Genomic DNA, 288,358 nt, shown 5'->3' on the forward strand with positions numbered 1-288,358 from the left:
ACGTGTATGGTGTTGTACTATCTGACGATATCTCAGTTTCGATTTCCCCATTAACTTCCGTATGTTGCACATAATCTTAGCTAAGACAAGTGCTTATGGCCCAGATATGTGGTATGCTATCACAATGTAGCTCCTTAAAAACAAAACAAATATGTGACGCTCATTTGGGCTTTTAAGCACCTCAATGGAACGAGATCACATGTAATATACTGACCGACCAACCAGCATAGCGGAACAAACCCTGAAATCACGAACTAGGAATTGAACCCATGACCAGAGGGTCCTTGCACAGCTTAGAGACTTAACTGAATCGAAGCACCTTCGAACACTGAGCTACCCGAACGCTTCAGAAACTACTCCTAATCTATTGAGGTCTTAGATCAGTTTTACCTCTTAGAGTAATAAGCCACGGATCTGCAAATTCCAAACTCATATTTCCGTTCAGTCAGTAATACTTAGTGTATGGCAGAAACATGTTCCATAGTACTGTAAGTATCGATTTATATCCAGAGTTAAACAGAGCGTATGGATCAGCACAGCACTTGAACTTGAACATCTATCAGCCTCACTAACGAGCTACCATTTCCTAAACGATATATGCCATACATAACATTCCACCTTTGTCTTGCTTATCGTTATCTTGCTCTGTTTCAAGACTTCAGTTACATTCCGGGAGAAAGAGACGTCCAAAGTCGTATTGAAGTGGGTTTTTTTCTGAATATAGATGACACAATCATACAAATGTCAAATGGAATACAAATATGATCCCTAGTAATGCCTTCTCGACAGACAGTCGATACAACGTCTTAAGTTAATTGTCAGTGGTATGGAATCAATTCACTCGTTGCTAATTACAGAGCGATACCTTACAATCACATGAGGCATCGCCTCGTAACACTTGTGGCATAAACGCAATACTGAACTACATGCACAACCCGTTACAATTGGGCCCTTTAAGTAACAGCAGGCTATGATACTGAAACGGTTTGCGTATAATGTTAACATATCGGCTTTTATAGCAGTTTCCTGCTTCATTGACGCTGTTCAATGTTCCACTTACGCCGACTCTAGATTTCCTACCATTTACCACTGTGAGGTGGTTGTAACAAGGTGCTGTCTGTCCCTGACTGCTACAAGTACCGAACCGTCCTGTGTAGTGAACATAATTGATTGTGGACACAATGTGCGCTTACTTTACACGTTCTTGGTGCCATGTGGCATTCACTGCGTGATACATGGAATAGGCCCCACAGGTGACACAACAACCGCCAACGACTGTTATTTACACACAGGGACAACGAGCGACTCGCGCATACCTTACTTCAGACCAGTAGCGCATCAGCAGAGCGATACTCGTTTCTGTTGGACATCGGCAAAGCAAGCAGTTGCTCCGAGTGATGTTCTGAAATCCGTCTATAGACTACCGGCTGTCATTCAATAAAGCGGCTCGGTGTCCCAACGTTATCTGGTTGGAAGCTTCTTATCAAGTTGTTCTATTCAATAAAAGAACATTGCCTCGCAGGGCGGTGCTGGCGTAGTATCGGCGATGCTGCCGTTTATGCCACTCGTTGTGTGAGTGTTGTCTTGGTGGGAAAAAAACTATACCGGAGCAACCAGTGGACGGTTTCGAAAGTTGCGCCGGTTGGACTTTGGAGTACTTTAAATCTTCTCTTCTTGACATTCTCTAATACCTGATTGACATTATGTGTATTTCTCGTAGGCTTAGGTGGGAGTTTGCACAGCGACGAAGCCCGAAAGCAACTGTTTCAGCATTTTGAGGACATGCGTGATACTTCCATTGGATATATATTAACGATACCAGGCGGACTGCAATTGTGAAACAGTTTGAAGATTATATTCCCCTTTATTGAAACACAAGCGTTTAAAGCTGACTGATAGAATTCATTACTTTCTCACTCTAACTTCACCTACTACCTATGATACACACCTTGCGAACACAGACACTTGCGAAAGGAAGACCTTTTATATGCCCCATCTCAGACATATTGGACAAGGCAAGTTTGAAGGTAAGTGAAATGCCTTTTTGTGAAATGTCTTGGTATATGTCGATGATCTATATTATTTCCTCTCAGAATAATCATCATTGCATATGTGATTGCCTTTGTGTTTGACAGAAAGCTCCTGTTCCGATGTATGGATATCATGTGCAAACTTGAACCCACCGTCAGCCCACCCACTCTTAGTAGTGCAGAGGCTTGTTTGGTGTTCAACGAATAATACAAAGTAGCATGTCTGACTTTGTGCTCGTTGACTGGTTTTACTGTTCTATAAGATATGTTGCTAAAGATTTCAGCCTGTACACGAACACGATAGTTTCACGCAGCTTTCAGTATTAATGCATTTATTCCGTTACCAGAATGGTAATTCTATCACGACCAGACACAGGCTTACATCATTGTTGAACTGTTTTAGTCCTCTCTGTGTTCAAATGGGCCTCAGCGGTTTCCCTTTTAAGAACTAGTTACGAAAACAAATGCAATTGTTTTGTATATAATTATGCAATTAGTATGAGAGTCACCCTGGCAGCAAGAACCTGGCAGGCAAAAGAAATTGAACTTGCCAAGAAAGTTGGATTTGGACAACATGTAAGGACCCTAAGCCTTGTGTGACATTACGACCAATGCTTACCCGTAGGATTTAGCACCCGCAATGGGTCATGCCTATGTAAATTTCACAATCAGGTAACATGTTCGACTGAATGGTGTAAGGCTGCATACTATCATCTGCAGATGGAAATTAACAGTATTGACTGAAAACGAAATCAATTCAAGAATGCTCTTAAGTTGTGTAATAAGGTGATTACGAACTCCACGAGGAGCAGATAGAAACGTTCCGTTGCAGTGTTGAGATTAGCAGGATTATATCATATCTTTCCGCAATTTCTTGACATTCCACGTTCTTGTTAGAAGAATGCCTTGGTAGGCTTAAAATAACTTGCCTCACAAGATAAACTTGAGAAATGAACTGAATGAAATATTCATGCAGACTGCTTTATTATAGCATAAAGTATGAAATGTTGACTGAGGTTCTTCAACACAACTTATCAAATTTTCATCATACCTCATTAATATTTGGCATTGCTTCCCGTTAGTTAAAGGTTCGCGGAAGTGTTATTGCTGTCTTTGTAATCGACGTCAATGTTTATTGTTGTGTTGAATGGAATTGTTCGCCCTGGATCGAAGTATTAAAATAGGTAAATCACACTGACACAAATTACAGAAGGAATGATTGTACATGGGTCGCGGACAAAGGATTCTGGGAGCATAATATACATAAATTTTTAATATATTTCCATGCAGTTGTACAATGAAGGCAAAGATGTCATCACATAACATGTACGCATAACTTGTATTAAGTATGACGTAAAAGCCCGTTAGATTAAATCATTTTCGGAAATAGTTGCAAAATTGACACAAAGTTTATGGATAACAACTTTAATAGACTTATGCCAATCGAACAATTCAGAAATAGTCCCAGCAAAGCGCGAATAGCTTTTACATACATGTAGGATCCTTTATATATTGTGTTAACCAAACCTTATGTTGACATGATGTATCATGATAATTAATTTCTTATTTGTAACAAACATTGGAGTAAAATGTCATCATAAGTACACACATTATACACTGAAATTATACAGACTTTGCAATTCATAAGTATAAAAGTTCTCCTGGAAACAACAGTGGCTCGTTCTTCAAATATTATCTTGTGGTAATTTCTAAAAGATTACAGCTTCTTTAAATATTTATCGAACTGTACAAAATGGAACTGTATTTGCAGTCAAAACTAATATCACTCAACGTGATGTTTCCTTGAATTGCTTCCTTCCTTTTAAAAGGATTATTTTGAGAACTGGCTCTGAAAATGAGTTCAAACTGGTTTATATCTTCAAACTTATTGATTACAAAATTAATATATTTATCGAAAATAAACCTCAAGCGTTCTGTCTATTAACTTGCTCATCGACGAAAACCTCCGCCAATTTCTTCAGTTCCTGCTAGTAAGACACATTGATTTTGAATAGCGTCATATATATGGTTCCCTTGGAAATTGGATTAATTTCAAAATCTAAGGACTAAAACAACATGAAGTATTTATGAGCTGAAGAGACGTTTTCTCCACGACATGCAGTTGACCTTTTCCAGAATAGTATCACCAACAGTTTATCAGATTATTTCTCTTGTTATAGGGTTTCCAAAGATTCACCATGTGATAGTGCTAAAGATAGACAAAGATGCGGGAAAATATTTATTATCGTTCAAAATGTGACCTATAAAGTATCATTTGTCGACATTACACGTTCTTCGTGGATATATTCGATGATTTCCCTAGTTATACATACTAACACAGCTCGGTCCTTACGTATGTAGTACTGCTACTCCAAACATTTTGGAAAAGTTCGATATGGTCTGGAGGCTTTGTTTAAGCTTACCAAGATTGTCTGCCGATTACAATATTATCCTCGAGGCGGTCACATTATGCTCACACTCTGCGGCCCTTGTAACGATTCTAAATCTTTGAAATCTTTTCCTTTCGTCCTTTTTTAGTGTATATCCCTGCGTTACTTACAGTAAATAATAATGCGCATATTAATACTACGTCAAATCCAAGCCATACAGCTTGCTTAATGCGCTACGTTATTTACCGGGTCGTGGATCAGTGTGCACCCGATTTGCGTTCTCAGCTCCTTGAGGAGTATACAACCCAAGCTGACCATGAGGCGCAATAAGGTTAACAGTCACATTACCATCTCCTCCTACCGGGTACCTCTGCAAGGTGAACAGAGGCATATTTCGAACAAATTCATTTGCCAAAGGAGACATCACATGTGCTACATGTCCTTCCTTCAAGAGGTAAGGTGAAATGGGGTTTAACGTCGCTTCCAAGATTATTGCACTTATATAGCAATGTGCATGCACGTGTGTGTGTGTGGCTGCTTGTACCTGCTTGTACTAGTCCTGACTGATACCGATTTATAGTGCTAGCTCACTGAGATACCATGCCGCAGTTTAACATGAATACCCCACTCAGACACAGTATACTGACTCCGAGCCGACCAGTCCTTGTTTTAGACCCTTAATGCCGAGCGCCAGACAGGGTAACAACAAGTACCATCTTTTAACGTCTTTTGGTATGACGCGGCTGGGGATCGAACCCCGGACCTTCCGCTCTCCGGGCGGACGCTCTACCACTTGACCACGGAGGCGGTCTTCTTCCTTCAAGAACAAGAACTGGTTGTAAGTCTTCATAGTACGACGGCTTCATAGAAAGGGACAAAGGACGCTTTGGATCGTCACAACTAATAACAAACTACGAATCTCAACATTCGCACACTATTCATGAATATAACGTGCCCTCATTGTCACTGTTTTTGAAGGGAAGGAATTGTGTCAAGCAACTGCTTGGATTAAGCTTCAGGAATGCATGTGCCACGATGATACCTCGGTCCATTGTCTTTCATGTTGGCCCATACATAAAAAAATGGTTTACGGTAATGCAGTCAAAAAACTTTGTCGAACTTTGATGGGTCGAACTTACGGATGTCTCGAAATGAAAGCCTGGTCCCTGCGTATTCCTTCTTTAATTCATCATTATTTAACCTCTGTTTTGAATCGGATGTGTTGAACTTACGGTTGTCTCGAAGTTATTTTTCCAGTCCTAAACATTTACTTCCAGCACAAAAATACATAAATATATATATATTTTGCATACTAACTGACTCATTAACTACGCCATTACTGCTAATAATGATGAATAATTAAGTAATGATTGTCATTTATTTCATTTTCTCGTTTGTTTCTCGCATATGTTTCGATTTATTCATTCTTCACGTGAATCTGTATGCCAAGTTATTTTTCGGTTGTGGCGAACCACGGATAAGTATTATGTTGGTCCCTACAACTTCGACACAAAGGTTGTATGTATATTTTGAAGCATACACTTATAAATGGTAAACTCCCATATGTAGTTAAAGCATCGCTTGCAGATGCTGGTTGAGAACTCAGTTACTGCATTGTAATATATGTATTATTCCCGTGCAATGCGTTATGTTTCAACGTGTGGCGAATGCGCGGTTTAGGAGAAGGTAATGAATACATGCTATTGATCTGTTTACAGACAAACGTGCTCTTCACGCACGGGTACGTCTTTCCAACATATCTATGATTCACGAAGGCACATAAGAAATATCTGCTGGAAGCAGAGACCTTTGTTCGACTCCGACCATGTAATAAGTATGTGTTCCTGAATCCTTATCACATAGTGAGGAAAATAGGTGTTCGCGAAAAGGTAAGGGTATCCTGCCCCACCGGTCTTGCTTGGGTTATAGACAAAAGTGTGCATGTTTATCGCTATATCTTTTGAAGATGTATATTTACGTCAATGCTGTTCCACTCCGTAGGTTAGTCATATTAAAAAAAATAATAAATGAATAGGTACAAACTTTAGGAAACTACTTCACACAATACCCGTGAAGATTCCGGAGTAGAATAGGCCTTCAGCAACCCATGCTTGCCGTAAAAGGCGACTATGCTTGTCGCAAAAGGCGACTAACGGGATCGGGTGGTCAGGCTCGCTGACTAGGTTGATGCATGTTGAGTGCGGCGTTAAACAACAAACATATACTTCACACAGTGCCACTAGGTATTGATGAGTAAGTAATGCCTATCAATCAATTTAGGTATTGACGAAATGGGTGCCCCGTCCATCCGACAGGAGAGAGGGGCGACGTCACAACAGCTCAGGAGCAGCTCTTATATATCACTCTTACCCATTCTATCACCGTCTAAGTCAAGATTAAAAAGAGTGAGTGAGTAGGTTTTGCACAGCTTTAAGAATTATTCTAACAATATCACGGCATGGGACACCAGAAATGGGCTTCACACATTGTACACATTGCACAAGAATGAAGAGATTATAGAATGGAGAAGGTGTTCAATGCTTATCGCGTTCTTGTGGTTGGGATTTCTTGTGATGTGACGGCTTTAAAACAATCATTTATGCAATTGATGTTATCAAGCAATAAGGTGGTTCAGTGGGAAATGAATTGCGGGTTGACAATATGAATAAAATAATCTATTCGAGAACAATTATTGACAGGAGCTCATCAAGGCGAAGATGATGCTTAATCATTGTCATGTTCGTAAAGCATTAATTCAAAATCAAAGTTTATTCATATTTCCATGTCGTCAGTATGAAACATTGTTGGGTTTGTTTGAATTAAGCTTTGGAAAAATTCACGCGATCGTTGCTTCGAAAGACTGAATCAATCGGTCTTTGATGTAAACAATATAACCTGCGATCTCCGTTGTCCCATGAGGGATGTAATTGGGTTCTGTAATGTGGAACATGACCTTTAAGTTATCTGTTATTGTGATCTTTATTACGGGTTAAAATGACACTGCATTCTATAACCTTCCACATCAATTCTCACCTCTCCTGCAAATATCGCCATCAAATTATGGATTATTGAATTTCTCCTGGTGTGGATACTGTCGCTCGCATGGCAAAGCTCATTAAACCTTTACGTTGCCCAGTGATTGTAAATGGACTACAAATGGACTAACACGCACAGGTGCAGCCATACAGATTGACTTCTAAACTAGCAAGTGACTGACTGACTGAGTTTGGTTTAAGCCCCTTTGAATTGTGTATCAGTGAGTTTCGTCGGAAGCTGCTTTGAACAGTATTTCAGTTATATCATGGCGCGTCGTTTTTCTGTGCGAGGAAACCCGAATTGTTCGACGTTAGACTTTGTCTTATGCGTTTACCACCATGGTGGTCATTGAATCCTCTCCAGAACTGTATGGGACCCGTGAAGATTACGGGGAAGAATAGGTCTTCAGCAACCCATGCTTGCCGTAAAAGGTGACTATGCTTGTCGTAAGAGGCGACTAACGGGATCGGGTGGCCAGGCTCGCTGACTCGGTTGATGCATGTCATCGATCACAATTGCGTGGATCGATGCTCATGATATTAATCACTGGATTTTCTGGTCCAGACTCGATTATTTACAGACCGCCGTCATATGGCTGGAATATTGCAGAGTGTGACAACCAACCAACCAGAACTGTATGGAACGTGTTCAGGTATTCATTAATTGTACAATTAGAATTATATAACGCAATGGGGACGGTGAAATTGCCAAGTGCTTTAAACATATACAACGTGTGAAGCCCATGTGTGGAATATTGCTTGGAGTGGCGAAAGCCAATACTCAACAGATACATTTACATAACGTGCATCACGATGTCACCTTTTTATGATTATCACTGTGCCATAAGTGTACACAAGATGGTAGGATATTTCCTAGTTTCATTACAGTGTTGCTACAGCTTTATAAAAGGAGGAACTCCGAGATCCTATCATCCTGTGCTTATCATGTTGAAATCTACAGAATTGTATGATTCTTTTTTCTTTTCTTTTTTTTTGTGGGGGGGGGTGGGGGGGGGGGGGGGGGGGGGGGTGTTTATGGAATTGCGTTTCCCTTTCAAATAATTCACGTAACGATTGAATTCAGTTTGAAAGATAACATGCAAAACGGCATATAAAGCGCAAAAGTAAATGTTCTGAATGTTGACAGCAGAATGCATTTCAGCCTTCACCATGCTGACAAAACATGACAAACACGCATTTCTGGTCCTTCATTCGGAGTGTGTCTCGGATGAAAAGGTCAACCATCGATTTTGGTGGTAGCCGCGTCAATTATGAAATAAGAAGTCACCACAACTGTCTATTTTTGTGTCATTTGGATCAAAAATAATATGAGTGTGACAAAAAGATAACATGACGAAGATAAACTAGGAGTTATTGTATAAACGGCCTTGTAATGTGATTAACTGTTGGCACATATCGGTTGCGACCGTAACGCCGGCACACACAAAGCGCTATAAACGTATATTGACATATATGTGATATATGTGATAGACATTAAGAGACAATGCTCACCTCTTATACAGGCTGCGCGAGGGATGAAATTAAAATGTTTGGGGATGTTTCGTTTTTTATAAGTGAAGTTGTTTATAAAACCTTTGTGAATCCAACCGACAACTTATTTACAGTGGATCCAGACAATTGAGGGACGCAACCCTGCACACTGAGTTCTGATGAGTTACACACGTTAGCAGTGCTCGAAAAACTTATGCTACAAGTAATTGTGATGTGGCACTCGGTCCTGCGTACAGCGCACACAATAATAATAATAATATAAACAACAACAATATCAATGAAAGGGCGTCACGGAAAATGATAAATACAAAAGTCTTTGGAATAGGCCCGAATACAGCCTCAGACGTATCCCGATCTTGTCCTTTTAGATAAATTCAATGGAATCATTTATATTATTGATTTTCTGTCCCTTTTGACACTAATGTGATTGACAAGATTCAAGAAAAACATGGCAAATATGCAGACCTCGCTTTCGAAATGTCACGCTTCCATCCCAAGTACCAAGTTGTTCGACTACCAATTGCCCTCGGTGCCTTAGGTTTGGTACCTCCCAATCTGTTGACTAATATTGGGAGAGTACACAGGTTTGCTACCAGGGACACATCCCTTCTGACAATCTGGGTAATGCAGAAGGCTGCAGTGTTGGGGAGTCTTCACATTCTCCGAAGAGTTCTGGGTGGGTTTGACAAGGCAGCGCTTCCGTGGAGAAGTCCCATTCGCTGTCTGGGCTGCGTGTAGAGGGCGCAAGGGCCTTGAGCTGATGATGAGCCTTACCAGCCTGGCTGTGCCAGGATCACCCAAAGACTCTTTGCTGTATTTTTTATTGTATTTTAATAATAATCAAAAACAAAAAACACTAGATAATGGCACTTAGTCATGTGCAGTACTGGAGATGCCGTTCGCACGCACTTACAACGAGACGTACATTATACATGATCCCAGACAACGGCATGGTATTTCCAGAACAGGAATGTTTTTGCCTTGCCTGAAAACTGCTTAGCGTATAAAATTACTTGATTGTGAGAGGTAGATCGTTCGAAAGAGAATCATATGTGAAGGAAACACGTCTATGGCCAGACGTTTTCAATCTACGCGGTGGTATGATCGGCATTGAGCTGCTAGCTGCTCTGAGGGATCTTGGTGGTACTTATTCTCTCACCAAACCTGATAGGTATGATGAGCTGATCCTTAACATCGGAAGGTGATACTCAGGCTCTTATATTCGACCTTCGCTGAGAACGGTAGCCAGTGGAGGTTATCGAGGGCGAAAGGTGGGAGTGTTTGTTGCTCGGTTGATTATTTGGCTGATGCATTCTGTTCTCTCTGTAGTCTGATCAGCAAATCCTGTCCCATATTTCCCAGCAGACCATTACAGGAGTCAAGTCGGGACAACTCCATAATCTTCCTCAGAGTTGTGTTGCCTCAGATATGAACAGATGGCGCACAGAAGCGATATTCCTCACATGGTAATTGCATGTTCTACGTACGTTTGTTTACATGGGTTTCAATTCAAGGGCTCAACGCTCGTGTACATTCCCAGAGGTTTCACTATAGCACTGTATGTATAGGTGATCCCCAAAGATTTGGCCGTCCAGACCAATCCGATTTTGTTGGCAGACACGAAGCTGCTCGTGGTCTACGGTATCGAAAGCCGCGGGGAAGTCAAGGAGAACAGTTGATGAGAAGAAACTTTGGTCGAGAAGATGGGGTTGAATAGGTGATTCTGTTCGTCAGTCAAGTGAATTGGTTCGAAAAATGCCTCTGTTCAGCAAGCAGTGAATGAGTACCCGGTACGATGAGACAGTAAATTAATGTGACTAGTAAGCTTCTAGCGCCTAACGGGTACCTTTGGCTGTATATTCGCCACCGAGCAGAGAATGAAAATCGAGAGCACCCTGATGTGTTGAACGGGGTAATAATAATGTATCGCTTTCAGCATTCATTTGGTGGGGCCTTATCAATGGATTTGATATATCAATGGCGTTTATTATTCGTGGGTATTCATGTCACAAACAAAGATGACTTTAATGCACTTGTATTGCGGTCGATGAAAATACAGCATATTATTTGCGACATGATCACACTGACACAAACATATCTTTGGAATAACTGTTGTGTTCCGTATGTCCCAGGCGTCTAAGGCGTTGGCAGAAATTCGCTCAGCAGAGTGACGTCCCTAATGATCGGTTCGCCCTTTTCATGTTTCAGCACTATACCCGCTTCCATGGGACAGATGACATTCTCACAATGTCAGCTTGCTGACGGTGGTATCCTCTTTGGTCATGTGGGCAAGGCGTCCGACCACGGATCAGAAAGTCCGTAGATCGAATCCCGTCACGGGATTGGGATTTTCTACGTAGATTGTCACGTGAAGGGGAAAGTGGTTTAGTGAATACCACAACTGATCGATTGACGGAGTTGGGTCGACCCTGTCAGACCAATGCACGACTCATGCAACGATAGAGAGTCCATTGGCCAACGGTCTTGTATCAAAAATTCAAACTTCTGTGTAAACAGTTAAACGATTCGCATACTTAGCTGTTTATTGTTATCTATTTTCCAATACTGTTGATTTATTACGCGAACAAAGGGTACGAAAATTGGACAAACAATTGGACTGCCAACAGTGTGCTAACTAATATAAAAATGTAAACGCAAGAGAATAAACATTCCCGATTGTCAGCCGCAACATATTCGATTAGGCGTTAAAGGCAAATAGCAGTGAACATTATATGAATAGAAAACTCAAAAGCAGGGAAAATATGTCCTGCTTTACCGGTAGCACCCGCCGTAACTCACACAATTTACAGATGGATCGGGTGGCCCAGTCGTCTGAGGCGCCGAAACTGACGACCCTTATAATCGCGGGTTCGAATCCCGGTTCGCCTTTATTATGTTTCTATGTTTATCAACACCATACCCGTTCCCGTGGGATTCATCAAAAGGGTCAACGTCAAAGACCTGCATCACTTTCCTCCAACATCAAGCTGACACGCTATGATAAAACTGAAATACTGTAAAAAATAAAGCTGTCAGCAATAATTACTGAAGAAATCAAAACATTTTGTTTAATATTTATCCTTTGATTATCACCTTTACTAAAGTATCGTCATTGGCGCAAAAATCCATCATGCCTTTTCTTCTTGTGTACATTTATTTATTTTTTTCAAATTCTGCGCAGACAGTCGCATACCACAGAAATAAGTTTTTTTCCTATGCAGTGAGTCATGACACATACATTTCCATGATAGGGCTATACATAAGGATTAGAAGCATAGGAGCACGTCACCAGAAGTGGCGAGATCTTAAAATATCGCGCCAGCGTGTTTACGTCTGTCTTCAACGATTACAGCCATGATAACCGCACGACCTTTTTTCTGTTTTGTGAAAATTGCGCTGTGCAAAGGTTTAATTGATACGAAAAATGAATAACAGATATGCACAGGTTGATAGTAACCTATTCCAAGCCCTTTCTTGTGAATGAACGAGTGATTATATTTTAAAGCTGCTGCTTGTAGGTTGGTTGGTTGGTTGGTTTGTTGTTTAACGCCGCACTCAGCAATATTCCAGCTATATGACGGCGGTCTGTCAATAATCGAGTCTGGACCAGATAATCCAGTGATTAATATCATGAGCATCGATCCACGCAATTGGGATCGATGACATGTATCAAACAAGTCAGCGAGCCTGACCACCCGATCCCGTTAGTCGCCTCTTACGACAAGTATAGTCCCCTTTTACAGCAAGTATGGGTTGCTGAAGACACTCAATCCAAACGGGTTCTAAAGTGTATTTTGAAAATAAAAGAAAGAACACATTGCTGAACATTTGAAATACAATGCATTACTCGACAGCTACTGTTATGACTGACAAACAGCGCTGACACAACGGACTAAGTCATAATGCTTGTAGATTTACATCTGCGGTTACAACAAATTCAAAAAAAGGTTTTATGGCTGAAGGAGAATTGGCTAATTTTCTTGTTTGGGCATGGGTGGCCCAGTTTTCTATGTCGCTGTAATTTCCTGGCGGATGAACGTGGCTTTGAATAGGAGATTGAGTATGATGAGTCTTAGTACGTCAGTGGCATAAGCTACCTCCCAAATTAAGCAGTTAAGTCCATTTAGAGAAAATACTGTTAAAATAATTTATTCGAAATAGTCACGTTTCGGTTCAGAACGTTTATCGTTTTTTGCTTGCTTAAATGTGAAGTTATATTTTAAGCAATTATAATGTACCCAAAATGTCCAGTCAGCACAAATAATGCAAGTTGATATTATACAAAATATTTCCAAGCAGATAACCGCTCAAATTCAAACTTCAATACCTTTTTATGTTGAAAACTGTCCAACGTTGGGATGCTAATGTTTCATCTGCCTGCGGCATACTTACCTCTTTTATAAAGAAGACAAAGAATTAACGACAAAAGTATTCTCCATGTTTACACGTGATCAATAGAGCACACGTGCACCACGCCATGCTTTCGCGTTTCTGACGGTAACACCTGTTCCAAGCATATGACGATTTTCTGTATTGTCGTGCACGTAAAATATTTCGCAGTTTTGTTACATATTCTATAAAGTCGATGTCTGTATTTGCAGATTCCATATACAAGGTGTACTACACTACCCACAGAATGAAAATGTAAACATGTAGGCTTGTAGAACATTAACGGTATTTTTAACTCAAACGAACGAACAGCGATGCGATGTATTTACACGATGTGACAATTTCTCACAATAACCTAACACTGATATAACAATAATGGCCTTTCGCAACCACAGGGGATGAGTTTTCAAATTCACAAAGTCAGTATTGAGTGTATCCATGGATGTTCCTTCTGTTTGTCCATTTGTCCATCGTGTCTTGCAAGAAATGACCTAATATTGGTATTCTTCAGAAGGAGACTAACTATACCAGGCAACTCTTGTTATTCATGAATGAGGCTGCTCTTGTTCTGTGGTTCCTTCGTGAGTTGGGTTTAAGGCCGCTTCGAACAATTACATCACGGCGTTTCAGCCAAATATGGGAGGAAAGCCCAAATTGATTCAGGTCTGAGATGTTGACCACTTTGGTGAAACCCACGAGGGTGTAGGTATGGGTACAGAGTTGACAAACCAAGAAACATAATCAGGGCGAACCGGAATTCGAATCCACGATCATATGTTACTGGCGTGCTCAAGGGACACTGCTCTGCACAGCGAACTGCAAAGGCTTAGACGATTTGGCCACCAATTCGCCCTTTTGTCCTTGAAAGACTATTGAATGTCTTACATTATGATAGAGGAGGCCCAATATAAATCAGTTCTTAGACGTTTACACTGTTACAAACCTACCACAGAGACACCAAAGATGACACTCAAGGAGAATCTGGGATTCGAACCCACAGTCAGGGAATCATGGCACGGCCTAGCAATGTAGCCACAGCGAGTTGAGGCTCTTAAGACTCATTATGATTGGCCACGCGTGGGTCATAAGAAATCGGAAAACAGGAAGATGTCATACTCAGTGAGGCAACTTATTTTAGTTCTCCCTCAGACTTATTCAACGTCGCCAATCAAAATCGCACTCAAAGTCCTGTGATCTTCCCCAGAGATGATTGAACCTTATTTCGATGGACAGATCTGACTGACGAGACGTTCCATCGGTGTGTTCAGCTCATGACATTCGAAAATATTGACATAGTAATGACACTTTCCCCTTTCCACTGGAGAATACATCTGAAGTTGATGCCAGTCCTGTGCAGCGTGGAGACAGCCAATATGAAGTTTAGCATCAAGTTTCCAGACATTATATATCAAAAGTCACAATAACCAAATTCAAATACATAATTACAGTAAGATCATTTCTGGCACCATCTTATTATCCGTGTGAAATGAAAGGTGCCTTTACATCTTTTCAATGTGAGCACTTCTCGGGTTTAGAAACCTGCGCTTACACTTGTCCAAGAGCTGATAATGTGTCTAATGATGTATGTTCCCGTGTCGATAGCTAAACTCAAACATTTAAGTATGTTTTGTAATTGGAACTTTGGTGGTGTTCAGCGCAAGGCTTGATATGAACAATGACATTTCCCTGTAGTGAAGATTTGTAAAAATATCTTGTTTGTATTCCATATAGACTCGACGGTAGGATCCCTTTATTGAAAACGATTGGACGCAAATAAAACGCTGAAAGACATTAGTGGAAACCTCATGAGAAAGCATAGCACAAGGGCTCGGTTCAGATGGTACCAGCAGACGGGGTCTGTGACCAGTGTCTGCAAAGTGTTTTTAAATGCCATGAAGGCCCTCTCCTGAAGATGTTAACATTGCTGGTTAGATCAGTAGAATCTCTTAGTTCAAAGAAAGCGTTGTCTGTTTTGGCTGTAACAGATCCTTGTTCCAGTAAACGCATTAGGAATGATTGTAATATGCTCTCAACAAATGTACTGTTTCAGACAAGACGATGAATCGTGCGGAACAATATTACCGTGCACAATTTAGAAGGATCTGACAGCGTTCTATTCTTTAAAAAAAAGTTTTTACAAAAGGTTTCTTTTTCGCAAATTGAAGATTACTCTTTTTTAAGGTTTATCAATTCTATTATCCGAAGTGAATGAAGTGTAATTATAGGTCTAATGGTTTGGAAAAGATTTGTACTTACAAGAACTATGATATTAAAGGTTTGTATGTCAAGGAAACATGTGGGATCAGGACCTTTTTACTCAGTTCATTTGAGGGTCGCGGTGCAGTCAGTATGTGGGTGAAGAATATTAAAATAGTCAAATAATGGTGACAAAACCCTTTCCATAATCACGAGAATTCTGCGCTATTAACAATTCATAATACGATTCTGACTACGACTATATCATTATTATGGGCTTATGAATCACTACTAGTATTGAATAGCTGCTGGAATGTTGATTGACATAAAACGAAAGTTGACTGTTGGATTTGGTTGTTTGGTTTGTTGTTTTACGCCGCACTCAGCAATATTCCAGCTATATGATGGCGGTCTTTAAATAATCGAGTCTGGACCAGACTCTAGTTCGATCCCATCTCACAGAGATAAAAACGATACCTAACTCTATCAAACACTTGTTATCGAGATCTCAACGTTGCCCGTTCAGAGTGAGTGAGGGTGTTGATATTAACGCCGCTGGTATTTCTGTTCTATACTTCACGCCAGGTTATTGTCGGAGGAAAGACCAAGGTTTGACATTTATTGTGAATATGTACATTTAAGCGACAATCGTATGAAATGTCAAATCATCATTATCATCATCTATTGACTCTGCTGAAAACCACCTCTTCCGTAAAGCACGTGACAATTGACTGACCTTTTGAATTTTTGTCTGCATGTACAGTCCCTTGAACACATCATGGTGAGGATTATTATTATCATTATAATTATTTACAGATTAAAATAAAAAATGCAGCAAAGAGGGTTTTGGTGATCCTGACACAGTCAGGCTGGTTAGGCACATCATCAGCTCAGGGCCCTTGCCCCCTCTACACGCAGCCCAATGTCAGTCGACAGATTGGGAGGTACCAAACCTAAGGCACCGAGAACAATGGGGAGTCGGACAACTTAGTACTTGGGATGCAAGCGTAACATTTCGAAAGCGAGGTCCGCATATTTGCCATGTTTTACCTCAATTTTGTCAATCACATTAGTGTCGAAGGGGACCGAAAATTCGCTTAAGATACTGTGTCTGTGCCAAAGCTGGGCATCCACTGACAATGTGTTGGACAGTCTCATTAAATTCATGACATAATCTACATGTCATATTTACATTTTGATACAAAATCACACATTGACGGTTTCGAGTGGGAAGTGTTTCACTTTTCAGGGCAGAAGACTTCATCCAAGTGAAGGACTCTGCATTATTATCATTATTATTATTATTATTATTATTATTATTATTATTATTATTATTATTACACTCGCAACTGAGTACATTTAATTGCGGTGCCTCAGACCACTGAACAACCTCTGCCCCGGTGTATGTGTTATACAGAGTAGGTTCGAGATAGGTTGTACAATTAAGTCAGAAGCTCAGTGAAGGCTGCTTTCTCATCATCAAACACTACAAGAACTGAGCTTTTGACGAAGACTAAATCACATCGTGAACGACACGAACGTTGCCACCTTAACGCTCTTGTATCAGTGTAACCGTCACACAAGAGACACTCCTGATGTCAGGCATGAAGCGCTGTAGCGTCTCCGACTATTGGTACATGAAATAGGCCTCAATCTTGTTAACCATGTCTGTCAGATTGGATTTATCCTAATTACTGAGATTTACCATGGCAGTGCAACTCCGTGTCAGGGACACAGGCATTATTTCGGCTCTGTTCTGTGTATGGATGAAGGCTGTATTCGGTAACTACATTCCATGGTATTTCATCTATTTAGAAACAACTGTCAGCATCCCCAGCCATCCAACCATGATGAATCCCCTTTCGCAGCACCTTAACTCAATATTCGACTTCTTCGGACAATGACCGGGTTCCTGGCGTACTACATATTATTGTTTTCTTGGCATCGATTATTGACGCCTTTGGTCATCATATTGTTCTTTGCACGTATTTACCAAGTACGTACGATATGGCTTGTTACAGGTTAATGTGTCCACATCAGTCGCAAGGCTTGTTTGTTTGTGTGGTTGTTTGTTTGTTTTTGTTTAAATACAAATCCTTCCATGTTCATAAGAAATCTCGATTGTACGATTCCGACTATGTCATGATTAAAAAATTATGATATCAGGTGTTCGCGAAAAAGAGCATATCCTGCCCCACCGTTGGCACCCGTCACAAGCACATGCAAAGGCAAGTCAATTGTTCACCTGAACAAAACACGGCAACGTATAGTACAAGTCAAAATAGGGAATTGCATCGGACATCATCTTTGTCATTTATGCATCAAATTTGGAAATGTCCTCTACATGCCCACCATAAAATGTTTTGAAAGCTATACTGAGGCCTTGAATGCCGAACCTTGATCAAACAACTACGAGCAAGAGTTGTATGACGCTCTTTGAAATCATGAAGCAAGAGCATGTTTGATTGTACCTAAAACGTTGTGAATATGAAGACACCAAGGGCAGGAGCTTATATTGCTCGGCATATACAGTAACATAAAGGGAAAGTTTACAATTGAAGAGTCATCCCTCCTGTCATACAGTCTTGTGGAGAGTGTTTTGTTTTTGAATCTTTTTGAATTGATCTATGAAACAGAAGAAGCGGCCTCCTTTGTTTCCAGTTCTGGTAGGTAAATCAGGGGAATGGGAATTACCTATTTGATGGTTCTTGAACGATATTAGATCATCTATATACCTGAAGCTTAAGTTAAACTTCTTGACTGAATTACCTTGTTTTGACTTTGCCAATCCGAGCGGAAATTATGAACACAGCAATGTACCTGCTATATACCTGCAGAAATTATGAATTAAATATACCACAATATACCAGCAGAAATTAATACCGCAATATACATGTACCTAGTAAGTGACGGCGGACTGTAATGAAATTGGACCAGACAAAATCCAGTTATTGATATTGTGATCCACGCTCTCGGGGTGCGATGACATACAGTCAACCTGGAGTGAGTGAGTGAGTATGGTTTACGCCCCTTTTAGCAATATTCCAGCAATATCACGACGGGGGACACCAGAAATGAGCTTCGCACATTGTACCCATGTCGGGAATCGAACCCGGGTCTTCGGCGTGACGAGCGAACCCTTTAACCACTAGGCTACCCGACCGCCCCCAGTCAACCTGGACATCGAGCCTGACCACCGATTTGGTCGCCTCAAACGTCCAGCATAGCATGGGCGGATACAGGTGTGTGTGTGGGGGGGGGGGGGGGTGCACAATTTAGATCTATTTATTGTCTTTGGTGGTAATTTATACAGAAATAAAGATTTTTTTCGAAATAAAAAGGGGGGTGCGTACCCTTGCACACGCACACCCCACCCACCACACACACACACACCCATCCCCACGGGGGCCCAGTCGCAACAAAGATTGTCAGAATAATGTCGGCTGCATAGTAGTCAACAAGAGCCGATACCCATCACCATTGACCCTGCTTTTAGAAGACATGTGTTACGAATATGGAAAGTGTTTTTTTGCTTATGTTTACTGGTGTAATGCACTGCAACTTGCTGTTCAGAGTTTCATGGATTACTGGTAAGTTGAAACGCCGTGCTTTACAGGTTAAATGCTCTCTTTTCGTTAGAATAATTACACAGAGTCTTTAATGAGCCCTTGTCATGAGAACCCAGATTAGAGACTTCTGTCGCAATCAACCAAAGGTAGAAACACCTTTGTTGTCGAGCGAGCAGAGCGCCTGCCCGGAGAGCGGAAGATCGGTGTTTCAATTCCCAGGCCGCGTCATAACTAAAGACGCTCGGCATTAAGGGGATAAAACAAGGACTGGTCAGATCGGAGTCCGTATAATGCATCTGAGAAGGGTATCCTTGTTTAACTGCGGTTGGCCTTTCAGTGGGCTAGCACTATAACACCTGCATAAAGTATGGACTAGGACAAGTTGGTTGGTTGGTTGGTTTTACGCCAACGCCGCACTCAGCAATATTCCAGCGGTCTGTAAATAATCGAGTCTGGACCAGACAATTCAGTGATTAATATCATGAGCATCGATCAACGCAATTGGGATCGATGACATGCATCAACCAAGTCAGCGCGTCTGACCACCCGATCCCGTTAGTCGCCTTTTACGACAAGCATAGTCGCCTTTTTACGGCAAGCATGGGTTGCTGAAGACCTATTCTACCCCGGATCGTCACGGGTCGACTGGGACAAGTAGCCACACACACAAACACGTGCATGCACGCCGCTATTTAAAGGCAATTATCTTGAACGTGACGTGAACCCCATTTCACTACACCTCCGAAGGTAAGAATGGTGGGCGTTCGATGTCGGTGGTAAAATTAGATTATGAAATTGCTTTTATGTGTCACTCGAAGTTCAACGAATTCAATTGCTCGTTTTTACACCTATTACATGCAAGGGTGGCCTTCAGATCATATTAAGCTCAGATATGTCTCATCTCTAGCATTTATGAATATTTATCTTATTAAATGTCCATTAGTATTTCATGGTACTGACAGTCATTGAATTAGAAATGAATTGCTTAGGCTTTCTTGATTTGCGACAGTGAGTTGTTTCAATATTGTACCACTCGTGTACACGTGTATGGACATGGCAAGATGTCAATGAAGAACATGTTTGTCCGATGATTGTCACTTGCTTGTCCTTTAAAATGGTAGAAAAGATATCTGAGATAGTACATCGTGATGATCAACAAATCAATCATTCTCAAGAGTTGTGGGGGTGGTCGGGTAGCCTAGTGGTTAAAGCGTTCGCTCGTCACGCCGAAGACCCGGGTTGGATTCCCGACATGGGTACAATGTATGAAGCTCATTTCTGGTGACCCCCGCCGTGATATTGCTGGAATATTGCTAAAAGCGGCGTCAAACCATACTCACTCACTCACTCACTCACTCACTCACTCACTCAAGAGTTGTGTAACGCCGCAATCAGCAATTTTCCAGCTCTAGGATGGCGGCTTGTAAACAATCGTGTTTCGACCAGACTATCCAGTGACTGACATCATCAACCAACGCAGGGAGCCTGATCACCTACCTACCCCCGTCATTATTATGCCCCTTACACATAGGTTGATGAAGGCAATTTCGAACCCGGGTCTGCACGGGTCAACTTCACAATGTACGTGTACACTTTGAAACGGTTACAGCACGACCTTACCCATCACGGATGTTCCTTTAGGACCGGGCTGATTGTTATCGGTGAGGTAGCTTTTTGTTGGTCTTTCTCAAACTTGCATTCACAAGGTTCGATTTTAATTTGGCTCAAGTGTAAATTTGCTTCAGTGATATAGGTGCGCTTTGTTTCTGATGATGGCTATCAAAAATCATTCACTGGGAAAATTTGCAGTAAAACTGCGATATCTGAATGTAACCTTTCTAAAACTATTTGCAACAATGTATTTTCTGTCGCAGACAATTATTTTCAACATTCTGACGCATAATTATTTTTTTCAAGCATTGTCTTGAACAATACATTTTCACATCACATTCATACACACATATATTCTCTCTCTCTCTCTCTCTCTCTCTCTCTCTCTCTCTCTCTCTCTCTCTCTCTCTCTCTCTCACACACACACACATCCATTTTTACACTTATGTTCATTATCACATTCACTCATATTCATAATCATGTTATCACAACGTTTACTGATACAGTAAACTACGGTTATAACGAACACGCTTATAACGAACTGACGGATATAACGAACTTACTTTTTTGGTCCCGACTATATGCTGTAGTTATGCTATATAAATGCTTATAACGAACTACGGTTATAACGAACTAAAATAAGTAGTCCCTTTGAGTTCGTTATAACCGTACTTTACTGTACATCCATTCTCACACTCAGATTCGTTTTTACACTTACACACACATTCATTATCGCAATCACACCACGCTCACTCTCTACAGTCGCATTCATTATCTTTATCACTCTCACACTCATATTCACACTCACATTCATTATCGCACACACACACACACACGCGCGTCCCTTGGGCACGCCAGAAACCTATGATTGTTGGTTCGAATCCCGGTTCGCCCCGATTATGTTTCTAGGTTTGTCAGCACCATACCCGTGCTCGTGGGTTTCACCGAAGTGGTAAACGTCTGAGACCTGCATCACTTCGGGATTTCCTCCCACATTAAGCTGACACGCCGTGATATAACTGGAATACTGTTAAAAGTGGCGTAAAACCCAACTCACTCACTTTTTCACTCATATTCAAATACACATTCATTATCGCACACACACACACACACACACACACACACACACACACACGCTCACTCTCTACAGTCGCATTCATTGTCTTTATCATACTCATATTCACACTCACAAAACGCTCACTCTTTACATTCGCATACATTATCATTAGCACACTCACACTCACACTCACACTCATATTCACACTCATATTCACACTCATATTCATTATCGCACTCACACCACGCTCACTCTCTACAGTCGCATTCATTATCTTTATCACACTCATATTCACTCATTCACACACACATTTATTATCGCACACACACACACACACACACACACACACACGCTCACTCAATCACGCACGCATGCTGCTTAAAGAAGGTAATAGGCAAAATGATGCCTGTTTTCAGCGTTGACCCAGAAGTCTTTAAGTACAAACTCCAACACCAAGACAATGTGTACATGTGAGGATGGTAATCTAGGTCGTAAAACGTTACCGAATGAGTTGTATCTAAATGACTAGGCTATCTTTTATACCACCAAAGTCGATTTACAGCTAGGTTACAATTTACAGAAAAACATAAACACTGTCTTTGTAAGCAGTTTGTCGGGTCCACGCGTAACCAGTCTACCAATTCTGAGAGCTCGTTTCTCATTTTTATACGTTTCATCTGTCACAACAATTTCAGTCTCCGATGCTTCTTTGTTATAGCACCATGACACGTAGCCATTTCTACAAGATGTCAATAATTGTGGCTGCGCTTACCCTTGTAGTGATTCCATGGCAAGACCACATCAGCTTCCTGTTCCGACAAGCTAAGCATTAGAATCCCCGGCAACCAATATATCTCATCTGTGGACTCACCAGCTGATTAGCTGGGTGTATAAATCACCTCATCAATGTCTTTCTCTTGATTTAGGAAGGGAATGAAAACACCCTATTACACACACACACTGCGTCCCGACGTAAGTGTCGATTCAGGAACTTATGATGCCGAAGATTATTACTGAGCATACGTAGCTGATATGCTCCCATTCACCTTGTCTAGTCCACGGGATATGAACGATCTCTTTTAGAAAAACATAATATTTCCAAGCTTTGTTCCCCGAGGGGTCCTCGTAAGTCCTATGCAACACACGCTTGATCATGACGTACTCGTAAGTCCATTGCAACACACGCTTGACGTAAGAGAAGATCTGTTTTAAGACCGTTCAACATGGCTAGAGACGCTGACTACATGACACTGCACCCAAATAAAATCGCCGCTGGTGCTTCTGGTAAATATTTTAAGCATCTGTTGGTAACAGTGAGTGAATTGCTTGTTGCCTTGACCGGGTAATTTAGATTATTAGATTATCCAATTATTATCCTAGCATGTCAGTACATGACAATTGTCATTCAGCCGAATTCAGTCTGGTGAGAACACCATTGTCTTGCAACCGACCGACGTCACGACGTATTGTTTCATTGCGAAATGACGTCATTTTAGTGACATCATATTGACTTCATCGGCCAAATATTGGGATCTCGGAAACGTACCCCTTAAAGAATGACAATAAGAAAAAAATCAGTTTCTGATGTCCAAGACCTATGTCAGTTTTGGCTTTCTTGGCACTTGGAGTTGGGGAGTTGGGTTTAACGCCGCTTTTAACATTATTCCAGTTTTATCATGGCGTGTCAGCGTAATGTGGGAGGAAAGCCCGAAGTGATGCAGGTCTCAGACGTTAAACTCTTCGGTGAAACCCACGAGCACGGGTATGGGGCTGACAAACCTAGAAACATAATCGGGGCGAACCGGGATTCGAACCCGCAATCATAGGTTTCTGGCGTGCCCAAGGGACGCAACTCTGCGCAGCGAATCGCGGCGCCTTAGACGACTGGGCCACCCGTCCCCCCCCATGGCACTTGGAAGGCTTAATGGGAACTCTCAAAAACTCAACAGTAGGTACGGAGATAAAACAGTGAATGTCTTAATAATAGGGGTGGTGAGAACACTAAACATTATCACAGTGGCTTTTTGGATGCTTAAATATTTGTCTTGTGAGTCTGTGTTAATTTAGACCGAAACATCCTGTACAGTCTCCCTAATACATTGTTTTGAAATAAGCTTTTGATCAAATAAAGTCACACTTTGAGGAAACGGAGACAGCTTGTTCCGGATAAATAGTTTTCTTGCGTGACTGTGAAATAGCACTCGATCAATTACGCGACCTGTTTTTTAGAGGGTTCTGATGAGTTTTACATAATAGCGTAAACTACTCGAAAAAGGTCATAAATGTAAGATCTAAATCTTACCATAACGTCAAACAACGATAAATTTCTGTTTTGTGAAATAATAGGAATTTACTGCCCAGCGTTTATTTGTTCTAAAGCTTTGACACGGTCATTGGTTAAAGGCGTTTTGTAAACACAAATACATTAAAAGGGTGGACATTGGGGAGTTCATCCATTTACTGACTTAATACAATGTCATACCTATACGTGTTGATGTAACGGTGTGAGTAGAACTTTTCTGCCTTCTGACTTAAAGGCACTATAGCTAGTTGTCAATCTTACTGCTGGCCACTGACGGTTCATATACATGTCTCGTCACAGTGGCACCTGCATGATCTGAGACAATCACTGACTGGTCCAACCTTTTTGAAGAAACAAAATTCATTTAAAAAACTCGGAAAGAGAGATAAACGTGCTTGTGTTTTACTGTAGAGGTTTGTTTGTTTGTTTGTTGTTTAACGCCGCACCCGTCAATATTCCAGCTATGTGACGTTGGTCTATAAATAATCGTGTCTGGACCAGACAATCCAATGATTGACAACATGAGCATCGATCCACGCATTTTGGGATCAATGACATGCATCAACTAAGCCAGCGAGCCTGACCACCCGATCCCGTTAGTCTCCGAGGTAGTACATGCAGATTTAACACCGCTAAATTGAATTTGAGACCGAACGTCCAGTGTAAGGTTGCAAGTGTTAAGTGTAGCGGGTTCAGTCAACAGACAACCTAGCTCTTCAGAGTCAATTTGTCTTCGTTCTACCATGCCAATTTAAAACGCCATCGAACTTGGTGGTGTCAGATATTGAATGTAACGTCATTGGTCAAATGTTGTCGATCCAAGTGAAGAAAACAATAGCCTTAAACAAGGCATGACGTTGTTTTTGTTCAGACATATCGCAGGGTTAGAACTGGGCTTAAGCAAACCATGCTTGTCGTATGAGGCAACTCACGGGATCGGATGGTCAGGCTCGGTGACTCGGTTGACGATTATAATGTCATACAACTCACCGTGACGAAAACAAATATGACGTCGAATTCGGATGTTAAAGGCGCTATATCTCCAGCTCTCTCTTGTCCCTAAACCAGGAAATACGCCCCCAGTCGAATTCTATCGTACTTTTAGCCCCTTGTGTAGGGGTACGCACTTTGAGTATTGTAGTAACGGCATCTCTATATTTTGTGGCATATGATTGCACATACCATTATTTTGAAATGCCTTTTGGAAAATGATTAAGAAAATATTTGCGTTTACATATCACCGTCTTTTGTGATGCAGGTGACAAATCAGTTGTTTCAATCAGAGGTGGTTATTGTCATTTGATTGACCATGGCATTCAGAATGGAGCTGTTTTCAAATTCATGATGGAAAAAGAAATGCACATGTCAGCGTTCAAACATTTACGGACAAAACAAGATTTCAAACCGATTTGCGTTGATTTGACGGACTGACTGTTTTCAGACTAAGGACCTAATTTTAAATTCTCCTGCATACTCGGGGCCTTCAACTTGGCCTTTTTATCTTAAAGCGACAAAACAATTTTCACAATCATGAGATCATCTCTAATCATCTCTTCTAAAAGCAGAGCCCAATGTACGATTCCGACTTATTCATAAGCATGTGTTTATGAGTCACTATGAAATAGGTGTTCGCGGAAAGGCAAGTGTATCCTGCCTCAAACATGGCACCCGTCAAGTTTAACTACAAGTCGCCCGACAGTTTCTATGAAAACAAATATACACACAAGTATTCGGACATTACAACCACAAAATAATTGATTTTGGTTGTGCCTTTAGTTCAAAATGCTTAACTGACGGACACAGTTACCGTTTTTAAGTCCAGCCACTTGTTTTGCAAAGTTATATCTTTGTAGTAGTGTCAAGACCAGTGAGTGTGGGTTCCTACACAGATTCTTCCTGATAATCATCCTTAGTGTATTATCACCATACCCATATTTGTGGATTTCAGAAAGAAGCACGTTGAGATGTAACTGTTCATATCTCAAAACTGAGAAATACTGTTCAAATCTCAATCACTAACTTTTTATACAAACGCTTACAGCTTTATAATTGACCTTCCGGCGTCAGCTCTTTTAAAATTGACATAACACTTGCATCCTTTGATCATGGCTCCCGTTTTTGTTTTGCTGAAGCAATCTTCCTATGGTCATTTTCTACAACAAAACCGATCACCAAGCTGACATACTCCTGCTCGTCAACCGAATTCCCAATTTAATGTTCCAGGTTTTTACAGTATCCTAGTGATAATATCATGTCGAAATAACAACATTGTATTGACAAAAGAAAATCTGCATGGATAGTGGAAATCATCGACAAATTAACGTTTTAATATTCTATCAGTTCTCCTTTGAAATCCTACCGACAGCAATTTAAAAAGAACCATTCTATTGGACATCCGTGAAACAGTGGATATTAGTCTCCGGTGTGTATATTTCAGCATATGTACATTAACATTATTCGTCGTTATTTGAAATCAGTTTTAAGACTATTGCTTTCAAGTCTCAGCATGTAGATGCATGCTGCTTCTCCGTTTCCTCCTTTACAGTGAAACCTTGTGACCCCGACGGTTTGCTGTTACGTGTTATTAAAAACGAACATGATATCAAACTTTCAATTAATCATTTTGAGTGAAGAGAACATTGGAAAACTGCAATGCCTTTTATTTCGCGAACATGTAAGGAACATGGGAGCATCTTTGTTACCCTTTCATTTTTGCCAAGGCAGAGGTCTTGAGCAGCCAATGAATAACTTCCAACATGAGCATTCCCTGTTGATTTTAGTGGATATCTCTATTACAGATTGTTGTGAAGGAATGTCTGATATGATATGTTTGTATGATATATTTGTTTGAAACAACGTCATTGTTCGCGTGTTTGGATAGATCAGAAAGTTTTGAATTAAAACAATTTCGTCAACTGATACCAACAGTGAAACCATTGTCGTGCCTGATTACATTATTTTCATGATCAGTTCATGAATGGACAGGAATGACTTTACACATGTTTAATAATGTAATGCCTTTATCATAACCTTTGAAATGTTAAACATATTTAGATGATCATTTGAGTCTCATCATCAGTCAACACAAACATACTCACACTCACACTCACTATCTCGCGCACACACATACACACACATACACACTCTCTCTCTCTCTCTCTCTCACTCTCTCTCTCTCATGCTCACGCCCCGTCCAGACACACTAACATAAGCTCACATGCAATCACACATACACACACACTCTCTCTCTCTCTCTCTCTCTCTCTCTCTCTCTCTCTCTCTCTCTCTCTCTCTCTCTCTCTCTCTCATGCTCACGCCCCGTCCAGACACACTAACATAAGCTCATATACACTCACACAAACACACACTCACACACTCACTCACTGTCACTCGATCACTCACACGCACACACTCACACTCATGCACGTGCGCAGAATGACGTTTGCCTAAAATAGATATTGAATACGCAGTATTTGAAATTGTTAGAATTGGTAAATAAAAGAATGTAGGATTAAAAAGTGCTCACTCGCCCTGGTAGTTCCAAATGATTAACCGTGTGGGGATTCAAGGTTGAAACAGGCCCCGAGTATCGAATGACAGTCATAACAGCTGGCTGTAATGGGTATCGAGTGGACAGATTTGATGACTAGGTTAATTAATCGTTACTCTCTTCTTTGAATGCTCCACATCCGATTGGTCACAGGATGTCGTGACTTGGGCGTTGAACATAATCGATGACTTAATGATGTATGTTATTACCTGGACACGTGTTGCTTATGCCAATACTGTTTGTAATTAAGCAAGGTGGCCTCGAAATACAACAGCAATGAAGAGCATTGCAATCATACAAACGCGTTTCACTGCTGTTGATGGTCCGCAAACGATGAAATAGTAGTACTTTATATTTGTTATATTGTGCTTCAAAATGATAGATAGAAGAAGAATGCTTTCCGATATATACTAGTGATTGAAATTATCATGTACATAACATTAAAGCCCATTTTACCTCACCTCAGTGTTGTGGCAACAGCTTGAACCTCAGCCACATGTATATGGTATGGTATGGTCTTTTCACTATTGCCGAAGCAAGCGTCAGACCTTTCGCTTTGTTCACCGCTTCCGGGATTTATGTGTGGTGCGACTGTGTAAGCATCATCAGTGAGTATTTTTGTTTTGAAATTCATAAATGTATTTCCGTGATTTCATGGTTTATATCAGTTGCTCTGTGGGAAAGCCTTTGGGAAATGTAGGGACACCCACAGTTAGACAAGTTGTAGATATTGAAACCTGCGGGCACAGTAATGGTTCAGAGACCAAAAGAATGGTAATCGGACACATTTGAATTCTGATACATGTACGAGTCCTGGCTGAGAAAGGGCTCAACAATGCACTCTACCGGACAGTCAAGAAGCATCAAGTTGCTTTGGACAATCAGACAGTGATTCCATCACAAACTGCAGCCTGCGAATCAGTCCTAGCTGGGTTTGTGAGATGGTTAATTCACCGTGCCGGTTTCCGTTAGGCTGAAGAGATTCTCCGCATCGGCTCCAGCTAGGCTCCACCGTACCGGTCCCAATTAGGTTTGTGAGATAGCTAATTCACCGTACCGGTCACATATAGGTTTGTGAGCTAGCCAATCACCGTACCGATCACATCTTGGTTTGTGAGAAAGCTAATTCACCGTACCGGTCACATATAGGGTTGTGAGATAGCCAGTCACCGTACCGATCACATCTTGGTTTGTGAGAAAGTTAATTCACCGTACCGATCACATATTGGTTTGTGAGATAGCTAATTCACAGTACCGGTCACATCTTGGTTTGTGAGAAAGCTTATTCACCGTACCGGTCACATATAGGGTTGTGAGATCGCCAATCACCGTACCGATCACATCTTGGTTTGTGAGAAAGCTAATTCACCGTACCGATCGCATCTTGGTTTGTGAGAAAGCTAATTCACCGTACCGATCACATCTTGGTTTGTGAGATAGCTCATTCACCGTACCGATCACATCTTGGTTTGTGAGAAAGCTAATTCACCGTACCGATCACATATAGGGTTGTGAGATAGCCAATCACCGTACCGATCACATCTTGGTTTATGAGAAAGCTAATTCACCGTACTGATCACATCTTGGTTTGTGAGAAAGCTAATTCACCGTACCGATCACATATAGACTTGTGAGATAGCTAATTCACCGTACCGATCACATCTTGGTTTGTGAGATAGCTCATTCACCGTACCGATCACATCTTGGTTTGTGAGAAAGCTAATTCACCGTACCGATCACATATAGGGTTGTGAGATAGCCAATCACCGTACCGATCACATCTTGGTGTGTGAGAAAGCTGATCCACCGTACCGATCACATCTTGGTTTGTGTGATAGCTAATTCACCGTACCGATCACATCTTGGTTTGTGAGAAAGCTAATTCACCGTACCGATCACATATTGGTTTGTGAGATAGCCAATCACCGTACCGATCACATCTTGGTTTGTGAGATAGCTAATTCACCGTACCGGTCACATATAGGCTTATGAGATAGCTAATTCACCGTACCGATCCCATCGAGGTTTGTGAAATATTTTAGTCACCGTTCCGGTGCAAGCTAGGCTTGAGAGATTGTTTTATTTTCCGTACCAGTCCCAGCTTGGCTTGAGATATTGTACAATTCACCACATTGGTACCAGTTCGGTTTGAGAGATGGTACAGTTCTCTATACCGGTCTCAGGGAGTCTTAAGAGATTTCTAGCTCTCTGTACTGGCCCCAGGTTGGCTTGAGAGAGTGTACACTTTTCAATACCGGTCTCAGCTAAGCTTGAGAGATTTTACAATGTTGCTACAGTCAGGTTTTATTTGGGAGACTGTAAACTTCAGCGTTTTATGAGAAGATTGCATGAACATCAGAGCTCTTTCAGTAACCATGGACACTGTTTCATACAAGCAAACCTTTCACACGTTGGCCTGTGGCATACTTAAGGAGTAAACCAATATCATATTTTTATTACAGGACAGTTAAAATGTCACAAAACAGCCGCACTTGCATGACTGACATTTAGACATTGAAACACGTTCGTTGTCCAAACATCTAAGCGCAAATTCTCCCAACACATCTATGTCATAGTTTTGATAAATATCGTATAAATGTATCGTACCAAATTGGGAATGATAATTTGGCAGTACATATACTTATAGCCATCCGGCAACAGCCTTCATTTCAGTCTATAGATATTTGAAAAGAAACGTGTATTGTTCATCATCCTTTCATCAGATGCAACGAATTGTAACAACACTATATTACACTCAATCAGAAATGTCAATGACTCATTACAACTTCACAGAGCACAAAGTTTATCTGATTGTTTTTGTACTGAATGTAATTTCGCTGATGTCAATTAATGAATGTGTTGAATTGTTATGGTTAATACAAAATGTACTTCACCAACGTGTAATTATCCATTAGCAACATATGTTTGTCTACATTTGGTGAAATGACAGGCTTGGTGCATCTGGGTGAAGTATGAGTGAGTGAGTGAGTGAATTTGATTTTTCGCCGCTTTTAGCAATATTCCAGCAATATCACGGCGGGGGGACACCAGAAATGGGCATTATTTGTGTTCACAATGTGTTGTCAAGGATTCGGTTCGAACACCTGGTATCATAATTATTTGACAGTGATTCATGAACACATGCCCGTGATATTGTCGGAATCGTACAATCGACTCTGCTTTATGCAGAGATTTCTATTGGATATGGAAAGGGATTTGTCGCTTTATTTACACCAGTGTACTGGGTTCTTGCTTTTTCGTATCCTCGTAAGTTTGACTACTTGACTTGACTACTTGACTACAGATTCAATGTATAATTAATTAAAGAAAATTCGACTTCGATTCCCAAAGAGGTAAATTGAAAGAAAATGTTCTTATGATTTAAGCTTTGATATTGTTTGAAAATCTTTCTAAAGGTGACTTGCATGTGTTTGTGACGAGTGACGTGTGCCGCTGGTGGACCAGGATACGCTAACTTTTCGCGAACACCTGGTTTCATCACTATTCGAAAGCGATTGATAAACATGCTCAGTGTGTAGTCCGAATCGTACAATGTCTCAACTAATTGTTATTCAACCTATCTCTCAGAATCACTTGACCCTATCGTGTGACGTAGGAATGTCCTTCTGTTCACGGAGGAGTATATATCAGAGCAGACAGTCAGCCCAGGTCACAGATGACGCATCCTTACCTCCTCAGCTTGTGGACGGGCTTAACCTCTTAACCTCTTAACCTCAGGCGTCCGACCTTGCACCATGTCCATGTTCCAATTATCAACTGGGTTACCCTTTACTGAAAAACTTTGTCCGGGTCCTAAAGGGCATCTTTCTCATCAATCTATCATTCACGTTTCTCATCTTAATACGTTTCATCTGTCAGAACAATTTGAGTCTCCGATAGTGCTTTGTTATAATATCGTGATACGTAGCCATTTCTACAAAAATTCAATAACTGTGCCTGTGTTTACCTTGGTAGTGATTCCATGGCAACCCGTGCTTGCTGTAAAAGGCGACTATGCTTGCCGCAAGAAGCGACTAACGGGATCGGGTGATCAGGCTCGGTGATTTGATTGATGTCATCGTATCCAAATTGTGTGGATCGATGTTCATGATATCAATCACTTGACTGTCTGGTCGAGACTCGAGTATTTTCAGACCGCCGTTATATAGCTGGAATCTTGCTGATTGCGGCTTAAAACAACAAAGAAACAAACAAAAAACACTGGGCGGCCGTGTTCATTCTAGGTCAGACAAGGATCATTATTAACGCTTATCTTGTAAAGACTCGATTATTCACAGCTCGTGTGATATAGGTTGAATATTGTCGCCTGAGATGTTAAATAACATTGTCCCAAGACATCTTAGAATCTTCGGGGGCACGGGTGGCCCAGTCGTCAAAGGCGCTGCGATTCGCTCTGTGGAGTTACGTCCCTTGGACATGCCAGAAACCTATGATTGTGGGTTCGAATCCCGGTTTGCCCCAATTATGTTTCTAGGTTTGTCAGCACCATACCCGTGCTCGTGGGTTTCACCGAAGTGGTAAACGTCTTAGACATGCATCCCTTCGGGCTTTCCTCCCACATTAAGCTGACACGCCGTGATATAACTGGAATACTGCTAAAAGCGGCGTTAAACCCAACTCACTCACTCACTCACGCTAGATATGTTTTCCGACACTCAATGGCCGAGGAAGACATTATGATTAATATATAAGCGGCACTGACCCGAAGGAACTTGACGTGGTGTTGGAACGCTTGAACATTCAAAACTGTGGGCCAAGATAAAATAGTAAATGTTTTTTTATTGACGGCTTTTTTAAAAGAACACTAAACAAACCATTAGCTTTTTTCAATGCCTTTTATCTTCTCATTGATATTTGAAACACGAAAAAATTCTTCACGTTTCTCAAATAAATTGGGTTCTAATAAACTTTTTTATCGAAAAAAAATTACTTTGAGCAAACAGAGACAGCGTGTTCCGGATAAATACTTTTCTAGCGTGTCTGTTAAGTGACATGTTCTCAATCAATTACGTGGTCTGTTATCTTAGAGGGTCCTCAAAAACACCATCGTGAATGTAAGATCGAATTTAAAACTTAATGACAAAGTAATGCTGTTTTGCATGAAATACGAATTTCGTGCTTATCATTAAAATCGAAAACAACAAGCAACTGAAAACAGTTTATGCAATGCGTGTAGGTTTTCAAAACTTTGAGACGGTTATTGTTAGATTAAAAAGTACAATAAAGATCTGAATAAACATTGCTATGTTTCAACATTTACTGACTAAAATGATTAATTTTCAAAGACATTCTTGTTGATGTTACTTAGTTAAACACTACCTCCTTATCTTTTTAAAGGCCCAGTATCTGTATCAGTGACATCGTCGGCCACTTGCATGATGGAGATTCCGTGATTTATACCTGTTCGTAATCTGAAGGTGTTTTAACTGAAAACAGTGTCACATCTCAGGGTAACTTGCATGATAGAGATTCCGTGATTTATACCTGTTCGTAATCTGAAGGTGTTTTAACTGAACACAATGTCACATCTCAGGGCCACTTGCATGATGGAGATTCCGTGATTTATACCTGTTCGTAATCTGAAGGTGTTTTCACTGAACACAATGTCACATCTCAGGGCCACTTGCATGATGGAGATTCCGTGATTTATACCCGTTCGTAATCTGAAGGTGTTTTCACTGAACACAATATGTCACATCTCAGGGCCACTTGCATGATGGAGATTCCGTGATTTATACCTGTTCGTAATCTGAAGGTGTTTTAACTGAACGCAATGTCACATCTCAGTGCCACTTGCATGATGGAGATTCCGTGATTTATACCCGTTCGTAATCTGAAGGTGTTTTAACTGAACACAATGTCACATCTCAGGGCCACTTGCATGATGGAGATTCCGTGATTTATACCCGTTCGTAATCTGGAGGTGTTTTAACTGAACACAATGTCACATCTCAGGGCCACTTGCATGATGGAGATTCCGTGATTTATACCTGTTCGTAATCAAAAGGTGTTTTCACTGAAAACAATGTCACATCTCAGGGCCACTTGCATGATAGAGATTCCGGGATTTGACCCCGTTCGTAATCTGAAGGTGTTTTCACTGAACACAATGTCACATCTAAGGGGCCACTTGCATGATGGAGATTCCGTGATTTATACCCGTTCGTAATCTGAAGGTGTTTTAACTGAACACAATATGTCACAACTCAGGGCCACTTGCATGATAGAGATTCCGTGATTTATACCTGTTCGTAATCAGAAGGTGTTTTAACTGAACACAATGTCAGATCTCAGAGCCACTTGCATGATGGAGATTCCGTGATTTATACCTGTTCGTAATCTGAAGGTGTTTTAACTGAACACAATGTCACATCTCAGAGCCACTTGCATGATGGAGATTCCGTGATTTATACCTGTTCGTAATCTGAAGGTGTTTTAAGTGAACACAATGTCAGATCTCAGGGTCACTTGCATGATGGAGATTCCGTGATTTATACCTGTTCGTAATCTGAAGGTGTTTTAACTGAACACAATGTCAGATCTCAGGGTCACTTGCATGATGGAGATTCCGTGATTTATACCTGTTCGTAATCTGAAGGTGTGTTAACTGAACACAATGTCAGATCTCAGAGCCACTTGCACAAAAGAGATTCCGGTAATTGTCCCCGTTCGTAATCTGAAGGTGTATTAACTGGACACAATGTCAGATCTCAGAGCCACTTGCACAAAAGAGAATCCGGGATTTCACCCTGTTCGTTATCTGAAGGTGTGTTCACTGAACGCACGGTCAGATCTCAGGGCCACTTGCACGATAGCGATTCCGCGATTTGATTCCGTTCACTTGCATGCACATAATGGAGATTTCGAAATGAATTAAAAACGTTCGGAATTTGAAGGTGTATTAACTGAACATCACGTCACATTATGAACTGAACATTTATAACTGTCAGTGATCATTTTAGAGCAGAATATGGCAGCACAACTATAGTATTCATAGTTTTAACAAATTTGTTGAAAATATACCAAACCAAATAGGGAATGGACAAATTTTGTTTGTTGTTTACGAAACAATGTCACAGTTGCTTTTTGAATGCTTAAATATTTGTCTTGTGAGTCTATGGTATTTTAGACCGGGACTTATTCAAAAGTCTCCCTAATACATTGTTTTGAAAAAATCTATTTATCAAATAAATTCATACTTTGAGCAAACGGAGACAGCTTGTTCCGGATAAATAGTTTTCTTGCGTGACTGTGAAATAGCACTCGATCAATTACGCGACCTGTTTTTTAGAGGGTTCAGATGAGTTTTACATAAGAGCGTAAACTACTCTAATACGGTGGCATAAATGTAAGATCTAAATATTACCATAGCGTCAAACAACGCCGAATTTCTGTTTTGTGAAATAATAGGAATTTACAGCCTAGCGTTTATATGTTCTAAAGCTTTGACATGGTCATTGGTTAAAGGCGTTTTGTAAACACAAATACATTAAGAGGATGGACATTGGGGAGTTCATCCATTTACTGACTTAATACAATGTCATACCTATACGTGTTGATGTAACGGAGTGAGTAGAACTTTTCTGCCTTCTGACTTAAAGGCACTATAGCTAGTTGTCAATCTTACTGCTGGCCACTGACGGTTCATATACATGTCTCGTCACAGTGGCACCTGCATGATCTGAGACAATCACTGACTGGTTTAACCTTTTTGGTGAAACAAAATTCATTCAAAGTACTTGTCTGTGTTTTGTTTTTTTTGTTTGTTGTTTAACGAGGCACTCAGCAATATTCCAGCTATTTGACGGCGGTCTGTAAATAATCGTGTCTGGATCAGACAATACAGTGATTGACATCATGAGCATGGATCCACGTAATTGGAATCGATTACATGCATCAACTAAGCCAGCGAGCCTGACCACCCGATCTCGTTAGTCGCCGAGGTAGTACATGCAGATTTAACACCGCTAAATTGAATTTGAGACCGAACGTCCAGTGTAAGGTTGCAAGTGTTAAATGTAGCGGGTTCAGTCAACAGACAACCTAGCTCTTCAGAGTCAATTTGTCTTTCGACAAGCATAGTCGCCTTTTACGGCAAGCAAGGGTTGCTGAGGACCTATTCTACCCCGGATCTTCCCAACAATGGACAAATTAATGCCGACTTTATAGTGCTAGCGGTCTGAGACACCATACCGCAGGTTAACATGGACGCCCCACTCAGACAGACTAGAGTCGGAGCCGATCAGTCCTTCTTGTATGCCTTTAATACCGAGCGTCAGGCAGGGTAACAACACGCACCATCTGTTAACGTCTTTTGATATGACACAATCCGAATCAGGAGGAATCCAAATAATCGAACCAAATCTCCGCTGATCTTCGCAGAACAAAGCTGTAAACTACAGCGTCATTGACAAATAAACCAGGAAGCATGATGGGCCGGGATATTTAACAGTACAAACATCAATTCTAATCTCAACTTGGACATAATTCCCCACTGAAGCAATTCAAGCAATATGCCATCGCCTTGCAATATTATTTATTCATCGTTACACCTGTAACAATGGAGAGGCGGTCGGGTAGCCTGGTGGTTAAAGCGTTCGCTCGTCACGCCGAAGACCCGGGTTCGATTCCCGACATAGGTACAATGTGTGAAGCCCATTAGTGGTGTCCCCCGCCGTGATATTGCAAGAATATTGCTAAAAGCGGCGTAAAACCATACTCACTCACTGCAACAATGGAAGCAAGTGAGTTATAAGTTATCTTGTAGAATGTCATCCACGGGAGGGATAAATATGGAAAATATATCACCGCCTATTGGATTGGATGCCCTTTCGTTGAGGTATTTCTTAGATCACGTGTTACCTCTGGTTCAATAATTACCAATAAATCGCTATTAAACTTCAGTAAGTAGCTTCTCATAAACCTTCTTAGTGTTAGCTGTCAATCATATTAGTGTGTGAATGGATAAACCTGTTTCGCTGCTTTTGATGTCTTGGTAAAAGCTAATGGATTTGCGTTTTTATTAGCGCACCCTGTCCAACCTTTACAAATACTGGTTCTGAAACAGTTAAGTCTGGTTTCAGGTTTCAGTTTTAAGGATAAAGAGGCGTCGCTTAAAAGTGGTCGTAGGAATTAGCATCGTGATGGAAGATATAAGTGAGTGAGTAGGTAAGATATGTTTTTCATATGTATTTCTGTTATATCACGGCGTGTCAGCTTGATTTTGGTGGGAAGAGACCCGCCTACGCCCCCGCCTACGCCCCCGCCCCCGCCCCCGCCCCCGCGTCGTGACCTTGGTCGATGTCCTGCTGATGGAATCAAATCGCCGAGTTTCATCATAAGCGCATTTGCATTTATCATTTAAGTTTAAAAGAAATGTTTGGGCCGAGACACGAAAACTGCCACCGACTGTGTTGTGAAATGAACATATTTCTTCAACGTCTATCTTTAATTATAAGTAGCAGAATACCTGCTCTTGTACACAGCAGACGTAATTCAAAATTTTCATATCTTTTTAGTTTCAACAAAAACTGTAAATGCGAATTCGTTTCTCTGGGTTTTCTGGTCCTTCACTTGATTATCCAGTTACAGGTTACAAGCCTCCGTCGCGTGGAGGGGTACTGCTGTACGGCGTCAGAGAACAGACTCACTTTTTATGCAAATGTGTGAGTGGCAAGTGCTACCGGTTGGGCGGCTTACCTTTTTCGCAAACACCTGGTGTCATCACTGACTTTCAGTGATTAATTCAATCACCGCTAATTTGCCTTTTACTCCCAATGGAATCTGTTTCGGTAGATAATTGAGACTGGTCATTCTCTGGCATGGACGTGATATATTTTTATAGTGAGTGAGTTGGGTTTAACGCCGCTTTTAACAGCGTTCCGGTTATATGGCGGCGTTATATTTCTGTAAGATGAGATAATGCTGGAATCCTAAAACACGAGAAAGCGATGGGATTTCACAAGAGGAAATAAAACTTGGAGTCTGTTGGAGGCGTTTATGGTTGGGTTCCTCAAAAGGACATAACCCTGAGATTTTACTACAGGACAACAAAATTATTGAATTGTACAAGAGGGAATAATGATGGGATTCTACAACACGAAGTAGGATGGGATTCTACAAGGGTGTTAATGATGAGATTCTACATCAGGAGGATACTTTGTTGGGATGCAACATAGGGAGATAATGGTGAGATTCTACAAGAGGTGACGATACTGGGATTCTACAACAGGAAAAAGTACTGGGATTCTACAAGAGGGGAAATGCTGGGATTCTACAACATGAGATATTGCTGAGATTCTACAAGAAGGGACAGTGCTGGGATTCTACAACAGGAGATATGCTGAGATACCACAAGAGGAGATAATACTGATATTCTACAACAGGAGATATGCTGTGATTCCTTAAGAGAGGATATCCTGGGATTCTACAACAGGAGATAAGCTGGGATTCTACAACAGGGGATAATACTACAAGAGGAGATGATGCTGGAATTCTGCAAAAATTGACAGTTTTGGGATTCTACTACAGAGATTATACAAGAGAAGATAATTATAGGAGTCTACAAGAAGAGACACTGATGGGATTCTATAACAAGAGATAATGTTGGGATCTTAAAAGAGGATATTATGTCATATGTAAGATTAGATAATGCTGGAAATCTACAAGGGAAAACAATCGTGGGATGCTACATGCTGAGATAACCTGAGATAACCCTGGGATTTTTACAGGTCACTTTGATACAGCTGTACGACATATATATTGTAATTGTAACGGCGTTAAGACATCATTGACACGTCGCTGATGCCGACTGTCACAGTGTACGCAAGGACGTGTAAATACATATTTACGAATACCATTTCTGACATCTGTTTGTCAATGCCCTTACAGTTCGCAAAGATTTGTCATTCTCAATTTCTGTATATCAAATTGATCGGAACTGCGTTTCATGTAGCATAATGCCAAGACGGTTCAACCTTTAGGTACCTGATTGCCTTACACGGTACATTCTGCGCGGAAATTACATTACTTGATATATCATCGGATATGGCTTATAAATCGTCCACAGGTGCCATGGCGTATGGCTACAAGTTATGGTACAATACAGTGTGTGGGGGTGGGGGGTGGGGGTGGGGGGTTGCATGGGGCATGGGTTGCTGACCTATTCTACCCCGGATCTTCACGGGTCCACTACATAGGCGGAACGCTGAGATGAACATTAACAATGTGGCTACAAAAGGGTGTATGAGACTGTGTGTATTGTACATCGATCTGTTCATATTCGAAATCAATTTTCAGCAGGAGTAGGGTCTGTGTGTGTGTGTGTGCGTGCGTGCGTGCGTGCGTGCGTGCGTGCGTGCGCGCGTGTGTGTGTGTCTGTCATTGTTGACAGTAATGGTGAAAGGACTATAGTTCCATGGACAGTATACAATAGTTGCGAGTCATCCGTTGGTGACAGATGTCTCATTCATACAGAATACATACAAATGCATATACAGTATACTTGTAACATGTAGAACACGACTGTCATTGTCACAGCTGTGGCATACAATGTCAACAAGGATGCCGTCCCTCCACGTTGTGAATATTTATCTTTTCGGCTGTTATCATGAATTATAGATGATTGGGGATTCTATTTGAAATCAAAGGCGTTATTGACACACTGTAAATACAAACGTCATTAGTTGCTTCGGTTGCATTCACTGCTGTGAAACAATTGCTTTGTATGCATTGCATGACGTTTGTGTTGTATAATTATTTTACATCAAGTGATCAATGTAGCCTTGGGAATGTTTTATGAATGTAAATTAGAATCTGAGACTTGACCTTGACTTGTCTTGTCTTACTTTTATACATGATTTATATTACGCTAGTTCTTCTTATAATAAGGGGGCACGGATGGCCCAGTTGTCTAAGGCGCCGCGATTCGCTGTGCAGAGTTGCGTCCCGTGGGCACGCCAGAAACCTATGATTGTGGGTTCGAATCCCGGTTCGCCCCAATTATGTTTCTAGGTTTGTCAGCACCAAACTGACTGCTCGTAGGTTTCACCGAAGTGGTAAACGTCTTAGACATGCATCACTTCGGGCTTTCCTCCCACATTTGGATGACACGCCGTGGAATACTGTTAAAAGCGGCGTTAAACCCAACTCATTCACTCACTCTTCTTATAATATAATGTCCTCGTTATAATCGCGCTTTTATTGCTTGTTCTTCAACAAATGACAACATGGTACAACATAATGCTGATAACATTACTGCCGCTTGTTCTGGTGTCAACGCTTTCTGATAGTTTTCTTCTGGTCTAACCCTCACCAAAAAAATTGATAATTCGATCGTCTAATTCAATAGTTCCGGAAATTCGAAACGGCAACGCCAGACAAAAATTAGTCTCGAATATCTGGCGAAACAAACTCCTAAGAGCTAAAAAAAAGAGGCAAAATAGTGATGATGTGAGTGCGATACCAGTATCTTTGAATTGATCACTGAATATTAGTGATGACACTGTTACACGTGACAATATTATGTGTGGTAGCAGGGTGAAACGAGAAGGTTGATGGAATTAAAAAGCGTACTGAATTAACTGATGCTATCCGACCATGCACAGCTGAGCGGAAAGGTTAATGTTTATTATTTCCACATTATCTGACCTAATTACAAACGACGGGAAACTGATACTAATAATGCGTTGTTTAGTTCGGTTCCGTGACGGAGTTCTACCAGTCGTTGCTTCGAAATACATTCACCAATTTATAGGTCAAGGTTCAAGTCTATTGCTCCTATTTTCACCGAGAGAATCTAATACCTCGTATCTGAGGGATTGGATATGTCAATAATAATTTAGTGGCCCTGTGGGACACATTAACAATGTCTACGTATTCATTAAGTACACATGACACACTGTACATTCAGATATATCTTGCAGCAGAATTGACATGTTCCCTAAAACTATTAAAAATACACGCTTTTGCAGAGATCTTACAGATGACGAATTGCAATAACCATAAATCCTTTAATCGGGATTATGAATTCTGGTTATGAGGATTAATCACGAGAGTGACATCTGGTAGGATGTTTCAGCAGGAAACATGATAAACGAGGAGTTGGTTTTATCATTGATTCCATAAGTCCATCACAACGCGACAATTGTCAACATGATTTCCTTGTAATTTCGCAACAAGACATCTGGTAGGATGTTTCAGCAGGATGGGTATTGATGAGTGAGTGAGGGAGTATGTTTTTTACGCCGCTTTTAGCAATATCCCAGCAGTATCACGGCGGGGGACACCAGAAATGGGCTTCACACATTTTACCCATGTCGGGAATCGAAACCGGGACTTCGGCGTGACGAGCGAACGCATTAACCACTAGGCTACCCGACCGCCCCCGTGATAAACGAGGAGTTGGTATTATCATTGATTCTATAGTCCATCATAAAGCGACAATTGTCAAAATGATATCCTCATAACGATATTTTTTATCAGAATGGTGTTGTGGTGAGTGATTTATCAGGTAGATGTATATAATCCTCATTTGTCAGTTAGCATACACAGTCAACTCATTCGTATGTAGGTGTGGTAAAACAGTTTGTTCACTCGAATGAAAATACGAGGCGACTAACTGGATCGGGTGGTCAGGCTTGCTGACTTGGTTGATGCATGTCATCGTATCCCAACTTCGTAGATCGATGCTTATGATGTCAGTCACTGGAGTTTCTCTTTCAGACTCGATTACTTACAGACCGCCGTCATATGGCTGACATATTACTGACTCTGGCGTTAAAAATCAAATAAACAAACCAAAATTTGAATGACAAACGACAGATCGAACATCGGATGAAACGAACTCTTTCTTTGCACACTGTTTTCCTTAAATCAGAACTTTGATGTATACATGAATTATCAACGATTTCAAATTGAAATATCATGTTCATGTATCGGTTTTCATTGTAATATCGTTTTCCAACATGGTTGGATATTGTTCCAACAATTGTGAATATATAACGAACTTAGTTTAATGCTATTCAATTTGATCCACCGTCGACAATAATTCAGGATCATATAACAATGGATGCGACGGTTTTCACTACAGTATCTGCGGACAATCACTGACGGGAAAGCAGTATCGTTTTTAATACCGTTAAATGAATAATAAACATGCATTCGTTTCGGGGAGTCTAAATGAACGTGTATATCAAGTAAAGTCTATTGGAAAAGCCTGTGTTTTGACACTCGTTGCAATACCGCGTAAACTACGATTATATCTACACTAAGTCATAAAACAAATGTTCCCATGAGTTAATAAAAACTTCAAACTCCGACGTATATAAACTTATCATTCCCAAATCAATTTGGACATTAATCCGTGTCCCCACCATCTCAGATGGTCCGTACATTATTCATTGTCGAACGGAGGGATTTCACCAGGGATTTGAAGGATTTCGCAGCTCAGATAGGAAAATTGCTCTTCGGCTCGAAAACAAAACAGACTAAGTAAAGGATTTGTGACTCATAGCAGTGGAATTATAGGATATTGTTCCACTTATGGAATACATGTTCTAAATAATACCAGAAGGCACCATGAAGAAATTGGGAAAGGATGTTTCAGCGTGACTGTGTCTGTGACTGTGTTGATATTACCTTGAACATTTCACAAAGTTGTCTCCAGAAGGTCGACACGACCTACGATCGCGAACGACATGTGTTGAAATATGTATGTGATCAGAGTCTGTAGGTATTATTCCGAAACAGACAGTAGGCAAGCTCTGTTGGAAGTTTACTGACGCCTTGGGACTTCTGACTTCTTCCAATTGTTTAACGCCAACGTATAGATCGTTTTTCAACACTCGGAGGGTTTACCATATCGGCCCGTCGAGGATATGCCAGTAATTGCAGAAAGAAATGTGTGTCTTTTTTAGGTAACTCTGATGTAACTGGGAAAGAAACATATTGGAAAAAGTTGAGAGGGATAATAACATAAGTCTATTATTTAGTCTCAAAGTACTAGCCATAGTCTAACTTAATGTGTTGAAAGGCAGCTGCCCCCCTACTCGGTGAGAGCACTTTTCATCGAATGACGAAGCCACTGCTCGGTAAAGAAAGCTGTTTCTTATATTGCCTGTCAATTTGTTGTGGCTCGGCAACAGAGCCAGATGTGTAAATATTGACACCTGTGGTCTATGGTAGGGGTATATTCGCATCCGTGGTAGCCTGTCAAATACTGGCGTCGATGAAATAAGTGATATAGTCATATGCGCTTGACTGATAACAGGCAGATATGGATGAACCTTCTTAATTCCCGTTTCTTTTTGCCAGCAGACGACACCGTTGTCGGACTGGAAGGGCAGCAGCAGACGAGAAGATGTCAACTCTCCTGAAGCAAATGATCCGTTGATTCGAGCAGCTTCGCTTCTTCGGTGAGTAATGGTTGAAAATTTCTTTTGAGAAGTATCTCGCAAACTAACCCAATAAAAAGTAGAGAAATTGAAATCGTTTGTTTGAAGTGATAAACAGAAAATCTATTTATTTTCGGTTTTGTCGCTGACGGTTTGGCCGATTAAGACGTAAAGAAGCGTAATTCTCCTGAGATAATATTAACTTATCGGGGAAAGTCTTGATGCTCTTTTACTTTCAAATGATAAAGGCACCAAATGAAACATAACTTTAAGAAGTGAATTTATAACATTGCTGGGAGGAACATAAAGAACAAGGTGAAATACGGTTTGGTTCACTTCATTTGAAAACAGTCAGTCCTAGAATACAATGGATGCCATGTCAAAGAGATGCAACTTTTTGTATCTGTTCTCTTATTTCTTACGATCAGTATACGTATGCATCATAAATTCAAAATTTAGTTTCTTGTTATATGCATAAATGCATCTATGACGACAATACCTGCAATTACACGTGAATAGTCTAATCAATGTGCTTAAACCAGGTCGTCCTCTCTGTTCTGTGGAATTTCCATTTCCTTTAAGCATCTCAACAATGGGTCATAAGGCCTTCTCAGTTGCAGCCCTAACCTCGGGAACAATGTTTCTCCGTCAGTCAGGACAGTCTCATATTAATCACCGTTCAAGACACTATTGAAAACCCACCTCTTCCGTAAAGCACGCGACAAATGACTGATCTTTTTAGAACCCCCGACCTTCCCCTCTCCGGGCAGGCGCTCTACCATTAGACCACGGAAGCGGTCCGCCACAATAGAAGTTAATGAAACCATAACATAGGCTTGATGTTAAAACGTGTCCCAAATACGTCACAATGGAAGTCTATGATACAAAATATATTGATAAAACGTATCTCCTAATACAAAAACATAATTGTGTGTTGGTTCTTTTACTCAAACTCTACACTCAAGCCGTTTGTGAAGAGCCCGCTCGAGCCCCATGGCAAAAGTGACCTTCCTTCATCCTTCATCCTTCATCCTTCATCCTTATTGTTCCATACCGTAAAGCTGGCCTACATTAAACATTTTAAAACCTGTCCGCAATATCATTGTATCATACTTAACATTCGGAATTGTAAGCTCACTGCCGCCTTTGTTGATTCTGTTTAATTTAACCGACTTCCCCTAAAGACGATCTATTTTGTGCCCAAATGTGAAGCTAAATGCTTACTCTACCATTAAAGCTAATACAAGTGGTATTTATATTTATAATCTATATACCACCATCCTTGAAAATCCCTGTTGTTACCAGCCTCCGCTTCGATCAATATACTCTTTGCGTAAAAGAATACTTTTTATGAGTGTAATTGAAGTACTTGTAAACAGAGCTGTAAACAGGCGGTGGCAGTACATTTTGCTTCCGACCTTCTGTCCCATTTCCAAAGTAACATTATCAGCAAAATGTGACCTGATTTATTGCATCTGTGGGCTGAAAATGTAATCTGGTTTTCTTAATTGTACAACCAATTCTCTCACATGATGCACCCACCTTACATAGGAATCGATGCCAACTAGCTTAAGGACTTCTGTGTAATCAAGAAAGTAGATGCTTGTGGTTGTACACTGACTGAAGTCAGAATGGGCGAAACTACAGGGCGCATCGTGATCACGGGATAACAGGCTTCCTGGAGGAGAAAGATATGGTCATAATATGTAAATTCAAAACGTATTATGCATTGAACGTAAATTCAATACGTCAACGCTACAGAATAATCTGTCTCGAATATCTCCTGAAACAGATTCCATAGGGCGTAAAAAACAATACATTGATGAAAATGTTACGAATGGATCGCTTGTTACGACGGAAGAAGAAATCTAGTTCATTGTCCAAATCACATACATGCATGAGCACTATTGTTCCTTAATCCACACTTTGATGATTGTCGACATGGTAAGAAAGAACTCGGCATGGATAAAAAGAAAGGTTATCACACAGGGTAAGAGGAAATATAAAATACAAAAGCCTGAGAATAAACTGCCTCGATTATCCTCCGAAACAGATTTCACTGGGCGAAAAACACAAACTAGCGGTGGAAACCAAATAAATGGCTCACCAAAAGCAGTCATGACACAAGGTAGTCGCGAAAGGGGTAAGCATGTCGACAAAATGTAGCCGTGCCATATATCGTAAACAGTAAATATTCGCTCGTCACGCCGAATACGTTGGTTTGATACCCAACGTGAAAACAATGCGTGTCCCTCGCCGTGATATTGCGAACCATCCACCTTCCGCTCTCCGGGCAGACGCCCTCTCCACCACAAACATGGAGGTAATTGTGATCCATGAGCATTCTTTAACTAACTTATCTTGAACCTTTAATAAGGTATTTATTAAAAGTACATTTTCCCTTCAAGGCATATCTCACTGTCACTCTTTCTGACTATGTTCTATATAACTTATAAACTCAGGGAGTTAAACACAGACTCTCAAGCAAATCCAGCCATTGGTGACTACATTTCAAACCTTTTGAGATACGATCATGCTCGTCCTACGACGACCTCGAAGGGCGTCATAGGATTCTTGCTAAAAAGGTTATTTGATCAGGATTACGATCTTCAAGGCCTTAGATAAACCTAAAAGAGGACACATGGCGGACATTTCCAAAATTGACGCATCAGTGTCCAAAAAATATGTCTGATGCAATTCCTTATTTTGACTTATACCATTGTGCAGTTTCTGAACACAGGAACTAGACTCTTCCAGAAGAATAGTCTTCATTATCGTAACAAGGACAACAAGTCAGCACTGAAACATAATAGAACTGAACATCAAAAGGTGCACGATATATAATGTATCAATTGAAACTTTCTGTTCTACTATTGCTATGGCATCCAAGAAGACCCGTCCCCAGGCGAAAAACACTTTTAAATCCCAAACAAGAAAGGGATCAAGCACGAAAATCAATTTGAGTACAGCATTCATCAAGTGAAAGTGGGGTGTAGGTAAGTGCTACATGTGTGTTTAAGTAGTGTTAAGATACTAATAACATTGGACGGGAGTTGAGTACGTGTACTTACAACGCTATTTGTGAATTATTTGACAAATATCTGAGGGGAGGTGGGACGAGACAATTTATTGTATACTGATAAAAGCGTGAAACCTTTCGATCAGTGTGCAAACGTGTGTTTTTTTCCTCCTAGATCCCTGTGGTGTCTTCAACCCAAACTGATTGTGAGACGCTGTAAGGTTAACATTCTCACCCTACCATTACCCAATACATCGCATCCTACCGGGTACCCATTCACTACTTAATAAACAGAGGCATATTTAGAACAAAGTCACCTGCCAAAAGAGACACCACATGTGCTTCAGTGTGGGGCAGGGCCGAATCCCTACAAAACTCTCAGAAGTCGAGCTGTCGAACATGGGCACAAAAGGTGGTTGTCAAAGAAGCAATCCTACAATTATGATTGAAAATATCTTACGTACAAGTATCCATTAGAAGGGAAATTATGTAACTGTTCGTCATTTTGCATTGTCTACTTTCATCAGAAACATTGTAACAAGTAGCCTCAGTATCTAGATACGCATGTGTCCTTTCAACTTGAATTTCCAAAAGAAGAAATATTCCTGTCATGTCAAGGATAACACTGAACGGTCAGTGCGTTATCCTCTAAAAATATGTGCTTACAATAGCGTTTATATGTACAACAGATACATCGTCGTTGAAATCTGTCTTTCGAATCATCAACTTGGTAATACTATCTTTTATTGATATACTAACCGTGAAAGAAGAGAACAGCAAAATCTTTTATTCCCAAAAGTTTCAAGTCTTCTGACGAAAAGCGACAAAACCTGTTCAATAATCAAAAAAGAATATATGATGGAAGCAGGGCCCATGGTAGGAATCCGTCTAATCATAAGCATGTGTTTATGAATCACTATCAACTAGTGATGGAACCAGGTGTTCGCGAAAATGCGCACGTATCCTGCAGCTATAGTTTAACACCACGTGTTAGCAATATTCCAGCTGTGTGACAGCTGCCTGTAATACCTCCTTGATACCGACCACTCGATCAAGCCAGTCACCTCTCGACAAACAATAGTGAGGTACAATTCATAGTCCCATTGGAGAAAAAGAAATCTGACGATAATAGGGAAAATTACAGTCATAAAAACTTTGAAATGGCAAAATTAGTTCGTATATTTTCGACACTACCTAACCCTCCTGAGGACCTTGTCTTGTCACTTGACAAAATATTTTACAATTTTATCTGGAATAATAAAAAAATCAAAAGGAGCACTTTGACAAGAAATATGAGGAAGGTGGATTACGCATGATTAACATTAGAGCCTTTATTGACGCACTAAAACTCTCTTCACTCTCTTAGCATATATATAGTAACCCTTGTAATATCCCAATTAAAGATATACTTTCTTTGGGTGCTAATGTTGACAAGCAATCTTTTGTTAAAAACCCATACTGGAAAGATATATTGAAAGCTTGGAACAACTTTTGTAAAAAGAATATTATTAACGTTGATAATATAGAAGATATTTTGTCCCAACCATTATGGCTTAACCACAACTTCAAACAAGCAACATACTACATAAAGCAATGGGCTAATAGTGGAATTTACTCAATTAAAGATATATGCAATGAAAACGGACTGATGTCATTTGAAGAACTGAAACTAAAATATCCGATAAAAGGTACAATATTAGACTATAGATATGTAATCTTCAATATACCAGAATCATGGAAAATAACAATCAAGAAAACTAGAAAAATTATTTTACAGAATTTGTATATAAACAGTTGCTTAAGTGATCCGACGAAGCCTGTAAAAGGCGATATATTTTTAAAATTGTTGAAAAACATATATTCAATCGAGAAATGTATTGCTATAAAAAAGGATGACAAAAGTAACAACAACAAAAAATGGTTACCTTTATTCTCAGCATTTGTTTCATAGCTCTCTGTTGATACATGATATGTTTGAATCTGACTGTGTGTTGCAACCGTTTTGGTTTGAAATAGGACGATGTTTGTTTCCAACCCTTTTATTTTCTAAAAATAGAGTGTATGCAAACCGAAATATGTCTTTGACGGAATACTGTATTAATCTACAACTCTGGGAACAATAAAAACGTTTAAAATAAAAAATAAAAAAGTAGACACAATTTATCGATAACAACTTCTTTAATACCCCTTAATACTGTAATTTAGAGAATTAAGAAGTTGTTATCCATAAATTGTGTCTGCTTTGTCATCCCTCAACTTCTAAGATATGCTATCAAACAAAAACAAACAAACAAACAAACAATCAAAAACAAAAATTCATAGTCCCATCAGCAGTATTTCAACCAAGTGGTGACAGGCAAGCAATATGGTGTCCAGAACATGTTTTAGCATTTGTCCCACAAGTATACAAGACGTCCCCCAGTCACGTTTAAGTCCATGGATTAAGTGCAAACATTTCGAAAGACCATAAAAATGTTTGGCAGCGTTTGCAGTTTTGATATGCTCAATGCATTATAAATGGAATGAAACTTGAAACTAAATGTCTTTCTATGATACAGCTGCTATTTTCCCACCAAATCTTTAATATTCAGAAGAGGAGTTCACTGACGACAGGTGAAAAACTGTCTGATTAGTAGATTTGTCTTTTGTAAATTTCCTGGAATGATGGCTCCGAAATGGAACACATTAGCAAACATATTTTAAGAAAACACTATTTTTCTAGAAATGGAAAGTGCAAAGGTAATATCCAATTCAATTTCTTTGTTTCCGTTTGGTTGTGATTTGGTTGTTGCAGAAAGTATATTTCAAAGCACAGTGGTGGACGTTGCAGAAAGGAATAATTTGTGAAAAGCATTTTTTACAAATTGAACAGATTCACGAGGGATGATGTGGTATAAATCAACCAGAATGCGAATAATGTCCAATAAAGTGAAGACAGTGTCGCAAATGAGTACAATACATGCGTTAATGTCCTCGTCGATCAGCAGTATGACATATATTTTGTAGACATGTCAAAATTACGAGACTTTAGCAATAACAAAAAGTCAGTTTGAAGATCTCATCCTACAATTTATTAATTGTTTTGCTGTTTTAGTGGAAACTACATTATTACAAATATGAGATTGCAAATCACAATCACCACTTCTGCTTGAAAGAGTTGATTCGGTGGCCACATCACCGCGGAAGTTTATACTTAGAAAATAACTTCTTTCTGAATCATTGTCGTGTGGATATTTTGGAAAAAGGACATCGTTTCGGTAACTACATGTACACCATTTGTGTGGCGACAGATGTTGGGAAGAAAACACAATGGAAATCGACATTGACAGTGTATTTCAAGTTTTGAGGATATCAGTGTGTTTGAAACTTATCCGACTGTGAAAAAAAGTCAATACAGGAACCAGGACCCTCGAGTATATATTTGGTATGTTGGAGGGATTTTATCCCAGTTTTTCAGAAGTCCTTCTCTTGGCTGTCCAAAGATTCTCCACAGCTTTCTTGACGTCATTGTTCGAGTCGAAATGGCAACTGACTTGAGCTTGCATCATTTTTGAGAATAGATAGTGCCAGAACTCACTCCTCTCGGAAACATCCCTCTAAAAGCGGTGTAAAACAATACTCACTCCTTCATGAGTATGTAAGATCTAGAGTTACTGCTGAGGTGAGAAGTTTCCGTATTTTATTTTATTTAAACTAACAACTTGAGGAAGTAAATATAACTTATTATCTATGGACAAAAATACATTTTATGTTCATTATTTTATGTTGTAAATAGTATGACCATGGACCCATTATATGTGCATTACACATTAGTCTTTACAAAAAGAGCACTGACGTCATCTGGATATTTTTGACGTATGAGAAACCCACGTAGCAATGTGTTTCTTTAATTTCGTTCGATGAAGCACGTTTGGACAATTATTGGGATCTAAGCCCTCGTGGTGAATAAACTGAATGATCAGTCAGGTTAAGATCATTTCACTGATCAAATAAAATCTTATCCCAAAGGGTTTACATGAAGTGTGGCTGATGATGTCAATATTTTCATCCTTGATCCTGCTGACACTGAAAATGGCAGGCATAGGCACTTACTACAAGATTAGATACAGCGTTTATCAACGACTCCACCATTCGAGTCAGTGTGTGGATGAGTGAGTTTGGCTGACGCCGTTTTGTACATCGGCCATATCAATGACATGTATAACACGGCGTGTTAGATTAATGTTGGGCGTAATAAAATCGACAAAACTCTTTCCATACTAATCATACGAAATCTACGTTGGGGACTTGCTATGGTCATCATTTTGGTCATTGATACGTCAAGTTTGGAAATGTTCTCCACATGTCTACTACAAATCCTTTTGAAAGCTTTGCTGACGTCTTGACTGGTGTTACCGTGATTAAAGAACTTTTGAGCAAGAGTCGTATGCCGCTCTCTGAAATTTCCGTGGAAAGTACCTCACAAGTTGTGAAATGTTATCCCCAAAGGACCTGCTGGAATATTGCTCGGGGAGTTGGACCGATGAAAGTTGAAGTAATTCCTGTTGTCCTACAGTTTTGAAGACAGCCCAAATAAATATATATCCAAGACGTTTGGCGCTTACAAAGAAAAAACAAAGGTCGGTCGCAGCATTCGAACTTACGATCATAGGATTCTGTCATGTCTAAGTGACACAACTATGCACAGCGAATCCCGGCGACTAAGCCAGGATTACTCAGCTGCAAATTAAATTTGGTACACAAGTATGTTAGCCAAGACGTATATGGTTGAAAAGAATCAATATACTACATTCAAGCTGTTGTTGTAGTATAAAACGTTCGTTATTACAGACAATTTAATCCGAGCCCGTGCGATGGGATTTACAAGACGTCACCTACAGACATGTATGAACCGTGCATGTGTTCTGTCGTTTACAAGGCATGAACTTAAACACGTTATACATAGTCAATAATACCTGAACCTCGAAGCTTTATCGCATTCACGGAACGCCACGCTAGGAAAGAAAGAAATGTAATGAAACATGACCTGATTGTTATGGAGAACATTACCATACATTACTGAAAGTCATTCAAAGACACTGTTACAGTGGCGAGACCACATGCCAACATGACAATGTCATGCTGGAACATGACAAAAATAGGCAAGCCTACAAAGATGTACTTCAGAAAGTATAGCCGCAGTGTAATCGAGATTTAACGGGTGATTATGATGAGACACGAGTCTCCATTAATAGCAGTATTGACCGGGGAGTTTTCATCGTGCTATGACAATAGACTTCCGGGTGTCGAATCCGATATTGCTATCGCGATCATAAAGCGTGGCATAGAAATTCTCGTTTAAGCAAATTCGTTTCAGAATGTGGTAAAGGTAATGTTCTAGCTTAATGGTAACCGATGGAAGACCCTTTGTAATCTCGAAGACGTTAGAAACAGGAACGGTATTAATAAGGTAATGTGGTCGCGTTTGGAAACCATGTTTATCATTATAATAACGGTTTAACATAAGACTGAGGTCAGCCGCCAAACAAAACAATTAGGGCAATAATTCACGAAAAGGTACAATGTATGGACGCACTATGAAACTTTATCACAATTACCACTGTAAGAAAAATCACTCTTTCCAAACTTTGATAGAAAATGGAATGAAAGCTTGCTTGTCTGGTATCGGAAAGCAAGCTGTTCGTGTTAAAGTCCATCCTTAATAAGTTAACTTCTTTGATAGGCATTTAAAAGCTGGAGTACTTAGTAAGGATGATAATTTATGGATGAACAACTTCTTTATAACAACTAAGAGAGACCGTTATCAAGCAAGTTAAATACAGGGTATGGTTGACAAGAATATATACAGATATCAGGCAATGTTTATACAATAGAGTAGATATCCGATGTTGATGTGCATACCCCCAGCGTACCATCAACTCATCAAAGACCCGAATTAGCCATAATCCCGTTGTTGTTTATATTACTGGCTTTATTCTTTGTTTATGTCACTGACTTCACCGATGATTGACGTTACTACTCTTGTGTGTACACAACAGGCCTCTCAACTCCAGTATAACTACATCTGATATCTACTCTACTGTATAAACATTTTCTCCTACCTGTATATATTCTTGTCAACCATACTCTGTATATAACTTGTTTGATGGGGCGGCCGGGTAGCCTAGTAGTTAAAGCGTTCGCTCGTCACGCGGAGACCCGGGTTCGATTCCCGACATGGGTACAATGTGTGAAGCCCATTTCTGGTGTACCCCGCCGTGATATTGCTGGAATATTGCTAAAAGCGGCGTAAAACCATACTCACTCCCTTGTTTGTTAACGGTGTTAAAACCTTCGTCGCTTTTAATTGCAATAAAGAAGTTGTTCATCCATAAATTCTTCCCCTTACTTAATAAGTAAAGAATCTGTTTTATGAAATACTAAAATTCGAGTGGTCGGAAAGATTTGGATTGAATTTGTCCAGTGTAACACTAGACACTTAGTGACGTTCAACGTGATCATTGATTTGATGGGTCAATTGGTCAATGGGTCAACTGGGTCCCGGTCAATGAATATTCACCCTTCAGTGGCTGCAAACAAACGGCTGTTAAATGAAACTTCATGAAGCCTCTTATTGATCTTGACGTGTAATTACCAATATGTCTGTGTTAGGGAACAGCTGTTTGTGCATTGATGGGATGACATTGTTTGAAAAGTATCTCTTTTCAAATAAGTGTAGCTAGCCGATTAATCTTCAGCCAACACCGTGGTTGCATGGTCAATACAATATACAGCTTGTGCTGACTACTTGTTATTGTTTTAGTGCCCCTTCAAGCTACAGTTGTGAGAATGCCCCAACACACAGCGTTAAAATAGTATGGTGACGTCATGTACAAAATCTTTGATTATTACTAAAAAGCGACAAATTAAAACCCTTTCTATGGTCATAAGAAATATATCATATAAGTGAGCGGGTGAGTATGGTGTTACACCGCTTTTAGCAATATTCCAGCAATATCATGGCGGGGGACACCAGAAATGGGCATTACACATGATCTACTCTACTGTATAAACATTTTCTCCTACCTGTATATATTCTTGTCAACCATACTCTGTATATAACTTGTTTGATGGGGCGGCCGGGTAGCCTAGTAGTTAAAGCGTTCGCTCGTCACGCGGAGACCCGGGTTCGATTCCCGACATGGGTACAATGTGTGAAGCCCATTTCTGGTGTACCCCGCCGTGATATTGCTGGAATATTGCTAAAAGCGGCGTAAAACCATACTCACTCCCTTGTTTGTTAACGGTGTTAAAACCTTCGTCGCTTTTAATTGCAATAAAGAAGTTGTTCATCCATAAATTCTTCCCCTTACTTAATAAGTAAAGAATCTGTTTTATGAAATACTAAAATTCGAGTGGTCGGAAAGATTTGGATTGAATTTGTCCAGTGTAACACTAGACACTTAGTGACGTTCAACGTGATCATTGATTTGATGGGTCAATTGGTCAATGGGTCAACTGGGTCCCGGTCAATGAATATTCACCCTTCAGTGGCTGCAAACAAACGGCTGTTAAATGAAACTTCATGAAGCCTCTTATTGATCTTGACGTGTAATTACCAATATGTCTGTGTTAGGGAACAGCTGTTTGTGCATTGATGGGATGACATTGTTTGAAAAGTATCTCTTTTCAAATAAGTGTAGCTAGCCGATTAATCTTCAGCCAACACCGTGGTTGCATGGTCAATACAATATACAGCTTGTGCTGACTACTTGTTATTGTTTTAGTGCCCCTTCAAGCTACAGTTGTGAGAATGCCCCAACACACAGCGTTAAAATAGTATGGTGACGTCATGTACAAAATCTTTGATTATTACTAAAAAGCGACAAATTAAAACCCTTTCTATGGTCATAAGAAATATATCATATAAGTGAGCGGGTGAGTATGGTGTTACACCGCTTTTAGCAATATTCCAGCAATATCATGGCGGGGGACACCAGAAATGGGCATTACACATTGTAATATCATATAAGAGGGCGGGGGGGGGGGGGGGGGGTTGGGCGTGTGCATTGGACGATTCCGGCTTTTTACAACAGCATGTGTATGTGTTTTTGAATCATGACACCAGAAGTACGCGAAACGTTTAGCGTATCCGGCCACACCGGTGGTGTCCGTCACAAATACATGCGAAGGCAACACAGTTGTCATTAACACCTTCATGGAAACTCCCGGCTATAACTTAAGAATTCGCCCGATATAATTCATGAACTGATTTATGAACGAAATGTAATTCAATACCACAACTCCACACTGAATTTCATTAACTCGTCGCCCATCATAGCTAAATCACCAGGCTTAAAGAGGTATAAATCTGTTTCCATATCTTTAAGTGACAGTATCTTCATAGAACATATTTATTTTATTGTGCAATATGTCTTGTGGAAACCGTTAAAGTAGCCATATATAAAATGTTATGTTAATTTCTACAAACGTGGAAGTCATTTGTCGACAATATTGCACCATAATTCATGGACGATTAATGGACCTGCAAATGTATTACTCATTAATTTTGCAAATCTTGCAATCTTATTCTCAAATCTTAAAGTAATTATTTCTGCATAACCAATTAAACGACATAAAGAAGCTAGTCATCTTAGTTTTATTTAAGGGTTTGAAGTAAATCACGAAATAAAATGAATACTTGCTGCGGCCATTGAGGGGCGGTCGGGTAGCCTAGTGGTTAAAGCGTTTGCTCGTCACGCTGAAGACCTGGGTTCGATTCCCCACATGGGTACAATTTGTGAAGCCCATTTCTGGTGTCCCTCGCCGTGATATTGCTGGAATATTGCTAAAAGAGGAGTAAAACCATACTCACTCACTACAGCCATTGGTTTATCAGATGAACCAAATTCTTAAACAGCAAATGTTTGTGATAGAGATGTGAGTGAAAATAATTGGGGCGAACCCACAATCATAGGTTTCTGGTGTGTCCAGTGGACGATTAATGGACCTGCAAATGTATTACTCATTAATTTTGCAAATCTTGCAATCTTATTCTCAAATCTTAAAAGTAATTATTTCTGCATAACCAATTAAACGACATAAAGAAGCTAGTCATCTTAGTTTTATTTAAGGGTTTGAAGTAAATCACGAAATAAAATGAATACTTGCTGCGGCCATTGAGGGGCGGTCGGGTAGCCTAGTGGTTAAAGCGTTTGCTCGTCACGCTGAAGACCTGGGTTCGATTCCCCACATGGGTACAATTTGTGAAGCCCATTTCTGGTGTCCCTCGCCGTGATAAAGCGGAGTAAAACCATACTCACTCACTACAGCCATTGATTTATCAGATGAACCAAATTCTTAAACAGCAAATGTTTGTGATAGAGATGTGAGTGAAAATAATTGGGGCGAACCCACAATCATAGGTTTCTGGTGTGTCCAAGGAACGCAACTCTGCACAGCGAATCGCGGCGCTTTAGACGACTGGGCCACCCGTGCCCCAAGATTAACTACTTACCATGAGAAGATGTACAAAAGTTGTGAAAGGTGCTAGAATTTTACTTGTAGTGTAAATTTCTTTTCAAAGACATTATGGCCACGAAAGATCGAATTGTTCAATGGTATTTGCTTCTTCCACCATTAAGAGGTTCACGGTTAGAGTTTCAGCGGGTTAGCTAAATTCGCTCGTCTGCCCGGGTTCGATTCCCCCGTTGGTCCCATGTGTGATGCACGATGATGTGACTGGTATAATGCTGGTATCATAGAGGCGTACAATTCTCTCTCTCTCACACACACACTCCTGGTCGGAACAGATCTCAAGTATTTCCTCAGAGTTCCTCAAGCTGCACTAGCTCGGGTCTGTTTGCAATCGTCGCAAGTTTGATTGAAGTCGCTAGAATACCACCTTACACGTCTAGATCTGTGACCACAAATGATGTTAATCAACGAAACAACTAATGGTTATATAGTTACACAGGGATCAAGTCTCACTTTCACACAAATCACATCTTACGTCGTCTAGACCTGGATTTACTTCGGCCTGCAAGGCGACACTCAATCAGGTGACGGTGGTGCGGGTTATGGTGCCACTTGGATGAGAGTCACCCAAAACACGAAATCTCACCAGTGACTTGAATAATTGCCATCGTACCACAATCGCTCATGCGGGCATGTGAATGTAAACCTTCTCACGCTACCATACAACTGAACTCCTGAGAGAGTTGGGAATAATTTTGAAATGCACACTGGTCTATTCAGGTCTTGGTCCAAAATGTGTTCATTTAAATCATGACCTATTGTGTCACCATCGAGGGCACAGAGTTGCGGTTCTTGGCAGTGTCAGGATTCGTCCACCACGGGTTCGAATACCAGATTCGCCACGAAATATTCAAGCAATATCACGACAGGAAACACCAGAAACGGGCTTCACCCATTGTACCCATGTGGGGAATCGAACCCGGGTCTTTGGTGTGATGAACGAAAACTTTAACCACTAGACTACCCCCACCGCCCCCAATAATGTAAGGAAGAGACCCATGGCGCATTTCATTTTACGACAATGATTGTTTATTTGTTTTTGTATGTTGTTTAACGCCGCACTCAGCAGTGATCCAACTATATGAAAGTGGTCTGTAAATAATCCAATTTGGACCAGACAATCCGGTGACGGATATTGTGGGCATCGATCTAGGCCTTTAGGGTACGATGGCAGGCAATCAGTCAAGTCACCGAGCCCGACCACTCGATCCATTTGATCGCATCTTACGATCAGAATAGGATGCTGGGGACCCATAAGTGTAACCCGGAATCTCCATGGGGGTGAAGAATATTTACAATAAAAGGGATCACGCGACTTACGGATTATAAGTTTCCGGTATTTCAGATTATGAACGCTAATTTGAATATAATACGGCGTCAAGTTGTTTATGGAGGAGGTTATTCTATGTTTTGAGAAAAATTATGTAAAATATCGAACATGAAACTAAATTCACAAAAGTATTGTTCTGGCTGTCATGTTTATACCCTTTTCGCGAACACCTGGTGTCATTTCTGATTTTGCAGTGGTCCAATCATATAATGTTCACAGCTATTTTGACCTTTGGGGGCTAAGGGATCTGTTCAGATGGATAATCAAGACTGATTATTCTCTTGCATTCAAAAAATATTTTTAAAAATATTGACATTATACATTATACCACGAGCAAAGTACAATGATACACATGAATCAGTTGACATGTGTAGTGAGTGAGCGAGTGAGTTGGGTTTAACGCCGCTTTTAACAGTATTCCAGTTATATCACGGTGTGTCAGCTTAATGCGGGAGGAAAGCCCGAATCGATGCAGGTCTCAGACGTTTACCACTTCGGTGAAACCCACGAGCACGGGTATGGTGCTGACAAACCTAGAAACATAATCGGGGCGAACCGAGATTCGAACCCACAATCATAGGTTTCAAGCGTACCCAAGGGACGCAACTCTGCACAGCGAATCGCGGCGTCTTATATGACTGGGCCACCCGTGCCCCAGTTGGCATGTGTAAGCACACATACCACTACTTGTGTGCTACTGATTCAACATATTTGCTGAGTGGAATTCCCAAACAAGGATAAATATTCCTCAAGCAGCACGTGCATTGTTGAACATCAATGTAAGTTAGTCTACTGAGATACAAGGGGCGTTCAAGTCATCACTAAATTAGACAGGTTGGTAATAAAAGCGTAGATCCTTGCAACAATTCACCAGGATCATCTTTAATGTATGGAAAGGACGGCATCTGATTGTCGTGCGGGTAATGCAATTCATGTTACCAAGATTCAAGGATAGTATATTCAGTTTGGAGTATTCGAAAGTTGGTCACGGTTGTCGGTTGTTTCCACATCAAATAGATCTTCTGTCACTTCAAATTATGTGGACTTACAGTCGAGTGACATTCTGAAGTTCTCTGGAGTATTGATCGAAGAGGATGAATATTAAACGCAATATTCACTTCTCGCTACAGAAATGAGATCAAGAGCGAGAAGGTTAATGGGTTCAACGTTGGCAGCCATATTATAACTATTTGATGTTTTTCATGACCTTTTGCGCGTGTTTTTTTTAGCCTGGATTGGCATAATCAGCACAGGACTAGGTTACTCCGACCGGAAACCTTACTTTCCGGACGAGTGTCATTTGAAACATCTACAAATATACAAATATAGAACAATCGAAGCCACGAACTATTTCACTGGGAACAGTGCCGTCCGTATTAACGAGGTTTCGCAGCAGTAGATATCATGCCATTAAACGCCTTAACCAATGCTTATTTGGATGTTATCCATTAAACAAATTTGTTTTCGTTCAATTGGTAAAGGTTCATTGGTTGAGTACAGAGGAAGCTCTTAATTCTGGACCTCATCAATCTGGAAACCCTGCTTATCGAGCCATTACAACATCGTCTATGTGATGGAGAAATCTCTCCCACCTAATTCCGGAAGTACATGTACATTAACGAGCGTAAGGTTGACAACAGTGAATACTCCTTATTCCGGACCTCACCAGTCTGAAAGCCCTGCTTATCGGACCATCACTACATCGTCAACGTAATGCAGCAATAACTCGAATCAGTTGATTTCAGAAGAAGATCACCGAGAAGTAGATCTGAATCAACGAGCCTCCAATGGTCCGTTTATTACACTTCCAGAAGCAACATATTCGAGTGATTTCCCTGACGTAACACATGTTATGGTTGATATATATTTTCTCTTAACTGAATCAACATCGCGTGACGTCATTATAATGTATTAAATTGTATATAAAGTCAATATATAGCTATTAAAACATAACAACGTACATTAATCCGGAAATATGTTAAATGGGACGATTTAAGTGGAAATTTTCTATCAGTATTTTAACCATGTTTATACTGAATGAAATATGGGCGTGTGTGTACAAAACCAAGTCTTATTTCAACGAATATTGTGTATTTACTTTCATTTACTTTCTGTAGCCGAACCTTGGTTCTCTTGTGGATCAGAATCCCTAAGTAGCCTGATTGAGCCGTGGTTTTGCTGCATTATATCAATGCCCGTGGGTTTCCAAGTGGGAGGGTCCATGATCCGCCTCAATTGGCTTTCCTCCACATAAATCTGAAAAGCCGCAATGCAACTGAAATCCGCTCAAAGCTACTTTAAAACCAACCAACTCACTCACTCAAAAAATACCTTTAAAAATAGCATTGTGTGCTTTGGCCAGTCGTGTGTGTCAGTGATCCGAGTACTTTCCAAATGAATCAGACCGCCTCCGTGGTCTAGTGGTAGAACGTCCGCCCGGAGAGCGGAAGGTCCGGGGTTCAATCCCCGGCCGCGTCATAAAAAAGACGTTAAAAGATGGTACTTGTTGTTACCCTGTCTGGCACTCGGCATTAAGGGGCTAAAACAAGGACTGGTCGGCTCGGAGTCAGTATACTGTGTCTGAGTGGGGTATTCATGTTTAACTGCGGCATGGTATCTCAGTGCGCTAGCACTATAAATCGGCATCAGTCCGGACTAGTACAAGCAGCCACACACACACACACACACACACACACACACACACACACACACACACACACACACGTACATGCACGTCGCTATATAAGTGCAATAATCTTGGACGCGACGTTAAACCCCATTTCACCTCGCCTCACCTCCAAATGCATCAGCCATAGTGATCATCCAATCATCTATAGCAGCCTTTACCAACAACTCATAATCTCTACATCCCCAACTTATCATAAACAGAGGGCCATATAATACACACATTTGGCAAGGAGGTTGTCTCAGGGTAGCCAAGTAGTCGCTTGATGGGATTTCAATGTAACCAGAGAGTCCCAAGATATAGATTAAACTGTTATTGAGTCATTGGATAAAACTGAAAGCTGATAAAAAGCTTATAACTCTTTCACCTATCAGGATGATCTTTCCAATCTACATGGTTTTCACTTGGGGTGTAATCGAAACCCAGTTCTTGCGTCAGACGTTTTTTCCGTCTCGGAGATCGTTTTACCCTCAGAAGACTCAATCTGAGTGATAAAATTGCATTTTATTACCTCCGTTCGTTCGGTATTTTCAGCAACAAATGTCGCAAATGAGCTTTCATGCATTCTTGGGTAGTTCGCCGTCAGTGCTTGATTGCTGATGATGCTTCGCCGCAGGAGAGTAAAATTTTTACAGTCTATCATTGAAGTGTTTAGCGCCTAATGAGGTCAAGAAAGCGTTCACCTGATGTGATCGAATCATAATTCGAATCTCATCAAGATTCCTTCCTTGCTGTTTTGTGCCTGTTTTTTATTAAGTAGTTCTTAATTCAAATTCTCTCGCACCTTCGTCTTCGCTAAAATGACATCCTAGGTCTTGTGGATGAAATTCGGAAGTGGCGAATTTTGTTTCAGTGACATTGGTGATTCATCTTCCCGGTTGATTCAAGACTGCCTGTCAGGCATTTACCGAGTATGTCGTGCCGATTGGTATCAGGAAGGCACGATTTCAGGTCGCTCGTGTTATAGGCTCAGGGCAAAATATTTGTTGTTTCTTCAGCATGAGTGTTGACAGATCCTCTCACGGGCTAAGGGGCAAATGCTTTAGTTTTCCCTCAGGGGGTGGAGTAAATATAACACGAGAGCCCGCGGGGTCAGCCGTGAGTTCCAGCCATTGACGATGCCGTTATTCTGAGTCCGCACTGGACCCATTAAGAACATTCAATGCAGCCACATTGACCTATTGCAGATCGTATTTCAGAAAAAAAGCTTGCGTGACATTTTTCTGTGTTCCAGGGAATGAATATATTACCTTTTGCAGATATGTGGGGAATCTATTTATATGGGCTGTGGGTGGGTAGTTCCCTACATTTCAAGTGGAGATTGTGATTATACTGGCAAGTCAGATGGTGAAGTACTTTGGGGGTTGATAACAGCTGCCTCGGAGATGTTTTCATGCAAACATTTTCATCAACTTCCCGAATAACAAAAATAGCAACCTTATTTATACCGCCTCGAACATTACACGACATCTGTTCGTCAGCTGGCGTACCAGGTAAGTGCCAGTTCATTCACATCTCTTGATAAAATATTCCTTTTCATATTGATAGACTGGGGCTAAATGGTGATAATACGTAAATGTCTACTTACTGTTTGAGATAAATTGAAAGTAGGTATAACGATTACCTTATATAACTGCATATTCATGCAATAGGATCTACAGATTGAACGGGTTAACAAGAAAACACTTGTCAGCAGGCTATTTGGCAGGTGGTTCAATACACGTACAGGATTGTCATTCGTCTGTGTGTCGTGAACCTATGCTGTCATATGCAACCTCCCTTACGTAGTGATATTATATCAGTGAGTGTGTGATTTGAGTTTAACGCCGCTTTTAACAACATTACAGTTGTATCACGGCGTGTCAGCTTAATGTGGAAAGAAAGTCCGAAGTGATTCAGGTCTCAGACGCTTACCACTTCGGTGAAACCCACGAGCACGGGTATGGTGCTGACAAACCTAGAAACATAATCGGGGCAAACCGAGATTCGAACCCACAATCATAGGTTTCTGGCATAATAAAGGGACACAACTCTGCACAGCGAATCGCAGCAACTTAGACGACTGGGCCACCCGTGGCCCTATAATATCAAGTATTAACGTCAGGAATAATGCTAAATCAAATAAATCTCACATGTTTATATTCATGCTTTTAACTTCAAACTGGACAAGATAACTTCATTCAAAAAATTTCGACCTTTTCAAAAAAGAAATTAATGTACGTTATATCCGAAAATATCTTGTCAAATTTCAACACATATATGTAAATTGACCAAGTCTGCACGATCCCAAATAATCACAAATAGTTTACAATAAGCAACCGACCCTTGGAAATATGCTTGGGAATGAAACCATTTGACCCTGAGGCTACAACTTCAACATCTGGATGCGCGGTCAACTGAAACAAGACGGTAATGATTCTCTGTTCCTTCCCTTCTGGGAAACAAACCATCCTTCTTTCTTCATCATATCATGATGTCTTCAGTTAGATGCAATATTGGTCTGTGTTTGTGTAGCTGCCTGTTTGTTCAGCTCTATACAAACGAACAATAGCTTTGTCATTGAGCCTAATGAGATCTATAGGGGACCATGTGCTGGATCGATTTAAGTCGATAATGGTCTGTCATCTGTACGTTGCTTCACGTATGTTAATGATCCGCGATAGTGGAAGTCGCTGGATTGCTTATAACGGGGACGTCGCTATGTATCTCAACGTCTTTATCTGTATGCTAATCAAGATGAAAACTTTTGGATGTGAATGTGAATAGCTTCTGACGCCATAGTCATCAATAGTACTTCTTTTTCCCGGCGGATTGGGAGATAAGACAAAAATAAACAACGACCCAACATCATTGTGGAATATTGACACAAACAGTCAGCCCTATTAAACACTGTAACCACCCGATCCAAAGTAAGTCGACTCCTGTACCAATGATGAACATTTTTGTAAATAGAAACTCAGAATTCAGACTTTCAGGCCTCAACGTTAATTCCAAACACTCAGCATGTTGAGTCATCGCTTTGCAAAACTTCCACGATTCCTTTCCTGGAATCCTTCCAAATTTGAATGTTTTAGCTTCCACTGAATTGCTTTGTGTGGGTGTTGTTGTTGTCGATCATTGTCTGCATTTTATATTAATAATTATATATGACATAGCTAAAATCGCAAAGAACAGAAGAAAACGAAGCGTGGTTTATTTCGCGATAAAACATTGTCCTGTCATGACATCATTTCTGGAGATTCGAATATGCGCTCGCAACTTGATGACATCATATATTGGATGACGTGATATTTATGAGGGAAGTGTCAAGTGAGGTGTTCCCCATAGATGTAGCTAATACAATCGGAATTAGGAGAAAAGGTACAGATAACCGATGTGAGGATTGTGAGTGAGTGAGTATGGTTTTACGCCGCTTTTAGCAATATTCCAGCAATATCACGGCGGGGGACACCAGAAATGGGCTTCACACATTGTACCCATGTCGGGATTCGAACCCGGGTCTTCGGCGTGACGAGCGAACGCTTTAACCACTAGGCTACCCGACCGCCCCTGTGAGGATTGTGAGAGCATGCGGGAAGTACCAAACTTGTCTGGCTTGCCGAGGTCGGATTCTATTCAGTTTCTCAATATAACAACACTACAGGGAGAATAAACCACTCGGAGTTGCGCCTCTCATGGTTTATTCCCCCTGCAGTGTTTCATTGTCCGATAAACCCCCACTCGTTGTTTATTTCTTAACCTTCATGGTGCCTGGCCGTCAGCTGGCTTTGTACACCGCTCAGTGCCGCACGGTGGTGCCGTTGCGGTTTCATAAAGGTATACATTGTATAAAAAGTGTTACAACGTTCTTATTTCTTCACACAGTGTAACCAAATTGTATAACATGCTACTCGAGTTGATTGTCTTTTCAACAGCATTTAATGCCAACAAATCCAAAAGATCTCTGCACTGCCAAGAAATCGGTAAACATGCTGGTATTGTAAGTTTCCTACTTTTCTACATTAATCGTAAGCGCTCTTGTTTGAAATCGAAATGTCTAATAATTTCTATCATTGGGAAGTACATATCCTAACAGTGATAGACATATGACATTTATGTCGAAGTACACATTCATTGAGAGTTTCCCTGACTTATATTTACCGATACAATTTCCCGATGAAATTGTCAGTGTTTTTTACGTCAAAAGAAGATTGACGGAAGTGGTCGTGATTAGTTAATTTGCAGACTACAGTAAACTACGGTTCTAACGAACACGCTTATAACGAACTGACGGATATAACGAACTTACTTTTTGGTCCCGACTATTTGCTGTAGTTATGCTGTATATATGCTTATAACGAACTTCGGTTATAACGAACTACAATTAGTAGTCCCTTTGAGTTCGTTATAACCGTACTTTACTGTTTTTCAAAGATTATGTTACAATACGTAGACAGTTTGGAATGTATATCTTGAAGAAATCCCGGTGACGTCGATGTAGGTTTCAGTGTCAGTGCTCTTTAATGTGTGATAAAAACAACTTCGGGGTAACTGACATCGGACATTTTCAAAGGACAAAATGTGAAACATCGCCCAAACAGTACCCAAATTGACATCGCTCAATATCGGACATCATTATTATTTCTCAATAATTAACAAGGTTATAGTAACGTACTAGCAACCAATAGTAATTACACGTAGATTCAATCAAAATCGTTGAAATGTTTTCATGAGCAGCAACTCTATTCAACAAACCTATTTTCGATCACTCGTAACTCGGGCGCCGTGTGTCATAGATTCATTGCTTCGTTGTGTAACCACACAGACCGTTAATTTATACTTCGGATGTTATGATGTGTTGTTAATAGTTTAAATCTAACTTATAAAAAGCTTGAAACGAGTTGTAATTGGACAAATTTAATACTTCCATTTGAAAACTCAGAAGCGTAGGGTAGGCTATGTTTAAAAGGAAAAGATAACTTGCACAAGTGAAAGAAGGCAATACTATATACTATGAGTATTGCTTTTACGGTACAATTATGAGTAATGCCTTGATAAAGTGAAAGTGCAAACTGAACAAATTTGTTTCACTATGACCACAAGAAAACAAACATGTGCTCAAAATATAATTGTGGCCAGTCCATGAAATACAACTTTTTCTTTCATATTGTTATATAAATACTACTTTAGTGTGAGTGAGTTAGGTTTAACGCCGCTTTAAACAGTAGTCCTGTTTTATCACGGGGTGTCAGCTTAATGTGGGAGGTAAGCCCGAAGTGATGCAGGTCTCAGACGTTTACCACTTCGGTGAAACCTACGAGCACGAGTATGGTGCTGACAAACCTAGAAACATAATCGGGACGAACATGGTTTCGAACCCACAATCATAGGTTTCTAGCGTGCCACACAACCCTTCACAGCGAATCGCGGCAACTTAGACGACTGGGCCTCAGGTGCCCCTATAATATCAAGTATTAACTTCAGGAATAATATTAAATTAAATAAATCTCACATATTTATGTTCATGCTTTTAACTTCGCTTAAATATAACTGATCAAAAGCTCCTTCACACTTTCGACCTTCACAAAAAAAAACTAATGTACGTTATATTCGGAAATATCTTGTCAAATTTCAACACATATATGTAAATTGACCAAGTCTGCACGATCCCAAATAATCACAAATAGTTCACAATAAGCAACCGACCTCTGGAAATATGCTTGGGAATGAAACCATTTGACCCTGAACTTCAACATTTGGATGCGCGGTCAACTGAAACAAGACGGTAATGATTCTCTGTTCCTTCCCTTCTGGGAAACAAACCATCCTTCTTTCTTCATCATATAATGATGTCTTCAGTCAGATGAAACTCTGCGCAGCGAATCGCGGCGCCTTAGACGGCTGGGCCACCCGTGCCCCCTACGACTTTAGAAGTGTATTTACACCTAGGTATGTACATGTTCAAGGACATACGTGATAATTTATCTTCAGAACAGTTTTCCATTTAATCCCATTCAACAAAAGAAAAAGGTTGAAATGGATAATGATCGTAGGTCAATGAAATGAAAAAATAAATAAAACAAATATATGAACTTGAACTCCGGTTTTCTTTTGGTCTAGCTACAGCTGGGAGGGAACATATACAATCTACATTTGTGAAAAAAAGAACCACAAGAATGTATTCAATTTGCATGAAGACAGGATTTCTTTTAACAAATTCTATTTCTTACTAAGGATGCAAAACAAAGTGATTATTACTGGATACGTATGCCACTGATCGAAGTATTTGATAATATAGATTATACACTTTTTAAAAAAACTATAATGTAAACTGCAGTATCTAAAACATTTTGTCATTCAGAAATTTATTGTCTATATATTATGTGCAGATCTAATTACTTTTACCGTTTGTGTTATAAATTGAACCATGCGAGATTCTAATAAATGAGGCTCAAATTTGAAAAAGGTTGTGTACTATTGGACTCATTTGATAGCTTTCGCACTGTTAAACATTTCATTCCCTTACTAAGCTGTAGACAGTGTTTGTCAAGTGGTTAACGGTCTCATTAACGCCGTGGAAATCTTCCAAATCGTGTTTTATTAGATCTTCTTGCTCGTTCAGTCAAAGCGATTAATATTATTTCGAAACTGAAACCACGTGTATCCATTATGCTACCACAACAAGAGACCAGCTGTTTGACGTGACGTCATCCACGTCACAACACGCGAGGTCAAGACGACAAATTCACAGCGGTCTGAAATCAACCTGACCGTCTATTAGCCTACAAAAATAATGTTGCAGACTGCAACGTCATTCAACGAAAAAATAAAGCGGTTACTCACTGCTGTCTTTTCAGATAACATATAAAAGTTGAAGACTTGCATACGTTAATCGAGAGATCAGTGAAGATCCTAGGTAGAATAGGTCTACAGCTGGAATATTGCTGAGTGCGGCGTTTAACAACAAAAATGTTATACCAAAAAAGTTAAATCGAGAGTACAGTCTGCATCAATAATTTGTAAATCTAATATTAATTATATCTAATATCCATGGCAGAATGTTTGAAATACGAGCTGTCGTGTTATGATAATATATTCCATTTTCCATATTCAGGTTTATAATGTGTATTCTATATTCAGATTTATGATGTGTATTTGATGATATATATACATACTCAATTGGCTATCACTTAACGTGTACTTAACGTGCACAGCATATACCATGTACATTTGACTCAAAATAACAAATTTGCCGTCACTTGCATGAGGTTCAACATGGCTGAAAAAGGTTGAGAAGAGCGGTAACCACTTAACTGAACCAAGAAAAAATATGAGTTACAAGATGTTGAGGATTAGGGTGATGATGGTTATAACTGTGATTTTGCGATTTTGGATATCTTAATTCACAGTTGAAAAGGAACATTTACACGGGACCTCTGATTGGGACCTCTTAAGATGGTACTTGTTGTTAACCTGTCTGGCGCTCGGCATTAAAGGGCTAAAACAGTATACTGTGTCTGAGTGGGGTATTCATGTTAAACTGCGGCATGGTATCTCAGTGAGCTAGCACTATAAATCAGCATCAGTCCGGACTAGTACAAGCAGACACACACACGGGCATGCACGTCGCTATATAAGTGCAATAATCTTGGACGCAATGTTAAACCCCATTTCACCTCACAGACCCCACCACTCTTTGTAATGTTAATTCGATCTGTCTGCCCGTTTGCTTTTATCGGTGACGCAGCAGCTCTGAACGATCCATGCATTTCTGGAACTGGGACAATGTTGACAATTTCTTCGGCGTTCAATATCGAATATGGATTGTATGACAATTAGTTTCCCAGTAGTTGCAGTGTGTCAGTTGGATCATAGTCGCCGGCGACACCTTGCAATGATCTCACTATTCTCATATCTCACTAAGGTGCCATTACTTGTACAGAGATGTCTGTACACGTCCAGGATCTGGTGATCATCGGTCCAATCCCCCATTATGATTGTTGATCTGTCAGCACCGTGTTCCCGTTAACTGATTACACCAAAGCAATGGACGTCTGTGAGTCCAGTCCATGGCTCTCGCCAACATTAACTTGACACTCATCTTTACTTTGTTAGACGAGGCTTAAAACTCATGCACTCTGGAGTCGAGTGAACAACAGACTAAAAAGGGTGATATGTTTTCGAGGGAATAAATCAGGCTGTATTTAAAACATGACGACGCAAGCTAATAGGACAAGAATGAGAAAGACGTATGTTTTGTATCAATCAGAAATGCATTGGAGAAAATAAAACACCGCCCACACGCGTCTCGCTGACTTTTCGAATGTTCAAGGACATGTCTTATGCGCACCAGAGGAGGTATCTGTCGCTAATGTGTATTCCAGGTGTCTAAAATTGAATTATTCATCTCTTGTAACCTTGTAAAGTTTTAAATTAATATCAACTATCGGGAGAGTTCACACGTCATATAAGAACGTTGACATGAACATGCATGTTTAACTGGGATAGAAACCACGCTTTAAATGGTCTTTATCACACCTCCTTGTCAGTGGCATTTTCTTTGTATTATTATTTTTCCATGACGACTAGTTGGGCATGTACTGAAAGTGAGGGGAGTGATTATTTCTTGTTGAAACTTGCTATTTATTGATCAGTCTAGTGGTGAACTGGTGCCTTTTGGTGATTTGGCATGTTTAGTTTATATATTTTGTTATGTTTTCATGACAACAAATTGGACTTTACTGAAAATGAGGGGATTGCTTATTTCAGGAGCAGAATTCGAAAATTGTTGAATATTTTTTTTATGAACCTTGCTATACAGATCAGTCTAGTGGTTAACTGGTGCCTTTTGATGATTTGGCATGTTTAGTTTGGCATTTTGTTATGTTTTCATGACAACAAATTTTACTTTACTGAAAATGTGGGGATTGCTCATTTCAGGAGCAGAACTCGAAAATTGTTGAATACTTTTTGATGAAACTTGCTATACAGATCAGCCTAGTGGTGAACTGGTGCCTTTTGATGATTTGGCATGTTTAGTTTGGCATTTTGTTATGTTTTCATGACAACAAATTTTACTTTACTGAAAATGAGGGGATTGCTCATTTCAGGAGCAGAAATCGAAAATTGTTGAATACTTTTTGATGAAACTTGCTATATAGATTAGTCTAGTGGTGAACTGGTGCCTTTTGATGTTCAAGATTTTTGAAAATACTGAATAGCATTTTTTATTTCTTCACTGAACTGAAGGTATCCAGTAGCAATGAAACAAAAGTACATTGTATTAGGTGGACCAAATACCATTTCCGAATTGCACCAGACCGGGGACTTGCGTGTCCTGGATGATGACTTTTATTCCAGTTGGACTAAACCATCTCCTCTGAATCTGGTTTTGGAATTGCAAATTTACATATATGAACGTCAAATATACAGTCATGTAAATAAAAGCGACAAAAACATTTCAAATATGATCAGAGTCCATGGTACGATTCCGACTATATAATGAGCATGTGTTTATGAATCATTATCAAATCGAGATGTTCGCGAAATGCGTGTGAGCATATGCTTTCTTGGGACATATTTTGTAACTGATGCGTCAAATTTGAAAATGACCTCCACATGTATTCTATTTAAAAAAAATTGCAGGCTTTTAGTGTTTCCAGGAGACGGAAAGTCCATTTCTATCTTATAGTATTAAAACCTTTGATAAGGTCATCAAACAATTCATGCATGAAAATGTAGGTAACGAATGAATAGCTTCAATGCATGACGGGGGCTCAGTTTCGCGATTCGCTGTGCAGAGTTGCGTTCCTTGGGCATGCCAGAAACCTGTGATTGCGGGTTCGAATCCCGGTTCGTCCCGATTATGTTTCTAGGTTTGTCAGCACCATACCCGTGCTCGTGGGTTTCACCGAAGTGGTAAACGTCTGAGACCTGCATCACTTCGGGCTTTCCCCCCACATTAAGCTGACACGCCGCGATATAACTGGAATACTGTTAAAAGCGGCGTTAAACCCAACTCACTCACAAGGCATGACCTTGAACTATCATAGCTAGGTCGACAAAAAGGAACATGAACTTTTCTCAATCTGTTAACATCTCACAGAAAAGAGCATGGAGGGGATGTATATCTTACCGACGGAAGTTCTCTTCGACAGGCTGTTGATATATTCCATGGCATAGTATCAGCCCTACTAACAAGCGTTCAATCAGACATAAGACCGTTGCCAATTAAGGTCCCGCACCTGGGGCTGTTTCGCGTACAATGTCGGTGTCGGCTCAAACAACGGAGAAAGGAGAAACTTGGCATCGTACAAGGGCTAAATACCAATTAAGACTTGGCGGAATTGGACCTTGGACGTAAAATTAAGTTTATCTCAACACAACATCGTGTATTCTCCGCAATACAAAATCGACATGGTGACATATGTTTCGGGGGATGTGGAGTGTCGAGATAACGTCGAGACAGACGCACCGATCATGATATGCACCGGGCTTTAACTGTTTCGGAACAGCAGAGAATGTCTGCGGAGGTAATACATGGTGTTGAGAAGAATGATTAATTCAAATAATAAATATTAAATATTAAAATATATATTGAAAACTACAGTCTTTGTTGTAGAAATAGCAGACAGTCGGAGGATTTACTAAATATGACAAGTCGCTTGTCAACATGACGAGCGATGCTATCCCATTTTAAATCTTCATATGGAGTTTTCAAACCCACGAAATACTCACAGGCACTTAATTGTATAATGAGTGAGTGAGTGAGTGAGTATGGTTTTACGCCGCTTTTAGCAATATTCCAGCAATATCACGGCGGGGGACACCAGAAATGGGCTTCACACATTGTACCCATGTCGGGAATAATTTAATAATGAAAATTGGGCGAAAAGAGTGCTACCTGGTGTCACCACTGATTTTTCAGCATTATTTAATCAGCGTGTATTGAATCTGTTTCGCCAACTTTTTCTCTGGTGCTTGCGTTTTAAATTAATTTCATTTAATTCTTTGTACACGGTATCATTTTTTTTCCATGTGACAGAGGCATGGTTTGCAAGTTGGCTTGAAATGCTAATTTACCACATGGCATTGATTGAAACGTTTGGCTAAATCTGTACAGTTACATGGCAACTTCATTTCTGGGGTCGATTCACATCTTGACGATGTCGGGAATTTTGTATTCATCTGACAAATTCCAATGAATGAATAGAAATAAATCAATACAAAGGGGACCAACAAACATGTTCAATATATTGACATATTCGAGATAACGGATATAAAAAGTGAGGTTTGGTTGTGTGTATGCGTGTGTGTGTGTGTGTGGGGGGGGGGGGGGGGATATTCCAGCTATATGACGACGATCTGTACATAATTGAGTCTCGAGAAGACAATCCGGTGATTGGCAACATGCGCATCGATCTGCGCAAATGAGACGGCATGATTTGCATCAACAAACTCAAGGAGCCTGACCAGCCGATCTCGTCATTAGCCTCTTCGGAAGGCCAATGCTAACCCGGATCTTCACGGGGCTCAACTATCAGTGGCCGTCAACGTTATTGTCCGCGTGAGCAATTAACTTCAGATATAAAGAAATCATTTTGATATGAGTGACTCTTGAGCATCATAAAAACATGGCATGTACATTAATGATATGTCTGTTGTAAAATAAACCCTCAGAATACAACCCCTACTGAAGTCCTATTTGATAGGGATGTGCGATGTACAAAAACATTGTGTACCAAGCTGTACAACAAGCGTGATTATTTTGATCTCCACATGTGACTTTCCACTTCATGCTTACAAAATACCATCGGCTTCAGCTAGTGTCGTCTACATTTTTCGGTTGTTTAGGTATTTGAAAGCATGTACATTTTATTCAAATGTCACGAAAAGACACGTTTTGCTTTCACCAATGCTTTTCAGCCCAGGTTAAGACATCAAAGGTTACACAATTCCAGACATTTATGGCAGACATTCAAAGGATTTTACTAGATATGACTATTCTATTTTCAATATGATGAGCGATGCTATCCTCTACTATGATCTTTCCTTCTTTAGGGGCGGTCGGGTAGCCTAGTGGTTGAAGCGTTCGCTCGCATGCCGAAGACCCGGGTTCGATTCCCGACATGGGCACAATGTGTGAAGTCCATTTCTGGTGTCCCCCGCCGTCATATTGCTGGAATATTGCTAAAAGCGGCGTAAAACCATACTCACTCACTTTCCTTCTTTATGAACATTGTGTGAGTGACAGATGCCACCGATCGTGTTGTATATGCTTTCCCCTTTCGCGAAAACACGGCGTCATTACTGAATTTCAGTGATCCATTCGTGTAATTGTCATCACTATTTGCCGTCGACGCCCAAAGGAATCGGTTTCGGTAGATATTCGAGACGTTTCAATTTCCATATTCTTGCCACAGCTACCGTAATACGCATAATTGCACTTATTACAGACCAACGGTGGCAGGCCATTAACTACATTGTACATGCAGGTTAAACATATGAATACTTCATAATGATATAATAACCATGAAAACAAAGACGTGGAAAAATATCGATTATTGGAAAATGAACTTAATACGTCCAATACGATATCCGTATACTGGTCACACGCCGAAGACACCCTTCGCAACACAGCTTTTTGTGACCAAGGTCAGGCATCCCACTGGTCAACATTGCCTGGTATGAATAGGCATTGATCTTATTGCTGTGCTATCAGTCGACTGTATTGTTCATACGAGTAATTGTTATTTGTCCAATGACAATAAAGAACCGGCTTGTTAGTCTAAGATATATATTGATTTATCTGATACGGCAATTACTACAAGCATGATTTATTAATTAGATACGATATCTACCTGCTAATCAAAAGCTGACGGCTGTAATTGGCTTATCTTATTAACAGTGTCTTCGTTGTTACAAAACTATATCATAAATATTTAATGATATGACATTTATGTTTCAGTTGAGATATTCCATACATGCATATTTAACAGAAGTGTTTAAACTCAAAGAGAAAAAAAACGTAATTTTTCCCCTCAAGGAATTTAATACAGATCTTCTGATTAAATAACTATGGAATTTGGGATATTCAAGGAGCGATTTAATATTATTACGTATATAGAAAACAGTGAGATCCGGGGTTGAACAGGTCGTCAGCAACCCATGCTTGCCGTTAAAGGCGACTGCTTGTGGTAAGAGGCGACTAACGGGATCGGGTGGTCAGGCACGCTTAATTGGTTGATGCTTGTCATCGTAGTGGATCGATGTTCATGATGGCAATCACTGGATTGTCTGGTACAGGCTCGATTATTTACAGACCGCCGTCATAGAGCTGGAATATTGCTGAGTGCACAAAAGAACAGATGTATATAGATGTCATTTTGAATTTTCATTTTAATGATATAAATGGGGTTTGAGTGAGTGACTTAGTGAGTTGGGTTTAACGCCGCTTTTAACAGTATTCCAGTTATATCACGGCGTGTCAGCTTAATGTGGGAGGAAAGCCCGAAGTGATGCAGGTCTCAGACGTTTACCACTTCGGTGAAACCCACGAGCACGGGTATGGTGCTGACAAACCTAGAAACATAATTGGGGCGAACCGGGACTCGAACCCACAATCATAGGTTTCTGGCATGCCCAAGGGACGCAACTCTGCACAGCGAATGGGGTTTGAAGTCGCGTCCAAGATTATTCCATGATCCGTGATCTAGCGGTTGAGCGTCTGCCCGGATTGCAGGGGGGGGGTTCCTCATACCGAAAGATATTTACAGAAGGTACTTGTTGTTACCCTGTCTGGCGCTCGGCATTCAGGGGCTAAAACAAGGAGTGGTGCATGCTCGTCGCTATTTATCTTGGACGCGACGTTAAGCCAAATTACACTTCACCTTACCGTTACGCACATCAGTGTTCTCTCTGGAGCATTGTCAGTCTCACAACTTATAATCTGACATGCAGGATCAGATTTGATTAACTGCTTTTGCTAGCTAATTCCCAGTTCTCGTTTAAATGTTTATTCTGAAAATCATCAATAACAATATCTTACGCAATATCAAATTTGATGTTTAGTGAAAATTCATCTTTACTGTAAAAAATTGTGACGATAAAATCTGGTACAATCAACGCTGTAACAGGATTGGTTATCAAGTATAAGATTCGATAAACACGGACGTGATAAATTGGCACTTCTGAATCTGATAAGAGCACAACCAACACTTAGGGAATCTATTATACAATGTAAGCTTCGAGATATTCGGATAAGCTGGTTAATGGACATTATTAACTGGAACTTCAGACTTTCCTTCAGACGAAACACAACAAACGGTTCAACGTCAAAAGATACTGGCGAACCAACAACAAACCGCACATATAGATCGCGTGCCTTGTCTTGAATGCTACGTATTATCGTGAACAATAAACGGGACGTGAGTGAGTTGGGTTTCAACGACGTTTTGAACAGTATTTTAGTTATATTACAGCGTGTCATCGTAATGCAGGTGTCATACGTTTACTCACGAGCAAAGATATGGCGCCGACAAGCCTATCAGAGAAAACATAATCGTAGCGAACCGAAACGACATATATGAACCATCCTAAGTTTATGCACATCAGTCTTTTGGTGCTTCATTATATTGCTGTAGTGCCATGTTTATACAAATTTACATTTTCAATCATTTTACAGACAACGAACGATACAGTACTTGAAACGTTCATCTAAATACAATATAGACCAACTAGGTGTCCATACGGTATACTCTGTGTGTGTCCATATGATCACGTATCCCCCCAAAATGTAGCTTAAACCTTTAGTTTACTTAGTGAAAACCACACACTGTAATAAATAGGCTTACTGATAGTTGCAGGTCCGCAGGTTTTAGACTAAATTAATTATAAGTCTGTAGGCCAAGGTATACCAAACAGATGGAGGAATTCAAGCACACACTGTAATAAATAGGTTTACTGATAGTTGCAGGTCCGCAGGTTTTAGACTAAATTAATTATAAGTCTGTAGGCCAAGGTATACCAAACAGATGGAGGAATTCAAGCACACACTGTAATAAATAGGTTTACTGATAGTTGCAGGTCCGCAGGTTTTAGACTAAATTAATTATAAGTCTGTAGGCCAAGGTATACCAAACAGATGGAGGAATTCAAGCACACATTGTAATAAATAGGTTTACTGATAGTTGCAGGTCCGCAGGTCTTAGACTAAATTAATTATAAGTCTGTAGGCCAAGGTAAACCAAACAGGTGGAAGAATTCAAGCACACACTGTAATAAATAGGCTTACTGATAGTTGCAGGTCCGCAGGTTTTAGACTAAATTAATTATAAGTCTGTAGGCCAAGGTAAACCAAACAGGTGGAAGAATTCAAGCACCGAGCTTCCAATGTGCTTGTTATCTTGTTCGCTGGATCGCCAAACTACAAACAAACCGTTTTAAAAAAGCATCAAAGGGCCTTAAATGCTAATAAAATATTTCATTACTGATGCATGGTTCTGAATAAAGCATGGCTGCTCAGGTCTTTAATATGAAAAATGACTGCATTGCTCTGAGAGACATCAACAATGAGAGGCAATATCCAATCACAATCATGATAACGTCAAGCCAGGGTTAAAGTTTCCCAACAAAAGAATATTTGAAATCTTTTCATGATCTCCTTTCCCTTATGTGTAATAATTAACCTGCTGTTTTATCGCTTTAAGCGGTAGCAAAATTGCCTGTCGTTTAATCACCCTCATCTTTGAACTCTAAACCGCATTCTTCAACGCCAACACCATCCAACGTAACTGACGTCGAATCTGTTTTCACGTCGAGCGTGCTTCTCAATACTGTTTATTGGAGTTGTTTATGAGAATCTGTCAGCTAAGGTGCAAGTCATTGCGCCTTTAGTGAAGATTAGTTCCGCCGTGACTCGAAGGGCTTGTGTCTCGGAGGGCGGATGTATTATACAATAGGAAAAGGCCATACATTATACGTTAACTCTTCGTTGGAACAATGACAATAATATTGCCGTCAAATTGATGATAAATTATTTTTCCATGTCAGAAAGTTCATATTTGAAACTAATGATTCAGGATTTAAAATAGAAAACCCTGCATTATTAAGAACTATTGTTATTGCTTAAAAGTGTTGATGTGACGTGTTGCTGGGTTTGTTATTTCTCGCATACGTATCCTGGCCATGGCTTTGTCTCCTCTCAACTGCTATGGCGTATGTGTTCAGACAAGGTTCTCCGGGAAAGCGATACTCATTATTGATTGTGTACGTAACGGCTGTCACCATAGAGATTATTTAAGGCTTAAGTTTTTCAATAACACACTGTGGGTGAGCTTGAGGCTATATAAATGTTAACAGACGCCGATGGCCTTGACCGCAAGATCAGATAAAGAATTTGATCATATATTAAGGCAATTTAGCCGCCGAGGAAGGATTACACAGATTCTCTTGGGGTCAAGACCAGGTTAACATGTGATGAATGTTGGTCTGTCTCTCATTAGAAATATATTTACTGAAATAGTATCAAAGTAGATAAATAAACTGCTTCGTACTGGTTTACACTGCGGTTTCTTAACGTCTTTATCGGATTTATTTATAAGAGTTTTTGTTCATCGTGTGTTAATAGGGATTATATGCTAAATGGCGAGTATTTTACCTATATAATACACATAGGCATTTTAAACACGTTCTCCAGGGGAAGCCTGTCGCATTAGGCGGCGATGTCCTTGAGATAGCACCATTAACGTGGGCATGAGTTGATAATGCCATAATCAATAGAGTGTCTTCCTGAAGCAAACTCTTAGTAGACACATGTTAGTGAGTGTCAGAAATACCCCAGCCGTATCACGGTGATCCTTGACCAGACACATCATGTGTTGAAAGCCTGAGCACGATAACACATTATCATTCAAGTCGAATTCGATTCTAATAATATTGATATTAATTTTTATGATAATACTGTGTACAAAATTGTGGTGTATTGAATTTCCATGGATGGAAATGACCGACCATGAAACCTCCATCAGGTAAATTAACCTCAATGAGCGTCTAAACATTGATAAGCATTAAACAATTCACTGATGAGGATGGTCGTAGTATGCGAGCCAAATGCATCAAAAAGACATATGTTAATATAGAACGTCAACGCCAGAGAACAAGTCTCGAACATCCGACAAAACAGATTCCATTGGGCGCAAAAGTCAAACATTTAAAGTGATATACATAAGAGAGTATGAAGGAGTAAGCATACAATCCGAAACGTTATGTTCCTCAACATTAACAACTTGACATCCACAAATTCTCTCTCATCCTTGTATCTATTGCATTTTTTTATAAATTTCTAAAACACCACCAAGACCTCTTCCTACAGATGTAAAAATGGCTGGGTCAATTAACTTTAAGTAAATACACAGAGGATGCAATTGAAAGGGTTAAAAAAAACATGCCTTGGCATTATCAGTATTTTATATGTATTTCCATGAGCGTATTTCACTTTAGAAACAAAAACACCTGATACCATTTTCCAAAAATGGCTCACACTCACTCATTCACTCACATTTCTGGTGCCACAATTCTAGTTTACGGTTGCATGGTTGAATCAAAAGTTTAAAGGCATGTTTAACATTTTATCAACTCTACATGCGAGGATAGCGTCTCATCCACCCGGAAGAAGAGAAAGGAAGATCACGTGACATCTCCCCTAGGTCACGTGTAAGACGGTAAGAAATGATTGGACCTTTTTACATGTGACTTAGGGAGGCTGTAACGGTACTTCAACACGGAGAATACAACGAAGGATACATTCGAAGAAGCAAGCTTACGCAAGACCTTGGAGTGTCAGTACGATAAAAATTATTGTTTGTGGTGTTGGACAACATGTGAGTGAGTGATGCTTTTCACCGCATCCAGCAATATTAAAGCTGTAACACAGTGAAGTTTTAAAGAATCGAGTCTCGGTGATTGACGGCACGAGCAATAATCGACGTCGTATTGTGGACACATTGTGGCCTCTCATTAGTCAGCTCACATGAAGAGCATGTAGTGGCTGGGAAATATTCAGTACCAACCCCTCACTTGTGATGAGAATGTACCGGGTAATTGGACCGTGCTGCATCTTTAATATGATCAATGGGAACAGAACACGTTACTATTGTCCCATGCTTTATGATTGTAGTGAGGCTGCATGTGGATTAAGTGGACATTATGTTTAATATGTTTATTGTGTGCTACTGTGTTACAGCGTTGTGTGAGTGAGTAAGTATGGTTTTAGCCACTTTTAGCAAAATCACAGCGTGGAACGTTGTTCTACTCTCAATTACTGCTTTGTCCTGTCCAATAACATCAGTACTGCCATATGGTGGCATAAAACAACATTTTCTCGTTTACTAAAGGATGGATCAAGTTAGAGTTCTTTTCTGTGTCGGAAATGTCATCCATAGAATATTTTGCTCGGACGTTTCGGATATATACATTTACTTCAATACTGCAATAACCGATATGTTGCCTCAATATAACACATGGTACGAGACAGTTACAATATCAAGACATAAAATATAAATTAATATCAGATCGCTGAATTGTGTCACTTTTATGTTTGTACAGTCAACATCGTATGTAATAAAACCAATTATTAATTTTTAATCAATGTGAAATTAAATGGAGATACAGTTAGGATGTCTGTTGTGAAGAAATGTCACTATTGTTTTGGTTGTTCTGGTTTTCCCTTGTCTTGATACATTTATAATCATTATGTAATTTTGCAAAACTTCACGGGACCTCAGGTGAGCTACAGTGCTTTACGGCTCTGGCTTAACAATTATATCATATCATATATATAGTATATTATTATGTACCGATGGAGTAAATAATCAAATGTATAATAATTTATCAAGAATAAATACAATTTTAATTGATTAATCAATTATTCAAAAGTTTCAAATTTAAGTTCATGAGGGTTTTATCTAAACCGAATTAAATATACGCAAACCTTTTTACATCTGACAACTTATTATCTGCGTTTAAAAAAGGTTTAAATTGTAGATAACAGTTACATTTACCTGATAGATAAAAAGGTCGTTTATGATACAGTTTTTTATCATAAGATACAAATTATTTCAGACATAATGATGACCATAACTATGCAAATCAACAAAATCTTTGATTATTACATGAAGCGACAAAACCCTTTACCATGATCATTAGAAATATCTGCTAAAGATCCATAGCATGATTCCAACGAAATCATTACCATGTATTTATGAATCACTACCAAAAGGTGATCATACTAGGTGATAAGGAATAGCGTATCCTGCCACACCGGTAGCATTATTCACGCTCGTTGGCATCTGTTTTGACAGATATCCGAGACTGGTTATTGTTTGGCGTTGATGTCTTAAGTTATACACATTAATTGCCCACACATGAGATCCGTACAGGAGAGCCTTATTTGAAAACGAATTTGTAAGAAACATTGCAGTTTCTTTTCAAATTCGATATTATATCAAAGAGAGATTTCTTGGCTTGTGAAGGAGATCCATTAAAATTTAGCTTCCAATTCAATTTACATGTGACTCCAAAAATATTTATGTGTTGTAACTACTTGAAAATCTCAATTGAATATCAAGCCTTCAAAGACTTTGTTTTATTTTAGAAGATGTCACTTTAGTTTTTTTCTTTGATCCAAAATGTACAATAATATTCAATTTTATTTTCAAATTTTGTGGCTACGTATCGTGTTTTCTTTATCATAAGAATATCTTCATCCTCTTCAAACAGAAGCAGACATACCTTCAGGTTTCTTGGAAAACTGTATAAAATCTCAGTCCAATGCTCGTGAATATTTGGACTCAAGACCAAGGGTTATATCAAACATGACCGAGTGTTTTTCTTGGTCATCCTTAATGATTCAGTGAATTGATCGCCACGTGTAGTACTTCCGTTTTATTGATTCTTTCTGATAAGGACACTCTTATATAACGTGCCTCAAACCCTTACGTAACGACAAGATGGTTGACATTTTGATCCATTGAAATAGATCATTGATTCGAGGGAAGGAAATACAGGTTTTGCATGTTTTGATAACAGGAATCCCATATCCTCTGTCACTACCATGGCATCGTCACTAACACCTTTTCTAATTAACACTCCCCGAAGGGAAATCGTAAAAGACTTATTGTGTTTCGCGATAATGAGCAAAAGTTGTAATATCTGAGATTGTCGTGCACATTTGTTCTCTGGTAGGATACAATGGGGAATGACGTCATAGTGCTATGTATGCGTCAAATTACAAGGGGAAAGAAGATAATTATTCAATATTAGGGATAACTTAGGAGAAGGATACAAAGCATCGCGACTGGTCCAGGGTTAGAGTAGTGTTAACAACTTTGACAGTGATATGAAACGGTTTCCTCACAATTTGTTTAAATATTTATATATAAAGTATCTTGTTTTCACGATAATGCATTACTATTGGACAAACATAGAGGTATTTTTTTAAGAACAGGCATGTGAAGAATGGAACACTGATCCTTGCTGGGACGTGCCACTATTGAACCACATGCAATAAACGATCGACAGGCAAATAACAGTCTGATTTCACGGTGAACTTTAATCTTCAAATATACAATTGTACGATATACACGCAAGTTGTATCAGCATTTTACATAATCACAAGTCAACACACACGATCACGAATTAGGGATTCGAACCAACACTAAGCTATCTTGCCAGATAAGGGTTTTATTTCTAAGACTAGCGCGTCTTCTGTGCAGCTCAGATGTTGTTCATAAAATCATAAAATATACTGATGGAAACGAATAAGGGAACAATGATAAATATAAGGAAAAAACTTTATAACAAATTCAACTTAAGTCAGAATCAAATTTTGAGAAGTGTTTGTGTGCTTTGTTTCCAACGCGTATTTGGTAGACCCGTCATAGCATATCATTTTATTGTGTCTAAAACTTAGCCTTCCCCTATTCATTTCCATCAGTATATTATGCATCAAATATTCCTTTGCAATTTACAAATAGCCTTCATAAATTCACTTTCTTTAACGTCAACAGTTAATTCCTCAGATCAAAGATGAATTTCCATGTATTATAAGAAGAAAATGTGTTTTTATCAAGTTGGCATTAAATAATTCTGTTTTTTCTAATCTCCGGATTTTTCTCAATTTCCGAGACTTAAAGATGAAAAAATCAAATTAGGTTTGCTCAGAAGACATGAATTCCGACGTCGCTACTAAAATCGCAAAAAAACAGATATTGTTTTTCTTTCTCCATTTTCTAACTCTAAGGGCACAGCCGATCAAGAATACAAATCAACGTCAAATAAAGATTTCTTGATGACAGAAATCTGATTTTTTAAATATTTAACAGTTGCTTCTTCTTATGTAGGAATCTGAATGCTGTCAATACATTGCGTGCCTTTCTCTCATTTAAGGTATGTCTTGAGTACGTATCTTCATTGTACAAACATGTGTTGGCAAAAATGATTCAGCTACTTTCAAACACATGTTAATCTTTGGTCCTTAAATAACTTTTAACTGACTAAACTAACAGAGATTACGATAATAATAACATACGGTTTGAAGAACACATGCATGTTGCAATTTGTCGAAAAGCTTCTTGGATATACAAAAAAGACAGCAGTGAGTGAGTGAGTGAGTATGGTTTTACGCCGCTTTCCAGCAGTAGTCAGTAAGTTAGGATTCAATTGAACAAGTTGAACTTACATAGACTAAAGTAAAAGTGGTACAATCATGAACGGCAATGGAACTGTGTGTACATTATACACGTCATGTTCGATAATAACATTCTCAAAGTAGTTTTTGTATTTCTTAAGACGTAACCATATCATAAAACTTTTTCATGTCCCTACGGAACCATTAACCAGGTCAATTGGTCTGTGTGCACTCAGATATTTAATCGCGTAGTATATAACGCAAGCTGACTGACTGCAGCCGAAACAACATGTGCAATAAGGGTATATAAATTATATGGGCGGCATGTCAGGCACTCACACAGATTAAAAAAACACACCACAGGAATGCAACGACTGACACCCGAAAAACGCGAAGGTACCCTGGAATGGGAGCCACTCTTGCCCTCGTTGCTAGAACTCTTGGTTGATTCCCATGTTGCTTGAACTAACCTGATGCAACTTACCGACAGACCGGACAGACATCAGAGAGACCAAGAACAGACAGACCCAGGGTAACTAGGCCCAATGAAGACCTGTGCTTGCGTACTTTGCATCTCTGGAATCGATTCCAGACAATGACGTCATCAGCAACGAATGCCTTAGATCATGTGGTTAGTCGATAGATAGTGGCCAGGCGACTCGGGTCTCAAGGTATTAGGACATAGGGACCTAACAGAGGATAGTTATTGGCACCAACAGCGTCGTTAGATATTGGCAGCGGCGTGACTGGGAGAGGGTTCTCCTCACTGATGAAAGCCGGTTCTGCTGATGGGAGACAGCGTGTTCACTGCCGAAGAGGAGAACGAACGGCGGCGTGTTGCGTTCAGGTGGGCGTGCCGTATGGTGGAGGGGGTGTTATGGTGTGAGGAGAGATTTGTTGGCAGTAGAGAGCACATCTGGTCATCGTTAATGGAAATTTGACAGCTCAGTGTTACATTGATGACATTATTCGTCCGATTGTCCTACCATTTCTACAACAGCTGCCACGCGGTGCCCTTATCAGCATGACAACGCCAGACCCCATACAGCCCGAATCGTACAAAACGTCCTTATAGCCAACAACGGCAACGTGTTGCCGTGGCCTTCACGATCCCCAGACATGTCCCCTATAGATTACCTCTGGGATGTCATGGATCGTCGTTTACGACAGCGACCACATGCTCCAGACAACCAGTGACGTAACTCATGGGACGTCGTCAGACGACTGACTTTTTCTGTGCACCGGAGAGTTTTTGCGTGTCTTGTAGCAGGGGGTAGTCATACATGCTATTAATTTGACGTGTCCTTGAATTTGAGCGTTTTTAGATGTGTGTGCCTTTAGTATATAACGTTGAAAACTTGTTTTTGCAACCTCTACATTATTCGGGCAACTGTCATGCCAACATCGGATCCTGTATGACTGTCACTGTTGATTTAGTTGAGATATTGATCTTTTCAATACATTTTACCTCATGCATATATCTATTGTGGTATTTAATCTGGAGTGGTTTAAAACTATAGTAAGGTTTCTTTTGGCTGGCAGTTTATTTCGGGCAGTTTATCTTCAGTTGAGTTGAATGGTCAGTATAACGTCGTCTTACGTCACAATCTATTTGTCATGATCATTCTGACACTTTGCATGGCAGTATGTATTTTCATGATGTGTGATCATGCATTCTTTTTCAATTTATCAACTAGTTGTGCCATCACTAAGGTGTATAACAATAAAGAGGATATACCTCTTCGCATAAAACGTAAGGTGGTTATCAAGGATAGAGACCGGCATCCATTATGTCTCCTGTATTTGAGAATAAAGAAAAAGGGAAAAACATTTGCCATAATGCTAAAAAAATACATTATGATTGCTGATGACACAATATCGTCATTTCTGTTGGAACAATTTGGTTCCTCGTGAAAAAAACAATATGAACATATATTGTCTTGATCAGGTTACAATGGCCTAGTTCTAATAAAAGTGACAAACTCTTTCCATAAGTCCATTCTACGATTCCAACGAGATCATAAGCAATGTTTATAAACCATGATCATTTAAGGATTGACTGTGTATTTTTTTCGGTTCATTGAGGTATGAATCGAAAATCCGATGTGTAGACTGTATGAATCCGCGTAGCTTATAATTATATAATCAGTGCTTATAATTAAATTCGACAACGAAAACATGTTTTATCGATAATAGTTTAACCACAAACAGGTGTATATATCAAAGCCGACAAAAATGACGAGATTGATAAACATTCCAGGTGTAGGAATACATGCTGTGGCGTGACATGAATCAGGTGATTGTTTAATTTATACACATAACTTGACACGCCTACAAAGTCAGTAGCCAATCAACGGAGAGAAGGAACAAAACTGTTTATAAGACCTGCCAATCAAGGCAAGAGGCGAGAAGAAGTGCAACAGTCAGACTTTAACGAACCGGGAGAAGGCGGCTGTTTCAAATAACATGGTCAGTTACCGCCAGATTCAAACATTATTTCCCTGAGAACGGGAAGACACAGTTGGGAAAATGCTAGATCTCTAGTTAGAAACCCGAAGACATGAAAGTTGTGGAACCGAAGCGAGCGGGAAAAACAGGCGAGCGATCCTGTACGTTTGCTGTTTCATTCCTTCACGGCCTTCGGTTGAATGCATTAATTTCGCTAAATGTCCTGTGCATGACTATCGATGCTCCTAAGCAGAAAGGGAATTAATTTTGGGATTCCCCGACATTCCTTCGTAACGAAAGTAGTCCGCCTCGGTTGGCGTGGCTTAATTTTTTACATTCATTGGGAAATGAATGCAATAACACGTGACTAATTCAGCTAATCAGAATGCATTTATATCAAGGAACACAACGAAAATTTAATTATATAGTTATGATACCAGGTGTTCGCGAAAAAGTGAGCATATCTTGCCCCACCGGTGGCAACCGTCAAGTCAAGATAAGAGGTATCTAATTCTTTTATAACATACGTAAACCTCCTTATTCATAACGCATCCTACAGAATAAGGTACATGTACTTGTATACCACAAGCCATCTCAACAAGATCTTCCACTTCTGTCATTTGAGATAAGGAACGCACACTCGATAAGGAACGTTACTATAATGGTCAAGACAACTGTGCTGACCATTAAGTCTTAGCTTCTCGACAGACCATCAACCCGTAATGTCACAAAACATTCGCTAACGATCATCCGAAGCTATAATATTCGCGTCTGTGCCCTTTGATCGTTTTGGGGTCATTACAGAATGCGATTGACTTCTTGCGTCCAGGAAACCTTGTAACCATCGAGCGAGTCTGTTTCACGCTGGTGAGACTTTCGGAAACCTAACAGACTCAACAAAGGACAACATTGAAGTTAGATTATCATTTATACCGCCCGTTTTCTCTTTGATTTCTAACAAGCTGCCTCGGAGAATGGGATTCAGGAATGCGTAAGGCTTCACCGACTGTCTTACTCGTTTGGGAAGGGTCATAAGGGATCATAACAACCTGAAGACCTTTGTGTCCTTAAGTCATGTGTCACTTTGTTCTTCCTCTTCTCACGTAGGATATGCAAATAAATGCCCCAAACCAATGTCGGTGGTGTTAGATGGTTGGTTGTTGTTTTACGCCGCACTCAGCAATATCCCAGCCATATGGCGGCGGTCTGTAAATAATCGAGTCTGGACCAGACAATGCAGTGATCAATCATTAGCATCGACCCACGCAATCAGGGTACGATGACATGCGTCAACCAAGTCAGTGAGCCTGACCACTCAGAGGGGGCGGAATACAGAATAGTAAATGTAAATGTCCACGTTTAATGACCGACCTGTACTTTATATACCGCTTAATAAGGTTTAGGTGTCCTTGAGTCTTTTTGATCAGTCGCATAATTATCGGTTAAAACAAGTATGACCTTATAGCATACAAATGTTGGTAATTTTTTTTGTCTCCGGTCCCACAAATAAATCTTAGCGCAATGACTGCACGTTCATGTTAATTAGTGAGAGTACTTACGGCTGCTCTGTGGCGAAGATCGCTTTGAGGAACGTGGAACGCGGAACCCGATCGAAATTCTAAAACATCTAAATGGCGATCTAATAAATTCCCCATCATTTTATACACGATTCTCATCAAGAACAAACGTTTGCTTCATGTGTACTCTAAATCCCTTTTTGTGGATCGCAATCTGTAAAGTTATTTGACATAGGACTCAATTTCAACTGGCAATTTCGATTTGCGGTCTCAACGATTGTGTTAAACCTGAACATTTAAATTGGTCGACTTAAAAGGTTACATGTTGGAATTAGTTCACTGATGTTAAACTAGGTACTTAGCTGTGGTCCAATCAAGTAACATTTTTAGTGTTAATGACAACACTAAGAAGCGAGTTTGAAGACATTGGTTGTAATGCTTCCTCGCTCCTAAATAACATAGGAAGGCTCGACATTGTGATTTTAAGGGGCACTATAAATGTAAGGTGCATTGAAAGAACGAGAAGGGCAATTTATGGTTTTAGTACAGCCTCTTCAGCTACCATATTCATCAGAATCTGATGCAAAGGAACAGTCCACGAGAGAGGGTGCCTTAATGTTTATAGTGTTGTTCGAGTACGTATTTGGTTGTAGCATTAAAAGGTTACATTGTCTATACATATATATTCATACCAAACTATAAAAGCACGTGTCCATTTGTTTTATTATGCCTTCTGGTGTATTTAGAATGTATCTTTCGATTAGATTTGACACACTCTGTGGGATATAAGGAAAGTCATTTTAGAATTGATGCTGTAACAAATATCAAATTATGAAAAGTAATAGTTATACTAATGACGGCTATAGTTTCAAATACGTAAGAGACATTTATGTAAATGTATGAATCTTAAGAATAAGTAAAAGATTTGACAGGCATATACTCTTCATAGCTGAACCTTCATATCAAGGATTTAAACTTTGTCACGATATGGCTGAAATGTTGGTGATGAGACGTTAAATTTTAATTCACTCACACAAGGGTTGTAACCAAACTCCAACTTCATAATCAAGTGTTCACCATTAATGTTATAATGTAAAGTCCAACAGATGAGACTCCCTTAATTCAAAGCCAAATGTATTGAAATTCAATCTCGAATCAGATTCTATGTTTGTCTTCTCCACGTTGTGTTAACCTGATAACATATGATGCCACGGTGCTACTCTGTTTCAACGGCATTCCGTTCAACGTAGCGAAGCCAGTCTGCACGGCATTCAGTGCTACTTTCAGATTGACTGACATTTCAACATGACAGATTTCAGTTTCAGATCATATGGCAGCATGAGTCACCTTATGTAAAGGACGTATATTAGCTGGGAACATCTGTCGTGGAGTCTCTGGTTTCGTAGAATTAATAGGAAGACATTGGTGCATTGTTCGGCTAGCGTGCAACACGTTTCAAAGCTTTCCATCTTCATTGTTTCGGGGATCCTTGCCTTACAAAATGAAATATAGGATGACGCCAGTATTTGAAAAAGCGACATCTGTTGCAGTTTACTGTATAAATTCACACGCACATATATATCACCATTTAACAAAGTCATCTAATGATTTGAAAACGTAAACAGAGAGATATTCACACTGACAGATCGCGTGTTTATCGAAGAAGTTTTTTAACAGCTTCTATTGATTTATAAAAATCCAATAGAGTTCATGACTAAGAACTCACAGTTGTAAGTTTATTTGTCATTGGTACATAGAGGGCACATGCAATATTGTTTCATATTATGATTCTGAATCAGTCGGAGTAAGGGTGGCCTAGTGGCTTCAGAAGTTGTGCAGCGTTGTGTCTCCCTCGTATAATTCCAGAGTATTATGATTGTGGGGTCGAATCTCAAAGTCGAACTGATCCTGTTTCTGGCCATCTTCCCAAGGCAAGAAAGTTAACTGACTATAAAAGTTTCCACCCTTGCCGAACCAGGCTGGTATTATGGAGTTACATTTTGGCTGGACTAACGAGTCTATGAATAGTCCAATCAAAATCTCGCAACGAAATCTAAATCCGGTGCGTAAACAGTTGTGCAGATTTCGGTCGATTGCAGGATTTGCAAAGCATGTGCACCGCCAACTCGTTGTCAACAGATATTTTCCAAACTTTTCAAGGTGCTCGTGTGATTTGATGCAGTTCGCGATGTAACACCCGTTTTATCACAATATAGATCTTGATTATCGATCAGATCGTCTTGACTGGGTGCCGCCATTTTATTTGAAACAAATGCAAGTGTTGGAATCGGATTGGTCCATAAGAGAGGCTCAGAAGGGACATAACTCATAATAACCACTGGTGGCGCTACGATCGAGGAATTCCAGCCTAGTTCGGCAAGGGTGGAAACTGGACTTTTAAAGTCAGTTAACTCTCCTGCCTCGGGAAGATGATTTCTGTGTTAGATGGTTTCACCAACATGGTATACATCTAAGGCGTGCATTATTTATCGTTTCCCTTACGCTGACTCGTTGTGTCATTAATAAAAGAAAATTAAAGCGTTGCTAAACCCAAATCCCCATGAATCATAGATGATATATCAATCAACTACCTGGTAATCTCAATGCACTTTGTATCCAGTTCTAAATGCTTGCAATTGCTACCATTGTGAGAATTGAGTACCAGTGCAAACATGGAGCAAACACTACCCAACTGGGCTGATCAGTGAATACACACTAGCAAGGAGCCGCACTTGACTACCGAACTGAGCTGATCAGTGAATACACACTAGCAAGGAGCCGCACTTGACTACCTAACTGAGCTGATCAGTGAATACACACTAGCAAGGAGCCGCAGCTGACTACAGAAAGGAGCTGATCAGTGAATACACACTAGCAAGGAGCCGCACCTGACTACCTAACTGAGCTGATCAGTGAATACACTCTAGCAAGGAGCTGCACCTGACTACCGAACTGAGCTGATCAGTGAATACACACTAGCAGGGAGCAGCACATGACTACCTAGCTGAGCTGATCAGTAAATACACACTAGCAAGGAGCCGCACCTGACAACCGAACTGAGCTGATCAGTGAATACACACTAGCAGGGAGCAGCACATGACTACCTAACTGAGCTGATCAGTGAATACACACTAGCTAGGAGCCGCACCTGACTACCGAAATGAGCTGATCAGTGAATACACACTAGCAAGGAGCCGCACCTGACTACCGAAATGAGCTGATCAGTGAATACACACTAGCCAGGAGCCGCACCTGACTACCCAACTGGGCTGATCAATGAATACACACTAGCAAGGAGCCGCACCTGACTACCTAACTGAGCTGATCAGTGAATACACACTAGCAAGGAGCCGCACCTGACTACCGAACTGATCTGATCAGTGAATACACACAAACAAGGAGCCGCACCTGACCACCGAAATGAGCTGATCAGTGAATACACACAAACAAGGAGCCGCACCTGACTACCGAAATGAGCTGATCAGTGAATACACATTAGCAAGGAGCCGCACCTGACTTCCGAACTGAGCTGATCAGTGATAAGAAAATCAACAACCGTTGCCAAAAGAGAAACAGTACATTTATTCATGTAGCACATGTATTGCAGAATTCGCTTCCTTTGTCCATAAGGCCGTTTTCTTAGGATTTTTTTAAGACGGCTGTAAAATAGCTTTCAAACTCATCTTTTCAAGCTCTATCACAACTAACTCCCTGTTTACACCTCTCCCTTTAACCCCACAGGGACAAATATGTCCTTGCTATTCAACCCCCACTTTAAAGTCGGATAAACTCAAAATACATCACGCACAGAAAAAACACTTTAGTGTTTTAAAATACGAGGGAAATGTTCTTTTTGTGATGTCGTTTTAAGAAAAGCACCATTCATGGAGTCCTTTCATATATGTTTTGAAATCCTAATCTCGGAGAATTCAATAAATTATTACAAAAATGCCACAGTAGTGATCATGGGTATCTGTGGTTTTTAAAAATCAAATAACAAAAGTTCATTCTGATACGTCGCCGATAACCCTAAAATCGTTAAGCATATTTTAGAAAACACGCAAGCACGAACGAAGAAGAGAACTTTCCGGCCTGTTGGATAGTGTTGACAGAATCATGTTTCGTGTATGCCGGATATGAGACGCCTATTGTCCCATTCGTATTTAAAACTCAATCAAATGACAATATGTCTTTGTCACTATTACAACCGTTGCAGATGAAATCAATTGAAATAGTCAAACGTGATACAAACGCGGAGGTCTGAAGTCTGTACTTGTTTGAAAATGTAAACAAAGCAAACGGCGACAGTATATGTAGTATATAGTTTCCTGGTGTCGATTGGAACATAACACACATAAATTTAATACTTGGACATGAAGCATGCCCATGGATGTACTCATTTGGAGTATAATATTCAATATTGAAATTTGAGGATTATTTTTTGTGTCTACACATTTGAGTGAGTGAGTGAATATGGTTTTACGCCCCTTTAGAAATATTCCAGCACTATCACGGCGGGGCACACCGGATATGGGCTTCACACATTGTACCCATGTCGGGAATCGAACCCGGGTCTTCGGCGTGACGAGCGAACGCTTTAACCACCAGGCTACCCTACCACCCCTCCACAAATTTGATGAAGGCAAAGATAATTGTCATAAGATTGCTTTTGGTCGTGTGAATGACAGAATATTTTTAACATATTCGCGTTGAGTGACACACTGTTTACTCGTCTCATTTTGCATTATCTAACGACATGTTTCACCAGTTATTCTTTATCAAATTTTAAATATTGAATTAACAGAATATCTAACTGTTTGCGTTGGTTCTAGAACATATAAATATAAATATATTCAACAATATAAAATATCAACACTGTGAAAAACCAAACGTGACGCGTACACAAATGTATAACCTTCAGTTGTCATACCCTGCTGCAGCGTTATTACTAACATACTGCATACTTATTCACATCTGACCGCCTCCGTGGTCTAGTGGTAGAGCGTCCGCCCGGAGAGCGGAAGGTCCGGGGTTCGATCCCCGGCCGCGTCACACCAAAAGACGTTAAAAGATGGTACTTGTTGTTACCATATCTGGCGCTAGGCATTAAGGGGCTGAAACAAGAACTGGTCGGCTCGGAGTCAGTATACTGTGTCTGAGTGGGGTATTCATGTTAAACTGCGGCATGGTATCTCAGTGAGCTAGCACTAGTCCGGATTAGTACAAGCAGCCACACAAACACACACACGTACATGCACGTCGCTATATAAGTGCAACAATCTTGGACGCGACGTTAAAACCTATTTCACCTCACTTCACTTATTCAAATCTGCCTTTCTAATGCTTACTTGAAAATTAACTGTAAAAATCCAAAGGTGCGAAATGAGTGCACGCTATCAACTTTACTTCAGCTATATCAAGACGGCATGTAAATGATCGATTCTGGACCAGGCAGAACTGTGTCTGAAAGCACGAGCAATGATTCATAAGGTGGCTTATCATCAGCTAAATATTAGGGTCTGACACCCCCATCCTCTACCCTCCGTGCCCCAATTTGGTCCGTTCTTCATTAAGACATGAAACAAATACAACTGTTGTGCGAAACTAATATTTTTAAAAAACGTCCGTCTGAGAATTCGTCTCTACACAAACATTACTGATATCCCTTGGCGCCGTATTCACATGAACTTCCGAAGTGAAAAACATATACTTCATGATCTGGATGGCGCCAAACTTTTTCAGCCAAAATGTCTGTTTTTTTAAATTATGTGCATGCCTATATTTCACCTTTCTAGAGTAGCGCCAGGATAAATGCATACATACACAATGAAAGGTGATTTTGTGATGCTTAGTAAGCAATCTAACAGCTGTATAGCGACAGTCGTTCTTAAAGGACACACAAATGCGAATAACAACACTATTTCTTTCTCAATGAAATATGATCCAAAGCCCAAGGTGGCGAGCTGTCTGGCTCGTTAAGGAACGGATTAAAATAGCATAAACTTAAAGTAATAGATGGGATGTGAGACGGGCTTCCGTAATGTATATAACAAACAATGGCGAGATAAATCGCCTCTGGCCTAAATAATGTCAAGACGGATGAACTTCATCTTTAATAAATAGCTATATGTAGAAAAATCAATGGCTCATTTCTGCCTCGCAGCAAGAAATATGCATTATTGTGTTATGAATAAGGAGCAACACGGTGACTGTTTTCTAATGATGTTATGAGAATGATCCTTCATCGAAACCCAGACAAATTCATATTAAGTGTCACTTAAATATGACAATACTTCCGGAAATACACGTACACGTTCATGTACTTACAAAATTATTTCTAAGTCAATTATGTTGAGATCAACAATACATGTACTCCTCTGACACTTTTATAAGTTCTGAAAAGTAGACATTGTGCAATAATTCCGCCCTTCGGCACTGGGTATCTCTTACTGCACAAGAGTAGAATCAAAGACTGGTTTGAAATATCAGACGGTGCTAAGTCTTGTTTGATATTTTCTTATGCATAAGACACCCATAAAATTTCGCCACTTTTGATTTTCACCGATGATTTTATTGTGAGCGAACATAATACTGCCTGATATATGAACAACTTCATATAAAATGGATCTGTATGCTTTTGTATAATGTTACACTTTCGATACACACGAAAGATAGCTCGCCGTAAATGGCGACAGAGAGAAGAAAAGAGGCATAACTCCGCCATGCTTACCACAGATATAAAGTTCTGTTTTATCTCCTTTAAGCCAAACGCCAAGCAGAGTGCAACACGCACCATCTTTAAACGTACAGTAAACTACGGTTATAACGAACTCAAAGGGGCCACTCATTTTAGTTCGTTATAACCGTAGTTCGTTATAAGAATATATACAGCATATATACAACAAATGGCCGGGACTAAAAAATAAGTTCGTTATATCGGTCAGTTCGTTATAAGCGTGTTCGTTATAACCGTAGTTTACCGTACATGTATGTTGGTATGACGCGGCCGGGGACTACTGTGACAGACAAAGATCAATTTTATGGGTGATATCACATTCATAGTTTTATCTTTGATTTAATTCGCTTTGGGATTACTGAACAGATCGCTTTCATTGCTCATAGGTATAATTTCATTTACAAGTGCAGGCTCCGTCTCTGAAAGATTTATATCGTCTTATGAATGTATTATATAGTTGACAGCGGGTTAGCCTATAAGTGAAATATATTCCATTATCTTCTTAGAGATGATACATTGATAGACGATATACGTGTTACGATTATTCAGAAATAATAACTTCAGTTTCGAATACAAACGACAGCAAGTGTTGCTATGGGCAACGATCTGGGGAACAGACAGATGAATTACAGTATAAAGTTGATAAAAAATAGAATATTATAATTTGTTTAATTCTTGACGTGGGTAAGAAAATTTACGTAATTTCATTCACAGTAGGGGGCACGGTTGCCCAGTCGTCTATGGCGTCGCGATTCGCAGCGCAGAGTTGCATCCCTTGGGCATGCCAGAAACCTATGATTGTGGGTTCGGATCCCGGTTCGCCCCGATTATGTTTCTAGGTTTGTCAGCACCATACCCGTTCCCTTGGGTTTCACCGAAGTATTAAACGTCCGAGACCTGCGTCACTTCGGGCTTTCCTCCCGCATTAAGTTTACACGCCGTGATATAACTGGAATAGTGTTTAAAGCGGCATTAAATCCAACTCATTCACTCATTCGCCGTTCGTTCTCGTTTTCACAACTTTTGAGGTATTATTAAGCATGCTCAAACTGCGACGATTCCATACGTTTAATGGATAACAGATGGAGGACATTTTGAACCCTGACGCACCACAGCCAGTGAGGAAAATTATGTTCGATGCGATTCCCTATTTGATTTGTGCAATAAATTCCCGTGTTTGTCCAGGTGAACAATTGTCCTGCCTTTGCATGTGTTTGTGGCACCGATGAGACATGATATGCTCATCTTTTTGCGATAGTTGAAAGTGATTTATAAACACATGCTCAAGATACAGTCAGAAACATATAAATGACTCTGATAACAGATTATGGAAAGGGTTTTGTCACTTTTCTTCAGTGACATAAACATGGTATTGGACATGTTATTCAAAATATCGTCTTATATAAAGTCAATATCAATTCAACACGACTACGCAATATAACCAATGACAAGAGAATATGACATGGATTTGTCAAACATTTGATACATTTCCCCAATACTCAGTTTGAAAGAAATACCTATGACAGACGTGTTCCTCAAGTGTTGTACTAAAGACGATAGAAAAGCAATACATTTCTCCTTTCTTTACAAAGAAACGGCTGCACAGACATCGGAAATCTGATTTCGCTTGATTGGTGCAATAAACTTTGTGTAAATGTACGAAAATGACTCGGTGATGGCGCCATATTCCTTCCTACAGCAGACTGAGAACCCTTTACCTCCTTTTGAAAGAAAACTCAAGGACCTTTATGATGCCAAGCAAGTGAGATGCCCTCAGGGCATTTCTGTACGTCGGGCATTTTCGTTAGTCTTCGTACCGAAAAGACTAATTATCAACGCCGCCCTTTTTAGTTTTGCTTAATATACAAGTTACAAAGCAACATCTTTCATGACGATGGATTTTCCACAAGAATTTTGATCTCATCAAGAGACCTGAGGCTTTTACAACATCTGGTCGATATTCGGGGCCAAGATATTAATGAAATCCTGGATGGGAGATGATATTAGATTCATAAAATTTATATACATGTTTTGGTAATTCTGATATACAATAATTTAGTCACGTTCTTATGTTTATAAACACTTGATATATCATGATTAGCCCAAATAAAGGAATAGTTTTTTTCTTTGACAGGAACTTCAGTAGTTAAGGGAATATAAACTACCTCCTAACGCCTGATGTCGGCAAAGTGAAAAGAACATCGGAAGCACGTTTCCAAATATTGAATGGTGAAAGAGAACAAGGTTTCTCTGCGGTATTGGATTTTCTATTGTTACGGAATAGTACTGGATCGATAGCATTGTATGCTTCGCTGGTTTGACGTCAGAGATCAGTGTTCGCCTCAAGCGGGTTATCGATACTAATGTGTTTTTATCGTTCATCTTTGTAAATCTAAACTTAAACGTTGCAATGAGAGAGTAAATGGCTTAAGTGAGTGAGTGAGTGAGCGAGTGAGTATGGTTTTACGCCGCTTTTAGCAATATTCAGCAATATCACGAAGGGGAACACCAGAAATGGGCTTCACACATTGTACCCATGTCGGGAATCGAACCCGGGTCTTCGGCGTGACGAGCGAACGCTTTAACCACTAGGTTACCCGACCGCCCAAATGGTTTAAGCCACTGAGTACATTTCCAGTCACACGATATCAGACAAACTAGTGGTTAATAGCAAGAGAAAATATCCACCAAATACATATGTAATCAGCATATACATTTTAACCCCCCGATCCTCATTTTAGTCGGTTCTGACAACAATCATGGGTATTTTCAGCAATTATTTGATCATGTGGAGGCCGTGTATTTTGCAACAGCTATATGCTCTCAAGTCAAATGTAAAGAATAGTGGTTAGTTTATGAGTAAGTGAGCTGTAATAACTTCGCATAGGCAATATTCTATTCATACATTGTAAAGAGGTGAGGTGAGGTGAAATGGGGTTTAACGTCGCATCCAAGATTATTGCACTTATATTGCGACGTGCATGTACGTGTATGTGTTTGTGTGGCTGCTTGTACTAGTCCGGACTGATGCCGATTTATAGTGCCAGCTCACTGAGATACCACGCGGCAGTTTAACATGAATACCCCACTCAGACACAGTATACTGACTCCGAGCCGACCAGTCCTTGTTTTAGCCCCTTTATGCCGAGCGCCAGACAGGGTAACAACAAGTACCATCTTTTAACGTCTTTTGGTATGACGCGGCCAGGGATCGAACCCCAGACCTTCCGCTCTCCGGGCGGATGCTCTACCACTAGACCACGGAGGCGGTCATATTGTAAAGAGATCGTAAGAACGCATTTAAATATATAAGCATTGAGTAATATACCAGCCAGTTCATTGTAGGATTACGATAAGACCATAGGCTGGTGTCTATCAAATAGTGATGATACGAGATGTTCGGGAAAAGGTTAGCGTATCCTCCCCTCAGGTATGGTGCTGGACCAAAACACTTTTTCTGATCGGGAAGATCAAATATGATATATTCCTGGTATATACAAGTCTACAAAACTACTTATAAAAAGTGTTTTTAAATCACTGATGAACGCAAACATGAAAAATCCTTACTGAAGGAATATGATGACGTTTAATAAACTCGTCTGCACTACACATAAAAACTATAAAATGCCTTCTTTAGTTTGCTTGATTATACACGTTGTGAATGAGGCATGCTTGCAATTTTAGTCGCGAAGACATCCCTATGTATGTTTCTGCTTGGCTAGCGGATGAACAACGGAAATTAAGTTCCAGTTCTGTACCATGGTGAGTGTCAGTTTAATCAATATGAGGGTCGTTACGACAACTTAATAGAAGCTGATCTTGATGAGAGATGTGTGGTCAGGTGGACTGGTTCTTGACATACATCCTAATGGTGTAGGGAGAGGGAGCACCCTTTACTACCGATTGCAAGGCTGTGCTCTTACAAACTAGGGCATATTGTAAGATTGTACCTATACAGCAAGTACATTACAAAGTGCAAATTGGTATCGTTACAACTAGTGCATTACATATTACAAGGTTGTATCTTTACAGGGATATTACATACTGCAAGGTCGTATCGTTACAAGCAAGATATTACATATTGCAAAGTCCTATCGTTACAAGTACAATACATATTACAAAGCTGTATCGTTACTGGGACATTACATATTGCAAGGTTGCGTAGTTACAACAAGGATATTACAAATTAAAAGGTTGTATCGTTACCAGGACGTTACATTTTGCAAGGTTGCATCGTTACAACCAAGACAATGCATTTTGCAATGTTGTATCGTTACAACCAAGATGTTACATATTGCAAGGTTGTATCCTTACAACCAAGACATTACATATTGCAAGGTTGTATCGTTACAACCAAGACATGACGTATGGCAAGGTTGTATCCTGTACGTACCTCAGCTTCCATTAATGAAGATTAAATCAAGGAGAAAGCAGTTTAGAAGTTTTACTGTCAGATATACGTATTGCCATTGCTGACCTTGATGAAAACACAGGTCTAAGCCATGAATCTATTGAAACTATTATTCATGAACATTTTCAGATGTATAAGATATCTGCTTGTTTCTAAATTTTGATCTTAAGGAAAAGAGAACTGACATTGCCTGAGAAAATTTAGAGCTTAGTAAGGAGGCCTTCGTCAAATTCAAAAAGAGATTAGTAACGGGTGATGAAACATGGGCCCACCACTATGATTCTGAGTCAAGACGTCAATCCATTGAATGGCATCATTCCACTTCTCCGGCACCAAAGTATTTCAAGTCTTCAACATCAGTGAAGACAGTTATAGCTCGTGTTTTATGGGATGCAAATGATGTGATCCTTGTTGATTACTTCATCGCCTAAGATATTCTATCAACAAAAAAGGCGAGGAATGCTGACTGCTGGAGTTCTACTACTTCACGACAATGCCTCTTCTCACACCTCTTGACTTGCAAACAATGTGTGACAATGTGGGTTCGAAGAGGTTCCTCACCCTCCATGCTCGCCAGACCTGGCACCAAGTGATTTCTACCTGTTTCCTAAACTGAAGGATCTAAGAAAAAAAACTCGTGGAAAACGCTGTGACGACAACGATGACCTCAAAGCTGCCGTGAATGTGTTTTTCAGGGTGGCGTCAGAAAACTTCTTCCTGACTGGAATTGAAAAGCTTCACTATCGATAAGTGTATTAAAAAGCAGGGAGATTATGGTAAAAAATAAATTTTAAAACATTTTCACACTTGTTGGTTTTGTTTGTTAGGCTTAGAACTTTTCGACCACCCCTCGTACATTACACATTGCAAGGTTGCATCGTTACAACAAGTGCATTACACATTGGAAGGTTGTAGCGTTACAACTAGGACATTACATGGATGAAAGGGTCAGTGATTGGGGATTGTACTTAATGATTAATCATTTTGAGCTGAAACATAACACAATTTATGAACCCTCAATCTGCATCCATTCCCAAAATTGCATTTAATAGTATTGTATATCGAATTCTAAAATTATTGTCACGTTTCCGATTTGAATTCCGTAGCTTGAAATTGACGCTGATTAACATTTTTCATATATTTTTACTTTTTTATCCATAGATTATGCATGTATTATGCATTTACTTACTCGAGCGCAATCAATGAAACTAGAAGCACCATGCGGAACTGGTACATATACATTGTATTGTGTAATTGAATAAGACATGAAGTCATAAATTATTGATGAGTGTAATCATGTCATTTAGCTGTCTGGGAATGCAATTCTGTCACATCAAACACTTTCGTCTTGAACACAATCGTTTAAAATAATAAATTATTCCTTTGAAAAGGCACTTGGTGATACGTATGTAAATGGATTGGTAAAAGAAAAACTTCAATTAACGTAAACTGTACATTTCATGAAAATCAAGAATACTGTGTCACAAGGGGCGTTTAGTAACTTGTAAAAGCATGAGATGTAAGATTTTTTCTTCAATGGGAAATCAATGATTCCGGTTACATATGTTTTACTGTAAACCCGTGAAGTTCCGAGTCAGAATTGAGCGTCAGTAACCCATGCTTGTCGTGAGAGGCGACTGACGGGATCGGGTGATCAGGCTCGCCAACTCGGTTGATACATATATGTCATTGTATCCCATTTGCGTAGATCGATGTGCATGATGTAAGTCACTGTATTGTTTGGTCCAGACTTCATTATGTACATACCGCCGTCATTTTGATGATTGATTGATTTTTTTGATTTTCCTAGGTTTTTTTTGTTGTTTTGGTTTTGGTTTTGTTTTGTTTGTTGTAATTTGTTTGTTTGTTTAGTTATTGTTTTGTTTTTGTTTTTTTTGGGGGGGTGCGGTATTATAGACCTTCACTGTTGAAATGGTAACGGATACGCTGAGACTGCAGGGTTAACAATTGAGAGAGAAACGACAAGAGATTAACCTTCATAACTACGTTGATTCAATGTGAAAAAAAGGGTTCATAACTACACATATTTAAAAGGGTATGTATAAATATTAGATCATTAATACGTGTAAATGTAATCTTTAAAGTTAGAAAACTTACAATATTTGCTTTGAAGTTGGTTCGTAAAAACATATGAGGGTTTGACAACGTTTTAATGATCTTTATGAAAGGCGTATTTCATCGACATGCTCACTGACAAATTAATGTGACCGTCATATAGCCCAAGCTGTTCAGTAATGCACGCCAAAGTTATCGTATTATGGATTACTTCACATAGCACATATTCGTTCTGAGGTCGGAATCCTACAATGGTCGCATGATTATGGAAATGTTTTTTGTCGCTTTGATTATCAGCTACCAGGTTATATTTATGTTCTAACGTTTTAATGATCTTTATGAAAGGCGTATTTCTGCGACCTGCTCTCTTACTAACTAATACATGTGTATGTCCGTCATAGAGCCCCAGTTGTTCAGTAATACACGCCAAAGTTATCGTATTATGGATTACTTCACAAAGCTCGGAACGTTTTAGTTTCATAATTATATTGCTGAAAAGATCTTGGACAAAAATGTCCCATTACATTTTTTTACTTTTACACGTCATTAATTTGTTAATCTAGACGATTTTAATGGTTAGCTTACCGTCCTGTTTAACGAGGTTTCGCTGTATTTACGACATTAGACATATTTGTCATTATATATAGGAATCTTGATGCCTATTACTTTTGGTCAATGACGACGTGATGCTGGTCTATCGGCAGATCCAAAGCATCTCTGTTATTGATTGTGTCCCAACGTTTAATTCAAGGACCCTTGCATCCTTTTAGATGTATTTTTTAACGCAGATGAAGATGGAGACATTGCTCTAGAGGTACTTGAAACGAATGGTTTCTTCATGTTCAAGGAATATCGTGACAGCCTTTTCTGTCACGTAAATTGAACATGTTCGAGTAGCCTTTTAAAAGTAATAAAATAAAAACATAGGAGCTTAAGCGAAATCCATATTTTCAGTGAAAAACAACAGACTCGGGGATGTTTTGTCCCCATTGAATTCAATCATGCCGTTTCCTTTTCCTCAGCGTGCGTGTGTCGAGAGTTAAAAGCATGAAAATACACTTCACACATACATGTTGAGAGTTAACTTGCCGGTTGAGCTGAAGCAGCTGATTCTACTCGAGCTGTGCAGTGTGGTAGCCACTTTCGTCTCGAACATTTATGAATTCCGTTGTTTTAGTGATGTATCTTTTTAATGAATGACTAGGTTCCACGGTTGGCTGCCTATTTCTCAGAGAACAAGACTTTCTAACACATGGTTTGAGACAGTGAGATTCATAATGCTAAATTAGTTGCAATTGTACAAATGGCTGCTTTTCAGAATTCCAGAATTATCATTTTCCATGACGCCCATGGACCTTTGTGTCAAAACCACAAGCATTGCGAAGATTATTATTATTATATAGAGATTAAAATTTAAAATGCAGCAAAGAGGGTTTACGTGATGCTGGTATTGTCAGGCTGGTTAGGCTCATTATCAGCTCAGGACCATAGCCCCCTCTACACGCAGCCCAGACAGCGAATGGGACTTCTCCCAGGAAGCGCTGCGAAGTCGAACCCACCAAGATTGTTTTCGGAGAACATGAAGACTCCCAAACACTGCAGTCTTCTGCATCACCCAGATTGTCAGAAGGGCTGTATTCCTGGCAGCAATCCCGGGTACTCTCCCAGTCCACAGATAATATTTTGGAGGTACCAAACCTGAGTCACCGAGAACAATGGGGAGTCGGACAACTTGTTATTTGGGATGCAAGCGTGACATTTCGGAAGCGATGTTCTCATATTGGCCATGTTTTCACTGAATCTTGTCACTCCCTTTGAGTCAAAGGGGACGGAGAATTCAATGATAAAGATGATTTCCTAACATTCACCAAAAAGGGCAAGATCAGGGTTGTTGGCCTGGATAGATCTGAGGCCGTATACGGGCCTATTCCAAAGACTTTAGTATTTATGATTTTCCATGAAGCCCAAATTTGTGATGACTGCTTCGTAAAACCCACAAAAAAAACATGGTTAAGCTTTGCAATTAGATGAGATTCAATCTTCCCGGATTGTCATTATTACTGCCTTTGTTGTTCCCCTGTTTTCTTCAGGTGAACAATTGACTTGCCTTTGCATGTGTTCGAGCTTTTATTGTTAAAGCTAAATGACGTGTTGCAGTTATGTTTGTGTGTTTGTTGTTTAACGCCAGCATTATTGGTCATATCTGATCATGTATATCTGTTTCAGGTATGCAAGGACGATGATTTGACGGATTAGCAGTACCGTACTCAGGTGAGCTTCATCAGTCCGAAAATATTCATTAAAATCTGCGAGGACTGGATTTGTGGGATTAATCATAGATAGCTCTCCGATTTTATGGTTGTTCGTCGACGCAACTGACAAGATCACATATTACATTTGTTGGTTATGAGATCAACCGACCAAAAAACTTAAATTGGAACGAAAGGAAACTGAAAGGGTCTGTATCACCGCTATATCACCGTGCGAAATAGTGAATAACACGTATAACAGTCTGTGTTCTTACAAAATATTCCTCTCGGCATCTTTCCACGTGAACATTTGTTTCTTTTTCATTTAGTTGCACTAATCTGGAAGTTGAAAATTAAATTTAAATATTTCGATCACCTCCATTGAATCTTAGACCTTATGTTTTGTTTACAAACTACACAATGTTTTCCTGTTTTCTGACCTCATCCAATAGCTTTACTACCTCAGACTGAATACAGAAAAAGATGTCTCCAAGACCAAACTCCAAGTGAATAGCTCTGATTAATAACTTTCTGTAATTACCAATGGGTGCGGAGTGGTGTGCCTAGTGTAGTGTGTATGTAGAGTCGACAAAATTATGGGATATGGTGAGTGAGTGAGTGAGTTGGGTTTAACGCCGCTTTTAACAGTATTCCAGTTATATCACGGCGTGTCAGCTCAATGTGGGAGGAAAGCCCGAAGTGATGCAGGTCTCAGACGTTTACCACTTCGGTGAAACCCACGAGCACGGGTATGGTGCTGACAAACCTAGAAACATAATTGGGGCGAACCGGGATTCGAACCCACAACCATAGGTTTCTGGCGTGCCCAAGGGACGCAACTCTGCACAGCGAATCGCGGCGCCTTAGACGACTGGGCCACCCGTGCCCCCCAGTTTACTTGTGGATATGGAGAGAGTGAATGAGTGAGTCATGTTTGACGCAAGAATTGGGCTTCACACATTGTACCCGTGTTGGGAATCGAACCCGGGTCTTCAGCGTGACGAGGGAACGCTTTAACCACAAGGCTACACCACCGCCCCCGAAATCACTGTAATATTAATGAGTGCGGCGTTAAACAACATTGATCCATTCACTCAATGACTGCCACAGTAATCGACCAATGTTTCACCAAAGCTGGTTCTGTAGTCCTTTTGGGAAGGAAACAGACAACATTATTCGATAACATCACGCTACATTGTATAAATTACACGCATGTACATACGATCATATCATTAGCGCTATTTCAATATGTCATGTTGGGTATCAATGTATTCCCCTGGGAGATAAGAATATAATCTGATCATGAAAGCCCACGGATCCATTGGTAGGGATATACAGGCATGGAAATGATCTCAGTGGTGTGATGTATTGACGTTATGAATGACCTGTAATATGAATAGTACAATATAATCCAAAGTGAAAATCATCAAAAAGATAGTTATTATAAGGTTATTATACTGCATTACCACTGGAAATCATAGTGTTATGGACCCGTGGGAATTCCGGGTGAGAATATAAGCCCACAGCAACCCATGCTTGTCGGAAGAGGTAACATGAAATAACCGTGATCATGTACATTTATTGATAACTGAAATCTAATAATAAATCACGATGGTATGACCTATGTTGCTTTTAAGATCAATTTTCCAAGTGTATGCCGCCGGCTTATTGGGGTAACGAGAAATCAAGTTCTCTATGCCTCCCACGGAGAGTAGAGCATGGCAAAAGTTTCGTCCTTTGGGTCATGTGTGGCGTAATTATGAACTCCAACCAGTACACTTTACACAGCAGTGCCGTTCGAGATCTACATAGACATCTAGGCTGTGAGTTTGACTGGAAGATAATAAGTGCTACTTACGCGAACTGGTCACTATTATACACAGATATGCTTTTCGAGTATATGGCTGTGCTCTAAGAGTGAGCTGGGTTTAACGCCGCTTTTAACATTATTCCAGTTATATCGCGGCGTGACAGTTAGTGTGGGAGGAAAGCCACAAGTGATGCAGGTCTCACACGTTTACCACTTCGGTGAAACCCACGAGCATGGGTATGGTGCTGACAAACCTAGAAACATAATCGGGGCGAACCGGGATTCGAACCCACAATCATAGTTTTCTGGCGTGCCCAAGGGACGCAACTCTGCACAGCGAATCGCGGCGTCTTAGACGACTGGGCCACCCGTGCCCCCGCTCTAAGACAGATAGAGGACTAGTGATATTACTTCATGGGGACGAAAGTTGCGGGAACAATTGTACTTGAATGCGCTCGACTGTTCTCGAAACTGTATCTTTATATCCCATTTCGTACTCAGTACATCACGTGAAAATAACTAGATATATCACTCTAACAAGGACACAATAATTTCTAAGAAACATTGAAATTTCATAATTTTCAAATTTCAATTTGAAAATTGCACAAGCAATGAAAGCCTGTGTTGGCCGTCTTCACGTGTGATCCTTTAAAAAAGAATGGTTGTTTTGAGTTTTATAGATATTATCAAATTGTGCAATGTGATAGATTGGAACATTGTAAAATGTGCGATTACTCTCTGATAAAGTGACTATGATTGCTACATTTCTGACATATCATGTTACTAACCATCTATTATCCACGATTATTCCCATTAGCGAAAATGAATACATTCATATGACAACCCGTTTGGACAACGTGCGTGCCTAAAAGAATTTAATTTACTTTCTTCGTCACGAGTGATGCACTCGAGTTACTAGCATGACATGAAACTGATTCAGAAACATAGATAAACTTTGGACACATATTATAGTGTCCTGTTTGGCACAATAACATAACAGGGCTTCACAAGAAACTATGGAAAGTTGTTTGCAAACCTTTTATATCTCTCTCGCGTGACCTACGTGTTCAGTCATTGGTTTTCCAGTACAAGTCAATTGTATGATCCCAGACAAGGTATGGGCTTAGTCGTACAGTAGACATAGTCGCATAGTCGTCTTTTACGGCTAGCCTGGGTTGCTGAAGACCTGTTCTGCCCCGGATCTGTACGGGCAATGGTTATGGGGATGTCGGAACAAAAGACTGGGTCTGTATTGGTGGATTTACAACATCAACAAAATCCTATCGCTTTATTGATTTATGCTTGGTTTCTTGAACAATGACTGGCAGGTACAAGAACACCTAACCTATTATGTAAATTTGGATGATAAGCTCTGAGTACCATCACTCACGAAAGAAAAGAACAAGGTATCTCTGAAACAATTTTATAGGAAAACTCAGTTTGTAACATAACGTAACGCTTATTATTTCATGGTGTAATTAGGCATCGGAACCATACTTGCATCTTGGACTACAGGATTATTCGTAAAGGAACCGAATGGCAGGTTTCCACTTTATAGCATTAAAACAGTAATCTTCAACCAAACAACTACCTTCTTTCATGGAATGATGCAACTTAACTCGCTGCACGCCACGAGGACACAACAAGGTTGGTTTGCATAAGTAAATTAAACAGCTTGCAAGGGATTATTGTTTTGTCTCCCGTTCATCCCTTGAACCACCTTTTGCATGAAAGGTAACGGACTGAATTTGACATCAGACATTATGCTTGATTGATTGCATTTCAACACGAGAAAATCGATAACATTTCACAAAGATTACTATTTTTAAAGCACTTCTTTGCAGATTTTCTCAACATAACGTCATTCGCAAATGCATATGGTGATTGATCGAAACTGTTTTTTTGGAATTTGCCTGCTATCAATTTTGACCTCCTTTATAATTTAATCTTCTTGTGATGCTGAATTTCGAACAAACGGACGTGAAGTATCAAATTGTCGCGGCTTGTGTCCCACGTTCAATATCAAATTGTCGCCTTGCTTAAGAGTGACCCGGGGGCACGGGTGGCCCAGTCGTCTAAGGCGCCGCAATTCGCTGTGCAGAGTTGCGTCCCTTGGGCACGCCAGAAAACTATGATTGTGGGATCGAATCCCGGTTCGCCCCGATTATGTTTCTAGGTTTGTCAGCACCATACCCGTGCTCGTGGGTTTCACCGAAGTGGTAAACGTCTAAGACCTGCATCACTTGTGGCTTTCCTCCCACATTAAGCTGACACGCCGTGATATGACTGAAATACTGTTAAAAGCGGCGTTAAACCCAACTCACTCACTCACTAAGAGTGACTCGTTTGTGGCTTTGCGCAGAACATGACGATACGTAACTGATTCATTTCTGCAATAAGTTAACGATACCGTGTAAATGTTATGCCCATGTTTGAGAACTCTGTGGAAATAAATGTGAAATAATCTATTAACATCTCAAGATTTTGCAAATAGAGCGAAACCCTGTCTATCCGGAACCCATGTTTGTAACTGTCGGGAACATTTATATACCTCCAAACATACAATACGCCATTCCAAAGAAATTATTCATAGGATTTATTTAACGATTGGATTTGACAGTACCGTCCGGATTAATAGGGGTTCAATGTATGAAACAACTGGTAATAGTGAAATACTTGATAAAAGTGTCAGTAACACAACGCATTCTTGATAACAGCTTCAGTGCCAGAAAACATTATCTGGAGACGACTTTATATCAACAAATGAACATTTCGTTGTTCCGGAAATTCTTAAATCCGTATATTCTCACTTAGTATGAATACAATTCTGTTAACAAATTGTACTGGTCTTCTCGATGGTACGAGCCTCTCTTTGTATAAAACTGATATATCCTCATGGGTATCTTTTCATTATAAAGATCAGATATCTTACACGAGAATTTAAAAACATCACTTTTTGCACTCAAGACGTAAATCAATCAGTACATGTGTGACGTGGATATACTGCGCTTCCTTTTTTGTGATACGCCAGTTCCTTTCATGCCAATATTGAGTAGGTGGATGGGTAATGTGTTCGGCAGCTCGACACCTGAAATCTTCCAGGGCTTCGGTCCTGCCCCACACTGAAACACATGTTACATGTGGAGTCTCCTAAGGAAAAAACTGGTTCCAAATATACCTCTATTTAACGAGCAGAGGAGATGTGACTGAAGACATCCTGGTCGTTTGTACGGCAGCTGGGCGTGTAGTGAGTGAGTATGGTTTTACGCCGCTTTTAGCTATGTTCCAGCAATATCACGGCGGGGGACACCAGAAATGGGCTTCACACATTGTACCCATGTCGGGAATCGAACCCGGGTCTTCGGCGTGACGAGCGAACGCTTTAACCACTAGGCTACCCGACCGCCCCTTACGCTGGGCGTGTACACTCGACAGGGAACCTACAATGAAATTTGTGTGAATACTGGTCTAAAGATAGATGTAGTATGAGCATCCACATAGTGAATTGAATCTGGCGCAATGTAAATGAACATATTATTGAGTGAGTGTGGTATTACGCCGCTTTGAACAGTATGTGAGTCACATTATGATGTGTCAGCTTTGAGTGGTTGGAACGCCCACCGTGACTCTGGAACGCTCTAAACGACTCTTAGCTCGTTTATCCTACGAGTTATTAACGGAAGCAGATTTCGAACCAGGACATGTGGGACCTTGTTCAATTTATTCTGAACAGTGGACTGCGACGACTGAAAGAAACGGTACACACATAGCTACATGATAATATAGACTGATGTAGTCACATGGTTAATACTACCAGGAAAAAACGAATTCCTGCCTTCTCAATAGGTCAAGAAAACTATGAGACATTTTTGTGATAATATTTTGAAACAGAGCTGTAAATTCTTCAAGGTTTGTCTAGTCTGGTCACAATATTTGTAAAACTATTTGGTCTAGTAATATTCGCTGTGGCGTGAAGTTTTATCTCGACCAACGCATTGTTTGGGAGAACAATAACAGACTTTCATGTGATATACTCAATTGTGATAAATCTGCAAAATGAATTCTGATAAGGACATTACATTTTAGGGAACAGTTGGAAGCCAATGATTGAAGATAACGTGCTTTGTGCATGGTATCAACCGTAAGTGGTATCGACCTAACGTAGTATCGTGTTACGTTGGGTCATAAAAAATTAATGTGCATGTATCAGTGGCTTTTTTTCAAACAACCCGCCACTAGCGCCCGTTTTTTTTTCCACGAAGCAAACTAAAATTCAAAATCGTCTGCATGACGGCATGTTTGAGGCTAGGAAATATAACACTTCTAATATCCGATGATAGAGTTGTTTATTGCAAATCACGAAAAAGAATTCATATTAAATATACAGCCGTGATTGAAATCGTTAACATTGCGTTGTCAATTATGCTCAGATATATGTTTTATTGTATTTCCCATGTAGCTAGAATTTGTTTTTTTCTGAGAAATTAAATTGCTTGGTCCCTGCAGAGACACATTTTCTGGATGTTTTTTTTTCTTTTTGTGTGATTTTGCATTTTAGTTTACAACTATATTACAAAAAGTCATTGAAATACCACCGAACAATATGGACAGATCACACATTACTGTGAAGAGGTGAGGTGAAATTGGGTTTACGTCGCGTCCAAGATTATTGCACTTGTGGCTGCTTGTACTGGTCCGGACTGATGCCGATTTATATAGTGCTAGCTCACTGAATTACCATTCCGCAGTTTAACATGAATACTCCACTCAGACACAGTATACTGACTCGGAGCCGACCAGTCCTTGTTTTAGCCCCTTAATGCCGAGCGCCAGACAGGGTTACAACAAGTACCATCTTTTAACGTTTTTTGGTATGACGCGGTCGGGGATCGAACCCCGGACCTTCCGCTCTTCGGGCGGACGCTCTACCACTAGACCACAGAGGCGGTCTACCTTGAAGAGTCATAGATGAATCGTTTGGTTAAGATCATTATAGTATTACCCGCGACATGAGATCCTATTTGCTTGTGTTAAAGAAAAGATAAAGTTATTAATTTGCATCATGTTGTCGTCTTTGAAATATGCCTGCGACCAGATAGACATAAAAAAGGAAGAAAACACCAGAAAACTTGAGGACCATTTTTTCATCCAATTCGACAAAGAATTAATAAGTTCAGCTGAACATTTAAGATGTTAGATACGGAAAAAAACATACAATCGTATGCTCAAGATGTTCATTCTTTTGCAACGGGTTTAATGTACGAGCTTCTTTCAGAGATCTTTTGAAACCTTTACAAACCCTCGCTTCAACAGAGTACCCATGTCGCCACTGAAACTTACATGCCCCTTTCTGTAGCCCTTTGAGTAAATTGACGTCAGTAGGCCCTGCAGCCATACATCCTGTAGACACGCGCGATAACTGGCTGTCCTCTGACACAAAGAAATCAACGACAAAGGATTTGCCGTTTTCAATACTGCTTCAAATTAACTTAAAGGGACGGGCGCCTTAGCGTCACTCAGATATATATTGAGCAAGCTCCCATGACAATAATCGATGAGAAAGAAACTTTGAGCAGTGGAGAAATCCTTGAAGCAAAATGGAAACCCTACGACTTCAAGTATCGTCTGCAAAGGCCAAAGAGTGTGATGAAATAGGTAATTTCACTTGCGTTACTTCTTACGCAAATATCCTTTGGAACGATGTAGCCATTCTGAGCGTGTGTGTTTGTATGTTTGTCTGACTATTCACTTCCCGAAGGTATATTTTTTTTTAAAAACAATGGTCGTGAATATTATCTATTGTTCATGTTTAATACTTCACCCAATGGTACGTCATATTTTTGTTATTATATACCACCCTGATGGACAAGCATGCCTTTTTATAATTTCTAATAACATGTGTAAGATTCGTGAATGGGGTTTAAAACTGTCAGCATTTCTGTCAGTTCGTGATGTTGAGCTTAATGTGGTAGGCAAGTCCAGCTTGTGTGCTGACATACATAGGATCAAAATCGATGCGAATATGGGATTCGAACCAGTGATCAGTGAATCCTTGAAGCTTTGAGACACCATTCTGCTTTTATATTGGATGAAAACGAGAGAACAATATACGAATTGGCGTTCGATGACAGGTCAGATAGCACCTGTGTGTAGTACCCCAGTGTACCACAACAATGGCCTTTACAGTTTGTACAGATAGGGAATTTGTGGCAGATTGAGGCATTTCTCATTGTAAAGTATCAAAGGCGACTTCGCCACCCGATAACGAGTCAATTTGCCATTAAGACTGAAACCATCTTCTAATGATAATTGATAACAACGACTAAATTATTTGCCTCATTTGTCAAACTGTCAATACTTTCCTGTAATTCAGCCAGCTGGATTTGTCAAATCCGTCTAAGTGATTAAAAATCAAGTTATGTAAGAAATGCGTCTACTGCACTGACTGCAATGTATTTGTCCCCTGTGCGGAAACCGAATAAGCTCTGAAATAGGCGTAAAGCCTGCACGGCATGGCAAATGATAAATAACAAGGTCCGGGGTGTTCTGTTAAATGTATTATGATGAAGGTGCACATCCTGACTCAACCGTCCATTACATCAACAATAAAGAGTATGAAATGTATTATTGTAAGTATCGAAACTGATTACAATGGAATTGTGTCCGACAAAAGTGTAGTTTATTTTGTGTCGACGGTAATGGCTGCTTGGAATATAACGAGGTGTATTAAAGAACTTTACATTCACGCCATCCTGTCTGGTTCCCTTTTACCACATTGAAGACAGCCAATGGGCTGGAAATGCTTCCTTTCAGGCTCCCGAGATATGTGGGTCGTCATCGCTCAAGGCTATTTGTTTGCTTTCTTGTTGGTGTGCTTTCGCTGACGGATCGAAAGAGGTCAAACAATTCTTGCTCTAAGATGCTTTAACGGAGAGTTTCGTCAATGTTGACATAGCCGTACTTATATATTTGATCAAGATGCCCATGATGAATCTTCACGCGAGGGCTGATGTCATCATTAAAGCTTAAGAGCCTTATTCAATTTTGCAAAAGATACTTTCAGTCCTTAATTAAGTAGTTAATGAAGTGAAGATGGTTTGGGCAAGATGGGAATGAGCTGGAGAATAAATAACAAGCTTGGGGCAGACTTTGTATCAACAACTGGAACTTCTCATTGCCAAATATGCATGAAACTGGTGTTGACATAGTTTTCAAATTCACGAATGACACTTACCATAGAACTTGTTATGAATCCGCGATAATGTACAGGTGGACATAAAGTCCATCTATATCAGAAAGAAGTAAACAATTGGCAAAATCTGTCTCCAAGAGGATTTGCTTCAACGAAATTAGTTTGCAAACATTCAACCCTGCCCACAACTGAAACCCCATTTAATTTGGAAGACGGGTAAGAAACACGAACACGGCGGAAACGGCCTTGGAATTAATGAAACACATTCTTGATGATTCCCAACTAACATCAACACGATTTAGAATCTTGGTGATGCAGCTGATTTGCATAACTCCCCGTCTGTGGGTAAATGAGTATGGTTTTTATACAGCTTTTAACAACAATTCAGCGATATCACGCCGGGGAACACCAGAAATGGGCTTGACACATTTACCCCTGCTCTGATCTGAGGCTGCCCTCATAAGATATCAGTTGTAACATCTATTTCATTTTAGGGTTAGTCGTCTATACTGCCGCAATTAGACTTGCTCCGTTAGGCGTGCCAGTATCTTAATGAGCACAGGATCCCAAATTAGCACTGATTATGATCATTGGCCTGTCGGTACCATACCATAGCTCGTTGGCTCCACAGAAGTGGTAAACCTGCATCGCTCTATGATTAGTCTTTCTCGTGTCCTCATCCACCAAGTGGTTCAACCACAGCCAAAGAAACGGGCTGGGGCCACTCGGCGGGGAACGAATACCTTGTTGAGACCCTTGACTTCAATATGGCATTGTGAAGCCATATGAAAGCACAGCAATGCACGCAATTCAAATGTCTCATTAGTGAGTGAGAGCGTGTGGTTTTACGCCATGCTTTTAAAGAGATGTCCTAAATTTGAAGCTTAGTTGCAAGAAGTGAAATCATTATTACACAGAAGCGTGTTGTTTGTGGTGCACTATGATTATCAAATCCAATTAACACGTCGTGATTAAATTAGAATCCAATTCAGAAATGTGTTCAACACATCCTACAACTATTATTGGTATATCTACATGTCTACGACAAATGGTTCCAGTTGACGCATCTTACATATTGTTATTAGTTACATTTTGTTATATTGCTCCCGCGGTTTTTTTAAGGTGAACTATTTGCCTGCCTTTGCGTGTGTTCATGACGGTGCCAGGATACGTGTGGGGCAGGATACGAACACATTTTCGCGAACACCTGATGTTATCATCATTTGATAGTGACTCATAAACATATCATCATGATAGAGCGGCAATAGCCTTAGCAGAAATATCTAATGACTATACATAATTAAAGAAAGTGTTTCGCTCTTATATTACTATAATGTCAAGGTTAACAGGCGTCTGGTCCCATTTTTATTTTTTTTAATTTATTTATTTATTTTTTTATTTATTTTATTTTTTTATTTTATTTTTTTTATTCTTTTTGGATGTTTAAACCCAACAGCATCACGTTGGAAGTCGTCAGATCCGAGCACTGATGTTTTCCCGGTAGTCAGGAACATTCCATCCACATCAACCTCTCACAAATCGGTTCTGAACAGTCAGTGATTGATAGCCTGAACAATGGTTAAAGTCATCAGGGTAGCGCGTGCCAGACAAGCAACATGTATTGTGAACACTCTGCCCTCCAGTTTAAAGAGATCTTACCACAAGTAGGACCTATTTTGCTCGGAATCTAACGAAGACCCTGGAGTATTTAGAACATTTTCCGATGTTAGGTTTGCAGTCGATAAAGTGTAATCTAATGCAAATTATTCCTTATTTTCTTCATTAATAACGCATGATGGTTAATGATGCCGTTTTGTATCTGCATGAATTCAATGACGGAATGGAAAATACTCAGCAATGATATATTTTAAACGCTGTGATAAAATCATTCTGCATACAACGCTGTGTATTCAAATGCTGTATTGACTAATCTGGAACGATTGATAGGACGTACCACAACTAATGCAAATCAGCGTCACGTAATTGATGGATTGGATTAAATTTGCAGCCGATTAGATGCAGAGAAAGTCTCAACTTAGATTTGTTTTCCAAAATCCCTTTTTGCCTCGGATCTATACGCTGTGATAGTTGGATATGAGCAAATGTGGTGACAGTTCTTTTGATGACATCAATTACTATCAGCACAGAAATATCAACCACATGAAATTGTGTTTTTAACAAATAAAATCCACTCCTTCATCCGCCGATAAAAAAGCAATATTGAAATAATGCACCAGATAAGCCTACTGTACCGATCCGCTGAAATTTAATAAAGAGGTCCTGTGTTTTATTGGATAGATCTCCGCGAGATTGAACGTGCGTGTGTTTAATTTGTGAACTACTTTATTCATGGATGTTGGGTAGTGTTTGACAGGAAGACGCGGAGGAAGACTTTTAACGAATATATGTCAAACTAATAGCCCTATCGTCGCGAATGAATGATAAATGATTAATATTTGAAGCAGCAGTGAAATGAAATATGACGTTTGTCCTTCGTCACTGAGTCACCATGGGAACCACTGAAACTAATGACAAGGGTTTTTCAATTGATGAATCAATATGGAAATTATTCTCATCAATTTTGTCAAAATTTGAAAAACTGATTTTTATCGCTGACATTTTTCTTGGTTTGCAATCACGTCATTCAAGAAGACTGCATCAGTGAGAAATCCATCGCTTAACGTTACTTTTAACAATACGTTAATTAATCACTGCGTGTCATTGGGATGAAGATGGATGCATGTCTTAGGCGTTTACCACTCTGGCGAAATCCACGAGTTTGGGCTTATGCTGACAAACCATAGATCGCAATCTGGGCGAATTTGGATTAAAACCCAAAACCAACGGATCCGGGTACGCTCGTGGTTTTGTACTCTTCATAGCGAGTTACGGAGTCGTAAACGACGGGGTCATCAATGTCATCTTACGCATCACACGCCGTGTTATTTAGTTTTTTCACGTCATCCTTAGCCAATGGTGGGTGAAATGTTAGAACCGTTTAATGTTGTCGGGGAATGCTCGCAAGCAGGCAGCCAGGTCGGGCACCATAACCAATTCAGAAATTTAGAGAAAATTATGACTATCTGATTCCTACTGTAGATCTTGAGGTCTTCGTGGGCTTATCGGAAATCTTCTCCATTGCATCCCGGCATTCAGTTGCAGATTCTTTATGACACTGTTCGAATTTCTCGAACGTGGGACCAAAGTATGTTCCTCGCTTACAGAACGTTAATGGAAAGCTCAAAAACTTGAACCCATAAGACAAGACACAAAAAAAACAGTGTAATGTGTTGCTATTTGGCAGCCGTCACCATCGCACGTATACATACACATAATAAACATCCTATTCATGCACCATTTACCATATACAAGTGCTCTCAGTGTTTGTCTAAAGAACTAGTCCCGCCAGACCTTTTAGAAGATAAAAGTAATCAAAGCAATATGACGGCTGTGTTCTGCGATAGAATCTTTCAAACTGAGATAACAACTTACGTCATAATGTATTTAATTGTGTGCACCAAAATCAGTTAATTCAATCAATTAATCAGTTATTATTCAACACAACCTGGGCCACTGGGGACTCAGCAGCGTCAGGCCCCGTTGTTATCATTTCAGAGTTGTGGCCCGTAGTTGCGCCAAGATGTGGTTTATATTTTCACATTCTCAATAAAAATTACCCTTGCTTTGTCAGAATGGTACCCGCGGGTATTGGCGTCACAACATTAGCTGAAAACTGTTTAAAGCGTTGCGATAAACTCTGTGGCTACTCACACAGGGCACTCACATAGCGGCTACTCACACAGAGCACTCACATTGGGGCTACTCACACAGGGCACTCACATTGGGGCTACTCACACAGGGCACTCACATTGGGGCTACTCACACAGGGCACTCACATTGGGGCTACTCACACAGGGCACTCACATTGGGGCTACTCACACAGGGCACTCACATAGCGGCTACTAACACAGGGCACTCACATTGGGGCTACTCACACAGGGCACTCACATTCGGGCTACTCACACAGGGCACTCACATTCGGGCTACTCAAACAGGGCACTCACATTGGGCTGCTCACAGAGTGCACTCACATTGGGGCTACTAACAGGGCACTCACATTGGGGCTACTCACTCACTCACCCACTCGCACCAGCCCTACTTGTACAGACAAGAAGCAACGCCAGGTTCGCGACAAGTGTTTACAAGGAGAAGTGGAAAGAGCTATGAGCAAGCAACTTCATTAGTTGTCACAGTAATTAAATTACTGGTCTGTCTCCTCGCTAGTTAGAGTAACGTCTTTCTTCACGAATCAATACCAGCAATTATTTGGCAAGAGTTTTGCGATGTAGATGTTTGGCTGGCTTGTTTACCAGGTTCATATGACGTGGACTTGTCTGTGATTACTTGATATGTTTACTCCGCCGAAGATCACAAAATTGTAAATGAAATGGGAAATAGATGTATCTCTTGTCGATACTTAGTACTTGTTGAAGAAGTCAGTCTGTAAACTGTCTTTCCTCCTTCTATTTGTAAATCTGACTTTGTAATTGTGTACAATAATATTTAACTATCTATCCATCTACGCGATATCGCGATCAGTGTAGACGGTAGCGGGTATCCTGTGTGCTCATAGTGATTTTCGAAGGAAATTAAGTAAACTTCTAAAGGAAATTAGAAGAACTTCCTTTCAACCTGACATGTATTCTGTCAATATCTAATTAAAAGTAACCCGTTACTACCAGGTATAGATTATCTGAAAACGTCACACGATCATATTAAGGAAACTTTAGCAAATATCGAACCCTGATCACCATGATCTATACGACTGAATTCGCCCGGTATAAATAAAAGAGACAACGTCACTTGCATAATCATAAGAAATTTCAGCCAAAAGCTAAGTCCTTGCACGACTCCGACTGTAACCTAAGCATCTATGTATGAACCACTAGGGGCGGTCGGGTAGCCTAGTGGTTAAAGCGTTCGCTCGTCACGCCGAAGACCCGGGTTCGATTCCCGACATGGGTACAAGGTGTGAAGCCCATTTCTGGTGTCCCCCGCCGTGATATTGCTCGAATATTGCTAAAAGCAGCGTAAAACCATATTCACTCACTATGAACCACTATCAAATAGTGATGACACCAGGTGTTCGCGAAAAGATGAACGTATCAGTGTATCACAAATTGTCTGACACGAAGTGATGCCTCTTTAAGCACAATAGAGGTGGTGAGGTGAGGTGAAATGGGGTTTAACGTCACGTCCAAGATTATTGCACTTATATAGCGACGTGCATGTACATGTGTGTGTTTGTGTGGCTGCTTGTACTAGTCCGGACTGATGCCGATTTATAATGCTAGCTCACTGAGATACCATGCCGCAGTTTAACATGAATACGCCACTTAGACACAGTATGCTGGCTCGGAGCCGACCAGTCCTTGTTTTAGCCCCTTAATGCCGAGCGCCAGACAGGGTAACAACAAGTACCATTTTTAACGTCTTTTGGTCTTTAAGCACAATAGACGTTCGGAAAGATATCGCCCACCGACTAACGGGGTCCGAACTGAAGAGGTTTCACTTTACATGTACAGTGCACGTTGGAATGGTCATATATCAACAGCAGCTCTCGATCGGCACACAAGGTCATATTAGCAGCTCCTCGTATTGGTGAGAATCAACACAGAAATCTCAACCGTACTGTTCCATGTTAGGAAGCCAGATAGCGGTTATTAAGTGTGACAATTCATGTGATCCCAAGTAACAGGAACTGTCAGAATTTGATTAAATACAATTGGATATAAGTGTAATTGTTATCAGCGACCCGCCTTGTCTGGGTTATAGCCTCTTGAGACTTAAACGTGTGGCTAATCACTATCAAACCACAGTGGGATACAAGGATGTATTTTCTCTATTTCGTCTACGTTGTGTTTCTCCGCTACCTACTGACGCCCTCCATCAGCTAGTAACCATGGAAACGAGACACCATCCTTGACCGAACCTATATATATCTATATCTATATGAAGCGTTGATATCAAATTGTTGGCACTGTCCGCCGTTTGCATAAGCGGCATGCGTCTTTAGAAAATATATAGCGTTCCCCAATGCATCATAGACTTAAGTATTAGTGTCGGGTTTCGTATCTACTCAATAAGACGCAATATTCATTTGATAGGGTTAATAAGTCACAAATACGACTCGCAGCACTGCGGAGTGTACAGGGAAAACCACCACAGCCATATTTCCCGCATGCAGGTAGCTATCAACTGCGAAATGAAATGGGCTCTTAATCTTGAAATGAGTTATCATAATCATTACACTATAAATCTTTGAATGTATGGATTTTATGTGATTTTAATATCCCTTGACATATACATGTTGAATGTCAAAGCATGATTATACTACCTTTTAATTTGAACGGTATTTGAGGTTATACGTTTAACTTTTATTTCTATGGTGTACCTTCAACAAAAGCATACTCGCATATCTTTGGCGGTCACTTTTGTAACGTTTCGCATATTCCTGTATGTAATATATATGTGGAATCAACAATAATAAATATACTTAAATATACGAGTTTTCGTATTAAGGGTGGTCATATCAGATAAGGCGCTTCAAACCGTTGTTGCGTCTCTTGTATGTTTCGGAAAACTATTATCGGGGTTCGAATCCCTGATTTGCGTTGATTACAGTTCTGGGTTTGTCAGCACCATACCGTGGTCATGGGTTTCACCAAACCTGTGAACGTCTATCACCTACGTCACGTTGACCGTCCTCGCACGAACACCCCGCCTTCTCATCTGTAGAGGGGCGGTCGGGTAGCCTAGTGGTTTAAGCGTTCGCTTGTCACGCCGAAGACCCGGGTTCGATTCCCGACATGGGTATAATGTGTGAAGCCCATTTGTGGTGTCCCCCGCCGTTGCTGGAATATTGCTAAAAGCGGCGTAAAACCATACTCACACACTCACAACAAGCTGATACATCGTTATACAAATGTCTTTTTATCGTATCTGTAATTTCATGCCGAGTCTTCGTTTAACCACAAAGCTATCATTCTGCTCCGTTTCATATTTAAAGACACAGTGTCGAGTATAATCGTGAACGATATATCGTTATCGATGTATTCCTCTACGATATTAAAATTGCACATAGATCTGCATATAACTCGTCGCCAAATTTGGAATATGAAACATTATTTCTTCAATACATTTCCACTACCACGGTACTACTGGTGTTTAAAGTTAATACAAGATTGCATTTGTTTCAATTCGATGTCCATGTACCTTATATTATAAAGGTCAGTGATGGGGCGGTTGGGTACAATGTGTGAAGCCCATTTCTGGTGTGTCCCGCCGTGTTATTGCTGGAATATTGCTGAAAGTGGCTTGATCCTCACTCCTTTACTCGGGGGTGAAGGTTGTCATATTAGAAAGATAATTATCTACACGCTGTTCTGAGGCAATCTGAGCTCTTTCGGTTTATGGAAATAATATTTCAGCAATGTTTAGCACTGGACTCAAGTGAGATGAGCAGTAAAGATTTGACATTTCTATTTGCTTTGGTCATATTTTGAACGTCGTATACAGAAAATGGTGACAAGTGATGTTTAAATGCGGATGATGGTCCATATATATTCAGGCCTTGAAACCCACATCAGCAGCGCACGACCCAGAGGAATAGTCGTAAAGATAAGTGCGGATTGATCGACAAGCAAATCGCAAGCCAACACTATTACCGATATCTGCACATTAAGACTTAAGATAACCACATGAATGACAGATTTAGCAATTTACACATACTTACACTATCTCATAATACTTTGCATATTTTATTTTAAAAGCCGGTTAATGAGTGAGTTTGGTTTAACTCCGCTTATTCCATCTTTATGATGTTAAATGTAGGGGAAGGCAATAGGTCAAAATATGAAATCGGTCATAGACGTTTACAACATAAGTGAACGCCAGATCACAAATATGCTACTGATAGCTCAACGATCGAAATCGGGACGGGCTTTGGATTCGAGCTAATAAACAACGCCTAAGAGTTACCCTAGACCGCTGGGCCACCTGTGCTTCGCGGATCATTTTTAGAAAACAATTGCAGTGACGTTTTGATTTACGAAATAATACGGGGTAAACCAGGATGTCCTTGTTGACCCCGTAGTATTTCGGAATTCCATTTGTAGGTATGGAACCGGCATTATAATATTTATATTTTATTTATTTGTCTTTTCAGTTCCCCCTAGGACTAGCCTCATCATGTCGAATCTATCATCGGATGCCAACACATCGGATACAGGAGAGACGGTGGAGGTGTCCAAGAGTGCCCAGCACGCCGTCATCTGCATCCTCATGGTGTTGTCCGTGTTCGGCTCTATTGGAAATGGCCTTGTCCTGTACGTGTTCTCCAAGAAGGTTGATAAAGTGACATCCACCATCTTCATCCTGGCACTGGCTGGAGCCGATTTTGTCACATCTCTCGTCATCATGCCATTTACAGCTGTCAACATTCTTTTGGACGACTGCTTAAAATATGACTTCATCTGTAAACTGTACCAATTTTTTATCACCTGCAATGTTCCACTGTCTTCGTTCCTTATGGTGGCCATAGCTGTTGACCGTTACCTGTGCATCTGCCATCCGTTTGTTCGCGCAATGACCCCGGCCCGAGCAAGAATGTCTATCATGTGCCTTAGTCTCTTTGCCTTCCTCCTAGGCTCAATAACATCTTTGGCTTACGGGGTTGTAGAACCTAGAACTGTCATAAACAGTGCCAGTAACATCACCAACACATCTGAAGTCACGAGTGATGTATACACCGGAAGTGACGACAACTCTACGACAGCGGAAGTAACAGAATATGTGTATACAGGGAAATGCTTCCCTAATATGATCATCCTAAGTCGTGATTTTCTTATGAATTATCAGAAGGTGTATGCTTCCTTTTTCCTTATATCCGTCGTGATTGTTTCCATTTTGTATGGTCTAATATATTATTCCGTGACCCAAAGACGAAAATGGCGTTGGAGACAAAAGTCATTAAAACCGTCGATGAAGTCAATGACGACGTGTCATACCGACGTTGAAACCGTCGAACTCCACAAAACAGACAAAAATGGCGTTAATGCCGAAGAGGATCCGGAGGAGAAACAACAGCTTAACCATCGGAAGCGTCCGAGTGGTCGAGATAAAAAGGATTATAACCGACTGGCAAACATTCGCACAGCCGCTATGTTGTTTGTAGTCACAACGGTGTTTATAATTGCTTTCCTGCCTGCATGGCTGATGGCTCATAGGTTAATAGGATACAATATTGTTGTGTTTTATATGTACTTTGTCTACAGTGTTGCCAATCCCGTGATTTATGCGTTCATGAACGTCGCCTTTCGAAAGGAACTGAAAGAGGTATTTACAAAGGGGAGTTCATGCACGCGTTAAACATCTTGGACTGCGCAGAGACCGAGACTTCGATATGGGATCGTGCTTATCTCACACGCTGATCGTAGACTAAGTAATGACATTTCACGCACTGGAGTTACTTGTGTACTGTTATTTAAGCTGTTGAGCTCTTTAAGCTTTTAACTACAAACATGTCCTTGGATACGATGCCCCTTCCAACAGAGGACATGTGTTACGTGCGCAACAAGTAATAATTTCTGTCACCATGGACGAACAGTTCAGTAAAATATCAAACGCCTTTGATTGATGTAACTTTTATGTTCCATCAGAAATCGCTATCAATATGGTTTCAGCGGACCAGTGATCCTGGGAAGAGCTGCGTGTTCAGCAACTTTGGCATGTATACCGTTATTATGTGTTATCGTGTCTATCCCATGCTACAGACCGTGCTAGCAAACATAAATCCAGATGTATATTGCTTTTTATCCTGTATACATAATATTTATGACATATAAAGTCATCACTTCCTGTGACCTCAGCCAATCAAAAACGCTCTCAACTGACCCCACTTCTCGTTGAATTTTGGCCTTCAGACACATATTTCAAATCAAAATTGGGTTTTGATTGGCCGAGAACACACACGTGTGACTGCGCATGCGTTATCAATAGACAGTATGTGGTTATTGTGAGCGCTGCAGTTAGGCTGCCAGAAGCCCTATGCAAATAAGCAATGTACAATAATGTAAATAGCCAATAGTTGTTGCATGTGATAAGTCAATTAAACTGTGTCGGTACACGCACTAGTTGTGTCATATCATGAAGGAGATATATCGTCATTGTCTGTTGTTTAAGCTGTGATCCCCGTTCGGGTTAGAATTGAACCAATCGACCCGTACCTGTCGTGAGAGTGAGTGAGTGAGTGAGTATGGTTAATTCGCCGCTTTCAGCAATATTCCAGCAATATCATGGCGGGGGACACCAGAAATGGGGTTCAAACAATTTATCCATGTGGAGTATCGAACTCCGGCCTAAGGAGTGACTAGCGGACGTTCTAAACATTAGGCTACCCCACTGCCCCAGTACTTGTCGAAAGAAGCGACTTAATGGATCGGATGGTCGTGATCAGTGATTGTCTGTCATCGTGTCATGATGGCGTCAGTCGTTGCTGATAATATCACTCACCGGTTTGTCGGGCCCAGACTCGATGATTTCCTTGATAAATGTAGGCTCCATCTATCATCTAGCTTATGGTTGACTGGTTGTATTTTGTAATTTTATATATTGCAAGAGTATGTCTAACTGCTTCAGCTAAAATGTTTGGGTCTACAAATCTCTCTCTCTCTCTCTCTCTCTCTCTCTCTCTCTCTCTCTCTCTCTCTCTCTCTCTCTCTCTCTCTCTCTCTCAGCAATATTCCAGCCACATGACGGCGGTCTGTGAATAATCGAGTCAGGACCAGACAATCCAGTGTTTGAAAACATGCGCATCGATCCACGCAATTGGGATACGATGACATGCATCAACCAAGTCAGCGAGCCTGAACACCCGATTCCGTTAGTGTCCTCTTACGGCAAGCACAGTCGCCTCTCCTCACCATTACTGAATATTCTTCTAACCAAACAAACCAGTGATGGTGAGGTGGGGTGAAATGGTATTTAACTTAGTCCAAGATTGTGTGCACTCACTTAGCAACGTGTGTGTGTGTGTGTGTGTGTGTGTGTGTGTGTGTGTGTGTGTGTGTGTGTGTGTGTGTGTGTGTGTGTGTGTGTGTGTGTGTGTGTGTGTGTGTGTGTGTGTGTGTGTGTGTGTGTGTGTGCGGCTTAGTCCGGACTGATGCCGGTCTCATCGTGTTAGCCTACTGACATACCATGCCGCAGTTTAACATGAATACCTCAATCAGTGAGTGAGTGAGTGAGTATGGTTTTACACCGCTTTTAGCAATATTCCAGCAATATCACGGCGGGGGACACGAGAAATGGGCTTCACACATTGTATCCATATCGGGAATCGAACCCGGGTCTTTGGCGTGACGAACGAACGCTTTAACCACAAGGCCACCCAACCGCCCCCTCAATCAGACAAAGTGTACAGGCTCGTAGCCGACCAGACTTTGTTTTATCCTCTTAATGCCGAGCGCCGGACATGGTAACAACAAGAACTGTCTTTTTGTATGACGCGGCCGGGGATCGATCTATCCAACCAGGGTGGCGGTTCAGTAATACTGCATTGAGAACGATCAAATTAAAAGAAAACGATTGATTTTTGGTGTTTTGACACAATTTATGATAGTAAAAACACTGTATTTATTTTTTCATCTTAAAATATACACTGTCATCTAAAGTGAATCGTTCATTCACAAAAGACACAAGACAACATATTGTTTCTTTTGGTTTATCCTTACAAGACAGCCTCCGTGGTCTAGTGGCAGAAGGTCCGGGGTTCGATCCCCGGCAGCGTCATACCAAAAGACGTTAAAAGATAGTACTTGTTACCCTGTCTGGCGCTCGGCATTAATGGGCTGAAACAAAGACTGATCGGCTCGGAGTCAGTATACTGTGTCTGAGTGGGATATTCATGTTAAACTGCGGCATGGTATCTCAGTGAGCTAGCACTATCAATCGGCATCAGTCCGGACTAGTACAAGCAGCCACACACACACACGTGCATGCACGTCGCTATATAAGTGCAATGATCTTGAACGTGACGTTAAACCCAATTTCACCTCACCTCACCTTATCCTTACAATTTTCAAATGTGTATATCAGTTTTAGATGATGGTTGAAAACCATACTTCGAAAACGTCACTTTTTAACATGGGTTGAACTTTGGTAGCGAGGATGGATATCATGACACAAAGAATGTTGGTTTTGGTTTTGGTTGATTTGTGGATCATTGTCAGGGCCAAACCTTATTTACCTGCATTAGAGAGTGATTCATAAACACATGATTTGGTCTTTCAGCAGACATTTCGTTGGTGACATCCATGCCTTCCGTACCAGGACGCCTACCAGGTGAGGTGAAATGGGGTTTAACGTCGCGTCCAAGATTATTGCACTTATATAGGGACGTGCATGCACGTGTATATGTGTGTGTGTGGCTGCTTGTACTAGTCCGGACTGATGCCGATTTATAGTGCTAGCACACTGAGATACCATGCCGCAGTATAACATCATGGGCGGATACAGAGGGGGGATACGGGGATGCGCATCCCAACCCCACCCCCGCCACCCAACCCCCACCCCCTTTTTTTTATTTCGAAAAATATCTTTATTTCTTTATAAATTACCACCAAAGACAATAAATAGATCTTAATTGTGCAACCCACCTTTTCAAAAAAGCTGTATCCGCCCATGAACATGAATACCCCACTCAGACACAGTATACTGACTCTGAGCCGACCAGTCCTGGTTTTAGCCCCTTTAATGCCGAGCGCCAGACAGGGTAACAAGTACTAGCTTTTAACGTCTTTTGGTGTGACGCGGCTGGGGATTGAACCCCGGGCCTTCCGCTCTCCGTGCGGACGCTCTACCATTAGACCACGGAGGCGGTCAGAACGCCTACCAACTTCAGATGTATGATTTCGTCTGTAATTCTGTCAGCCGTACCGAGCATACCATTTCGCACCGTCAATGCCCTGAGACTCCGTCACGACCACTTCAGGTCGGAAATGGGGGATAATCATGGTATTGGGAAAATGATGGAGACAGGTCAATGGTGCCTCGATCATGATCCCTTCATATTCGTATTCCGCTCCTTGAGGGGCAGTGCACTTAGTGGGTGTGAATATGGGTTACGTGCTTATACTGGCGAAGGACAGACAGAATCTACTCACGACGTGCTTTGCTTGTTTCCGGTTGGTTTCAAAAATTATTCTGGACAAGCGCCCTAGGTTACACAGGACGAGGGAAGTGTCTGGCGCCGTACCTATGCCGTTCAACTAACTGTATGAATTAAATCTGATATATGTGTATATACCAGGAAGCAGTTGGATTGGTCGTTAGGTGTATCGGCGACCGGTAAATCGTCTGAAATGTCTTCACTGGCTTGTCCCTTCTTGAATTGTTGTCGTTACAGACATGACGTCTGGAATTGAATGCATACTCCGGAGCAAGACTTTCATTGCTAAGATGTGAGGTGAGGTGAAATTGGGTTTAACGTTGCGTCCAAGATTATCGCACTTATATAGCGACGTGCATGTACGTGTGTGTGTTTGTGTGGCTGCTTGTACTAGTCCGGACTGATGCCGATTTATAGTGCTAGCCCACTGAGATACCATGCCGCAGTTTAACATGAATACCCCACTCAGACACAGTATACTGACTCCGAGCCGACCAGCCCTTGTTTTAGCCCCTTAATGCCGAGCGCCAGACAGGGTAACAACAAGTACCATCTTTTAACGTCTTTTGGTATGACGCGGCCGGGGTCATTACGAAGATGATTTATTAAAGTGAGTGAGTGAAATATATTTAACACTGAGTAGTTTAGTTATATCACTGCATGTCGCAGGTCGTGCATTGATTACGTGGTACATATTGATGAAACTCGAATCTACGACAAGCGGTTTCTGGGACGACGAAAGGATGTAGTTTTGCACAGCTAATTGTTGTGCCTATGGCCTTAGGTGTTTATTGGTTGGGGCATACCTTTTTACGATCATCTGGTATCATCACTATCTGATAGTGATTCATAAACACGTGCTTATGATAAAGTCGAAATCGTAGAATGGACTCGAGATTTCTTATAATATGAAAAAGGCCTCTGTCGCTTATATTTACATATTTTTCATGTGAATATGGACAGGGATTTTGTCGCTTTTATTAACATCTAATATTCGGGAAGTGTAACGACATATAAAACTAACGACACACAACGACATAATTTTTTATCTTCATAAATATGTAATTAAACTTAGGTTTCCCACGGCATACGATATCCGTACAAAAGCAAGATTTAAATATTTAACACCGCGATCTCTATCTCGATCTCGTAAAGGAGTGACTGCCCTCACTGAAAGCATATTTTCAAGTGATCAGCTCAGTGATGCATATTTTCAAATGATCAGCAGGAATACAAGCAGTCTGACACAAGGACGAATAGTCGTTGGAAAGGTTACTCCAGACCACATATTGTTGTGATCTCGTTGACTCAAACCTTTGAACTTTTAACACTTGAAGCCACGGACATTTAAATAGCATCGATTTGTTCAGTTGAAATAAGTCAATGACGCGTTGAGTACACTTGTAAGTTTTCGCTGTGTGAGTTGTCCCTGTGAGAGACGTCGCTGTGTGAGTCGCCCCGGTGTGATGCCGCTGTGTGAGTCGTCCCAGTGTGAGTTGCCACACTGTGTGCCACGTGCACGAGCCTTGTGTGAGTTGCCACTCTGTGCCACGTGTGAGTGTCCTGTATGAGTTGCCACTGTGTGCCACGTGTGATTGCCTTGTGTGAGTTGCCACTGAGTGCCACGTGTGAGTGCCCTGTGTGAGTTGCCACTGTGTGCCACGTGTGAGTGTCCTGTATGAGTTGCCACTGTGTGCCACGTGTGAGTGTCCTGTGTGAGTTGCCACTGTGTGTCACGGGTGAGTGTCCTGTGTGAGTTGCCACTGTGTGCCACGTGTGAGTGTCCTGTGTGAGTTGCCACTGTGTGCCACGTGTGAGTGTCATGTGTAACTTGCCACTGTGTGCCACGTGTGAGTGCCTTGTGTGAGTTGCCACTGTGTGCCACGTGTGAGTGTCCTGCGTGAGTTGCCACTGTGTGCCACGGGTGAGTGTCCTGTGTGAGTTGCCACTGTGTGCCACGTGTTAATTATCCTGTGTGAGTTGCCACTGTGTGCCACGTGTGAGTGTCCTGTGTGAGCTGCCACTGTGTGCCACGTGTGAGTTGCCACTGTGTGCCACGTGTGAGTGTCATATGTGAGTTGCTACTGTGTGTCACGTGTGAGTGCCCTGTGTGAGTTGTCACTGTGTGAGTAGACGCTCTGTGAGTGCTCTGTGTGAGCAGCCGCTATGTGAGTCGTTATGTGAGTGCCATGTGTAAGAGGCCTCTATGTGATTGTCCCATTGTGTGTTGTCACTGTGTGAGGGCCCTATGTGAGTGAGTGAGTATGGTTTTACGCCGCTTTTAGCAATATTCTAACAATATCACGCCGGGGGACACCAGAAATGGGTTTCACACATTGTACCCATGTCGGGAATCGATCCCGGATCTTCGGCGTGACGAGCGAACGCTTTAACCACTAGGCTACCCTACCGCCCCTGCCGCTATCTTAGTTGCCTATATGAGTAGCCGCTATGCGAGTGCTCTGTGTGAGTAGCCACAATGTGAGTGCCCTGTGTGAGAAGTCACAATGTGAGTGCCCTGTGTGAGTAGCCTCTGTGTGAGTGCCCTGTGAGAGTTGCCACTTTGTGAGTGCCCTGTTAGTAGCCACAATGTGAGTGCCCTGTGTGAGTAGCCGCTATGTGAGTGCCCCGTGTGAGTAGCCACTATGTGAGTGGCCTGTGTGATTAGCCACTATGTGAGTGGCTTGTGTGATTAGCCACTATGTGATTGCCTAGTGTATAGCCGCTACAAGTAGCCACTTTGGGAGTGCCCTGTTAGTAGCCACAATGTGAGTGCCCCGTGTGAGTAGCCACTATGTGAGTGGCCTTTGTGATTAGCCACTATGTGAGTGGCTTGTGTGATTAGCCACTATGTGAGTGCCTAGTGTATAGCCGCTACGAGTAGCCACTTTGTGAGTGCCCTGTTAGTAGCCCCAATGTGAGTGCCCTGTGTGAGTAGCCACAATGTGAGTGTCCTGTGTGAGTAGCCACAATGTGAGTGCCCTGTGTGAGTTGCCACAATGTGAGTGCCCTGTGTGAGTAGCCACAATGTGAGTGCCCTGTGTGAGAAGCCCCAATATGATTGCCCTGTGTGAGTTGCCACAATGTGAGTGTCCTGTGTGAGTAGCCACAATGTGAGTGCCCTGTGTGAGTTGCCACAATGTGAGTGCCCTGTGTGAGTAGCCCCAATGTGAGTGCCCTGTGTGAGAAGCCCCAATGTGAGTGCCCTGTGTGAGTAGCCCCAATGTGAGTGCCCTGTGTGAGTAGCCCAATGTGAGTGCCCTGTGTGAGTAGCCGCTATGTGAGTGCCCTATGTGAGTAGCCACAATGTGAGTGCCCTTTGTGAGTAGCCCCAATGTGAGTGCCCTGTTTGAGTAGCCCCAATGTGAGTGCCCTGTGAGAGTTGCCACAATGTGAGTGCCCTGTGTGAGAAGCCCCAATGTGAGTGCCCTGTGTGAGTAGCCACAATGTGAGTGCCCTATGTGAGTAGCCACAATGTGAGTGCCCTGTGTGAGAAGCCCCAATGTGAGTGCCCTGTTTGAGTAGCCCCAATGTGAGTGCCCTGTGTGAGAAGCCCCAATGTGAGTGCCCTGTGTGAGTAGCCCCAATGTGAGTGCCATGTGAGAGTTGCCACAATGTGAGTGCCCTGTGAGAGTTGCCACAATGTGAGTGCCCTGTGTGAGAAGCCCCAATGTGAGTGCCCTGTGTGAGTAGCCTCAATGTGAGTGCCCTGTGTGAGAAGCCCCAATGTGAGTTCCCTGTGTGAGTAGCCACAATGTGAGTGCCATGTGAGAGTTGCCACAATGTGAGTGCCCTGTGAAAGTTGCCACAATGTGAGTGCCCTGTGTGAGAAGCCACTATGTGAGTGCCCTGTGTGAGTAGCCCCAATGTGAGTGCCCTGTGTGAGAAGCCCCAATGTGAGTGCCTTATGTGAGTGCCCTGTGTGAGTAGCTCCAATGTGAGTGCCCTGTGTGAGTAGCCCCAATGTGAGTGCCCTGTGTGAGTTGCCACAATGTGAGTGCCCTGTGTGAGTAGCCCCAATGTGAGTGCCCTGTGTGAGAAGCCACAACAATGTGAGTGCCCTGTGTGAGTAGCCACAATGTGAGTGCCCTGTGTGAGTAGCCCCAATGTGAGTGCCCTGTGAGAGTTGCCACAATGTGAGTGCCCTGTGTGAGAAGCCCCAATGTGAGTGCCCTGTGTGAGTAGCCCCAATGTGAGTGCCCTATGTGAGTGCCCTGTGTGAGTAGCCCCAATGTGAGTCCCCTGTGTGAGTTGCCACTATGTGAGTCGCTTTGGTGTGAGTAGCCTCGATGTTAGTGGCTCGTGTGAATCGTCTATATCTCTGGACTGAGTGAGTTGCTGTTGTCCTACATGGCAGCAATATACAAGCAACAGCTGGATTGCCGGATTGTGCATTGTTATGTCTGGAACAGCCGATCGGTGACATGAGTAACCCCAAGCGCCGTTGGGATGCGATGCCACATGATCAGCCATGGCATTCACCTGTTTTGACCTAAGCCACGCCATATGGTCTAACGTAATCAGCTGAATCAGCAAAAAAAAATAACTTGATGTTTGCGGTGTCACATAAAGCTACATATAAATCAGCTTAAATCAGAGTTAACAGCTTCAAAAAATCAATACACTTTGGGTTGGAACTGAGAGCGATTCCAAATCCTGATGTCACGACAGTAAAACACGGCAGCATCTCAAATACCCTTCAGCATCATGAGCGGTGGTAACAATTTACGCTGGTCTTGTTCAGATAAAATCTCCATCAGTGGATATTTAACGCTGACTCAGATTCATGAAATCTAATTTGCGATTTCAAAGAACACCATACACAAAGGATGTTTGTATTAACGGAGGAAAATGCAGAGCTGATTTGATTGGACTGTTGTTCTCGAGAAATTGCAACGCAACGAGTGCATAATGCAGTTTATTTCTTGTCAGAAGCTGCGGATAACCTACAGGATAAAGCGTCCGCTCTTCCCATTTTCAACATGGGAATATTGTGTGAAGTCCTTTCCTGGTGTCCCTAGATCTGGAAAAAGCGAGTGAGTGAGGAGATCTTATGCCGCTTTTAGCAATATTCCAGCAATATCACGGCGTGGGACACCAGAAATGGACTTCACTCATTGTAACCATGTGGGGAATCGAACCCGAGCCTTCAGCGTAGCGAGCGAAGGCTTTAACCACTAGGCTATCCGACCTCTTTAGAGTGGCATAAAACCATACTTCATCACCCATCATGTCCTTTGCACCCACCTGGACTGCTGAATACGAAACCTTTATGTGTGAGTGAGTGAGTGAGTGAGTATAGGGTTTTACGCCGCTGTTAGCAATGTACCTGTCACATAACTTCGAGGTGACCTTATTGTTCCCACGTGGGGAATGAAACCCGAATTTTGGACGTGACGAACCATCATTTGGTTACCCTCACTCGTCATGGAGTAGCCGTTGGTTAAAGCCATGATTCTTCAATCCGAAAACGCGGGTTGGAGTTCTTACAACGGAAACGCATTCCTGAACCCTATGCTGAACTAATGTCAAAACTGATGAAATCTAAACTCAACAAACACACCTGATGTGAACACAACATGTGAAGGGCTAACTGTCATCCAGGCGCTGAAACAATTAATGCTGTCGCTGTGTCACCTATACATTTGACGTATCTGCATCCACGAAGTTACATGTCGGTGGTTCGCTGTCAGCATCAGCTCTGCTTGGAGCGCTCCACAGGCACTGCTTCCAAATGAACGTGCAGACTCGGCAACGAGGCGACAAGAGTTGCGTCCCTTCATGTAGTCGGTATTTACGCGGAAATTCGTGGCACGGTGACGCACGATCAGCAAGGATATGCAATGACATCCTCATTTTATTTGGTTTTAACAACTAGCATTGGACCAGTTCTGCACCGGATATCTCATGGTATATCATATCTCCAGTACCAAGCTGTACGACAAGAAGATTTTGATTTCCCAGTAAACCAACAGCTTCATCTAAAAGCGTCAACATTTTACAGCTTTTTAACAACCGACTTCAGAGCATGTACGTTTTATTCAAATTTTATTTTGTTGAGTGTTGATTTCCAAGTTGAAACGCGAATGTTCACCCAGAAATCACACAAGATCAATGAATAATAGACAAATTATATTGAAGCACAAAGGCATGGGTTTAAAATCATGAAAGCCAATTCAGTGGGGCAGTCATGTTGCAGGAGACAGAAATAGTAGGCTACAGTACACAAGTCAGTGCACTCACGAATGTCCATAATTTGCATCTTCCCGTGGCAAGAGAGTGCCGTGGGCATGCCACTAAATAAAATCTTTGCTAACGGCATTCTTTGCTGACAGTCATCGGAAATAGACAATATACCGCAACATATGGACAAAACACATATTTTGCTTACAACTAAGCTTTTCAATCAAGGTTTCACCCTCAAAAGTCTTTCCAGGCATTTTTATGGTGGACATTCAGAGGACGTTGATAATATGACACGTCGCTTGCCAAAATGGTGCGCGATGTTATACCAAACTACGGCCTTTATATCGACTTTTGAAGCCAGCTTATTCACTGGCATTAATGGTTCTGGTGGTCAGAGTTGATGACTTGGATGATATCGTGGCATTGTACATGGTGGCTTGGACCAGTGCTCCTTATGTCAATAACAAGATCATCTGGTCCAGACTCAATTATTTACAGACAGCTGTCACATAGGTGGACTGAGCAACAACAAAATCAATTTACAAAAATATATACTTTTAATAAAGGTTGTGGTAGCGGTGGTACAAGAAATGCTTATACTTTTCACGAACACCTGCGACCGCCTCCGTGGTCTAGTGGTAGAGTGTCCGCCCGGAGAGCGGAAGGTCCGAGGTTCGATCCCCGGCCGCGTCATACCAAAAGACGTTAAAAGATGGTACTTGTTGTTACCCTGTCTGGCGCTCGGCATTAAGGGGCTAAAACAAGGACTGGTCGGCTCGTAGTCAGTATACTGTGTCTGAGTGGGGTATTCATGTAAAACTGCGGCATGGTATCTCAGTGGGCTAGCACTATACATCGGCATCAGTCAGGACTAGTACAAGCAGCCACACAAACACACGTACATGCACGTCGCTATATAAGTGCATAATCTTGGACACGACGTTAAACCCCATTTCACCTCTTTCACCAACCCCTTTTGAGCACACAGCCACTAACCGGTCACTATTCGGGTGAACAATTGACTTGCCTTACATGTGTTTGTGACGGGTGTCATCGGTGGCGTAGGATGCGCTCACCATTTCGCGAACACCTAGTATTATCACCTATTCAACCCCGGATCTTCACGGGTCGGCATAAAGGGGCTGAAACAAGGACTGGTATGTATATATATATAAACTGAAATTGCGATAACACATGTCTGCTTGTGCAGACAGTCAGAGAAATTTGCTAATATGACACGTTGCTTGGCAACATGATGCAAGGGTCTCGCATTATTTATAACATAAATGGGTGAGTGAGTGAGAGTTTACGCCGCTTTTAGCAACATTGCAATAATTTGTTTGTTGTTTAACGCCGCACTCAGCACAATTCCTGCCATATAACGGCGGTCTGTAAATAATCGAGTCTGGACCAGACAATCCAGTGAATGACATCATGAGCATCGATCCACGCAATTGGGATACGATAGCTACTTGATCCCATTTGTCGCCTCTTACGACAATTATTGTCGCCTCTTATTGCCAGCATGGGTTACTGAAGACCTATTCTCTTCCCGGATCTCACGGTGGGGAAAACATAGTACCCATGTGGGCGGAATCGAAACCGGGCCTTCCGCGAGGCGGGCGAACGCTTTAACCTCTAGGCTACCCCATCGACCCATAACATGAATGAGACCCGTGAAGATTCCGGGTTGGAATAGGTCTTCAGCAACCCATGCTTGCCGTAAAAGGTGACTCTGCTTGTCGTAAAAGGCGACTAACGGGATCGGGTGGTCAGGCTCGCTGACTTGGTTGATGTGTGTCATCGATCCCAATTGCGTGGATCGATGCTCATGATATTAATCACTGGATTTTCTGGTCCAGACTCCAGATTATTTACAGACCGCCGTCATATAGTCCCGCGTTAAACAACAAACCAACCAACACAACATGAATGAACATAATGGGACACCTTATCGTAAAGTATGTTTCCTTTGCTTAGTCAGTGTACATGTATAGCATCAATTCTTTGCAGATAAATGTGCAGTGTCTTTAGAATATGCACTGTTTCCTGTCTCTTCTCATGTGTGTTAACGCATAAAACGCAAAGGGCAATGAAGAACAAAGCGTGGTTTATTTCACGATAAAACATTGTTCTATCATGACGTCATTTCTGGAGATTCGAACATGCGCTCGCAACTTTATGACGTCGTATATATGACGACGTTATTTTTCAGAGGGAAGTGTCTCGCGATCGTGACTTGTTCCACATCGATTTAGCTGGGCAACGCAGATAAAACGCGATGGCCGAACGATCGCATCCAAAAGCGGAAGAGATATGGCAATCGGTATTCGGAGAAAACATACAGGTAATCGAAGAGAAGATTATGAGAATATGCGGGACATACCACCCTGTGCATAAAATGGACTTGTCCGACATTGCCGAGGTCGGATACTTTTGAGGGAGTCATCATTATTTAAATACGGGTAAATATTTTTGCTTGTACTATTTATCGTCATCCTCAAAGAAAATGTACATAATCTTCATATTTCATATAAGAAATAAATGGGGGTTGTTTATCATACAATATAACACTGCAGGGAGAATAAAACATGTGGGGCGCACTCGTTTATTTCTTAAATACAAAGACACGGTCACACACTCATTACCCCGTGTTGAGTGAGTGAGCTTGGTTTTACGCCGCTTTCAGCAATATTCCAGCAATATCACGGCGGGGACCACCAGAAATGGGCATCACACATTGTACCCATATCGGGAATCGAACCCGGGTCTTTGGCGTGACGAGCGAACGCTTTAACCACAAGGCTACCCGACCGCCCACCCCGTGTAGAGACAGGAGCTAGTAAATTGACTGATTTGCTACAGATTAGTGTCGACGTACACGCGTATATACTGCTCCCAAGAAGTTAAAGAACACCCGACTGTATTCTTTCACTCATTTTAAGCATGTTCCTTGACTTTTTTTTGGTATTATAGGAACATTAAAGACTCAAAGCCAACCATTTAAGCCACTTGCCTTCATATTATATTTTTTTCCGATATAAATATATTCCCAAATATACACTGATATTGTTGTTTTTAAAAGATGGAATGTTCAATAACCAGAGGTAAAATGTAAGCGCATTTGTCTGGATCGAATGGGTATTGCAAATTCAGTGGAAGGAAAATTGAAGAACTTATACTTGTTGAAATTGTTACAACTCTTGCTCCAACATTATAAGACTCATTTCCTCCGGGAAACATTTAAACGGCAGACATGTGGACCCGTGTATATTCGGGTGAGTGAGTTAAAATTTAATCTCACATCGGCACTATTTCAGCCATATCGTGAAGAGACAAAATTATACATTAATAAGACAAAGTCATATATTTAGATGGAATAAAATCCTGTCATCGATGGACAGTACAATAACTAGATTACCTTAGTTACGATTTTGAAACTTGTGGAAAACATTTAAAAGAAGAAATGACAAGATGAAAATGGGCTATAGATCACCAGAAACCAAAGTTAGGCCACCATACCAGGGACCATGGGGACTAACGACACTTCTGTTGCCTGCACGGTTCCCGTGAAGGATTTACATCATCCCTGCTGGTGATGGTACGCAATGTAGCCATAAGTTAAAATAAACAAATATATCCCGTTTAAAACTGTTGTATGAATAAACGTACTTCTCAGGATGACAATACGTTTACGCTACTTCAACCCCTTTGAGACCGCCTCCGTGGTCTAGTGGTAGAGCGTCCAACCGGAGAGCGGAAGGTCCGGGGTTCGATCCCCGGCCGCGTCATACCAAAAGACGTTAAAAGATGGTACTTGTTGTAACCCTGTCTGGCGCTCGGCATTAAGGGGCCAAAACAAGGACTGGTCGGCTCGGAGTCAGTATACTGTGTCTGAGTGGGGTATTCATGTAAAACTGCGGCATGGTATCTCAGTGGGCTAGCACTATACATCGGCATCAGTCCGGTCTAGTACAAGCAGCCACACACACACACACGTGCATACACGTCGCTATATAAGTGCAATAATCTTGGACGCGAAATTAAACCCCATTTCACCTCTTTCACCAACCCCTTTTGAGCATACAGCCACTAACCGGGTGAACAATTGACTTGCCTTGCATGTGTTTGTGACGGGTGTCATCGGTGGCGTAGCATGCGCTCACCATGTCGCGAACACCTAGTATTATCACTTTTTGACAGTGATTCATAAACACAATGCTTATGATATAGTCGGGAAAATACAATGGATGTTATTCCAGTAGAGATTTCTTATAATTATAAGATGTTTCTGTCGCTTATATTTATTTATCATAGACGAAACATCTTACACACGGCAGTGGAAAAGTTGGTTCAAATTGGTCCAAATGAAACATTCTCTTTGGAACTTGAAATTACGTTCCCTGTGAAAATGCATCAATCGTTGTCACTTTCGTTCAATATCTGATTACAGTTTCGGAAATTGATTGCAATGAGTTCTGTGGCTGAATCAAAACTTGTACTTGCTTATGCAAGTACCTTATTGTTTAAAACATCATCTCAGAGGACAATGTCCTGCTTTGACACTGAACCACAATGAACTCAGGGTGCACGGCAAGGCCAGGACCCGCATGTATAAGTACTGCTAAGCAACGCAGTCAGGGGTCCGGGGTTAGACAGGACACAATCTGAATAGTGTTGTTTCCCTAACGTATTATGGTATGAATACTTCAAAGGAAGACTTGCGGGCGGTGGATTCAGAAGGATAACGTTTTGATCCTCTCCTAACGACTTTCAAAACTATCCCGGGAGCAAATTGAGGTTGTATTAGTCATTTCACATTTTTTCTGAATTTACCCATGTCTGGAAAGGCTTAGGGACTTATCGTGTGTTTCCAATGTTACTTTAAGGTTTGTTAAGAATTTCAACTTGAAATAAATTGAGTTGAAATGAAATCTTGCATTGATCAACATGTAAAGAATAGTCTTCAGCTTGTTGACCTTACAACGATTGTTTTCTTTTGAATTTGTGTTGACATTGATATCGATATATTATTGACACGAACATTGTAAATGTTTACAACATGAATAAAATATGTTCATGAAAGCGTTTAGTTTTCTGATGCTTGAATAATCGTTTGAATAGACGTTTGACATTGACCATTTGAACTGTTGAGAAACCTGACCATGTTCAAATAAAGAAAAATTCTAAATGTGAACCTTGAATTAAATTTAATATTAAAATTATATTAATTAACAATTATTCACAAATTTATGAATTTTGTAACTTAAGTTCTGAAGACAGGCATCGGATAAACGTCCTACACAGACGTTCATGTAGCTTTTAAATATGTTGATAAAATAACTAAACTAAGAATTGCCAAAGGATACGACAATATTTTGCACGAAAAAAGTAATATATCTGCAGATATCTCGAGAACACGAGGCATTTTAATCAAAGATATCAAGATGTTGAAAGGGTCAGGGTAAAGACTGTATGTTTGTTTGTTGTTTAACCTCGCGTTCGAGCAATATTCAACCTGTATGGCGAAGGCCTAGACCAGACAACCCAGTGATTGACATCATGAGCAGCGAGCCATGCCGTCGGGAAATGTTGCCACGCTGTCAACCTAGTCAACCACCCAATCCACGAAGTCGCCTCTTACGACAGCAGAGGTTCTAGGAACCAAGTCCTCCCTGAAAATCCTTTGGGTATTAAGTTAGGAAAGCAAATGACACGACAACATTAAACTTAAAATGTTCAACATAAATCAAATCACAAAACACTCTACAAATTATTGGAAGCAAGATGCTTAAAGATGAAATATGACATCCTGGATTTCTCTCCAAAGTGCTGTTGCAACAGAAAGCTAAGACCCATGTAAAGGTGAACGGTATCATGTATATATAGACTGATATTTAAGAAAATTAATGTATTATTCCATATGTGAAGGACTTAGTTTTAATTTAATGATTCCGCCGAATAGGTAGCGGTTTTTCGAAACACGAGAATGCATATCAAATTTACCAAAGAGCGAAAGATTGCATTTTTCAAGTGATCAATAATGAAACAAGCATCATGAGATGTTTCGGTTTACCTTTAGGTGAGTGAGTGATTTAAGATTTAACCTCACATCGGCTGTTATAATAGGTGAAGTTAGGTGGAATGGAGTTTAACGTCGCGTCCAAGATTATTGCACTTATATAGCGACATGCATGTACGTGTGTGTGTTTGTGTGGCTGCTTGTACTAGTCCGGACTGATGCCGATGTATAGTGCTAGCCCACTGAGATACCATGCCGCAGTTTAACATGAATACCCCCCAGACACAGTATACTGACTCCGAGCCGATCAGTCCTTGGTCGAATTCCTTAATGCCGAGCGCCACACAGGGTAACAACATGTTCCATCTTTTAACGTCTTTTGGTATGACGCAGCCGGGGATCGAACGTCGGACCTGCAGCTCTCCGGGCGGACGCTCTTCCACTAGACCAGGGAGGCGGTCCGGTTTACTTTTAACAGTTGACGATCGTTATTCACATTCACTGTTGATCATTTTGGATATGTTCAGTTGCAAAAAGACTTACATGTACCGTAATGACAGCAATCTGCTTCTGGTACTTGCCGGAGTGAGTGAGTATGGTTTTACGCCGCTTTTAGCACTATTCCAGCAATATCACGGCGGGGAACACCAGAAATGGGCTTCACACATTGTACCCATGTCGGGAATCGAGCCCGGGTCTTCGGCGTGACGAGAGAACGCGTACGCTTTAACCCTAAGGCTACCCGACCGACCGGTACTTTCCAGAGGGTAGAGACGTTGAAACAGGAATGCTTTAATGATTTATTGGAATTTGACTACTGCCACCGCCAGAGATTTTCCTTTTGCCAACTGAACAAGATTACTGACATTAAACGTTATCCGTAGACGTCTTTCAAATGAACCCGAGGAATATCATTTCGTGATGTTCACGAAAGGGTCAAAGGTCAAGGTTACTTGACAAATAACGTTTGTGGTAACACCTCCTCACAACAAAGTGTTGCTTGTATCATTCAACTTTCTGAAGGGGGATCTGTTTCGACATGATTTTGAATGAGATTTGTCAAAGCTTAACATCAGATTTTGGGTTTTCATAAAACATAGAAATATCAATATTAGTTTATAGATGGCAAGCAAGCATGTGCAAGGGTGGGTGAAAGCTTCTGATTGGGATGAGCCTACCAAGAATGTATAGCACACCCAAAACAGTTTGTATGCATTATGTGCAATACCTCCCATGCTTACAGGCTGAATTTGAACCAGATACACAACTTGGTAGCATATTTCTGCAAGCATCAAATTGACTAGGTATTCTCTGGTGATGAAAATGCACAGACGTGGCTGCGGCGCTGTTATCAAGGATCTCTAACTGAAAACGCTAACTCCGACATAACATCTACATTAGGTGACGATGCTCATTTCTTAGCGACTGTTAAGCGGCGGGCAGCAGCTTTTGAGCGGGCAAGAAGAAACAGCCTCGATGCAAGATCAGCAAGACTTGAACTAAATCCGCTAAGGAAAATGCTGATATGATTATTGATGATAGACGACTCACTACGTGTCCCTAACACAGCCAACACGGTTACCGTATCTTTCATCAGCGAGTTGAGCAGAGGTAACATCGAACTTTTCCTTCTCCGAGGAAGGCAAAGTCTGACCCATCAGCTGACAAGGTGTTGATTTAGGGGATTCAAAAGGAATCTGACTGGTGGACTACTCCCTCCCTCCCCCGCAGTGATCAGACGTTTACCACTTCGGTGAAACCCGCGAGCACGGATATGATGCTGACAAACCGAGAAACATCATCGAGGCTAACCGGGATTCGAACCCACAGTCATAGGTTTCTGGCGTGCCCAAGGGACGCAACTCTGCACAGGGAATCGCGGCGCCTTAGACGACTGGGCCACCCGTTCCTCACTGAGACCTTCAGACGTTTTAAGAGTGGCATGTTAAGATTTGGCAAGCTGTGACGAAATTGTGGTTAAGGGCCTGTTTCAGTTTTGAAAGTACTTGAAAACACCCCCAGTTGCGTTCTGTTAGCTAGAGAGTTCACTTACATCTGACAATGTCATTCATTTCTTCTTCGAAAATAAAGCAACATTAAGATGTATGTGTCCAAATGGCATATTCGTACAATTCATTTTTTTTTATCAAAACAGGATACCCTTATCACAGTAGCCGCCAGTGCGATCACTGTTTCGATAAATCCCAGGTATTGAAACATTTATAACCAATTGCTACCACTGAAAATGATTCAGCTTATGGCAACGGCTGCAGACGTTTCAAGACAACACCCAATCTGCATAACGTACCAGAGAATCTGAACTCTAGTTCAAAAACAAAAAACAAAGCCGTACACAATTAAATATCACAATAACATACTACTTATCCCTATGGGTTAAATCGCCTTGGTTCTCTGCAGAACTTGGTCGATATGGGTGGTGACATGAATACTTAATCTGCATCATTGTTACATCTGTCGTTCAAAGCAGTTTCAACTCTAAAGAGTGGCTTTTGATAATGGGGAGATTAAAAATATTTGAAGTTTGAAGTTCTTTAAGTTATGTGTGATGTAAAATCATAAAGCCTCTTGCTGGCAAATACTCATGAACTGTTTCGTTGCATTTTGAATGCCGAGCTTTGAACAGGTATTGGCACAGAACTTGAGTGATTGATTGAAGGGAATTGAAGAGCATACCACGGGAGAATAGGATGGTAACCCACGCCTTGCATTGTGGATCCCAGGAACGATTTCATGTTCTGTGTCCTTGTTTAAATGATTTCTTTTGTATAGATTTAGTTGATTTGACGTGCACATGTATTATTAAAGGCACTTTATATCGACCAGGCGGACGGAAATGCCCTTGGAAACTATTATTATGTCAATCTGTCGAGTAATGATTCAGTTATCTGCCCTTCGTGTTACAATGGCTGCACTGTCTATTACCAAGAATGGGAACATTCACTTTCAATTGGGTCTTGCTGTCTGCGATGCCTTGATAACCAGGTAAGAGTTGTATTGCCCACGACATGTACGCGTTTGTTGGGCAAGCGCTGATATGCTTTCTATCGATTCAGTCAGATATATTGGGTAGCTGATTCTATATGACTTCAGGTGCTTATCTCATTAGCTGGCTGGGTCATAGGCTTCCAGTTGAGACAGTTTACTGTCATTGTCATGATGAGTTATGTTCAAGCGGAAGTGATATCTCCGTGATGCAGTAAGTAAAATACATGCACGGTGTGGCCAAGGTAATCAAACAAATTTGATGACATAATAGACCAGACTCCAGACTTATTTTCAGGGACGTTGACTTGAATGAATGAGTGAAATTGCTATTGAGACGCTTTAAGCGTCATGGCGTTGAGTGGGATCACACTTTCTACCCGCGTTCTGTATTACAATACGTTGACGTCCGGCTTAGCAGGCCAATGCCTCAACCATGAGGCTACATCGACTCGATTATCCAACGAAACATATTCCATGTATGTTTTCCACTATGGGGCGTAAAAGGCAAATTAGGGGTGAAAATTGTACGAATGGATCACTGACAATCAGTGATGACACCTGGCGTTGACGGTTTCTGGTTTTGTCTGGATTTCTGGATTTTTCATAAAATAAAATACACCTATACAAGCCTTTTACTATGAACATATATTGAACATTGGCGCCAATTGTTCGGACTGGCCTTGCTTGGATGGAACGGGGATGGTCACTGTTGGTCACTGTCAGTCACTGGACTGTCTGGTCCAGGCTTGCCTATTAACAGGTCGACGGTAAAAAGCTGGATTATTGCTGCCTTGGGCACAACATTGCTCAAAAGTGCCCTAAAAGCTGAGGTTCAAGGAACACTGAGTCGTTTTTACGATTCCGACTATGTCATGAGCATGCATGTGTTAATGAATCTATCAAATAGTGATGATACCAGTGAGTGAGTATGGTTTTACGCCGCTTTTAGCAATATTCCAGCAATATCACGGCGGGGGACACCAGAAATGGGCTTCACACATTGTACCCATGTCGGAAATCGAACCCGGGTCTTCGGCGTGACGAGCGAACGCTTTAACCACTAGGCTACCCGACCGCCCCTTACCGTTCCCACTACTACCAGGTTTTCGCGAAATTGTGAGCGTAATACTATCCTGCCCCACTGCTAAGGTTTTTGAAAACTTGACTAAGGCCTTGAATATTGCAACCTTGATCAAACAACTTCTGAGCAAGAGTTGTACCACGCTCTTTGAAATCTTGGTAGAACGAGCATGCTCGATTGTACTGCATAAGTTGGGAAATGAAGATACCACGGGCTGAAGCTGCAGGGATATTGATCGACATAAAGTTAAAGTTAACTATTGGAAAGTTGAAGTCACCTGTGACAATGGAACCTGTTTTAATATCGGCATTAATCAAACATGAATTCTGACCTCCTTTTTGCACGAGGAACAAATTTGTGAAAATTCAACAATTCTCTGTATAAGGTTGGTTGGGTGGCTGATTGTTGTTTAACGCCGCACTGAGCAATATGACGGCGGTCTGTAAATAATCGAATCCGAACCAAACACTCCTGTGATTAATATCATGAGCATCGATCCACGTAATTGGGTTCGATGACATGTATCAACCAAGTCAGCGAGCCTGACCACCCGATCCCGTTAGTCGCCTCTTACGACAAGCAGAGTTGCCTTTTACGGCAAGCATGGGTTGCTGAAGACCTATTCTACCCCGGATCTTCACGGGCCCTGTGTAAGGTAGATGTGAGTGAAGATGATAACATCTATTCAATCCAATCACTGGGAAACCTTGTTATTAAAATGATTGAGGTCAAACTATTAAACCGTCCTATTTACTAACACGTATTGTTTCATACAGAAAAGAAATAAATTGGAAGCTAACGTCAAAACATTAGAAGTGAGTGGGTATGGTTTTACGCCGCTTTTAGCAATATTTTAACAATATCACGACGGGGGACACCAGAAATGGGCTTCACACATTGTACCCATGTCGGGAAGAAAGTGTGTATAAGACAAATGGAATTGCTGAAACACAGAGTATGTTAAAGGAATTCAAAATTATTTAATACTGTGAAAAATAACTTGGATGAAATAAATAATCTCAGAATTCACGCTGTGAGGCAAGACCCAACACCAATAGATTTGGTTCCTTATTTTAAAGACATTAATGCACCAAAACTTAAAATGAAGGTGGCACCTTTGAAGGAAAATTAATCATTGGGAACTATCACAACCACTAAAAACATGTGAAGGATGAAAAATGTCCAGGACCGCTCGTTTCACAACGGGGTTTTTAAGAAAAGATTTAGGAGATTTCAGAGAGTTTTTACTTAAATCATGAAATTGTGGCGACAAAAAGGGTAATTTATCACTTTCGCAGAAGCGAGGGTTAATAACGTGCATTTAGCAAGGAAAGAATAAACCCAGGACATATTGGAACCTCAACTTTATTCAACAACAATTTCGATTTCAAGGGTAAAGAAAATAATCAAGATGATGGGTGAAATTACAAAGCTTTAAACTAATTATCAACATCTTTTGGCCCAATAAGCATCAGCCAGAATTCTTTGAACAAAAATAGAAATAATAAAAACCTTTTGATCGTGAAAAAAGATGTTTGTGTGGAGATTGGAATCTAATCATAAACCCCAGATTAGACAAATATAATTACGAAAAAGACATCCTAATATAAAGCTAGGATACAGTTTTCCAATTGATGAACTTGAAAAACAGGACACGTTGTGTTTACGTACACCTTTAAAGCAAGTCCGAATTGAAAATTGGTGCCCGATGATATACTTGGAAAATAAGTGAAGACCCCAAAAATATTATTTCGGTAGGTTCATGCACATTGGAGAAGTAACGTAACTTATCTACGATTTGATTGAACATTCTAAAATGTTTCAGATCTGTAGATAGAAAATATTTTAATGATGCTCAATTTTAGACCAACATGTTGCATATAACATTATTACAGATTCGAGGGTGTAAGTCAATGGATTTGGCTAACCAGATCTAACATAATCTAGATGATGGAGCATTAACTGCCCCTGGCCTTAAACTATGGGCCAATTATTATTATTATTGTTGTTGTTGTTGTTGTTGTTGTTGTTGTTGTTGTTGTTGTTATTATTATGGGCGGCCAAATGCACAACCAGGCGGCATATTTCTGCAGGCTTCAAATTGACTAGGTATTCTCTATTGAGGAGACTGGACAAAAGTGGCTCCCCTGCTGTCATCGTGTATCTCCAAGAGAAAGAGCTCCAAAAGTCATCCACGCGGTCATGGTGTCAACTTGAGAAGATGAAGCTCCTTCCTTTACCACTGTCAAGGGACGGTCAGCGGAGTTCAAGAGGGGACGATATGATGCAAGATACAAGATCAATAAGACGTTCAACAGTCACCACTGAGGAGAAGACGTTCAGCTGTGACCATGAAGGAAATTGTTGATATGATCAAGAAAGATTGACGACACAATACATAGCCACACATTGCAGAGACGGTACAAGAGGAACTGGACCTGACAATGGTTTCATTAACGCTGAGTGCCAGTGCTTTCATCTGCTGATCAGCAACACTTTAGGTTCATCTTCTCTCTTGAGGATTTACGTCGTTCTGAAGTACACCAAGTTGATTTTGTTGAGCGATTTGTAGCCATGGAAAAGTTGTGGGTTCTGTTTCGGACACTGGTTATTCTCCGGCTTTATATAGTCACCACTATATCAGCCAGAGACTAAATGACATCTATTTTAAAGGAATCCTACTGGTAGGCGAGGCAACCCTCTCAGGCTGAGGAGCGAGACTTTCAAGCGTGAACGTCGTGGAAACCTCACTAAATTACCAATCCCATCCACACAGTTTCAACGTATCAGCATTGTGACCTCTCGTAAATGACACTTGCTGGTTGCAATTGGAAAGTGCGTTTACAGCGAACCCTGAGTGAGTGGGTTGGGTTTAACGCCGCTTTTAACAGTATTCCAGTTATATCACGGCGTGTCAGCTTAATGTTGGAGGAAAGCCCGAAGTGACGCAGGTGTCAGACGTTTTCCACTTCGGTGAAACCCACGAGCACGGGTATGGTGCTGACAAACCAAGAAACATAATCGGGGCAAACCGGGATTCGAACCCACAATCATAGGTTTCTGGCGTGCCCAAGGGACGCAACTCTGCACAGCGAATCACGGCGCCTTAGACGACTGGGCCACCCGTGCCCCCATACTTACCATAAGAGGATAGTACAATAAGGGAACGGGAACCAGATCCTACCTGAACAAACATTTATCGAGACAATATTTTACGACTGTTTTTATGTCGGCAGTAAATGTACAGACTCGAAAGAAATACAAATTTAAACACAGCAGACATTTATTACTTTGAGTGTTGAACGACAATGTGAGAACGTTGAACTCCTAGAAGTGTTTTTTATTCATTTGAATTTCCCATGCGCCTCTTACCACGTTCATTATTGAAGAGTAGAAGGAAAAGAGTAACTTCCCCCTGATATATCACATGATGTTCATCTTCCAGCGAGATCGATGGCTACACCGCTGGTTAGAATGCGTGGCTTAGCCTTACCTTAGACCAAAAGAGCTATGTGAGAATCTCTTGTGTAATATATCATTCATTTGTATTTGTCATCCACTTGGGATTTCTCGCAGAGAATCGCATTCTCTCTGGAAGGGCCTTCATAACATAGGTCCATGTTATGTTGGAATATGGCTGAGCGTGGCGTCAAACAACAAACAAACTAAACCATGTTATATAAGAAAGCGAATCTGACCACCCGATCCCGTTAGTCGCCTCTTACGACAAGCATAGTCGCCTTTTACGGCAAGCATGGGTTGCTGAAGACCTATTCAACCCCGGATCTTCACGGGTCGGCATAAAGGGGCTGAAACAAGGACTGTTCGGCTCGGAGTCAGTATACTGTGTCTTAGTGGGGTAGTCATGTTAAACTGCAGCATGGTATCTCAGTGAGCTAGCACTATAAAGTAGGCGCTGGTAGCACTTGGTCTGGACTAGTACAAGCAGCCACCAACGCACGCACGCACGCACACACACACACACACACACACACACACACACACACACACACACACACACACACAAACGTGCATGCACGTCGCTATATAAGTGCAATTAGTCTTGAACGTTGAGCCCCATTTCACTTCACCTCACCTCACCGATACATGACAACTTTATGTTGCCGAAAGAATACACATGATGACCATGGGCAAATGCAGCTCCACCGAGAATTGTGTTCTCTCTTGACGTGCCTCCAGAATAAATTCATTTATATGTCCATTCATATGTAGGGGAACTGAACGTGATGGCTCTTGTGGGGGAGGTATTTCACCTTGAGGAAGGACATGGCTATTACATGTATCCCACGACACCCGTCTTCCGTACATCCACGAGATAGAAGCATCACATGAGCTTGAACTCCCGACGGATATGTTCAGATGTTGAACAGCCCTTGTGGATTTACTTCATTCCGTGATGCAGACATAAACCTGTCATGTTTTTTTTAATCTTCTGACAAATGGTTACGTGTGCGCGTGACTGTTTTTTTAGAATCAGTTGTGTGTCAGACGTATAATCCCAACTCCTTTTGACATTTGCAGCCTTTTTTCGTTGAAAAGATTAATGATTATAGTATACGTGACATCATTAAAACTTAGAACCGGTAGAACGAAAAATTATACTGAAATAACACATATTAAAGCTAATGGATTAACGGATTTGACGTCAGTCTTGTTCTGTTATCGCATGAGAAATACCATGACATCTTGTGCTGTGGTCCTGTCTAAGCTATCGAGTGTAAGTGATCCATTTGATACATTCTATGAACTGTTTGTTTGTTTGTTGTTAAACGCCGCATGACTAAATGGATCAGCGAAGAGACTTGCATTTGGTGACTCAGCGGGAAATTGTACCAGTATAGCGTGGGGCGCTGCTCGGTTTACCTACCACAGATTTGCCTCGTCGAAGCAAGTCATTGTTCACTCGGGAACATACGGTACAAGGCAAAATTGGGAATTGCATTGGACATAACATCTGTCACTGGTGCATCAAATATGAAAATTGTGCCGGATTATTGCTGAGTGCAGTGTTAAACAACTAAACTTACATACGCATCCAGTCGTATCCACTCTAATTCACACTCCCGCTGATTTATTACAAGTCCATTTAAATTGTTTTACAAATATAGACATACACACTCATTCCATGCAAATCCATTCGCATTCAATCCCGTCATGTCCAGACACGCTAGTTCCATATTGAATCATTCTTACCATACCCACTGCATCATCACACCATCCTTCAAATCACATACATCCATACTCATTCAAGTCATATCTCTAGTTCTTGTTCCGACCTCATTCGTCCATACCTATTTAATCAGATAAATCCATACATAAGATAGAAACACTTAATACCTTCCAACAGTATTCTGGATACAAGCACGGAGACAAGCACAAGACAATCAGTAATGAAGATGTTCTGAACATTCGTGAGTGTACTTACATTCATTGTAGGGCCTGTTACTTTGTGCTGCTGCAACTTATTTGACTCGTTGCGTTGCCTTTTGTCTTGTGAACCTAACAGTTTGTCTTTAAATATAATTGATTGGTTATTCATTATTTTGTGTGTGGTACATTTAGTGTTTGTTTGTTGTATATGACGGTAAATAACCGAGTCTGGACCAGACAATCGCTTGATTGACTTCATGAGCATCGATCTACGCAAGTAGGATTCGATGACATACATCATCAACCAAGTCAGCGAGCCTGACCACCCGATCCCGTTAGTCGCCTCTTACGACAAGCATTGTCGCTTTTACGGCAAGCATAGGTTGCTGAAGACCTATTCTACCCTGGACCTTCACGGTTGTGGTCATTTACTGATTTAATATTTTAGTTCTGTGCGAACTGGGATCTATACAATATGCTAGAATGACCAGTGATTTGACAAAGGGTGTCATCCAGTTTCGAGAACCTAAGTGTTGGTAACCTCCAACCAATTATGAACGTTAGAGATACTTTCAAAAAGACAGCTGTAAAACGATCTATTTAATAAGGCAGTATAGTTGTTATCGCCAACTAAAAAGAAATCACCAATTCAAGAACACTTTGTTTCTTTAAGTTTAAACAACTGATGAATATCCAGACAGATGCCAAACGGAATCAGCTGGACAACCAAAGATCACAAAAGACAACAGGCATTGGGAAAGGAATGAGAGAGTTGGATTTGGCCACACTTTGTACAGTATCGAACGAAGTGTCCTTTATATTCTTGATTTAAACCCTACCTGATACGTTTTGTATTTTGGTAACATGTTTGGACAAACTAACAACGTAAATGCTGTAACTGCTTTTTTCCTTCATTGTTACTAGGGGCGGTCGGGTAGGCTGGTGGTTAAAGCGTTCGCTCGTCACGCCAAAGCAACGGGTTCGATTCCCGACATGGGTACAATGTGTGAAGCCCATTTCTGGTGTCCCCCGACGTGATATTGCTGGAATATTACTAAAAACGGCGTAAAACCATACTCACTCACTCATTGTTACTCTCTCTCTCTCTCTCTCTCTCTCTCTCTCTCTCTCTCTCTCTCTCTCTCTCTCTCTCTCTCTCTCTCTCTCTCTCCTCTCTCTCTCTCTCTCTCTCTCTCTCTCTCTCTCTCTCCTCTCTCTCTCTCTCTCTCTCTCTCTCTCTCTCTCTCTCTCTCTCTTGGATGGTGCATCTGACCGAGAGCGGAAGATTGGTCGTTCGATTCCCACCAAACACGTTAAAATATGGTACTTGGTTGCCACCGAGCCTGGCGCTCAGCAGTCAGGGGGTAAAACAAGGAATGTTCGGCTATGTAGATACAATCACCGTGAACGCGTCGTAAACACTTCTCTTGAATTATTACAACACAAACTGTGTACATCATGTTTTTTTCTTTAAAATGTATGTTGGTTTATTTTTTTAATTTTTATTTATTATTTCCGTCATTCAATTCAGATTCGGTGTAAGAGTGGTTTCGGGTCGTAAACTAATACGTTTTGTAAAGCAAGGAGTACATTTACACATAACTGTCCAAGATAATTTAAGAACACTTTCAGGGAACCGTTCTACAAAGAAATGTTAGCCCCATGGCGATTGTAACTCCATAACATTGACATTGACTCCAGAAAGTCTAAGCACAAAGATCGCAATTTGGATAGTTTGGATAGCTGTTATGTTTCCTGGATTACCATATCATAATGCAAATGGTAGCATTCTCCTTATATATAGGTAATAGAACATTTCTACATGTCGTCTGGTCTAGTCAACAATTATATATATAAAGCCAATCCTTGGTGTGTGAGGGGCGGTCGGGTAGCCTAGTGGTTAAAGCGTTCGCTCGTCACGCCGATGACCCGGGTTCGATTCCCGACATGGGTACAATGTGTGAAGCCGATTTCTGGTGTCCCTCGCAGTGATATTGCTGGAATATTACTAAAAGCGGCGTAAAACCATACTCACTCACTCACTCCTTGGTGTGTGACACACGATCGACTCTGCTCACCCATTTCCTTCATCCATCCATTCACTCAACATTCACTCACTCCTCCATTCATTCATCCATTCATTCATCCATCCATTCACTCAACATTCACTCACTCCTCCGTTCATTCATCCATTCATTCATCCATCCATTCACTCAACATTCACTAACTCTTCCATTCATTCATCCATTCATTCACTCAAAATTCACTCACTCTTCCATTCATTCATCCATTCACTCACCCATTTATTCAATCACCTATCCATTCCCTCACTTAAGGCTAAGCTTACCACTTGTGTGGTTTTATGATAGTTCGTCATGCAGCAGATCTGGTTCGAATCCTCATATCAATACAAAGATTGTAGGCCAGTTTGGAAACATATTGCCAAACGCTGCAAAAATGGACCTCATCGTCCAAGTCCAAGTCCAAGTCCAAATCCAAGTCCAAGAAATGAAAGTAGCAACATCTCCACACATGTTTATCAAATTCAAACTGCGTTTAAAGTAAAAGTTGATGACAGTACATACCAGTACTGTCTTACCCTATGGAGAAGCCAGACAAAGGGAATTACATGATCTGTAATGCTCTTGGGAATTTAAGTTTTTCTATGAATAACTCGGCTTTTCATTGCTCGCCGGTACTACTTTTAATTTGTTCGTCCTTTCAGTCTATCATCCGCGAGACGTCGCAAAATTCTGGATTCTGATTCCGAATAAATAACTGGAACTTGATAAATATTTCATGTCCATCCATCCATCCATCCATCCATCAATCCAATGTCAGGCATAAAATAATTCACTTTAAGATTGGCTTAAAGAACCGCTGTCACGTTATGTTACTTGTGATCAACTTCAGCTAACACTCTCGCACTCGCCGAAGTTGACTTATAAAATTTGTTTACTTGCATTTGTTCAAGTCATTTAATTAAACGAGTCTTACGTTTTACATGTTGTTTTTGTATAAGTGTAATTAACAAAAATACAGTAAACTACGGTTATAACGAACTCGAGGGACCACTAATATTAGTTCGTAATAACCGTAGTTCGTTATAAGCATTCATGCAACATATATACAACAAATGGTCGGGACTGAAAAATAAGTTATATCCGTCAGTTCGTTCTAAGCGTGTTCGTTATAAACGTAGTTTAATGTATACTAAATTTAAATGGTAACAGGGAGCAATTTTACACAATCCGATGTCCTGTGATACATTTGTTTTGGGTTTAAACCGCTTGGAATTTCGAAGGCGGTTAGGGATGTAATCAAGGGACTATTGCAGTAAAATTGGCTATGGTTAAGAAAGAGAATAACAAACTCGAAACTCGGTTCATTTTTTCGTTAGTTATTCTCCAAAAATATACAGCCTTCAATTTTACTTTCTTGTCCAAGTCTAAATGACGAAGTTAAGTTGTCTGTTAGTGTGGCGTGAGGGAGACTCAATTTGACCGTTTCATTTTAAGTCATGTCAGCAGACCGAACATGAGGATTCCCACCTGTGCACTGGTGACGGTAATGGCGGCTCAAGGAGTCTCCGAGTGAACATTTCTCTCAGTCCTACTCACAATGAATGTTAGCTGTGACAACAGTGCTGAATGGTAGTGAAATGTTTATACCAAATCTGACGTAAGACATGCAAGATATGTGTCTTAAGTTCATCTGTACAACTGCGGCAACTTCTCTGACATCGATTCCAACAAGATGCCTCTATAACCATGGTGCATTACTTGTCACATTTGTACCACAAGACCCACATGTGTGTGTGTGTGTGTGTGTGTGTGTGTGTGTGTGTGTGTGTGTGTGTGTGTGTGTGTGTGTGTGTGTGTGTGTGTGTGTGTGTGTGTGTGTGTGTGTGTGTGTGTGTGTGTGTGTGTGTGTGTGTGTGTGTGTGTATTTCTGGAACACTAACTGTATTTTAAAAAATATAAAAATAAAAATATTATTCTTTATTTATGTGGCATGATGCTGTCAAGATATTCAGTGCATACATGTGTTTGAAACTTTATTTCATGCACCGTCTCCGTGGTCAAGTAGTAGGGCGTCCGCCCGGAGAGCGGAAGATCGTGGGTTCGATCCCCGTCCGGGTCAAACCAAAAAACGTTAACTTTACATATGGTACTTGTTGTTACCCTACCTGATGCACGACATTAAGGGGCTAACACACATTAGTCCGGACTAGTACAAGCAGACACACACACACACACACACACACACACACACACACACACACACACACACACACACAAACATATGCGCGCGTGTATGTGCAATAATCTAAACGCTGTTTCACCTCACCTTCACCCAGGGGTGCACCAAATGCTGTTAATGCGTCACTAAACAAGACTTATCTCGGAATTCCAAAGGCCGCCGTATGAGTGCAGCATTATTATTCGGGTCGGACTGTGAATCTCGCAACAAACCACAATTGCACAATAATGTACCGTCAGTGTTTTTTTACATCGAGCTTCATACCACACCCTTGGTAAAAGTGGTAAACGTATGAGACCTGTTTCACTTCGGGCTTTCCTCTCAAAAATACCTGATACGCCGGGAAATTACTGAAATATTCACCCTCTGTTAAAAGCGGCTTTAAAATTCACTCACACACTCACTTAAAACTCACTCACTCACTCACTCACTCACTCCAAGGTGGAACAATAACACAAAGGAGGTAACTCCGGAGATCTAATTTGTCATTTCAAGAGAAACTCCGAGCAAAAGGTTGCCGTTATTTCTATGACGAGATTGTTTTATCATTTGATCATGGCAGAATTAATGTTTGGCAAGCATGTAGACTTTGGGAAAGAATCTGTTGCTTATGGATGTGAAATGTGTCAATTGCTTGCTCCCTTCTCATTTTGAGCTGTTTCTTTATGCACATGAATCGGAAATTGGATTGGTAAAATGACAACACGGAACTTTTGCCACATAGTTTAACTAAAGCTCCACCTAAATCGATGATCTCATATCATTCAATAAAGGCGAAATAGCCAACTCCCTTCCACTAATTCACCCACCTGATCTAGAGTGAGTGAGTGAGGTTTTACGCCGCTTTTAGCAATATTCCAGCAATATCACGGCGGGGGACACCACAAATGGGCTTCACACATTGTACCCATGTCGGGAATCGAACCCGTGTCTTCGGCGTGACGAGCTAACGCTTTAACCACTAGGCTACCAGACCGCCCCCCTGATCTAGAGATAAAAGAGAGACACATCTTCACAAACCAAGATGAATGACTTCAACTTCAACAACCAACATTCCCTCCATGTTAACGCGTTCGTAGGGACCACCTGCAGCTTCTTGAAAACATGTATTGACCACTTCATCATATTTACGGGGCGGTCGGGTAGCCTAGTGGTTAAAGCGTTCGCTCGTCACGCCGAAGACCCAGGTTCGATTCCCGACATGGGTACAATGTGTGAAGCCCATTTCTCGTGTCCCCCGCCGTTATATTGCTGGAATATTGCTAAAAGCGACGTGAACCACTCACTCACTCATCATATTTACCATTCTTTCTTCATAATCCCACTGGCATACCCACGATAAAAATATGGATATTATAATCTCACACTTTGAACATACAGTTTTTAATACAAAGGAGATTTACAACAGTGAATGATAAAAACTGGTACACATTCAAAACTAGAAAGGTTTGTGTAAAACAGTCCTAAAGGACCAACATTTATTTTAATTATACTCATGGTCTTTTTAAAATTATCTTCTGTCAGAAAATCTATCATGTTTGCAGATAAAACACTATTCACCAGGCCGTTATGCGATGTAAATGTCATTGTATTACCATTCAAAATGAATACATCTTTCTAGGAAGCAAGTTGTGAAAGATTGGACAGCTTATGAATATTTTAGAATGATTTCATTTTTTTAAACTGTTGAGCTATGCATGGCGTTTTGCTGGCTTAACACCATGTTGGTGCAAATAACTATCAACCCTCCAGTCAGTTATAATCACGGGAACTATTCAATATGTGTTCGTGATGTTGTCTCCACACATAGGAGGAGAATTAGCAGTCAGTCTACCACTTTACCCATCTGTGTATATGTCTGTCTATAACACATAGAATGGACGCCTTTAATTATGATGTCTGACGTATCTTCGAATATACAACTATATCAAGTGTGAATTGCACGTTACGTTACACAACTGGAATAATCATCAATAATATAGAATACTTGTAAAATCAAAGAAATATCAACTACCAAACAAGCGAAAAACTAGTCTAGATTATCCACCTATAAGCTGAGTGAGTGAGTGAGTGAGTGAGTGAGTGAGTGAGTGAGCGAGCGAGCGAGCGAGCGAGCGAGTGAGTGAGTGAGTGAGTGAGTGAGTGAGTGAGTGAGTGATTGATTGATTGATTGATTGAGTGAGTGAGTGAGTGAGTGAGTGAGTGAGTGAGTGAGTGAGTGAGTGAGTGAGTGAGTGGGCGGGCCGGAGAACGGCTATTGGGTGAGCGAGTGAGTGAATTAAATTTAAGGTTGTATGATGTATTAATACAATATAAAAACCTGCCGATGAACAGTAAAACAACAAATATAACAGTTTCATATATATAAAATGTAAAAAGCTGGAATGAAAGCATGTAGAAGATAGGACTAGTATGCTATAGTTCGCCAGGCTACAAAGTACTTAAATTACCTTTGCTACATGAAAAGTGCACCAGCAGGATTAACACTATCCCTCTAGCTTTTGGCAATTGTTGGTGAGGCCAAAAAAATATTTCGACAAGCTAATTAAGTAAGCTACGATTAAAACTGTGGAAGGAATAAAGCTACTTTGAATGATATGGTCTGACATACCCTCTGAGGGTGAAATTACTTTTAGACACTGTACACTCTTCAAAAAATGAAACGCAAATAGTAAATTTATTGTACCTTATGAAGTCGATTTATTTCATTTAATAGCATAGATACAAATATGACATTTTGGAGCTCGACAGTTACATCAGTCAACAAGCTAAGTGATACTGACAAACGACCCGTGAAGATCCGGGGTAGAATAGGTCTTCAACAACCCATTTTTATCGTGAAAGGCGACTATGCTTGTCGTAAAAGGTGACTGAGAGGTCGGGTGGTAAGGCTCGTCATCGTTGATGCATGCCATCGATCCCAATTGCGTGGATCGATGCTCATGATATCAATCACTGGATTGTCTGGTCCAGACTCGATTATTTACAGACCGTCGTCATATAGCTGGAATATTGCGGAGTGCGGCGTAAAACAACAAACCAACCAACCTTGTGGATACCTGTAATATGTAAGCAAAGCAATCTCTTATATAAAACGTCAACGCCAGAGAATAACCCCTACCGATTATCGAACCAAACTGATTCCATTGAGCATAAAAGACAAAATAGAGATGAAAATTGTATGAATGGATCACAGGTGTTTGCTCCTCGGGTTTGACCCATTAGGGGCGCTCTCCAATTATTTATGGTTTTTGTTAGTTGTTGAAATTTTCCAGCTTTATAAAAGCAGCCTATAAATAATCGATTGGGGATGCAAGATTTCTGTGGCGCAGGGGTTCTCTTGTAATTTAGTTGTGTCAGAAAGGTGGACTTGGTTCTTCAAATAGAGCGATTCATCATGGGAACGTCTTCGAGTGAAAGGTTTCCCGTCTCACTTCACTTTTGTCCCACTGCGAACACTGACGCGGTAACCGATTGACTTCCAAATGTCATACAGGAGCTCTGCGAGTGTCGTGAAAATATCTCATATGTAAAACAGACCAGGGTGCCGTTGTAGAAAGCGATCTTAGCGCTGAGGTGATCGTAACTCCCATACCTTAACATAGACTTACGACAGTCGTGGCGCTAAGGTTGTTTTATACAACGACACCCTGGTGGACAAAGTGATTTGTTTTAAGTTTGGAGTTGCCTTATATAGATCGTAAATATATTAACTCTGGCAATATATTTCATTTGACTTCGGATTCGTACGTGTGATTACTTGATCCAGTCAATTTGTGATGTCAAAAGACACCCTAATGTTTAGGTTGTGGTACAATAAAACCTCAGGGATAACCTCAACGTTTTTGTATTTTGTAAAGTGGTTCGAGATCCCTGCAGAGACATTTGTTGTATCAGAACATTATCTCACATATCCGTTAGAAAGTGTAGAGAAAGGTGAGAGATACATATATGTACTACAACATCATAAACATTTATTAATTCTAGCCTTCCTTTCTCGCTGAACCTAAATGTGAGCAGGGTTCTCGGAATTACCCATTAGCATCTGATTACAATCATTGATGAAAGGGGGGCACGGGTGGCCAAGTCGTCTAAGGTTGGAGAGTGCTGTGCAGAGTTGCGTCCCTTGGGCACGCCAGAAACCTATGATTGTGGGTTCGAATCCCGGGTCGCCCGATTATGTTTCTAGGTTTGTCAGCACCATACCCGTGCTCGTGGGTTTCACCGAAGTGGTAAACGTCTGAGACCTGCATCCCGTCGGGCTTTCCTCCCACATTAAGCTGACACGCCGTGATATAACTGGAATAATGGTAAAAGCGGCGTTAAACCCAACTCACTCACTCACTCATTGATGAAAGAGTTGGAGCAAAGGGGTCATTATTCCATTGCTACGTGTATATCAAATCCTCCCGCGAATATCGATTGTTTTCCCGCTTATAATGCATAACGTAACCTAACTTTAGCTGGAAAGATCAATTTAACATAAATGTACTGCCGTGCGATAAATTCAGGTCCTCATATTCACCTACCGATTCTTCTCATACCAATTGAAATATGTTACCCTGAGTCTTACTCCATATATCATAAAATAGTATTAACCTTCAGAGAATAATTACCAACCTTCAGAAGATAACGCAAAGGGAATGGGTGCCAGATGCCGACCTGCATGTATTTTTACCGTGTATGATAATATTGTACGACTGTTGTCTCAGAACATCATATCACGTTCTCGTACCAAAGCAACATAAAACATTTTAATTACCACATTGAGTCTTCCTTTCTCCCTGAACCCAAATGTGAGCATGTTTGTTTGGGGTTTTTTACCCTCCAAGCACTGTCCTTTAAATTCCCCATATGCATCTAACCATCTATTAATTATTAAAAGAGTTGAAGCAAAAGGGCCGTTATTCCCTGCTATATTACATGATGTTCATCTTACAGCGATGATTGATGGCTACAAGTATACCGCTGTGTATAATGCTCGTCTTAACGTAACTTCATCTGGAAAGAGCAAAAAAGGAATTCCTTGTTCAACTGAGATCATAGAACCTCCTGAAAACTAATACTGTTTCAGTATCGTTACTAGTGATGTACACGTGGTCGTCCTCGAGTCATGTTAGACAGTTGAGGCTTAACGTGAGGTGAGGTGAAATGGGGTTTAACGTCGCGTCCAAGATTATTGCACTTATATAGCGACGTGCATGCACGTGTGTACGAATTGAAGAATGACACTGGTAGCACTTAGTCTGGACTAGTACAAGCAGCCACACACGCACGCACACGCACGCACACACACACACACACACACACACATACACACACACAAACGTGCATGCATGTCGCTATATAAGTGCAATTAGTCTTGAACGTTGAGCCCCATTTCAACTCAACTCACCTCACCTCACCTCACCTCACCTCACCGATACATGACAACTTTATGTTGCCGAAAGAATCCACATGATGACCATGGTCAAATGCAGCTCCACTTGGGATTCCGCGCAGAGAATTGTGTTCTCTCTTGACGTGCCTCCAGAATAAATTCATTTATATGTCCACTTATATGTAGGAGAACTGAACGTGATGGCTCTTGTGGCGGAGGTATTTCCCCTTGAGGAAGGACATGGCTATTACATGTATCCCACGACACCCGTCTTCCGTACATCCACGAGATAGAAGCATCACATGAGCTTGAACTCCCGGCGGATAGGTCCAGATGTTGGACAGCCCTTGTGGATGTATTTCATGCCTTGCCTACATGTTTCTATTCTTGTGATATATAAGTGCAGGACTTTACTGTTATTGTTTTTCAAAATCCATTAAGTATCCCGTTCGTTTTAACATTTACATTTTCTTTCTTTGAAGTGAAATTTCGCGACGCAATAACATCATTAACATCTAGAAAAATGATATAAATGATTAACTGATTGGTTGGTAAGCATGAGGAAAGTGAAGACTTGCACGCGAGTGAGTTTGCCAAGTTTGCCTTTTGTGTTTTCGTGACATAACAGATGATTTGTACTGATTGGTTTTGAAAATATTTACGACACACCCATGTTTTCTTTAGCCTTCTTATACTGTTAATGCTTCATTTCAGAACAGACGCAGTTACCTTTAACAACTTTAATGAATCTTTTAGAGTCTGTAACGAAACGGAACAGAGACTGTGTTGCAATTATTTCTATAATTTGAATGGGTTGATTATGACGTGTGACAGCTGCTAAAATGCCACTTTAAGATAATTATGTTGTCCCATCAGAATCATCCAAGTCATAACCACCAGGTATGATTCCCATTATATTCAACAACGATTATATTGAGGCACAGATTCCAACCGTATCCATACACTCATTATATCCATATCCATCTAGTAAGTGAGTGAGTGAGTGAGTATGGTTTTACGCGGCTTTTAGCAATATTCCAGCAATATCACGGCGGGGGACACCAGAAATGGGCTTCACACATTGTACCCATGTCGGGAATCGAACCCGGGTCTTCGGCGTGACGTGCGAACGCTTTAACCACTAGGCTACCCGACTGCCCTCTAGTAAGTCAATGAGAAAAGAGGAAAATACATTTCTTTCTGATGCAACCGTTTCACAATGTAAAATAATTTGGAACTGTATGTTCAAAGGAAGGTACCCAAATTGTATTTATCAAGCGTTGATTTAATATAAGTTCCCCACACGCCTTTGACGGGGCTTGCAATGGACGCACACAAACATATTTTTTTGCAAAGTTATTACAGTTCAGGTTGCATAAATGACCAAGAAATAAAAATTTGCATTTGTCAATATATGCAGGAATTGTCCAAAGTCCAAGATACGCAATAGTGTATTTCGAAGGAGATCCTTTATCAATACTCTGTACAATACATGCACAATATATGTGTGTGCCTTCCAACAGAGCGGCATGTTGACCCTTGATGTCAGAGAGTAATTCACATCCATAGTGGCTTGTTTCGAGTATCATTCTGAGCCATATTCTCACGCTTGAAATTGGATGAAGATTAATAACTATGTAAGCCTAAAGATCTTAATGAGTTAATATTTTCTCTTTCCTTGTGACAGTACTTTCCAATTATAGTTTTACAAGCAAGATTATACGTTAAGAGTATCCCATCATACACCGTAGAATCAGCCGTAGGTAATGTGAGTATCACCAAGCGTTTTGCTTTGGAGAACCCAATTATTGCGCTTTTTGATGGATTGTATTGTTGGCGCCACCTTGAGGCCTATGTATGTACAATATCAAGGGATGTTTCTACATTAAAGCGAAAAAACCGTTTCCATATTCATTAGAAATATCTGCCAAAACCAGAGTCGACTGTGCGCCTCTCGGTGATGAGCTAAGAAGAAAAGTATCGTCGGCAAGCACGAATGTGGGAATATCAATACCACATGCACGAATGCCACATTGTGCTTATCTAAAGGCTGTAATAAGATCATTGATAAAAACAAGATAAAACCATGCAGAGATTACTCTGCCTTGGCATACACCTTGATGAGAAACATTTATCTGATTGTTCATCTTGATGGGAAATAAAAGCATAACTATTTGTATAACAAGTAAATTCCATGTATTACCGTTAATGCCCAGTTCGTGTATTTTTGTAAAATAATCTGTCCTGCCATATTCTATTGAATGCTTTTTCATTACCAAAGATAGCAACAAAGACTGCAGTGTCCCTATGTGTGTAAGCAATTTGGAATCGATCAAAGTCAATACTGACATAATAGCTCAGTGTTCTTTTCTAAAACTAAACTGTAAAATAACAGGACAATCTTGTTTAAGCCAACACTGTTTGTCTTCTATACGTTTGAGCAGTATTTTTTCAAAGAGCTTACCAAGACATGATGTGAAAGTGATACATCAATATACATATCCATCCGCACTCATCCCACACTATCTTTCAACACACAATTCCATTGCTTATCTGTACACACCCCTTCCTAGTGGGTGGGGGAGTGAGTTGGGTTTAACGCCGCTTAGAAGAGTGTTTAGGTTTTATCACGTCGAGTGAGCTTATTGTAGGAGGAAACCCCGAAGTGATGCAGGTCTCAGATGTTTAACACTTTGGTCAATCCTAGAAAACATAATCGGGGCGAACCGGAATTCGAACCCACGATCATAGGTTTCTGGCGTGCCAAAGGGACGCAACTCTGGGGTCTTACGAAATTTGCTGGTGAATTGTGGTGAAGTTTTACAATTGTTGATGTCTGGACATTGTGAACAGAGATTTCGTTGAATTAACGGTCTAATTCAAAGTGGAAAATGAAAATAGCGTAAAACACAAATTTGAGTGTTACGTCGGAACGACATTTCCGTATTTTTTGTGACTGAGTTGGAGTTAAAGCTGCCATAAACGTTACATCAATTATTACACGCCATGTTAGCTTAATGGGTGTGCGGTACTTTGTACGGTAACGATTGTATCTTTTTCCCTGTTCACTTTCCAAAAGTGCGGTTTTTTTCGAAATTGCAGTTCAGAAGACAGCACTGCTATTGATTGGACTGAAATGTGCAGTCACTGTGGCATTCTCATTGATGCATCCATTTTGAGTTCTTTCTTTTGTTTGTTGCTTAACGCATTTAATGCATTCTGTTTAACATGGAATGGCAGCAAGAAAATCGGTCCTGAAACAGATAAATTATGCATAATTTATTAATTATGCTCATTGATTTGACACATATCGGTAATCCACTTTCTACAAACTTGAAGTTTTTAATCACAGAAACAGAGATAGTAACTTTTTTGTGGAGACTTTCAACAAGACAGTTGTGAAACGAACCATTTCAGGGGCTTTGAAGGCAGCTTAATGTAAATGATCACTGCCAACCAAACAATTATCACCAATTCACGAACACCTTGTGTTTTCAACGAAAGCTGCTGTGGAATATCAAGAATGATCGAAACTAAAAATCGGGTAGACTGTATTAACTTAAATGAAACAACACGCTTCAGTTCAACATTTGACATTCGGAAATGATGATGAGTTGGGTTTAATATTTTGCACAGAAGTTCAACTATAATACGACATGCCATATATATTTGGCTTGCAGTCATTTGAGACATTTACTAACTTGTGGTGAGGTGAGGTGAGGTGAAATGGGGTTTAACGTCACGTCCAAGATTATTGCACTTATATAGCGACGTGCATGCACGTGTATATGTGTGTGTGGCTGCTTGCACTAGTCCGTACTGATGCCGATTTATAGTGCTAGCACACTGAGATACCATGCGGCAGTTTAACATGAATACCCCACTCAGACACAGTATACTGACTCCGAGCCGACCAGTCCTTGTTTTAGTCCCTTAATGCCGAGCGCCAGACAGGGTAACAACAAGTACCATCTTTTAACGTCTTTTGGTATGACGCGGTAGGGGATCGAACCCCGGACCTTCCGCTCTCCGGGCGGACGCTCTACCATTAGACCACGGAGGCGGCCTTACTAACTTGTGGAAACTCACGAGTATATTGTTGACGGACAGAGGATCATGAACGGGGAAATCAGCGGCTCTGACCAACGATCAGCGATGGCTCGGCTGCAATCAAAGAACACAAGACATTATGTCGTATGTTGGGTGAGTGAGTGTGTTGGGTTTTACGCCGCTTTTAACAGTACATGTATTCCAGTTATATCGCGGCGTGTCAGCTTAATGTGGGAGGAAAGCCTGAAGTGATGCAGGTCTCAGACGTTTACCACTTCGGTGAAACCCACGAGCACGGGTATGGTGGTGACAAACCTAGAAACATAATCGGGGCAAACCGGGATTCGAACTCACAATCATAGGTTTCTGGCTTGCCCAAGGGACGCGACTCTGCACAGCGAATGGCGGCGCCTTAGACGACAGGGCCACCCGTGCCCCCATGTCGTATGTTGTATAAATAAGGAAACTGGAAGCAGTGTCTGAATTAAGCTGCGGACATTAATTTTGTTTAAATACTGAAAAGGCACCTCAACGTGTTGACCGGTTGTGCAAGTGTCTGTGGCGTATGTTGACTTTGACGTACACGTCTATTGAGTTCATCCGACAGATACACTATCGGGTTCATATCCGGAGATCAAAGGAAGGTAATGACAAGACATTGACGTTTGAATTATCAAGGATGTCAACAGTGACACGAGATGAGTGTAGTTTATTGTTGTTTTGTTGAAACAACTACCAATGTCGGTTGATAATCGATGACGTTGAAGAATTTGGTCGATGTAGCGATTTGGTGTCAGATTCCCCTGAACCAGCATCAAGTCAGATCTCCGTGTTTAGTAGATGGCTCCCCAATCGTTAGAGAAGACATCCTGATGACTCGGTGTTGCTGTTTAGAGATGATGCTCCTATTTTTGCCACTGTTTAGATATATATCGTAGCCATTGCTCTTCACATCTGCTCATGTCACGGTAAGTGCCAGGATGACCCAATTAACTAAGACCTCCCGGCAGTTATTTAAAATGGTCACTAAAACCTAAACTTGTAACCATGCGATTATTGGAATATGAGTTTGCATAGATATTGTCTAACCATTTATTTTCTTGCCTCACAAGTTGGGGTATTTCGCGTTGAACTAGTTATCCGGGCCTATTAGTTCCTCTTAAGACAACAAAATAAAAAATGACGGGAGACACCAGAAATGAGCTTCATACATAGTACCATTGAGGGGAATCGAACCCAGGTATTGGCCGGGACCAGCGAACACTTTATCCACAAGGCTACCCTATCGCCCCCTGTACCTTGATGGGAATCCTTGTTAATTTGGCGATATTTTTTACATTTCCAGTTTAAATGTCTTCCGAACCAAAATTGCGAAAAATGGAATAAACTTGGATTAATTTTTAAAATGAAAACTGTTACAAATTTCAATTATATAAGAGACTCTGAGATAAAGCAATGTGAGAAAGATGGTAACTCTTTAACTTGCGATTTGTCATGCCGGGTTCGAATCGTCATATCAGTGCAGTGATTGTTGGTCACTATGTCTGGAACTTATACCTCACTTTTACAATATCAATTCCATCCTCGCAACTATGCAAATATAACGAAAGACACAATATCCATACTCGTGACTTATCATCTTTCGTTAACCAGGTATCATCAGCCAAGTAAACATGGATGATCTCAGAAACACACAATCACACAACATCATTGTATCATATACGCGTCTTCACAATGATGCATACCAGCTAGTATCATACATGCATCTTCATAAGTCATAAAAGCATACTAGTATTATTTTTTCATCTACATGGCAGCGTACCAGGTGTTTGTAAGCATCTACATAACATGATAACATAACAGTATATCAACATAACTGAGTTTACCAGGTATATAAATTAATCTGCATAACATGATAGTTTAACATACATGTATATGTTACGATCATATTTCCGTCAGATTGACTAAAAGGTATTATGAATTTCAAAAGGGTTTTAAAACGTCACAAAAGACTCATTATGCCTGGATTAGAAGCCAATCATTTTGAAAATATACATTGATTTCCCTACTCTTTTAATCCCATCATTTACAATGAACGCGTGATAAAATAGAGCATACAGATGTTTGGAAAATCGAATATAAATGTTTTACACGTTGCCGCTCCCATATACAGAGATTACTAGTCATATATACATGTATCTGGCAACATATCTGTGATAGCGATGTCCATCTACATCGCACAGCATAATAGTGTTAAATATGCATAACCCGTGCCCCCCGACGAACTTTGAAAAAACACTTCATTCCTTTATCCTTGATCCAACAAAGCGTGGTGACCAGAGATATACGTGTGTAGTGGTTGGTTGGTTTGTTGTTTAACGCCGCACTCAGCAATATTCCAGCTATATAACGGCGGTCTGTAAATAATAGTAATCCAGTGATTGATATCATGAGCATCGACACAATTGGGATCGATGACATGCATCAACCAAGTCAGCGAGCCTGACCACCCGATCCCGTTAGTCGCCTTTTACAAGCATGGGTTGTTGAAGACCTGTTCTATCCCGGAATCTTCACGGGTACATGTGTAGTGATTTACACACCTGGGCCCTGTTCCACAATGCGATCTTAACGCTAAGACTGTCGTAAGTCTATGTTAAAGTATGGGAGTTACGATCGTCTTACCGCTACGATATCGCTTTGTGGAAAGGGACCCTGAACCAGAAATAAAAGAGACCAGTGAAACCTCCGCATGTGTTTCATATTCGAATATATCTTAGCCTTGAGATTCAGAGTGACAACAAACTATTCATAAGACAAGTGTGATTGCTTCAAATTCTACTTTCCCTATATTGTCGTGCAGGGGCAGCCTTGTGGTTAAAGTGTTCGCTCGTCACGCCGAAGATCCGGGTTAGATTCACAACAAGGGTACAATGTGTGAAGCCCATTTCTGGTGTCCCCCGCCGTGATATTGGTGGAATACTGCTAAAAGCGGCGTAAAACCATACTCACTCACTATTGTCATGCAATATTCCAGCAGCTCCAGCGGCATACGACTATTAAACATGCAAGCTTCAATGACTTGGCAGTCAAATGTATTTTCGTTCCAAAGTGAAAGTGATGAAGTTAAGTTGCCTGTTAGTGTGGGGTGAAGCAGACTCAAATTGCCTATTGTATTTTTAGTCTTGTCAGCAGACAGAGCATGAGGACTCCCCACTTGTGCACCGATGACATCTGGAATAGTAATGACAGCTCAAGGTGTCCCCATGTTCAAACTTACTGTAGCTACAGCGCGGAATGTCAATGAACTGTCGAGAATTTGTTCCAAATCTGACATAAGAGATGTGTCTTCAATCCATATCTGGCGACTTGTATGACATAACTGTCATATAACAGACGATATGTCGATAAGTGTCTGTGATGCATTTGAGGTGAGGTGAGGTGAGGTGAGATTAGGTAAGGTGGTGAGTGAGTGAGTGAGTGAGTGAGTGAGTGAGTGAGTATAGTTTTACGCCTCTTTTAGCAATATTCCAGCAATATCACGGCGGGGGACACCAGAAATGAGCTTCACTCGAACCCGGGTCTTCGGCGTGACGAGCGAACGCTTTAACCACTAGGCTAACCGACCGCCCCTGTGGTGAGGTGAAGTGAAATAGGGTTTAACGTCGCGTTCAAGATTATTGCACTTATGAAGCGACATGCATGCACTCGATTTGGAACCCCTTTCACACAAGACCTAATAAAATATTGTCATAGAATATATGAGACAAGAATCAAAATTTTCAAGCTGAAACTTTTGATTCTTCAACACTTTATACAACTAACATGATAAATTGAAGGTGAAATTACATTCTCAAATCAGAGTTTTTGTTTCCAAGAAAGGAGTTTGCAAATTTAATCTTAATGAATGTGGTCAATTTGTTAAAATAGAACGAACCGCATTTGGACATATCCAGATACCAAAATTGCTATATTTCCTGATTTACACTATCTTTGTAAACTGTGCAAGACAGAATATTTAGACAAGTACACGGTATACCCACAGGTACGAATGAGGCCATAAGCCCCTCTCCTCGCGGATCTGTTTCTCTTTGCGAATCGGATTTCTTTACTACTTCAGTTAAACCAAAAGAAAGTACACATTGCCAAGAGGTTCTTCACTTCATATATGCCCAAGAGTTGAAATTAAAAGAAACATGCACGTCATATACATGACTAAAACTTTTACTTTTGTGTTAAACGCTCCATTACACGCCATTGAAGTAGTAAAACAACATGTCTTTTTGGAGGTTGGAACCGCATATTTTTCAACTTCTTGCACGTTGTAAGTTCAGAGTCATCCGTGTTGCGATGCCATGTCCGTATGCAACGGGTCGATGCATGGATATATCATGTTCCGAATCTGTTTGTCGGTGCTTGAGTAGACTGATGTGTGTAACACTGCACACGAGTAAAGTTGGTAACTGGGGTCTGGCGCAATCAGCTATCCTCAAATAGCATGATTTAATATCAGAATGGGGGGCACGGGAGGCCCAGTCGTCTAAGGCGCCGTGATTCGCTGTGCAGAGTCGCGTCCCTTTGGCAAGCCAGAAACCTATGATTGTGGGTTCGAATCCCAGTTCGCCCGATTATGTTTCTAGGTTTGTCAGCACCATACCCGTGCTCGTGGGTTTCACCGAAGTGGTAAACGTCTGAGACCTGCATCACTTCGGGCTTTCCTCCCACATTAAGCTGACACGCCGCGATATAACTGGAATACTGTTAAAAGCGGCGTTAAAACCCAACTCACTCACTCACTTATATCAGAATTAATCCTTTCTGCCTGGCTAGGTTATATGAATGATGACAAATAAATACATGTTCTGAATATACATGCATATTCTGCAGTCCCCTTGATCTGATACAATGGAACAATTTCGGCAACTACGTCATCGAGATTGACCCCCGCGATCCATTCGATCGCCATTTAGGGTGAGTGAGTATGGTTTTACGCCGCTTTTTTTAGCAATATTCCAGCAATATCACAGCGGGGGACACCAGAAATGGGCTTCACACTTTGTACCCTTGTCGGGAATCGAACCCGGGTCTTCGGCTTGACGAGTTAACGCTTTAACCACTAGGCCACCCGACTGCCCCTCGCCATTTAGGACAAGCAAAGGTTGCTGGGGACCACTTCCGATCCGAAACCGCGTGGAAGGAGTTTATCCCCGAGGACATTCGCCAAAACAAAATTGCATATTTATAAAGTATTGTGTCTGTTAGTTTAAAAATAAACCTCGATTAATCGGAACAAGAAAAATATGAAACTGAAGCGGTCTGAGGGATGAACTATTGCTGCATGTACTACAATTTCATTTAATTATTTAAATTTTGCGTGCAACGAATAATTTATTACGCAAATATATCAATTATTTCAAAAGAAAATATGGACCTTTTTCGCATGTTAAAAAACATTTCTGCTCAAAACCACTGACATATCGACTGTTTTGATAACATGGCTATATTTCACACAAAATACAGTGACAAGGCAGATTTATCTAATAGGCTTACAACAAGAGCAATAGAAAGGTCTATAAAAAAACTTAGTGTTAGAGTTTCTGTAAAATGTCCCAAAGGGACTCAGCTGTGTTTTTAGTATGCTCGAGGGCATAAACTTAAACTTATCTTCCTGTTATAACCTTGATCAAACAACTTCTGAACAAATATTGACTGAAAGGGCATATTCGATTGTATCTCAAAAGTTGTGAAATGTAAACACCAAAGGCTGCAGGAATTTTCCACGACATAAAGGGGAAGTTGACTGAAGGAAGGTTGGCGTCATCCTTCATGTCATACACTAGTCTTGTGGAGAGTGTTTTGTCCCTCTAAATATAAAACAGATGAGGCAGTATCATTGGTCTCCTTTATTTCTAGTTCAGGTGGGTAAACCAGAAGTAAAGCAATCAAAATTAACTCTTCAAACAGCAGTGTTACGGCTTTATCACGGGGAACAAATCAACCCGTTCACACGTAATGTGAACTCTTGGGTGAGTTGGGATTAACGCCGCTTTTAACAGTAATCAGTTATATCACGGCGTGCCAGCTTAATGTGGGAGGAAAGCCTGAAGTGATGCAGGTCTCAGACGTTTACCACTTCGGTGAAACCCACGAGCACGGGTATGGTGCTGACAAACCTAGAAACATAATCGGGGCGAACCGGGATTCGAACCCACAATCATAGGTTTCTGGCTTGCCCAAGGGACGCAACTCTGCACAGCGAATCGCGGCGCCTCAGACGACTGGGCCACCCGTGCCCCCGTAGCATCTTGAAGAAGAGTTTGATGCATGTAGTGTACTGAACATGTGCACCCTGTTTATCAAGAGTGACCGGTGCATCTCGTTTGTCAAGAGCGTAATATGTGGCCTGTTTACCAAGAGCACAAAATGTAGCCTGTTTGGCAAGATACTATGTATCATGTTTATCAAGAGTGTATATATATATATTGTCTTTTTATGAAGAGTTTAATATGTGGCCTGTTTATCAAAAGTGGCATTTGAAGTCTTTTAACGAAGAGCGTACTGTGTATCCTGTTTATCAAGAGCACAACATGTAGCATGTTTATCAAGAGTGCACTGTACATCCTGTTTATCAAGAGCGTCTATATAGCCTGTTTATCAAGAGTGTAACTTGTAGCCTGTTGAACAAGAGTGTTTTGTGAAGATTGTTGATCAGGAAAGTAACATGTAGCGTCTTCATCAAGAGAGTAACATGTAGCCCATGTATTAACGGTGTAATATGTCGCGTGTTCATCAAGAGTGTAACACGTAGCCCATGTATTAGCGGTGTAATATGTAGCGTGTTCATCAAGAGAGTAACATGTAGCCCATGTATTAACTGTGTGATATGTAGCGTGTTCATCAAGAGAGTAACATGTAGCCCATGTATTAACGGTGTAATATGTAGCGTGTTCATCAAGAGAGTAACATGTAGCCCATGTATTAACGGTGTAATATGTAGCCTGTTCATCAAGAGAGTAACATGTAGCCCATGTATTAACGGTGTAATATGTAGCGTGTTCATCAAGAGAGTAACGTGTAGCCCATGTATTAACTGTGTAATATGTAGCGTGTTCATCAAGAGTGTAACATGTAGCCCTTGTATTAACGGTGTAATATGTAGCGTGTTCATCAAGAGTGTAACATGTAGCCCATGTATTAACTGTGTAATATGTAGCGTGTTCATCAAGAGTGTAACATGTAGCCCATGTATTAACGGTGTAATATGTAGCGTGTTCATCAAGAGAGTAACATGTAGCCCATGTATTAACTTGTAATATGTAGCGTGTTCATCAAGAGAGTAACATGTAGCCCATGTATTAACTGTGTAATATGTAGCGTGTTCATCAAGAGTGTAACATGTAGCCCATGTATTAACTGTGTAATATGTAGCGTGTTCATCAAGAGTGTAACATGTAGCCTATGTATTAACGGTGTAATATGTAGCGTGTTCATCAAGAGAGTAACATGTAGCCCATGTATTAACTTGTAATATGTAGCGTGTTCATCAAGAGAGTAACATGTAGCCTATGTATTAACTGTGTAATATGTAGCGTGTTCATCAAGAGTGTAACATGTAGCCCATGTATTAACTTGTAATATGTAGCGTGTTCATCAAGAGTGTAACATGTAGCCTATGTATTAACGGTGTAATATGTAGCGTGTTCATCAAGAGAGTAACATGTAGCCCATGTATTAACTTGTAATATGTAGCGTGTTCATCAAGAGAGTAACATGTAGCCCTTGTATTAACGGTGTAATATGTAGCGTGTTCATCAAGAGTGTAACATGTAGCCCATGTATTAACGGTGTAATATGTAGCGTGTTCATCAAGAGTGTAACATGTAGCCCATGTATTATCGGTGTAATATGTAGCGTGTTCATCAAGAGAGTAACATGTAGCCCATGTATTAACGGTGTAATATGTAGCGTGTTCATCAAGAATGTAACATGTAGCCCATGTATTAACTTGTAATATGTAGCGTGTTCATCAAGAGAGTAACATGTAGCCCATGTATTAACTTGTAATATGTAGCGTGTTCATCAAGAGAGTAACATGTAGCCCATGTATTAACGGTGTAATATGTAGCGTGTTCATCAAGAGAGTAACATGTAGCCCATGTATTAACTTGTAATATGTAGCGTGTTCATCAAGAGAGTAACATGTAGCCCATGTATTAACTTGTAATATGTAGCGTGTTCATCAAGAGAGTAACATGTAGCCCATGTATTAACTTGTAATATGTAGCGTGTTCATCAAGAGAGTAACATGTAGCCCATGTATTAACTTGTAATATGTAGCGTGTTCATCAAGAGAGTAACATGTAGCCCATGTATTAACTTGTAATATGTAGCGTGTTCATCAAGAGAGTAACATGTAGCCCATGTATTAACTTGTAATATGTAGCGTGTTCATCAAGAGAGTAACATGTAGCCCATGTATTAGCGGTGTAATATGTAGCGTGTTCATCAAGAGTGTAACATGTAGCCCATGTATTATCGGTGTAATATGTAGCGTGTTCATCAAGAGAGTAACATGTAGCCCATGTATTAGCGGTGTAATATGTAGCGTGTTCATCAAGAGTGTAACATGTAGCCCATGTATTAGCGGTGTAATATGTAGCGTGTTCATCAAGAGAGTAACATGTAGCCCATGTATTAGCTGTGTAATATGTAGCGTGTTCATCAAGAGAGTAACATGTAGCCCATGTATTAGCTGTGTAATATGTAGCGTGTTCATCAAGAGTGTAACATGTAGCCCATGTATTAGCGGTGTAATATGTAGCGTGTTCATCAAGAGAGTAACATGTAGCCCATGTATTAGCTGTGTAATATGTAGCGTGTTCATCAAGAGTGTAACATGTAGCCCATGTATTAGCTGTGTAATATGTAGCGTGTTCATCAAGAGTGTAACATGTAGCCCATGTATTAGCGGTGTAATATGTAGCGTGTTCATCAAGAGTGTAACACGTAGCCCATGTATTAGCGGTGTAATATGTAGCGTGTTCATCAAGAGTGTAACATGTAGCCCATGTATTAACTGTGTAATATGTAGCGTGTTCATCAAGAGTGTAACATGTAGCCCATGTATTAACGGTGTAATATGTAGCGTGTTCATCAAGAGTGTAACATGTAGCCCTTGTATTAACGGTGTAATATGTAGCGTGTTCATCAAGAGAGTAACATGTAGCCCATGTATTAACTTGTAATATGTAGCGTGTTCATCAAGAGAGTAACATGTAGCCCATGTATTAGCGGTGTAATATGTAGCGTGTTCATCAAGAGAGTAACATGTAGCCCATGTATTAGCTGTGTAATATGTAGCGTGTTCATCAAGAGTGTAACATGTAGCCCATGTATTAGCTGTGTAATATGTAGCGTGTTCATCAAGAGTGTAACATGTAGCCCATGTATTAGCGGTGTAATATGTAGCGTGTTCATCAAGAGTGTAACACGTAGCCCATGTATTAGCGGTGTAATATGTAGCGTGTTCATCAAGAGTGTAACATGTAGCCCATGTATTAACTGTGTAATATGTAGCGTGTTCATCAAGAGTGTAACATGTAGCCCATGTATTAACGGTGTAATATGTAGCGTGTTCATCAAGAGTGTAACATGTAGCCCTTGTATTAACGGTGTAATATGTAGCGTGTTCATCAAGAGAGTAACATGTAGCCCATGTATTAACTTGTAATATGTAGCGTGTTCATCAAGAGAGTAACATGTAGCCCATGTATTAACTTGTAATATGTAGCGTGTTCATCAAGAGTGTAACATGTAGCCCTTGTATTAACGGTGTAACATGTAGCGTGTTCATCAAGAGAGTAACATGTAGCCCATGTATTAGCTGTGTAATATGTAGCGTGTTCATCAAGAGTGTAACATGTAGCCCATGTATTAGCGGTGTAATATGTAGCGTGTTCATCAAGAGTGTAACACGTAGCCCATGTATTAGCGGTGTAATATGTAGCGTGTTCATCAAGAGTGTAACATGTAGCCCATGTATTAACTGTGTAATATGTAGCGTGTTCATCAAGAGTGTAACATGTAGCCCATGTATTAACGGTGTAATATGTAGCGTGTTCATCAAGAGTGTAACATGTAGCCCTTGTATTAACGGTGTAATATGTAGCGTGTTCATCAAGAGAGTAACATGTAGCCCATGTATTAACTTGTAATATGTAGCGTGTTCATCAAGAGAGTAACATGTAGCCCATGTATTAACTTGTAATATGTAGCGTGTTCATCAAGAGTGTAACATGTAGCCCTTGTATTAACGGTGTAATATGTAGCGTGTTCATCAATAGAGTAACATGTAGCCCATGTATTAACTTGTAATATGTAGCGTGTTCATCAAGAGAGTAACATGTAGCCCATGTATTAGCGGTGTAATATGTAGCGTGTTCATCAAGAGAGTAACATGTAGCCCATGTATTAGCGGTGTAATATGTAGCGTGTTCATCAAGAGAGTAACATGTAGCCCATGTATTAGCGGTGTAATATGTAGCGTGTTCATCAAGAGTGTAACACGTAGCCCATGTATTAGCGGTGTAATATGTAGCGTGTTCATCAAGAGAGTAACATGTAGCCCATGTATTAGCGGTGTAATATGTAGCGTGTTCATCAAGAGAGTAACATGTAGCCCATGTATTAGCGGTGTAATATGTAGCGTGTTCATCAAGAGAGTAACATGTAGCCCATGTATTAGCGGTGTAATATGTAGCGTGTTCATCAAGAGAGTAACATGTAGCCCATGTATTAGCGGTGTAATATGTAGCGTGTTCATCAAGAGTGTAACATGTAGCCCATGTATTAGCGGTGTAATATGTAGCGTGTTCATCAAGAGAGTAACATGTAGCCCATGTATTAGCGGTGTAATATGTAGCGTGTTCATCAAGAATGTAACATGTAGCCTATGTATTAACTTGTAATATGTAGCGTGTTCATCAAGAGAGTAACATGTAGCCTATGTATTAACTTGTAATATGTAGCGTGTTCATCAAGAGAGTAACATGTAGCCCATGTATTAACGGTGTAATATGTAGCGTGTTCATCAAGAGTGTAACATGTAGCCCATGTATTAGCGGTGTAATATGTAGCGTGTTCATCAAGAGAGTAACATGTAGCCCATGTATTAGCGGTGTAATATGTAGCGTGTTCATCAAGAATGTAACATGTAGCCTATGTATTAACTTGTAATATGTAGCGTGTTCATCAAGAGAGTAACATGTAGCCCATGTATTAGCGGTGTAATATGTAGCGTGTTCATCAAGAGAGTAACATGTAGCCCATGTATTAGCGGTGTAATATGTAGCGTGTTCATCAAGAATGTAACATGTAGCCTATGTATTAACTTGTAATATGTAGCGTGTTCATCAAGAGAGTAACATGTAGCCCATGTATTAGCGGTGTAATATGTAGCGTGTTCATCAAGAGAGTAACATGTAGCCCATGTATTAGCGGTGTAATATGTAGCGTGTTCATCAAGAGAGTAACATGTAGCCCATGTATTAGCGGTGTAATATGTAGCGTGTTCATCAAGAATGTAACATGTAGCCTATGTATTAACTTGTAATATGTAGCGTGTTCATCAAGAGAGTAACATGTAGCCCATGTATTAGCGGTGTAATATGTAGCGTGTTCATCAAGAGAGTAACATGTAGCCCATGTATTAGCGGTGTAATATGTAGCGTGTTCATCAAGAGAGTAACATGTAGCCCATGTATTAGCGGTGTAATATGTAGCGTGTTCATCAAGAGAGTAACATGTAGCCCATGTATTAGCGGTGTAATATGTAGCGTGTTCATCAAGAGAGTAACATGTAGCCCATGTATTAGCGGTGTAATATGTAGCGTGTTCATCAAGAGAGTAACATGTAGCCCATGTATTAGCGGTGTAATATGTAGCGTGTTCATCAAGAGAGTAACATGTAGCCCATGTATTAGCGGTGTAATATGTAGCGTGTTCATCAAGAGAGTAACATGTAGCCCATGTATTAGCGGTGTAATATGTAGCGTGTTCATCAAGAGAGTAACATGTAGCCCATGTATTAGCGGTGTAATATGTAGCGTGTTCATCAAGAGAGTAACATGTAGCCCATGTATTAGCGGTGTAATATGTAGCGTGTTCATCAAGAATGTAACATGTAGCCTATGTATTAACTTGTAATATGTAGCGTGTTCATCAAGAGAGTAACATGTAGCCCATGTATTAGCGGTGTAATATGTAGCGTGTTCATCAAGAGAGTAACATGTAGCCCATGTATTAGCGGTGTAATATGTAGCGTGTTCATCAAGAGAGTAACATGTAGCCCATGTATTAACGGTGTAATATGTAGCGTGTTCATCAAGAGAGTAACATGTAGCCCATGTATTAACTGTGTAATATGTAGCGTGTTCATCAAGAGAGTAACACGTAGCCCATGTATTAGCGGTGTAATATGTAGCGTGTTCATCAAGAGTGTAACTTGTAGCCCATGTATTAACTGTGTAATATGTAGCGTGTTCATCAAGAGTGTAACATGTAGCCCATGTATTAACGGTGTAATATGTAGCCTGAAGTTTACAGTTCATTTATGATGTGACACAATTTCCCTCCAATTATCAATTTGTCATGTTAAATGTCAAGCATTACCAATTGGTATTCGTATGAGAAAAGAATTAATACAATTCATCATATGGTTTCTTATGAACTTCAAAGTGACTGTCAAAGAAAGCCAATACCAATACATAATGACATGAAAAAAACATCCATCTATCATTCATTTCTTGTACAAACTGCCATGGTGACTACGTCAACGGTTATTTAGTTTCTAAATTTGATACGTATGAAATGTGCTGTTTGTTGAACATCGCACAATGCAATATTCCAGCTACATAACGGTGATAATGATACCAGGTCTTCGCGAAAACCTGAGCGTTTCCAGCCCCACCGAAGGCACCCATCACAAACACAAGCAAAGGCAAATGATAACCTGGAAAAACACAGGGAAACGTGACGTCAATTGATATGAAGTCCACGTATGTATAAAGATGTTTATCCGAGTGGTTGTAATCGTCTCTTAGCAGTATTTTAACCACCACAGTGAGAAAATCAAGCACCTGTTTAACATGCTGCCTTCGAAAACAATGTCACTGTGACATTTTTCAACAATGTCATGCAAAACCTCACATACTTAACTTACATAACTATATTTCTTCCTGGTTCTAGCGACAGGCGGTAACAAGATTCTGTAGACGGTATTTGTTTTAAGCCACAGATCTAGAGAGAGCCCAGCATCATATTTCATCTCAAATATTCAATATTACGACATGTACTTTAAAAAAAAGAGAATCATAAACAAATTCTTCTGACTCTGCTTTTGGCAAAGATGTTTTATGACATTGGAAAGGGCTCGTCGCTTATATAACTGACTTTTTATCACAGATATTGGCATACACATGTGCCTCTAATGCTCTGTCAAATGGACATATAATCCCAGTGAAACAGACTGACATTAAATACAGAGAATCCTATTCTCGTGGCTCCGAATAGCAAAGTTTCCCTAATCATGTGTATGTTCCGCATCACTTCTGGTGTTCCTCCAGATTATGTTGACATGTGGTTACACAACAGAAGCACTGTTCAGAATGGAGTTCAATTCTCTAAGTTCCTCAGCACGGTGTTCCTGTCGATCATTAATGAATTCTGCAGAGATAGTGAGTGAGTGAGTGAGTTGGGTTTAACACCGCTTTGAACAATATTCCACGGCAGTTAAATCACGGCGTGTCAGCATACTGATGTTGTTGTTGTTTGTAGTTTAACGCCGCAATCAGCATTATTCCAGCTATATGACGGCGGTCTGTAAATAATCGAATCTGGACCAGAATCTCCAGTGATTGACATCATGAGCATCGATCCACGCAATTGGGATGCGATGACATGCATCAACCAAGTCAGCGAGCCTGACCACCCGATACCGTTAGTCGCCTTTTACGACAAGCATAGTCGCCTTTTACTGCAAGCAGGTGTCAGCAAAATGTGGGAGGAAAGCCCGAAGTGCCTTGAATGAGCTGTTCACACAAATGACTGTTTGAAAACAAATAAATCCATTTATTTCTAATTAGTGTCATTGAGTGAAACTTAGCATTTCTAAATCAGACCAGAAATCAGCTTCACAAATATGGAGAACGGAACCCTGGCCTTCGGCGCGTCTAGCGAACGCTTTAACCACAAGGCTACCCCACCGCTCCTGGTTCTGGCGGAAGGCAGATCTCCACATAAGTTTAACCTTAAGAACATCCGGAACAAACAGCATCTCATCATTGCATCAACACAACATCACCTCCAGCATATACACGCAACATGGTCCTCAACATGTTATGTGTGCACGAATTATTGTAAAATTACGGGATTTCGACTCATACTACCGCCTAGAAGTTAATTCCCCTCATACGCGCTGAGAACGCGTGTAACACGTTTGTGACACGGGTGCACAACGGGTTGCAAACGGGTTGATCACGCGTCTGCAACGGATGTGAAGCGGGTGTGTAACCTGTTGAGTACACGAGTGCCTCGTGACCTACGGGGGCGGTCGGTTAGCCTTGTGGTTAAAGCGTTCGCTCGACACGCCGACGACCTGGGTTCGATACCCGACATGGGTACACTGTGTGAAGCCCATTTCTGGTGTCCCCCGCCGTGATATTGCTGGAATATTGCTAAAAGCGCGCGGCGTTAAACCACACTCACTCACTCACTCACTCACTCACTCACTCACTCACTCGTGACCTACGCGTGTTTCATGCTTGTCTCGCGGGGCCGGGTTCAGTTGAATTTGACAAATAGATCAAATGAATCGTCAGATGAAACAAAACAATGAGATGTGAAACTTGAGTTCATGAGGGGCCATTGACCTTTGTTCACCAGACCATAAACACAACTTCGGCCCGTCTTTATTAGTGTTTGGTTGCTTGACTTATATGCATCAGCCCTTCTACAGGGTTACCGTCTAGCCATTGTGACAAGCAAACAGTAGAACAGTAGTGAGTGAGTGAGTGAGTGAGTGAGTGAGTGAGTTTGGTTTTACGCCGCTTCTAGAAATATTCCAGCAATATCACGGCGGGGGACACCACAAATGGGCTTCAAACATTGTACCCATGTCGGGAATCGAACCCTGATCTTCGGCGTGACGAGCGAACGCTTTAACCACTAGGCTACCCGACCGACCCTCCACACATTTGAATGTGAATTTAGATATGCGTATATAGCTCTAATGGCTATCCAAAGTCTACATGTGCATAGAGTGAACTCGAAAGGTTGCTTCACGAAAACCCTTTAATTTATGACGGGCATTGAAAGTGGGCGCCTATAGTGGAACTTAATGATATGCCAGCCTTTTAATGTTAAGCTCTACGCCACCAGTTTCTTTTATGGTGTTGTGATGGCTTATTTTAACGCAATACATTGTGTATTGTCAAATTTCAAGCTCTTTGTTGCACTAAAACTTTAAATATATATACTCTCACAGTCGCTTTCCATCTTGTTTTCAGATTTGCAAAACATTGTGTGAACATATAGTAGCATATAACTGTACATGTCATCGTTTCAAAAGCCAACCGACAGTTATTGAGAAATGAAGAACTGTTCCATTAATAGTGTAACTTGAAACGCCCTGTGGAGGAATGAGCGGTTAGGCTGTGCCATCATTCTATCTCTTTTTACTTCGAGGCTTTTTCTTACGCGGATGACCCCTGAGTATATCAATCAAAACTGTCTGAGGAAAATCTGTTTCGTTACTTCTCATATTTTTTTTAATTATATGATATGCATATGCGGTGATGAAATCAGCTCTTTCAACCAGAGGTGGTTATGGAGATTTGACACCTGTCATTAGCTAATCAGAATCGAGTATTTTCCAAATTCGCTGTTTGATTGGATCACTGCATGACACCAGGTGTTCGCGAAAAGGGTAAGCATGTCCAGGAAAACTTACTTAGTTTTTTCGATGAGCTATAAATACAAATTTTGATTACCAATACTGGATATTCATCAAAATATAAAAGTGACTCAAAACAACATTGCTTGATGACACAACATTCTTAATACATCGAGATTTCCAAATGAAAATTACATTACCATCTCTACTCGTTTATATGCCAAAGATGGCGCCGTGTGTCTTTCCTGGCCATTACAACGAATGCATACTGTCATGTTGACCCAAATATACAGTAATATCCCATGTGAAGATTTCATTTATCAGATAATTGCATCAGATCACGCCTGGTTTCCTCGCCATGTTTTGCAGAATTCATGATGACTTATTGATTCGCCTTTGATTTTGCCAAACCTCAAAAACTCAATGTGAAATAAAGGATTTAAAGTTCGTCTGACTGACTCAAAAAATTAACATGGCAGATTCTTATACATACTTTGATCAATTCACTCAGAAACTCCTTGTCATTAGCCCAAGTGCCTAGCTCAAGTTTGAGTGCTTTGATCTCCATCCCCAGAGACATGTATGGGTACCAGAGATGCTGATTGCACTTCGTTGTCATGCTGGCTTTCTTTAAACAGTTACTGCATATGCACAAGAAAGGGCTTGACACTCGCAGGCCTAATTTCGATACATAAAAAATTGATACACCCACTTCAGTCTTAATTGAGAAAGTGCAACATAGGCGCTAAGAGGCGACTGATCGGATCGGATGGTCAGGCTCGCTGACTTGGTTGATGCATGTCATCGATCCCAATTGCGTGGATCGATGCTCATGATATAAATTACTGGATTGCCTGATCCGGACTCGATTATTTTACAGATCGCCGTCATATAGCTGGAATATTGCTGAGTGCCGTGTTAAACAAAAACCCAACCAACCAACCATCACAGGCGCTATGTTTTGATCTGCCAGGAGAGCAGATCGAATATGTTTCCAACACAGATTAAATAACTAACATATTAAAGATCTAGTGCCACCACGAAATCTAGCCACTTAAAACGCCTGTTGCCTATAATTTCTCATATTTGAAATTAACATTAACATTGACTGTTGTTTACATCCGCATGCCCTGCGTGCCGGGGAGATTCCCTCGGTAGGATTGACGCCCCAGTAGCCTAAAGTTGCCGTAAGTGTTGATATAAATGCATGGAATGGTCAGTTTGTGTGACGTGGTTGATTATTTGTGCGACGGGACTGCGCTGGAAGTGATTGTTGATAGACTGTCCGTAATTAGCCGATCTACTGATGACTGCGATGTTTAAGAACATTCACTCAATCACATGCCTCATAAACTTGCACATTGGGGGATAGCTGGAACGTTTGAAAACTGGTGGTCCTAATCAAGACGAACCCGGGATTCGAACACAAGATAAGCCAATCCTGGATAACGGACGAACATCTGGCCATGAGCTTCACTCGTTTTAAATCTATCTTGCGTTTGTGTTACTTATGCAATTGCAACAGAGAGCTTTTTGTGAACAAAATGTTCATGTAAATGTTTTATCACCAATCATAAGATCAGGCTGATGAGTCAATTCGATTCCTTTTGAAGTATGAATATTATGCAATTCCTAGGCTAAAGACCTGATCGATTATCACTTATATCGAATATGAAGATGAATAAAACTATTCGTAAAAAAAAGAAAATTGATTTTCTTGAAGAACAGGTATTAAAAACCGGACAGCTTACTGTATAAATCTAAAGTTTTACACCCTATGAATATGAAATTTGATATATGAATAGTGGTTCCACATTATGATGGAAGATATTTTTAATTTATTTTAACCCACACGCTCAGTCGATGAAGTGGAGATTAAGGGGGTGAATACGAAATGACATTTATTCCAAGCACGTCGCACAACGCCCACATAGTTTTACAGTGAAAAGCAATGATGCTGCACGCTTTGAATTGTATCCTCCTCATCATGATGTTTCGGTAGTAATAACCTAGTACTGGTTCGGATGGATTGGGATGCGGAATGTTGATATAAGTGTCATCCCATATTATCGTTTAGCGGACAGACAATTTGATATTCTAAAGGATTGAGACATTTTGTTTTAAATCATTTGTTCCCAAATAAGATAATGTTTTCTTCAGTTTAAACAGAAATTATAAAAAATATTACAATAATTACAATTATTCACTGACTGAAAATTGAGAATTGACCAGGAAGAGTGAGTTGGGTTTTACGCCGCTTTTAACAGTATTCTAGTTGTATCACGGCGTGCCAGCTTAATGTGGGAGGAAAGCCAAAAAGGAGAGATACCAAAAACATTACATTTTCCATAATCATAAAAAGGTTTACTAAAAGCAGAGTCCATTGTACGATTCCGACTACATCCTGACCATGTGTTAACAAACCATAATCAAATATTGATGATACAAGATGATCGCGAAAAGGTGAGCGTATCCTTCCGCAACGGTGGCACCCGTCACAAACACATGCAAAGGCAAGTCAAGTGTTCACCTGAAAAGTCAAGGGAACTCATGCGACAAGCATGGGGTTTGGCGACCTAAACGGGGATGAAAGGAAGGCCTTGTATCTAGATTTTCCCCTGGATGCGTACATGTTCAGAATAACGTAAAAAATACACGTCGATCCTTTTTAGCCTTGAAGGAGCTGCAGAATCTGAAGACATGGCAAGAAAAACAGCACCAACATTAGATTGTAGTGGATATCAGGTAGCGGGGGTCTTAACCAAACCAGATAGCCATTGGCGTTTGTCATGCTCAGTGTTTTTGAAGGTGACAATTCGTGACCGTCTTCTCTTCCTGGTATTACCTGCCGAGTTGGTTGGTACTTACAGTGTGAAAACGGCATTTCCGAACCTCGTGGTCTGTCGAACAACATTGTGTCACTGCCAAATAGACTTACAGAATTGGCGCAGTCTGCAATTGTCATTTTCGACGTAATACAAGACATCATTCTTCACTCACACACTACTGGGGAAAATACAATAACTTTTGCCTCAGAGTGTACACACTATTGCTGGACTTGACGCGATCGTGTTCGGAGTGAGTGAGTGAGTTTGATTTAACGCCGCTTTTAACAGTATTCCAGTTATATCACGGCGTGTCAGCTTAATGTGGGAGGAAAGTCTGAAGTGATGCAGGTCTCAGACGTTTACCACTTCGGTGAAACCCACGAGCACGGGTATGGTGCTGACAAACCTAGAAACATAATCGGGGCAAACCGGGATTCGAACCCACAATCATAGGTTTCTGGCGTGTCCAGGGGACGCAACTCTGCACAGCGAATCGCGGCGCCTTAGACGACTGGGCCACCCGTGCCCCCCGATCGGGTTCGGAATTTCAGCGACATGTTTGCGGTATTACCGTCGTAGGTTTACGGAATAACCGCGGTACATTTGATGAATTACTGCGGGACGTAATCGGATTTAGTCCGGGATATTTGCAGTCTCACCGCGGAACTTATGCGGAACTGAACGTGACGTTGTGCTACGTAGTGCGCAGTGGTGTAAATAAAAGCGACATAGGTCTTTCCATATTATATGAAATCTCGAGTCGATTGTACGATTTCGACTACACCATAAGCATGTGTTTATGAATCACCAAGAAATAGTAATGATACCAGGTGTTCGCGAAAAGAGGAGCGCTTCCTTCCCAAACAGGGGCACCCGTCACAAACACATGCAAAGGCACGTCAGTTGGTCACTTTAAAAACACGGGAACATATGGTACATGTAAAAATAGGGAATTGCATAGAAAACGTATACGTAAGTGACGAAGAACTGATTGAAACCAAAAATATGATTAGAGAGTCTACAGACTGTATGCCACTCTAACCCCATTTACTAGCCTTCTCTGACAAGTCCGTGAGCATTTTGAATGAGATGAATGCATCAGTACTATTTATGGTTTAAACACGGTACAGTTTGTGTAAGTGCACAAACATGTAACCCTAAATTCAGTATCGCGATATGTTGTTTTATAATAATGCATTTGTGTAGCCTAACCTTCCCGCTTCATTCAGCTGCTCAGTAGCACATGAAAAATACAGGTGAAAAGTCCATGAGCTTGTGTAAATAGAACGGTTTTAAGTTGACATCGGAAGGAATCAAGAGAGACAAGTTGTGGTTGGAGTGGTCTGGAGATCCTGGACTTTGGAGTGGCAATAGAGAAAGAGCGTTCAGCCGGTTTTGGAGTCTGGCATGACGAGTCGCTGTTAGCGTGCTGGTGATGCTTCATACATTTGAATCAGATCTTTGAGGAATTCCGGTGAGTCACCACTTGAAGCTAAATTGGTCTGAAACAGATCTTGAATTATCTGCTTGACCGGTAACAAGTGCAGCTGATATCACAAACGTGTTATGTGCCCGCACGTTGAGACTGTGAACGTCATGACCCCGGCAAAACCCATATAGGCACTACGGTTTAATACCGGCGATCCGCTTGTCTCGCACTACGGATACATCGATATACAGTAAAATACGGTCATAACGAACACGCTTATAACGAACTGACGGATATAACGAACTTACTTTTTTGGTCCCGACTATTTGCTGTACTAATGCTGTATATATGCTTATAACGAACTACGGTTTTAACGAACTAAAATTAGTAGTCCCTTGAGTTCGTTATAACCGTAGTTTACTGTACATATGAATTTACTGATTTCCAGGACTTCGACTAATTGAGGTTTCCCTGTATTGACTATGACGGTTTTTCCTATAAATTAGTTTTAAGTTTTCTCGCAACATTATGAACACTTTCAAAAATAGCGGGTGCAACCGACAGGACAAGACATACTCACCCTTTTCGCGAACACCTGAGGTCAACACTGATATGCAGTGATCCAATCAAATACTTTTCACTGCAATTTTGTCCTTTACACCAAAAGGAATCTGTTCCGTCGGGTAATCGAGTCTGGTTAATCTCTGGCTTTGACGTTTCATGTTAACATCATGGTTCTCACGTCTTATAACCTACACCCTTGTATATTTTAGGTGTAGCTCTGATATTACCATTGAAATTAAAACACCTATTGGACCCGTGAAGATTCCGGGGTAGAATAGGTCTTCAGCAACCCATACTAACTTGTCGTAAAAGGCGAATAACGGGATCGGGTGGTCAGGCTCGCTGACTTGGTTCATACATGTCATCCATTCCAATTGCTTGGATCGATGTTCATGATATTAATCACTGTTTGTCTGGTCCAGACTCGATTATTTACAGACCGTGGTCATATAGCTGGAATATTGCTGAGTGCGGCGTTAAACAACAAACCAACCAACCAACTATAACCTACACATCTTTCCATTATGTTGCCACAACTCTGTTTTTCAGAAGCTTATCGAAACATGACGCAGGCAACTACAGGGTGAAGTTAACAATGTGTTGATGCTTCAGTGCTCAATTGCGGCGGAACCACAGCCCACAGAAAAGATCAATTGACACTTTTCCCGACAGCCTGGAAACATATCAATTGCTAGACAGCGAGCAGGTGCGTCTATCTTGGGATCAAAAGATGTCAATTACAAGCTATAAGATGCTATATATTGTAACAATCAGGATAGCAGACAGATTAAGTAGTTTCGGGCATGACATGAAATGTTTACAAGAAAATAACGAGGAAATGCTCCAATAAAAGAAATGAAATACACCCTGAGACCACCGAGGAATAACATCGACGGTATTATGGTAAATTCATTGGCTCATGAACTTACGGCTCATTCAGTACAAACGAATGCAATCACTGAGCGATGCAATATCAGATTTTTTTTATCAGTAATTGTTTTCTATTTTTGTTTTTATCACAGTTTTATATGATATTGGAAAAAACAATTCTAAATATAATATTTTGTACACATTTCTGTGCAAGCGGAAATAAGATATGAGATCATTAGCAGCCACGGGAGATACCGCTGCTTGGATTGGAAATTGGAAGAGAGTGTTCATACAAAACAGTCACGTTGTATTTGTCAATGAAGGGCGATGCATTTCCTCCTTAAACTAAGAAACCAAGATATGGATGGTCTGTTGCTCAAACATTCATCCATTGAACATTCGTCCGTGTTTCTAAAACCAATTAGCGTCTACGCTACACCACTTGGTGATAATATATATTCAAGTTTAAATGTTAAGACACAGGTGTTGTGACAAAGGTGTAAATAAATTTGAAAATATGAAAGGTTCTAGTTGCAGCGTATCGCATTTCAATTAGCGGCTTCAGAAACGTTTCCAATTGTTTGAGGCCCATCGATCTCAGTCTTCATCAGCTACTCTTTGAAGTCTCAAACGGAGGAGTGTCAATAACAGCGAGGTCCATGATGGAGTTTTTTTTAAAAGATTCTTTAAAAAAGACGACCTGTGGTAATGGCCAACAAGAACACACAGTCAGAACACGTGGAGATTCTGAGTAAGAAAATACATAGAGAATCTTACCCGGGTGTCTTTTGATATCAAATTTTTCAAAACGAGTTGATAAAAGTGGAAAAAATTCCGAAGTTGTCGGGGATTTTTGCCACTTTTATCAAAGATTGTTGATATATTTGATATCAAAAGACACAAGGGTGAGATTTTATTTATCATCCAACATCATTCCTCAAGCTTTTTCAATTTATAAATAGTAATTAGCAGTGTCTTCAGTGTAAAAAGTACTGCTAACAGCTCCAATAGCAGAGTCATTAGTGATGTCATTTGATTGTGACGTCATGGTAACCAGAGATGTCACAATGGTCCTCAAAGCATTTTGATGTAATTTCATTGCCGCGATATCTACAGTGTAGGTATCGCTTGATCTCATCCAAGCGATATCTCCTGTGGGAGCCAGTTTTGGATGATAAATGTAGGTCTTCAACGGCCTCATCGTGTCGTAAGACATATGGTGGTCATGATCATACTTGGTGGTTTTGTTGCTTGCACGTCATTGTATCCCAGTTTCATGCTCCTGATGCCAATCACATTTTGTTAAGTGTGGCGTAAACCAACCAACACACAAACACGGAGTCAGGATATTGAAACGTGTCACTTGTTTGCAACACATCCCAATTAAATGCTGGAAACACATCTGTCCAGAAGTTAAAACCCCGTGGCCCATGGGCAAGCAAGGTTTCCTTTGCTCAAAACAAAACAAAAGTGTTACAACAAATATTGTAATAACTTTCCGGATTAATGAATTATGATTATTTTTAACTGATCGGACTAAAGACAGTTAAGAGATCCAGATCAACGAGGTTTCCCTGTTATGGTATGACCAACCATGTCAAAGGATGGGGCGGGGTAAGGACCCATTTTGGCCCACAAGTGTAAACCTAAACCAGAGTAAACCTTTGTAAAAATGATATGAAAATTATCAGACATGTTGAAATAATTGATAATAGGCATTTTGTTTTTTCTTACACTTAAATGTTTTTAACTTCGTCATCTTTAAAATTAGACAAAAGGGACGGGTTTTACTAATGATAATCTTACCCAAATTCGCCTGGGTCAAATTATTGGTAAATGACTAGAATGATACCTGAAAACATCTAAAATAAGCCTTTTTTACCAATTTTTGCCACAATCAACATTTAGTGCACATTCATATGAATGTATCTGATAACTTACATAACAAGAGCTTTAACAGTCTATGGTTAAGTGGCATATGAAATAATGACATATCAAATAGAGAAATATCAAATAATGACATATCATAGAGAGTATTTGTGCAGGTACTTGGGTGTACAAGCACTTCACGGTATTTGGAAAACTCCGGACAGACTCACCCTGAGTGAGTGAGTGAGTGATTTGTGTGTAACGCCGCTTTTAACAGTATCCCATTTATATCACGGCGTTCACCCAGAGAAATGCCCTGGGACATATACAGTCACACTATTTACATGGAAATGACCCTGTAAAGTGACCCTTTTAACCATTGTTGGGATAAAAGAGGGCTTCTGACAGAAAGCCCCCAGAACGTGCTGCTTCATGGAGCACAACTCAATTGTCTTGCTCAAAGCATTAAAACGAACTCTAGCTATACAGTTCAGCTCAGGTCTTGTAATACTGATTCATATTTAAACACCGTTGAAGTATGGGGATCCCGTGGGGATGACGGCTCAAAATTGGTCTCCAGCATCCCAGGTTTGTGGGAGGTGATCACACGGATGGTGTGGTGGGGGTCGGTGATTTGGATGACTTGGTTTGTTTGTTTGTTTGTTGTTTAGAGCCGGACTCAGCACTATTCCAGCTATACGACGGCGGTCTGTAAATGATCGAGTCTGGACCAGACAATGCAGTGATTGATATCATTAGCATCGATCCACGCAATTGGGATCGATGACATGCATCAACCAAGTAAGCGAGCCTGACCACCCGATCCCGTTAGTCGCCTTTTACGGCAAGCATGGGTTGCTGAAGACCTATTCTACTCCGGATCTTCACGGGTTGGATGACTTGAGTGTCTATCGTAGGATCGTTGCTCATAATATCAAACACTGTCTATCGTAGGATGGTTGCACCTAATATCAAACACTGGATTGTCTGGTCCATAATCGTTCAGTTACAAGACGCCATCATGTAGCAGGAATATTGCTGAGCGCGGCAACAGCGACGACAATACAAAAATCGCTTAACAAGTCGATATCATCAAAGAACATGTGTGTAAAATATATCTACAGCGTGCAGGAAATATATCCTTTGATATATCACGTGTATACGATATTGCCTGACGCATTCTGAGGGCAAGAAACGTAAATATCATACCAGAATTGAAAGCAAGTATTATTCATGATGGTGCAGCATGGCACTCATACATAATCCAGAGGTCGTGGAATAAACTGACCTTGTCATTAAACAAGAGAAGGGACATCGTGATTTATTGCACATTTTATTACGTTTTTTGCATTTTACGCATTTCATTACAAATTAACCGAGATTTTGTAATAACGGACATTTCCCCCATTACTGCCAAAAAAGCTTTGAAACTGACATGAACGTATCTGTCTTGCTTGTTGCGTAATACGAATAAGGTTTTCTGGTCAAGGTCTTTTAAATCGATACGAGTATGCGGCTGCAACAATAGATTAGAACTTCATCATTTCGGTTGAAAAACAGGCGTTTGTGGGGATTATTTCTTGTTTATTAAAGATGTATATGCAGAAAGTAACAATTATCCAACCTAATTGGATCTTTATAACTGGACATGGTCATTTGAAGATGTTTCCATAACTTTAAGCTTATCGAGAGGGAGCTTTGGAATACATTATATAAATATTCAGGTGAATAGACTGAAACCTATCTTAAACCGTCATAGGGCCTCAGATACAGGGTAGAACATGGGTGACACAGGGGCCTGTCGTCTTAGGCGCCACAATTCGCTGTGCAGAGAAACCTATGATTGTGGGTTCGATTCCTGATTGGCCACGATTATGTTTCTAGGTCTCAGCACCTTACTCGTGCTTGTGGGTTGCACCAAAGTGGTAAACGTCTGAGACCTGCATCATTTCGTGCTTTCCTCCCACTTTAAGATGGCACATTGTGATATATCTGGAATACTCTTCAAAGCGTCGTTAACTAGCACACTCACACACTCACTCACTCACTCACTCACTCACTCACTCACTCATATACGGAGAATCGGACTCTACTGATCCGCTCTAAATTATCGACAGTACCAAAAAAATAATAACATTAATATATCATTTAAACAATAATTTTATCGTTAGTTTTTATCCAAAATATACGTTGCTCGAAGAGACGTGTTGTTATTCATACAAGAAATATCAAGAGTTATCAGCCTTCATAACTCCCGAACCTATCAATATGCCGACCTAGGACCTGTTAGACATGCATAATTCGGGCTTTGTATTCATGTAGAATCATGAAAGAACATCTTCGTTGGACGATACAGATTCCCTGCAAATTATCGCATTACTATTGCAATACATGAACTTGTACATTGTGATTTATATTTGTGATGGAGTTGCATCAATAAACTAGATCTATAAAGTCAGCTGTTTATAAAATATTTACTTAGTTTATAAAGCGTCAACGCCAGAGAATTAAGTTTCGATTTACCACTGAAACAAATGCCAAAAGGCGTAAAGGGGGAAATGTGGTGAACATTATAGAAATGAGTCACTGAAAATCGGTAATGACACCTAATGTTTGCGAAAAAGGTAAGCATGTCCTGCCGCTTACACAATTTGCATTAAGAAATATAGTTACTCAACGAATACGGGATAATGGGAAAGAATATTCAATCCGTGAACCTATGACAATGGTGGTTTAACGTTAATTTTGGCAATATTTCACGACGTGTCAGGTTCATGTCGCTGGAATGATCAAAGTTAGCCACTTTCGTGAAATCGACGGGTATGGGTATATTGCTGACCAACCAATGATCATATTCAGGGATTTCAGCTTTCAAATTGCCCAATTTCCCTTTATGAAGGGCAACATTCCAGGAACTCCAGCCTTTGGTATCTACATTTCACCACTTCTAAGGTACAATCTAGAATGCTCTTTCTACGAAGATTTCAACGAGCCGCTGCGTCATACCACTCTTGCTGAAGAATTGTTTAATCAGAATTACAGTATCCATGGCCTCATTCAAATGGCAGACATTGGAGAACATTTCCAAATTAAGCGCATCATAGAGCAAAATAATGTCCAATGCACTTCCCTATTTTGACTTAAACCATCATTCGTCACCACTCGCCCCTTTCCGTTACCTGCAAGAAGACTCGTCCCCCTATCGATGAATGTTATGTGCGAAAATACGACAAACCAATCAGAAATCGCGTATGATTTCAAGTTCTTCGTCAAAGAATCCGTCAGATAATTTTTTTGATTTTACATACGTCTTGCATCTAAAAATATACCCAAGACACAGTTAAATGTGTTCAATCATACTGTATAACTTCGCATGTCCCGATGTGCTTTAAATTGCATCTGAAATATATAAAATATATGGGGAAAGATATGTGAACCATTACGCAACGAGTCGACAATTGTTTTAGCTTTGCCCGTTTGCGCTAAGACGGAACCCCGTGGCAAAAATGGCCATGAGAGGGACACGAGTCGCTTTTCGGCTTGTCCCGGAATAACACGAGTTGGTCACGAATGTTAAACCATATGTTCCCGTGTTTGTTCAGATGAACATTTGATTTGCATTTGCATGTGTTTGTGACGGACGCCACCGGTGGTGAAGGACACGCACACGTGGTATCTTAACGAATGATTCATAAACACATTCTTACGATATAGTCGGAATCATACATCGGAATGATGATTATTGATAAGGAAATGGCTTTGTCGCTTTTATTCATATTCAAGGCCACTTTCAGCAGCAGAAGTAACTGCTCACAACACGTAGCTGCACCTGAGATCACGAGCCCGACCTTTAATTCAGCCCACTACAGACAGATATGACTTAGTTTCCGAAATGATATTATATTTGTATATTCTCCATATATTTGTATATTCTCCATATATTATTATTATTCCTAAAGGTCTGTTGGTCTTGAAAACCGTATGGTTGCTTTTAGTACAGCGCTTTGTATATATTTTGCAATGATCAAACAATTTGTATTGCAGGGCACAATATGGCGTCATGGTCGACACGAAATAAAATATGACCATGTATGTCATGCAAAAGCAACAGTGAAGTGATAACTGCATTGGCACAACAATTTCAAAAGTTAGTTATTGCTCTTTGCCCTTATATGTCTACATATCAGTAAATGCCCAAATATTGGTGCCTTAAAAAATATCAACTTCTTCTGATAAAACGTTGCGTCAGTTAAATGCGTCATCTAGATGCGTGTTTCATTTTCTTAATTACATATTTTTGTAATGTTATTTTTGAATATAAGCAATGCAATTAACCGAAAATGAATCCGGTGCAGACTTCCCCATGCATGTATAGAAACACCCGGCCAAAAGAAAGTATACACTTGAAAATTGGATTTGGGAAAAAAATATACAAACGTTACCAAAACGTTACTAGGCTGAAAACACTCACCGAAACACTGCAAACTTGAGGTTATAAACATATAATAATACCCTATGAAATACATTCACCATCCAATTTCTTGTTTGTTTTATTTTTAGCCACCATCAAACATAGGTGTATTCTTACTTTTGCCCGGCAGTTATTTCATATGACATTTTAAAGACACGTGAAACTGAAACATGACAGAACAATATTATATCTTCTGATAGCTTTGATTGTGTCTCTGGGCATGTAACGTATCAAATTAGCTGAACATTTTCTCCTGATAGTACAAGTCATAAAGAGATCACATGTTCAGATGTGCTATGGTGTGATGTACAGTAAAATTCTCATCGTAAACATTTACGTACATGTCAGTCCAATTGGATCACATGTTTCTGTGTTCAAATTGACAGATTGAGCTTGAATATTGGTGAAATCCTGCTGGTATGTTTTTCAGTACAGAAATTGGCCTCAAATTTCATACACCAAAATTATTGTTCATGGGACATCGTATCCTGAAAAGAAACAATCCTTTTTAGAGGTAAGTGAGTGAGTATGGCTTTACGCCGCTTTTAGCAATATTCCTGCATTATCACGGCGGGGGACGCCAGAATAGCAAGCCGTGTTGATATCGCTGTGTGCTAAGGCCTTTTTTAGGAGTGCCTGGAATTGGTACCTTGTAACGGGGGAATGGTCGAAATGAACGAATGCATGTTGTGGGCCGGAGGGGCGCGCCTCCAGGTAGTGCTTGATGGCGACTACCGGACATAGCGGATTACCTGGTATCGATGACATTGTAACTCTTGTCCCCATCCTGTACTGATCAGACTTTGAGTGTGGTAGATGGATTGAAAGCTGCTGGGGGTTGCCCGAGAAGCTTAAATTCTGGATGGCGGGGGAGTGGTGAGTGACTGACAGATAAGCAATAAAGTTTACAACCTGATCCAGCGGGACTGGCCACACCTCTTGTAGCTGGTGTGTGGACCGGAACTGGTGCAAGGCATTGACGCCTGTTTGGTAAGTGGCCCATGTGTTTGTAGACAGATATTGTTGTAGGAGTCTGCCGGCTTCCTGCCTCAGATCAGCCATATGTTGCACGGGATAGGTGTGGGGTTCTGGTCCGCGACTGTTGCTGCCTCTCAATAAGCACGGGTCGGATATTGTAATAATAAATATTTAAAAGAACTGTGACATGCATCAATGTATACGCCAGCACACAAAGTCTGCGATCTTACCCACTCAGCCACCGAGGCTTCCACTTCCACTGTCTTAGTAAAGTTTGACTTCTAGTACTTTTGGGGGTTGAGAGTGGCCAAGGGCGTAGTTTCGGCCTTCGGGTGGCAGCTCAGGGTGATGACGGAAGACTAAACTCAGGGGTGAAGTTTAGACGACAGCAGCCATGTTTATTGTTGATGGTTTGGAAAAAGTTCATGTTGATAATAACGTGACAGAACGCACACCGGGACCGAGTGGCCAATATTCCCGGGTGGGAGAACCGTTCTGTCACTTACCTTCTGGCTGTCTCCCTGACTGACCTTGGTGCACGGTAAGCACTGTCCCATGTGCATATCATGTTCAAAACCGCACAATAGTAGATTGAATTGTTCTATATTTAAATGATCTCTCGATTCGTGTGTGACCCAGGACTTATGACGCAACATATTACGTGTTGACCTATTACAAAGTCACTCTACAGCAGCCTCCAATGAGCGTATTGAAAGCAATAATCAAAAGATTAGAATCAAATAGTCAAGGTTTCACGTTTATCCGCCATTCTGAATCATTTGAATGATATTAGCATGTGTAAAATTATAAACATGCTACATTTCAAAGCTTGAAAATTCAATAGACCTTCTTTTGTCAACCCCAATGTTGCTCGTGTAATCGCTGGGCGCGGCACACGAATTAACTAAAAAGATTGTACCCATGTCGGGAATCGACCCCGGGTCTTCGTCGTGACGAGTGAAAGCTTTAACCACTAGGCTACCCGACCGCCCCTGCTTTGTGAGTGAGTGGCGGGTACTGTCGGTAGAGCAAGACATGCTTTCCATTTTCGCGAACCCCGGGTGTTATCACATATTTTCTGTGATCCATCCATCACTATTTATTTTTTAAGCCAAATGGCAGATAATCAAGATTGATTATTCTCTTTAAAATATGAATTGAATTAGATTGAATGGTCAGGCCCTGTGATTTGGTGGTGACGTGTCATAGTAACCTAACGACGTTACGTTGCTCGAATGTCCGTGGAAATGACGTGAATATTACTACCTATCTGATTTACATTCGGGGGTTGATGTGATGCATTACAGACTGTAATGTTATACACGTAAATCAAAGCTGCAAACTCTCCCCTTGATCATAAAAGCATAAAAGCAGAGTCCATTGTACGATTCCGACTCAATCATAAACATGTGCTTCTCAATCACTGTCAAGAAGTGATGGAAACAGGCGTTCGCTAAAAGGTGGGCATATCCTATCCCATACAGTGCATGTTGTAATATTAAAAACAGGAGATGAATAATTACGCTCGTCTCTCTAGATATGTGGCTGATAAATTATCTTGACTGTAGAATTATTGTTACCGCCTGTCGCAAGAACCAGGAAGAAACTATTTATGTAAGTTTTGCAGAAAAATGTCACAGTGACTTTGTTTATGCGTAGCCTGCCCCACCGGTGACACCCGTCACAAACACATGCAAAGGCAAGGCAAGAATTCCCCTGAACTAACACAGGAACATATGGTAGAAGTCAAAATTGGGAATTGCATCGGAATCACTTTTGTCACTGATGCCAAATTTGAAAATGGACTAGAATGTTGTTACTCTGATCAAACAACTTATGAGCAAATGCATAGACACACCAAGTAAGGGTTAATGGCTCCAAAGGGTGAAAATGCGGATTTGGTCATGACGAACTTCTTGAGTAAATATACGACTCAAAGTATGCTAATGATCACAACTTTGAAAGGTAACACGTCTAAGTGTGTGCTTCTGTTGAAATCGCCAAATACAATTGCGTGAAGAGATGTTTAATCAACAAGAGTCCGTTGTCGTGTGCCACACAATTCAAACAAACAACATGTGGCCAATATTCAGTCAGACCCGTCAAAATGATAGTATCTGACCAGAACTGAAACTTCACAAATTCACCATAACAAATATATTGTCACACAAATCAACTTTCAGTAGCGCGTATGTGATCCACGCGTGGCGATCGCAGCCTGGCACTGTCATCCCAGGCTCCCAATATGTGTCTGGACAGTTGCCGAGGGAAGAACTTCCATTCTTCGGTAAGAGCATTACCGAGGTCCTGTGGAGTTGCCGGAAGGACGTGGAGTCATGAGAGGGCGATCTGCAGCTCGTCCCACATGTGTTCTATAGGGTAGAGGTCTGAACCCACCCCAAATCATGATTGAGCTTCGATCTACGCCACACTTGGGCACCACGATCTGTGAAGTACGGACAGCATCTCGATTCATCAGTCAAACGTGCTGAAACCAGACTCACCGAGACGATACATCATGTATCTTCAAGGATGACATATTTTCCGTCAGAAACTTAATATATACTCATAAGGCAAGGGGAAAAATAGAAACAGCAATGCCTTTCGCGAACACCTTGTTTCACCACTATTTGAAAGTGATTCATCAACACATGCTAATTGTACAGTCGGAATCGTACAGTCGACTTCTTTTGGCAGATATTTCTTATGAATATGGAAAGGTTTGGTCGCTTATATTTCAGTACTGATGTGCGGCGTGAGACATCAACCAAACACATACTTTGTATGGACATTGTGTGAGTGGCGGGTACCACCGGTAGGGCAAGACATGCTTACCCTTTTCGCGAACACCTGGATTCCTCACTGATTTTCAGTGATCCATTCATACAATTATCACGCTATTTTGTCTTTTTCTCCCAACCGAATCTGTTGCGGCGAAAAAGCGAGACGACAAACTCTCTAGGCATGGGTGTTTTATATGAAAACGTTAGTTAATTAGTCAGCGAATATTGTTTACGTCAGTCAGCAAAACACATTACCACAATATCAAGAAGGATTGTAATCAAATCTTGACAAGACAAACCACGGGTTGACAGCAATGATAAAGGTCGTTTGGACGCAATGAAACACAATCGGATAATTCCTGATCACTCTGTGTCATAATCGGATTTCATTTTTATTTTGCACTTTAGAAAAACATGAAACGTTGGAGACAATTTGTTCAAAGGGCCGAGAAACCTTCAACTGTTTCATTTTCCTTTATTCTGCCTCATGGACATGATATAAAAGAACACCTTTGACATAAAATCATAGACATTCAATTTAACTGGCAGTTAGGAGCAGCGGGGAGACAAATACCCGCATCCAGTTCTCGCTTCTGTCAGCACACAATACGTTTGGCCTTTTGTTCATGCTTGATGAATGACGATAAAAAGACATCGAACATTGGGGACATGACTCTATTGAAACATGATCGTTGCTTCTGTAAGACGTACACTTAAAGGTTACCTACATGTTTGGTATTTGTGGTTTTTTTATAATCTTGGAAATCGTTCCTTCTTCTTTATGCCCCACTAAGACATGACTCGATTGGGTTTTTTTATGAACCTATGAATATATGTCACAACGGCAATATACATCAACATGGATTTTCTTTTAAAGAAAAACGTACATGGAATGTAATATTCCATTTGTGGTATCTTTTATCCAATCAGATGTCTCCGTTTGTTAAACCTCCCAAAGTTATTGTGACTGGCTCCATGAAGATCCGGATTAGAATAGGTATTCACCAAACCATGCCTGCCGTAAAATGCGACTGCGCCTGAAGTAAGATGCGACTAACGCGATCGGGTGGTCAGGCTCGTTGACTTGGTTGATGCATGTCATCGTATCCTAGTGGTTTAGATCAATGCTCATGAAGTCAATCACTGGATTGTCTGGTCCAGACTCGATTATTTACAGACCGCCGTCATATAACTGGAATATTGCTCAGTGCGACGCTAAACAACAGACAGACAGACTTTTTTGGCTGGTATAGTTTGATATGATGAATCTGCTCTTGTCTCTTTATTATATATTAAACCAAACAGACTTTATGTGAGGTCAATACACGTTTTGATAGACACTTGAAAGCAATATCGAGTTGGAACTTAGTCCTCAGTCAATATTTATTTGTTCGGGTCATGAAAACAGGCACTGACCACATATAAAATCTATAATTGTTCATTAAAACATGCTCTATCTGACACGAAGCAAGCAGCTCAAACTCAGAAATCAACGTTGTGGGTAGAACGTTTCGAGCTTGGGGCGATTGTTCTGGTCAAAAGGAACCGATGTCCCCCAGACTCTAAGTACGTTACTCCGGTGCCCCCATACAAGCTGATAACGTATAAACCATAGCATTCAGGTCATACACATGGATTCTTATGTGCCAAGAATGAGAATTGGTTGTTGTTTTTGTTGCTGCTGAATGCACGCATGGATTCTCTGTAACATTGGTATATAGTTCATTTTCACTACTTTTGAGAGCGACCGCCCCGTGGTCTAGTGGTAGAGCGTCCTCCCGGAGAGAGGAAGGTCCGGGGTTCGATCCCCGGCAGCGTCAAACCAAAAGACGTTAAAAGATGGTACTTGTTGTTACCCTGTCTGGCGCTAGGCCTTAAGGGGATAAAACAAGGACAGGTCGGCTCGGAGTCAGTATACTGTGTCTGAGTAGGGTATTTATGTTAAACTGCGGCATGGTATCTCAGTGGGCTAGCACTATAAATAGGCAGTAGTCCGGACTAGTACAAGCAGCCACACACACACGCACGTGCAAGTGCAATAATCTTGGACGCGAGGTAAAACCCGATTCCACCTCACCTTTAGGGAGCTTATGTAATTAAGGCATATTTTCCCAAATAGTCATGTCAGAGGGCTGTCGGTGTCTTGAGTCAGCGGCTTCTTCTGAAGGTGGTTGTGTATGTCTTGGATTCAAGTGGCTTTGATCTCACTCCCCAGAGAAGTCTACTGAGGAAGGATTGTAGATTGCAATTAATTAACACGTTTCTCCACTTAGAACTACGCATGTCCCGTAGGAGGGTCATCAGATGTAAGGAGTTCATCACAGGATGCAGACTTCACTTTCCACGTCTATGCATCCCAAGGGGATATTGAAAGTCAAGGATAACGTTCGATTATAGTTATCGCTTCCACTAGCATTATTGTATTACTGATTTACCGAGGAAAGAAATCGTTTTCCGAAACACACCCAAGGCTACTAAACGAAACGTAACACGCCTAATGAGTGGTTTTGCATTAAACGTTATAGTTCCGGTACAGGTGACAGCGGTGGGGCAGGATTTGCTCACCTTTTCGCGAACACCTGGTATCATCACTATTTGATCAACACATGATCGTGATATAGTCTGAAGCGTACAATGAACTCTGCTTTTTGCAGAGATGTTTTGTGGCTAGGGAAAGGGTTTAGTCGCTTTTATTTAAAGGTGTAGGTGGACCCCATGTGTACCGATTTTCATCATAATTTAATTCCCACCACGAATATTTTTGTCACTTTTGTTTGAAAATGATAATCGGTGATATAGAGAATCTCACCCGAGTGTCTTTTGATATCAAATATATCAACACGAGTTGATAAAAGTGGAAAAATTCCGAGGCTTGCCGAGGATTGTTGCCACTTTTATCAACGAGTGTTGATATATTTGATATCAAAAGACATGAGGGTGAGATTTTATTTATCATCCAACATCATTCTTTCAGCTTGTCCAATTTGTAGACAGTAATTAGCAGTGTCTTCAGTGTAAAAAGTACTGCTAACAACTTCAGTAGCAGAGCCATTAGTGATGTCATTTGATTGTGACGTCATGGTAACCAGTGACGTCACAATGGTCTGCAAAGCATTGTGATGTAATTTCATTGCAGCTATATCTACAGTGTAGATTTATTACTTGCCCGTGAAGAGATCACCCGTTTAATAAACATACAGCTGTATTACACATTGTGTAAAACCAAAACGCGTGCTTATGTACTCTCGGAACACGTTTCAGGAACAAATATTGAAAGCTCTCAACATCCCTTGGCTTATTCAACGACATTGCGTGTGGAGTTGATAGCTCACTGAGAGGAGCTTATGCACACTCGATGACCCCAGCAACCTTGTTGCTAAGCTGACGTCACATGGCATTGTTTCGCCGATGGATCTTGCAACAAAATTCCACAAATTACGTCATCGGGTATTGTGACGTTATTGTAAACTTTGAGGTGCAAGGCCCGTTCCACAAGGCGATCGCAACGATAGTCGTTAGTCTAAGTTAAAGTATGTGAGTTGCGATAGTCTTAGCCCTACGACAATTTTGTGAATTCTAAAGGTGGACCTTTGTATGGTATTAAATTCATACGTTTCAACTTTTGGGGCCCAACTTTTGACCTGTTTGAAGTATTATTCTGTTAAAATCAATTGGACTATGCCGTGGATCGTGTAGGTGTCAGCCTATTCATACTCAACAGTATAATTAAAAACCCCGTTATAAATGGCAAGTAATAAATAAAATACTAAACTCGCTCCCGTGTAAAACAAATTTTATGAAACTCGTGAAAAGTTGTGGTATCTGACTCGCTTTCGCTCGTCAGATACCACAACTATTCACTCGTTTCATAAAATTGGTATTACACGGGAGATCGTTTAGTATTCTATATATCGCTTGATCTCATCCCAGCGATATCTCCTGTGGGAGTCAGTTTTGGATTATAAATCAGGATATGCTAGCTTAATGTGTATTAAAGCCTGTCAGTCGTAGACCTCTTACGGCTTTGGTGTAAGGAACGAACAACAAGAAGGTACTGACAGATTAAGGATCAGAATATGGGTAATTCCTGGCACAACTAAGGGGCGCAACTCATGCCTCCTTTGTATTTCATAAATGTATACACTGTATTCACTGTGTGGTTAATACATTACCTTATATGCCATTAATGCCAGTATACCATCTTGGTGAGTTCGTTATTGCGTGTTAGCGTACCCAGATGTTGCTCAGAATATCACACTGGTTGGTGTGTTCCAGATATATTTACAGGCATCAGTGTTGGAGTTCTAACGTTGTCAGAGTCAGGTACTGCTCTTTGCGGTTGTCACAATTCTGGGTCTATCAGAGCAGAGTCGGTCTCAAACGGTATCGGTGTGATGAAAACGAATGTAATTCGTCTTGCGTTGAGAACGGCCATGTTGTAAAAATACAAAGGCTGATAAATGATTCCCCTGGCTCAAACTACGCCCATGACTAATACCTGTTCAATATGCCGCTCGAATAATGAGTGCTCAATTTATACCCCTTAATCATCCCAAATCATGGTAATCTCAAGGAAGGAAAGCATAGTCCTGTTCTGTGTTCAAGTCTCCGATAATCAGAAAGGAAATCTAACCCTCAAACATGTGCAATAATGACCAGTTCATGTTAATAGATGCAACTGCAAACAGAATATTTCCTACAATCTAAACCAAACAAAAATGCCACTCAGTTGAACTTTGAAGGGAAGCATTGAGAAAACGAACATCGCTGCATCTCCTCCATAAGCTTATAAGTTGGAGGTAATCTTGCAACAGAAAGCTATCTGTATCATGCAGTTATCCTCACCTCGGGGCAATGGTCATCATGTTTCGGAACTTATACTGATGAAGACGTTCACAGACACCTCTGTGGATGCTTCGTATATGGTATTTCTTATCCAAAGGGCAAAGCGTGGTTCGGAAACGTCTAAACCCGAAACAAGACAGGTCAATGACACACTACGATCCATATTCTTTTGCCTACATCTTTATTTGGTGAAATATAAGGACTGAGTATGACAGATTTGATAAGGATAATGGTTGTTGCTATTTGGAAACTGGTTAATTACTGTTGTTGAGGCTCAAAAAAGCATATGTGTCATTCGTATACCTTACATAATGACCAAAGGGTTATGCGGATTAAAGCGGCGTAAAATCAAACTCACTGAATAACAAAAGGTTGCTGTCATTGAAATTATGTGAATGAATGTTTGTTGTTTAACGCCGCACTCAGCAAAGTTCCAGCTATGTGACGGCGGTCTGTAAATAATCGAGTCTGGACCAGACAATCAAGTGATTGACATCATAAGCATCGATCCACGCAATTGGGATGCGATGACATGCACTAACCAAGTCAGCGAGCCTGACCACCCGATCCCGTTAGTCGCCTCTTACGGCAAGCATAGTCGCCTTTTACGGCAAGCGTGGGTTGCTGAAGACCTATTCTACCCCGGATCTTCACGGGTCTGAAATTATGTAACTTCTAAACATGATTTAGTTCAACTGATACCTGATGTTATCATCTAATGGATACTCATTAGTGTTATTGATGCGATAAACAAATCCGATAAACTTGGTATAACGATTTGATAAATATGAGGTCACCTTGTTGATATAGCTCTATATACTGATGCAATGTCTACATGTAATTGCTAAGAAACTATTGCAAGTGTTTTCAAGGAGTTTACATGGAGGTTTTATCGATGTGCAAGTGCTTTGGTAAACAACATCATGTCAAACTTTATCATAACATGTTTCTAAATATACTGTTATGCTTGAAAATTTCTCTTTTAAGGAAGACATATCACAAAAAGAGTTTACCCATGAGTTATTGTGTATTGTAATATAAAATATGAGGAGTAGGAAATTATGTACTGCGTTCGAAAAAGACTCACAAGTTTTATTTTTACATATTCATATATTTCATTAACAACTTATACACATAGAAACTATTGAACAAAGCTGCTCGTAAATGAAAAAGCAATGTTTTATGTTGTGAGTGAATATTTGGATGAATATTCATTGATAATTACGTCGTGTTGTTTGGGCAACTATATATTCTCCAACACAAGTGCATAAAGGCGATGGAACGCTTTTCACAATCATAAAATATACCGAGGTCAAAATTATATGAATGGATCACTGAAAACTAGCGAAGATTAATACATACGAAATGTGTATCCACCTTACGATTCTGACTGTATCATAAGCATGCACGAATGTTTGTAATACAACTATGGCTTATATAAATGCAATCCTTCTTTGAAACAATCACTTTGGCGCGCACCTGGTGTCATCACTGAATTTCAGTGATCCTTTCGCATAATTTTCACAGCCTTTTTTCATTTGCCTTTTACGCCCAATGGAATCTGTTTCGTTGGAAGATCGAGAGTGGTTATTCTCTGGCGTAAATGCTTAATATGATCCTTAGAACAGAACCAAGTTCGATGGGCATTCGGTTCGTTCGTCTGTTATATGAGCCGACACAAACTGGTCTTGACATATGTCAGACTGTCATCGAAATGTCCTTGGAACATACTTTCGGCCCATGAATTCTGGCGTTTGACCACAGTGATCATCCCTCATTGTGCGGTAATGCGACCACCATGTCAGACATCTGCAGGTCATTATCTTGCTCCCAGTAGACATGATAGATTACTATCATTTTCCCTTTGGCTAATGGCTAAACGCAGACAGCTATACGTCTTGGCTTCAGTGGAGATGGGCCAATAATCTTTTCTTCTAATGCCTCTGTCTCTTCCCTGCTATGTAGTGGTTAGGGAATTGGATGGGTCCAACCTCGTGTTAGTCTTATTGCAGTCAAATCAATGTTATTAGCTTAATGTGGATGATAAGCCCAACGTATCATATACATTTCATCAGTTTAGCGAAACCTTGGGGTACGACCTTCATCTCATAGGCCCATGATGGTGAATATTGATTTCGTACAATCGAATTCAAACAAAGGTACAGCCATCTGAGCCGTGCCGTTTACCGGATGCAAGATATTTCCTTAACGGTAACTCACCCACATGTACCCGCTTGATATTTAGGAGATAAACATACTGTGTTTTTCAATGTAGAGCTAGGTTACCTGCAGATTTAACCCCACTAAATTGAATTTGGAACCGAACGCGAACTTGTTCGTCTTGTGTCTGTGTTTTCAGAAACAGCATAATTTTTGTTTGGTTTTGGTTGTTTGTTGTGGATAACGCCGCCCTCAGCAATATTCCAGCTATATGACGGCAGTCTGTAAATAATCGAGTCTGGACAAGACAATCCAGTGATTGACATCATGAGCATAGATCCACGCAATTGGGATACGATGACATGCATCCACCAAGTCAGCGAGTCTGACCATCCGATCCCGTTAGTCGCCTCTTACTACAAGCACAGTCGCCTAACACCATAACTGATTACCAGGAATCAGGGCAAGTGATAATATTCTGTAACAACACATCTGATATTCCCTATAAAGTGTGGTGTACATATTATATGAATTGACTGATCCAAAAAATATGTACCAAATCGTTATAACGTTTGCGTTTGTTCATTGTTGACCCTCATGTTAATTAAATATATACTCTTTCTATACGTTCAATATTCTATATGTGTAGTTTTTTTTGTTTTGGTTTTTTTTTTTGTTTTTTTTTTTGTTTTTTGTTTTTTTTTTTGGGGGGGGGGCGGTCGGGTAGCCTACTGGTTAAAGCGTTCGCTCGTCACGCCAAAGACCCGGGTTCGATTCCCGATATGGGTACAATGTGTGAAGCCCATTTCTGGTGTCCCCCACCCTGATATTGCTGGAATATTGCTAAAAGCGGCGTAAAACCATACTCACTCACTATAGTTTTATGTGTTTTCTGGACATGGTTATCGCACAATATTAAATAAATGTTTAAAACATCTTAACTAAAACACGGCAATACATGTCTAATATAGACATTCTTATTTATATTGTTTAAAGACTCGTTATCTAAGAAACGAGTCATTCAGTTTTGCAGCGCATCGCTGTGACTCAGTCCAGATGTGGACGCTTGTGGTTGGTTGATTGGTTTGTTGTTTAACGCTGCACTCAGCAATATTCCAGCTATATGACGGCGGTCTGTAAATAATCGAGTCTGGACCAGACAATCCAGTGATTAATATCCTGAGCATCGATCCACGCAATTGGGATCGATGACATGCATCAACCAAGTCAGCGAGCCTGACCACCCGATCCCGTTAGTCACGTTTTACGGCAAGTATGGGTTGCTGAAGACCTATTCTACCCCGGAATCTTCACGGGTCTGGACGCTTGTGACATGACAGTGACGTATGTTGGATATGTGCTGCAACAACCTCAGTCTGTCTATTGATATTGCAAAGTTGTTTTAAAGCGCAAGATTAGATTTGCAGTAATTGAATTTATTATCAATTTTTATTCAAATGGTATAGAATTTCTAGAATTCACACTGCCAAAATCGTGAATTTGGCAAATAATTTTAACTAAAGCTTCAGGTATGAATGATCTGATCATAATATCTATTAATGATCTGATATCGTTCAGTTATAGTCAAAAAGATTACTTCGACTTCGACTCAAAATTTGTATGATCAGGGTTTCAGTATTGAAGGCCTTTGTACAATTTTCGAAAGGTATTATGTGGATGATATTTCTAGATTTGACGCATCAGTGTCCAACCTGCTGACCCGATGCAATTCCTTATATTGACTTCCACCATATGTTCCCGTGTTGTAGGGGGCACGGGTGGCCCAGTCGTCTAAGGCGCCTGATCCGCTGTGCAGAGTTGCGTCCCTTGGGCACGCCAGAAACCTATGATTGTGGGTTCGAATCCCGGTTCACCCCGATTATGTTTCTAGGTTTGTCAGCACCATACCCGTGCTCGTGGGTTTCACCGAAGTGGTAAACGTCTGAGACCTGCATCACTTCGGGCTTTCCTCCCACTTTAACTGACACGCCGTGATATGACTGGAATACTGTCAAAAGCGGCGTTAAACCTAACTCACTCACTCCCGTGCTGTAAAGGTAAACACTTGCCTTGCCTTTGCAGATGTCACCGGAAGTGAAGGATGTGCTACCTTTTAGTAACACCTGGTAACATCACTTTGATCACCTTTCTTAACAACATACTTAAACTTTATTTATATTTTTTAAAAACAGTCAGAAAGCGGGAAAAAGTATCTTACCCAGGGCACAATTTATGTTTCGAAGAAAGCAAGCCCGACTTCGACGAGAAGCACACTTCTTTTCACTCAATGAAAATGACTATAGTACTTATACAGGAACTTGCAAGCGAATAGTTTTCTTCAACAGTGTAGCAATCCTTCTTCATCTTCCTTAATAAACTCTTCCCAGCAACTTCATACGCTTCTCGAGCGGGCGATTAAGTGGATGGAGGTGACTTGCATGTCACCGTGTTCCCACTGAGAGGATCGATGCTCGGGAAGTCAATCACCTGATTGTTAGGTCCAGACTCGATTATTTATAGCCCGGTGTATTGCCGAGTGCTGTGTTAACAGTTAAGATAAGATGACACTCTATTATCCCGAAGGAAATCAGAACGAGCACAAGGGCAAATTCCAATATATACAAAATATACAATTTGGTACATTTGGTATTTCCAAAAATGCATTCGAACATTGAACACGCACAATCGCAGATTTCTATCGTACATTTGAGGGTGAACGTGAACGAAGCCGTGCAGGATGCCTTACAGCGATTTGTCTTCAGAACACTGACACTATATGTGTTCGCAATAGAACATTTAGAAGACTAGACACATATTGATTCACTATATGACAACATCAAATCCAGTATTTGTTTAATGCAACAGGTTTAAAGCATTCAAAATTGTGCATTTTTATAAAATACAATGTGTGTCGCTTCGTCTTCTATGTCAAATACATGATTTTTTTAAATAATATTATGATTTAATATTACTATGACTTGTACATTATAACTAAAATTATGGAGTCTTGCATGTCGAGTCAACAAACTATTGTACACTTTATTCACATTGGAATTTCTATTTACTGTGTTTGCGTTGGGGTCCAGACAATTCCCCAAATGGACAATTCCAAATACATTAAATATTAACGCCGATTTGGAGAATATTACCAAATGGATGAAAGCAAGTAAAATTGAATCCAGAGAAAACAGAAACTTTTCAATTTCACGTTAAATTAAAGTCTTCCCAAGTGCGAAACCTAATCTTAAAATGAAAGGAATTAATATTTATGACTTTGGAAATAATATTTCAGTCAGATTCTGATATTGACGATAGAGTTAAAAAGGAAAGCCCTATGAATAATTGCCTTAGAAGTCTTAGATACCTTTCTGGTGTCCACCGCCGTGAACCATACTCACTCACTCAGTTAAATAACTCCTTTCACATAAATCGTTAGAAGTTATGAACAAGCATATAATGCCCATATTTGGGATAATTGTACCAAGAACAAGAATTAATCCTAGAATGTTTACACTAAGATTGATTTCGGACGCTGAAATAGTGACGATGAGACGTTAAATTTTAACTCACTCACTCAATACGGACTATACGGACTATTTGTGGGGCGATAAGGGGTACAGGCCACGAGAAAATTTATAGAGATACTAACACAGCCATTACACCTTTTTACAAGATGGAAAACATCTTTGCTATTAGTAATCACATTTATAGAAATCGGCTATATGTTGTAGAACAGAATGCCAAGTCATTCCTACCTGATACCATTAATAATTGGAATAGTCATCTGATATAGAGGATTATTAAACTTGGACAGTGTTACTTATATACAGTTAATCCATGATACCACATTTTGTCACATAATCCTTTATCGCCTCGGACTCGGTTGTAGTGATTTAAACTTCCATCGGCTTAAAAGACAATATATGAAGAAACGATTCGCCTTTCTATTCTAGAGGTTAAGTGAGTTTATATTCAGTGGTTTAGGGGAAACAATTTGCTAATTTAGCTATTTTGTACATCCTACGTTCGGGTGAATTTGCACTAATGTAATAACTTAAGAATTATTTTATATTTTAAGACACGTATTAAGTATTAAACAGTTACATAGCTTTTCTTAGTAATTAAACACCTTTCCATCGACCGCACCAAACTGTTGACCAATCGGTTTTGTTGTTTTAATGTATATATGTATCATTTAATACAATTTGTACATAGGAAGCTTGGTGGGGACTTTTGGGATATAAGAAATGAATACAGACTGCCATATTGTCTGAATGTCTTAACAATCACCGGGTATGACCATGTAGACAAGATAATATTCGGATTTCTGATAATTACTCCATGAGCATACTGGGTATTGGTGCTTGGGAATATTAAATGTAACAGTTGGTTATCAGAGGAGATTGATAGTGAACTTTTAGTACCTGTTAGATATGATATCTGTATGACTTCTTTCTGTTTGACAAAGGATTTAGGGTTTCTGCGTGGGAAATCCTTTCACACTGATGGAAGAAAGTCACTCAACCAGTTCATGTATTCTACGTCAAATAAGATCAGATACAGATAATTACACCATCCTCAGGATACCAATAACAACGAAATGTACAAATTAACAAACATGACCAATATTATTATTTCATGACAATGTAGGTGTCATGCATGTAATTACAGCTATATAAACATGTTTAATTATTCCGTTTGTGTAAAGTCGGTCATAAATACAAGAAACAGTTGATTCTGAAATTCTTTAATCATGTACTTTTAAGTATATTTTCCCAATTTTATATTATCCCACAAAGGGCAATTATATTCATGTTATATTTTTTCAGTCAATTTTTGAATACGAATTACGTAACATTTATGTTACTTTGATTTTATAAGGCCAATGTTGTTGTTACAGACCCAGGGACTGACTAGGTTCATTACATGTCATAAAAGTGCCGGGACATAATGTGGTGGCAATACATTCTCTAATTAACACCTGTAACAAAGGGACGGGCCATTTGAGTTTGTCCTCAGGGAATGTGTTATGCAATTTGTGTATTCACGAAATAACATTCAACAAACTATGTACTTAGTCCGGTGATTTAGGATTGATGCATTTGTACTTGGTATAAATAAAAGAATTACATTTTTTTCTTAATCGTGTGCGAGATATGCATAATGTCATTCCTAAATAAATCACAACCCTCACTTATAATTGTATCACTGAATCACTTTAAATTTTAATGATGTAAATCACTACCTGTAGAAAACGTCAGTCACTCAACCAGTTCCACTAAAACAGTTATCAAGATTTAATTTCCATATCTTTAGAAATACTTCATCTTTACATTGAAACTGTCATCTTGATGTATTATTCTGTATTGAATGACATTAGATATATGCTCCTATACCGCCTCTGGTGTCTTAATTTGCGAGAATTAAACATTTGGTTTGCATCCAACCATGCGCGTACCAAATTATACAGCGTCAAGCTTTCAGAGCGCCAACTAAGTTTTCCAAAGTAGAAATTAAGCAAAATGAATATTTATCTAGTTTCCTTTTGCTAGAACATATGCATGCTGTTGAGTTTTTTCAAAAAAAATCTTCGTTCTCTAAGTTGTTAACATTATTAAAACTAAAACATATAATACGGAAATATATTACATATTATTACAATACAATGCTAGTAACCAATATTTGTGTCCCAGTGAATACCGATTAGACCAAGCCAGCTCTACAGACACTGACTCTCTCAAAGACACCAAGGTATATTATACAGTTAATTGAAAACTGTAATCTCAAACATATCTAATGCTATTTCAACACTTTATCATATACTTAAGCAGTTGAACATTCTGTAAAATTGAAATTAATCCTCTATTAGTTTACAGGCTAGTCTTGCAGGCTATATAATGCAGGCACGGCCCGTTATGTATCATTCAATCTTTATCTTTCTCACTTTCTTATAAAGGCTAATCTCTTGTGTTGCAGTGTGAAATGTTAATTTATTGTGAGTAAGGCTAATCCCTTTCTCCAGACATTAATTGATTACTCACTAACAACTGACAAGGGATTAATCCTCGTTAAGGCAATACTAAGTGATACAGTTTACTGCAGGTTAACTAGATTAATTAACTAATTAAGGGTTAAATGAGAGTGTGATGTAATCCGTTTGATGTCGAATTACAAAGAGTGAATCTTCAAAAAGGGTAAGCATACCCAACACTACCGGTAGCACCTGGCATTCACAAATAGTGTTGTTCTAATACATCAAGCTATAATACTGACACGTTGCTTAAGGGTTATCGGAATAAATTTGAATTTGATTTTCACATATTTTCCTCCTTTGCTCATGAGCATATACATGGATATACATGCATATGCATTATAAATTTGAAATGCAATTGTAAATAAAGTTGTTTTTCTTCAGAAGAATCGTTACCGAGTCCTCGGGATACGCCATCGCAACCTTCCCGTCCAGAAAAAAACAGAGGTACGAGGACGCATTAAAGATAGCTCAGTTGATGCCCTCCGAGGAAAGTAACTATGACGATGTTTTACAGTACGACCAAAGAACTGCGAGTCGACGGAACTGCAGATGGCGAAGAGGCTCGCAGATGAGACATACATGAAGAAGCTGGACAGTACAGCAGCCTTCCCTAAGGCAAGACGTGTCCGTTGACCACCATCCAAAATCCCATGCCCTGACATGAAGAAGGATATGTCATGGGTCAATACCGTGTATGGAATCCCGGTGGGTGGGTTAGTGACTGAATTTGCGGATGTGTGTGTTCGTGGTACTTCTATGGGCGTGTGATGTGTATTTTGTCTCGTAAGCCAAAATGGTTGGTTGTTTAAATAGTGACACTTTAATAAACTATTATTATTATTCTTTTTGTTCATTGTCAAGATGCCGTGTTTAACTTCCTAGACTGCCGACATGTGTTATCATTTTTTATCTTCAAATACCACGATGTGCCCACTGATACCGTCATTATGTTGATTGCCTGATTGTTAAGAACTATCAGTTGCGATATATTATATGATTGCTTTGCATAACATCGGCATGCTGTTCACTTTCATTGGGACTGGATTCTTTACACAATAGCCAGAGTATCTCACTGTTGTTGATTTTTGTATCATTTGCATTTACACAAGTAAAGAACATATCAATTTAATCTGAATACGCCAATGTGTCAATTTCTTGTTCTAAAAAGTACAGGTATAAGTATTCATATTCGACTTCTTATCATTTGTACAGTGTATTTGTAAGAACAAAAAAAAGTTTCTTGCGCCTGTTGTACATTACGTTTATGGTCGTAGTTTGTTGACTTTGCTAACGATATTAGGCTGAGCCCCCAGAAATGTTTTAAACATTTGATTGCATTTTAAGCAATTTTGTGCCGTTTGGACAATATTCATACCAAAAAATGTAACAGTGGCAAAAGTAAAAAAAACAAAGATGGCGGGTGCAGTAAAGTTTCGGAGGTAAATCAGTATTTTTTTTAAAATCGGGAATAGCTTCCACGCAACCTGGGTTCCAGCCACTAATGCCTACGTCCACTTTTTCCTACAGTTACTATTGCCTACAAAACAAAAATAAAGCAGTGTGGAATACTGCCAACACAATGAAAACAACATACCCATGCTAGGAAAGAACTCTTTGAAATTTCTTTGAAATCAGCAAATATCTGCTGGTGTATACTATGAAAACTAATGCAATGATGCAGAAATAAATTATTACTGTTAGTGTTATGGCAATGTGAAATAAAAAGTGACAATTTTCTGTCTTATGTCGCCTATAGGCATTATTCCACTAAAGTGGACTTGTCCAGTTAGAGTAGAGGTTGGGTAGCACTGATAGCAGGTGTCGCTGAAAATCACTTTGTTTATTGTAGACTGTAGGCATTAGTGGATGTAAGGCATTAGTGGACGCCGCCGCCACCTGGGAGCAATACTGCCACAAATGTGCAATGTCCCTTTTCCCATGTTGAAGCATATTGAGAAAAGCTTACCTTTGTACTTACTTATCTTTTCTAAAACATAAGACATTAATACAACATATCCCCGTGTTATGGGTTTTCGGACGCTGAATAAATATTCCTAGTTTTTTCACATGAACAACTGTAAAACATCTCATTCACTTATAAAAGACAATTTTATCATAAAAAAGTCATTATTGTGTGACGCCACAAACATTCCATGTTACACACCACTATATCAGTTTTTTTGTAACTTGCTGATACTATTTTGCACATACAAAACAATCATAGAACAATACATAGCAATTATCCTCCTTTACCAACATATACAAAGAAACACAGTGCTCAACTTAAAACACTTCAATTTGCACATATAAAATAATTATACACAAATACATAACAATTATCTCTCTTTACCAATATATACAAAGAAAACAAATTTGGATACACCATATATACAAATTTGTATATTTTTGTATATGTCATATATACAAACTTGTATATTTTTGTATATATCATCATTCCAATCTTGTATATGCTTTGGAAATATCATCATTCCAAAGCATATACAAGCTTGTATAGATGGATTTTTTTGCAGTGGAACTCTCAGCTCCTTGATAAACACACGAAGAAGTAAATAATGTAAGACGCTACACGAGAGAATAAAATGCTCAGCAATTATTTATCATGAAACTGATTATACAACCTGACAGCAGCTGGTATGAATGAATTTCGGTCCTGACACGCATTGGGAATGGTTAACTTGGACCAACAAGTACATGTTCCCTTATAAAGTTGACCGTTAGAATGTCAGTTACATTAAAGTACGGTTATAACGAACACAAAGGGACTACTAATTTTAGTTCGTTATAACCGTAGTTCGTTATAAGCATATATACAGCATAACTACAGCAAATAGTCGGGACCAAAAAAGTAAGTTCGTTATATCCGTCAGTTCGTTATAAGTGTGTTCGTTATAACCGTAGTTTACTGTATCAGAACATAGGAAGGACAATGAGCTTATGGTGAACTCCTGTGCCCAGCCACCCTAGATGTATTGTTGTTGTCTATGAAGGATTAATGCAGATGTACATGTGCACATACAAAAATAATGCATTTGTTTTTAATCACACGTATGTAACAAATACTGACAATTAATTGATATCACGCAGACGGTACATATGAATGTGAACAGCTAGCATTGTGTGAATATATCGATATGAAAAGTGTTCAATTTGGGTCTCACGTGACGGGACGAATTATTACAAATTGCGATTGGTGTTCCTAGCTATTCACCAGACTGTAAAACATTGTGAATAATTGTTTCCATGTCGCCGATTAATTACATTTACTCAACAAAAGTTCATACATAGAGAATCTCACTCTCGTGTCTTTTGATATCAAATATATCAACACAAGTTGATAAAAGTGGAAAAATTCCGAGGCTTGCCGAGGATTCTTGCCACTTTTATCAACGAGTGTTGATATGTTTCATATCAAAAGACACGAGGGTGAGATTTTATTTATCATCCAATATCATTCTTCCACAACCTTGTACAACCTGTTCCAACATTACGATGCTTCGAATGTTGACTTATACCATATGTTCCCGTGTTGTTTGAACACTTGCCTTGCCTTTGCATGTGTTTGTGACGGGTGTCACCGGTAGGGTTAGTATGTGTTACCTTTCGCAAACACCTGGTGTCATCATTTTTTGATAGTGATTCAAAACACATGCTAATGTCTTGGTTGGATTCGCACAATTTCTGGCGACTGTTTTGCAGTTGATGTGGTATTTGGTTGAGCATCCCTGAGGTTGGTTTATTTTTAAAACGATACAGAGAGACAAGCGTTCCATTCCCAACGTTCTCACTATTCGTGCTAACGGTATATCATGCAAATTTAATTTTTCGGCTTCACTAACAAATTGTTTTCTCACTTCAGCTTGACACAGGAATAAATTTTACATGTGGCAAAACCGTACAGAAAATCGTATACAAGTCTGAGACTATCTCATGACCAGATATCAAGTAAAACTGTTACACTAACACAAAGGTGTAACTACAAGTATCGCCACGTGTAATTCATGCATAAACCCACAAGCAAGCGCATGAGTCACAATTCTAACTAACTTCGAAAAGATTAGCTTGATCCCGTCCATTTTTAGGGAATCGGACCTACCCCGCTAAAACCTATATCTGGTGTCTCTAATCAAGTGATTTTTTTAGAAAGGTGCCTCCACTCACTCAGCAGTGGCTGGGTACCCGGTAGTGAGTGAGTGAGTGAGTATGGTTTTACGCCGCTTTTAGCAATGTTCCAGCAATATCACGGCGGGGGACAACACAAATGGGCTTCACACATTGTACCCATGTCGGGAATCGAACCCGGGTCTTCGGCGTGACGAGCGAACGCTTTAACTCCTAGGCTACTCGACCGCCCCTTGGTACCCGGTAGGGCAAGATGGATTGAAAACTAATAAGGCAGCGTCTTTAACACAATGTGCACCCATGTGTATACGTAATGGAATACCGTATAATAAAATAACTTTTTATTATGAACTTCTACAATCCACGAAAGGCACAGGCGTAGAAGCATACCATGACGTGACCGGAGGTCTTCCTTAAGTACAATAAGAAGGCTGTCTATTTTGTACCATAATTTCTTAAAGTGTAAGTCTCTTTTTTGTTCTTTTTTGGAAGGCCTTAAGACTTAAAGGCTTACGTGCGCATCTCCAATACTTACATCCGGAATACAGGAACTAATTATGAATCCATGATTAATCTACATCCTCAAATGAGCATCTCTCTCTCTCCTCCAGTTAAGTCTGACTGTCCGCATTTTGCGTGCACTGATCTCCCGCTAGATAGGGTCACAACAAGGCAGGTGTTTAAGAGGAAATTAATAAGCACAACTACCTCCTTTGAGCCCAAATCAACCGCACGTTTCATATCGGAAATCCTTCGTTTTTCTTTAAAATTGTAGTGGTAGGAAATGGACCATACATCAGTGTCAGCTAGTTTCATAAAACATTTCATTTTCAAATTGGCTGTAGAATTCAATGTCAAGATCTGACAAGCCTGAATAATATACACATGGGGCGTTAATGTATCACGCGCCCATGGTGAATTAATGAAATCGATGAAGCTAGATCCTATCTTCATCATAATGTCACGCTGACCCATTTGGGGTCGAGACATTTTTTATATACCATTTGCACAAATTATACATGAAACCTAACGAACACAACCCTTTTTTAAGATTGCCAAATCTTAATTATGTTTTCTGATATATAAAAATACAATAAGATCTATCCCTAAAACTTGGGAGTAGGCGGTGGGGAGTAGAGTTATGACACTGTATCGAGCACCTGGTTATCCAATCAGCTTGAAACAACAGCAAAACAAAATATTTAAGATTGTCTTTTTCATCCTCGCCATACGTACAGTATCAGACACCTTCTATATGCACCCGTCAGCTTTCAAATGGAAAATGTGTTTCTATTTCCGAAGCTGCGGATACTGCAATCTTATTTAAATCATTGCAGGTCACTTCAGAACGACCTTTTGCGAACTTTGATCGACCAATGAAATGACTAACAAGAAGTCGACATTAGCCAATCAGAAAGCAGTTTTCACGAGCTTTACAGTACTAGTTTCAAACAGGCGACTTCCTACTCCGGACTACGCTTTGAAAAATATCAATTTGAAATTTGGAAATGAACAAAAGAAAATTCTGGGATGAGATTGAAATGAGATTGTGTGGCAGTACTTTCCACGGGCTATGTAAATTCTCTTATGTTTCAATCGTTTATCCCATTGAAGTTAGATGATTCTGACGGAATCAGTCGCACAGTCCGTAACCGTCGTTCAGAATACCCCGTGTTAACCTTTTCGATGTTGCATGATTAGAAAACACTTTCCGACTGACACTTTGATCTGGTAGGCGACCCTCTGATTGGTCGGATGAAAGGTCATTCTGACGTGACCCATAATAGGATGTCCTCCGATCTTCGCGGTAGCGAGAACTAAGAACTGATTTAAATGAGATTGCGGACACCGGTGGCTAAAACCCTCGGTTTTACTTTCAGACATACAAAGATCAATATACGGTGGCTGAGTGGCGAGTATGTCAGATTTAACTTTGATCAATTCTTCACACACACTTCAGTTAAATACGAGAGGAATGCCAAAAGTCGGGGACCCACGATCAATGCCACAATGAAAAGTTGGTATAATAGCAGGAGTAAGAACTGGGGTGAATCTGGGATTCGAACCAACGACCAGCAGACCCTTGCACGAATAAGTGAGTGAGTGAGTATGGTTTTACGCCGCTTTTAGCAATAATCCAGCAATATCACGACGGGGGACACCAGAAATGGGCTTCACACAATGTACCCATGCCGGGAATCGAACCCGGGTTTTCGGCGTGACAAGCGAACGCTTGAACCACTAGGCTACCCGACCGCCCCGGCACGAATAAGGAGCGCAACCGGGATTTGATCACTTTGCTCGGACATCATACAGGGCAACTGTTCAGCAAGTGATCAAGTTGAATGCTTGAATTTGTAAAGTTGAGTTTGATTCTCCATCCGCAACCCATTTTTTAAGAAAAAGCATTCTTTTATAAAAGTAAACAAAGTGGGTACAATTATTTCGTCGGAAAACAAGGTATACTTTGGAGGAAACAAATCGACCAAATGCTGTTTATTTATTCCAAAATTGTGAGGCAAATACAAAACGGTCGGAATTGGGTGCGAATCACTATGCCCAGGGAATACACGATGTAATGTCATTTTCCTTCATCATTCTTTCTCAGTTACAAGCTTCTAGTTGCGTATTTTCTGAAACGGACTGAAGGGGTGTGTGATCGTTTATGTAAACAGTACGTTTCCCTCAACAGTCTCATTAACAATAAGAGTGCGGTTAGTCATAGTGCCGTGCTTACTTCATACCGTGCCGCAAGAACCTTACGGTAAATCCTGACAATTGGTATTAGCATTTCGATGATGAGGTACATTCATCAGTTCAACAATCACACGTTCATTTAAATAAACTCTATGCAATTAACCACCAAGCAGGATCGTGGTCCACTGTTCATATTATATATAGAACGTCATCGACAGAGAATAACCAGTCTCGATTACATGACGAAACAGATTCCATTGGGCGTAAAGGGCAAAACAGCTGTGAAAATTATATGAAAGAATCTCTGACAATCGCAACAATTTCAGTGAAAACTCTTTACAAAATTGTGATGAAAATATCCCACCTTTGTATCACCGCTTTTGCTTTATGATTTGTATAGACCGCCTCCGTGGTCTTGTGGTAGAGCGTCCGCCCGGCGAGCGGAAGGTCCGGGGTTCGATCCCCGACCGCGTCATACCAAAAGACGTTCAAAGATGGTACTTGTTATTACCCTGTCTGGTGCTCGGCATTAAGGAGCTAAAACAAGGACTGGTCGGCTCGGAGTCAGTATACTGTGTCTGAGTGGGGTATTCATGTTAAACTGCGGCATGGTATCTCAGTGAGTTAGCACTATAAATCGGCATCAGTCCGGACTAGTACAAGCAGCCACACAAACACACACACGTACATGCACGTCGCTATATAAGTGCAATAATCTTGGACGCGACGTTAAACCCCATTTCACCTCACCTATGATTTGTATTTGTATGTTAGAAATATTTATCAATGTAATGGATTCTTAATCCGATCCCAATATACAACAGCACTTGATTCAATATTCAACAAAACACCTATAAACGCATCAAGTTCAGACCAAAAAGTGAATCAAATGGCTTGGTTTCGTCATATCACACTACGCAACCGATCCAACGCGTCAGTCAGATCCTATCAGTTTGACTTGTTTCTAACAGATGCGTTAACAGCTGTCGTAATTGAACAAAAATTATGATTTATTGCAAGCACCATTCTGAAATTGATAGATGCTTTTGATACTGAAAATGTCATGCGCTTGTACCATGCTATTTTGTTCTGAAGTAATTGCGATTTCTGATATTAACTCTTGAAGTGTCTGTTCAGGCCAAGTTCAATAGAATGTGATAATCATTTAAGATTTATGGAATCAACATGTTTTTATTATATAACAATATTTCAGTTGGAGTAACACTGCTTTCAACAGTATTTCAGCTCAATGTAGGAGAAAAGACCAGTGCAGGTCGTAGTATTACAATTTCGTTGAAATGCATCTGCACTGGTATAGCGCTCTCAAAAACCAAAGAGTCTGACCATAAATGGGTTCGGATGTTAAAAGATACGCATTCACAAACGCATCGAGTAATAAATAAATGCAACAAAACTATTTCCCTTATCAAAAGAAATCCCCGCTGTACTCATACGACTATATCATTGGAATTTCGCTATTGATTTGATTTGATATTGATTCATAAACACATGCTTATGACATAGTCGGAGTCGTACAACGAGCTTTTAATTTTCGTATGATTATGAAACAGGCTTTGTCGCTTTCATTTGTGAAATTGTGTGAATATGTCAGGCAAGCATTGCTGCATATCAAACTATTAAGGGTCCTGAAGCCATCATGGTGTATAGGCATTTTCTTCTGGATAATCATGTTACGGTCTCGCCATGTCAACACATCACACTTAATTATATTATTGTGGTTTAGTTTTGTCATGACAGTCTGACACACCATGTAGGCATGGGTTTTTTTTGGGGGGGGTTTCATGAAGGAATAAAACTGTGCAGTCAAATCACATCACATCAAGTGCACATGTCCTTTTCTTTTTCAGACCTTTGTATTTAAACATGTTTTGCGGATGTGTCCCAGAGTACGTTTAACCTTGTTTCCCTTTGACTGCATGGATTAAATTTTTGAATAATTAATATGGATCAGAAATTCATTACTTGGTATTATGAAATATATTCTTAAAGTTATCTTATGTGCTTCGACATAGCAGATGACGTCATCGACTGTCAAATATAATGTTTATATGACCTCACTACATGCAAAACGGACGTCACATAAAGTGTGTGTGCGTGCGTGCGTGCGTGCGTGCGTGCGTGTGTGTGTGTGTTTGTTGTTTAACGCCGCACTCACCAATATTCCAGCTATATGACGTGGGTCTGTAAATAATCGAGTATGGACCAGACAATCCAGTGATTGATATCATGAGCATCAATCCACGCAATTGGGATACGATGACATGCATCAACCAAGTCAGCGAACCTGACCACCCGACCCGTTAGTCGCCTCTTACGACAAACATAGTCGCCTTTCACAGCAAGCATGGTTTGCTGAAGACCTATAAATTGAAATACATCAAGTAAACGTTGAACCCAACTCCCCCCCCTCTCTCTCTCTCTCTCTCTCTCTCTCTCTCTCTCTCTCTCTCTCTCTCTCTCTCTCTCTCTCTCTCTTATCTAAATTTTAACATAAGTTTTCAAAAGAGACGAGGTTATGTCATGTTTGTGAAAATTATACAAACTTTCCAAAGAGAAAACGAAAAATTTTAATTGTCAACACTGCAATAGTCACATTTGACGGGTTTTCCCGACAATACATTTCCGGAAACAAACATTGAGGTTAGCCGAACTAAATGTACTGTTTAATTGTTGGCATATAGCTTGCAGACAAAATATCGCTGGTTTGAGGAGTAGCTCTTTCAGTATCTACATTATTGGTGTACAGAAGAGCTCCGAGTCACTTAAGCAAGAAATGTAACCGTTCTTTGCCAAGCCATCCGTTGAATTTATCTTCTCCGATTCTCGTAAAGCGGTTCACGTTCTTTGGGCAGTGCTTCAGGAATGTTTTCAGTTCTCGTGTTTGATTAACAAGAGTCAAGACCCGTGAAGATCCGGGGTAGAATAGGTCTTCAGCAACCCACGCTTGCCCTAAAAGGCGACTATGCTTGTCGTAAGAGGCGGCTGACAGGATCGGGTGGTCAGGCTCGCTGACTTGGTTGATGCATGTCATCGATCCCAATTGTGTGGATCGATGCAGAGGATATTAATCACTGGATTGTCTGATCCAGACTCGATTATTTACAGACCGCCGTCATATAGTTGGGATATTGCTGAGTGCGGTGTTAAACAACCAACAAACCAAAAAACAAGAGTCAAACATAATTCTTGAATTTTCGCAACGTATATTTATAAAAGTGTAGAATTTCAAAGACGATTTTGAGATTCGAACCCATCCACAAACTGGCATTGAGAAAGACAAAGTTGAGATGATATACACAAGTATTTGCAGATGAAGTGACTGTGTTTTAAAGACTATACTCCATGTGTATTGTCAGTTCAAACCACGAACATCTCAGGTACAATTACAAGTCTTTTCGTTTCCCCCGATCTGATGACAGAACGTAGATCTCGGAAAGGGCAAACAATATTATGAAAAAAAGCTGACGTTTTGATACAACATCATAGCATAAATGCTTCATAATGACCCATCTAGTAATGTCAGATTGGCATTTTTTATCATGGTCAAAATAGGATCGGCATTCAGTGAGCAGATTCTTTTGCGCGGATCAATTTCACAAAATGTCAGCTTCATCAACTTTGATGTTTCAGAGGAGGTGTTTGATTACTGACACAAGATAGCTTGTGAAGTTGACGTTTAAAGATCTGAGGCAGATATAAAAGTTTAAACATATGCCATTGGCGTATTATACGTCATTCCGCATATCATATACTTTTCTTAAGACTAAATGGCTGCTGTGATGGTTATGTTTGAAATCAGATCAAGCAAGAGCCATCATCGTAGGATCATCCTTGCAATTGTTTCAGCTTTATAGGACTTCCGGTTTCAGAGGAGATGTCGAACATGTCAATACATAGGATGGACACACGCCTAGTCACATCCTCGCGGAATGCTAAAGAAACAAATACAATCAGGCACCTGCATCATAAATACAGAACTGCACCTTTCCCCTAATTATCAGTACTGTTCATGTCCATTTTCTTCAAGACATCGAGGTTCAATTATAGATAAGAACTTTTCAGCTGTAATAGATTTGATACGTAAATCGATTGTCAACAGCATGCCCGAGAAAGAGCTGTTTCCATTTACCGTCATTTTAAATTCGTTTCAAGGCAGCGAAGCAAAGGATTCCTAAGGCGTTTCAAGCTGCACGAGATTCGTTGTGTAATCAATCGTCAACAAGCTTATCCTGTTGTGCAATATGACCGACTTGTCGAGACCGAGTGTCTGATTACGGGAAGAGTTTGCAGGATAGCTTCCTGTTGATCAATTCTGTCTGAAGAAAACAACACAAATGCTCAGTAAGAAGGATCTATCTCGGAAATACCACCCGTCCTTACAAATGATCATGTATAGCCCTTTCATGTTAATGGAACATGTGCACTAACTGCAAGACACATTTGTCAACGCTTTATGTAACTTAGACGCCAGTGTCCACTTGAGATTAATACAAATATGATTGAAAGCAATGCCATTTTCCCTGTAATGTACCCGGGGTCCGTTCCACAAAGCGATCTTAGCGCTAAGATGATCGTAACTCCCATACTTTAACACAGGCTTACGACAATCCTAGCACTATGATCGCTTTGTGGAACAGGCCCCTGATATCATGAGCATCGATCTGCACAATTGGGATCGATGACATGCATCAACCAAGTCAGCGAGCCTAACCACCCGATCCCGTTAGTCGCCTTTTACGGCAAGCATGGGTTGCTGATGACCTATTCTACCCCGGATCTTCACGGGTCATAAAACCTAACGAGGGATTAAAACATTCCATAAGATATGATCGTTGTAGCAGTATCACTCGGGGTACATGTGATATATATGCGTCCCGGAGGCGAGTGGTACAAAACCTAACGAGGGATGCATTCAACGAATGTACACCGAGTGGTCCTGCTACAACGACAAGTAGTAGAAGTAGTAGTAGTAGTAGTAGTAGTAGTAGTAGTAGTAGTAGTAGTAAATTATGATTAAAGTTCATAGCTCATCGTTCTGTATTCAAGATGTATAACAGTAACCTAAATCTTGGTGTTTACAAATCGACATTTTCATGACCATGGATTTTTATGTGACCATTATTTAAATACGATTGGTCAGATTAAGTATTTAAGTAGGAAGTAGGCCTTTGGTGATGAAGAACGTCTACGACCCAGACGGCATATATTTACTGTCTGTGGTCTATGAATTATTAATGGTGGAAAACATCTGGATGTATTAACTTGACTGTTATTCCATTTCCGTACAAAAGAGACCGAACGGCTGTGTACATATTTTAAATGTATCAAATCTTCACGGGTTAAAATTAATTGGCTTACCCTTTCACAAATTTTGCCGGGCCCGTTCGCAAAAATATTGGCGTTACACAAATCGGCTATCCCGTTCTCACATCGATTGACCCGTAGACAATGATAATCCAGTAAATATATACGTTGGCTCACTCGTACCGACGTGTACGCTGAAATTCCCAACAGAGTTACTCCCGCAATTATTCGGGAGACATTTTTATCAATCGAATATGATTGATATGTGATAATTATGATCTTATTACGAACAGTATTTGTGTATTGGTTTGCCAAGATTCGTGAACCGGTCAGCCTCTCGGTAAAAAATATATGAATGGGTCACTGAAAATTAGTGATGACACCGAAGGTGATGACAAAGTATAACCACATCATTCCGCGCAGCAACTGCGTCGAGTCAACCACGGAGTATTGTATCGTGTAGAAAATGGAGATGTATTACACAATAGATCGAAATGAAAAGGTTGTGAAACTGACACCATGTCTTTTTAATCAATACATTGCCTTTATGTGTTTCTTAATAATGATTGAAACTTTTCATGCACGTTTCTTACGTTGAAAGTAACACTGACTTTGGAGTTATGACAACATAAAACGTCTCAGATCTTGCTTGAAAAGCAAAATTATACACATAAAATGTGTTGTGTGTATTTGTGGCACAACATCAGGTTACGTATGATGCTGACAAATGTTTAAAAAATTCCCTTATCTACAGCAAATCATTCTGAAACTACACCTTCATCAGTTACGTTTTAAATACCATTCTCTATACCTCTCTGGTGTCTTGTTCGCATTCTGTATGTGATAAAAAGGGGAAAAACAGAATGGCATTTCCACCGCCTCCGTGGTCTAGTGGTAAAGCGTCCGCCCGGGGAGCGGAAGATCGGGGTTCGATTCCCGACCGCGTCATACTAAAAGACGTTACAAGATGGTACATTATTACCCTGGGCTAAATTTACAAGGACTGGTCGGCTCGGAGTCAGTACACTGTGTCTGAGTGAGGTATCCATGTTAAACTGTGGCATGGTATCTCTCTGTGGGCTAGCACTATAAATCGGCATTCGTCCGGACTAGAATTAGCAGTCACACACATACATACGCACGCGCGCACACACACACACACACATACACACACATATATATGCACGTCGGTATATAAGTGCTATAATCTTGAACGCCACGTTAAACCTCATTTCACCTCACCACAGCAGAATGACATTTATGGAATTGTGCTGCCTTAATATGTGTCAGCACGTTTGTCGTTTAAAGCCGCACTCCCGCTATACTACGATGGTCTGTAAATAATCGAATTTGGAGAAGACAATCACGTGATTAATCGATCTACCAAATTGGGAAACGATGACATGCTTCAACCAAGTCACCGAGCCTGACCACCCGATCCCGTCAGTCGCCTCTGATGACAAGCGTGGGTATGTGAAGATCAACTCTAACAAGGACCTTCACGGGTTGTGTGAACAATGTAGGAATCCAGATTAGAATACGTCTTCATCAACATATATATATTTGGTGTTAGAGGCGACCAAACTCGATCGGGCGGGTAGGCTCGGTGCATAGGGTAATTGCATATTTTCGGATATTCCTCAAAGTCATGACACGTTGGTTTGTGATTGCGTGTCTTCGTTCTCATAGAAGGGAAGTTACTCATAGAACTTATAACTGGTTTGTCTGGCCAATACTCTGTCATATATAGGTGGAATATTGATGACTTCCGCTCTGTTATCCTTTACAGTCTGGTCTATATTATAGTATGTAAATTATCACACAACGAGGTTTTTTGTCAAACTCGCGAATAATTTCTAATTGCTTCGGGCCTAGTCTCACTGTAAAGGTCGTATTTATAAAATCTGTACACTTGTTCAATATTACATACCACAGGGTACTCTTATGTAAAAAGAAAAAAACATCAGTTTTGAAATTCAAACTTTCCAAAGAAAAGAGGCGGACATAGACAAGCTATTTGAGGTTTGAATGGCCTTGGTGCTTTGTGGTAGTACCAGGTATTTCTTATCATAATCAAACCATTTCCATAATGAAAAGAAATCTCTGCTCAAAGCAGAGTCCATTGTATGATTCTGACTATACCATCAGCATGTGTTTATGAATCACTACCAAATAGTCATGATACCAGGTGTTCGCGAAAAGGGGATCGTATCCTGCCCCACCAATGCCACCCGTCACAAACACATGAAACGGCAAGGCAATTACTCAACTGAAAAATTGTTTGGATGCAGTGTTAATCATGAACAAGACATTTCAGGCTGAAGACACTGACTTTCGATGAAGCAGTGTGAGACACACTATGATTGCAGTGTCAACTATACTCCATACTGCACATTAGTGATATGGGTGATATAAATCCGCATCATTGATATCAATATACATATATATCCACGCGGCCTGTATAATCGAGTCTGGGTCAGGAAAACCAGAGGTTGAGAGCATGGATAACGAGCCAGGTCACACATTATAAGCATCTAATCCTCATTAGTCGGATTAGTCGGAGAGTGAACTGACTTTAAAAGTCCAGTTTCCACCCTAGCCGAACTAGGCTGGTATTATGGGGTTACATTTTGTCTGGACTAACGAGTCTATGCATAGTCCAATCAAAATCGTGTAACGAAATCGAAATCCCCTTCGTAAACTGTCATGCTGATTTCGGTCGATAGGAGGATTTGCAAAGTATGTGCACCGCCAACTCGTTGTCAACAGATATTTTCCAAATCTTTTCAGGTTTTTAATCACGGTGCTCACGTGATTTGATGCATTTCGCAATAAAGATCTCGATTATCGATCAGAATGTCTTGACTGGGCGCCGCCATTTTGTTAGAAGCAAATGCAAGTAATACGAGAGGTGGAATTTGATTGGTCCATAGAAAAGGCATATAAGGGACATAAATAGAGAATACTACACTCATTCTCGTTAGATACCATTTTTACGAAACGAGTGGACTTTCTATGGTATCTGACCGAGCGAAAGCGAGGTCAGATACCATAGAAAGTTCACGAGTTTCGTAAAAATGGTATCTAACGAGAATGAGTGTGGTATTTTATTTATTACCCACGTTAAATATATATTAAAGCGTAAATACATAACAATTTGCGTTCGTTGACAGACCAAACTGAAACCGGTTGCAAAATTTGGTTGCGCATGAATATTGGTATATGACCAAATATGGGCATTGTTGACATGTTTATGCATACGTATTAACAACATGCGCCTGCTGATCTGTTTGCAAACAAACCAGCACCGACGCTCAAGATCCTTTTGGAAGAAAGTCTTCAACTTATGGTAATTCAAGCGCCATGTTGTTAGTACGCAGGACACCGATAAGAAAATTTGAAATGTCACATTAGCGCCGCGCTTTGAATATTGGACCAACAGTCACACGCATCACACTGCCGGGGTCCCGTCTGTGCAATCAAAATGGTTCGGTTTCCTTGATCTATCAGCTGAATTTATATCATGTCCGTACCATTTTGGAAGAGGGAAATCAGACTGTTCGCCAAAGACATTCATGTTAACTGTACCACCCTTTACTGAAGACGTGGAAATCAACAAACTCAAATCTGCTTGCATGTCAGTAACAGCTTCGAACGATCGAAGGACAAGGTCGCCACCGGAATAAGAAAAGACAACCGCGATCCACTCACAGCGTTTTACGCTAGAGATAGGGAATGTTACTATTCACATTTGGGATGTTTGGGGCCACAAAATCAGAAGTCAGGCACACTTCCACGGAGTTTTCGAATGATTTGTATCGGAACTGTGAACTTTAAGTCATCTGGTCGTGCTGTCGTGTTCTTTCATTCATGAACAACACTTCCCGAAACAGCGCCACAACATACGCTTCAAAGGGGACACCGATGGCACAACCGGATCATCCCAAGTAAGTCTAGATATCTGTCCAGATAGTTTAAACAGACTTCATTTCACCACGCTTATCCTTTTACGTTAAATCAAATTGAAAGTTGCGAAAATGGTCGGGTGCGTCACGCTCAAGGGACGCGCTCGATCGGCAGTCGTACATTGTAAATCGATTTATAGATCTAGCTCGATTATATGTCTGTAGGAGCTCTATGCATAACTTATATAGAATGCAAACCGAATTTGATGCGTGTGACTATCTTGTTTGGTTTAATAAAATGTTTGTAAATATCTCTCGTTCTCATGAATTTCTTCAGTTCTGCCTTGTAATCGCAAAATGAATGACGTCTCGCGATTTTTTATGAATGAAAAAAGTAGTCCCGGTGTGACAGAGGTCACGGTTATCCAATCAAAACGAATAAAACAAGGTCAACCTTGTACGACACACGTGTGACGTACGGATTTAGTATCTTACCACCTGTATCTTCTCCACGTGGGTAATAACTCGTAATAGCCACTGAAGGTGCTACGAAAGAGCCCAGGAATTCCAGCCTTGTTCGGCAAGGATGGAAACTGGACTTTTAAAGGTAACTCTTTTGCCTCGAGAAGATGGCTTATATGATGAGCATGGCGAACTTGGGACCTATTATACCCATGACCCAGTTCAACACAGAAGTCGCTGTGATCGCTATGTGGAATCATAGTAACTCATGCATCATGCAGCTATACTCAACGATCTACGATGCCTCAGACAATCTGGGCACGCTAATGGTAAATAGTTGCGAACCTCGAGCTCTTTCTAGAAAAAGCATTGTGACAATGTGCGTGGATGTTATAAATATTCCATCTTCATGCGCAGTTTCCATATTACAGCAATTTTGTTTTGTGACATTTACAATGCGAAAACTTTGAAACCTTTTCTTTAAAGTGACAGTCGTGATGAATTTGCCCAGAAGCAAGGTTTGATTTCTCAATGTATCAGGCAACAACCGACGTTAAAACGTTTTCATTTTCACTGATGACATTTTCTTTAAAGTTCAAGGTGAGGTGAAATGAGGTTTAAGGTCGCGTACCAGATTATTGCACTTATATAGCACGTGTGTGCGTGAGTGTATGCTTATTATAGTCTGGATGAATGCCGATTTTAAAGTGCCAGCCCACTGAGATACCATACCGCAGTTTAAGATGAATACCCCACTCAGATACAGTATACTGACTCCGAGCCGACCAGTCCTTGTTTTAGCCCCTTAATGCCGAGCGCCAGACAGGGTAACAACAAGTACCATCTTTTAACGTATTTTGGTATGACGCGGTCGGGGATCGAACCCCGGACCTTCCGCTCTCCGGGCAAACGCTCTACCAGTACACCACGGGGGCGATACTTTAATACATAACTTCTACATAAGTAACGGGCGAATATAACATAAACAGAGATATATGTAAATGTATGATGAAAGCGACAAAACCCTTTCCAGTTGGTTGTATGATTCAGACTATATCAGGATCATGTGTTTATGAATCACCATCAAATAGTGTGGATACAATGTTTAATACCCTCTTATTGTAATGTATTTGACATGCCTTTCAAATCGTCGGAATTGTTTGTTTGTTTGTCTCTCAGTTTGTTTGTTAGTTGTTTAACGCCTCACTCAGCAATATTCCAGCTATGTGACGGCGGTCTGTAAATAATCGAGCCTGGACCAGACAATCCAGTGATTGACATCATGAGCATCAATCCACGCAATTGGGATACGATGACATGCATCAACCAAGTCAGCGAGCCTGACCACCAGATCCCGTTAGTCGCCTCTTACGACAAGCATAGTCGCCTTTCACAGCAAGCATGGTTTGCTGAAGACCTATAAATTGAAATACATCAAGTAAACGTTGAACCCAACTCTCTCTCTCTCTCTCTCTCTCTCTCTCTCTCTCTCTCTCTCTCTCTCTCTCTCTCTCTCTCTCTCTCAATTTTAACATAAGTTTTCAAAAGAGACGAGGTTATGTCATGTTTGTGAAAATTATACAAACTTTCCCAAGAGAAAACGAAACATTTTAATTGTCAACACTGCAATAGTCACATTTGACGGGTTTTCCCGACAATACATTTTCGGAAACAAACATTGAGGTTAGCCGAAGTAAATGTACTGTTTAATTGTTGGCATATAGCTTGCAGACAAAATATCGCTGGTTTGAGGAGTAGCTCTTTCAGTATCTACATTATTGGTGTACAGAAGAGCTCCGAGTCACTTAAGCAAGAAATGTAACCGTTCTTTGCCAAGCCATCCGTTGAATTTATCTTCTACGATTCTCGTAAAGCGGTTCACGTTCTTAGGGCAGTGCTTCAGGAATGTTTTCAGTTCTCGTGTTTGATTAACAAGAGTCAAGACCCGTGAAGATCCGGGGTAGAATAGGTCTTCAGCAACCCACGCTTGCCGTAAAAGGCGACTATGCTTGTCGTAAGAGGCGGCTGACAGGATCGGGTGGTCAGGCTCGCTGACTTGGTTGATGCATGTCATCGATCCCAATTGTGTGGATCGATGCAGAGGATATTAATCACTGGATTGTCTGATCCAGACTCGATTATTTACAGACCGCCGTCATATAGCTGGGATATTGCTGAGTGCGGTGTTAAACAACCAACAAACCAAAAAACAAGAGTCATACATAATTCTTGAATTTTCGCAACGTATATTTATAAAAGTGTAGAATTTCAAAGACGATTTTGAGATTCGAACCCATCCACAAACTGGCATTGAGAAACACAAAGTTGAGATGATATACACAAGTATTTGCAGATGAAGTGACTGTGTTTTAAAGACTATACTCCATGTGTATTGTCAGTTCAAACCACGAACATCTGAGGTACAATTACAAGTCTTTTCGTTTCCCCCGATCTGATGACAGAACGTAGATCTCGGAAAGGGTAAACAATATTATGAAAAAAAGCTGACGTTTTGATACAACATCATAGCATAAATACTTCATAATGACCCATCTGGTAATGTCAGATTGGCATTTTTTTATCATGGTCAAAATAAGATCGGCATTCAGTGAGCAGATTCTTTTGCGCGGATCATTTTCACAAAATGTCAGCTTCATCAACTTTGATGTTTCAGAGGAGGTGTTTGATTACTGACACAAGATAGCTTGTGAAGTTGACGTTTAAAGATCTGAGGCAGATATAAAAGTTTAAACATATGCCATTGGCGTATTATACGTCATTCCGCATATCATATACTTTTCTTAAGACTAAATGGCTGCTGTGATGGTTATGTTTGAAATCAGATCAAGCAATGTCCATCATCGTAGGATCATCCTTGCAATTGTTTCAGCTTTATATGACTTCCGGTTTCAGAGGAGATGTCGAACATGTCAATACATAGGATGGACACACGCCTAGTCACATCCTCGCGGAATGCTAAAGAAACAAATACAATCAGGCACCTGCATCATACATACAAAACTGCACCTTTCCCCTAATTATCAGTACTGTTCATGTCCATTTTCTTCAAGACATCGAGGTTCAATTATAGATAAGAACTTTTCAGCTGTAATAGATTTGATACGTAAATCGATTGTCAACAGCATGCCCCAGAAAGAGCTGTTTCCATTTACCGTCATTTTAAATTCGTTTCAAGGCAGCGAAGCAAAGGAATTCCTAAGGCGTTTCAAGCTGCACGAGATTCGTTGTGTAATCAATCGTCAACAAGCTTATCCTGTTGTGCAATATGACCGACTTGTCGAGACCGAGTGTCTGATTAAGGGAAGAGTTTGCAGGATAGCTTCCTGTTGATCAATTCAGTCTGAAGAAAACAACACAAATGCTCAGTAAGAAGGATCTGTCTCGGAAATACCACCCGTCCTTACAAATGATCATGTATAGCCTTTTCATGTTAATGGAACATGTGCACTAACTGCAAGACACATTTGTCAACGCTTTATATAACTTAGACGCCAGTGTCCACTTGAGATTAATACAAATATGATTGAAAGCAATGCCATTTTCCCTGTAATGTACCCGGGGTCCGTTCCACAAAGCGATCTTAGCGCTAAGATGATCGTAACTCCCATACTTTAACACAGGCTTACGACAATCCTAGCACTATGATCGCTTTGTGGAACAGGCCCCTGGGCCCTGTTCCATAAAGCGATCTTAGCGCTACGACTGTCGTAAGTCTATGTTAAAATATGGGAGTTAAGATCTACTTAGCGCTATGATCGCTTTGTGGAACAGGCCCCTGGTCATGATGTCATATCGTGCAAGCAGTTTCGATGAACTCAAGAATGCCACGTGTGAGGTTGGATATGTTCATGACCTTTTCGCGAAGACCTGAAACAATCACTAATTGATAGCATTTCATAACAAAATCTTATGATGTACACGGAATCGTACAATGGATTCAGCTCTTAACAGAGATTTATTCTGATCGTGGAAAGGGCTGTGTCGCTGTGTCGCTTTCATTTATAATTATACAGTTTGTTAGTCAAAGTTCACCTTTACGACGAGACGACATTACAAAAATAGGTCACTAAATACAATTATACTGACGAACTAATAAAAGAAGGAAAGAGCTAGGATATGGTTTGAGAGATATGATTAATTTTGTTCGTGTGTTGTCCTGCATCAATATATATATGTACATGTCAAATTAAGTTCTTTGATCCTACATGTTTCAAATATATTGTTTTTGTAGTTTTACAGCGTTAGATCGGTAAAATATATCAATTCGTTTTGGTCAAGCGATACATTCCTGCTTTGCGATGAACTTTTTCATCTTAATATTTTACATTATTAAAGAGATGTCACATATCTTACCCATGTGGTGAATCGAACAACGCTAAAACACAAATAAGTGGAAGTAGTGGTAGTGGTACGTTGTGCGTGCGTGAGTGTGTGAGAGTGTTTGTGCGTGCGTGCGTGCGCGCGTTGTTTAACGCTGCAGTGACAAATTCCTAGTAGTAATCAGATATCTGATCAATTAGGTTCCCCTTTACGATCAGGATACATATAATAAGTTGTAGCAGTACCACTCGGGGTACATGTGGTTTTATGCGAACTCGGAGGCGAGTGTCAAAAACCTAACGTTGGTTGGTTGGTTTGTTGTTTAACGCCGCACTCAGCACTCAGGTCTGTAAATAATCGAGTCTGGACCAGATAATCCATTGATTGATATCATGAGCATCGATCTGCGCAATTGAGATACGACGACATGCATCAGCCAAGTCAGCGAGCCTGACCAACATATCATGTTACTCGCCTTTTACGGCAAGCATGGGTTGCTGATGACCTATTCTACCCCGGATCTTCACGGGTCATAAAACCTAACGAGGGATTAAAACATTCCGTAAGATATGATCGTTGTAGCAGTATCACTCGGGGTACATGTGATTTTATGCGTCCCGGAGGCGAGTGGTATAAAACCTAACGAGGGATGCATTCAACGAATGTACACCGAGTGGTCCTGCTACAACGACAAGTAGTAGTAGTAGTAGTAGTAGTAGTAGTAGTAGTAGTAGTAGTAGTAGTAGTAGTAGTAGTAAATTATGATTAAAGTTCATAGCTCATCGTTCTGTATTCAAGATGTATAACAGTAACCTAAATCTTGGTGTTACAAATCGACATTTTCATGACCATGGATTTTTATGTGACCATATCTAAATACGATTGGTCAGATTAAGTATTTAAGTAGGAAGTAGGCCTTTGGAGATGAAGAACGTCTACGACCCAGACGGCATATATTTACTGTCTGTGGTCCATGAATTATCAATGGTGGAAAACATCTGGATGTATTAACTTGACTGTTATTCCATTTCCGTACAAAAGAGACCGAACGGCTGTGTACATATTTTAAATGTATCAAATCTTCACGGGTTAAAATTAATTGGCTTACCCTTTCACAAATTTTGCCGGGCCCGTTCGCAAAAAATATTGGCGTTACACAAATCGGCTATCCCGTTCTCACATTGATTGACCCGTAGACAATGATAATCCAGTAAATATATACGTTGGCTCACTCGTACCGACGTGTACGCTGAAATTCCCAACAGAGTTACTCCCGCAATTATTCGGGAGACATTTTTATCAATCGAATATGATTGATATGTGATAATTATAATCTTATTACGAACAGTATTTGTGTATGGGTTTGCCAAGATTCGTGAACCCGTCAGCATCTCGGTAAAAAATATATGAATGGGTCACTGAAAATTGGTGATGACACCGAAGGTGATGACAAAGTATAACCACATCATTCCGCGCAGCAACTGCGTCGTGTCAACTACGGAGTATTGTATCGTGTAGAAAATGGAGATGTATTACACAATAGATCGACATGAAAAGGTTGTGAAACTGACACCATGTCTTTTTAATCAATACATTGCCTTTATGTGTTTCTTAATAATGATTGAAACTTTTCATCCACGTTTCTTACGTTGAAAGTAACACTGACTTTGGAGTTATGACAACATAAAACGTCTCAGATCTTGCTTGAAAAGCAAAATTATACACATAAAATGTGCTGTATGTACTTGTGGCACTACATCAGGTTACGTATGATGCTGACAAATGTTTGAAAAATTCCCTTGTCTACAGCAAATCATTCTGAAACTACACCTTCATCAGTTACGTTTTAAATACCATTCTCTATCCCTCTCTGGTTTATTGTTCGCATTCTGTATGTGATTAAAAGGGGAAAAACAGAATGGCATTTCCACCGCCTCCGTGGTCTAGTGGTAAAGCGTCCGCCCGGGGAGCGGAAGATCGGGGTTCGATTCCCGACCGCGTCATACTAAAAGACGTTACAAGATGGTACATTATTACCCTGGGCTAAATTTACAAGGACTGGTCGGCTCGGAGTCAGTACACTGTGTCTGAGTGAGGTATCCATGTTAAACTGTGGCATGGTATCTCTCTGTGGGCTAGCACTATAAATCGGCATTCGTCCGGACTAGAATTAGCAGTCACACACATACATACGCACGCACGCGCGCTCACACACACACGCGCGCGCACCCACACACACACACACACACACACACACACACACACACACACACGACATATGCACGTCGGTATATAAGTGCTATTATCGTGAACGCCACGTTAAACCTCATTTCACCTCACCACACCAGAATGAAATTAATGGAATTTGTACTGCCTTAATATGTGTCAGCACGTTTGTCGTTTAAAGCCGCACTCCCGCTATACTACGATGGTCTGTAAATAATCGAATTTGGAGAAGACAATCTAGTGATTAATCGATCTACCAAATTGGGAAACGATGACATGCTTCAACCAAGTCACCGAGCCTGACCACCCGATCCCGTCAGTCGCCTCTGATGACAAGCGTGGGTATGTGAAGATCAACTCTAACAAGGACCTTCACAGGTTGTGTGAACAATGTAGGAATCCAGGTTAGAATACGTCTCCATCAACATATATATACTTGGTGTTAGAGGCGACCAAACTGGATCGGGTGGGTAGGCTCGGTGCATTGGGTAATTGCATATTTTCGGATATTCCTCAAAGTCATGACACGTTGGTTTTTTGATTGCGTGTCTTCGTTCTCATAGAAGGGAAGTTACTCATAGAACTTATAACTGGTTTGTCGGGCCCCTACTCTGTCATATATAGGTGGAATATTGATGACTGCCGCTCTGTTATCCTTTACAGTCTGGTCTATATTATTGTATGTAAATTATCATACAACGAGGTTTTTTGTCAAACTCGCGAATAATTTCTAATTGCTTCTGGCCTAGTCTCACTGTAAAGGTCGTATTTATAAAATCTGTACACTTGTTCAATATTACATACCACAGGGTACTCTTATGTAAAAAGAAAAAAACATCAGTTTTGAAATTCAAACTTTCCAAAGAACAGAGGCAGACATAGACAAGCTATTTGAGGTTTGAATGGCCTTGGTGCTTTGTGGTAGTACCAGGTATTTCTTATCATAATCAAACCATTTCCATAATGAAAAGAAATCTCTGCTCAAAGCAGAGTCCATTGTATGATTCTGACTATACCATCAGCATGTGTTTATGAATCACTACCAAATAGTCGTGATACCAGGTATTCGCGAAAAGGGGATCGTATATATCCTGCCCCACCAATGCCACCCGTCACAAACACATGAAACGGCAAGTCAATTACTCAACTGAAAAATATACAGCAGCTGAATTATTCAAATTGTTTGAATGCAGTGTTAATCATGAACAAGACATTTCAGGCTGAAGACACTGACTTTCGATGAAGCAGTGTGAGACACACTATGATTGAAGTGTCAACTATACTCCATATTGTAAATTAGTGATATGGGTGATATAAATCCGCATCATTGATATTAATATATATCCACGCGGCCTGTATAATCGAGTCTGGGCCAGGAAAACCAGAGGTTGAGAGCATGGATAACGAGCCAGGTCACACATTATAAGCATCTAACATTCTTACATTTTGTCTGGACTAACGAGTCTATGCATAGTCCAATCAAAATCGCGTAACGAAATCGAAATCCCCTTCGTAAACTGTCATGCTGATTTCGGTCGATAGGAGGATTTGCAAAGTATGTGCACCGCCAACTCGTTTTCAACAGATATTTTCCAAATCTTTTCAGGTTTTTAATCACGGTGCTCACGTGATTTGATGCATTTCGCAATAAAGATCTCGATTATCGATCAGAATGTCTTGACTGGGCGCCGCCATTTTGTTAGAAGCAAATGCAAGTAATACGAGAGGTGGAATCTGATTGGTCCATAGAAAAGACATATAAGGGACATAACTCGTAATAGCCACTGAAGGTGCTACGAAAGGGCCCAGGAATTCCAGCCTTGTTCGGCAAGGATGGAAACTGGACTTTTAAAGGTAACCCTTTTGCCTCGAGAAGATGGCTTATATGATGAGCATGGCGAACTTAGGACCTATTATACCCATGACCCAGTTCAACACAGAAGTCGCTGTGATCGCTATGTGGAATCATGGTAACTTATGCATCATGCAGCTATACTCAACGATCTACGATGCCTCAGACAATCTGGGCACGCTAATGGTAAATAGTTGCGAACCTCGAGCTCTTTCTAGAAAAAGCATTGTGACAATGTGCGTGGATGTTATAAATATTCCATCTTCATGCGCAGTTTCCATATTACAGCAATTTTGTTTTGTGACATTTACAATGCGAAAACTTTGAAATCTTTTCTTTAAAGTGACAGTCGTGATGAATTTGCCCAGAAGCAAGGTTTGATTTCTCAATGTATCAGGCAACAACCGACGTTAAAACGTTTTCATTTTCACTGATGACATTTTCTTTAAAGTTCAAGGTGAGGTGAAATGAGGTCGCGTACAAGATTATTGCACTTATATAGCACGTGTGTGCGTGAGTGTATGCTTATTATAGTCTGGATGAATGCCGATTTTAAAGTGCCAGCCCACTGAGATACCATACCGCAGTTTAAGATGAATACCCCACTCAGATACAGTATACTGACTCCGAGCCGACCAGTCCTTGTTTTAGCCCCTTATTGCCGAGCGCCAGACAGGGTAACAACATGTACCATCTTTTAACGTCTTTTGGTATGACGCGGTCGGGGATCGAACCCCGGACCTTCCGCTCTCCGGGCAAACGCTCTACCAGTACACAACGGGGGCGATACTTTAATGTTTACCTCTACATAAGTAACGGGCGAATATAACATAAACAGAGATATATGTAAATGTATGATGAAAGCGACAAAACCCTTTCCAGTTGGTTGTATGATTCAGACTATATCAGGATCATGTGTTTATGAATCAACATCAAATAGTGTGGATACAATGTTTAATACCCTCTTATTGTAATGTATTTGACATGCCTTTCAAATCGTCGGAATTGTTTGTTTGTTTGTCTCTCAGTTTGTTTGTTAGTTGTTTAACGCCTCACTCAGCAATATTCCAGATAAATGACGGCGGTCTGTAAATAATCGAGTCTGGACCAGACAATCCAGTGATTGATATCATGAGCACCGTTTCATGCAATTGGGATCGATGACATGCATCACCCAAATCTGCGAGCCTGGCCACCCGGTCCCGTTAGTCACCTCTTACGACAAGCATAGTCGTCTTTTACGGCAAGCACGGGTTGCTGAAGACCTATTCTACCCCGGATCATCACGGGTACGTCGGAATTGATCTCTTACAATTATGGGTTTTGTCAATTTTATTTGATTAGAACAGATACACAGTACGTTGACGACTGGTAGAGTTGTTGCTGCAGGAAACAGTATACACCAAATACATACATCAGGATCAGATGCAGGTAAACCATGGTGCTTCTTTGATCGAAGTTTTGAAGAAGCTTAACTCAATAAGTGAGTGAATTGGGGTTAACGCCTCTGTGGACACTATTTCAGTAACATAACAGGGTGTGAGCTTGAGGAGGAAAGCCCGAAGTGATGCAGGTCTGTGACGTTTACCACTTTGGTGGAACCCACGAGAAAGGCCATGGTGCTGACAAACCCAAAAATATAACCGGGGAGAACCAGGATTCGAACCCACAATCATAGGTCTCTGCCGTCCACGAGGGACGCAACTCTGCACAGCGAATTGTGACACCTAACACGACTGGGCCACCCGTGCCAAAAAGAAACTGTGCATGTGAAATACACTACTGCCTAGAAGTTCATTCCCCTTACACGCATGGGCAACGCGTTACGCAACCAGTGTGCATCGGGTTGGTCACGCGTGTGATACCCGTGTGCAACGCGTTGCACACGGGTGTGCACCCCGTCCGCCACTCGTGTGCAACGCGTGACACACTCATTAGAGGGGGAACAAACTTTTGACCAAAGGAGGACCCGTCTTAAGCTGAACCTGGAGGTGGTAACAAGGAGAGAAAATTTTGTTATCCTGACGAAAAATGATAATGCACATGTATTTCCTAATGTCTCCTTTCTTTATGTGATTTTGTGGGAATAACATGAATACTGTTGTGATCAAATAGATGTGTTTTGTTTTATACGACCATTGCTTCTAAATCCGATGGTGTTAAGAGAATACATGGTCCTTGAACATGTTATTGCAATTGAAATGCTTTTATTGTGATTTGACATTAACCGTCTGTAGTACGACTTTCAGTGATAATATGTATGAGGTTTGGCGGCGCATTGTTTTTATTGGACCCTAATTACTTTATGATGACTTGGACTCTTTATCACAGCTCCATAGCCGTGAGGCTGGAAAAGAGCAGCATGTAATTAATGAGGGTGGGTTATATCATTGAGGATACACTTGAGGGAGAGAATACTAATTACCGTACTACAGGAAGAGACCTGTAGACGTAAGCGCGGGGTTGTGTTTTAGCTGGCCGTTCGATAATGGCCGCCAGGAGAAGTGAGCTTTGACTGCGTCATCTAAAATAAATAATAAGATACAGCAGTGTTATTTTCACGGTCTGTTGAATAAACTCCCAGTGCAACGGTCAATGTATCTTCTACTTGATCCTTGATACATCATTTTGGCATTCACAATATATAGTATTTCAACGTACAAAAGAGCACTGATCTAAAGCAATTCCGCGGGAGTAGTTGTTACCTGTGCATTACTGTATTTTCTCAGTGAGTACCCGGATGATATAGCAGAAATCTAGACTTGTTCGCGACCTGTGCTCGCCATTCGTAAGCGCATTTTTATTGAAAGTAGAAGGACATATGGTCACACTGATCAACAAAAATGAAATAAAGTTTTTGAAATGTAGGTATATTTGTGGGGAGCATCGGTAATGGTGATGCAGTTTTGATAAGTCACATGCTTGGTAATTGTGCGATCTTCGTGTACACTATTTTGACTTGCAACACAAAGTAAATATTTCATCTGCACATTGCTTATTTTACCGTGTGTATATGTTTACATTCAAAATGTAAACAGATTTCACTAAGGAAATGTATTAAACGCCTAAATATTCAGTTTATTTTACAAATTAACTGAAAAATATGTCCATCTTTATTAATATGATAACGAATTCCAAATATTTGTTTATGTTTAATATCATCACCAAGTACAGTTCTGTATTGTTTGGCTTCTTTTCTTAGCATAATTAATATATTGTGATGTGTTTAAGCTCTTTTGGTCATCTTTATCATTTTTAGTCAGTCGGTTGAATAAATGAATGGATTATTCAGTCAATTTGTAAAATGACTGAAATATTTAGATATTTAATAAATTGCCTGAGTGAATCATATTTTACACATTGACTGTAACATATACACGCTTACAAAAGAAAATACTTGTGAAAACAACGTCTATCGCGCATCGAAAAACTTCCCAACCAAACGGAAAGGAACAAGAATGATTCTGTTCAAAGCTGCAGCGAATGAATGAAAACAAAATGCAAATATCATTATTACAACCTACCAAAGTTATAATGTATCCGGGAATATCAACATAAAGGAACAATATCCATTGCGTCTGCAGCTGTACAAAAATACTTATTCGATGTCAAATGTCTATGTGAGAATCAAATACTTTAATAATAATTATTTGGAAACAATATTTGGAATATATATGAAATATATTAAAATATTTAAATATATCGTTTTTAAACTTTATTTAAATGTATCGAATATTATAACCCGTGTCTGTTTCTTAACTGATCACTTAGTTTGTTGCAATTGTTTCACATAGGTGCCAAGTTAGCTGAGAAAGCCCACGTGACAACTATTTTTATAATGTCCACGGTTCTTAAAAACATACATTGAGTTAGATAACAATGAACAACCAGTCAGTGTATTATCGGTTACCCTTTGAACAAAGTATGTTGATTTTTACATCTGTACTTCACGCCATGACATGAGTGTATTCCCTAGGTTTAGTACAAGAAAGACCAAATTTGAACCATTATCCGGTAATTTGAGTGGTGCTACAACTGAGTATACATAATATAAATTCATTAACTGAGCAGCATGTGAATTACGACAAATACAGAAGTGTAGGGTTATACCAGAAAATGTGGATGACAACAAGGGAGTAGTAATTGTATCATCCACGCAATCCGAAATCCGCAAATGCTTTCACTCAGGGATACTTTTTTTATCATCAAACTGTAACAATCAGGGGTATTTCCAAATAACGACATCCGATGAGCTTTCGCCGTTATTTGTCTGTTTGTTTAGGCTGAAGAAATTAATTACCATGCGCCCTTTGTTGAAATCTTCATAGATCACGGGTAACCAATCAGTTTTCAAAAATGCGTAAGTTTATTTAGCTGTCCTTGCAGACTGGTAGCCAAGTCTCTTGTCACGCTCGGTTGCGTTAACGAGCAAATTGACGGCAGCTAGTAAGCCCAAGCGGAAATCCAAAGGTCGTATTACCTGAAGAATCAACCTTCATTTGCGAAATATCTACTGCTCTTAAAATCAATATTTCTCCCAATACTAAAATTCAGAACTTTCTAACCAAGAATTACCAGTTGAAACTGTTCGATGGCTGAACATTCCCAGGGAAGACATGTACAGCCAGTGTCCACTCTGTGATTCTATCGCTGTGGGAGATGAATTGCATTATTCATTCCGATGTGAAGCTTTACACCAACGGCGATATGAACTCTTAAATAAGCAATATCTTAAGTTTCCAAACATTTAAGAAAATTATGACCACTAACAGTGTAAGAAATCTAAAAGGCATATCTAAATTCCTTTACAATGTGTACAATACAATTGGTAAATTGTATTAGTATCCACGTATCCTATTTTTATTATTTTTGTTAAATTGTACATAATAAAAATTGTAGATAATTGTATGTCATGTTATTCTAAGAATAAATGAGTTTGAGTTTGAGTTCGACACCCGAGAAGAAGCCAGAGATTAGTGCTCCTTTTTGAATAGTTTACAATCATGTATTAAACGTATTTTTATTTCAAAAGAAATCTGGATCGGTAAACAAGCAAAACTTGCTTATGTAATACCTCTCCAGGTAACAACTTAACAACAGCTGGATATATATATATAAGAGAGTGATGAACATAAACATACAAAATGCACAAATGAAATACACGAAGCCAGTACACTGAAGCAAGTGGTGTCTGTGAAATAAGGTAAAGCAGTTTTCCTTTACTACATGCATAAAATTAAGCTACTCAAACCTTTTGCTTTTGACAATGATGTCATGAACTGATTTAAGAAGAGTCATGTTTGTAGAACTGCTTAACTACTGCCATGTAATATCATGTTTAGACCATACCCATGTGTGTAGAAATACACAGTGTTTCTGATATTATCGTATTTTTTAACAGTTATAGAAAAAGTGAATTGCATCTTCAAGGTGATATTCACAAGTGCAGTCTGGTATGTCTGATACATGTCGTCTAAACTTATCAGCGTTTAAGTCACTGCAGCCGAGCCTAAGGCGACAGTGGACAATTTGGCATGATCTATGAAAATATTTGAAGTCAAAATTATTAATAATTGCATCAGAACGATTAATTAAGGATTTGATTTCTTTTAATGAGCGAGCATTAGTTACTTCATCGGATAGAGGGTTCCGCAGGTTGATCATATCCAGAAGAAATGATAATAAGCATAGGTCTGTGTTCTACATTTGATTGTTTGTATGTTGAATCTTTTTCTAAGGTTATATTTGCTGTTATCAGAGAATTGAATATACACTTTTCAAATATTTTGGCTAAGCAACTTGTGAGTGCTACAGGTCTATGATTTGGGCATTCATGTTCATCGCTGACACTGACACCGCATCAGCCCAGCAGTGGACTTGACACAGTTATTTGCGCACTGATTATATAACTCCTACAGACAGGTGGGGTGGTTGTTCAAAGCGAAACGGACGACCCCGTCTGTTATCTAATAAATGCTGTGCGGCGCCTTTGATCTTGCCTCCAACCATACACCTTATAGTAGTAAACGACGATCAGGATGGCCTGGAAATAAACACAATTCTGTCTGCCAAGTGTATCCACAATTAACTAGAATGCTTCATATCTACAAATATATATATAGAAAATTGCATCAGTGTGGTTTATCATGTACAATGCTTTCTTACGCTTGGTGAGGCAGACTGAAATTGAACATTAGGATAACGTCAGCAGGGATAAAAGAGGTCATACCAAAGAACTTTATTTACTAGTGGAAAAATCAGACATTCCGATCAACCACTACAAGCCCCGGCCGGATCTCAAGGTTGACCAGATCAACACCCCAAAGGAATATCTCTACGCCAAACAAGGAGTCCCTTTCGTCATGGTGCACAAGAAGGGGGGACAGGACATCGAGTAAGACATCACAAACTACACAGACTTGTACCACTTCTTCCAGAGTAGTGGCGTACCGAGCTCAAACCACTTCGTCGCCAATACCGCCGCCCTCCTTGCCAAGAGTCTCTACCAGAATCCCGACCCCCAGGATGAGAAGCTGACCAAGAGACTACTACAAGGACTAAACTTAATTTTTTTTAAAGAGTTTTGGGGGGGGGTGTTTGCACTTCTTTATTTAATCATTACGCTTTTTTACCCTAATAGTATAAGTGCTTCCCCGTGTGCGAATTAGGGTAAAGTCGGAAAGCGCACGTTAAATCTCCGAGGTACCTATCTACCAGAACTTTATTTGCTGTTCTGGTCATACATAAATATATGTAAGTTACGTACATGGGGAGGCTAGATTTTTTACAGCTTACAGCAATATAGTGCAAATATTATGTTCAATAAAAGAAAACGTTGATAGATCTATAACACACTTTTTGTACTTTTAAACAAACTGTGGACTTTTAAGACATTTTCGCTTATTGTAATAACATCTAGCTAACCAATCATGTCTATCTATGAAATCTACAAGCATAGTTGCTGTCAAACCTAAAAAAACATATACAGGGAGGTACGTTTTGACTTGCCAAGCACCTTAAGGTGAGTTTACTTTTAAACTGTCAAAAGCTATTGTCCCTTCAATACTAGTATAAGTCTGGAAGCTGTCTCTCGGACTGTTATGAGTTATGATGTATTTTATGATATAACTGGGGTATGTTCAAATTAGTTACTGTCATTTAATCCAACGTTCTAACTGTCAACTGTCTCAACAGGATCATAGGTTTGGTTATATATCTCCTCCCTGTCTCTATGTCTTAAGTGGGTAATCGGTAACTGCGGTCCAAATGTATCAACTTATTCATCTATTGTTGCAAACTTGACTGATTTAAACATATCTTATTGATCATGAACTACTCAGTCAGTCAAGCACCTGTATCAGAAATGTAAAACCAGCCATGTTTCATGTAGTCCCAATATCACTGAAAAATGCCGATGTAACGTGACATATAAATTTACTCACAGACAATATATTTTTCGTGAGAGTGAAGCACAATTTTATTAAAGTTTTATTAACAATTTCATAAACTATAATAATATTAATATTAAAATTCATCATCACTTGTCAAGTTTATGAAAATGTCCCCATTTGGGAGATGTCACATATAAACAAGGATTCGAACTAAATTTGATCGTCTTTGACACTGAGGTTTATCCCCACTTTGCCAGCAAACTGCAGAAGATTAACAGTTTAACAGTGAGTGAGTGAGCATCGTTTCTATGTTTATACAAGAAAAGATGTCATGCCAAAAACGCTCACAGTAGTTAGTGAGTAAACTCACGACCTGTCATGACCTGGTTGAGTGACCTCCTCCAATCAACATGAAAGGATTACCCACAGAGAAAGAAAGGATTAAAGTCACCCATAAATCTTCTAACGTAGTACTCCAACTTCTAAATGCCTCTCAAAGAAGGATTAAAATCCTAAAGATATCCTATCTACGTGGTATAGGTACTCACAACCTCTAATAATAAACTGTTACGTTTGGTATCCCCAGCAATACTCACCATGGTCATTGGGCAAATGTAAAAATCACAAACCCTAACGAGATTCTGTCAACATGGTCACACCCGGTGATTGTGAAGATCTCAAATTCTATCAACTGTCAGACAGCATGGCTGTTCATATTCATTTACAACATCCTCTTATAATTAGTATAAAAGTGTCCCACACAAAACCTTCTTTTATTTATTCTTTCAAAATACAACACAGAAAGTGGGGTGTGGGGAAATGGGACATATTCCTACGTGAAATAATGAGGGCAAATGAATATGTTTGCAATCCACAAACAATCATTTTATTAATGGCGAACATTTACCAACCCGCGACAATCGTGTCAACACGGGGTTCCCCTAGCAATAAACTCGCATCTAAATTCACTACTGTTCTACTGTCGGCTAGCCACAATGGCTAGACTGGACCCTAGTGGAATGGTTCATGCCATAAAAGTCTAGCAACCGAACACTAATTAAGATGGGCCGACCTTGTATTTAGGGTCTGGTGAGCACAGCTCAATGGCCGCTCATTAACTCAAATTTCACATCTCACTGTTTTGTTTTATCTCACTATTCATTTGATAAATTTGTCAACTTCAACTGGAACCCGGTCCCGTGTTACACGCGTGTGCAACGGGTTGCACACGCGACGCACACCCGTTGCACACCCGTGTCCAACGGGTGCTCACCCCGTGTGCAACCCGTTGAGCACCCGTGTCACATGCGTGTTACACGCGTTCTCAACGCGTGTTAGGGGAATGAACTTTTAGGCAGTAGTGTATGAGACATGTCAAAGGTCAAACGCCACCAAGGCAATAGAATATTTGCAGGAGGAAGAACACAACAGAAAGTTGCAACAGAAACGTCATAGCTAGAGGATTACAAATACAGGAGAATCCATTCCAACTCTAACAGAAATCGCTTACTTCCACGTGGACAGCGTACATGTCGAGCCGCCAAACGTACAGGGGAATGTTACATTGATGGAAGTCAGCTCGTCTACGTACAGGGGAATGTTATATTGATGGAAGTCAGCTCGTCGACGTGCAGGGGAATGTTATATTGATGGTAGTCAGCTCGTCTACGTACAGGGGAATGTTATATTGGCGGTAGTCAGCTCGTCGACGTACAGGGGAATGTTATATTGATGGAAGTCAGCTCGTCGACGTACAGGGGAATGTTATATTGGCGGAGGTCAGCTCGTCGACGTACAGGGGAGTGTTATATTGGCGGAAGTCAGCTCGTCTACGTACAGGGGAATGTTATATTGATGGAAGTCAGCTCGTCGACGTCCAGGGGAATGTTATATTGGCGGAAGTCAGCTCGTCGACGTACAGGGGAGTGTAATATTGATGATGGTCAGCTCGTCGTCGTCCTGGGGAATGTTATATTGGCGGAAGTCAGCTCGTCGACGTACAGGGAGTGTAATATTGATGATGGTCAGCTCGTCGTCGTCCAGGGGAATGTTATATTGATGGAAGTCAGCTCGTCGACGTACAGGGGAGTGTAATATTGATGGAAGTCAGCTCGTCGACGTACAGGGGAATGTTATATTGGCGGAGGTCGGCTCGTCGACGTCAAGGGGAATATTACATTGGCGGAAGTCAGCTCGTCGACGTAAAGGGGAATGTTATATTGGTGGAGGTCAGCTCGTCGTCGTCCTGGGGAATGTTATATTGGCGGAAGTCAGCTCGTCTACGTAAAGGGGAGTGTTATATTGGCGGAAGTCAGCTCGTCGACGTACAGGGGAATATTACATTGGCGGAAGTCAGCTCGTCGACGTACAGGGGAGTGTTATATTGATGGACGTCAGCTCGTCGACGTCCAGGGGAATGTTATATTGATGGAAGTCAGCTCGTCGACGTCCAGGGGAGTGTAATATTGGCGGAAGTCAGCTCGTCGACGTCCAGGGGAATATTACATTGGCGGAAGTCAGCTCGTCGACGTACAGGGGAGTGTTATATTGATGGACGTCAGCTCGTCGACGTCCAGGGGAATGTTATATTGATGGAAGTCAGCTCGTCGACGTACAGGGGAATGTTATATTGGCGGAGGTCGGCTCGTCGACGTCAAGGGGAATATTACATTGGCGGAAGTCAGCTCGTCGACGTAAAGGGGAATGTTATATTGGTGGAGGTCAGCTCGTCGTCGTCCTGGGGAATGTTATATTGGCGGAAGTCAGCTCGTCTACGTAAAGGGGAGTGTTATATTGGCGGAAGTCAGCTCGTCGACGTACAGGGGAATATTACATTGGCGGAAGTCAGCTCGTCGACGTACAGGGGAGTGTTATATTGATGGACGTCAGCTCGTCGACGTCCAGGGGAATGTTATATTGATGGAAGTCAGCTCGTCGACGTACAGGGGAATGTTATATTGGCGGAAGTCAGCTCTCGACGTACAGGGGAATGTTATATTGGCGGAAGTCAGCTCGTCGACGAGGGGAATGTTATATTGATGAAAGTCAGCTCGTCGACGTCCAGGGGAATCTTACATTGTTTTGTTTTTTATTAACGCCGCACTCATCAGTATTCAAGCTTTAGGACGGCGGATTCTCTATATTGACGTTGGGAATTTGAGCATTCATCCCCTGATTGCTTTAGAATATTACTGTTCTGTCAGTGTCAGGTTATAGTCAGAATTTATGACATCGTGTAAAAGAACGATTATGATGCTCTGTTTCATTGTCAGTATCGTTCGGCTGTTCTACAAACCTATGCACAGTTAAGCTATATAAGCTAAAGTGACACATCAAACCAGGCTTTGATTTACATGACTAGGTTGATTTTTAAAGGACTTTTAAGTTCTAAATCTACCAATAGTATGCTTTAATATGCCATAAACCATATTTACGACTTGTGTTATGTGTGGATGCCAACGTAACGCGGACTATTATCTTACTATATTTTATATGTATGTTCCTATTTACACGACATGTACGTCAACGTTTATTTTCGACTGAAATACGAGCAACGTTCGTCCAGAGATGTAATAACACTCTTAAAATTAGAAAAGAAATTCTTCGTAATGCTTTTTGTTTTTCAGCTGAAGGTAAAGTTGGTTGTGTGTCGTCAGCAAAACTAGAAATTCAGTTTTGTATTGATCGCGGTAATAAGAGATGAATATGAGTTAGAGAGTATTCGGTGCAGATTTGAGAAAGCGAGTAAGTATGAAACCTTTTGTTTTTTACGCCACTTTGAACAGTATTTCAGCTACATGACTCACTTGACCTTTGAGATGACTTACTTGGCTCGTCAATCGTTAAAGGTGCAACACCAATTTTCAAACCAATTTTCCCATCGGTTCTAAACAGGGCAGCTGAGGGGAAACCATTGATGCCGCTGTTATGACTGCTTTTAAACTGGAACTGGAAGTTCTACTACACCAAATCAGAACCAGTTGGGGCGGTGCGGTTTTCATAGGGAGCCTTCAGTGCAGATCGAGAGGTATCTGCAGGCTGTGATTGGAGGATATTCTGTAAGATTTTTATGTCTTCCAAATGTACATCCATCCAGTTATTAAAACTGACCATGTTTTTCTATATTTAGTACTGTCTTTTTCAACATGATGACTTATGTTGAATGTGACCACAGCTATTTTTAAGGAGGTGACATTTGGTGCGAAACTGGCGGGGGGGGGGGGGAGTGTTTAGCTTCCTGTACTCGGAAAAGGAGCTGGCTAAGCTGGTCATTTTTTATGTTTTTATTGCTGCTCTAAGGTCAAACTGTGCACACACGTACAGGTTATAGCTGTTGAATGCTTAGTTATTTTAAAAAAAAATATAACGTTACTATAGAAGTCTATGGGACTTAACAAGGTCTGGTCGGCTCGGAGTCAGTATACTGTGTCTGAGTGGGGTATTCATGTTAAACTGCGGCATGGTATCTCAGTGAGCTAGCACTATAAATCGGCATCAGTTCGGACTGACTACAAGCAGCCACAGTTTTGGTGTAACTGTCTTTCGGTAACCCCTTATACTTCAAGACCAATGTCGAAAACCCCTAACAGTACGGAAAGAGCAGACCCTAAGCAGTAATCTCAATACAGCCAAAGAAATGCAAGGGGACAAAATGGTACAAAGAGTGAACAAAATGTCCACATGCATATATTTAACGTGGTCGAAGTGTGCGCAGAACATTTCCTAAAGATACAAATACATTTTTTAGATCCCGAGGCAAGGGAGTTAACTCGTTTGTCTCGGGAAGATGGGTATTACCTTTGTGACTGCGTACTAAAAAGTATCAACCGTCTCCGTGGTCTAGTGGTAGAGCGTCCGCCCGGAGAGCGGAAGATGCCCGGTCGCGTCATACCAAAAGAGGTAAAAAGATGGTACTTGTTGTTACCCTGTCTGGTGCTCGGCATTAAGGGGCTAAAACAAGGACTGGTCGGCTCGGAGTCAGTATACTGTGTCTGAGTGGGGTATTCATGTTAAACTGCGGCATGGTATCTCAGTGGGCTAGCACTATAAATCGGCATCAGTCCGGACTAGTACAAGCAGCCACACAAACACACACGAACATGCACGTCGCTATATAAGTGCAATAATCTTGGACGCGACGTTAAACCCAATTTCACCTCACCTCACCTCACCTAAAAAGTATCAATTTGACCTATTTCAAGGGATTCATCTGGGTAATTCCGACACGACCCGCTTTACACCTTACATCCATGTAACCAGCATATCCTTGATGTCACTGGTGCAGGTCCTTTCAGAATTTTTCTCTGATTCCATCTTGGAAATGTGAGGGTACAAATACTGTGAACAGTTGTGAGCATGAATGTGTTGTTACACTTAGTTCTCCCAGTGACTCTTGGATCCGAACCTGCAATCATTGGATTCTTGCACGCATCTCTACGCAGCAAATTCCTACTGCGCAATCCGTTTCCAGGGGGGGGGGGGGTTGTTTGCGTATAGTGAGAATTTCCAAAGTGACAGATCGTACACGTTTACGATTTGTGCGAAACCCAAGAGCAATGACGCGATGCAGTAAGCCTAAGGATCATAATCGGGGTAAATTTGGGATTCGAACCTGAGCCAAAACAATGAGACAGTTCAAATGTATAGCGTGATCATATGTGTGATACTGTACCAACACTGTTGTCAGAGTTTAACAACATTAGTTGTTGGGTTATCCAACCGCCACACAATAATAGGGGCGGCCGGGTAGCCTAGTGGTTAAAGCGTTTGCTTGTCACGCCGAAGATCTGGGTTCGATTCCCGACATGGGTACAATGTGTGAAGCCCATTTCTGGGGTCCCCCGCCGTGATATTGCTGGAATATTTCTCAAAGCGGCGTAAATCCATACTCACTCATTTACCATAATTTTGAAACAAACGCGAATACGAAGCGTTGGTTGTCGCCACATTGCCTGACGACAATCTGTGTTAAGTTAAGGCTCTGTACATGGCAAACATCTGAAGTCAAGGTTAATATACATTACACGATGCCGCTTACATGTACGGAGCTTGAATTTCATTGATTTCAGATCGGTAAGACTGACTGAGTCGGGTTTAAAGCCGCTTTTTGATACCATTTCAGTTATATCACGGCGTGTCAGCTTTATATGGGAGGACAGCCCGAAGTGATGCAGGTCTCGGACGTTTACCACTTTGGTGAAGCACACGGTTGTGGTGCTGACAAAGCTAGAAATATCGGGACGAACCGGGATTCAAACCCATTGATGACCTTTTCTCTATTCTGGTATAAATTGTTATATATGCAGTAATCTAAGAAAGTTTAAATGTGCTTTATTTTGAGTAATTGTTAACTTTGTCAATTTTATATTTCTTGATCTTTTTGTTGAACATATTTTTTCGGTCATTTATTAAATTCTTGATTCATCAGAGCTTGAAGTGGGTGTCTTAGCTTGCTGGCACGATGCCCAAACTCATGGTACCATCTTTATAAAACACAATGCAAAGCTGCGACTCAGAGTGTTGGATTAGAACTGAGCATACGCCTTACCAGCATATCACACACGGAAAATTAGCAAAACTCCAGTGACCAATAAAATTCAAACATTTTAAATGCACGGTAACATTTGTCGACCTCAATTCTGTAAACTGGTTGATTTAATAATATACACCACATATCATCGGCGCCAGTAGAAGAAAGTACTGCTCCATGCTAAAGCTGAATATGGTTCCAGACCCAGTTGGAAAGGACGATTTAAGGGTAAAGGGCATCCTTTATGACCTGAACCTGTGGAATTACATAACTTTCGCCATTTCGTATATTTTATGACTTTTATAGAGATTGCGATATTGTACATGATATTAAAGTTTTTCTCACGTTCTCGACTTTTGAAGTAGTAAAATCAAAATTGAAAACCCAGGTCGAGATCGCGATGAACTCGTCCTCAAACCACAACAAATTATTGATGAAAAAGGACACTGGTAAAGATGTCATGTGGTTGATTTCGTACAGGTTCATTTTGTCATTTAATGGCGCTTCTAACTCATTCAAAGAAGCGGTATTAAAATATCTATTTCTCAATTAATTACACTCAGATTGTGGAAGAATCGTCATCAAGTCTTTGAAAGGCATTTAGAAGTGATGCAAATAAGGAAGAGAGTTTATGAATTTCAACTTACGATAAGGAACAACGTTTCGGAGTATATGCTTACTCCTTCATCAGTTGAATGAATGATATAATGCAGAGAAAGGCGATTAGCGCGAGCAATAGACAATGGAAGCCAAAACTTTACAGTGAATTAGCGCTGATAGTTATGGACAAGTGGAAATCAGGACTATATTATATATATATGCTCCCATCCATAAATTCTCTTCCCTCACCATCAACAAATCATGCAATATCCACATCACGTCATGCCTACTTCATCAGAGTAAGTGAGAGAGTAGGGTCTGACGCCGCTTTGAACAGTATTTCTGTTATATCGCGGTGTACCCGCTTAATGTAGATTGCAGACAGAATAGGGGCGGCCGGGGAGCCTTATTGTTAAAGTGTTCGTTCGTTCGATTTTAAATCATGTCAGTTCGGTCAATGGAACTCGCCATAAAGATAAGCAAGCCATGTTCACAGAAGAGCTCTACACTGTAGCGAAGTTAACCGGTCCACTTCCTTCTCCGGTTGACCTTTCCCCGGCTCGTGTGTAGACGATATCGCACATGAGATAACGTTTAATATTTTTTATGTTCGCAAGTGCCCGTCTATTTCTGCGCATATTGATTTAGGTCGTATTGACTTTTTCGAATTATTGAGTCGATAATGGGTCATACACACGTAGCATGACTGTGATTGGAAACTGTAATTGGAGGTGGCGATTCCCTTGAGAGTACAGTGAACCATAGAAGAATTTTGCAGTTACAGATATTTTCTTAATAAAAAAATATGAGCGAAAATATATTCTCTTCAATCCACATTGAAACAATGTCATTTTTTAGGCAGACAATTTCTTTTTTCCAACAATATGAAGCATACGTATTTGTTTCAGGACGTTTCGGGGGACACCCACCACCAACCCCCTTCTCCTCAAGAATATCAAATGGTCGGCCCCCAAATAAACCAAAAAGGCGACACAATCCCTTCCATAGTAATCTCTGAGTCCATTGTACAATTCCGACTATATCATAAGCATGTGTTTATGAATCACTATCAAATAGAGATAATGGTGTTCGCGTAATATATGGTCAATGTTTTTAATAGATATTCATAATTTGTACACTAAAAATAACTGGGTTATTTTTGTTTCCAGTTTTGTTTGCAATTAATGTGTTTTGGCCTCTAATCTGCTTGTCATTTTATGTGGAACGAAATAATCAAACTCAGACATTAAAAGCAGGGCAATATCTCGAATAATACGAATAAGGACGAATACAGAATATCACTACCAATGGCACTGGGTTACTTCGGCAAAGGAAATATGCAAGCAGGTAATATTGATTTTATGTAACTAATCACCTCAAGCCATACGTTTTTGTTTTCACGTCACGATGTGTAATATAATCATAAAAACATTTCACAGTGACGTCAAAACAAATACTAATATACTGATATAATAAGAACAAAGTTGTAATTTTAAACCAGTAACTGCATGTATGAATCGGTTCTTTCTTCTTGTTAGGTGAGCGAATAAATTATTGTATGACAGCACCTGCTGATAAAGAAATAAGGCCACCACTCAGCGCACGCTACCACTGAAGCCTATCCCCTAGACGTCGACAACAACCACACTGTAAATCCCCACATGTCTGGGGTGGACTTATGTTATCAGCGGGCATAAAACAGTACTAACGCCACCTCACAGTCAACTGGAAAAAGGGTGGTCGCCACACTCAGTGCTATGGGGGCTACAAGGAGATCTAATGTGTCCTATTTCATCCTGCTATTTCTGTTGCCAGTTGCAGGTAACTTTATCAAGTTATTTAATTTTAACGAAATAGTTTCTATTTCAGTGGTACATTGAATAATAATTGGATAATAACAAGGATGGGTTATAACTAAGTATATAGGTACATGTGTAACATTCTAAATTTATCATCTACGTAGATAGCACCTCAATAAAGACATGTCAAGGCTGAAAGTCAAACAAATCAGATATATAAAACTTAACCGCAACTATTGTCGATTACTAGAGAAAATATTGTAAAGTCGATACTTGATTAGTATATGATACTTTTTCTCCGTTGATCATGATATCATATTCGTAGATGAAAGTATCTTCGTAGAAGTAAGTATCATGTACGTAGATGATATTTTTTTATAATGTGGCACTAATACGCTTACCAGTGAAAACATTATCAATGATAAAAGAAAACAAGCATATTCTCTCAGTGTTGTGTAACAAAGACTTGACGTCATTCGCAGGCAGGGTGAGTGAGTTGGGTTTAACGCCGCTTTTAATGTCAGCTTAATGTTGAAGGAAAGCCCGAAGTGATGCAGGTCTCAGACGGTAAAAAATTAATTATGTCCGCAACAGCATTCACACTTGTTGAAGTATTGTCCGTCGTTATGGTACTATAATAACATATATCCTCAGATCCTGAAGCAGGGAGGCATCGTGTCTGCGTAAAAGACCTGGTTTCAATGAGATTGCAATAATAATATTTTGAATTCACTATCATTATATCTTCAAGAATGTTTGCCCAATAGTGTTTGATGCCGACAAAATACCCGATGGTTTTTCTTTTTCCCGGTTGATAGGTCTACGGTTTTGCTAGATCCTTCACAGTTTACAGGAGCTCATAACATATAACAAATAAACTTACATAGCTGATATTTACAAAGTGCTGCTTATTTTTAGTGGTGTGAGTTTCAAGGCATCAGTGATTTAGCAGTGCGCGCCAACTCGTGTACAGCTTACTTCGGACATATCGCAAGTTGCAGGTGTGTTTTTAAACCGAATGTCAGGACATCCCCGTATAGATCGCAACGCTATGACATTTGGTGTCTGGTGTAAGAAGCATGTTATTTAATTCTGGGTTCTCTTTTGTTTCGATCTCACAAGATACCGGCAATGAAAAATACATTTAAACACCGGTGGACAACTTATAATATAAATGCATTCATTAATTTCAGTCTCGAGAATATTCAAAATATCCATTTGGAACACACACAACCCCCAACAAAACCCTTTCATTTTCGTAAGAAATATCTGATAAAAGCAGAGTCAATTGTACGATTCCGACTATGTCAAATAGAGATTACACTAAATTTTCGCGGAAAGTTGAGCGTATCCGGCCCCATCGGTGGCACACGTCTCAAACACACTTACGGCAAGGCAGTTGTTCACCTGAACAAGTGACCCGTGAAGATCCGGGATAGAATAGGTCTTCAGCAACCCATGCTTGCCGTAAAAGGCGACTATGCTTGTCGTAAAAGGCGACTAACGGGATCGGGTGGTCAGGCTCGCTGACTTGGTTCCTGCATGTCATCGATCCTAATTGTATGGATCGATGCTCATGATGTCAATCAATGGATTGTCTGGTCCAGACTCCATTATTTTCAGACCGCCGTCATTTTTGGTAATATTGCTAAGTGCGGCGTTAAACAAACAAATAAACACACCTGAACAAGTGGCACAAGTCAAAATAGGAAATTGCATCATACATCGTTTTTGTCAGTGACAAATGAATAATTTGCATTACACATCAAACCATTTCTATTTTAGCTTGCTTGTACTGCTACCAATGTGGCAGCACAGGCTCAGAAGGATCCTGTAAAACGGATACCAAGACGATGGTAAAATGGGCCAGAGACATTGCCAATAGGCTTAAAAATACCTCCAATCCAGATGAAGAAGTAGTAGATACAGACCCTGAAGGAAGGACCTCGCTCTACATCAAGAAGTGTCCCAACTCTAAGAATGTGTGTATGATCGAAACTGTCGAGGGTGCAAGTAAGTTGAGTACTTGGTCATTGCCATGATCTTCACTACACATCCACATCAACATCAGGGAACAAGGGCGACTCGGTCGTCCAGACACCTATGGCGGTGGGTGATCCCGGCTCTCAGTTAACATGTTTCAACGTTCATCACCATTTCTCGTGCTCGTGGGTTTTCCAAAAGTAGTAAACGTCTGAGACCTGCATCAGCTCGGATTTACTCCAACAAAAAGCTGACATGCCGTCTAATAACTGAAATATTGTTGAAAAGGTCGTTTAAACAAACTCACACAGATATATCAATAACTCGCATTTTTCGCATTTTATTCATGCTCGCGTTAATTATAAAATTTACAGTATACATCCTCGTCTCAGGACATCTGCAGTTGTGTTTTGTCTGGCAGCAATATAGTTGAATCGTCAGGCCCTTTTTGAATTATGTCAAATTAAAAAAATATTACAAATGTTTACGAAACATCGACAGTAATACGCGAATATCTATGCTCAAATATGGAAATCGAGGAGAAATGGTACTGAGTGAGTGAGTGGGGCGGTCGGGTAACCTTGTGGTTAAAGCGTTCGCTCGTCACGCCAAAGACCCGGGTTCGATTCCCCACATGGGTACAATGTGATTTTGCTGGAATATGGCTAAAAACGGCCTAAAACCATACTCAAGTTGGGTTTTATACCACATTCAGGAACATTCCAGCTATATCATAACATGTAGGGAATCGAACTCGGGCCTGCGGCGTGCCGAGTGAACGATATAAACATTGGGCTACCACATCGCCTCTTGTATCAACAGGGTGTCATCGTATACTCAACGGTGCGCATCGATGATTATGCTACCAACGTCGTCACTGGTTAGTTTCATGGATCCGGACTGGATTATTCACCTGCCATAGTCAAATGGATGGAATATTGCCATCCACGTAGACAGCATAAAATGATATCCTGTATGGTAATACAGATCTTAAGGTGGTTACCGCTGATTTGTTGCTGTTGAAGTCTGGTTTGTTGTTTTACGCCGCACTCAGCAATATTCCAGCTATGTGACGGCGGTCTGTAAATAATAGAGTCTGGGCCAGACAATCCAGTCATTGACATCATGAGCATCGATCCACGCAATTGGGATACGATGACATGCATCAACCAAGTCAGCGTGCCTGACCACCCGATCCCGTTAGGCACCTCTTACGACAAGCATAGTCGCCTTTTACGGCAAGCATGGGTTGCTGAAGACCTATTCTACCCCGGATCTTCTCGGGTTCAGACCTACAGAAACATCAATCTTACGTCACAGATATTTGCAGGTTGAAGTGAGCGAGTTAGTGAGACTGGTTAACGCCATTTTGAACAACATACAGTTATTGCACAGTATCAGCTGAGGGTAGCCCCTGATATGGCCCTGAGAGAAAACGGCTAACAATCCGGTTTAGATTAGCAGATCCTGGTACGTCCTAAAACGTCTAAAGCAATAGCAGGTTGAAAACGTGATCAAATCTGTTTCTAACCAATGGTGTGTGGCATTAGTTAGTTCATCAATCCAACAGAAAAGGAAAGGAGATTGACTAAACTGAACAGAACCGCGAACACGCACAAGAGACGTTCCTGTAATCACCAATGATACATTGTTCGTCATTGGATCGTCAGTACGGGTTTACTGTCATTGCACTTAAGCCCTACTATGGTCTGAAGGTGATTTAGTACGTTAGGCTTTCAATGGACCCAAAAGACAGGAAACATCGATTTCCCCGCCTCTACCTCCGGTAAATAGTTTTAATGCCATCGTTTTGGTTTGTTTTATGAAATTAGATAAGTTTGACCACAATAAGGGGTACCTGTTTTAAACTTGATATGTCAAATTTTGTGCATACAAGCGACAAAACCATTTCCATAAGCATAGAAAATCTCTGCAGAAAGAAGAGTCTGTTTTAAGATTCCGACTATATTAAAAGCATGTGTTTATGAATCACAATCAAATAGTGAGTGAGTGAGTGAGTATGGTTTTACGCCGCTTTTAGCAATATTCCAGCAATATCCAGAAATGGGCTTCACACATTGTACCCATGTCGGGAATCGAACCCGGGTCTTCGGTGTGACGGGCGGACGCTTTAACTACTAGGCTACCCGACCGCCCCAATCAAATAGTGATGATTCCAGGTGTCAAAACATTATCTCCATCTTTTCAGAGACGTCGGCCACTCTTAGCTACATCCGGGACTGCTCTGACGGGAAGACGTTCTCGTTCGGAAACTTGTCCATGCTGCAGGGCATTGAGCACAACAACTTCACCACGTGTGGCTTCGACACTGACTTATACATGAGCTGTGTCACCACCTGCGATACAGACTTCTGCAATGGACCAAAGGCCGGTGCCTCCTCACGGATGATGTCGGTCGCTCTCCAGATTGCCTGCATGTTGTGTGTCTTCAGAATGACGTGCACATCTTTGTAACGGTGTCGAAGCATCACAGTGAGTAAGTTAATATTCATCGTCACATCGGCAATATTTCAGCCACATGGTGACGAGTCAAAGCATCACAAGCTACGAGGTACCGGAATTAATCGGCTGGCCATTGCAAGGATTCTACTACAGTGAAACCTCGTCAATCCGGAACCCGTTTAACCGGGAACCCCGATTCTGGAAGGAACATATATTCAAAACATATATTCAAAAGGATTATTCGTAAATCCGGAAGTTTTTTTAATCCATAACTGCTCTGCTGTGGATCTCACTGAGTATGCTTTATTTACGATATTGATGGTTCTTGAGAGCATAAACGTAAAGTAGTATCCAAAAATTCCTGGCAGTGAGGAACATGGACAATATAATATATTTGTGATAAAATCCACACTGGGCCACTGACCCAACTAATCAATTCGTTTAAAGTGTGTAAATATGTAATTACTACATGTTCGGGTACCACAAATACTTCTCTGCAGTATCCTGTAGTATTCATTATCTCCTCATTATTCTGGGCTCCTCTGATCGGCCCTAAAAACCAGAATAAAGAAATGAGGATAATGACGGAAATAGCATTGCTTCCGCTTCTAATTGGCATCAAAATGTATGAAACTTTCCTTGTGGCCATCTGGAGGATCATTCAGTGAGGGCATGCAGTCTCACCAGGAGGTATTGGTTGTGTCTTGTCAAAACGATCAATGTCGAAACGATACATGGAAAGTCGAGATATAAGAAAATGAAAAATGGGTGAAGCTTGACCTTCTCTGTGTGTGGGTATGTGTGTGGGTATGTGTGTGTGGGGGGGGGGGGGAGGGGGGGGGAGGTGCGTGTGTGTGTGTGTGTGGATGTGACTGTGTGTTTCTTTCTGTGTCTGTGTATTTGTATGACTGTGTAATTAAGTTGTGGTAACATCGAATTGTCATTGCATTGTGTGGACGTAGATGGTCTTGCAGCAACACCTTTATTTCCTTATTCAGCTGGTTCAACGAGAACCGTATCTGAATATCTCCATAAAGTGTAAAGTGACAGATACCTATATGGTTACCTTTTTACAAGCAAGATAAAAGTCACAGAGAAGGTCGTCTCTTCAAGAGGTCTATGTTGTTGATACTTTTTTAAATCTTATCAATAGGCCTGACTGAGCCTTCGAAAAGATTCGTGACGGTTCGGGCTACCTTGAGTTTGATGTATTTTTCACATGTTATCAATAGGCCTGGCTAAGCCTTCGACAAGCTTCGTGACGGTTCGAATTACCTTGATTTTTATGTATTTTTAAAATCTTATCAATAGGCCTTACTGAGCCTTCGACAAGATTCGTGACGGTTCGAGTTACCTTGAGGTTGATGTATTTTTTAAATCTTATCAATAGGCCTGAGTAAGCCTTCGACAAGCTTCGTGACGGTTCGAATTACCTTGATTTTTATGTATTTTTAAAATCTTATCAATAGGCCTTACTGAGCCTTCGACAAGATTCGTGACGGTTCGAGTTACCTTGAGGTTGATGTATTTTTTAAATCTTATCAATAGGCCTGAGTAAGCCTTCGACAAGCTTCGTGACGGTTCGAATTACCTTGATTTTTATGTATTTTTAAAATCTTATCAATAGGCCTTACTGAGCCTTCGACAAGATTCGTGACGATTCGAGTTACCTTGAGTTTGATGTATTTTTTAAATCTTATCAATAGGCCTGAGTAAGCTTTTGACAAGCTTCGTGACGGTTCGAGTTACCTTGAGTTTAATGTATTTTTTAAATCTTATCAATAGGCCTGACTGAGCCTTCGACAAGCTTCGTGACGGTTCGAGTTACATTGAGCATATTGCACATGTGTCACGGTGTGGCCTCGTTAACTCGAATTCCTGGCAATACCGAATTTATCGAGGTTTCCGTTTTTCGGGAAAAGCAGAGATGACTTCTACCTGGACCAAAAGTTTACATCGTCCTAAACGAAGCACAGATTCATAATGTAGTTCAAATTAAACGATATTTAACCGTATTGATTTTTAAAGGATACGTTTTCTCGATATGTTAGTTCTTTTATATGTTGTACATGAATAATAATGAAGATCTGATCAAACATGTTCCTTTCAAAATCAATGTAACAACGCATGTTTATTTTGTTTTGAAAAATGAAATAAAAACATATACATAATGTAGGCCGAAAGAGTTGTGATTTAATGCAGCATAACGTTGATGAAACTGTTCATATGACGAAAAAGGAGGGACATATTCATGAAAATCTGTTTATTACATCTAAAGTTATGTTCTTATCATCAGTGTCTATATACTTTAAGGTAAAACAACACGAGTACGGCGATGTGACACACCTGGTTTCCACTTGATATGCATTAATTACCACTAAACTTTAATAAACTTACATTCACATTAATTTGACGATCATCTTACAGTGATTGTGATTGAAGACAAATGATATGCACGAGTATATGCATCATCGACAGCTTCTTGTGCAACGGAAGCGATCGAAACGCTACGAAAGTCGCACGTGTATGTTAAAGTTTGGCGCAACGATAGCTTTGAGGAAGGGTCCTTGGGGTAAACAAAAGTGGCCTTACATGTATAAGAACAGTGAGCCGATTAAGTTTGATTGGCAAATACTCTTTACAGCCTAAATCGTTTTTTCTTCGTTTTCGTCATTAACTGATATATTAGCAAGCAATATTTTTACAGAATTTTCACACTGCATAAGGTATATATTGATAATTATTGTTGCTTTTAAATGTAAAAAATAAACAATTCAGTTTGATGTAGAATAAGAAGCTTAATATTAATCACTGGTTTCTCCAGAGTCGGTAGTTAACAAGGCGCTGTGTTAAAGCTGGAATATTGCTGTTTTTTGTTTTCAGTTAGAAAACATTTCTTGCAGTAGAAGGCCCACTTTCGTTAAATCACTTGCCGCACCTTTTAAAACCCAAGAGATATAAAGAAAGAGATCGGTTTTAGATTTTTTTCCCGACTGGTCCCCCGAATCAAATACTTGATTTACGTTTCTAATTTTGAGAATGACTGGGGAGAAATATGAGTTGTTATGTTTACCTTGGTGTGGTCTTATCTGCCTCTCCGACAAACACTCCCCCTTGCTTTATGTTGGTGACATTCAGATCATGGCATAGTGATCAATGCCTCAGTTATAGTGTTAACCTGTATATTGAAAGGCCTTGCCGGACGCAACATATTGCTTTGTGTACCAGGAAGTCTGTATCGTTTTTGTATTGTCACTCTATGCGCCATAACGCATATAATTTGAGAATGGAGGCAAATAACTTGAGTCATTTGGGACGTACAAAACGAAAGTTTTTCTAATAATTAAATTGAAGGTTTAGAGTGTTAGTGAGTGGCTTTTGTCAATTATTCTGTAACACGTGCAATGATAAAATACTTGGAAATCGAGTGAAATGTGCTACGAGTATCCAGCCTGGTATTCCCAAAAAATATTACTCAGAATCCCCTTGGCTCAGAAATATATAGATCCAATGTAAACCCGTGGATGTCAGAACAGTCACATGTACGTAAGAAAAGACAAAACTTAACCTAATCGACTTACTCTGTTCAAAGTAGGTACTTCTGTATTTCCTGACGCCCATAGTGACTACTTGGATATGTTCTTCAAAGAAATAAAGAACACTGTGGCGTGTTGATACGGATAGATAGACAATAAGTCGAGTGGCCCATAATACAATCACACAAAAGTTTACTTTGCCTTACAAATATCCATCTCAAACTAGAAAAATATCACAATTTCTCATTGTTGCAATGTTATATTCTATCTTACATTGTAAATAATATCATGTTTGTAAGTTTGTGAAGATGTGGTGTGCAGTAGGGTTACTTGTATAGTTGTTCAGGTATTTATTTCTCACAGGGGTGTTGTCTTCACAGATAAGTAAAGCATGAACTTTAACACGCTTTGTGGTTAAATGGTAGTTTTTCATTTCTGCCAATTTCTTAAATATGATACATCTAAATATAAACATATTTTTGATATCAATATCCGCAATATCAATATCAGATCATTTAAGTTCAAAATATTGACGTGATTTATAAATTTTATGTATTTATTTGTTTATTTATTTATTTATTTATTTATTTATTTATTTATTTATTTATTTATTTATAGCGGGGGGGGGGGGTGCTAGTGTGAGCACAAATAACACTTGCAAAGGATGAAGTTTGTTTTTTGTTTTAATGTCAACAATGTGGATATAAAATATTAAAAATGTGATGAAAAAATGGTGTCGATAAATACTAAAGAAAGTTCTCCATGCTGAAACTTAACTAACAGATTTCAATAATTACATTATGGAAAAAAGTCCCGCTTGAATTCATGACTGTGTACTTCGGCAAAAACGTTTTACGGTAGAGACAAATCGACTTAACAACAAAAGCTAATATGCGATATGTTTTACACCAGCACTGGTGCAACTGTGTGTAACTGTAACCGACAGAAAGTCCAGTCACAGTCATATCAAACAGTGGTCGTAAAAAAGTGAAAGTAGATGAAATACTTGTGTTGCTATGAATGTCTACTACGATTCACGTATAGGGAAAAAAACTACTGATCCGTTTTATTTAACGCTTACGGAAAATTTGAATATATCAATGTCAGATAACTGAGTTGTCGACTACAAATATGTTTCACAGTATGATACGTTAAATTACTGAACAGATAAGCTGTCGTGCCTATGTCACATGGCATTAAAAAGCTGAGGGACTGTAGCTCACCTACCTCAAATGTGTATGTGCATTCTGAAAATGTTTGCTTTTGGTTATTTGTTTAACGCCGCAATCCACACAATGGGGATCGATGACATGCATCAACCAAGTCAGCGAGTCTGACCACCCGATCCCGTTAGTCGCCTCTTGCGACAAGCATAGTTGCCTTTTACGGCAAGCATGGGTTTCTGAAGACCTATTCTACCCCGGATCTTCACGTGTCCCATTCTGAAAATAAAGCTCCTACCTCTCATGTGTATGACGTATTCTGGAGAAGGAACACTAACCTCAAATCTCTCATGCCATAAAAATGGAAAGAACAACAGCCTCTCAAACACTATCTTGAAAATAAATTAATCCTGATGAATAGAATGGGATTTAACGTCACGTTCAAGATTATTTCACCCATATAGCAATGCGTGTGCGTGCGTGCGTGCGTGCGTGTGCGTGCGTGTCCACCAAGAAGGTTATGGACACCTTATTTGGGGATAACAGAGGTATTATTCATATTGACAGTCTGACACACAGAACAACAATGGACATTTTGCGAAAAGTGAAGTCTGTCAAGGACAAGCGCCGTGGCAAAATTCGACATGGCGTACTTCTTCATTAGGACAAGGGCGGTCGGGTAGCCTAGTGGTTAAAGCGTTAGCTCGTCACGCCGTGGTCCCGGGTTCGATTCCCGACATGGGTACAATGTGTGAAGCCCATTTCTGGTGTCCCCCGCCGTGATATTGTTGGAATATTGCTAAAAGCGGCGTAAAACCATACTCACTCACTCACTCATCAGGACAATGCAACAGTTCACACCAGCCGGTTTGCAATGCTTGCCACATCATCCCTTTTTTCTCAAGATGGCAAAAATATGTTGACATAGTTCTCGATTAATTATCGTAAAAACTGAACAAACGAACATTCTGGAATGTCTAATATATGGTTGCGACTGTATGGCAGTGCTTCCCACGTACTGTGCAACGCATCCTCCGTTCAAATGTTTATCCAACGGAAGCGAGAGATAGACGATAATTTTGACGGAATCAGTCGTACGGGCCGTAACTGTCGTTCGGAATACCCCGTGTTAACGTTTTCGAGGCTGCAGATTAGAAAATACATTCCGAATGTCACTTTCATGATCTGGTAAGCGACGCTTCGATTGGTCGGGGGAAAGGTCATTCTGACGTGACCCGTAATGGGATGTCATTTTAATGAGATTGCAACAAGTACCATCGCCATACAGGGTAACAACAAGTACCATCTTTTAACGTCTTTTGGTTTTACTGTCTATCGGTAACCCCTTATACCCCACGACCAATGTCGAAAAGTTATGCAGGTCTCAGGTGTTTACCACTTTGGTGAAGCACACGGAAGTGGTGCTGACAAAGCTAGAAATATCGGGACGAACCGGGATTCAAACCAATTGATGACCTTTTCTCTATTCTGGAATAAATTGTTATATATGCAGTAATCTAAGAAAGTTTAAATGTGCTTTATTTTGAGTAATTGTTAACTTTGTCAATTTTATATTTCTTTATCTTTTTGTTGAACATATTTTTTCGGTCATTTATTAAATTCGCTTGCTGGCTCGATGCCCAAACTCATGGTACCATCTTTATAAAACACAATGCAAAGCTGCGACTCAGAGTGTTGGATTAGAACTGAGCATACGCCTAATCCGCATATCACACACGGAAAATTAGCAAAACTCAACTGACCAATAAAATTCAAACATTTTAAATGCATGGTAACATTTGTCGACCTCAATTCTGTAAACCGTTGATTTAATAATACACACCACATATTATCGGCGCCAGTAGAAGAAAGTACTGTTCCATGCTAAAGCTGAATATGGTTCCAGGCCCAGTTGGAAAGGACGATTTAAGGGTAAAGGGCATCCTTTATGACCTGAACCTGTGGAATTACATAACTTTCGCCATTTCGTATATTTTATGACTTTTATAGAGATTACGATATTTTACATGATATTAAAGTTTTTCTCACGTTCTCGACTTTTGAAGTAGTAAAATCAAAATTGAAAACCCAGGTCGAGATCGCGATGTACTCAAACCACAACAAATTATTGATGAAAAAGGACACTGGTAAAGATGTCATGTGGTTGATTTCGTACAGGTTCATTTTGTCATTTTATGGCGACTTCTAACTCATTCAAAGAAGCGGTATTAAAATATCTATTTCTCAATTAATTACACTCAGATTGTGGAAGAATCGTCAACAAGTCTTTGAAAGGCATTTAGAAGTGATACAAATAAGGAAGAGAGTTTATGGATTTCAACTTACTATGAGGAACAACGTTTCGGAGTATATGCTTACCCCTTCATCAGGTGAATGAATGATATAAGGCAGAACAAGTGAAAATCAGGACTATATTATATAAAAATACTCTCATCCATAAATTCTGTTCCCTCATCATCAACAAGTCATGCAATATCCACATCACGTCATGCCGACTTCATCAAAGTAAGAGGGGCGGTCGGGTAGCCTAGTGGTTAAAGCGTTCGCTCGTCACGCCGAAGACCCGGGTTCGATTCCCGACATGGGTACAATCTGTGAAGCCCATTTCTGGTGTCCCCTGCCGTGATATTTCTTGGATATTGCTAAAAGCGGCGTAAAACCATACTCACTCACTAGAAAGATCCTGGTTTTACGAGGGGACTTGTTCTTAATTCAGTACATGTAGAAAAAAGTGAAATAGTAGAATTTTTGTTTATAATTAATATTATATATGTAATGTGAACTTCTGTGAGTGTCAGGGGTTGGGGGGGTCATTTGATTGGGGGGGGGGGGGGGGGGATTATGTATATATGTATGCATGTATGTAGGGGAAGAGGGAGGGATGTGAAGGCAATGTATGTAGTGGAAGGGTACACATATGCATAATTATAGTGTAGGTGATTATGATAGTACAGCATGCATGTTCGTAAGTATGCCTGGGTGAGTATCTGCCTGTCTATGTACGACTGCGTGTGTGCGTGCGTGTCTGTATAAGTAATTTGGCGTGCGTGTGCGTATGCATGTGTCTGTGGCAGTGGCTGTTGATCTCTCTCTCTTTCTCTCTCTCTCTCCCTCTCTCTCTCTCTCTCTCTCTCTCTCTCTCTCTCTCTCTCTCTCTCTCTCTTCGTGATTAAAGATAGATATCTCTGAATGTGTAAAGATGTGCAATACCACTGCTGTCAGGGCGAACAGAAACGTTATGATATTCCTTTTTTTAAGTTTTTCCTGGAACAATTTCTTAGAAAGAAATCCAAGTCACAACCAGTACTTATCCCCAACCCCCAACCCCCAACTCCACCCCAGCCCCTACAAAACCCATTAAAGCCCACTTACTTCAACACCACCCACAAGCACAACCAGACCCCATCCCACCTCAACGACCCCTGCAGTGTGTCAGCTATCTGTGTCAACAATATAACTTCCCATGCATGTCACCCCACAGCCTAAATGAACAGCTGATACAAAAACTGAGGAGATTGAGTGAGTGAGTAAGGTTTAACGAAGCTTTTAGCATTATTCCAGCAATAATTTCGGCGGTCGGGCATCGAACCGGGTCTTCGGCTTGACGAGCTAATGTTTTAAGCACAAGGCTACCCGACCGCCCCGGCTGAAGAGATAAAGACTCGGTAACCAGATTTCCGCACACCCGATCCGCCTGTTTTACAAGGGTAAGATAGCAGTAAGGTACTTGTATAATGCTCAATCACTTTCACCTAAATTTAAGAATGATGTTAACCTGTTGACAATGGCCGTCTCCAAACTGATATACAACATCATCAACCCAAAATATCTCGAGCCCCGTTGTAAGGAAGACCCCCATCTCTATGGCGTTCTAGACAATACCCTGGTCAACAGTCTGAGGCGCATCATAAATGTCATCTGTTTAGTTTATGACATTATGACTCGTTCAGAAATGTTCAACAAGGTAACAAGGCTACATGTATGCACGTACGTTTTAAGAGTCAGTGTTCCTCCACTTGAAGACATTTCTCGGCATGGTTGTCATGTTGTGATTGTTTCAAATCCTTTGTATCACAAGGCTGACAGGAGAGAAAGCTATTGTTAATGACCACATTTTGACATACTGACACATTTGTATCCTCTTTTAATGTGGCCGAACCAATGTCAAATTTATTAGTACACGTAAGTATTGTTTTACGCCGCAGTCAGAAATAATATCAAGTCTGGAAGAGGCAAACCAGTGGATGATGACGTGAACATTGATTCACGAAGTCGGGTCGCTGTCACATTAATTCAATCAGGCCAATCACTCATTCAAACCGACCCGTGAAGATACGGAGTTGAATAGGTCTTCAGCAACCCAATGTTCGCCGCAAGAAGCGACTATACTTGTCGTATGAAGGGACTAATCGGGTGGTCAGGCTCGCTGACTTGGTTGATGCATGTCATCGTATCCCAATTGCGTGGATCGATGCTCATTAGAGCAATCACTGGATTGTCTGGTGACTCGATTTCGATGTCGGATGCAATTCCCTATTTTGACATTTTTGTACCATATTTTCCCCAGGGTTAGTTTTCAAGTGAACGAGTGACTTGTCCTTGCATGTGCCTGTTACGGGTGCCAACGGTGATTAAAACATTTAATCATATTCAAAACTTTCACATTTTTGTAGTTCCGTAAAATTAATAAAACATGCTCTAGTTTTTACTCACGTGACCGATTTAATACAAAAAGTTGTCATATATTTCCACAAAATGTACATATACAAAATCTTATGACACTATATTGGTATGTACATTTTAAATCATGTCAGTTCGGACAATGGAACTGCCATAAAGATAAGCAAGCCATGTTCACAGAAGAGCTCTACACTGTAGCGAAGTTAACCATTGCACTTCCTTCTCGGTTGACCTTTCGCCGACTCGTGTGTAGACGATATCGCACATGAGATAACGTTTTATATTTTTATGTTCGCAAGTGCCCGTCTATTTCTGCGCATATTGATTTAGGTCGTTTTGACTTTTCGAATTATCGAGTCGATAATGGGTCATACACACGTAGCATGGCTGTGATTGGAAACTGTAATTGGAGTTGGCAATTCCCTTGAGAGTACAGTGAACCAAAGAAGAATGTTGCATTCAGACCCGATATTTTTGCAGTTACAGATATTTTCTTAATAAAAAAATATGAGCGAAAATATATTCTTTTTAAATCGGCATTGAATCAATGTCATTTTTGTGGCAGACAATTTCTTTTTTTTCCAACAATATGAAGCATACGTATTTGTTTCAGGACGTTTCGGGGGACACCCACCCCTAACCACCTTCTCCTCCAGAATATCAAATGGTCGGCCCCTAAATAAACAGAAAAGGCGACACAATCCCTTCCATAGTAATCTCTGAGTCCATTGTACATTGTTCCGAGTATATCATAAGCATGTGTTTATGAATCACTACCAAATAGAGATAATGGTGTTCGCGTAATATATGGTCAATGTTTTTAATAGATATTCATGATTTGTAACTGGGTTATTTTTGTTTCCAGTTTTGTTTGCAATTAATGTGTGTTGGCCTCTAATCTGCTTGTCATTTTATATGGAACGAAATAATCAAACTCAGACATTAAAAGCAGGGAAATATCTCGAATAATACGAATAAGGACGAATACAGAATATCACTACCAATGGCACTGGGTTACTTCGGCAAAGGTAATATGCAAGCAGGTAATATTGGTTTTATGTAACTAATCACCTCAAGCCATACGTTTTTGTTTTGACGTCTCGATGTGTTATATAATCATAAAAACATTTCACAGTGACGTCAAAACAAATCCTGATATAATGAGAACAAAGTTGTAATTTTAAACCAGTAACTGCATGTATGAATCGGTTCTTTCTTCTTGTTAGGTGAGCGAATAAATTATTGTATGACAGCACCTGCTGATAAAGAAATAAGGCCACCACTCAGCGCACGCTACCACTGAAGTTTATCTCCTAGGCGTCGACAACAACCACACTGTAAATCCCCACATGTCCGGGTTGGACTAATGTTATCAGCGGGCATAAAACAGTACTAACACTACCTCACAGTCAACAGGAAAAAGGGTGTTCGCCACACTCAGTGCTATGGGGGCTTCAAGGAGATCTAATGTGTCCTATTTCATCCTGCTATTTCTGTTGCCAGTTGCAGGTAACTTTTTCAAGTTATTTAATCTTAACGAAATAGTTTCTAGGTCAGTGTTATATTGAAAAATAATTGGATAATACTAAGGCTAAGTATATAGGTACATGTAGAGAATACCGGATACCCATACGCCATGTTTGTGTCATGCCATTCTTAGAGCAGCACGAGACAGCTTGACTTTTTTTAAATTGGGCGACGAAGCTCAACATAAGCAGGAAGATACCCGACTTGCATTTGTATCGTTGAATATGATTTAACCCCGAAATTGAACCTCAAGGCAATTCGTCAACATCGAAAATTGGACATCAACAAAAAAAAATAGAAGTTCTATGATGACATAATGTAACCTTCTCAGTGACATGTATCGGCAACACAACAAAATCGTAAACTTTGATTTTCTATTGACTTTGAAACTAAAAATGACATTTCCTTGCGATAGTATATGTTTCAACGCCCCCAAACCCGATGTTACTTTAGCGAGGCGGATAAAAAAGGCAACTAAAGCACACTAAGAAATTGTTACAAAGGAATGTGGAGGACGGTATCCGGTATTCTGTATTCTTGTCAGTATACATTTTCAAAAGATTTCTTGTCATGTTTGATCGACTGTGGGAAAAGCATTCGGCGATTGACATGACGTAACATTGTCAAATAATCGGTCGTCTCATTTTGTGTCTGCCCAGTAAGGGTTCAGTTACCGGTAGGGTAGGACTTGTTAACCCTTCTCGCGAACACCTGGTGTCATCACTGGTTTCAAGTGATCCATTCATATCATTTTCACCTCTATTTTGTCTTTTAAGCTCATTGGAATCTGTTTCGGAGGATGATCGAGACTATATATAGATCGATGTATATATTTACATTAGTTTACACTGAAGCCCCGTTAATGTGGACAACGTAGGGGCAACGAATCTCGGGGATAACGAATAATTGTAACTGGTAATGTTACTTATTTTTTCATGATGTCGGATTAATGGTGTCCGGATTAAATGTTAATATACTCCCTTGGGGATCTTCCAATACCAATTCGTGTGATCATTTCGAGAACAGATGACCTTTAATGTGATCACACTTGCTTATATCAACTTGTCTAACGTATAGTATCATTGTGAAATCCCTATATTCCTGACCCCATTAGACTGGAAACCCCTCTTTCCGGTCAGCGACTGTTAGTAATCAATGTGTTATACTTAATCGACTTACAGAGAATGGGATCATTCAGGCGTCCTATTCACGAAGCTGTTGTAGTGCTAAAATTGTTATAAAAATAGCGTGTCGAATACAAAGCTATCTGAGCCTTATCTCGAAGCTGTCTTTGTTATCTTGACGACAAAAATTAACACAGGGTCGGACCTGTCTTTGCAACTTTGGACATGTAAAATGGCGGACAACAGATGGCATTGTAAAGAAAACGTATGCATAGGTGGATGACATGTTGCCCATGAATTAATATTCCATTCCTATTAGCGTATTAGTGTAACATTCTAAATTTATCATCTAACGTAGATAGCACCTCAATAAAGACATGTCAGGACTAAAAGTCAAACAAATCGGATATATAAAACTGACCCGCAAACATTGTCGATTACAAGAGAAAATATTGTCAAGTCGATACTTCATTAGTATATGATACTTTCTTCTCCTTTGATCATGATATCATATTCGTAGATGAAAGTATCTTCTACGTAGAAGTAAGTATCATGTACGTTGATGATATTCTTTTATAATGTGGCACTAATACGCATACGAATGAATACATAATGAATGATAAAAGAAAACAAGCGTATTCTCTCAGTTTTGTGTAACAGATACTTGACGTCATTCGCAGGCAGAGTGAGTGAGTTGGATTTAACCCCGCTTTTAACAGTATTCCAGTTATATCACGGCGTATCAGCTTAATATTGAAGAAAAGCCCGAAGCGATGCAGGTCTCAGACGTTTACCACTTCGATGAAACTCACGAACATGGGTACGGTGCTGACAAACCTAGAAACATAATCGGGGCGAACCGGGATTCGAACCCACAATCATAGGTTTCTGCACAGCGAATCGCGGCGCCTGAAACGACTGGGCCACCAGTGCCCCCTATTCGCAGGCAGAAACAACAGAGTTCTTGTAGACTACAAACAGACCTTATGTATCTGTTCTGATTGTAAAATTAATAATGTCTGCAACAGCATTCACACTTGTTGAAGTATTGTCCGTCGTAATGGTACATATATCCTCAGATCCTGAAGCGGGGAGGCATCGTGTCGGCGTCAAAGACCTTGTTTCAATGAGATTGCAATAATAATGTTTTGAATTCACTTTCATTATATCTTCAAGAATATTTGCCCAAAAGTGTTTGATGCCGACAAAATACCCGATCATATATAACAAATAAACTTACATAGCTGATATTTACAAAGTGCTGCTTATTTTTGTGGTGTGAGTTTCAAGGCATCAGTGATTTATTTAGCAGTGCGCGCCTATCGTCCTAACTCGTGTACAGATTACTTCGGACATAACGCAAGTTGTAGGTGTTTTTAAACCGAATGAAAGGACCATCCCCGTTTATATCGCAGGGTTATGACATATGGTGTCTGGTGTAAGAAGCATGTTATTTAATTCTGGGTTCTCCTTTGTTTCGATCTCACAAGATACCGGCAATGAAAAATAAATTTAAACACCGGTGGACAACTTATAATATAAATGTATTCTTTAATTTCAGTCTCGGGAATATTTAAAATATCCATTTGGAACACACACAACCCTCAACAAAACCCTTTCATTTTCGTAAGAAATATCTGATCAATTGAACGATTCCGACTTGTCAAATAGAGATGACACTAAACGTTCGCGAAAAGGTGAGCGTATCCGGCCCCATCGGCGGCACACGTCTCAAACACACTTACGGCAAGGCAATTGTTCACCTGAACAAGTGACCCGTGAAGATCCGGGATAGAATAGGTCTTCAGCAACCCATGCTTGCCATAAAAGGCGACTATGCTTGTCGTAAAAGGCGACTAACGGGACCGTGTGGTCAGACTCGCTGACTTGGTTGATGCATGTCATCGCAACCCCATTGCGTGTATCGATGCTCATGATGTCAATCACGGGATTGTCTGGTCCAGACTCCATTATTTTCAGACCGCCGTCATTTTCTGTAATATTGCTGAGTGCAGCGTTAAACAAACAAATAAACAAACAAGTGGCACAAGTCAAAATAGGAAATTGCATCATACATCGTTTTTGTCAGTGACAAATGAATAATGTGCATTACACGTCAAACCATTTCTATTTTAGCTTGCTTGTACTGCTACCAATGTGGCAACACCGGCACAGGAGGATCCTGTGAAACGGATACCAAGACGATGGTAAAATCGGCCAGAGACATTGTCCTTCAGCTTATGAATAGCACCAATCAAGATGTAGTAGATACAGACTCTGAGGGAAGGACCCAGCTCTACATCAAGGAGTGTTCCAACTCTAGGAATGTGTGTATGATCGAAACTATTGAGAATGCACGTAAGTTGAGTACTTGGTCATTGCCATGATCTTCACTACACATCCACATCAACATCAGGCAACAAGGGCGACTCGGTCGTCCAGACACCTATGGCGGTGGGTGATCCCGGCTCTCAGTTAACATGTTTCAACGTTCATCACCACTACCCGTGCTCGTGGGTTTTCCAAAAGTGGTAAACGTCTGAGGCCTGCATAAGTTCAGATTTTCTCCCACAAAAAACTGACACGCCGTCTAATAACTGAAATATTGTTCAAAGGGTCGTTCAAACAAACTCACACAGATATATCAATAACTCGCATGTTTCGCATTTTATTAAGATTTACAGTACACATCCTTGTCTCAGGACATCTGCAGTTGTGGTTTGCCTAATATTGTATCTGGCAGCAATATACGAGGGGTGTTCATTAAAGATTTCCCCTAAACCACATAGGGTTATCATATTTGGTGTGGTCGGACATCTGTGGAAACAGCTTCCATTCCTGGTCGCCCCCATTCAGCCATTGATGAGGACACTATCCATCAAGTGGAGACCGCCATTTTGGCAGACCGACGTATAACTAACTGTTCGCCAGTTAGCACAAGATGGCAAGATCAGTGTAGGGTCTGTGGAAAAAATCATCCATGGCAATTTGAACATGCATAAGCCGGCTGCACAATGGATTCCCAGGTTGCTCACACCTTTCCAAAAGCAGGAACGAGTAAATTGCTCAAAAGGATATTTTGGACATGTGTAAAAAAAAACAGGCAAACTTTTTTGACAGACTTATCACACAGGATGAAACATGGGTCCATCACTATGATCCTGAGACTAAAGTTCAGTCGATGCAATGGAAGCATGTGGAGTCACCACTCCCAAAGAAGGCACGTGTCCAACCCTCTGCAGGCAAGGTCATGCTCACGGTGTTTTGGGACCAGCAAGGAGTAGTGATGATGGATTTCTTGACAAAGGGTACCACAATTACAGGAGCTTATTATGCTTCACTGCTGCGGAAATTGCGGGACGCTATCAAGCTTAAGAGGCGTGGCATGCTGACCAAGGGAGTCCGTCTCCTGCAAGACAATGCTCCAGTACACAACTCTCATGTTGCCCAGACAGAAGCGCGGTCCTGTGGCTATGAAGTCCTTCCACATCCTCCTTACTCTCCTGACCTTGCACCATCTGACTTCCACCTCTTTCCAACCATGAGGTCATTTTTGAAGGGAAAACGTTTCACAGATGATGAAACACTGATTTCTGAAGTCAAGTCCTGGTTTGAGATGCAAAATGAGATCTTTTACAAGCGAGGTCGCCATAGTTGCATAAAACGATGGGAGAAGTGTGTAACTATTGGTGGTTCATATGTGGAGAAAGACTAATACCTATGCCAAGTTTCATTCCACTAGGTCCAAGTGGGTCAGGGGAAATCTTTAATGAACACCCCTCGTAGCTGAATCTTTGGTCCCCTTTTGGACCCCTTTACTTTACACCCCGACATAAATGAGTACACAGTCGTGCAAAAATATGAATTACGTAAAATTAAAAAAAGATTACAAATGTTTACGAAACATCGACAGTAATACGCGAATATTCATGCTCAAATATGGAAATGGTCCTGAGTGAGTGAGTGGGGTGGTCGGGTAACCTAGTGGTTAAAGCGTTCGCTCGTCACGCCGAAGACCCGGGTTCGATTCCCGACATGGGTAAAATGTATGAAGCCCGTTTTGGGTGTCCCCCGCCGTGTTTTGCTGGGACATGGCTAAAACCGGCCCAAAACCAGACAGAAAACATCGATTTCCCCGCCTATACCTCAAGTTAATAGTTTTAATACCATCGTTTTGGTGTGTTTTATGAAATTAGATAAGTTTGACCACAATTAGGGGTACCTGTTTTAAACCTGATATGTCAAATTTTGTGCATACAAGCGACAAAACCATTTCCATAAGCATAAGAAATATCTGCTGAAAGAAGAGTCTTTTGTAAGATTCCGACTGATTCAAAAACATGTGTTTATGAATCACAATCAAATAGTGAGTGAGTGCGTATGGTTTTACGCCGCTTTTAGCAAAATTCCAGCAATATCACGGCGGGGGACACCAGAAATGGGCTTCACACATTGTACCCATGTCGGGAATCGAACCCGGGTCTTCGGTGTGACGGGCGGACGCTTTAACTACTAGGCTACCCGACCGCCCCAATCAAATAGTGATGATTCCAGGTGTCAAAACATTATCTCCATCTTTTCAGAGACGTCGGCCATTCTTAGCTACATCCGGGACTGCTCTGACGGGAAGACGTTCTCGTTCGGAAACTTGTCCATGCTGCAGGGCATTGAGCACAACAACTTCAGCACGTGTGCCTACGACACTCGCGGATACATGACCTGTGTCACCACCTGCGCTACAGACTTTTGTAATGGACCAAAGGCCGGTGCCACCTCACTGATGATGGCGGTAGCTCTCCAGATTGCCTGCCTATTGTGTGTCTTCAGAATGACGTGCACGTCTTTGTAATGGCGTCAAAACATCACAGAGTGAGAAAGTTTATATTTATCGTCACATCGGCAATATTTCAGCCACATGGTGACGAGTCAAAGCATCACAAGCTACAAGATACCGTAATTTATCAGCTGGTCATTGCGAGGAAGGAACATGTACATATATTCAAAAGGATATGTCTCCATTCCGATGATTCGTAAATCCGGAAGTTATTCTAATCCAGACCTGCTCTGCTGTGGATCTCACTGAGTATGCTTTATTTACGATATCGATGGTTCTTGAGAGCATAAACGTAAAGTAGTATCCAATACCTAAGAAAACGGAATTCCTGGCAGTGAGGAACATGGACAATATGATATATTTGTGATAAAGTCCACACTGGGACACTGACCGAACTAATCAATTTGTTTAAAGTGTGTAAATATGTAATTCCTACATGTACGGGTACCACAAATACTTCTTTGTAGTATCCTGTAGTATTCATTATCTCCTCATTATTCTGGGCTCCTTTGATCGGCTCTAAAAATCCGGAATAAAGAAAATCCAGGATACTATCCATATGTACATCGAGTGCACGTATTATACATGATTCTTGAATCATTTGCACAATTTCTGGTGTGAGTGCTTGTTATAGTTCTTTTCCACATTACAGTATGACAAAAAAAATCTCATCTGAGCTATCGCCTTATAATCCAGTGGAGACGAGACAAAATGTAATCTGTATAGAAGTGGTGTTATTAACCCTGCACATGAAAAAAATGTTAAGCCTTATTCTCATTTGAAATGTTACCCTGTTTTAATGTTTTGACAAAACACATATATTTTTGTTTACAAAGTGGTATACTAATAGTGAAATACAGAAACCAGTCAGGAAATCGATTGGTAGTGGCACACTTTGTAACTGTTCGACGGACATAGCATTGCTTCCGCTTCTGCTCGGCAGTTGGCATCAAAATGTATGACACTTTCCTTGTGGCCATCTAGAGGATCATTCAGTGAGGGCATGCAGTCTCACCAGGAGGTATTGGTTGTGTCTTGTCAAAACGACCAATGTCGAAACGATACATGGAAAGTCGAGATATATGAAAATGAAAAATGGATGAAGCTCTACCTTCTTCTCTGTGCGTGGGTATGGTTGCGTGTGTGTGTCTCTGTGTGGATGTGACTGTCTGTGTATTTGTATGACTGGGTAATTAAGCTGTGGTAAGATCGAAATATCACTGCATTGTCTGGACGTAGAGGGTCTTGCGGCAACACCTTTATTTCCTTATTCAGCTGGTTCAACGAGAACCGTACCTAAATTTCTCCATAAAGTGTCACCTGTCCGATACCTCCTATATATATGGTTACATTTTTACAAGCAAGATAAGACTCATAGAGACTGTCGTCTCTTCAAGAGGTCTATGTTGTTGACACCCTTTTTTTAAATCTTATCAATAGGCCTGACTAAGCCTTCGACAAGCTTCGAGACGGTTCGAATTACCTTGAGTTTGATGTAGTTTTTAAATCTTATCAATAGGCCTGACTAAGCCTTCGACAAGCTTCGTGACGGTTCGAATTACCTTGAGTTTGATGTATTTTTAAATCTTATCAATAGGCCTGGCTGAGCCTTCGACAAGCTTCGTGACGGTTCGAATTACCTTGAGTTTGATGTAGTTTTTAAACCTTATCAATAGGCCTGACTAAGCCTTCGACAAGCTTCGTGACGTTTCGAATTACCTTGAGTTTGATGTATTTTTTAAATCTTATCAATAGGCCTGACTAAGCCTTCGACAAGCTTCGTGACGGTTCGAGTTACCTTGAGCATATTGCACATGTGTCATGGTGTGGCCTCGTTAACTCGAATTCCTGGCGATACCGAAATTATCAAGGTCTCCGTTTTTCGGGAAAAGCAGAGATGTATTCTACCTGGGCCTTAAGTTTACATCGTCCTAAACGAAGCACAGATACATAATGTAGTTCGAGTTAAACGATATTTAACCGTATTGATTTTTAAAGGATAAATTATTTTTCTCGATATGTTAGTTCTTTTATATGTTGTACATGAATAATAATGAAGGTCTGATCAAACGTGTTTTCCTTCAAAATCAATGTAACAACACATGTTTATTTTGTTGTGAAAAATGAAATAAAAACACACTTATAATCTAAGAGTTGTGATTTAATGCAGCATAACGTTGATGAAACTGTTCATATGACGAAAAAGGAGGGACATATTCATGAAAATATAAAGATGTGTTCATTATATCTAAAATTATGTTCTTATCATCAGTGTCTATATACTTTAAGGTAAAACAACAAGACAGTGAGTGAGTATGGTTTTCCGCCGCTTTTAGCAATATTCCAGCAATATCACGGTAGGGGACACCAGAAATGGGCTTCACACATTGTACCCATGACGAGAATCGAACCCGGGTCTTCGGCGTGACGAGCGAACGCTTTAACCACTAGGCTACCCGACCGCCCCTAAAACAACAAGAGTACGGCGATGTGACACACCTGCTTTCCACTTGATGTGCATTAATTACCACAAAACTTTAATAAACTTACATTCACATTAATTTGACAATCATCTTACAGTGAAGGGATTGAAGACAAATGATATGCACGAGTATATGCACGACATAGGCATCATCGACAGATTCTTGTGCTACGGAAGCGTTCGAAACGCTACGAAAGTCGCACGTGTATATTAAAGTATGGGAGTCGCGATAGCTTTGAGGAAGGGCCCTTGGGGTAAACAAAAGTGGCCTCACATGTATAAGAACAGTGAGCCGATTAAGTTTGATTGGCAAATACTCTTTACAGCCTTCATCATTTTTTCTTCGTTTTCGTCATTAACTGATTTATTAGCAAGCAATATTTATACAGAATTTTCACACTGCATAAGGTATATATTGATAATTAGTGTTGCTTTTAAATGTAATTATTAACAAAAATAAACAATTCAGTTTGATGGAGAATAAGAAGCTTAATATTAATCACTGGTTTGTCCAGAGTCGGTAGTTAACAAGGCGCCGTGTTATAGCTGGAATATTGCTGTTTTTTGTTTTCAGTTAGAAAACATTTCTTGCAGTAGAAGGCCCACTTTCGTTAAATCATTTGCCACATCTTTTAAAACCCAAGAGATATAAAGAAAGAGATCGGTTTTAGATTTCAATCCCGACTGGTCCCCCGAATCAAATTCTTGATTTACGTTTCTAATTTTGAGAATGACTGGGGAGAAATATGAGTTGTTATGTGTGGTGTGGTCGTATCTGCCTCTCCGACAAACACTGGTTTATGTTGGTGACATTCAGATCATGGCATGGTGATCAATGCCTCAGTTATAGTGTTAACCTGAATATTGAAAAGCCTTGCCGGACGCAACATATTGCTTTGTGTACCAGGAAGTCTGTATCGTTTTTGTATTGTCACTCTATGCGCCATAACGCATATAATTTGAGAATGAAGGCAAAAAACTTGAGTCATGTGGGACGTACAAAACGAAATTTTTTCTAATAATTAAATTGAAGGTTTAGAGTGTCAGTGAGTAGCTTTTGTCAATTATTCTGTAACACGTGCAATGATAAAATACTTGGAAATCGAGTGAAATGTGCTGCGAGTATCCAGCCTAGTATTCCAAAAACATATTACTCAGAATCCCCTGGGCTCAGAAATATATTGATCCAATGTAAACCGTGGATGTCAGAACAGTCACATGTACGTAAGAAAAGACAAAACCTAACCTAATCTGCTTACTCTGTTCAAAGGAGGTACTTCTGTATTTCCTGACGCCCATAGTTACTACTTGGATATGTTCTTCAAAGAAATAAAGAAAACTGTGGCGTGTTGATATGAATAGATAGACTATAAGACCAGTCGCAATCACACAAAAGTTTACTTTGCCTTACAAATATCCATCTCAAACAAGAAAACTATCACAATTTCTCATTGTTGCAATGTTATATTCTATCTTACGTTGTAAATAATATCATGTTTGTAAGTTTGTGAAGATGTGGCGTGCAGTAGGCTACTTGTGTAGTTGTACAGGGATTTATTTCTCACAGGGGTGTTGTCTTCACAGATAAGTAAAGCATGAACTTTATCTTCAATGATATTTCCCTTATGTAATTTACAGTAAGAACACGCCTTATGGTTATATGGTAGTTTTTCATTTCTGCCAATTTCTTAAATATGATACATCTAAATATAAACATATTTTTTATATCAATTTCCGCAATATCAATATCAGATCATTTAAGTTCAAAATATTGAAGTGATTTATAAATTTTATGTATTTATTTTTTATTTATTTATTATGGGGGATGGGTGCTAGCGTAAGCACAAATAACACTTGCGAAAGATGAAGTTCGATTTTTTGTTTTAATGTCAACAATGTGGATATATGATATTAAAAATATGATGAAAAATGGTGTCAATAAATGCTAAAGAAAGTTCTCTATGCTGAAACATAACTAACGGGTTTAAACTGCATTATTGAAAAAAGTCCCGCTTGAATTCATGACTGTGAACTTCGGCACAAATGTCTTATGGTGGAGACGAATCGACTCAACAACAAAAGCTGATATGCGATATGTTTTATACCAGCACTGGTGCAACTGTGTGTAACTGTAACCGACAGAGAGTCCACTCACGGTCATAACAAACAGTGGTCGTAAAAAAGTGAAAGTAGATGAAATACTTGTGTTGCTATGAATGCGGCAACCACACAGCAGGAATTGTAACCTCTCAGCTCTCGTGAACCTTAGTTTCCTAAGATTGGAGCAACATTCTAGCCCCACGGAGATTAAGGCAGACTTTGGACCAGACGTAGTTCTACTGCGATTCACGCATCGGGAAAAGAAAACTACTGATCCGTTTTATTCAACGCTTACAGAAAATTTGAATATATCAATGTCAGATAATTGAGTTGTCGACTACAAATATGTTTCACAGTATGATACGTTAAATTGCTGAACAGATAAGGTGTCGTGCCTATGTCACATGGCATCATAAAGCTGAGGGCCTGTAGCTCACCTACCTCAAGTGTGTATGTGTACTCTGAAAATGTTGTTTACGCCGCAATATTCTGTAAACAATCGAGTCTGGACCAGACAAATCCAGTGATTGATATCATGAGCATCGATCCACGCAACTGGGTTTACTTGCAAAATATTCTAATGAAATGCATCAACCAAGTCAGCGAGTCTGACCACCCGATCTCGTTAGTCGCCTCTTGCGACAAGCATAGTTGCCTTTTACGGCAAGCATGGGTTGCTGAAGACCTATTCTACCCCGGATCTTCACGGGTCCCATTCTGAAGATAAAGCTCCTACCTCACATGTGTGTTACGTATTCTGGCGTAGGAACACTAATCTCAAATCTCTCATGCCATAAATGCCCCCCAAACACTATCTTGAAAATAAATTAATCCAGACGATTATAATTGGATTTGACGTCACGTTCAAGATTATTTCACTTATATAGCAACGTGTGTGCGTGCATGCATGCGTGCGTGTGTGCGTGCGTGCGTGCGTGCGTGCGTGCGTGCGTACGTGTCCATCAAGAAGGTTATGGACACCTTATTTGGGGATAGCAGAGGTATAATTCATATTGACTGACTGACACACAGAACAACAATGAACATTTTGCGAAAAGTGAAGTCTGTCAAGGACAAGCGCCGTGGCAAAATTCGACATGGCGTTCTTCTTCATTACGACAAGGGGCGGTCGGGTAGCCTCGTGGTTAAAGCGTTAGCTCGTCACGCCAAAGTCCCGGGTTCGATTCCCGACATGGGTACAATGTGTGAAGCCCATTTCTGGTGTCGCCCGCCGTGATATTGCTGGAATATTGCTAAAAACTCATTAGGACATCACTCATTAGGACAATGCAACAGTTCACGCCAGCTGAGTTACAATGCCTGATGTCTACGAATGCGGGTTCGAAGGCTTGCCACATCATCCCTTTTTTCTCAAGATGGCAAATGTACTTCTGAACGACACAGGGTAGACATGAGTGCATAAGGCCCATGATTGATGGGTGTAATATGCCCTTTGACACCGACTTAACATTTCGCAACAGGGAGTTGCATGATAAGGGACATTATGGTGATAAGTCGCACATTACAACGACAACCATACAGCTTAGCTTTTTTATGTTCGATGGCCTCGCGTGTTCCAAAGTAAAATCAAATCTTTACATCAGGAAGCAGTTCATATTAAAGCAGGCCATGTTCTGTCAAATTTTACGGACATTTTCTGATCATTTTGTTCTTCTGTCCCCGAAGGAGGCACGAGTGGTCCAGCCCTCTGAGGCACCGCAATTTGCTATTCAAAGTTACCTCCCTTTGGTGCACTAGGAATCTACAATTGCAGGATCGAATCCCGTTTCGCTCCGTTTATTTTTGTAGGTTTGTCAGAATCATACCCTTGATCGTAGGTTCTGCATCAGTTCAGGCTTCCCCCTTCACGAAGTTGACACACTGTCAGAGGGGTACACAAAGTACGTGATCTAGACTACCCGTCGGAATTTTCATGTTGTGGAAGCCTCAGTGGCAGACTCAGGTTAGATCGCTGTCTTCGTGTGCTGGCGATTAGGTGCCTCACTCTGGCAGTGTGGGTTCGAATCCCGGATGGGACTCAACCCCAAAAAGTACAAGAATCTGTACTTTACAAGGGAAGTGTTAATCCAAATATAACATTTGTTACATTGACCACTTTCCAAATGGCGTTGTGTGTTCAAACAAGAAAAGGTTATTCGATGGATATGTATTGATAAGGGTATGTGTTTTGGACCTTAACTTTTCAATGTTTCGGCGACATTTTCAATTTACTACCTTTTATACTTTGCCTGGCAGCTTGGCAAGACCGTGACAAACTAGAAATGGTTATTCGACGGTGATGTACAGAATTTATGTGTTTTGGACCTTCATATGGTGTTGGACCGCCTCCGTGGTCTTGTGGTAGAGCGTCCGCCCGGAGAGCGGAAGGTCCGGGGTTCGATCCCCGGCCGCGTCATACCAAAAGACGTTAAAAGTCGGTACATGTTGTTACCCTGTCTGGCGCTCGGCATTAAGGAGCTAAAACAAGGACTGGTCGGCTCGGAGTCAGTATACTGTGTCTGAGTGGGGTATTCATGTTAAACTGCGGCATGGTATCTCAGTGAGCTAGCACTATAAATCGGCATCAGTCCGGACTAGTACAAGCAGCCACACAAACACACACACGTACATGCACGTCGCTATATAAGTGCAATAATCTTGGACGCGACGTTAAACCAAATTTCACCTCACCTCACCTCATATGGTGTTGTGGCGACTGTGTTTAGCCAAGTAGCGTTTGATAACGTGTCGAGTTTATATTAATTTTTCTTTTGCCCGGCAGTTTAGAATTGTTGATACGAACGGTTTCACGGAGCTGTCCGGTTTGACAGGTGTTAGGTCTGCTGAATCATCTGAGGTGTATCTGTGTAGTAGTTGATGGAGGGTCGCGCGGACGTTAAAAGAAAGTACTTTTTATGCCCCTGCCTCGTGCTCCGCATGAAGGCCTGTTCAGAGTTAGTATAATGTGTGTGAGTGGGATATCCATGTTATCTCTCTTAAAGTTCGCTAAAGGTCGTTCTGACGTGACCCGTAATGGGATGTCCTCAGATCTTTGTTTATCGGCAGCGAGAACATTGATCTGATTTTAATGAGATTGGTACTTGTTGTTACCCTTGTTTAAGGCATAAAGGGGCTAAAACAAGGACTGGTCGGCTCGGAGTCAGTAATGATTGTTTGTATGATATTGGCATCTTTTCGCGTGAATGTTAGTTGTTGTTAAACGTCGTACTCAGGAATATTCCAGATACAGTCGTGCCTCATTTATACGGACACTTGCGTCATTTCACAATTCGTCCGTATAAACGAATTTCCGTATAACTGAAACCAGCTTCTTACTTAAAGAGTTACTTCCCTTCAATTATGCAACTCACGACAGATGACAGAGCAAACAGATACATCCACTCAATCTTTATTCAAGACATACACGTTTCAAAATTGTCGATAGCGGCCTCGATTGAGGACAAGAAAATCCTGTGATTGACATCATGCAAATGATCATTAGTTTATGTTCTTTATACCATCGTCTACACTCAACATCAGCCATTGTTGACGATGTTGTAAAAACAGAATATATTGCATTTTAAAAAACTTCTTTGCTTGACTGCTTAACAAAGCGCCGCCTAAAGCGACTGCCCGGAGTTTCAAATGTGCAGAAGCGGCTGTAAAATCACTCAACCCAGTATGAGCGCATTATTACCTATGTTACACTGTTGCACTGGACAGTTTCATACGCATGTAATTGATGGGTGAGGAAATAATTATAATTAACTTCTTTAACGGTTTTAATATTTTGCTTGTGTATGCAAATAGACATTTCCTTTGTGAAAATAAAATTATTAGAACTGTTTTAAGGCATTTGAGTGTGGTGTTAAACAACAAACAAACTTAAGGCATTTAGAAGAATCATAAGATGAACTCTGAGCATTAATCTGATTAATTGTGAATCTGCATGTACACTAAATAACCTCGGTCAGTTGATTTCACGTACTCTGTGCCTGTCCGACAGTAATGTTGTTTTTTTGGGGTTTTTTTGTTTAACGCCGCACTGATGACGATGAGTTGAGCATCAAACTTGTAGTGTACCACACAGACACACAGTGTCCAGTCACATCACAAGGTGCTCCTGGCCATCCATGGTTGCAGCAGCTGCTACACGTCACGATGGAGTATGTACAGTATTCACAGGTCAAGGAGTTGGTTGGCTGGTTTGTTGTTGAACGCCGCACTCAGCAATATTCCAGCTATATGACGGCGGTCTGTAAACAATCGAGTCTGGACCAGACAATCCAGTTATTAATATCATGAGCATCGATCCACGTAATTGGGATCGATGACATGCATCAACCAAGCCAGCGAGCCTGAACCCAGATCCCGTTTGTCGCCTCTTACACAAGCATAGTCGCCTTTTACGGCAAGCATGGGTTGCCCGGATCTTCAAGGGTCCACAGGTCAAGGAGAGCTGTGTTAAGGGTGATTATATACAATATTCTTATGGCGTCAAGAAGACTGGTATTGCTAATTTTGATAGACTAAGTATTTAACTGGCGTAGTTACAGGCCGCCCTCTTATAACCTGGAATGTTACTGGAGTTCAGTGTTAAGCAACTCACAAAACAAGAACTATTTGAATACAAAGTGTCTTACATTTCCCGTGTGAGAATGACATTTTCCCAAGTGTCGAATGATTTGTTTTAATCAAATCCAGCTGCATCCTGTGTGTTCATATGTTTGGTTGTAGTTTAAATCTTATTAGCTTTCGTCGAAAAGAGACCTTACCCTTTGGACAAATGGGTAGCCTTTTGATTGAAGCGTTCCCTTGACACAGCCTGAACTTGCTTTGAATGGTAGAGTGAGTGAGTGGGTGGGTGTGAGGTAGGGAGAGAGTGAGTTGACGTTTACGCCGCTTTCAGCAATATTTTTGCAGTATCACGGATAGGGACAACAGAGTGAGTGAGTGAGTTGGGTTTAACGACGCTTTTAACAGTATTCCAGTCATATCACGGCGTGTCAGCTTAATGTGGGAGGAAAGCCCAAAGTGATGCAGGTCTCAGACGTTTACCACTTCGGTGAAACCCACGAGCACGGGTATGGTGCTGACAAACCTAGAAACATAATTGGGGCGAACCGGGATTCGAACCCACAATCATAGGTTTCTGGCGTGCCCAAGGGACGCAACTCTGCAAAGCGAATCGCGGCGCCTTAGACGACTGGGCCACCCGTGCCCCCCAGGGACACCAGAAATTGGCTTCAAATAGTGTACAAATGTGAGGAATAGATCACGGGCCTTCGGCGTGATGACTGAACGCAAAATAACCAATAGGCTTCCCCGCGGCCCCGACTTCAATCATATGGCCGATCTTACAGTGTATCTAATAGCTGCTGTAGACACCTTACTTCCTGTCTGGTTTGAGAGGCAGTGTAAATATAATGATTAATTTGCTTTCTGAAGGCCTGTGGAAATCTACACAGGCTCGAGTGGAAGGTTTTGACGTGTTGACTGTAAATCGTGGATCGTTTACATACTATCGGACGCTTCAATCAGATGCTGTCGGTCTGGTTCCGTCATTTCTATACACAGGCGTAGGAAAACAATCACACCAAACACCCCGCACCCCACAAGCCGCACCCCACACCCCAAACACCGCACCTCATATCCCAAACATCGCACCCCACACCCCAAACACCGCACCCCACACCCCAAACACCGCGGCCCACACCCTAAACAAAGCACCCCACACCCCACACCTCAACACCCCGCACCCCACACCCTAAACACCGCGACCCACACCCCAAACACCACACCCCACACCCCAAACACCGCGGCCCACACCCTAAACACCGCACCCCGCACCCCACACCCCAAACACTGCGGCCCACACCCCAAACACCGCACCCCACACCCCAAACACCGCACCCCGCATCATGTCCACTGCACCCCGTTTCATGTCCACTGCGTACCCGGTTAATCATAAGGAGCAAGGTAAATGACGGAACTACCTGGATGAAAATCACATGACGTGAACAGAACCTGCAACCTCACATGCCATTTTTAGCATTTTAACCCACGTAGCCATCGGGGCAGGTAATGGAAGGGTGTTCAATTTTACATGTTGACCGCTAACGGACTGACTTCGGTTGTCTGCATAAAGCGTCAGTCCGTTAGCGATCATACTCTTCTCCGAAGCACGGGTGTGTTGTTGACAGACCATGGATTGTATTCGGGGCGAGTCCCTATGTCTGTCACTAAAGTCTCTATGTTTGTCATAAGAGTCAACTAAAATTAGGATTGCGTGAATACAATAATGTGTTCTCGTTCGCTACGACGCTGTTCTTTGCTCTAGCTATCGACCTCTGGTTTAGTCCAGACTCAATAACAGACCACCGCGATATAGAGGTGACATTGCTCACACGGACACAACACTGCACCCTCTCTCTGACACTCTCATACCTTTCAACGGGGTAACATGATAAACCTACCCCTAACAAATGTTGAACAGTATACGACTTAACGAGCGACAGTAATACCCTACCTGGTTCGTACACAGGAATGTCGTCTAACAAGGCAGCCGCTGTAGACAACACGTCACGACCGTCGGTGCATGAAACTGTACACCGTTACCTGTCACTTTAACTACTGCATCAATCCAGAACAAGGAAGTTGGGATAATTGATTCTTGTACAGATGTAGTTGCTTCTTGGAACCGAAGTACACGTTAACTCTGCCAAGCGATCCGAGACGTTGCCTGAAGATTTACCGGGACGGAACCAGCCACGGTAGACCCCAGTATAGACTTGAGGACTTGAAACGAATTGTAAACCTTCTCGCCATCAGTGAGGAGTGACATCCATTAAAGGATGGAAATATGGCTTTTCTACCTTCTGGTTGGATTTCTACACAGGTCGGGTGAGTGTCTGTTTTGTTGGAGTCCCATAGCTTACTGGGGTTTTGTTGGAGTCCCATAGCTTACTGGGGTTTTGTTGGAGTCCCATAGCTTACTGGGGTTTTGTTGGAGTCCTATAGCTTACTGGGGTTTTGTTGGAGTCCCATAGCTTACTGGGGTTTTGTTGAAGTATCCTCCCACATTATGTTGGCCTGCCGCAGGGTGTCTGTGTACGCCATCATATGACTGAAATACTGTCCGGTGTTTAAGATCAATTCGTTCTTCATAACTGCTCGTTCGCCAAATGTATGCAGCGCAATTATTATATATTAGTGAGTGAGGGAAAATGTTTTACGCCGCCTATGCAATATTTCATCAATATCACAGCGGGGTACACCAGAAATGGACTTCACATTGTACTAATGTGGGGATCGAACCCGGCTCTCGGTGTCTCTGGCGAACGAATAACCATAAGGCCCCATATAATATAACTACACGTCTTTGATACGTGCGTTGTTGTGTGCGTTTATATGTAAAAACTTGAAACACTGCCGATGGCACTTATACAAGTCCAGGGGGCACAGGTGGCCCAACCGTCGCGATTCGCTGTGCAGAGTTGCGTCCCTTGGGCACGCCAGAAACCTATGATTGTGGATTCGAATCCCGGTTCTAGGTTTGTCAGCACCATACCCGTGCTCGTGGGTTTCACCGAAGTGGTAAACGTCTTAAACCTGCATCACTTCGGGCTTTCCTCCCACATTAAGCTGACACGCCGCGATATAACTGGAATACTGTAAAAAGCGGCGTTAAACCCAACTCACTCACTATACAAGTCCATGCTCGTTGCGCTATATATACATTATTCCAGTCGATGGATCAGTGGGCACACGAATTTCAATCTTATCTCCCTGGGGATACAACCCAGCTGCCTTAAGGTGCACTGGATTGTTGACAGTCACGTTGTCTTCTCGTCCTACCGGGTACCCATTCACCGCTTGGTCAACAGAGGAATGGTTCGCACGTTAACGTTAGTAACAGTCGGGGATCCGGCAGAAACCCTGACGTCCCCGGTATAACACCGTTGACGACTCGTGCCCATCGCCAGGCAATATTAACGACCGGGTTTCGTCTTGATGCAAAGTCAATGTCTTGATCCACTTGCTACACTGCTGCTTCAATTTACATGAATAATTTCTTTATTGCACATTTGCTTTTTAGAATCAATTTGGATGCCTGTTGGTATGCAGTATGATTAAAATACATAAGAAAATATTTCTTGAATCTGCTCCATTGACATATAAAAAATAAACTGACAGAATATAATTTATGAAGACTTCTTTACCTCAACCACCCAACCTTTCCTTTCAACCTACATGCTCTCCTTTCCCTGTCGCTTTTATTCAATAACCACAAACTCCTAACACACCACTACAACCACCACCACACACATGCCAAACAACGACCTCAACCTTTCCAACAATTCCTTCAAAACTGCATTGTTTCTGCTGCAAATGACCTGTGCTATCAGTGTAGTAAATCGGAATATCAAATGTGCTTTAACCTTCTGTACCTATGTCGAATTGTTTCTGCTGCAAATGACCTGTCCTATCAGTGTAGTAAATCGGGATATCGAATGTGCTTTAACCTTCTGTCCCTATGTCGAATTGTTTCTGCTGCAAATGACCTGAGCTATCAGTGTAGTAAATCGGAATATCGAATGTGCTTTAACCTTCTGTACCTATGTTACATTGTTTCTGCTGCAAATGACCTGTGCTATCAGTGTAGTAAATCGGAATATCGAATGTGCTTTAACCTCCTGTACCTATGTTGCATTGTTTTTGCTGCAAATGACCTGTGCTATCAGTGTAGTAAATCGGAATATTAAATGTGCTTTAACCTTCTGTACCTATGTTACATTGTTTCTGCTGCAAATGACCTGTGCTATCAGTGTAGTAAATCGGAATATCGAATGTGCTTTCACCTCCTGTACACTATGTCGCATTGTTTCTGCTGCAGATGACCTGTGCTATCAGTGTAGTAAATCGGAATATCAAATGTGCTTTAACCTTCTGTACCTATGTTACATTGTTTCTGCTGCAAATGACCTGTGCTATCAGTGTAGTAAATCGGAATATCAAATGTGCTTTAACCTTCTGTACCTATGTTACATTGTTTCTGCTGCAAATGACCTGTGCTATCAGTGTAGTAAATCGGAATATCAAATGTGCTTTAACCTCCTGTACCTATGTTACATTGTTTCTGCTTCAAATGACCTGTGCTATCAGTGTAGTAAATCGGAATATCAAATGTGCTTTAACCTTCTGTCCCTATGTCGAATTGTTTCTGCTGCAAATGACCTGTGCTATCAGTGTAGTAAATCGGAATATCAAATGTGCTTTAACCTTTTGTCCCTATGTTACATTGTTTCTGCTGCAAATGACCTGTGCTATCAGTGTAGTAAATCGGAATATCGAATGTGCTTTAACCTTCTGTCCCTATGTCGAATTGTTTCTGCTGCAAATGACCTGTGCTATCAGTGTAGTAAATCGGAATATCAAATGTGCTTTAACCTTCTGTACCTATGTTACATTGTTTCTGCTGCAAATGACCTGTCCTATCAGTGTAGTAAATCGGAATATCAAATGTGCTTTAACCTTCTGTACCTATGTTACATTGTTTCTGCTGCAAATTACCTGTGCTATCAGTGTAGTAAATCGGAATATCAAATGTGCTTTAACCTTCAGTCCCTATGTTACATTGTTTCTGCTGCAAATGACCTGTGCTATCAGTGTAGTAAATCGGAATATCAAATGTGCTTTCACCTACTGTACACTATGTCGCAGATTTCAGTGTAGTAAATCGGAATATCGAATGTGCTTTCACCTCGTGTACACTATGTCGCATTGTTTCTGCTGCAGATGGCCTGCTGTGTTATCAATGTACCAGTAGCGGAGATGAAAGCGAATGTATGACAGGCTACAGTTCATTCACGAAGGTGTTTCACGCACTGTCCAATCCGAATGCAACGTTTGTTGCTGGGCCCGGCGACACAGCCACTGAGACTCCTCATTATAAGGATTGCGACAAATTCGTCAACAGAACCATGTGTGTCATTGAAGAAGTTCGAAATGGATGTAAGTGATGTTATTATCATGAACTTTTTGACTATCAAGGCAGACCAGCTATATTTTGGTTAAATTTTTGTAAGGGGGCAAACTAAAATTTCAACAGTTAATCATAGCCCATAGCCACGCTTGAGAAATAAGGACAATGTGTGAGCCATCAATACGTCTAGTAAATAGGGTAATTATTTGTGCAGATTCTTTTTCTGCAGAAAGTCTGCAGTAGCTCTGCAGTGTCCGCACATTCTGCTTAGTCCCCGCAGAGCTACGAGAGTCTGAAGCTTCGCTGGAATGTTGTTGAAAATATAGTATGAGGCGTTTGTTTTGTAATGTAGACAGCTTTCTTTCCATATCAAGCTGACGCGCCTTGACAAAACTGATATACTTTCAAAGCCGCGTTAAATCAATCTCCCTTACACCTTGCAGTGATTCGAGGCACCTTTTACCGTGCCACTGACGAATTCAGTATTCAGAATTCAGTATTATATATTATTATTATTATTATTATTATTATTATTATTATTATTATTATTATTATTATTATTATTCAGTATTATGAATTATATTCAGGTTAACGTGAACATTATCACACATGCCAATTAGAAAGTGTACTATATCTGAGTATGTCTCTCAAGAGTCGAGCAGAATAATTGCAAGTTATTTAAATGTTTGACGTGGACTGCGGTGGAAGATATCTAAAATATACATTTACCGGTATGTTATTTACAATGTTTTGTGTCTTCCTATAGTTACTGGAAACGTTGAAACCTTCAACCGGGACTGCTCAGATGGTGTGACGTTCTCCATCGACATGCCAATCCTACACACAGACACACCTGCCAACTTTACAACGTGTGGATACGGCAAACATGGCTACCAAGTCTGCATCACTCTATGCAACTCCACCAACTTCTGCAATGGACCAAATGAAGGAACACAGAATGAAAAGCCCTCTCTTATCGTGTTAACTGCCCTTTTTGGCGTATTTTATGCTTGTGTCAAATTCTAAATATCCAAGAAATCTCTGTATTTATACATGTATGCGTTTCGGGTTTATCTGGGCCAAAGGCTCTGGTAATTTCTTTTTTCTAAACGTTCTTCGTCGTCATGAGGGTTATTTCGTGCATGTGCAGCAGGGTGTGGAGTCATACCACGGATGACATGATCACCTTGTCCAGGGCCCACTTGCACAAAGCGATCTTAGCGGTAAGACTATTGTAAGCCTATGTTAAAGTATGAGACTTGCGATCATCTTGGCGCTAAGATCGCTTTGTGCAAGTTGGTTCAGAAGACATCGTTAACATATCAGCTTGGTTCGTGGAAATTGTTTGGCCGCTTCATATGTGTTCCACTCTAAGATCATCATTGTGTTTCCTTAAAAGATTGCCATCAATGCCACAATTAAACTCATATTTTCATTGATACTGGGATCTTGTTCTGCTTTATTTCATAATGGACTGACTGTATAAAGTGCTCGGTACCGGATTAAGATAAGAGTGAGACTACCTTGACAAAATTATAGCGAACACTTTGATGTAGCGGAGATATTGAGTGAAGTGTTTGTTTGTTTGTTTGTTTGTTTGCTTTTTAACGCCGCACTCAGCAATATTCCAGGTATATGAAAAATAATCGAGTCTGAACCAGACAATCAAGTGATTGACATCATGAGCATCGATCCACGCATTTGGGATACGATGACATGCACCAACCAAGTCAGCGAGCCTGACCACCCGATCCCGTTAGTCGCCTCTTACGGCAAGCATAGCCGCCTTTAATGGCATGCATGAGTTGCAGAAGATCAATTCTAACCCAGGTTTTCACGGATTTTGAGTGGCATTGGTTGAGTCCAATGTTTTTGGTAGGGTTTCGATCTGAATGAAGGTAACACTGGCATTAGCCTTTAAACCTGGTGTGATCACTGTGTTGTCAGGGATTCATTCAAAGAGTTTCCATCGCTGTCTTGCCTTTAATGCTTAATGGAATCGTTTCGAGGGATACTCGAAACTGATTGTTCTGTCTAGCAACTTGATGACATAAATTGGACGATACCATTTTTGAGAGGGTGGTGGGTTGTTACCCTTGAATACAAGCGGGCAGCTCAGATAAACGTAATGGCCCAACGATGGCATCCAAACGCGGGCAGTGTGTAATGAGAAAAGGTAGAGATAATGGCCGTCAATTATCCGCAAGGCACGTTTTCTTTTTATACTGTTAAATGTTTGTGTGTGTGTGATTGATTGATGTTTGTAACCCACCTATTATTCAAATGGACTTGTTCGACATCGCTGAGATCCGGTGGTATTCAGTAAGTCAGTACTAAATACGGGGAAATATTTCTAATGCTTGTAAAGATAGAACACATCTACTAGACCCTGCTATTGTGTAGGACAGAACACATCTGCTAGACCCCGCTATTGTGGAGAACAGAACACATCTACTAGACCCTTCTATTGTGTAGAATTCTGGAGACCAGAACACATCTACTAGACCCTGCTATTGAGTAGGACAGAACACATCTACTAGACCCTGCTATTGTGTAGAACAGAACACATCTATTAGACCCTCCTATTGTGTAGAATTGAACACATTACTAGACCCTGCATTTGTGGAGGGCAGAACATATCTATTAGACCCTGCTACAAAGAAGGACAGAACACATCAATTAGCCCTGCTTTTGTGTAGGGCAGAACACATCTGCTAGACCCTGCTATTGTGGAGAACTGAACACACCTACTAGACCCTGCTATTGTGTAGAACAAAACACATCTATTAGACCCTGATAATGAGTAGGGCAGAACACATCAATAAGTCCCTGATATTGAGCAGGACAGAACACATCTATCTGACTCTGCTATTGTGTAGAATTGAACACATCTACTAGGCCTTGCTATTATGTAGAACAGAACACATCTATTAGACCCTCCTTTTGTGTAGAATTGAACACATGTACTAGACCCTGCTATTGAGTAGGACAGAACACATCTTCTAGACCCTGCTATTGTGGAGAACAGAACATATCTACTAGACCCTGCTATTGAGTAGGACAGAACACATCTACTAGACCCTGCTATTGTGTAGAACAGAATACATCTATTAGACCCTCCTATTGTGTAGAATTGAACACATTACTAGACCCTGCTATTGTGTGGAACAGAACACATCTATTAGACCCTCCTTTTGTGTAGAATTGAACACATTACTAGACCCTGCTATTGTGTAGGGCAGAACACATCTGCTAGACCCTGCTTTGCAGAAAATTGAACACATCTACTAGACCCTGCTATTGTGTAGAATTGAACATATCTACTAAACCCTGATACTGAGCAGTACAGAATACATCTATTAGACCCTCCTATTGTGTAGAATTGAACACATTACTAGACCCTGCTATTGTGTGGAACAGAACACATCTATTAGACCCTCCTATTGTGTAGAATTGAACACATTACTAGACCCTGCTATTGTGTAGGGCAGAACACATCTGCTAGACCCTGCTTTGCGGAAAATTGAACACATCTACTAGACCCTGCTATTGTGTAGAATTGAACATATCTACTAAACCCTGATACTGAGCAGTACAGAACACATCTGCTAGACCCTGCTTTGCGGAAAATTGAACACATCTACTAGACCCTGATATTGAGTAGGACAGAACACATCTTCTAGACCCTGCATTTGTGGAGGGCAGAACATATCTATTAGGCTCTGCTACAAAGAAGGACAGAACACATCAATTAGCCCCTGCTTTTGTGTAGGGCAGAACACATCTGCTAGACCCTGCTATTGTGGAGAACTGAACACATCTACTAGACCCTGCTATTATGTAGAACAGAACACATTTATTAGACCCTGCTATTGAGTAGGACAGAACACATCTTTTAGACCCTGCTATTGAGTAGGACAGAACACATCTTCTAGAACCTGCATTTGTGGAGGGCAGAACACATCTATTAGACCCTGCTATTGAGTAGGACAGAACACATCTTCTAGACCCTGCCATTGAGTAGGACAGAACACAACTACTAGTCCCTACTACTGAGTAGGTCAGAACACATCAATTAGTCCCTGCTATTGAGTAGGTCAGAACACATCAATTAGTCACTGCTACTGAGTAGGTCAGAACACATCAATTAGTCACTGCTACTGAGTAGGTCAGAACACATCAATTAGTCACTGCTACTGAGTAGGTCAGAACACATCAATTAGTCACTGCTATTGAGTAAGTCAGAACACATCAATTAGTCCCTGCTATTTTGTAGACAGAACACATCTACTAGACCTTGCTATTTTGTAGACAGAACACATCAATTAGTCCCTGCTATTGTGTAGAACAGAACACATCAATTAGTCACTGCTACTGAGTAGGTCAGAACACATCAATTAGTCCCTGCTATTGAGTAGGTCAGAACACATCAATTAGTTCCTGCTATTGAGTAGGTCAGAACACATCAATTAGTTCCTGCTATTGTGTAGAACAGAACACATTTATTAGACCCTGCTATTGAGTAGGACAGAACACATCTTTTAGACCCTGCTATTGAGTAGGACAGAACACATCTTCTAGAACCTGCATTTGTGGAGGGCAGAACACATCTATTAGACCCTGCTATTGAGTAGGACAGAACACATCTTCTAGACCCTGCCATTGAGTAGGACAGAACACAACTACTAGTCCCTACTACTGAGTAGGTCAGAACACATCAATTAGTTCCTGCTATTGAGTAGGTCAGAACACATCAATTAGTCCCTGCTATTGTGTAGAACAGAACACATCAATTAGTTCCTGCTACTGAGTAGGTCAGAACACATCAATTAGTTCCTGCTGTTGAGTAGGTCAGAACACATCAATTAGTCCCTGTTGTTGAGTAGGTCAGAACACATCAATTAGTCACTGCTACTGAGCAGGACAGAACACATCAATTAGTCACTGCTATTGTGTAGAACAGAAAACATCAATTAGTCACTGCTACTGAGTAGGTCAGAACACATCAATTAGTCCCTGCTATTGAGTAGGTCAGAACACATCAATTAGTCCCTGCTACTGAGTAGGTCAGAACACATCAATTAGTCCCTGCTACTGAGTAGGACAGAACACATCTTCTAGACCCTGCCATTGAGTAGGACAGAACACAACTACTAGTCCCTGCTACTCAGTAGGTCAGAACACATCAATTAGTCACTGCTATTGAGTAGGGCAGAACACATCAATTAGTCCCTGCTATTGTGTAGAACAGAACACATCAATTAGTCACTGCTACTGAGTAGGTCAGAACACATCAATTAGTCCCTGCTACTGAGTAGGACAGAACACATCTTTTAGACCCTGCCATTGAGTAGGACAGAACACAACTACTAGTCCCTGCTACTCAGTAGGGCAGAACACATCTTTTAGACCCTGCTATTGTGTAGAACAGAACACATCAATTAGTCACTGCTACTGAGTAGGTCAGAACACATCAATTAGTCCCTGCTATTGTGTAGAACAGAACACATCAATTAGTTCCTGCTATTGTGTAAACAGAACACATCAATTAGTTCCTGCTATTGAGTAGGTCAGAACACATCAATTAGTCACTGCTATTGAGTAGAACAGAACACATCAATTAGTTCCTGCTATTGTGTAAACAGAACACATCAATTAGTTCCTGCTATTGAGTAGGTCAGAACACATCAATTAGTCACTGCTACTGAGTAGGTCAGAACACATCAATTAGTCCCTGCTATTGTGTAGAACAGAACACATCAATTAGTTCCTGCTATTGTGTAAACAGAACACATCAATTAGTCACTGCTATAGGTAGGTCAGAACACATCATTTAGTTCCTGCTATTGTGTAAACAGAACACATCAATTAGTCACTGCTATAGGTAGGTCAGAACACATCAATTAGTCCTGCTGTTGAGTAGGTCAGAACACATCAATTAGTTCCTGCTATTGTGTAGAACAGAACACATCATTTAGTTCCTGCTATTGAGTAGGTCAGAACACATCAATTAGTCCTGCTGTTGAGTAGGTTAGAACACATCAATTAGTCACTGCTACTGAGTAGGTCAGAACACATCAATTAGTCCCTGCTATTGAGTAGGTCAGAACACATCAATTAGTTCCTGCTATTGAGTAGGTCAGAACACATCAATTAGTCCTGCTGTTGAGTAGGTTAGAACACATCAATTAGTCACTGCTACTGAGTAGGTCAGAACACATCAATTAGTCCCTGCTATTGAGTAGGTCAGAACACATCAATTAGTCACTGCTACTGAGTAGGTCAGAACACATCAATTAGTCACTGCTATTGAGTAGGTCAGAAAACATCAATTAGTCACTGCTATTGTGTAGAACAGAACACATCAATTAGTCACTGCTACTGAGCAGGACAGAAAACATCAATTAGTCACTGCTATTGAGTAGGTCAGAACACATCAATTAGTCACTGCTATTGTGTAGAACAGAACACATCAATTAGTTCCTGCTATTGAGTAGGTCAGAACACATCAATTAGTCACTGCTACTGAGTAGGTCAGAACACATCTATTAGTCCCTGCTATTTTGTAGACAGAACACATCAATTAGTCCCTGCTATTGAGTAGGTCAGAACACATCAATTAGTCCCTGCTATTTTGTAGACAGAACACATCAATTAGTCCCTGCTATTGAGTAGGTCAGAACACATCATTTAGTCCCTGCTATTGTGTAGAACAGAACACATCAATTAGTTCCTGCTATTGAGTAGGTCAGAACACATCAATTAGTCCCTGCTGTTGAGTAGGTCAGAACACATCAATTAGTCACTGCTACTGAGTAGGTCAGAACACATCAATTAGTCACTGCTATTGAGTAGGTCAGAACACATCAATTAGTCACTGCTATTGAGTAGGTCAGAACACATCAATTAGTCACTGCTTTTGAGTAGGTCAGAACACATCAATTAGTCCCTGCTATTGAGTAGGACAGAACACATCAATTAGTCCCTGCTATTTTGTAGACAGAACACATCTACTAGACCCTGCCATTTTGTAGACAGAACACATCAATTAGTCCCTGCTATTTTGTAGACAGAACACATCTACTAGACCCTGCCATTTTGTAGACAGAACACATCAATTAGTCCCTGCTATTGTGTAGAACAGAACACATCAATTAGTTCCTGCTATTGAGTAGGTCAGAACACATCAATTAGTCACTGCTATTGAGTAGGTCAGAACACATCAATTAGTCACTGCTACTGAGTAGGTCAGAACACATCAATTAGTCCCTGCTACTGAGTAGGTCAGAACACATCAATTAGTCACTGCTATTGAGTAGGTCAGAACACATCAATTAGTCCCTGCTACTGAGTAGGTCAGAACACATCAATTAGTCACTGCTACTGAGTAGGTCAGAACACATCAATTAGTCACTGCTATTTCCTGCTATTTTGTAGGGCAGAACACATCTGCTAGACCCTGCTATTGTTTAGAATTGAACACATATACTAGACCAGGCTATTGAGTAGGATAGAAAACATCAATTAGTACCTGTTATTGAAAAGGACAGAACACATCTACTTGGCGCTGCATTTACGTAGAACAGAACACACCTACTTGGCCCTGAAATTGCGCTAGAAGGTGTCTCCGTGGGCCTGCTATTGTGATAGGCATATCGCATTTCATTGCTCGGTGTATGTTAAAGGTTTTCGTTAGCCGCCTAAAACAGATCTGCATGATCCGTGACAGAGTGCATCCTGGAGACTGGGGCTTTGTATTACACAATGATATCATTGATGTCATTAAAAAGAGTCAAAAGATTCGTTCGGGTTCAGTAGTATTGAAATAGATGATTGAATTAATACATATTTTGCTAAATTTGTAATCTCCTGTGCATGATTTTCATGATCACCATTGGTAGGTTTAAGAACTTGAAATCCTAGCGTCTTTGTCTGTGCAACTGTACTATGATAGATAGATAGATAGATAGATAGATAGATAGATAGATAGATAGATCGTCAAGGCTGTTTCTGGGTCCTGCGCCGTGGTAATGGTGGAGTCTTCCTTATAGCGCCATAAAACAATATCCACCATCTCTCTCGACCATGGTTAAGAATTGTT

At 40.6% G+C, this 288,358-nt stretch overlaps 4 protein-coding genes across 7 annotated transcripts; all 4 read left to right on the forward strand.

The window, feature by feature from the left end:
• Window positions 1-1,272: 1,272 nt before the first annotated feature.
• Window positions 1,273-119,883, forward strand: LOC139477738 (cholecystokinin receptor type A-like). Of its 4 annotated transcripts, none has more exons than XM_071260139.1 (4): window positions 1,273-2,027; window positions 42,975-43,075; window positions 100,684-100,728; window positions 117,936-119,883. In XM_071260139.1, exon 4 carries the CDS (start codon window positions 117,959-117,961, stop codon window positions 119,135-119,137), a length of 1,179 nt encoding a protein of 392 aa, XP_071116240.1. In that variant the 5' UTR covers window positions 1,273-2,027; window positions 42,975-43,075; window positions 100,684-100,728; window positions 117,936-117,958; the 3' UTR covers window positions 119,138-119,883. The 4 variants fall into 4 exon arrangements, with proteins under 4 accessions (XP_071116240.1, XP_071116239.1, XP_071116241.1 ...); XM_071260138.1 differs by having other exon boundaries at window positions 42,978-43,075; XM_071260140.1 differs by lacking the exon at window positions 1,273-2,027 and adding an exon at window positions 28,190-28,249.
• Window positions 119,884-244,302: 124,419 nt separating this feature from the next.
• LOC139477784 (uncharacterized) lies at window positions 244,303-248,817 on the forward strand. Its single transcript, XM_071260201.1, has 3 exons — window positions 244,303-244,381; window positions 246,145-246,372; window positions 248,552-248,817. The coding sequence occupies exons 1-3, from the start codon at window positions 244,318-244,320 to the stop codon at window positions 248,815-248,817; spliced, it is 558 nt and encodes a 185-aa protein (XP_071116302.1). The 5' UTR covers window positions 244,303-244,317.
• A 10,706-nt stretch (window positions 248,818-259,523) lies between these two features.
• Window positions 259,524-265,853, forward strand: LOC139477769 (uncharacterized). The gene is made up of 3 exons (XM_071260183.1): window positions 259,524-259,714; window positions 262,993-263,214; window positions 265,440-265,853. Exons 1-3 carry the CDS (start codon window positions 259,651-259,653, stop codon window positions 265,703-265,705), a joined length of 552 nt encoding a protein of 183 aa, XP_071116284.1. The 5' UTR covers window positions 259,524-259,650; the 3' UTR covers window positions 265,706-265,853.
• A 10,945-nt stretch (window positions 265,854-276,798) lies between these two features.
• On the forward strand, window positions 276,799-281,698 carry LOC139477747 (uncharacterized). Its single transcript, XM_071260153.1, has 3 exons — window positions 276,799-277,175; window positions 280,071-280,286; window positions 281,024-281,698. The coding sequence occupies exons 1-3, from the start codon at window positions 277,127-277,129 to the stop codon at window positions 281,281-281,283; spliced, it is 525 nt and encodes a 174-aa protein (XP_071116254.1). The 5' UTR covers window positions 276,799-277,126; the 3' UTR covers window positions 281,284-281,698.
• The last annotated feature ends 6,660 nt before the right edge of the window (window positions 281,699-288,358 follow it).

This window comes from Haliotis cracherodii, unplaced genomic scaffold, assembly GCF_022045235.1.
Source record: "Haliotis cracherodii isolate W230 unplaced genomic scaffold, xgHalCrac1.p SCAF_35, whole genome shotgun sequence".
NCBI classification, from domain to species: domain Eukaryota; kingdom Metazoa; phylum Mollusca; class Gastropoda; order Lepetellida; family Haliotidae; genus Haliotis; species Haliotis cracherodii.

Coding starts and splice junctions, on each gene's coding strand:
- LOC139477738 (XM_071260139.1), top strand. CDS start 117,959: ATGTCGAATCTATCATCGGATGCCAACACATCGGATACAGGAGAGACG.
- LOC139477784 (XM_071260201.1), top strand. CDS start 244,318: ATGGGGGCTACAAGGAGATCTAATGTGTCCTATTTCATCCTGCTATTT. Junction 244,382..246,144: donor ATTTCTGTTGCCAGTTGCAG/GTAACTTTATCA, acceptor TTTCTATTTTAG/CTTGCTTGTACTGCTACCAA. Junction 246,373..248,551: donor CGAAACTGTCGAGGGTGCAA/GTAAGTTGAGTA, acceptor CCATCTTTTCAG/AGACGTCGGCCACTCTTAGC.
- LOC139477769 (XM_071260183.1), top strand. CDS start 259,651: ATGGGGGCTTCAAGGAGATCTAATGTGTCCTATTTCATCCTGCTATTT. Junction 259,715..262,992: donor ATTTCTGTTGCCAGTTGCAG/GTAACTTTTTCA, acceptor TTTCTATTTTAG/CTTGCTTGTACTGCTACCAA. Junction 263,215..265,439: donor CGAAACTATTGAGAATGCAC/GTAAGTTGAGTA, acceptor CCATCTTTTCAG/AGACGTCGGCCATTCTTAGC.
- LOC139477747 (XM_071260153.1), top strand. CDS start 277,127: ATGGAAATATGGCTTTTCTACCTTCTGGTTGGATTTCTACACAGGTCG. Junction 277,176..280,070: donor TGGATTTCTACACAGGTCGG/GTGAGTGTCTGT, acceptor TTTCTGCTGCAG/ATGGCCTGCTGTGTTATCAA. Junction 280,287..281,023: donor TGAAGAAGTTCGAAATGGAT/GTAAGTGATGTT, acceptor GTCTTCCTATAG/TTACTGGAAACGTTGAAACC.